This window comes from Podarcis cretensis (genome assembly GCF_951804945.1).
Source record: "Podarcis cretensis genome assembly, chromosome: 13".
NCBI lineage: Eukaryota > Metazoa > Chordata > Lepidosauria > Squamata > Lacertidae > Podarcis > Podarcis cretensis.
The window spans coordinates 2,998,541-3,250,992 of NC_137182.1; the positions used below are offsets into that span (position 1 = coordinate 2,998,541).

The 252,452-nt window shown below is 42.8% G+C and overlaps 2 protein-coding genes and 4 long non-coding RNA genes across 16 annotated transcripts; 3 read left to right on the plus strand and 3 right to left on the minus strand.

Annotated features, from left to right (window-relative positions):
- The first annotated feature begins 574 nt into the window (after nt 1-574).
- Nucleotides 575-7,231, plus strand: LOC307201162. The gene is made up of 2 exons (XR_013832601.1): nt 575-2,777; nt 4,237-7,231. It is a non-coding gene; the product is annotated as an uncharacterized lncRNA (long non-coding RNA).
- PTPN3 (protein tyrosine phosphatase non-receptor type 3) lies at nt 6,664-101,105 on the minus strand. Of its 10 annotated transcripts, none has more exons than XM_079949397.1 (27): nt 100,924-101,105; nt 50,965-51,113; nt 47,637-47,744; nt 47,506-47,548; nt 44,842-44,920; nt 43,649-43,693; nt 42,334-42,386; nt 38,427-38,547; nt 37,387-37,474; nt 36,346-36,434; nt 33,118-33,181; nt 29,770-29,939; nt 27,930-28,064; nt 26,256-26,432; nt 23,236-23,262; nt 22,460-22,634; nt 21,843-21,920; nt 18,724-18,780; nt 18,107-18,263; nt 17,165-17,328; nt 16,076-16,166; nt 14,012-14,073; nt 13,538-13,684; nt 12,970-13,098; nt 10,825-10,970; nt 8,593-8,728; nt 6,664-7,958 (listed from the first exon to the last, which is right to left on the minus strand). In XM_079949397.1, exons 1-27 carry the CDS (start codon nt 100,970-100,972, stop codon nt 7,881-7,883), a joined length of 2,817 nt encoding a protein of 938 aa, XP_079805523.1. In that variant the 5' UTR covers nt 100,973-101,105; the 3' UTR covers nt 6,664-7,880. The 10 variants fall into 10 exon arrangements, with proteins under 10 accessions (XP_079805523.1, XP_079805522.1, XP_079805520.1 ...); XM_079949396.1 differs by having other exon boundaries at nt 23,236-23,259; nt 50,959-51,113; XM_079949394.1 differs by having other exon boundaries at nt 50,959-51,113; nt 100,924-101,099.
- LOC307201114 lies at nt 48,884-72,100 on the plus strand. Of its 2 annotated transcripts, XR_013832553.1 has the most exons (4): nt 48,900-49,365; nt 50,443-50,654; nt 64,858-65,042; nt 72,046-72,100. It is a non-coding gene; the product is annotated as an uncharacterized lncRNA (long non-coding RNA). The 2 variants fall into 2 exon arrangements; XR_013832552.1 differs by lacking the exons at nt 64,858-65,042; nt 72,046-72,100 and having other exon boundaries at nt 48,884-49,365; nt 50,443-50,805.
- A 6,895-nt stretch (nt 101,106-108,000) lies between the features above and the next one.
- Nucleotides 108,001-112,244, plus strand: LOC307201083. The gene is made up of 3 exons (XR_013832513.1): nt 108,001-108,120; nt 108,164-111,634; nt 112,013-112,244. It is a non-coding gene; the product is annotated as an uncharacterized lncRNA (long non-coding RNA).
- A 138-nt stretch (nt 112,245-112,382) lies between these two features.
- MOCOS (molybdenum cofactor sulfurase) lies at nt 112,383-208,673 on the minus strand. Its single transcript, XM_079949442.1, has 15 exons — nt 208,482-208,673; nt 192,081-192,170; nt 191,506-191,572; nt 181,731-182,369; nt 166,383-166,459; nt 148,332-148,531; nt 142,775-142,891; nt 140,225-140,680; nt 131,545-131,707; nt 126,219-126,300; nt 122,301-122,425; nt 119,732-119,837; nt 118,274-118,400; nt 114,521-114,625; nt 112,383-113,399 (listed from the first exon to the last, which is right to left on the minus strand). The coding sequence occupies exons 1-15, from the start codon at nt 208,612-208,614 to the stop codon at nt 113,286-113,288; spliced, it is 2,601 nt and encodes an 866-aa protein (XP_079805568.1). The 5' UTR covers nt 208,615-208,673; the 3' UTR covers nt 112,383-113,285.
- Nucleotides 208,674-239,932: 31,259 nt separating this feature from the next.
- LOC307201102 lies at nt 239,933-243,328 on the minus strand. The gene is made up of 4 exons (XR_013832537.1): nt 242,054-243,328; nt 241,604-241,629; nt 240,758-240,819; nt 239,933-240,437 (listed from the first exon to the last, which is right to left on the minus strand). It is a non-coding gene; the product is annotated as an uncharacterized lncRNA (long non-coding RNA).
- Nucleotides 243,329-252,452: the final 9,124 nt, after the last annotated feature.

The window sequence follows — 252,452 nt, forward strand, 5'->3', positions numbered from 1 at the left end:
AAATAGATTATAGCCTTACATTTTCAAGGAAGATACAGGTGAAACTCAGAAAATTAGATTATCATGGAAAAGTTCGTTTATTTAAGTAATTCAACTTAAAAGGTGTAACCTGCTTTATTGAACATCCCTCCGGAGCTGGCAGGAAGGTTATACAGCCTCAGTTGTCCATTGAACATTCATTTTTATACAAGGAGGTTATACAATGTTGTATCATACAACTGTTACCCCACACGCAAGCATTTGCACATCACTTTCCTTACTGTAGGGGACGCAGGTGGCGCTGTGGGTTAAAGCCTCAGCGCCTAGGGCTTGCCGATCGAAAGGTCGGCGGTTCGAATCCCTGCGGCGGGGTGCGCTCCCGCTGCTCGGTCCCAGCGCCTGCCAACCTAGCAGTTCGAAAGCACCTCCGGGTGCAAATAGATAAATAGGGACCGCTTACCAGCGGGAAGGTAAACGGCGTTTCCGTGTGCGGCTCTGGCTCTGGCTCTGGCCAGAGCAGCGATGTCACGCTGGCCACGTGACCCGGAAGTGTCTCCGGACAGCGCTGGCCCCTGGCCTCTTAAGTGAGATGGGCGCACAACCCCAGAGTCTGTCAAGACTGGCCCGTACGGGCAGGGGTACCTTTACCTTTTTTTTCCTTACTGTAAAAAGCCTAATGGGGGTGGAGATAGGTAGGTTTGTTGTGCAAGAATGGCAAATCCACTGTCATTTCACAACCTGGATTTTCTAGTATGCTATGCAAAACAGAAGTACAGTGGTACCTCTGGTTGCGAATGGGATCCTCGCAACCTGAACGGAACGCAATCTGCGTCTGCGCGTCTGCGCATGCGTGAGCGGCAAAACCCGGAAGTAACCCTTTCCGGTACTTCTGGGTTGCCACGGGACGCAACCTGTGAAGACGTAAGCCCCAGCGTCCAAAATGACTCCCAGGCTGCACACATGGTCCTTCAGGGGCAGTTATCCCATTCAGGATCAGGGAGTCCTCCACACCTGCCCACCTCCTGTCCCCCCAAAAACAGTACTTTTGTCTTGTCAGGATTCAACCTCAATCTGTTAGCTACCATCCATCCTCCAACCGCCTCCAGACATTCACACAGGACCTTTACCGCCTTCACTGGAGAGGTAGAGCTGGCTATCATCCGCATACTGATGAACACCCAGCCCAAACCCCCTGACAATCTTTCCCAGCGGATTCATGTAGATGTTAAAAAGCATGGGGGAGAGGATGGAACCCTGAGGCACCCCACAAGTGAGAGCCCAGGGGTCTGAACACTCATCCCCACTTTCTGAACACGGCCCAGGAGGAAGGAGCGGAACCACTGTATAACACTGCCCCCAGCTCCTCTACAGTCCAGAAGGGTGTTATGGTTGATGGTGTCAAAAGCCGCTGAGAGATCCAGCAGAACTAGGAAACAGCTCTCACCTTTGTCACTAGCCAGCCAGAGATCACCGACCAGTGCGACCAAAGCAGTTTCAGTCCCATGATGAGGCCTGAATCCTGATTTTAAGGGATCCAAATGGTCCGTATCCTCCAGGCATGCCTGGACTTGTTCAGCAACCACCTGTTCAATCACCTTGCCCAAGAATGCAAGATTTGAGACTGGGCGATAGCTGGCCGGATCTGAAGATTTTTTTTAAGAAGCGGTTTAATAACTGCCTCTTTCAGCGGGTCTGGGAAGGCTCCCTCACAGAGAAGCATTCACCACCCCACAGAGCCCATCGCCCAGCCCTTCCCAGCTAGCTTTTATAAGCCAGGATGGGCAAGGATCAAGGAGAGAGGTGGCTGGTTTCACTCGTCCAAGCAGCCTGTCCACATCCTCGGAGGTAACAGATTGGAATTGACTTGTTGCAATTCAGGACTCAGGATTCTATTGCACATGCGTGAACAATGCATTTTTTAAAAAGGTGCCACCACCCATTTCACCTAAAAGCAAAAACAGAGGCAGGGGTTTGTCAGAGAGAAAAGCCATTTTAATGTATTCTACTGGAGCGAATTTCTGCATTTTTATGCTTTTTCTTTTTTGCTTTTGGCCCTGCCCATCAATGGAATGTGGCCCTCCAGAAGTTTACCATATCTGAATCTGTTCCTGGGGCCAAAAAAAGGTTCCCCAGGAACTAGTTACAAACAAGCAAACCTGTTTCTTTCCATCTAACTCTTTCTCTGCACATCCAAGGATACTATGCAAGAATGCTTACTTGCAGACAAAGTCTATATCTGAAAACAGAATAGATGAGCAGGAGTGTGGACTGGGTGACCAGGTGTTTCCAGAAGCAGGGGCTGATCCTAGGCAAAATAATGTTTCTCTCCATGAAATAGAAAGCAAATGTCTATGCTGCTTGATTGAAGGTGATAAATGCTGACAATATATGCAGTGCTTAAGTTTGATATTAGAAATTAGTTATTCCCCTGGGTTGGTGGTGGTAGTGGTAATACACTTATACTGCAACTGAAAACGTAAAATGGTTTATTTTATTTTAAATAATGGATTTTTATCTATACCACTGCTACTTAGCATTTTCAAGCCTCATTTCACAATGCAGTTGAGAGTGCATTGTGTGATGGATCCCTTTTCATTAGAGATGCTAATTATCAAGTTTCTATGTTGACACTTCTGACATATCGGAGATAAGCACTCAGCATATTTGTTATGCAAGGAGATTTTGTACTATATCTATGCCTCTCATCACCACATGGCAATGCAAGCATTTAATTATGTCTCTGAAATGGAGAGAAAGGGAGGGGGAGAGGATTTGGTCATTGGGGATGTTTCCTGCAGGTTGATGGTAGCAAAATTATTTCCAAAGTGGACTACAGGTTGAATATTGGAACCCGAGGTCCTCCCTTTGAGGACTGCAGTTTCATAACATGTTCCGAAGCACATTTAGCAATACAGTTTTCAATTAGTTTAGGGAATCCAGGCATTAAAATTAGTCCTGTCATACTGTTTCAAAAACGTTTAGTTCAACAATCACCCATGCTTTAATCAATTAATGAAAATGAAAAGCTTGAGAAAGATGTCATTTGAGCTACTGAGGGAAGCATACAAACTTACAATTTAAAAACAAATGCTATTGCTCCTTTCAGAAAGAAACTCTGTCAGCAATATTTTCATTCTCTGTTCCCCATGGAATAGGCACACTGGCTCAGAAAGTAAACAAGTGCACCTCTTACTAGCAGCCCCATCAATTAAAACTTTTCCTTTGTCATCATGATCCCTAAAACTTGAACCCAACACTGCCCAAAGGAAGACCCAGATGAGGAACAGATACAGGTTTCTCCTCTCAGGAGATGCCTTCAGCACCTCCTCCCAGGCTGAAGACAAAAGCAGGGAAGTGGACTGGCTGTGTGAATCAAGCATGGCAATCCAGCAATCTTGAGCAAATTTCCACTGATTTCTAATAAATCTGAGTAACCAGCACAGCAAACATCACACTGATCAGGCTGTTGAACCTTTGCTAGAACAAAAGTTGCAATAGTTGTTCCTATCTGTACTCAAATTAGAGACCAAAAGCGGTATTTTGTAAATTACTGAGCTTGAAATATTTCTGTGAAAAATCTTATCCAATGGGAGCACCCATATTTTATCCTAGGATTCATTAAATGCTTGATTTAGGATTTATAAAAGAAAATACTTTTATCCTAGGATAAAGATGGGTATGGGTTAGGGTTGGAGTTGGTTAGGGATTGGGTTAGGGTTAGGATTAGGGGTTAGGGTTGGGGGTTAGGGTTGGGGTTAATGTTAGGTTCAGGGCTGGGGTTAAGATTAGGTTTACGCTAAATGTTTGGGTTATAGGATTAGGGTTATGGTGAGGGTGAGGTTTAGGATTAGGGTAAAGGTTAGGGTTATGTTAGGGCTAGGGCTGGGGTTCAGATTATGTTTAGGTTTAGAGTTGGATTAGGGTTAGGGCTAAGGTTGGGTTAGGGCTAGTGTTGGAGTTAGGGTTAGGGATGCAGTTAAGGTTAGGGTTAAGGTTGGGGTCAATGTTAGTGTTAGGGCTGGGGTTAAATTTAGGGTTAGGGTTGGATTAGGGTTATAAGATTAGGGTTTAGGGTTTGGGTTAATGTTAGGGTTAGGGTTGGAGTTAGGATTAGAGCTGGAGTTAGGGTTAGGGTAAAGGTGAGGGTTAAGGTTAAGGTGAGAGTTAGGGTTAGGATACAGTTAAGGTTAGGGTTAGGGTTAAGGGTTAGGTTAATGTTAGGGTTAGGGCTGGAGTTAAGATTAGGATTAGGGCTAGGGTTGGAGTTAGGGATAGGGTTATGGTCAATGTTAGCACAGGAAGCAAAGATTTCCAATAAAGAAGTGCAAACACATGTAATAATAAGTAATACACTGCTGTAATCCAGTTTTCCATAAGTTTGCCATAGAGATAAATAGCCAAACATATGTAATGCTGTATGAGCTTTTGCAAATATGTAGGAGGAGGAAGGTTGCTTGCATTCATTCTGACCTGGATCTCACATTAAATACAGGATCGCTTCTGGTTGATGCCATCTTGGCAAGTTTTTGACGTATAGTTTTCAGTTTGAACAGCCTGAGGACAGAGTATCCTTGGGGATATAAACAAGTGTGCTTGAGCCATACTTATACTAGCTGATTAAAGCTGATTTTTAACTTGGCCATGTAAATCCTCATAGTTTCTTAGCTTGGGTTTTCTTTAAATAAAAACTAACAAAAGAACCTGCCTTGTGGCTTCACTGGGTAGAAGAGGTAATTAGTTCCTTGTTGCTGGAAGGTTTAATTCTGTCTGAATTGCAGGTGATTGTGACACGGTCCATGTTAAAGAAACCCCCCTTAGATGCTGCCAATTTCACCAATTAGTAAGCAGTTTTAAACATACAAATCTTGGATAAACTATTGCAACATATGGTGACCTTGCAAGTCCACAGTTGTTAGTTGGCTCCCAGTTTATTTCCAGGCTCTGTGCAAGTTGCTGGTTCTTCAATTTAAAGCCCTAAATGAATTGGGACCTGTGTATCTAAATAGCTGTCTGCTTTCCACAGGCACAGGATTGGGCCTACTCATTAAAGGTAAAGGGACCCCTGACCATTAGGTCCAGTCGTGACCGACTCTGGGGTTGTGGCGCTCATCTCGCTTTGCTGGCCGAGGAAGCCGGCATTTGTCTGCAGACAGCTTCCGGGTCATGTGGCCATCATGACTAAGCCGCTTCTGGAGAACCAGAGCAGCACACGGAAACGCCGTTTACCTTCCCGCTGGAGTGGTACCTATTTATTTACTTGCACTTTGACGTGCTTTCGAACTGCTAGGTTGGCAGGAGCAGGGACCGAGCAACGGGAGCTCACCCCGTCGTGGGGATTTGAACCGCCGACCTTCTGATCGGCAAGTCCTAGGCTCTGCGGTTTAACCAACAGCGCCACCTGTGTCCCTTGGGCCTACTCATTAGGAGTGTCCATTTGCTGACCTGGGAGATTTGTCTAGCTACCTCTTTGAGCGTGCTCAGAGGGCAGATGGTCATTTGCTCTGGATTCCAATTGTTGTGATTTGTTGTTTAATTTTCATGCTGTTGTCTCACAATTGCTTTTCAATACGGCTTTATGACACTTGGCTATAAACTGCTCTGAGGACCTCATCAAGTGCAAGACACACAACAGAAATAATTTTATGAATGAGCAAGCAGGGCGTTTGCAGTACCCTAAGGTATAATTCACCAATAAAAAAAATGTACCTTGAAAACAAGGAATACTCCAGATGGAGAAGTCAAAGCTTTCTGGCTTCTAGAATATTTGTATGATTTTCTATGCTATTAACTGATCATTCATATTCAACTTGAAATGACCATGTGAGATAATCAGAATGAATTTAAACTTGTTAGTCAACTCATTTTGGGTATGAATCTGCATGTATGATGAAGATGATCACCTCAGAAGCTGAGAACCCAATGAGGGTCACCGTATCACATTCACTGTGAAACCTTTTGATTCCAGACTGAAAAAAGGAGAGAAGAAAAAGAACCTCTTGGGAAAACTACAACAATACATTTGTAATTCAATTCTGCACTGCTACATTTGTAATTAAAGAGAAAAATAGGTTTTAATATAAACATATACACAAAGTTTCTCAAATTTCTAGATGATTTTTCTCAGAACCAGCCTTTATATACATAATTTTAGTCCATGATGATATATTCCATATGTTCTTTTAATTTAATTTATACACTTATTGACAAAGACAAATTCTTAAATACCATACAGTGATGGTTTATTCCAATTCTCTCCCTTGAAATGAAACTGAGACCAGTGTACCTTAAAGCAAATTACCAAAATACAACTCATTCATACTTTACATACATTGTGATACATCCAGGTTTTTTCAACATTTCACTCACATCACATAACAAAATCAATTCATATAATACCGTTGTAGAGCAATTGCTGCTCCTAAGCCACTCACACCATTGCTGATTCTCATGCTGTCATCATACAAATGTCCGTATCCACACACAGAAACCTCAAATGCTATATGTGTAATAAATTAATTAAGGCTGCAGCCCTAAACACACTCACTAGGGAGTAAGTGCCTTTGAAGACAGCGGAACTTCTGAGGAGCATGCACAGGGTTGCATTATAAGTTTCTTACACTTTTCAAGCCATGGCTCTTCTTTGTGGACAAGTCTATAGAATTTTCAGCATTCTAGATAAATAGAGTTTGTTTTTTGTAGTATTCTTGCTGCTGCATGACAGCCTGTTTTTCCTTGTATATCCACATGTAGGCCAAATTTCATAGATACTTCAAAATGCAAGCAGAAGTGATCCCGCAACTGAGGAGGGGTACTTATAGATCCATCCACAAGATCTGACCAAGCCATACGATATATGCATCCATGTGTTACTTGAGAGCTGAACACAATGGGATGGCTTAGCAATAGCAATGATGTTGCTAAAGCAGTGGAAGACTTGGCCCATGATTAGGGCAGAACAAAGTTTTATCTGATGGACAATGAACTAAGTGTTTTAGCATCTGAACATCTATGCCCTTTACATTTTAGCAGCAACAGTATATTTATGTCAGCGGTAGATAGTCTTCCAGCACCTGATTAAAATGTTTACACGAACAGTAAAAGATACTTTGCTATCTGTATCTGAAGAACAACAGATTTTGAAACAGAGGAGCAGATCAAACAAACTGAATTTAAAAGCACCACCCATTTCAGAACAAACATGTGGAAGAAATAACAAAATAAAGAGCAATACAGACACAAGGAGCACATAAAAATAACCAGTGGAAGACATATTGTATCCTCTTTCACATACAGTTGCCCCACTGCCTTTTCTGCATAGCACATGATCTCTGCCTGCTTTAAATATGCTTATCAGTAATGCAGATAGATTTACAGAGGTTACAGTGCCATTGCTCCAGCCCTTGGTATTTCATTTCATAAATATGCCTGAGCAAAGTAATATTGCCAACGTTAACTGGTATTGGGATGATTCAGTCCAATTTTGTGGGAGTTGTGGAATACTCAACTCTTAGGTGATGAAGGCACTTGGCTCTTCAAATAATTGGGTTGCTTTTCCATTGATATTGCTGGTTGGTCTTTTTCAGTTCACAATGGAGAGCACTGGAATCTTCTAATGAAAAATGTTTTAAGGCAATAAAAGGTGCATACAGCGAGTACATCAAGATTTTCTTTTCTTGTTTTCTGTGTGCGTACATTCCACATCACATGCCTTTACAAACTTACCTGATTCATAAGTAGATTACATGGTTCAGTAATTTCCTACAGAATTTTAAAGTGCCACGGTACAAACTTGCTTTCTCTTCCCCAATGCCTTGGCGAGCTCTGCCATAATCTACCACCACAAACCACTTGGGCTTGACATGTGTCTTTAGAAAGATGAACTCCATTTCTTCACATTTATGCTAACTGGAATCCAGCGGGTGCACTAGTCCTTCTTTATAAACATGAAGAATAGCTTCACAGACAAATTTGTACTGACTCTGCATAACATACACACACAAAAAGGGAAAAGGTTAAAAATAAGCTAAGTTATCTTTCATTTATATAATATCAGTACAATGTTCAGCTACAATACCATCATTTTCATACACTGAAGTTAACACCAGCATTGCCTTTAAGACCCAAATGGATAGCATGCCCAGGGGGCAGGGAGAGATCAGCATTAGGTTCTTCAGGTGATTTAAATCCATCTTTGAAGAGCTGAGATAGGCAGCAGAGACAGGAAACAGAGATAAACCAGCAGAATAGAGAAGGACACACAAATCAGAATGTGTTTATCTAGGCCAAATGAAATCTATAGTGCACAGGAAACCACTGTTTCAATTCAGGCCCCAGTGAATACAACAGGATTTCTTGAATAGTTCTAATTCATGCTGGAATCTCCCTCTGAAAGTGTTTTGTTGAAGCATGGCAACTTTAGAGGCAATTAAGTGTTCTTCAGTAGAGACAGAATCACTATGTACAAGGGATGCTGCAGCAATGAACTTCCTGCATCAGCTTGAGGGCAGGACTAGATGACCACTGAGGACCCTTTGAACATTCCAATTATATGATTTCAATATACTGAAATTGGGTCAAACACATTGAAAATAGGCTCCTGTACTTTTTACTTACTGATGTTTGCACCATCATAGCACGATGGTCTCGCATCTTTCGTACAATATCCAGTGGATAAACAGGTTGGCTTTTTTCAATTAAGCACAGAGCTGTTTCCATAGCAACCAATACTCCAGTCCGGCCTATTCCAGCACTGCAAGAGGTAAGCAACAAGACTGCATTTTTTTAAAGCAACAACAACTAAAGCATATGTTTTGACCTGAATTCATATTAAAATTATGGCTTTTTAAAAAATACTGAAAATCTCTTGAAAACATTAGGAATGCTGAATACAACAGGACACTTAAAAATCACTTCAGCAACATGTTCTTTGCAAATTTGTAAGAAAAACATTTCACAGAAAAATGGAGAAAACAAGTAAGTTTTAGTAATCAATGGTTAAAAATGTAATTTAATTTAATTCAAGCTAGGAGTTTTGCTCCCCCCTCCCCGAAGTAACAGGATATCACAAAGAAAAATTCAATGGTCATAGATGCCCTATGGGGGGGGGGCAAAAGGAATTCTCTCCTCACAGTTAACAGACTGAGAGCAGGCCAGAGTATGATATGCTCCTCCCTTACCCAAGGCAAGCTTCCTTCACCCACCATAACAGTGGTTAAAGGATACACTGGCATCAAAATCAATGATAGTCAAAAATAATCAGGTACACTGCTTAATCAGAAATTCCAGCCAGCTTCAAATCCTGGTTTCAAATAATTATAAACAGCAAACTTAGACAACTATGATTAAAATCATATTGGCATATATATTTAAGCATGGTTTAGAAAAGCAAGAATGTGCTCTATGCAACCAGAGAAGAGATGGTGCATATTGCAAATGAGATGTCTATGAGTGCACAATAAGGAATTGTGTGCTGCCACACAGAAGAGCAGCCCTGCTGGATCAGAGGAAGGGTCAATATAGTCCAGCATACTGTTTCTCACAGAGGCCCACCAGATACCTCTGAGAAGCCCACATGAGGGACATCAAGGCAATAACGCACTTGGTATTCAGTGACCTCTGAAACTGGAGGTTCCATAGAATCAGAGTTGCCAGGAACCATGGAGGGAATCTAGTCCAGCCTCCTAAAATGGAGGATGACAGATGGCAGTCCAACCTCTGCTAAAACATCTCCAAGCAAAGCAAAGGCCACCTATTAGGCAAGCAGAATGTTCCACTGTTAGATAGCTCTTAGAATCAGTAAGTTTCTCCTAACATTCAGCCAAATATGCTTCCCAGCACTTTCCATTCATAGGTTCTAGGCCTGTCTTCTGGAACAGTTTTGCTCCATCTTCTGCATAACAACCCCTCAGATATCATGTCCCTCCTCCATCTTCTCTTATCCAGGCTAAACATATCCAGCTCTTTCAACTATTAGTACTTAGTTTTCAGACTTCTTGCCATCTCCGTCACCTTCCTCCAGACACACTATTGTTTGTTGATGCCCATCTTAAAATGTGGTGCCCCAAATTGGTCACAGTACTCCAGATGTGGTCTAAACAGCACAGAATAGAGTGGAACTGTCACTTTTCCTTCTGGGTTCCAACCACTTTTAACTTCATAATATAGCTACATTACTGGTATGTATCTTCTTTGAATTTTTCTACTCTACTCTTAAAGCTAGTTAAGCTAGTGGCCATCACCACATCTTATGGCACAGAATTCTATGAATCAACTAATTGCCAGGTGAAGAAGTACCTCCTTTTGTCTGTCCTGAATATTCTGCCAATCTGTTTCATTGCATGACCCCAAGTTGTAATATGAGAGAGGAATAAATTAATAAGTCTTTGAATGACTACTAGACATGGTGATTATATGGAATCTTCAGGTTTAGAGAAAATATACCATTGAGTGCCAGCTACTGAGTTACGTCTTCATGCCTTGTTTGTGGGCCGCCACTAGGAAACAGATGCTGAACTAGAAGGACCCTTTATCTGATCCAGCGGGATTTCTATAAGTTCTATTTTTAAAAAAGAAAACAATAACAATAAACCCCACCCCACATAAAATCACACAACCAAGTTGCATTTACAACCAGTTACATTTAATCTATGTTTTCTGTCTTTTGGGAAAGTCCACTGAAAGGAATAAGCACTTCAAATACATCTGAACAGTCCCTAAGCAGCCTGAAGCAGCAAGAGCAGTTTTGATTCAGTATCAGCTATAACACATTCAATATTCATAAAGCAGACTCAAGAACTATCACAAACTATTATGCCAAATGGTTATATGCACAATTATTTACTGCACCTGCAGTGAACAAGAACTGGCGCATTTCCCACTCTCTTTGATCTCATGTAGGTCACAAATTCCAAAAAGTCTGTGGAATCGTCAGGGACACCATGATCAGGCCAAGCCACATACTGGAGATGAGTGACTGTGTGTTCTTCCTCTGTCTGAAATAAATTAACATTTTCACTATAAAGGACTACAGACATTACTGTAAAAACAGCCTTAACTGAAAATTATGTAATGGGAAAATATCAAACAAACCATTTGTCAGTTCAGAGTCTTGCATTTAGATAGCTCAACAATAAATATTGTTGATTTGTGGTCAAAAGCAGTACATCATTTATTTATTTATTAGCTGAATCTCTTTCCCCACCCCCCATCTCCAGAATAGTATTTTCTGTTGTCTCTCTCAGTAGACCCTGACAATGTACAGTAAACCTACTAGAAATCTAGTTATATTCTCATCTGAATGTTTTCTGTACTCCATAGACCAATCAAATATGTGAAACTGTGCTATATCTATTTCTCATAAAAGCTCAATTATACATTCAACATAGCAAACTGTTTGTATTTCCATTTTTATGAAGGCAAAATACTGTCACATACAGAGAATCCTAACTCAAAGCCACCTGTAACACACTGGGTTCCCTGGGGACTCCCTCTTAAGGCACTTTGTCTATGGCTGGGACCGCCACCTGGTGGGAAGAAAGCTGCTTCAGCTAAATAACAGCTTAGGTGTTGGGAAGAGCCTGGAGGTCAGCAGTTTGAAGCAGACTGCAGCAGAAGGGAAACATTAAACCCACCTCTCTATGCACCTAATCTCTCTGCAGCCATTTTTTAAAAAAAAAACAGGTGAGTTCAACACAGTAGCATATATAATGCAATACATAGTTTGGTCCAAAGCGGGTGCTTCCATTTTGCAAAAAACTCTGCCAACTCTGTCACAGTAAAGCAGACACAAAATGTAGGCAGGGTCTGTTTAATGAAAAAATGATGCAACAACGAGCAATCGGCTCCAAACCAAATTTGCCATATACCAGTTATGCTGCCATAGCCAAGTCTACATGTGGCAATATTTTGCCAAAGTCTGCATGAATACTCAAAGCTCATTAGAAGTCAGTGGCCCTAGCCAAACTGAAACAAACAACAGCTGGATAGGTAAAGCTGCATCAAAAAAAATATGGACAGGGACAAGATGTGGTTTCCCAGTGGTTTCCATGCAGCTTCCTATGCTTTGTTCTTCTGCATTTACTGTTCATTCATCATAGGATGCTGTATTTGAATGTAATAAGAAGAGCCTAGCTGGATCAGGCCAAGGACCCATCTATTCCAACATGCTGTTCTCACAACTGTGAGATACTGTCCAGATACATTCCAAATATGGTTGCACCATAGATTTGCATAGTAATATTATTCTATTAGCAGTTTTTTTGTTATTTTCCAAATTACCCCTAAAACAGAATTGATGTTTTTCACAGCTTCTTCACACTTGGGTCATTTGAGCTATCCACCACAACTGCAAGGTTTCATTCCTTCTCAGTCATCACTAGGATCTGTTTGTGATAGTTGTGAAACTAGGATTTTTGGTCCAATGCTTATCACTTTGCAATTGTTTACATTACACTGCATTACCATTCAGGTGTGTAGGATTCTCTCTCCTCATTTTTCTGTGCAGCAAAATAAGGAATTGAGTGCTGTACCACTGTATTGCACATAGATTTAGTGTTCATTTAGCAATCACTTATTCATATAGAAATGGGAGTTCTAAGTTTTGGCATGTACATGCAAACTTGTATATGTATTCTCATGCATGTAAGCATGCACATGCATTGGGGACGAAGAAAGCATCCAAGCTCTATATTGAATCTCATACCACATACAGCTAAGAGCTGTTTGAATGGGCCCTTACTAATGAATAAAGACAAAATAAGTAACAGCACAAGCACTTATACTTGAGTTGCTTCTTAATAATAATAATAAACAACCAGAGGGCTAGCTTTGACTCGAATAATCTTTGTAGATATATATTCCAGTAAGGCTGACCAATGGACCAAGAGCAGCAGCATTTAGATCAGGCAACAAGCAAGACATGTACATAACCACGTGAGAAGTTTTAATGTGTATTTTTTCTTGTAGCAAACTAAAAAAGTAAAAATCACTTACTTCAATATTTGTAATAACCATTTCTCTAAACACGTAAGCAATGGTACAATCTTCAGATCGACACTTGACACGAAAGTTGCCGTAATCAAGAATGTCTGGAGGATCAGGCCAATAAGGATGGCATTTGGTCTAACACAAAAGAAAAACTCATCCTGTCACATTTATATCTTCTATGGAAACATATCTTAGAGGGTTGTTCAAGCAATGCTAATAATCAACATAGAACATACCATGTACTAATTGACATGGCAAAAGACCCAGGTCCAGGCCAAAGAGTTAGCAGAAGCAATCCCCAAAATAGCTTATATTCTAGCAGGCCAGAGTATATAAGGCTTTCATCTTTAGCCTTTCAGTTGCTGGAAACAAAATAGCTCCTTAGTTCCTGAACCTTGATATGCTAAAATATTTCACAAGCCACAACTTGTCCACCTGCTAAGTTACACCGAAGAATGAAGAAAGAGGGCCGGCCTAGTTCCAATGTGCAAAGCAGACTAGCAAACCACATCTCAATTCACTTACAAACCTCCACTCCCAGGAATGGCTTGATAATCAGGAAAACTGTACCTACCCGCCCTCGTTCTGTAAGGGTTGTCAGCATGATAATCAGTGATAATCTGTGATCCCAAACTGCTTGCCAGAAATGAACACAGGTGTGTGGAAGAGGCCCTTGAGTGGCTATGTATTTGTTCACAATGCCTGCAGGAGGAATTTCCAGCTACGAGAAGAAAGCAAGCTGTAAATAAGGTTGATTCTTACTAGTAATTTTACTGAAGTATTAGCAAAGGCAAGTGGATATATAACAACAACTATTAGTATTTCTAGTCATCCTCAAATACAACAACAACCCACACAATTAGGTCACTAAATCAAAATTGAACAAGAAATTGTACAAGAAATTGATAATTCTGATAATTTTGATACTTTTAGTTCTGTAGATCCATTGAAATTAATGGACCTAAGTTAGTCCTGTCCATTAATTTTAATAGGTCCACTAGTATGGAAGCAACTCGTAATTATTTCAAGACCTGTCTGTGTTACTTACGTTAACATAATTTGCATTTATGTAATCATCATTTCCTTGTAATATTACTCGAGTGATATCATCTAGCAAGAGAAAAAAATAGTAATTAGGTTTTATAAATTAGTATCACTTTTCACAGAGATGGAGAATCAATTAGCTGCACAATATGGTCTGCAAACACAGTATTTTGAAAACTTAAGTAAATGAACAGAACCAAATAGGACAGGAAAGAACGGAATGTGCCGGATTCAAATGAATCCTGAATCTTGAGAAGTGGTTGCTTCAGAAAGATCTGGGGCTTTCAAACCAAAGTGGGGTTACTCCAAAGGTTCCCAGATAAAAACAGGAATCTCCGAAGTGAGAAACAGTGCAGGCAGTGGGTCTGCCAAAAGTGAAAAATTATCCTCAAGTGAATGCCATATAAGCAAATGTCAGAATGGGGGGGGGGCGCTCTTTTTTTCCCCTGAGTGTTTTATAGCTTCTAATCAGAGGGAATGATTTTATCAGGAATCTCAAATCACAGAGTTCCAAAGCAGTGATGCAAAAGTAACATATCACCTTCTGTTCTGTGCTAGTTCTGCTGCTGCTTATTTGAAACAGTCCTGTCAAGTCAGTTTACACTTCATTTCTGTGACTTTTAGTGCTAACTCAGCAGAGCCAAGTCGGAAGGTGAGTGCCCCACCCCATCATCTTAACGCCTTAGCTCCTGCAGCTATACTTCTGACAGGTTTCTTAGGAGCACTTCTATGATTTTTACAATGTTCATGAAATTGATGGCAACAGAATACGGCAGATTAACCCCACCAAAACTGCAAACATTTGGCGTGTTCATCCCCTCAAACATACAAATTTCATTCAATTCAATCAAAAATTTAAAAAACTTATATGCTGTTAAAAATAATAATCAAAGTTTAATGTGCCCAGCACAACCCCTCCTGAACCTATCCTATTGGAATTTAGCAGAATAAAGGAGGGTCTGCCCGAGGGCCTATTATGCCTGCAAATTCCATCTAATTCTGTCAAAAATGGGGAGAAAGAATTATAGCCAGAGTGAATGGGAGGACATGAAGTTTCGTTCCCCCAAAATTAGGCAGCCTTTAAATTTGTTTGAGCCAAATCAGGTTGTTTTCTGAAGCAATACTACAAAACACAGCCCTGTCTAGGGGAGGCTTTCTCAACATCAAGTTCCTAGATGTTGTTGAGACAACCACTCCCTGATCCTTGACTGCTGTCCCTCCTGGCAAATGATGAGAGTTGTAGCCTAACAACATCTGGTCCAGGTCAAAGGGGAACAGGGAGGAAACAACACTTTCCTCCTTTTGAAACCCTTCTGATTTCCATCCCCTGCTGTGCTATATGGTTCTAAAAAGCCCTGGTTCAAGATAGGCTTACCATACAAACATTCTTTATTATGGTTCAAAGATTCGCAAAAACAATTTCAAGAGCAATTTCAAAAGCAAAGTACAGCAGACATATGGAAAAGACATTACTAGATAGTCACTGTGTTTTATCCAAGACATGTTGATTTCTAATTCTAACTACCTCTGAGAGAAATTTTGCCATGACTAAAATTCCTTATCTTCAAAGAGATACTTGAGATAAAAGATATCAGAGTTTCCAGGTAAATTTACCAATAAGGGCTTAATTAATTGGTTCTTGGCTTGCTTATACAGCCCACATATAGTAAGATACGTTTCATGCAACCAACAGCCTGAGAACATAAACAGAGTATTCTGGTAAGTTATAGCGGTTAGCTTAGGACTTCAGATGACTCAAACTACAGTACTCTCTTGTTAAACTTTGAGTGGAGCACAGGAGCAGTTTGAAGCAGATGGGATATGGTCAACAAGCACTCAGGTGACACCAATCTCTCTTTACTCCACATACCTATAGCACAGATTCAGGGACTATTATGGTACTGTGCATGAACTGATGATTAAAATGTACTTTTACTTACCCTGACTATGTAGAAATCACCTTATTTCGGGGCAGTCCTGATTCACTTTTAGGCTGATAGGCATGGAATTACTGTTAAATATTACAATATTAAAGGAAATAAATGGCAAAATATAATTTAATACTCACATGGCAGAACATCTTTGTACCGATTTTTGTCCATGTTTTGAGGTAGCTTTGCACAAGTAATAGCTAATCCTGGCTTTTTTCTATAAAGTTGCTGAAAGAAAATAAAAGGTCTTCACTGAATAATTAAATAAGGATCAAGTTGAATCTAGGCAGTCCAGCACCTCCATACACACTACCCAGACTTGCTTGAATTATAACAAATATATAATAATTCCCCACAAATGAACAACTGGCAGTTCCCAATCTCTGTGGATGGCAGCTTGACTGGCATCGGAATTTGTGGTGGTCTTGTAATTGCTCCATATCTCTGGCCAGATCATATGACAAGTGAGTTAGGGGCTTATTTTATTTTGAGGCCTTGTTGCAAAGTGTTAACAAGTTAATGACAATGCAGGATTAGGCATTTACAGAAGAGAGTTACAGGGCAGGAAGGCGTTCTTAATCCTTGGCTTGCCTATCAAGTCAGAGGAAAGCTGACTAAATACCCCTCAAATTTTGATGCTAGTTCTTAACAGGATTACAGATTAACAAAAATTGTAAGAAGATAAACTTACTATTTTGACAGCTGTGTGTCATTTAAATACACTGTTAAATAAAATCTAATTAGGGCATTATGATATCTGCATTGTACTTCTAAAACTGCCAATTAAAAGACTGCATTTAGGTTTTAATTTTGTGGTGAAACACAAGGGTTTTGTAGGCCTATCCAAGCAGCAATTATTAACAAAACATTACATTTTTCTGCTTTTATATTTTTAGAAACTTGCACTTCAGTATAGTTAAAACATGGTCATTGTGAGAATAGAATGCTGGACTAAGTGGGCCTTTGGCCTGATCCAGCAGGGCTCTTTTATGTCTTTAAAGTCATGACTTACAATGCTGCTTTGGCCAGCACCTGAATGAACCCTTAGCTTCTGGAACACCAAGTGCTCCATTTCTAGGCCAATGCTGTCAACAAATATAGCACACGATCGCAGAGAAGAGAAAGTTAGAAGGAGGAGAGTAGCCAAGAGAATAGTGGCGTTATTTGCATCTGTTTAGGAAGGGACACATTCAAACCAAGGGTCTGACACTGTGATGGTTGCTTACTTCAAACTGAATTAGGACAGTTCCACTTTCCAGTCCTTTCTTTAGTTGCTCCATTGATTCTTCTAAAGTCTCACCATACTTAGAACAGTTGGGAATAATTGTTTCCAGAAAACCAGATCCATCAGTTTCATCTTCCAACTTGTTCTCAACAAATGGTCTAAGAACTAAAAATACACAGCAAATCCAAATCTTTAACATTCTTCAAACAGTAATGTCTAGGTATTTTAAAGAAAATGTACATGAAAAAGGACAGATTTGTAAAAGCTGCTTTGCTAATTGTTGCTCTTTGACAGTTCCAAAGCAAATATCCTAAGGCAGGTGAATATTAGCAGGGAGGGAGATGCAATTTAATCTCTTTCTGTGTCTCAGCAACTATTTTTTTCTTTGGCAAATTGCTGAAATATTGCTCTCATGAGGGGGAAAACAATTTTAACTCCAGCGACTTATCTCAAAACCTTGATTTGAAACCATGCTGAGATAAGTTTGCAAAGATTGGGTCTACAGACAAGGCCAATTTGGATGTCACAACAAACCATGATTACAGAAAAATCTTGATATAATGGCATGATGGGGGGTATCTTGGAATCTCAAGTCTCTGGTGCCTGAATCCAGACCAGTAGAGTCCTGAAATTCAAAGATGGAAGGGAGGGATCAAAACACTTCCTTCCCTTCCATGCCAGAAGGAGTGTCGAGCTCAAACTACTAATTGCCCTAGGAGTGGAGAGCTGAAGGGAGGCTATACCCTCTTCCTCCCCAGAAGACCAGCTTTAGTTAACTGTGAGATTCCAATGTTTCAAGTGACTCCTTGTATAAATTTAAAGAAAAACTCGAAATAAAATAGCTTCTAGTGTACAGACAATAATCCTGCTCAGTTATGCTCCAAGCAGCATGATCCCACCACAATCCCACTCTTCAATAACAATGCATCACATAAATACTTACCTTTCCGCCTGATCAGAAGTACAAGCTCACGTGTATGTGACTCTCTGCTGGCTTTTATAAACATCACTACTTGGTCATGTGTGTGCTCAGAGATGTCCCGGCCATTGATTAATACTATCTGATCACCTTCAAGCAATTTTGGAATGCATTTATCAGACTGCCATAAGACAAAAGAAAACAAAGTCACCATTTTCAAACCTTTCAGTCTAAGAAACAAATTGGATATTAACTTCAGTGTGAAGGATTTGACTGAATCTCTAATTAGAAGTGCTATTCTTTATCTTGATGAATATTATCTGCATTAGGAAACCATGGAAAATTTATTTGTTTAATATATTTGGAACAATTTTCCATCAGCAATGTCTAACACTATTCAGTTCAGATTGAGAATGAAGCTGTTCAAATAATCCAGGGGCCCACATCCTGATTTTATGAATTTCTATTGAGATAATGTCCAAGTTTTCTTCTCACTCTCTTATTCTACTAACAATGAGCAGCAGCAGTTATAGTCATAGTAGATTTCTATATTCTCTGCCTTTTTCCCTGATAGGGACTCAAGGAGGCTTATAGATAAAATACAATACAAAAATGAAGGAAGTTCAAAAGTTTATACTTACAGGGGAACCTGGAATGATTCTGGACACAACTAGAGGTATCTTCTGATCAATGCCCCCCTAAAACATGGTGCCAAAGTATTTTTATTTATTATATTTTTAATTATTATATTTATATCCAGCTACTCCTCTCAGAGCACCCCAGGATGGCAAGCAACAGTGACAAAACAATACAATCTTTAAAACATTTAAAATACATCTGAATAGTTAAAGTATTAATACACTTAGGCTGAAATCCTATGCTCTGGGGAAAACGTCTATTAAACGCAATGGGGTTTTCTGTTGATTAGACATGTAATAAGCTGGCATTGTAACTGTGCAATACATGATTTATCTATAACAGTTTTCAAACTGTGATGGAGCATTCCAGACGTTTATGTGTCAGATAAGCTTAACTTAAAACAAAGCTTGTCCAAAATCTTCCTCCTGTGATCTAAAGCTGCCAAAGGCATGATCTAGCACATCTTCCTAATTGTTAATATTAGGGGATCATGAAATCCAACCAGCTTCACCAGAATTCCAAGCAAGCAGCAAGTATCCTATACAACAGAAGTCTGCAATCTTTCTGTCACCAGAGCTTAGTTGAGAAAGCTGAAAATTACAGATATCCATCAGTCAGCAAAATGGTAGCAGATGGAGGAAGAGTTTGGCAGACAATTACTATCATTTTCTCTTGTATTATTTCTCCACCCCATCCCCACATGTATTTTCTCATCTCCTTTCCTTTCGTCTTCTCCCTCCAACACTCGACTTGTACCCTATTTCCTTCCTGCAATTTTCTTCATTCCTCCTCCCTGCTCCTTTTACATTGTGTGACATAATGATTAGAGTGTTGGACTAGGACCTGGGAACCCTGGGTTCAAATCTCCACATGGTCATAAGGCTCATCTTAGCCTAAGCTATCTTACAGGGTTGTTGCAGGAATTCATTGAAGAGGGGAAGAACCATGTACACCACCTTGAGCTCCCTTGGAGAAGGGGGTGGGATGTAAATGGAATAAAATAAATAAAAACAAATAAGTGCCCTACTGTCAATCTTATCAGTATGAAAAAAGAACTATTTTATTCTACAATGAAATGAAAGAGTATATAATTTCTACACAGAGCCATGTGTAGGAAAATGTGTAGGAAAAGAGCTTATTTTTACACTACATTTCACTAAAGGTTGTTGGGAAAAGACATATAGCAAGAGCCAATGTATCTTTTCTGGTGGTACAAATTGGTATGTCATACTGGCACTTTCCCCCCTTCTGGCTTCTTGCCATGATTATAAGAAACCAGCCAAGGAGGAAAAAGCAGCAAACAAATCATTTCTGTGCAGCCTTTTCAAAACCCAGAGTCTCACTCCTTAATAGAGGGCTGCTCCTAACTCTCCTCCCATCTCTTGTAAGTGGCTACTCAACAGAGGTGGGAACAAGTGGATGGCTGCCACGGGATGATCTATGTGCTCTGCTCCCCTCTCCAGCAGGAAAGTGGTGCATACCTCACTGCATTCTTTAGGCATGAGGAGTCCCGTGCAAGCACAGTAACAGCCCACCGTGGAAGGGGGTGTGGGGCCGGGGGCGCTGTGGCGGTGAGGGGGGCAGTACTGGAACCTTTTTTTTACTAGAAAAAAGCACTGGCAAGAGTTATATATAGCTAGATAGATATATACTAACAGTTCCTGTACTAAGAGGTAGTCTCTAGACTAGGTGATATCTGATTTTCAACATTGTGATATCACCAGCTAAACAATGCAATATAGCAATATATTACGATATCTAAAACACAGAACTATATAGGGTGGACATGAAGGTCTGGCATGTGGATGGCCAAAGGAGCAGCCATGGAGATCTGCAGGAGGGGGGTGTTGGAGATGGGGCTTGAGAGAGAAGCAGCAGGCAGACTTGGATGTTGTGCAGGTGGGTGGTGGGGGAGATGGGGCGTATGGAAGAAGCAGCAGGCAGTCTTGGATGTTGCATCAGCCGACAGAGAAAGGGAACTCCGCAGCTATCACAAGATGCTGAGGTCAAAACTGTTCTGTCTTCAGCTTGAGACAAACCACTGTGAAGCAGCCAGAGCAGGGAGAGGGAACACCGCTGCTATCGCAAGGCTGGACACAGTTATTGCAAGGTGCTGGGGCTGAATCTGTTCTGTCCTCAGCTGAGACTTATTGCAAGGTGCCAAGGCTGAAACTGTTCTGCCTTTGGCTGAGACAAACCACGCACAGGGACAGGACTGCTCAAATTGCTCACAATTATACTATCCTCTGGTGTTTTGATTGATATATTGTCAGGTCAAATTTAATGAACCAGTTATCGTGATGCATTGAACGATATAGCAATAAATCGCACATAGCTGTAAGATTTAATCTTTAAAACAGCATTCTGGGTGGTTGGGGGGGGTTTCAGCATGGTTACCTGTTAAAAACACATAATGAAAATCCTCTAATAGGTTTACTAGAAAATGCTTAGTAATGAACCAGGTCTCATGACCAAATGTTTACATTTGATCTAATTTCTTTACAATCTGTGCAAAGATAGTTTTACTCCAGGAAATTTACTAGCATAGCTTGGGCAGATGACAAATGATATGCACATAACATTATTCCAAATTACTGTGTAGGGGCAAATGTACTGTTAAAACAATGCAAAATCTTTGACTAAAAGAGAATCAATATCTTAATCAGGGTCAGTAATGACTTACACTCAAAGCAAAACTTGAGGCAAATTTCAAAGTTTCTGTTCAAAACAAATCATGCATAGAATTTTACCCAAAAGGTGAGAATAGCAAGATTTGTCGGGATTTGCTCACCCCCAATATCCACTTGTAATTTGAAGACCCTTGCATTCCCATTTATATCTAGTGCACAAAGCTCTTTCATAATTAGCATCCACATGACAACACTAATAACTAGCTGAGGGCAATAAATTTGGTTTATTCAGGGAGAAGATAGGGAGGAAGATCTATCAATACTCCATTAAACCAATCAGTGTTTTGACAGCACAGCAGCATAATACTTTATCACAAACTGGGGAAAGCATATTTAAAAAGATACAAGGAACATTTCCCAGAGGTTCCCCTGCAATGCTCACTCCCAAGTTATATTTAATTATCAATATTGCTTTACTAGTGCCTTTTTACCTTCAGGTTAAATCCAAATTTTCCATCTTCATCTGGCAAAATGCGTATCAAAAGCAAGTCTCCATCAATAACTTCATTCTGGAAGACAAGGAAAAGAGGTTTTTTATCTGTGAAACATGCTAAGTACCACCTCAGTTGGATGACTTGGATAATCTTCAATATACCTATCATGAGAAATTTTTGCAAACTGGGCATCCCCTCCACATAGATTTGTCCATTTCAAAGGAGCTATCTAGCCAAAGGCTGAAACTCTATGATAAGGCTAATTTCGCCCCTCTCTCTTAAAAAAATAATAATCCACAAGCAAACAAGGCAAGTGACAAGTCAACACAAATGTACAGAGTATAAATACAACCATCAGTGTAATGGAACATACAATTCACATCCAGAAACCCTCCAACTTCTCAATACATATTTACAAAGTATTTTTAAAAGCTTAGTGTACAGATACACACCTCTTCTACAAAATGACTAGGATGGGGGCTGGGTTCCTTAGGATTGGAATTGATGTATGAAAGAAATGGCTGCTTGTCAACTGAAAAGGTATCCTGTTCTGTCTCACCTACACTGCTGTTTAAGCTTATCAGGAAGTGCCAGTTTCATCTTGTTTATCATACCTTATCAAAGTAGTACTGATTGGAGTCATCCATTAAAAGTCCTTTTGAAACATTTTCATTTGTTTCTAAAGACTGTTTATCTTTTCCATTCAAAGGATGAGACCCTGAAAGGTTGCCAACTCCATTGAGAGTCTGAGACAAAACATTCTGTGTTGAATTATTTTCCAATATGTTCCTTCATTAAAAAAACAAAACAAGTTAAACATTAGTAGCCAGACCTCACTATTTAGTGTAAGCCAACAATTTTTATGCAAAATGATTTCTTCTTCTGAATATAAATATTTCTTTTTGACAAGCCAGTTGTGGTTTTTTTTTCAGGATTTCAAATTTTTCATTTACTTTAGCTCACTATATTCCAGCCCCACACTTTAATATACAAGAAGAACATAATAAATATTCACATTTTCACTAGCAATATCAGCTCAAGACTCAGAAAGTTTTTCTGGTGCAGCAAAAATTAATATGTTAATAAAATATTTTATACACACATGCTCACATGTAACACTAAGTCAGACTTAAACTATGGTTTACCAGGGACCAGCTGAAATTGCACCCACCCCCTCCTCCCTTTCCTGTCTTGGAGGTGTGAGCATCAAACAGACCACAATAGCAAGCCAAATATAAACCATGGCTTATTTAAAGAGAAACAAATCAGCAACACTAGTTTGTGAATGAATAAATAATACATGTTATTATGTTTTCTGGGATTTAACTTGATTAGAACATCTTAAAATTTCAGCTACAAGAAGTATTTGTGACACTGTTGGAAAACTCACTTTGGTGATTCCTGTTCTGATGATCTGCTGAAGAAAACACACACAAGCAAAGGATAATTAAACAAAATGTTTTATAACAAAGATTTTAAGCAGTAGAGAAATGGTGTATTCAAAAACTAAGTATCAAAAGCTCATCAGTTTGATTTTATGCAGAAAGCAAAACTTGACAAGACTCTTTCTTCTATGAGACTAAAAATTATTCAGGCATTCACATGCAAATTCAAAACAGGTATACAGTGGTACCTCAGGTTAAGTACTTAATTCGTTCCGGAAGTCTGTACTTAACCTGAAACTGTTCTTAACCTGAAGCACCACTTTAGCTAATGGGGCCTCTTGCTGCTGCCACGCCGCCGGAGCCCGATTTCTGTCCTTATCCTGAAGCAAAGTTCTTAACCTGAAGCACTATTTCTGGGTTGGCGGAGTCTGTAACCTGAAGTGTATGTAACCTGAAGCGTATGTAACCCAAGGTACCACTGTAGAACAAACTGCACTGGTACTCTACAAAATCATTTAAGCAACACTCATTTGTCTCTCTAGAGTCACTGTTTCAAAATCTAGGCGAATTACATGTTCCATTTTAAAAATTGTAACTGTTGCAGAAAACATATATAGTACATTCTTAAAAGGATGCAAGGAAAATAACTAGTTTATCAAAATTCACTCATACACTGTTCTTATGCCCTTGAAGAAACGAAGAAAATATTTTGTTCACTCACACTGCCATCTGGGTCTATTAGTTTCATGAACCCTAAAGGCTGATTTGGATGTGAACAACAGATAGAAAAAGCAGAAATGGGAATGACATATGCCTTCTGTTTCCCCTGCTTGTTTATATAATAGGGGTATGAACTGGGCCCAAGATTTCCATCATTCCCTGAGTTCCAACCCAACCCCAAATGTTATGCATCATTTGAGAAGTGTTCCATGTAATACTTGGGTCCTATGAATCCTTAAATATCTTTATACAAAAAATTATTATCAGTATAAGATTTAACTTTCTATGGTACATATTTTGCATTTTTAAACTAAGAACATGCAGCTTATATGCTGCTTAAGTCATTGAGCATTTCACTGCATGCATAACATATATGTGAATGCAAAAAAGCAAAGAAACCAACAGTACAGTAGGGTGGAAGTGCTTTGTGGTGTTTCCGGTGCTATTTAGATGGTAATTTCCAGAGCGTGATGCTTGGGGAGTGCTCTTTGGTCCCATGGAAACTTCAGTGTGCGTTTCCTCAGAGTTTGATTTTAACCCCTGTGCTGTTTAACATCTACAGTGGTACCTCTGGATACGCACACCTCTGGTTGTGTATCCTTCAGGATGCGAACGCGGCAAACCCATAAGTATTTTTGCAGGTTTCACCGAGCGTGCATGTGCAAAAGTGCTCTACCGCGCCACGCGCATGCACAGAAGAGGCACCTCCGGTTGTGAATTCCTCAGGATCCGACTGGAGCTCTGGAACGGATCCCGTGCACAACCGGAGGTACCACTGTACATGAAATCGCTGAGTGGGGTTATCCGGACGTTTCGAGTACATTGTCACACTGATGGCACATAGCTCTAAGTCTCCTTTACATCTGCAGGTGAGGCAGCGGATGTGCTGGACCACTGTCTTGCTTGGATGAGTAAGGGACTGGATGGGAGCCAACAAACTGTAGCTCACTCTACGTAAGACTAAGGCACTGTTAGTGGATGGTTCCCAAGAGCAGATGAATGGGAGGCTGCTTTCTCTTGAAGGAGCTACACTCCCTCTGAAGGAGCAGGTACTTCTTGGGGCTACTTCTGATCTTTCGCTGTCACTTGAGGCTCAGGTGGCCTCAGTGCCTTCCATCAACTTATCTGGACAAGAATAGCCTAACTTCTGTTTATGCTGTGGTATCCTCCAGGTTTGATTACTGCAAAGTGTTACACATAAGGAAGCTAATGGAGATGGTTCAGAAACTTCAGCTGGTGCAGAAATCAGAGACCAGGTTGCTCACTGTGGCAAGATGGTTTGAGCATATTACACCAATTCTGGACTGACTGCACTGATTGCCAATCAGTTTCCGTGCCCAATTCAAAGCACTAGGTTTGACCTAGGTAAAGGTAAAGGTACCCCTGCCCGTACGGGCCAGTCTTGACAGACTCTAGGGTTGTGCGCCCATCTCACTTAAGAGGCCGAGGGCCAGCGCTGTCCAGAGACACTTCCGGGTCACGTGGCAAAGCTGCATCTGGCGAGCCAGCGCAGCACACAGAAACGCCGTTTACCTTCCCGCCAGTAAGCGGTCCCTATTTATCTACTTGCACCCGGGGGTGCTTTCGAACTGCTAGGTTGGCAGGCGCTGGGACCGAGCAACGGGAGCGCACCCCGCCGCGGGGATTCGAACCGCCGACCTTTCGATCAGCAAGCCCTTTTACCCACAGCGCCACCCGCGTCCCGCCACCCGCGTTTGACCTATAAAGCCTTAAATGGCTCAGGACAACAATATCTCAAGGACCACCTCTCCCCATATGAATCAACCCAGACTCTGTTATCATCATCTGAGGCCCTTTCTTTGAGTGCCTCCTCAATGAGATGTCTGGCAACATGAAAACAGGCCTTTTCTGCAATGGCTCCATTTGTGGAATGCTCTCTGTAGGGAGGCTTGCCTGGCGCCAATGTTCCCCTTCAACCAGGCCTTCGGCTGATTGACATCCTATCCTTTTAAATGTGCTTGTGAGGATATTGGTTTATTTTGTGCTTGTTCTTGTTTTTTTGTATTTTTTTTTAATCTTTTATTTTTATGCTGTGAACCATCCTGAGTCCTTCAGATGAAGGGCAGTATACAGATTTAATAAATAAAACAAATGCATTAGTGATGTCTCTAATTAGGAATTTGGTACTTCTGACGAAATACTCAGGGTTATGGTATCAGTCTTCATTACTAGCATTATTCTTTTACTACTGAAATATTTAATATGAAATATCTTCTTAATTTTGTTGTTTACCAATTATCAGTGCAGAGTAGCACTGAAATCACTGTTTGTAGAGGTTATTTACCTTCTCCACGGGCTGCGACTCTGGGACAACTCTGAATCACTATCCTTGGAAGCTGGGGAAACTTTATAGGTGTAAAACACATCTTCTGTTTCAGTTATATAGGAAATCTCATTTGCAAGGTTATCTACAGATGAGTGTCGTGGTTTACGAATCTCATGACGTAATCTAGGACTTCGCCTTAAAAGAGGTAGGATTCAGAAGTTAGTTGTGACAGTATCTTTCTTAAACTTTTTTTAAATATGAGAAGCTTAATATATTATAACACACTCAGAGGCTACAATTATTTTATCACTTGTTTAATAATATTTTTAAATTCAAAGCCCATTTATTCCAAGTAGACATGGGCTATAACATGCAGAACGGACCACAGACAAAACCTATATAGAAGAAATGTGTTTACTCATTAATAAATGCTATTGTGTTCAATGAGGCTTACACTCAGATTAGCATACACAGAATTGCAATCTAAGCACAATTTTCTACTTTTAAGTAGAAAAACAGAATGTGAAATTCTGTTTAACTTCAAGCAAGTATCACAACTACTTAGGATAGGCTCCTCCTTCTAAAGTCAGGAAGTCAGTCTTTATATATTAGAATTGTGGGAGAAAGAACCCCTCACATATTGAAGCTGTTGAATCAAAAGCCATATCCAACAACCAAGTACTGACTATTGGAAATAATTGCAGTAACATTTTGAAATATACTGGTAGCTATTTTGAATCTTTATTATTCATCTTTAAGAGAGATCTTAATCACATCTGTCAGAGCTGCCCGAGGTCCCAGCTCACAAAGGACCAACGCCAGTTCGTTGTTATATACAAAAGTCTTTATTGAAGTTCAGTTTCGATTTCAAAACCGCGGCGCGCAGCTCTACGTCTCAAACTCTAGACCGCTGAAGCTCCGTCTGAATCTCCTCCCCCCAGACACCAGTTTAAGACTCTAGCCTTGCTCCACCTCCTCCTCTGCTCTTTCCTCCTCTGGGTCCGCCTGTCCGCTGGGGTCTTGCCCTTTCTAGACTCTTCTGACGCTGAGTCCCCTGAGTCTTCCCGCTCCCTCCGGCGGGCTTTAGGACCTGGTTCCCAATCCGGGTTTCCTGCCGTCCTGCGCACCTGTACATTCGAACTTGGCGCGTGCGCCCAGCCGGCAACCTTTCTCCTGACCGTTACACTGCTCCTGTCACTGCTTCCCCCTTCGGGGAGGCTAGCTGGACCTGACTTCCCCTCCGTTCCCTCACTCTCCGATAGAGGCGTGGTCAGTCCTGACTCATCTTCTCTCCCTGCTGGAGGAGACGCTGGCCCTGATACATGGGACTCTTCCCCCCCCCTACGCTCTGGTCGGGGAGCTGGTCCTGATCTCTCGCTGCTGCTTTGGGAGTCCCCGCTGGCCCCTTGCTTCTGGTGCATCCCCCCTGGGACCCCCCTTGCCCTGGCCCTCGGCGCCCCCCTCTGGGAATCTTCTGATTTGCTGGAGAAGCTCATGGAATCTCTCGTGCCACTGTCATACTCCCCTACGCTGCCCTCAGATTCTTCCCCTTCACTCTCCATTTCCTCTCTCCCCTGTGCCTCTGCTCCTGAGCCCCTGACAACATCAAAATTAAATTTTGACACAAATAAAATTTTGCCTTGTGCTCATGTCCCCACCCATTTTATGGAAGATAAAAAAGATAATTCTTACCAGTTTGGGGTAACTGGAGGAGACCGAGAAGGAAGACTTTTGGTCTCTAGGTGTTCAGCTGACAAAGATCTCCTCATAGCTGCATTCCAAATCATACCACCTATTACTTTTTTGCAGTAATGATTGTTAGAAGATCTGAAATAAAACAACATACTTTAGACAAAGTACTTTGTGCATAATAAATCTTTATTTTAGGTGCAGAAAGAGGAAATTCTTACTGGAAATTCTCTAAACTCCCAGAGGACATTTTAATTCTTCAGGAAGCTCTTTGCCCTTAGCTCACTGAGCAGAGCCAATGACTTGTACTGCCTCCTCCACAGAGAAGGATGCCTCTGCCCTCCCAGATCAGACTGGAAAAACAAAGATCCCTTCCACTTAAAACTATATCTCTATAAAAATTTAATGAAATCATTAGAAATCAGCACTGCCACAGAAACATCCAGCAGCAGAACTTTGATGATGCTTTGTGGAAGCAAGCAGAGCTGTATTTAACCAAGAAATTAAGCAGATTGCCTCTAGCTCAGGGGTTGGCAACCTAAGGCCCATGGGCCAGAAGCGGCCCACGGAGGCCATTTAACCGGCCCACAAGCTGCGCATGAACCAAGCTGCCTGCTCAGCGAGTCCCCACGCACTCCGCTAAACTGGCACAGCGTGGTGCAGCAACTCTCTTCTGCAGCTCAGAAAATCGCTTCTGCGCATGCCCAGATGCCGGAAATCGCGTCTGCGCATGTCTGCTTCTGTGCAGGTGCGATTTCCAGCACCACGGACATGCGCAGACATGATTTCTGGCATTGCACTGCGCCGGTCCGGCCCACGCAGGATCTCCGCGGGAGTGATCCGGCCCATGCCTGGTAAGCCTTGCCGATGTCCCAACTGGCCTTTCAAATCCTGATGAAGGACTCAGGAAAATGTACTTTGTTAAGAGGTGCCCTGGAGAAACACCCCTTTAGTTCTTTTGGATGTTGACAGACTTTGTACTTTTCCTTCCAGCTTGTTCTCCATGAGAAGCAGCATGCAACATGTCTTGGATAGAATGACTGGAAACAGCCTGGATGGAAAGTAACCTGTCAATGTCTGCCAACTCTCCCTTCAAAAGCTAATCCTCCTCTCTGTGATCAAACTCCAGAGAAGTTTGTGACCTGCCTTGTGGTAGCTGGGAAACAATATTATTTATACTAAAGAGAATTCTCCCCAGCACCAGATCTAGGAATCACTACTGTATTGGCCAAACTGAGGTTTATAACAAGGAAAACTACGAACTCCACAGCTTCTGGGAAACTGAGTAAAGAGAGAAAAGAAGAAAAATCTAGTTCACACTCTGAAGAGCAAGGCATTAAACAGAAGTTCTTGAGAATGCTGCTGCTGTGGAAGTCAAAAAGTTGCCAGAGAGAAAGTGGGAGCTACACCCCTTTTCTGCATGCACTCAGAAGGGGGACAGGCTTCCCTTCAAAATGCTCATCTTTCTGTCAAAAGTTCTGATTGCAGCTCTACAAGAGAACAGAACCTGTAATGCGGAACTGCACAGAGAACATGAAGAACATCAAGTTTCATTACACTAGTTGTCGGACACATGCCAAATATAGTCCAGGCTAGCCCTTGCTGTGTTCCACACTGGCAGTTATTTTAAAGTTCATTTCTTTGTTTCCTTAGAATTGACCCATTCCAATTTTAACAGACTCCCCTGTGGGACAATTTCCAGGCTTCTAGTGATGTGCTAGGAAGTCAACCAGAAATTTACAAAATCAGCCTTAAATTACTCACAAAACTGTTTAAGTATTATATATGTTAACGGGTTTCAGAATTACATTCAGAAGTATTCTGTTTAGGAGCTCATACTCACTTGGTTGGTGTTCTAGAACTCGTGGTCCAATAATGGGAAAGTAACTTCTCATGAGGTAGCATCTTCTTTGCCTGGAAAAATGTGTGAAGCTCCACACAAGATTTCCACAGGTTTTTGCATGCTCGGTAGTTTAGCATATTGAAGGCAACTATGTGTTCCCTGGATTCATTCTGTAACAATAAAATATGTATCAGAATTATTCTAATCAATAATTAGAATATGTATAAAGTATTGCGGTAAGAGGTTACCACAGTAAGAGATTACCACAGGACAGACAACAGAAGTTAGGCTATCCCTGTCCAGATAGGGGCACAGCTGGGCCACCAGCTGAAGCTGACAGAAGTCACCCGTGCCACTGAGGCCACCTGAGCTTCAGAAATACTCCCAAGCTACATACCTACTCCTTCAAAGGGAGTATACCTCCATCAAGAGCAGATACCCTCCCATCCACTCAGTCTAGAGAAGCAAACACTATCTTATCTGGACTGAGCTTCAGTTTGTTGGCTCTCATCCCTTGGCCTTGTGAGCTTACTGGAGCAGCTGGTTAGCCTCTGATGAAGTTACATAAAGTTTGGGCGTTCCTGGGGACTACTGTCTTATAAGAATTTTATATACAAGGCAAGACCAATTTGTAAATGTTAACACTGAAACGGAAATACAGTGGTGCCCCGCAAGACGAACGCCTCGCAAGACGGAAAACCCGCTAGACGAAAGGGTTTTCCGTTTTGGAGGCGCTTCGCAAAACGAATTTCCCTATGGGCTTGCTTCGCAAGACGAAAATGTCTTGCGAGTTCATGCGGGGGTTTTCCCCCTTTCCCCCCCCTTTTCCTAAGCCCTAAGCCGCTTATCAGCTGATCCGCTGATAAGCCGCTAAACCGCTAATAGCGCTAATCCGCTAAGCTGTCAATGGGCTTGCTTCGCAAGACGAAAAAACCGCTATACGAAGAGCCTCACGGAACGGATTAATTTCGTCTTGCGAGGCACCACTGTATATGATGTATTTTGAGCTTTGACTTAAAGTAGAATTTACAGATGCAAATACAGATGTATGGTTACATGTTCCCAGTGCTTGGCAGTACTGGGTAATAGCTGCTTTCCACATGTGCAGACTGTGGGGGTAGTTCCAAATAAGCTGTACTACAAATGTTGCAATTCTACCTTTTGCTGCAAGATGGCCTCATAATACTGTTTGTTTGCAACAGAAAAACAATTCTGCCAACATATATCTGTGGTAACAGTGTCAATATTGTCAGATTTGTACAAGCTTTTGTATATACATATACAAATTGTATATATTTCAATAGGTTCCAAGTATTCTCCCAGCTCTCCCCTTCCCCTTTCCATGGATTGCCCTGAGCGCTTTACAATGATTTGAGGTAGAGGGCCAGAAAAATTGGACAGAGGAAAATGGTAGCAAACTCTTCTGAACAATTATAGCTTGGTCTGCCAAAGGAAGTACTGAAATTAAATGAACGTGGACAGATTGAATAAAACTGCAGAAATTATAAGTTTATTTTTTGTAAGGAGCAAAGGAAGAGTTATTGAACCCATCAGTCAATGAGACAGCAAACAATGCTTAAGGTTAACATTCTTCACTATGAAGAAATCTGATCCATCTGCCACTTTGTAGGACATGCCATATTGGCTTTAATTTGAAGCTGCTTTTGTAACGCTTTTCTACAAAGCAGAAATCTGCAGCATGATCACCAGTAGACACCAGACACTTACTTGTAAAAGAAAATATGTATTTGGCTACAAATCTCTAGGGACACCAGCAGAGAATTTGTATGGATCAGATTTAGAAATCTGATGAAAAATTTCTAAAGTGTTTACTGCTACATTCCACATGCTTTCACTCTATGGGCTTCTCCAGATATTCTTTTCATTGCATATCCTTAATGATGTGTGCTCCTGATGCTATGGGGGCAGCTATACGTAATTCCACTTTATATAAATATGTGTTGGGGGCAGTGTTTCATACTGCTTCATTTCCAATCAATGAATATCCTGCAGCAGCCTGCTGAAATAGCATAACTTTTCATGCCACAAATATATGGGGGAGTGAGGGATACTGGCCGGCTTTTGTTATGCTATAGGCCCCTATAGCCCTTCAGGACAGCAATACTGCAGTAACATTAGGGAAGCATTGGACAACCACCATTAAAGAAGAACAAATCAGCTATCAATGAACTATTATTACGTCAATAATGTTAACACTGTCTGACCACCAAGCTTAGGGAGTCAGGAAACTTATTTGGCCTAAGTTGGTACAAAAACCAAACCAGAGCCTTCCAACCAAATTCTGCAAGTCCACTCTGCCCTCTAGGCTTCAGGCAGTTACACTATACAGAAGCAGTTAACCAAGAAGTCCAAAACACTGCAATTAGGGACCCAGGATTTCCAGAAAAGAGCACACCAAATTTAAGTGAGGTATTTTATTTACAGTGCATAAAAATACAAGTCAGAATAAAACAACAAACCTAGCTGATCTAGCCTGCAAGGTACATGGTCCCACACAACAGGAACAAGCAGCACAGTGTGAAGCATAGAATAAAGGAATAACCCAAGAAACTGGCCCAGCAACTGACCCAGAGATTCCCAGCTAATTAGAAGCTCTGATAGCTAGAACCTTGAATTCATGTGTTCCCACAGAGACACAGTTGCTGTTAATTAAGCAGACCACCATGCTGACTTGATCAAATTAATGATCAGATCATATTACAGTGGTGCCTCGCAAGACAAAATTAATCCGTTCCGTGAGGCTCTTCGTATAGCGGTTTTTTCGTCTTGCGAAGCAAGCCCATTGACAGCTTAGCGGATTAGCGCTATTAGCGGTTTAGCGGCTTTTAGCGGATCAGCTGATAAGCGGCTTATCAGCGGATCAGCTGATAAGCGGCTTAGGGCTTAGGAAAAGGGGGGGGGGAGGGAAAAAAACCCCGCAGGAACTCACAAGACATTTTCGTCTTGCGAAGCAAGCCCATAGGGAAATTCGTTTTGCAAAGCGCCTCCAAAACGGAAAACCCTTTCGTCTAGCGGGTTTTCCGTCTTGCGAGGCGTTCGTCTTGCGGGGCACCACTGTACATCTTTTCTTTGAATTAAAAAGCAGGTGCAGGGCACAGGGTAGGAAGAAAATCTCTGATCAAGTATTCCGTCCAAACATCAATCGCCTCTACAGCAATTAGCTTCACAAATCATGAGTGTATTATGAAATATACACTATAAGAAGGATCTATGTACACCTTGTTTTCCAACTCATAGACATGCCTTTAATTCATTGCTCCATCTTGTGGCGAGATTGGAGGTTAACTGTAAAAAAGTCTAGGGGTGGGGTGGCTGGGGGAAACTCACATGTTTCTGTCGCTGCTGGATAAAGAACTTCTTTCGTTTAAACGAAATTTTTATTATGTTCACCCTGAAAAGGAACAAGTTATACTATATCATACTCTAAAAACATAACACAATCAAAACAAACATTGATAGAAAATACGGGTACAATAATGCACACCAGACTCAATGCTCGGATTGTAAATTACCATATTTTTCGCCCTAAAGGACGCACCTAGTTTTTTGGGGGGGGGGGGAATAAAGGGAAAAAAATTATCCCCCCCCCCCGAGGCACGGGGCTGGCGCGGGGGAAGCCAAGCCGTGCCGGGCTCCCAAAGGTTGTGCAGAGCTGCCTGCCCTCCCGGGCTCCGCGCAGCTCTGCGCAACCCTCAGGAGCACGGCGGGAAGCCGCGCCGGTCTCCCCAGACTTGCGGAGAGCTGCGCGAAGCCCAGGCGCGCTCTTCAGCGTGCCTGAGGCTTCGGAATGCAGGTAGCTCTGCGCAACCTTTGGGAGTCCGGCGCGGCTTCCCGCCGTGCTCCCGAGGGTTGCACAGAGCTGCGTGGAGCCCGGGAGGGCAGGCAGCTCTGCACAACCTTTGGGAGCCTGGCACGGCTTGGCGCCAGGCTCCCGAGGGTTGCGCAGAGCTTCCTGAAGCCTGGAGAGTGAGAGGGGTCGGTGCGCACCAACCCCTCTCGCTCTCCAGGCTTCAGCGAAAGCCTGTATTCGCCCCATAGGACACACACACATTTCCCCTTCATTTTTGGAGGGGGGAAAGTGCGTCCTATAGGGCGAAAAATATGGTAAGTTAACTTAGAAGGTTCACATAAGGGAAGTTTCCTTTCCCCCCTTCCCTCTCAAGCCTTTCTGGAGAATCGAGAGTCCCTCCTGAACCATGTGGGATGTTGCTGGGGAAGGGAAAGTTACCTCCACCCCAGTCAGCAGCCCCACACCTTGTCACACTATTCAGAAGGGCTCCATTATATCTGAAACAGGAACTAAACTCTAAGTAACTAGTTATAATTAACTGAAACATTCGCTTTTCTCAGAAAAGCATTATCACTACCATAAGCTTGAAGCAAAATTTGAAATGAAAGGGAGAGCCTACATTCAAAAGTGCTTTCCTGTACAATCCACTCAACCATATCCTTACAATTTGTAGGTAAGCAATAAAAATGTTACTTTCTTTCAAATTTTGCATGGAAATAAAATAGAGGTAATTACACACTAAAGGTATTGGGTGCCGTCTGCAATTTCACAACAAAAACAATTGTTTCTAGGAAACAGGATTGGATTGCATAATTCCTGACAAGACTCCTACGCTCTGCTCTAACAAGCCTCATCCATCAAAACCAGCTGACAATACTGTCAAGCAAGCTTGGACTACATGCCCATCAAAAGATAGACCTGAGTCTAGGAACACCCATTCTTTGCATTCCTCAATCTAAAAGGTTGCTGTGCACATCCGTGGGTTACAGGTGTGGCACATTCCATTATTATGGGCTGTCCACAGAAGTACTAACAAGCTTCCTATTGCAATCAGTATGAATGCCTGAGAAATTTGGTATTTGTGAATTCCAATGCAAACTGACCTGATCTGCACGCTGTAGATGACATGCAGATTAAAACGTCCACAGAAGTACTAACAAGTACTTTGGAAGTACTTTGGATTTTGCACTTCTCTGAATTTTGTGGCACAATTTTATATTGTGATAATATATTTTTTTTAAATTACAGATTAATGGGAAAGAATTGGTTTATGAATGAACACAGAGAAAATTGACATGGAAAATAAACATGTACCCCAGCGGGATGCGGGTGGCGCTGTGGTCTAAACCACAGAGCCTAGGGCTTGCCAATCAGAAGATTGGCGGTTTGATCCCCGCGACGGGGTGAGCTCCAGTTGCTCGGTCCCTCCTTCTGCCAACCTAGCAGTTTGAAAGCACATCAAAGTGCAAGTAGATAAATACCTTCCAGCGGGAAGGTAAACGGCATTTCCATATGCTGCTCTGGTTTGCCAAAAGCAGCTTAGTCATGCTGGCCACATGACCCGGAAGCTGTACACCGGCTCCCTCGGCCAATAAAGCGAGATGAGCGCCGCAACCCCCGAGTCGTCCGCGATTGGACCTAACGGTAAGGGGTCCCTTTACCCTTTATGTACCCCAGCAATCATGATTTTTTCTGTTCTTGCAACTGGTAAGGCTTTTTATTTATTTTATTATTTTATTTTATTTCAAAATTAATAATTTCAGTAAAACGCAGGGCCTTTAAGTTAGCCCAATTGAACATTTCCCCCTCAACTTTTGTCAAGGGCAGATATTTAAACATTTTATTTACAGCTGATTTGATGTTTTTGTTTTTTAATGTCCCTTAATCTGGTTTGAATATTGTGATATAGATATTGCTCACTTGAATTATACAAGAGTTTCAAGTCAATAACATTAGATCTAACACAAGAACTATTTGCTCCAGAGGTATCAAAGTGGATGTATCTTCTCCAAATTGATTTGGGGTTTTGCAGAACACCTTCGAGGTTTAATGTGAGTCAGCAATTACTTGGGGTCTGGTTCAGAAATTATCTCCCTTCCTGCTGTCAAAATAAATGTATCTGGGGAAAAACAAAAGCAAGCTTTAACTTCTAATACTGATTTTGTTTCTCAGAGTCACCAAGTTTCAATGTTCAAACAACACTGGATTCCCAGTTCAGTTGGTCACTGCCGTCTGTGGGGACGAGAACCATGGAGAATCACCTGAGATCAAAAACCCAACTCCTGATTTCTCTCTAGGTATAACAGGGGAAAATATATAACCTGAACAAAAGTATTAAGTAATAATGATATTAAAGAGAATGCCTGAGCATGTGCAGAGCAGCACAGCTCAGAAACAAACAATAGGAAGGGGCGTAGCTCAGTGGTAAACAACAACCTTTGCATGCACAAGATCCTAAACACAGACAGTAGCATATCCAACTAAAAATGATTTCAGATAGTGAGGCTGATAAAGATGTCACAGTAGAAAATAAATGAGACTAGACAGACCAGTGATGTGATTCAGTAAGAAGCAACTTCACATGTAACCATGGCTCAGTTCCACACACCAAGCATTAGAGGGCTGGATCTCTAAATAGACTTCAATCTCACCACCTTCCATCTTCAGTAGTGGTCTTTATGGGTATTATTTAAAAATGAGAGATTTGTTATTTTCATGTTCAGTCTTAAAACTTTATACACCCACCCACACCCCAAGTATTTTACCAAGGATAGAAGCTTGTGCAAATGAGTTTCCTATATACAGCAATACCTCCTGAAGCAATTCCAATCATAAGGTCAAGATTATGAAGATCCTAAAAATAAGAACCACAGAAAAAATTGGTAAATTAAAACACTAAGAATCCTATTCTACAAATGGATACGTGGAAGTGTGGCTTTGAATTTCTCTCTGTGTGATGGGGGATAAAGAACTGGATGTCTCACATAAAAAGGAGCTGACCAATTTCTGTATTTGGGAGAAACAACCCTGACACGCTTAATTAAAACACACAAATACCAGATAGGCCAGAGTTTTTGCATGCCGTCATTACTGTGAGTATGCATAGTAGCTTAGTTGTCAGTGGGTGCTGGTTATGATGCCATTTAGTGGAGTTGAAATCCAAAGAAATGGATGACTATGTCTGCATATGGAAGGAAAGTTAAGGTTGTGTTTCCTCAAACAGCAATTCTTCACCACATAGCAACCCCCCATTTAAAACTGAAAGGACTTTCAAAAACAGTTGGCAATATGGTGAAGACTGGGAGGGTGTGTGTCCCCAGAAACATCACAAAAATCCTGCTGAGCACCCAATTCCAAGGCAGCCCATACTATGCAAGTAAACATTTCAGTCTAAAACTATAGTTTAACTGAAGCTTTCTATAGAAGCAACTGACTTATGCCACCGAGAATGCTTCTTGCAATGTCAATTATAAATAAAAAAGGCAGAAGAATATGTTAAAATCTCAGTTGAGAATTGGCAATATTGCAAGTTTTTCTCAAATCCATATTATAACATGGTTAAAAGTAAAGGACAACAAGTCCTGCTTAAGAAACTAAGTTATAAAGATGCAAACTAAGTTATAAAGATGCAAATCCCCATAGGTGTATAAGAAATAGAAGTTTTTTATGCTTAGCTGCTTTAGGTGCAAAAAAGAGCGTTTTCCTCTTACTTAGCTATTTTAATATTAAGGTATGTATGAATTATTTTTTTTAAAAAAAGTTTAAGTACAAGTTGCTCTAAATATAAAAAAGAACTGTAAACATACTCTACCACTGTGTAATTCTACTCCATAGAATTCAAGTGTTCTTGCTATATTAATGTAGCAGGATTCTGCTTCTGACTGACTGAGGCCCCTAGGGGAAAAAACCAAGAAGGTATTAAAGGCAATAAAATCCTAATTGGAAAGTAATTTATCTCTAACAGAAACTTTAAGTACCATTATGAAAATAAATTCAAGGCACACATTCAAAGAAAAATCTGAACTCTTTTTCCACATTTCATAATCTCATGATGGATTCACCTACAGTCATTATGTAGAAATACATCTACAGTTTCAAGTTTCTATTACTGGGGGCAGATCTATGTCCCTCCAAAAATCAAAGGACTTGTTTCCCATATAATGAAACTGTGTGTTAGTATTGTCATACAATGAGATGCACTCCTATTTTGAAGCAGAAATAGAGCAGTAAATTAGCAGCCAAAACTTTTAGGAAAACTCCAAATTTTCAGAATTTTTGGTACCTATTCTCTCCAGTGTATAAGTAGAACCAATGTCACTTAATAGTCATCAGTTCACCCAGCACATCTGGGTATCTCATGCATACAGGTTTGGGGCAGCCAATTTCCTAAAAAATATAAACATCCCCACATTTGGAACCATTTTTATTGATGTTTCTTATAGTCCAAGAACTAACATATCTTTGCCAATTACTGGGAGCCTATAGTATGAAGCCTGAATATACAATATGCTGTGAATTAATAATCTGAATCACATTTAAATTCTATACTTTGTGCAAATTATGTATATGTATATATCACAATACAGTGGTACCTCGGGTTAAGAACTTACGGTAATTCGTTCTAGAGGTCTGTTCTTAACCTGAAACTGTTCTTAATCTGAAGCACCACTTTAGCTAATGGGGCCTCCTGCTGCTGCTGCTGCTGCTGCTGCTGCACGATTTCTGTTCTCATCCTGAAGCAAAGTTCTTAACCCGAGGCAATATTTCTGGGTTAGTGGAGTCTGTAACCTGAAGCATACGTAACCCAAGGTACCACTGTATATATTACTATTTCAGAAAACAATACCTGTGCTGTTCATGCAGCGATTCAACTTTGGTTGTGAAATCTTGATTTTGCTCTGGAATAAAGCAATACTCTGAAAGGTATCCTGGAAGATGGGTGGAAGCATTGTAGTCTCCAAGCTGAGCTTTTGGGGGGTAGGTGGGTGGGTGGCGGGATGAGAAATAAAAGAACACACATGATAATTGTTTTCTTAATGCAAATGCAAAGGTGCTTAACAAAATCTTACTCTACACAAATGGCACAATGAATAATGTCACATAACTCCTACAGAAGTTCCTAATATTGCTCCATTTTCTTCCATTGAGATATGTGAGAAAATATAGCTAGGATTAGGATGCCAACACAATACTTGGTTCAAGATGAATAAGGGTCAGAGACAGGAAGTATACCTAAAATCAAAGGTAATGAACAATCCTAAATGTAAACAAAGAGCAGTGATTTTATGGATTGGCAGACACCCATTTCTAAGTAAGAGCAATAGTTCAGGCCCTCTATTATTTTACCTAGTTTAATAAAATGTTAATTTTCACTATTTCATAAAATCAGCCTTTTCAATGTACATTTTATATAAAAATGCTTAAAAATGATAAAGCAGCATACAAATTATGTTAAACTGAATTTAAATTAACTGAATTTAAAAGTTGCATTTAAAATTGAACTCAAAAGAGCTCTATCATTAGGAATTAAAAACCTAGTTCAATCTGCTGCTGGTCCTAGTATTCCACAGCATATCTAGTTGTTTATAGTAATCCTCTATGTCACAGATCTGTAAAGTTCCCACCATGAAACGATCAAACCAGTCGAGATCCCACTCATATTTAGGATTGGAGGTTCCTTCTGGCTTTAAAACCAGTTGAGAATTATTCTGCTTTGATTGTCAAATACAGGAGTATCATGTTTTAAGACAACTGGAGCAAGCTGGGGGGAAATTATGGAGCCAAAACATGTGAAACTGAGAAGAGGACATTCTGTATTCCCCATGCCCTTTGAGAAAGAAGGTACAGTAAGCCCACAACATATTTGGGGGTTATGTTCCAGGGATGACGCCTGAAGCCGTAATCACATACAGTGGTACCTCGGGTTACATACGCTTCAGGTTACATACGCTTCAGGTTACAGATTCCACTAACCCAGAAATAGTGCTTCAGGTTAAGAACTTTGCTTCAGGATGAGAACAGAAATCGTGCTCCGGCGGCGCGGGGGCAGCAGGAGGCCCCATTAGCTAAAGTGGTGCTTCAGGTTAAGAACAGTTTCAAGTTAAGTACGGACCTCTGGAACGAATTAAGTACTTAACCCAAGGTACCACTGTTTAATTATAACACATTGGATCCAAAGTCTTTTTTCCTGGATTTAGCTGCCCCCTTTTTAATTGTTTTAAAACTTTTCTCAAGCGCAAAAAGTTAAATACACACAAGTTAAATGTGTGTAAGTTGAGGGCTTACTGTACTGTATTTCAAATGTGGCCTTATATTTAAATATTAAATAATATTTAAATATTTACCGTATTTTTCGCCCTATAGGACGCACCAGCCCATAGGACGCACCTAGATTTTTTCGGGGGGGGGGGGAATAAAGGGGGGGGAATTTATTTTTTTCCCCCAGGTGCGGGGCTGGGGCAGGGGAAGCCGGAGCTTCCCCCTCCCCCAGCCCCCAGAACGGGACCCAGAGCCATGCCGAAGCTGTCCCCCGACTTGGTTAGAAGGCTGGCGGGGGGGAAGAATTCTGCTCCTCCCCGTCGCCAGCCCCGCAAACTTGGGGGACAGCGGGAGAAGCTTCGGCATTGCTCTGGGTACCGTTCTGGGGGCTGGGGGAGGGGGAAGCCCGAGCTCTTTCTGGATCAATGGCAACTGCTGTAACTTTAAAAACAGAACCAAGGCTGTACAGTATAAACATTTACTTGGCTAATAATGTTCCTTGTATATGCTGTTAGTGCAGAGACTGCTGATATTTGATAGCAGGTCAAATGGATCATGCTAACAAGTTTAGACACAACGTTGAATAGTTAAACATTAACTTGAATAAAGTTTGCTTAACATTAACACTTTCCAAGCAAGGTAAATGGAAAATCTCTCACAAACCATTTTTTTATTTTGGAGTCAACATTGGCACCAGCTGGTTAGCTCAGCTGGTTAGAGTGTGGTGCTGCAACACAAAGGTTGCAGGTTCGATCCCCATATCGGGCAGTTTCATATTCCTGCAATGCTGGGTCCCTTCCAGCCCTACAATTCTATGTATCTTCTGCAGAGGACTGCACTCTAGGTGACCTTAAGAAAAAGCTCTCTCTCTCTCTCAGCCTCTATGCTAAAACCATCAAACTTTTTAAATGACATTGACTATGCAGGTGGTGGGGCCTAATTAAACCCACCAGGCCTCTGAGATGGGACAGACAAGCCTTTTTGGACTAAGCGTGCTCACCTTTCCCAATACTGACACTGTATATAACAACAGTTGCAGGAAAGTGTGCTCTCTATTCTTCCTTCACAGCCCAAAAATTGTGGTGGCAGCATTTTTTTGGATATCTAATTAATAACACCTTTTTCTGTCACCCTGCACAATAAGTGAAGCAAGTGTTAGAAACAATGAACCAAGGAACTTCCTTGGTGAACTACAAGGGACCTCATGCAGGCTGTATATTTTATCTATCTTATAGCAAGATGTTGGTGAAGAAATGATACAAGAGAGGTTGCATTGCAAATCAGACAGAACTTTGTTTCCATAATTTTAAAGTTATATTACCAACATATAACCAGAGATGATAGGCACCAGGCATTTCCTGAACACAACAGGACCTGAAATCAACTATAGCCCATGTCCATTAAAGCTTTCATGATATCTTTCTTCACAAGACACATGTTTAAAATCCTTCAAATGTGTTATATTAGGCTAAATACTGCTCAGAGCAGTCTTACGACACCTCAGAGATGCAAAGAATTATTGTTGTGAAAACTCATGGACCAGAGACCCACTTCATGTGAATGTGAAAATCTAAAAACTGCAAACAATGAACCAAATAGGAACGAAATGTAAGATGTGCAGTTTCTGACAATTCTATGTAAGTTTAAAGATATACAAGATAAGCAGAATGACCATTCACAATAGTAGTAATAGGTGGTAACACAATTTCCCCTATTTATGTATAGGAAACCACTGGATTACAGTGGTACCTCGCAAGACGAAATTAATTCGTTCTGCGAGTTTTTTCGTCTTGTGATTTTTTTCGTCTTGCGAAGCACGAATTTTGGAAAAGCTTCAAAAATCACCAAAGTCTTCAAAAACCTCAAAAAAAGGCTACCACACCACGTGCTATGAGTCAAGTCGCAACTGCACCCCCTGAATGCATGGTTTCAAGAAAAAGGAAACAAACTTGCAAGACAAAGGAAACAAACTTGCAAGACGTTTTCGTCTTGCAAAGCAAGCCCATAGGGAAATCCGTCTTGCGAAGCAACTCAAAAAACGAAAAACTCTTTCGTCTTGCGAGTTTTTCGTCTTACGAGGCATTCGTCTTGCGAGGTACCACTGTATACAACTTTGACTTACAGAAAGAAAGCCTATGTCCACAAAACAGGGCACTTGAGTATTACTGATCCCCCACTCCCAGTGCAAATTCCAATATCCTTCAAAAATCTGCTCCTGAGAGTTAAAGGACCCTACAAAGCTGCATGGACATGGCAGAAGGCTGTAGTAGAAGGAAAGACAAAAATTGGTGTTCCACATTGCATAAACTGATCATTTTCCACTAATGCAAAGCTGCCATCACTGGGTGCATCCCACTGTCTTGAATAAATAATTTTAATTTTAATTATTGAAGAACTATAACTTTCAGATCAGCAGTAACATCTCCAAGGAAGCTGTATTTTTCCGAAATAGTGAAATAGGACCAAATATTTTACTAATATACATCACAACTTACACTGAACTGCATATGATGCAAGTACCACAACTGAATTAACAGGGCATAACAACCTGAAAGGAAAAATTGAAATATGTTGATAACATTCTGTCTGAACTGTAGGTAAATGTCACAGCTCAAACATTATATGCCAATATATTTAGAATGCACTTATACATCCACCAAACATCACAAAATATGGCAATTATTGTCATTTGTTATTAAAACTATGGCTTCTAATTTTAAAAATATTACCCCTTCATCAGATCAAGGTGTTTTCATATACAAAAGCAATTTTATTCGTTTTGTTTTTCTCCCATATTTCATGCCTAAAGCACCTTTCAGGCAGCTGAGAGAGACAATACTGTGTGAATGCATCCACAATCTTTACAGCATACCTACCTGGAACACCAGCACATTGTAGTGACACATTTCACAACAACAACCTTAAAAACAGGTAATTATGTTTCACATTTGTTTTGGAAATCGAGAACAAATTTACACTTCTTAAAAACTGGGTAAAGCTATCCAACATATTGAAAATGAAAATTATGAACAGTCAGATGTACCAGTGAAACAGATCTGCTATTGTTTTACTGTCAACATATTAGAAATATTGAATAAAAGTTAACGTATGTTGTAGCTTCATAGGTCCACAAAAGACAACTCTCTCACACGCTGTGCCTATCACGCAAGGTTATTTTACATGAGTAACAGTGCCCTTTGAAGAATGCTTACTTAGGAGAAAATTTGCAATGAGTTAATGAACTTTATATAGTGCCCCCTTTAGCAACTCAGTTATAAGCCTTGTATTGTGAGGAGAATCAGAACTTACAGGGTTAAACAGTACTGTGTGTCCTCCCTACCTACTGAGGTGTGGCTTATTCACATATGGGGAATGTTTTTTGTGTGACTACATTCTAGACACACTTTGTCTGTGAGTTACTTTCGTTTTCCGCTGACAAACTGGGAGGATGTCTGCTCGATCTCCCGGATGATTTATTTTTGCTATGCTGTACATAAATTAAAGCTTCTTTAGATTAGGAGGAAGCTGGCGTGTGGACTGTTATTTATTGCACCTACACAAGGCAGACATCGCTGCTGCAAAACTCTGCTTGGAGCCAGGGAAAAGTCCAAAGGCTCAGAGGCACAGGGAAGTGTGCTGGACGCAAATCTAACTCAATATGAAACTCAATTCCTACAGAAGCTTAAAGGCACTAATTTTTTTTCACATTCTTCCTCTTAACACTATGGAGAAGTGTTTTTTTTTTTTTTCTTTTAACCTGGAGTGTTTCAACAGCTAACCAGTCAAACTACTTTAATAAAGATTTCTTACCTTCCTTCCAAAATGTCAGCCTTCAATTGCAGAAAGAATAAATGTCTAAAAAACAAATTGAAAATGGTTGTTACATCTGACTAATCAAGCCTCTTGTGAATCTGGGTAATCTAAACATATATTTCCTAATTTACTTTGAGACCCTATAAATATAGAGACAATTAAGATGATTATACACATAAATTAGAAGTTCAACATTTGAACGTGTCAGTGAACTATGACAATGCCTCCTGGTGGCATGGATTGTGTGTGGAAAGATAAATGTATGTATATATCTTGCTTTTGGTGTCTAGAATGTAGTCTACAGTAGAAAAAACAGGAGTCAAATCTGTCGTCCACCCACTTTTGCCTCTGGCACTTCCCATCCTTGGCATATGGCCCTGGGAAGGTTGCACATGACGAAATGTGGCCCTGAAACTAAAAAAAAGTTCCCTGATCTTAAAACACTAAAAATAACTAAGCTTATACTTCACAAATCCATAATTCTGTGTGGATCTATTTACCTCCAACAAATATTATTAATGCTCCACTAGAGCACATTCTCCTGAAGACAGGAGTGCCTGGCGTGCTCTGGTCCATGGGGTCACGAAGAGTCGGACACGACTAAACGACTAAACAACAACAACAAAGAGCACATTCTATCATGCTAGAATGCTCACAATTTATATCCCCTATTGATAATAATAAACAATATATTATTATACATTTTTGGAGCACTCTGCACTTCATGGTGCCATTTCATTTAGATGGATATTGCTAAGGGGGCCTATTATTCCAGCATCCCTGAACCATTTAATCTTACAGGTTCTGCTAAAACCATTTTGTGGTTGGAGCAGAAGCAGCATTTTCCTACATTTGTGAGAAGGATTAATATTACCTAAACTGAAAACCTAACTCCTGCAACATTTAAAACTAAGAAAAGGCATGCTGAATATAAACAGATCTTATCTAAATTGACACCGCATGACCAATACACACAGCATTTTACTATTGTAGTATTTATCTACCTGTGCATATTCTGAGGTTCTTTAATAACCAACTTTAAATTTACAATTATATCATATAGGTGTTTATGTGCCAACCATAGATAAAAGACTGTAAACCTGGTGTTTTACTGCAAATACTAGGATGTGTGAGATGTCAGCAGTTCTTAAAACATAACCACAGAACTTTAGTAAAGAAACAAAGTTTACCTGGTTTGCTCCTGCTGCAGTGTGTTTGGATCAGGTATAAAAAACCTTACTCGAAAATGAAGGCTACAAGGGAAACCACCTAGAATATTTTACAAAATTAAAATCAGTGTAAATGATTTCTTCATCTATATTTATTTAGATTAATAAAAATATCATATACAATGACAAATGAAGTTACCTTCTAAAACAAACTTAAACAAAAAGTCAATATGTCATTTATGTAAAACTTCAATTCACAGGAACACTTCAATAAAAATGTTAATGTAATTTGATTTTTAAACCCCCTGAAGGATTAGCTCCAGATTTAGTCATACTTAAGAGCAGACTCACTGAAATCAATGGGCTCTAAGATAGTCATAAGTGCCAATAGCTTCAATCTGCATACTCTAACTACACAAACAGTACATCTTCTGGATTAACTCAAATAATTGTTCTTTCTAGAATAGAGTATAAATTGATTTTGAAGTTTAAAGGTCAAGAAATAATAATATGGAATGTAATTAAGTGCAAGATGTAATTACAAAAGAAAATTTGCTATAAAAATTGTGAGAATTTAAGTATATTGAGGTTTAAAATCATAAAAATAAAACAAAAATTAAGCAGAAGTAATAAATATTTAAAGAACTGGAAAGGGAAGCTGAGGGAAGTCATGGGGAGCTTTTTTATTTTTTGTTTATATGACAAATGTTACATTGTGTTATTTGAATAGTAAATTGTAAAATCCAATTAATTTTATAGCAAGGGCTCTGAGATGTACCGTATTTTTGGCTCTATAAGACTCACTTTTTCCCTCCTAAAAAGTAAGGGGAAATGTGTGTGCATCTTATGAAGCGAATGCAGGCTGCACAGCTATCCCAGAAGCCAGAACAGCAAGAGGGATTGCTGCTTTCACTGCGCAGTGATCCCTCTTGCTGTTCTGGCTTCTGAGATTCAGAATATTTTTTTTCTTGTTTTCTTCCTCCAAAAACTAGGTGCGCCTTGTCTGGTGTGTCTTATAGAGCGAAAAATACGGTATTTTGTTTTTATTAAATAACCAATAAAACTTATTTTTAAAAAATATATCAGATGACATTGTAACATAAGAGGGTGCAATTTTAACTATTCTCACGAATGTGTGAGTTATTTCAGGCTCAAAGAGACCTTAAATCTGTACAATTATTATTTTTTTGTAAAAGAAATTACTTCAAAATCAATTTATTTTATAACCACAAAAACACGCTCCTTATTTTTAAAACATAACAAGTACATGGTTAGTCCATTGTACAACAAAATTATGATACACCTGTTAGTTGTGGTTTGCACACTATGGCTTATCAAACCTACAGGGAATAAAATGACAAAAATTCACTTTGAATGGTCAGTGCCCCTTTTCTGTGGCACTTAATACAATTTTTATAACTTATTTTGAAAGAGACCACATTAGCTTTATTTTGATACAAAAATAAGCCCATTCAGTTGAAAAATAAGCAAAACAGGAGGTTTTTTCTAAACTGACGCAGAAATTGCATTGGCCTAAATCGGGTGAAAACAGAATTTTTTTAAAAAAATATGCACCCAATTTTGGACCAACAAATCTAAAAAAAAAATAATTTGAGGTTATCGCATAGGTATCTACACATAAAATTTTTTTGAAGAAAATCTGAGACGTGAGAGCATGGTCGGACATTTAAATCAGGTGCTTTGGCATGGAATGACCCATGAGTCAACAGTCTCAAGCAACAACTAAAATAGCTGCAGCAACAGAAGTATAGTATCCAGATCAAGGGAAGCAATGTTGTTGTTGTTTAGTTGTTTAGTTGTGTCAGACTCTTCGTGACCCCATGGACCAGAGCACGCCAGGCACTCCTGTCTTCCACTGCCTCCTGCAGCAATAGTATCACTCTATTCTTCCTTAGACAGACCACACATGGTATACAGTTCTGGGCACCACAATTTAAGAAGGATAGTGACAAGCTGCAGCATGGGCAAAAGAGGTTAACCAAAATGATCAAGGGTCTGGAGGCCAAGCCTCAAGACAAATGTTTGAGGGAGTTGGGTGTGTTTAGCCTGGAAAAGAGGAGACTGAGAGAAGAAATGATAGTCATCTTCTAATATCTTCTAATATCTTAAGAGCTGTCACATGGAACAAACAGGCTTGTTTTCTCCTACTCCAGAAGTTGGGACACAAACCAATGGATCCAAGTTACAAGGAAAGAGATTCTGACTAAACATCAGGGATATCTTTCGGACAGTAAGAGCTGTTAGACAGTGGAACGGACTCCCTTGTGAGGTTATGGGACTCCCTTCATTGGAGGTTTTTAAGCAAAGGTTGGGTGGCCACCTGTCACGGATGCTGTAGCATTGCAAGGGGTTGAACTAGGTTCCTTCCAACTCTACAATTCTATATTTCTATTAACACTTTGAATAATGTGTACAGTTCTGGCCACCACACCTCAGCAAGGACAATATAGAACTGAAGTTCAGAAATAATAGACCAGAATTATTATGGGTCTGAAGCAACTACCCTATGGAGGAAAGGGGCTTTATTTTAGAGAAAAGGCAAAGTGGGGCATGAATTATGCAGCAAGTGGAAAAAGTGGACAGAGAGAATTTTTTCTCCCCCTCTCATTATACTAGATTCTCGAGTCATATGAGATTTTAAAGCAAGAAATTTTAAAGCATTACCTTTTAGCTGTTTCCGAACAAGTTTACCAGATTCAAGCCATCTCTGCAAATATTTTTAAAAAAACAAAGTTAGGAAGCTTTCTGACTGCATATTTTTAAATAAAATCTTGAATATGAATATGTTTCCTTACTGCTGAATCTGCTGAGTCTTCACAGTGCTGCAAACCAAAATATTCCTTCTCTGTCACACCCAAGTGATTAAAGGCCAAATCCAACAACACCTGGCCAGTATCTTGTTTCTGCAAAATAAAAGTAAAAGTATTTAGAAAGCTAATCTCTGCCACACAGAGTGCTTTAAAAATGTACTTTCACTAACATTTACATATAAAAGTGAAATTACTACTAGGAATAAATGGAAGAACTGCTATCATTATTAAATTGAATGTCAAGCTCTCTTCATAAACAGTTTATAACTCAGCCGCAGGCCAGAGCCTGCCCACTTTCTTACACCAGATTAACTAATTCTCAAACAATTTTTTTTTTTACCTCTCCAGCAGCATGCTTATGAACACTCCATTCACAAGATAATATTTTTTGCAGGACTGCCTGTATAGCTGAGCCTTCAAAATCCTGTTACATGAGAGGTTCTGGGCACCCGGGGTGCCATATTTACTATGACAAGCTATGTAAATTTCCTTAGGACATCCCTAATTTCATTGGAGAAATCCTTTTAATATCCAGAATTTGAGAACTTCTTAAAACTTTAAAAGATTAATGTAAGCACCATCCACCCTCTCTCCCTTGATGGGTGCCATGTCCTCTCAAGAGTGTTTTCTTGTGTAAATACAGATAATGGGACTCCAATATTGGAGATTCATCAGAATAAAACAACAAGGAGATGTCAGACTTACCGTATGTTTATGTTTGTGGCATAAACAAAACAAATATTTGTAGGCTACAGCTGCCTTCATGAGGTGCATTCAGCAGACTGACAAAGTGGGCTTAAATGTGCAGTCTTAAAAATGCCATAATATTCCTCCTAATATTCCATAACATTTCTCCTAAATAACGGGGTTTGGGGGAAGAGGGGAGGGTCACAAACCTCTCCAAAGGAGCCTTCCAGTGCCTGATTATGTGAACAAGAAACCTGCATAGAGCTAGACACAGTTCAAAAATGAATATGTACCTGTATTACATATAAACAGAATTGTTTTGAAAAAAAAATGCTGTATACAAACACACCTCCTGTAAGCAGACCTATACAATCATTAGTTAGCAACCATCTCCTACATGAATACTATGTCTAAAGAATGTGTTTCTTTAAAAAAAATAAAAATCAACAGGTCAGCATGCAAATAGCCTGAGAGCATATCCAGACATCTTTTTAAATTTTAAGAAGGGAAAGGAAATAATGCTCCAACCAAGTACCAACCAAATATTTTATATCAAAAGAAATAACTTTCCACACTGCTCTGCCTCCGTTTCTGAAGCATTCTGGCACTCAACAACTCATCTGATGTCCTAACAGTTCCACAGTAAGTGCTATCATGGGTCCCATTGTGACTCAGGTCCTGTTGCTAGGGATATGCTGCCAACTGCATCAGCACAACAGTACTGTATTGGTTCTCCAGCAGGAGTGCACTTGCAAGCACAGTCTTCTCACTTGAGTCAAGTTTCTGTCCCACTCTTCAACAGTTGAGCAGGAAGGGCATGTCAAGTGTTGGGACAACTCAGCTACTGATTTGGCTATTAATTTTAGAGCTCTGCTTATAGACTTAAGAACTGTGTACTAATGCTAAGACCATGCCCTGACTTTTTGAGCAAAGCTTGCAGGTTTCCTTGAACTGAGAGTCCGAGTTTCATGACTGAGGCTTGGAGCTACGACAAGTGCTTTAACTATGCATTGACTTCAAAGTGATGGTAAGGGCAGGGTTAACTCCATATCTAAGTACAAAAGCAGTACCTGGAAATTGGGTTTCAGCACCCATCCTTATCAAGGAGTCCGAATAGCTTAGTTGGCTGGGGCGTGGTGCTGATAACACCAAGGTTGCAGGTTTGATCCCCATATGGGACAACTGCATTTTCCTGCATTGCAGGCGGCTGGGCTCAGTGATCCTCAGGGTCCCTTCCAACTCTACAATTCTATGATTCTAAGGATATATTGGTTTCACATTCTGAGCTTTCTCTCTGATTAGCATATGAACCAGAAGAGACTTCTAAGGAACAGAATATGCCATGACAGGATGATGAGCTCCTTACTATCCAACAATTTTCTCAATTTTAAACAAATCTGCACATTGCATTATAAAGTTGTCACTTGGCAGGTATCTTGGTCCACATTCAAAATTGAGTGCGTTCAAAGTACTGTCTCAGCAGCAACAACCCCAGAAAAGTACCGTAACAGCAGCAATAACCCCAAGATTCTTAGCACATGGAAATATAATTGTCCCAATGAATTTCAGTCATGATTTGCTTTCAGGCTACATGAGACACGTTAATGTCAACAGAGGCTGGGAAGTGGACCTTCTAATTTGGAGGAAATAACAGGTGGGAAGGGGACCTTCCATGCATCTCAAACAGTTCCTTTCCACAGAAGTGTCCATGGGAAAGAAATATCAGAACTGAACATCAGACTAGTTGATATTCCTGGCCTACATACCATTTTCCAACCCAGTTTTGGCACAAATAAGACAGAAGCTTCATTTCAAGGACCTGTCCAGGTTGTCCAGTATAATGCAATGCTCTCAATGGTAAAAGCTATAGACATTGCATGATTCAATCACCAGACATTCCCCAAGAGCCAATTACACATGATGTGCTGAATGCAAATAAAAAACTGCAGGCATTTGTCGCTGATAAACTGTCAACCTACATGCACCAAATCCAAAGAAAAAGTTATCAAAATATTTCTTCCATATATGCAGTGCAGTTAGCATTAAAAAAAAAACCAACAACATACCTCAGCTATCTGGACTGATTGTGACCTTTCATCCATAGATGCTGGCAGGTCTATTGATGTCATTAACCTCTTGAAACAAGAGATGTGGACTATGCCACTATCACTGGCTACAAGAAGAGAATATTTCACAGCTAAGTTTGAAAGAAACCTGGATTCTAACATGTTCTGTAATGGATGGTATGGCAGTAATTCAGACCATGGGAAACCCAAGGATGTAGTGACCTTTGAAGACTAAGCAGACTTGTTTAAAGTGAGTACGGTATCTTGTCCAGTTTCAATGAATGTTACACCACAACAGACGTTGTATTTGACTGCTTCAAGAAACCATCTATTAAGGATGTTACCATGCCAAAATTGGAAAAGGAAGGAAAACAAAGAGTTTTAACAGCAGTTTTTCAGAACCAATTTGCTTTCGTGAAGTTGATGTTGTGCAGTGAAGGATCAAATATCTGATATGCAACTGTTTCTCAAGTTTCCAAATTGGACCAGAAACCCCAAAACACAGGGGCCCCATGCTTTACAGATATCACGCATTTCAAAATCCCAAGACTTACACTAACTTTGAAGCTTTGCATTGAGCCATCCAAAAAGCGGACACTGCAAATGATCTCAGATCGGGTCCGTTCCTTTGGTAGTTCTGATGCTCGAATGTTATTTATTCTCCCACCTAGTGCTCGTAACCGAGAGTTCATAACTGTTGCTGAACAACCTGCAAAGAAAGATGCCAAAGTATATTTTTACATGTAACAGACATATGCTTTTGGTTATATACAAGCTTTCCTTTAAACTGCTTTGAAGTTTTACAGTATATAAATTACAGTATATAAATTCTGTGCATGTAAGTAAGTAAATAAAACACTTCCTCTAAATTCACCACACATGCCACATCAAGATGTACAATAGTGGGAGAATAGTGTTGCAGTTAAAGAAACACAAAAAGAACGTCATAATATTGTTAGAGTTTCCAAATTGGTTAGGAAAACAAGAACACACACAGTGTAAGATGATTTTTTTATGTACAGTGGTACGTCGGGTTAAGAACTTAATTCATTCTGGAGGTCCGTTCTTAACCTCAAACTGTTCTTAACCTGAGGTACCACTTTAGCTAATGGGGACTCCCGCTGCCGCCGCACGATTTCTGTTCTCACCCTGATGCAAAGTTCTTAACCCGAGGTACTATTTCTGGGTTAGTAGAGTTTGTAACCTGAAGCATCTGTAACCTGAAGCATCTGTAACCCAAGGTACCACTGTACTGATTTGATCATTTAGATGGCTATTACATTTTTATAACTTAATTTAAGTTACCCAAATACTGTTTTGTTTTTGTAAATTTTTTGTAAAGCATTTGTAAAGTCATGGGGGGCATTTTCAAAATACAACAATTATTGTTCACTAACTTAGCACGCTAACAGTCATTATAACTATAGGGACGGTGTTCCCGGGGCCATAGTTTTTTCTTAACAGCAAATAACAATCATCCACTTATAAGTAGAAACAAAAGGGTTCACTTTCACTGCATGACCAGGAAAGGAACCAAACATGCTCCTTTCCCACTAACACTCCACATATGGCCAGCCCTTGCAATTCTGACCTGGAAATAATAATATTTTTTCAGATATCAATAGAGAATATTGTAGGTCCTGATCATTTGCAGATGGTGATTTGCATAAAAAGTCAGGTTTATCAACACAAGTGAGGTGTATCATTTTAGATTATATATTGTCATTACGTAATGCAAATTTTGTTTGAGGGCTGCCATTTTTCTGAGTGCATTAGAGCCAGCAGCATGACTGCTGATAACACTATGGCTAAGATGGGGACTTGTGTAGTGGAAGACTCTGTAGAGTGGTCCCCCAGCATCATCCAGTTCTCCAGTTGTTGTGAACCAAATCTTGTTCTCTGGATCACCCCTCCAGGAATCATTTCCTCTTCCACTTCATGTGCATGTGGCAGCATTTCACTCCTGTCAAAGTGGAGGGGCTTCCATTTGGGGTTTCAGCCACTCCATTATATTAGGGGGGGGTTTCCTCCCCCTCCAGCAGTCAGTTAGCATTCTATACCCAGTGAGAGTACGTAGTCCTAACAGACCTGGAATTAGGCAAATGTATGTCCATTTGCCCCACCCAAATTTTTAAAAAAATAAATAATGGAAGGGAGAGCCCAAAATAGAAAAAGGAAAAAAACAGGGCGCATATTCAGAAGGCACAAAATAGGACAAAAATGGGAAATGGGGAGGGAGAAAAAATGGAGTGGCTGGCAACCTGAACAGAACTGCCACATTTTGCTATAGGCCATGCTTGTAACCCTTAATCACATTTTTAAATCACACTGCACTTTCATACAATGACTGCCAATTCACTCATTTCCTTAACTGAAGCCTTGAGGAATTCTATTGCTTCCTTGAGAGAGTGTTGTCACTTGAATAGCAAAGCCATAGTATAAATAAATAAAATAATAAGGCAGGTTGATATAATAGGACTGCAACATCTCTATTGCCAAGGTGGAGCTTGTGTATAACTTCCACTATTTTTCATTAAAGCAATGATGCACCTCACTCAGTACAGTCATTGTTACATGCAGTTTGCCTAATAGAACAAGAAGATGGTCCAGGTTCCTGCAACACATTTTATGCTGCTTGCCTGAGATGTACAGATTTAACTAAGTATATATATTTTCTCCCAGGCACCGCTACAGCCTGATTAATGCTCTCTACCTATAGTTAAACTTTAAACAGTGTTGACCATGCTATGTTGACTATGCTGTTTATAGTTCATGTGTGAGTGGTGCTTTACACTCTGGTGTAAAGAAGGGCTTTATTTATTCATGAATTATACGCATGCAATGTAGGGATTTTTCAAACTTGTGAAACACTCTCTGCAGTACTATTTTCTTGATTGTCTGTAACTTCTACAGTTTCCACAGTTCTTGCAAAAGTCTCTGCTATGAGCCACATCTTAATATTGGCGCCCATTTTAGAAGAGGTAAAGGTAAAGAAGCCATGGACGGTTAAGTCCAGTCAAAGGCGACTTCATCTTGCTTCAGGCCAAGGAAGCAGACATTGGTCCAGAGACAGCCTTCTGGGTCATGTAGGCAGCATGACTAAACCGCTTTGGCACAGGGGAACATCATGACAGACACCACAGCGCACAGAAACGCCATTTATTTTCCCACCGTAGTGATACCTATTTATCAACTTGCACTGGTATGCTTTTGAAGTGCTAGGTTGGCAGAAGCTGGGAAAGAGCCACGGGAGCTCACCCTGTCACAGAGATTCGAACTGCCAACCTTCCGATCAGCAAGCCCAAGAGGCTCAGTGGTTTAGATCACAGTGCCACACGTGTCTCTTTACCATTTATCTTTACCATTTTAGTACTTTCTGCTTTCAAGGAGATGCTGGCTCTTAACAATAGAGCTCCATCTTGGAATTCTGAGTGCTTTAGACTTTGAGATGGCATCTTGCCACATGAAATCTCATATTTATAGCATGGTTTTTGTGCAGATCACACTTCTGCCTGTCTGTCCAAATCAGTGTTCCATTACCACCAAATAAAAGGGTTCACAGTACAGAACTTAAAACATGGGGAAGTGAGGGACAGATTGTTTCCTTCTGAACTGTTATCTAAAGAACTGGGAACAAAAATCTGTTATCCCCAATAATATTGTTCTAGTATCTTTAGAGAATACTAAAGGAAATAATTTTAAGAACAAATGGAGAAGGAAGCAAAGACATTCAATTCCAAAGTCTTTTGGACATCCCCCTCTCCCCAGAACTAGTTAAAGAGTGTAACTATCAGATTCTACTCCCTTGATTAACGTGTCACAGTAAGGCAAACTATGACTTACCAGGATTGCATAAATGTAAAGGCTCCGAAAGAGGAGAGTGCAGCTGCTGTGTCCCTCCCCAGTCTTTATTCCTGTACTGTGCTGTACTAAGCCAAGGTTTGGCTTAGAATATCAGCCAAAGCTAGGCTTGTGGTTAAAGCTCTCTCCTCAAAGATCACAAGCTGTAGCCAACCTTCATTGCAACCAATTTTGAATCCACTTTCCTCCATAGCCAATTTAAACACCCAAAAGTTCTTAAAGCTGCATTTCTGTCTCTCTCACACCCAATGGAAAGAGACTAAGAAATGCTTTAAGTGGAACATTTTGAATCAGTCTTAAGGATCAAGCTATTAAAAGCAGGTGCTAAAGATACATACTACGTGAAAAGTTACATTAATAAATCTGTGTCCAAAACCTCATGACCACAACAAATGCCCTGCTATTATAATCCACCAATGAGTTCACTTCTTTGTTACAGGGGCTCCAGGCAAGCGCACTTATGCACCTCTCTTTACATAGATGGTGGTGGCTTGGATATATAAGCATCCATAGTCAGAAAACTGAACATGTTATACTTAAATGTTCTATTGTGAATTAATTACCTTATAGCATGTTTTCACTATCATTCATTTTTATTTGCTTCAAAATAAAGTCTATGTGAAGCTTTTAACCTGGACACTAATGGGAATGATTAGAGACAGTCAAAAGCAATCAACTCTCAGTATTTTATTGTTTTTCTTATTGCAATGTGTGTGTTTTTACTGGCAACTAAAATATTTACTTCTCCATAATTAATTTTTGCATGCTGAAGTGATTCCTGAAGAATGTGGGCTCCGTGCCAAGTTGACAAGCTGTGTAAATTAATCTCACACAATGGCAAGGCACATGGATTATTCCTCATGGTCCAAGTGTTATGTTTCAAGAGGCAACTCTGCTGCACTGAATATTTAGTAGAACTACTTGCTCATGGGAGGAGGGGGAAGGGAAGGTAAATTAGGAACAATATAATTTTCTGCACCTTCCATTATAGAGAGCAAAACTACCGATACTCATTTTACAGCTACCGCTATTAACTTTGATTTCTTTAATCTCACTGAACTGGTAAACACTGATATCTTCTTCAAGAAGGATAGGTACTTCAGTGTGAAAATGCTACCTACCTTTTGTTTGGTTCACATCTAAATAAAAATCTAGGTACCGTATTTTTCGCCCTATAGGACGCACCGGCCCATAGGACGCACCTAGTTTTTTGGGGGGGAAATCAAGGGAAAAAAATTTATTTCCCCCCCAGGTTTGCACAGCCATCCCCAAGCTAGAAGAGGGAGACAGAGCGCTCCGTCTCCCTCTTCTGCCTTCAGGGACACCCTCTCTAGCCTCCGTGGTGTAGCGGCTTGCCCCGCTGTCCCCCGAGCTTGAGGGCTGGCGATGGGGAGAAGCAAGCTTGTTTTCTCTCCCCCCCCCGCCAGCCTCCAGACCAGGTCCGGGAATAGTGGGGTGGTGGCGCTCCGCCTCCCCGCTATCCCATGAGCTTGTGGGGCTGGTGGGGGGGGGAGAAGCAAGCTTGCTTCTCCCCCCCCCGCCAGCCTCCAGATCAGGTTGGGGAATAGCGGGGTGGCGGCGCTCCGCCTCCCCGCTATACCCCAAGTTTGTGGGGCTGGCAGAGGGGGGGGGGAGAAGCAAGCTTGCTTCTCCCCCCGCCAGCCTCCACATCAGGTCGGGGAATAGCGGGGTGGCGGCGCTCCGCCTCCCCGCTGTCCCCTGAGCTTTTGGGCTGCAGGCTGCTGCCCGCAAGCCTTGTGAGCCCGCGGGACCTCCCGCCGGGCTTGCAAGGCTTGCGGAGAGCTTCCTGAAGCCTGGAGAGCGAGAGGGGTCAGTGCGCACTGACCCCTCTCGCTCTCCAGGCTTCAGCGAAAGCCTGCATTCGCCCCATAGGACGCACACACATTTCCCCTTCATTTTTGGAGGGGGAAAAGTGCGTCCTATAGGGCGAAAAATACGGTAATATACACTTCCTGAAACAATATGTGAACCAAAACCTAGGTATCCTTCAAAACGGAAATCCTTTGAAGTCTCCCAACCCAAATGAATGTGTACAAAGTACGTATATTAGGGAAACAAGTGCATAAAAATGACAGCCAGTGAGTGTAGTGGTTAGGGTGTGAGACTAAATCCCCACTCATGAAGCTTGCTGAGTAACCTTGGGCCAAACACTGCCTCTCATCCTAACCTACCTCACAGGGTTGCTGTGCTAATTAATGAGGAGGGAGAGAACTATGTATACCACCTCTGGAAAAAGAGCAACCAGTCTCAGCAGTGGAGGCACATCACATAATCTGAATCTGTCAGGCAGCGATGTTCTGCTTTGCTTTTTGATTGATGTAGTTACTTTTGGATGTTCTTGAGCAGGCACAGTGAGTGGCTGTGGCAGTAGTAGCAGTGCAGGTGGCCACAACAGTCCTAAGACTTTGGGGGCTGATAAGGGCAGCCCGCACAGATCTGCAGCCAGCAGGAATTCACATGCCATTGCCTATTTTGTTCTCTTGGGCTCCAATGGTAGTAGAAGGTTCATTGAAGGTGACATCGGCACCCTGGAGTATGGGAGGTTCTGTTACCTGGACAGAAAGTAACAGTGGTGCGATCTGGACAAAAAAATTGGCTTCCAGGTGGAAAAATCAAAATTGGAAATAGAACTGTTAGATCCCAAAAGTAAGAACTTGTCAAGAATGTATAACTTGCTGTTGAAATGGAACACTCAGGATGAAACGGTGAAATCAGCTATGATTAAATGGGCACAAGATGTTGGACATAATATTATGATGGCTGACTGGGAACAGTTATGGACCACAGGTATGAAGTTCACGGCATGCAATGCCTTAAGAGAGAATATAATGAAAATGATATACAGGTGGTACATGGCACCAGTCAAGCTTGCAAAAATTTATCATTTGCCCGATAATAAATGTTGGAAATGTAAAGAGACTGAAGGTACATTCTTTCACCTTTGGTGGACATGCCCAAGGATTAAGACTTTCTGGGAAATGATCTACAATGAAATGAAAAAGGTATTTAAATATACTTTTCTGAAGAAACCAGAGGCCTTTCTCCTGGGCATGGTCGGCCAATTGGTGTCAAAGGAGGATAGAACTTTCTTTATGTATGCTACAACAGCAGCAAGAATACTTATTGCAAAGTGCTGGAAGTCACAAGATCTACCCACCCGGGAAGAATGGCAGATGAAGGTGATGGACTACATGGAACTGGCGGAAATGACTGGCAGAACCCGAGACCAGGGAGAAGAGTCGGTCGAAGAAGATTGGAAGAAATTTAAAGTTTACTTACAGAAACATTGTAAAATTAAGGGATGTTAGAAGGAGGCTGGAATGAAGTTATGTGGCTTTAGCAGAAATATTATAAAGGACTAAGTAAAAATAGACTGTTAATGGCTGAAAGGAGGAAAGGTAAAGTTACATTATATTAAGATAAATTATAGGATAAAAAATGGGAAGGATGGAAAGGATTTGCTGAAATAGCTAACCGAACTAGAATACAAAAAAGGGAGGTGTGAGGAGGTCGAGGAAACAAGCAAATGAAAGATAAGTTATGGGAAGGTTCGTTGTGTGTTTTTTTTTAATTGTTTCTATTTTTCTATTTTTCTGTTTTTTATAATTATTTTTGTGACGTGTTGTTAAGTTTGTGTTTAACTTGGTGTTTTTTCTTTTTCTTTTTGTAACCTTTAAAACTTTAATAAATATTATTTTTTAAAAAGAGGGAAAAAAGAAAGTAACAGTGGTGCGTTATCTGCAAGCAACTCTGAGGGCCTTGCTCTGTCTTCTCTCTAGTATTTTCACCAGGTATGCTACTTGGGAGTTTTTAGAGCTGGTATGGGGTGAAGCACAACATTCTGGACAGATCACGGTTCCTTTGCAGGTAGAAGGATAGGCCTGGGTTCTGGGGACACTAAGGGTTAAAGGTCCTCCTAGTTACGGATTGTCATTTGCTTCAAGTGACCAAATCAGAGGGAATAAGTAAATGAATTCACTCTTACATATAGGGTGCTTACCACTAAACTGAGGAATGCTAAGCCGTGCAAGATTCATGGCAAGGAGGAACTAGGATAATTGTTTGATGTATTATTTGGGAGGGTGCAGACACAGTTGTGGAGTGGGCCCCTTTGGTAAAGTATTTAGATGCTATTCACAGAGCTTACTGTTCACATTAGCTTGACAGGGGGGGCAGCATCCCATTTGCAGAATCTGGAGGAGAGTCCTTTATTAAGCACTCTGTGCGGTTTCCTCTTGAACAGTTTGAATTCACTGGAGTTTTCTGCAGCATAGTGTCTGCACTGGGCTACTTCTTGGGAGCTTTGCCTCTCATTCTTTCTGAATTGGGGTTGCAGCTATGGCTGCAAAGAGGATGCAATGGCAGCTGGCATTCTGGGGCATATCAGATGTGCATGCACCCTGGTGACTCGACTAGCACTAAGGGATACTCTAAGGGCCAAACGGAACTGTCCTTTTCCTGTAACTGGTAGACCATTGGTGAAGGAGCAGCCAGGTTATAATCCAATGGGTGATGTTATTTGGCACTAGGTAAGGGGGAGTTTGAATAGTTGCCTCACCTGACCTGACTGCATGGTCCAGGAGGCAGCAAGAGGCTGGCACTCCCTCCTCAACAGCTCAGTACCAAGTCCAAGGTAGTTTGGGGACTCTCCTTCATCACCCTTTCTGGGTTGTGCAATTGCTAGTACCATTGTGTTGGATTTGAACAGTGGATTTGAGTGAAATTCAGAAATTGCTGAATTCCAAAAAAGTGGTGCCTGGTGAATTACCTGAGAAATGAAAAATATCTCCGTGGCACACTTTCTCAGAAATCTCAAGAACGATAGGCCTCAATAAACACAGCACAGCACACCATTGCGCACCCGCATGGCCCCACAGTATGCCAACATCTTCATGGCAGATTTAGAACACCGTTTCCTAAACTCCTACCCACTCAAACCTCTCTTGTACCTGTGACACATTGATGATATTTTTATTATCTGGAACATGGTCAACAGACCCTGGACACCTTCCACCAGGCATTCAATGACTTTCACCCCCACCATCAACCTAACAATGAACCAATCTATGCAAGAAATACATTTTTTGGACAATACTATAAAAATACAGGATGGGTGTATAGACACCACCTTATACCGTGAACCAACTGACTGACAAACATATCTACACGCTTCTAGCTACCATCCCAAACATACGAAACAATCCATTGTACATAGCCAGGCCCTACATTACAGCCGCATCTGTTCCAACTCTACAGACAGAGACTCTCACCTAAGAGATCTACGGCAAACCTTTTTAGAACTAAAATATCTGCCTGATGAAGTTAAACAACAAATCAACAGAGCCAGACTGATACCCAGAAAGAACTTGCTGCAAGACAGACCCAAAAAAGAAAGTAACAGAATACCACTATTAATCACATACAGCTCCCAAGTTAAAACAGTTCAATGCATCATCAGAGATCTACAACCTCTCCTAGGCAATGAGAGTTCTGTTTCTCAAGCTCTGGGAGGAAGACCTTCCATTGCTTACAGACAGACACCCAATCTTAAACAACTCCTCACCCACAATAATACAACAACCAGACTTAACATGGACACTGGTACCAGAGCCTGCAATAAACCCAGATGCCAACTTTGCTGCCACATACACCCGGACAACACCGTTACTGGCCCCAGCAACATCAAACATACCATCTCAGGGCTATTTAATTGCTCATCTTCTACCATTGTGTATGCCATCAAATGCCAACAGTGCCCTTCAGCCCTCTATATTTGACAAACAGGCCAAACACTACGCCAAAGGATAAACGGACATAAATCTGATATCAGGAATCACAAGACAGAGAAACCAGTAGGAGAAATCTCCCAGGACATTCTATACAAGATCTCAAAGTAGCTGTCTTATTACAAAAGAATTTCAGAAATAGATTGGAAAGAGAAGTTGCTGAATTGCAACTTATTACCAAACTTAAAACCATGGAGAGACCTGGTCTGAATAGAGACATTGGATTCTTATCTCATTATACATGATAAAGCTATTTTTAGCCATCTCACCCCTTGCTTTTTCCTGTAAGACCAACTGCAGTCGTTAACAGTTGTCAACAGGTTTACCACACCTATCAGCCAATCACCCATTCCCACCACCCTTCTGAGTCTGGTGACTTCTGTTTCAGTGTATCTGAAGAAGTGTGCATGCACACAAAAGCTCATACCAATAACAAACTCAGTTGGACTCTAAGGTGCTACTGGAAGGATTTTGTTTGTTTGTTAAGACATTTTCTGATAGCTAACTTCTGGTTTCGAAATGGCAGCCCCAGCAGGTGGTGAATGTTTACATATTTTACAAATAGATACTACAGTCTTCGCTTTTAACTTTCCAGATGAGAAGAAATGAAAAGTTGAGCAAATAGGAACAGATATTTTTGCAGGTATTAACAATACATGATAATTCAATACATGTAATTCTGAAAGTACATATCTGTACAGTGGTACCTCCAGTTACAAACCGTCCTCCTTATGCATGCTTCAGGTAACGAGCTCCACTAACCCAGAAGTAGATGCCTCTAGTTGCGACCACTGCCCCGGGATGCGAGCGGAAGTCACACGCCGGCAGCACGGCGACAGAGGGAGACCCATGTGCCTCATGTTAAGAACAGTTTGGGGTTAAGAACAGACCTCCAGAACGAATTAAGTTCATAACCGGAGGTACCACTGTACTCAGAAATAGATAAATAAAAGAATGTGGTACAAAACTTGATTTCAAGTAGTGAACAAAGCCTAAATAAAATATTCAGACAATATCATTATGCCAGCAGTGTTAGAATGACTATAGATTCAGTAGCAAGGCAGGCTCTCTTATGAGCAGTTCCATGAGAGGGCTTACCCTTTTGTTAAAAACACTTGTAAACATAGCACTCTGGAACAAGCATTACTTCAACTAGGATATATGAGAATCAAAAAGCTAAGTGGCTAGACTTTCTTCATGCAGGCTGTTATTATCTGCTGTCAAGGTATACACTGGCTTTGATCATCCTAGAGCTGTTTTACGGTTGAACCAGTAATTCACATTTCACTCCTTCAAAATTCAATCCACCCACCCTTGTCTGGTAAACAGAAAGTCAATATAAAAACCACTGCATTCTAATGAACAAAGTGAATTGATTGTGCTTATTTTTAATTATATCATACAAAGGTAAGTTTACCTCAGTCTTGCCAACACACCCACAAAAATTACATGGATGCTATGAGACAGCTCTACCCTTCTTGCCCATTGCATTTCAGTGCTGGGCACTGAGGATGGTGCTTCCTTCCTCTCATGGCCCATTTGGTTACTATTTTGTGCACAGAAGAGGGATGGAGCATCAGCTACTGCAACCAGGCAAGTGCTTAAATATGACATTTATTTATCTGTTTGCTCAAAAACTGTTGATAATTTACACAAGATAATACCACCAAGGCAACCATCTGTAAACAAACACTAAACGTCCATAAAAATGGCAAAAGTAGTTTCTTTCCCAAATAGGTTTTATCTTAAACAATAGCAAACACAGTAAATAAAGAGTTCACTTGTAATATATCAGTGGTTCAGTAACCAAATGGGTTATTACAAGGTGGCTTAAATCAGACTATGACTACCTGGAGTACATCAACACACCATCTAAGATTAGAAGAGAATGATAAAAAAAGAACTGTTACAGCCCTGGAATCCATTTGGATCCAAGGCTGCCTGAGAAACAGATGTTCAGATCTTCAGCAAGAGGCTTTGCTTCATATCCTGCCACCATCAGAAGTGCAACATGAGACAAGGTCTTTGCAGTCGCAGTGCCCAAACCAATGGTGGACAGACTGCAGCCTATGGGCCTAATGTGGCCCACCAGTTCTTCTCATTTGGCCTGATCACCAATCTAATGCTTAAATGTATGTGAAAAATATCACAGGAATGGAAGCAAAACATTATAGGAATATATCACCTGCTTATGGCCCCTAGCACCACAGCAGACTTGCCTACGTGTTATACATATACCTCATTATGCCTTTGAGCCATATTCAGTAAATGACACTACCCACAGCTTACATGCACCCTTCTTGCCTCTGTCTCTCTCACCTATTTTATTTTCCTCTCACCCCACCCATGATCTAAATTTAGACTGCATGGGCACAAACCTGTATTTTTGCTTACATGGGTGTTATGCCCCTAAAGGTATTGTATGAAAATTGCAATCTGTAACACCCAGTTTCTTATTTTCTGTCACATATGAGTGTGATCAAACAGAAGCAGAATTCATTGTCAACTGGTACAATCACCAGGGGCAGATTTAGCACCACTCCAAACAGCTTGTGCCCACACACTTTTTGCATATCTATGTATTTTTAATAGTATTACCAAATCAGTAATTTTTGATATACAGTAACTGTAAAAACTACTCTGAAAATTTATTATTCCAAAAATGAAACCTTCATCTGGTTGTAAATACATATTAAGATTATGCCAGCAAGAATGAGTCTTTCTGTTAAAAAAAGTGATTTAAATTGTGATTTAAACTGATTTGATTTAAATCAAATCCACCCTGGCTGAACCCCACAAACAGACCAAGAATGGCTATGCCCAGTGGTCATAGATCAGAGAGAGAAAAGCCAGAAGCCAGATGGGAAGGTGAACAGAATGGAGTATCATGGAATCATAGAATCATAGAGTTGGAAGAGACCACAAGGGCCATCGAGTCCAACCCCCTGCCAAGCAGAATGAAATTTTAAACTAACTGGAACAGTAAACAGAAGAACTCCACATAGCAACATTCTTTTGCAGGTTCTACTTATTGTTGTTGTTCTCAAATGTATGCTAGTCTAGTCAATACAGCTGTGTCTACACATGTGGCAGAATTAAGTGACTGAATGGATAACACCATCCACTCTGTAGGGAGCAGGTGGCGCTGTGGTCTAAACCACTGAGCGTCTTTGGCTTGCTGATCAGAAGGTCAGCGGTTCGAATCTGTGCGACGGGTATGAGCTTTCGTCGTTCTGTCCCAGCTTCTGCCAACCTAACAGTTCAAAAGCACACCAGTGCAAGTAGATAAATAGGTATGGCAGCTGCGAGAATGTAAACAGTGTTTCTGTGTGCTCTGGCTTCCGTCATGGTGTCCCATTGCACCAGAAGCAATTTAGTAATGACCCAGAAAGCTGTCTGTGGACAAACACCTTCTCCCTTGGCCTGAAGCGAGATGAGCGCCACACCCTATAGTTGCCTTTGACTGGACATAACCGTACATGGAGGGACGCGGGTGGCACTGTGGGTTAAACCACAGAGCCTAGGACTTGCCGATCAGAAGGTTGGCGGTTCGAATCCCGGCAACATGGTGAGCTCCCATTGCTCGGTCCCTGCTCCTGCCAACCTAGTAGTTCAAAAGCATGTCAAAGTGCAAGTAGATAAATAGGTACCGCTCTGGCGGGAAGGTAAACAGCATTTCCGTGCGCTGCTCTGGTTCGCCAGAAGCAGCTTAGTCATGCTGGCCACATGATCCCGAAGCTATACGCCGGCTCCCTCGGCCAATAAAGCGAGATGAGCGCTGCAACCCCAGAGTCAGTCACGGCAGGACCTCCCTTTACCTTTACCCGTACATTGGTCCTTTACCTTTTTTACCTTACCATCCAGTCTGCAGGGTAAGATGGGACCACCCTTACTCAAAATACTCCATAGAAGAAACCTAACCAAACCTAGTGAGTCGGTTGGCCTTGGATCTTTATCTCTGATGTTCTAGGTTTGCTTACTTGTAGTGGTTTTCTAACATGATAATTATTCAAAATGGCTTTCCCCACCCGCAGGATACACCTCAAAACTACTACCAACACAGAGCATGGCAGAGACACAAGCATTCGTCCCCTTCCAAGACTGGGTGAGTACACCCCACATTAACTCACTCAGGCAGTACAGTGGTACCTCGGGGTACATACGCTTCAGGTTACAGACTCCGCTAACCCAGAAATAGTGCTTCAGGTTAAGAACTTTGCTTCAGGATGAGAACAGAAATCGTGCTCCGGCGGCACGACAGCAGCAGGAGACCCATTAGCTAAAGTGGTGCTTGAGGTTAAGAACAGTTTCAGGTTAAGAATGGACCTCCAGAACGAATTAAGTACTTAACCCAAGGTACCACTGTACTACTGCCAGAGGTCTGAACTGGCAGGTAGCTGTTGAGGGTCAGCAACTCAAGGGGTACACAAGCACAAACCACAAGCAGTGGCCACTGAGGGCACAGTAACCACCACTACCAACAGAAGAGTTGCTGGGAGTTGTTGTTGTTGCCACCCCACTCCTTCTGTGACATAATGTGATGTCACCTGTGCAGGCAGCAGCACTCCTCACCACCACCACATAAAGGCAGAGGAGTGGTGGTTAGAAGGAGCCCTGCCCTGGGTGGCAGGCTGAACGGACTGCTTCTCTGGTGGGTCATCAAGCGGCAAAGAGCAGCCACCAGAGAAGTGGGCTGTTCTCCTTGCAGTGTCTATTGCTGCTGCTGCTGCTGCTCAGGAGACAAGACTACTAAGGGAACTCATAGCCGTTTTCTCTCTCTCCTAGTGCAACAGGGAGGCCTGATCCCAAGCACCTCACTACCCAGAGAGAGAGCAGACGTAACACCACCATTCCATCTTCATCCATTCCAAACCAGGACGAAAGCATATGAATCCCCACACTCCGTAAGATTCAAGGGGTGAGTGAATGTTGTGGTCCCCCAAGTCCACTCTTCAAACAGAAGTTCACAGGTAAGTACCCATTTCCAGGGTTTATTTTGCCAGTGTGGACTGGAGGACACACAGTTGATAGAATGCAGCAAAGCAGTAGAGGACAGGGTGGGATCCCTCTGTATCAAAACCCAAATACAAATGACCCTCTCTTAGCACCTTCCTACCAAAAAAACCCAAACAGTGTCAGCTCAGGAGAAAAACAACAACCCTGCTTTATAGTTCTTCACACAAAAGCATGCAGAAACAAGGCCCAGCAGATATGTCAACAAGTGGAGGAACTAAGTCCCTGGTCGGGGAGCAGGGTTATAAATATATTATTGCCTACCCAGATGTTTGGAAAGTTTGTAGATTTAATTCTGTTATGTTTTAAATTATGGAGGTAAGAAAACATTTTAGTGATGATTTTATCATTTTTAAACTGATTAGTGTTTTTTCCCTACAATAAAGAGGTATATTAATTTTATTAATTAATCGAGTTTTAATTTGTTTTAGTCATCTGTTCTATATAGTGGTTTTAACCTGTGTATATTAAATCATGGAGATAATGTTTTCTTTAGCGATCCTTGTACAGTCATACCTCGGGTTACAGACACTTCAGGTCGTGCGTTTTTGGGTTGCACACTGCGCCAAACCAGGAAGTACTGGAATGGGTTACTTCTGGGTTTTGGTGCTCACGCAGAAGCGCCAAATCACGCTTTGCGCATGTGCAGAAGTGCCAAATCGCAACCTGTGCGTGTGCAGACACGGCGCTGCAGGTTGCGAACGTGCCTCCCGCACGGATGACATTCACAACCCGAGTTATCTTTTAGTTGTGAACTGCTTTGAGGGTGTTGTTTTTTCTACAATCAAGTGGTCCATGAATTTCATAAAATAAAAAATAAAATAAAATTGTCATTAAAAAATTGCAGCGGCAGCAGCTTCCTTCCAGCCACCTCCACATACACACACACACACATGCTGCTTGGCCGCAGCAGAGAAGCGGTCAACTGAATCCCTGACAGCGAATAAGACAGAGTACAAATAAGTATGTAATGTAATAATAATTAACTGCTCTAAAAAAAGGTGCTCTTTTCCAGGCATCTCCGACCACACACATCCCACTTGGACAGGTCGGGAGGACATGTGGTCAGGGGGGAAAGGCAGTGTATAGATTAATGAAATAAAAACAACTACAATAAAATTTAAAAGCAGCTGCTTGGACGTGGTGGGTAAGCGGTCAGCTGAGTCCTTGTCAGGGGGAAAAGGCGGAGAATAAATAAACCGACATTCCTTCTAAAGCAGCGCTGCTGCCGCCGCCGCCTTCCAGCCCCGTCACGGAGCCCGCGGGGAAGCCGCCGCCGCCGCCGCCTCCTCGGCTGACATGGCGGGGCGCGGCAGACCCGGTTGGCGGCCGTCGCTCGCGAGGAGGAGGGCGAGGGCGGCGGCGGCGGCGGCGTCACCGCCCCTGAAGGTGGCCCGCGGCGGGGCGGCCCAACAAGGAAACGATCCCCTCGGCGGCGGCGGCGGCGCCGCCCCCTTTCCCCCGACACGTCCCGCTCGGCTGCCCCCCCCGCCCCGCTTCTCCTGAGGGAAACTGGCCCCTGACAGGCGCGGCTGCTTCTCCTCAGGGCGGCGCTCCCTCACGCCCGCCTTCCCCTCGCGGCGCCTACCTGCCGGCTCCGCCCTCGGCCCCGACCGAGCCTTGTCGGCAGGTGCCACCGCCGCCGCCGCGGGCGGGTGTGGGGGCCTCGCTGCGGCCGCCCGGGGGCCGCCCGCCAACACCAGGAAGCGCTCCTACCTGCCCGAGGAGGCGGAGGCCGCTAGGCCGCCCCTCTCCCGGCACCGCCCATCGCCGCTGGGGCACCGGCCCCCGAGAGGAGCCGAGGGGAGCTGCGCTTCGTCGGGGAAACCTCCGGAGCCGCTCGGCTCTCATCGGAAGCTCTCGGCTCCTTCCGGGGGCTGAGATGGCAGCGAACGACGTCCACGGACTGGGAGCTGTTTTGCGCCTGCGCAGTGGAGCTGCCGGATTTCCCCCATCCCCCCCCCGCAGGACTAGGCCCCGCCCAGGCCAGCATCCTGCTCTCCCAGTGGCCAGCTAGGTGCCTGTCAGAAACCTGCAAGCCGAACCTGAGCACGAGAGCAACTCTCTCTTTCTGTGAGCAGTTTCCTCCTCCATGAATTTGTCTAGTCCCCTTTTAAAGGCCTCCATCACTGCCTCCTGCAGGAGGGAGTTCCATAGTTTATTTATGCACTGCGAAAAGCCCTTTTATAATACAGCGGTACCTCTGGATGCGAACAGGATCCGTTCACCACCTCTGCGCATGCGCATGCTGTCATTTTGAGCACATGCGCGAGCGGCAAAACCCAGAAGTAAGCCGTTCCATTGCTTCTAGGTTGCCATGGGACGCAACCTGAAACAATTTAACCCAAAGCTCCTTTAACCCAAAGTATGACTGTAATGACTGGGAAAGTATGACTGGGACGCAGGTGGCGCTGTGGGTTAAAGCCTCAGCGCCTAGGACTTGCCGATCGAAAGGTCGGCGGTTCGAATCCCTGCGGCGGGGTGCACTCCCGCTGCTCGGTCCCAGCGCCTGCCAACCTAGCAGTTCGAAAGCACCTCCGGGTGCAAGTAGATAAATAGGGACCGCTTACCAGCGGGAAGGTAAACGGCGTTTCCGTGTGCGGCTCTGGCTCGCCAGAGCAGCGATGTCACGCTGGCCACGTGACCCGGAAGTGTCTCCGGACAGTGCTGGCCCCTGGCCTCTTAAGTGAGATGGGCGCACAACCCCAGAGTCTGTCAAGACTGGCCCGTACGGGCAGGGGTACCTTTACCTTTACCTTTATGACTGTAATAATAATAATAATAATAATAATAATAATAATAATAATAATTTTTATTTATACCCCACCCTCCCCAGCCAAGACCAGGCTCAGGGCGGCTAACACCAGATATAAAACAATTGATTAAGATACAACTTAAAAACAAGATTAAAATACAACTTTAAAAGCAGCCTCATTTCAATAGAAACTCAAATCAGAATCTTTTTGGGGATGAAAACGTTAAATCTTCACCAAGGCCAGCTGTCCAGACTGGTCCTACGTGGGCCAGAAAAAGCCAGGGAAGTCCCCAAATAGGAGTTCCATCACAGAAGGAAAAAGGGGGAGGGGATCAATTAATTCCAAGCCAAAGGCCAGGCGGAACAACTCCCAAATCTTATCACATTCTGCTTCATTGGATGCCCACGAGGTCTAATGTTATTGAAAGATTATTGAAGGGGGGGGGGGGACATTTGTCTATCCACTTTCTCCAGGCCATGCATAATTATATAAACTTCAATCATGCCTGTTCTCCAACTAAAAAACCCCCAAACACTGCAACTTTTCTTCATTGGAGAGTCACTCTATCACCTTTTCTGAACTTTTTCCAAATCCATAATATTCTTTTTGAGGGGAGGTAAAGTGTTCCACGGGACGCAGGTGGCGCTGTGGGTTAAAGCCTCAGCGCCTAGGACTTGCCGATCGAAAGGTCGGTGGTTCGAATCCCTGCGGCGGGGTGCGCTCCCGCTGCTCGGTCCCAGCGCCTGCCAACCTAGCAGTTCGAAAGCACCTCCGGGTGCAAGTAGATAAATAGGGACCGCTTACCAGCGGGAAGGTAAACGGCGTTTCCGTGTGCGGCTCTGGCTCTGGCCAGAGCAGCGATGTCACGCTGGCCACGTGACCCGGAAGTGTCTCCGGACAGCGCTGGCCCCTGGCCTCTTAAGTGAGATGGGCGCACAACCCCAGAGTCTGTCAAGACTGGCCCGTACGGGCAGGGGTACCTTTACCTTTACCTTTAAAGTGTACCACTGTGCATTAACCTAAGCTTTGGAAGCTCCTATAAGGGCATGTGTGGCTTGACATCTGGTTCATCTCTGGCTATTCACCCACCTTCCATGTTACAGTGTAACCCCAATCCTAATGCCTGTTTACTCTGAGAGCCAGTGTGGTAGAATGATCAGAGTATTGGATTAGAACCTGGGAGTCTAGGGTTCGAATCCCTGCTCAGCCATGAAGCCGTGGGCCAGTCACAATCTCTCAGCCCTAACCTACTTAATTAAGCATAGAATTGTAGAGTTCGAAGGTACCTTGAGAGTTTTCTAGTCCAACCCCCTGCTATGCAGGAATCTCAACTAAAGTATCAAGGACAGATGGCTATCGAACCTCTGCTTAAGAACCCCCAGAGAAGGAGGGTCCTCCACATTCTGAGGGAGACCGTTCCACTGTCTAATGGCTCTTGCCGTCAGAAAGATGTTTAGCCAGTTGGTGGTGGTGTAAAGATAAAAGGGGAAGGGGAACAATTTACACCACCTTGAGCTCCTTGGAGGGAAAAGGTGGAATTAATGTAATAAGTAATAAAACTAAAGCCCACTTAGTTCAAAGAAGTTTACTCCATTATGTGGTCATACTACCTAGCCTATGGAATGGGCTCCATCAGGAGGTTGTGGACTCTGCTTCCTTGGAGGTGTTTAAGCAGAGGTGGGTGTCATGGATGCTTTAGCTGAGATTTCTGCATTGCAGGGGGCTGGGCTAGATGGCCCTCAAAGTTCCTTCCAACTCTACAGTTCGATGATTCTGTTATTCCAACGCACTATTTGCTCAGGAACAAGCTCCATTGATTATAATAGGGCTTTCTTGAGAATTTAGGAACAGCCCTGCTAGATCAGCCCACAGGCCCTGCTGTCACAGCAGCAGACTAAATGCCTTTGGGAAGACCACAAACAAGACTCGAGTTTACTTATTGGTAAACTAGCATGGGATAAGGCTGTAGATATCACAGAAGGCAACTCAGCTAAAAGTCGGTTGACAGAACAGCTGTCAAGCTTCACATGTCACAGGAAAGAGAGGTGCCACCTTAGATCCAAAAAAGCTATAAGTCCTGATATGCCTCATCTGGACAGGCATAACCTGGCCACTACAACCCATGCACTGGCAACCTTGCAGCTGGACTACTGCGATGTGCTTTCCATGTGGGGCTGCCCCTGGGTCCAGACCCTCCAAGTGTCCCTATTTTCCAGGGGCGTCCCTGGTTTAGAGAAGCCGTTCTGGTTTCTGATTTGATCCTGGAACGTTCCACTTTTCCTTGGGATGCCCCTATTTTCATTGGAGAAATGTTGGAGGGTGTGGAGTTATCCGACCCTCCAAGCTGTCTGAAGGCAAACCTGTCTATGGAAGTTTTTTTAATGTTAAATGTTTTACTATGTTTTTATATATGTTGGAAGCCACCCAGAGTTGCTGGGGCGACCCAGTAAGTTGTGTGGAGTATAAATAGTAAAATTATCGTTTCTGCCTCTTTTCATCGGAGAAATATTGGAGGATATGTGTGGTGCAGAATGCCGACAGCATGTTAACCCCTTTGCTACAATATCTGCACAGGGTTAGATTCAAGGCCCTTGTGTTCCTATATAAAGAGCTGAACAACCTGAGTCCAGACACCTTAGGGATGGCCTGAGCTTTAATCTCTCAGTTTGATCACACTGAGATCACCTACAAGAATATTGCTAGCTGCCCTTCATGTTACAGGCCTGACTGGCTTCCACCAAAAGTCAGACATTTAGTGCTGCCCATGGAAAACCCTTCCAGCAGAATGTCAGCAAGCACCCTCACTTTTTATTTTCAGGCATCTCTTAAAAGACCCTTTTTATGTACGTAAGTACATGTAACTGTTAAAAATGGAGCAGCCACTCATTTTAAGGATCATTTCTTACTGTTTTTATGGTCTTTTATATTTTATTGTATACAGTGTTGTATGCCACTGGGTTATATTGTATGAACTGGCAATATATAAAAATACAAGAAGTGTGCAAGGCAACTTCCAAGAGATTAAATCAATGCAAGAAAAATATGCAAAGCAATTAGGAACAACTGAAATCAGTGGAGCAGCATCTAGATTATAAGCAGCATTATGATATTCCATGAAGACCTTGAGCAGCAAAGCAACTTGTACCTAAGGTGTATTAAAAGGTAAACATGTTTGGGGAGGGTGTTCCAAAGTCTGGGCATGATGACAGAAAAGACTTTTCCCTGGTAGCCACCCAACCAATCTGGGATACCCAAAGTGAGGCCTCAGCTGACCATCTTAGTACCTGTGGCAGGCTTGTGTGACCTACATGTAATAAGCCTGGCATAAGGTAATAATGTTTCCCCCTAATATTGTTTAGCTCATAGAACAAAGTCCTCTTGGCTTCTATATGCCAGACCCTCTGCTGCAAAGTAAATGAACGTAGCACACAGGAGATGAAGTGCCTTTGGCAAGTGTTCAAGGGGGAGAGAAGGAGCAGCACTCAAGCAGTGATGTTTTGTGTGAGAAAAGGGATGTTACAAGAATGCTTTTATCTGCAAAATGTTGGAAAGCTATATATGCATGGGTGAAAACAGTGGACCCCACCAGTTGTGCAATCTGTGCACTGCACTCAAAGCAAGCAATTTGTCATCATGCTTTTTAAAAGGGGAAGGGGGGGTGAACAGAGCCATTTTAATTTGAAGGTCACAATTATTGTAAAGAATAAAATCTGTGCTCCGTTCATTTAAGTGGCTCTTCCTGGAATAGCCTAGACTTATGGTGTGTTCTCATTTAGTGTACAGCGGTTATGACATGTGGCATCTCTCCAGTTATAAAATATCTACAGAGGAAGATAAATAAATAATTAGATCAGGAGTCGCGATCAGAAAAGCAGCAACTGAATTAGACTAATTGATTTTCAGATTGACGTGTTTCCAAAATGTGTACCAAGGAACAAGAATATATTTCTATATTTGAGTCTTAGAATAAAGATTTGCCATGTATATTACTACCCTGTTCCATCTCACGCTGCTAAGATTGACAGGTGCCACAACAGCTTAATGGGTAAAATTAGAAGGGTTTTTTCGAAGCTGCCACACCTTTCTGACCTAGAAGCCCTGCTCCCCAATTTCATATGTGCAAGAACTGCCGGTGGTTATGCAATGGTGCAGGAAAGCTACTTTGTGCATGCTCAGACTATTTCCTACCTACCTTGCATTTCAGAAAACCAATAGTGAATCCTTGGTACAAGAAATGTCTGTGAAGCTGAAGAATGGCACATTCCATTACTTCCAGGTTGCCGCGGAGCGCGACCCGAAAACGCTCACCCTGAAGCAACTTCAACCCGAGGTATGACTGTAACCCTATTACATTCAATATTTTATACATGCTGCTCCCTATAACCATACTTTTAGAAGCACTTGAGTTTCCCATTCTTGGCTCCTAGCAAATGGGGGCGAGCAAACTGCAGGTTCTCCATCCCTCTTCTAAAAACCAGAAGTCTTCGCCCAAATGAATCTTGGAATTGAAGTGTTAGGGGATCTGGGGATTGTAGGTCTGTGAGAGGGAAGCCACAATGGCACGATTCATTTTGGGGAAGTCATGTTTTGGAAGGGACCCTGAGGATCATCTAGTCCAACCCCCTGCAATGAAAGAATCTCAACTAGATGATTCATGGCCGATGGCCATCCAAGCGCTGCTCCAAAACCTCCAAGGAAGGAGAGTCACTGCTTCAGGCCCTAAGGGCTTGCTCCATCCTCCATGGGACAGCCCTTTAGGCTTTAGTTATTGAAAGGGCTCCATGGTGTGGATCTCACATCAGTCTTATGAGAGTGTCAGCAACACATTTCTCTCTCCCCTTTCTCCACACCATGCAGAACTGCAATGGTAACCAGAAGGCTGGGGTTTGGCACCCAGCCAGGGCTGGCTGTGGGCAGGATCCTTGCACTGCCGGGAGTTTGATTAGATGACCCTTGGGATCCCTTCCATGGTATGATTATATCAAGCAGCTAAAGGAACAAAAAGCTGCTTCTGAAATATTTGGGAATCATAGAAACCCTCTTCCCCACCAGTGGCTTCCAGCAAGAGCTTGCATCTTCCTTAGGAGATAGGTAAAGGTAAAGGTACCCCTGCCCGTACAGGCCAGTCTTGCCAGACTCTAGGGTTGTGTGCTCATCTCACTCTAGAGGCCGGGAGCCAGCGCTGTCCGCAGACACTTCCGGGTCACGTGGCCAGCGTGACAAGCTGCATCTGGCGAGCCAGCGCAGCACACGGAACGCCGTTTACCTTCCCGCTGGTAAGCGGTCCCTATTTATCTATTTGCACCCGGGGGTGCTTTCGAACTGCTAGGTTGGCAGGCGCTGGGACCGAGCAGCGGGAGCGCACCCCGCCGCGGGGATTTGAACCGCCGACCATGCGATCAGCAAGTCCTAGGCACTGAGGTTTTACCCACAGCGCCACCCGCATCCCTTGCCTTAGGAGATAGGCAGGCCAAAAAAGGGGGGAAAGGCTCAGAGTTCAGGTAGGTGGAAATGCCAACTGAGTGCCCTATACTGTAGGAATGCTTCCTTCCCATGTCCCCACCCTCATGCGCCAGACTGGTGCTAGCATGGCTGAGAGCCAGCTGCTTGCTGCTTGCTCTGTTTTCTTTGCAAGGAGGGATCCTTTCCCCAGCATATACTTTGTTATGGCCAAATCCCTGGAGAGACGTGACAACCCTCAGGTACTGGGGCAGAGGGAAGGAAGGGGTCCTTGTGAAACACGTTGGGGGAGTCTGTGGCTTCCAGCAAGTGTTTTTCAGAAGCATTGCTCCCTCCAACAGGAGAGGCTGAGCATAGCCATCATGGCTAGTTGCCTTTGATAGGCCTCTCCTCCTTGCAATTGTTTCGCCCTCTTTGAAAGCCACCCCATCCAAGATGCTCTTGTGGTGCATCTGATTCTCCTGTGCTTCCTTGCCCCTGCAAGGAGATGACTATTGTGAGATCCTTTGGCTAACATCTCTCTGGGCTGGAAAGGATTAAAGAGGACTGGTGAGCTTTCCTTGAAGCACAACTGATCAAAGGCAGGCTAACCTGTCAGCATCTTGATAAAGATGCTCAAATGACAAAGGATGCTATCATACCCCGCAAGCCTCAGAAAAAGCTCCCAAGCTGATGGAGAAGAGAGCAGTTAAGTGGTCAGTGGGGCTCCAGGTTGTTGTTTCTGGATCCCACCACAGCCCTTCCAAGTTGCCAAAGAAATCAATGCTACAACAGTTTTTTCTTTGCACCTCCAGGGTTTTTTCCTTGCACCTTCCAAGATAACAATGCCCACTCACACTAGAAAGAGCTCATAGCCCACCGACAGCATACGATTCAATATGGCTAACTTAACCCGACAACTCCCCTCACCCACGCACAAACAAATCCCACTGCAGCCGGCCAAAGACAATCAACCACACCCTAGGCCACCCCAACCTCTCTCACCACCAAGGAAACATAACAAGCGAATAGAAAGAGAACTTCCCCAAGTGATGCTGACAGAAACCCCCCAAGCATACACTAAATAAAAAAACTTAAGCTTTGCCACCCCAGGCCTTCTCTCCTGTCCTACCCCCACCCCCATGGACACACATGGTATGTCTAAAAGCTGTCATGGACACGGGTTTCAGGTTCCAGTCTGCCCGATGGCGGAGGAGAGAGGCACAGACAGAGAAAAAGGGAATGGAAGGGGTTAAAGCATTCCCTGGAAACCTCCTGGGGTACAGCAGCTGAATAGGCTGACCTCCCCTCCTCTCCAGTTCAACACAGGGGCAGACAGAACCCTCCCAGATCACCATCGGAAGCAGAGGTTCTCCTAATAATAGGGTTTTAATTGGCATTAAGTGAAGGCGCACTGCTTGTCACTGGAGTAGATGTGAAGACTAAAACTCTGGACTGTCCAGATGCATGGAACTGAGGTTTGAAATTGGGAGAAGATTTTATTCTGTGTTGGAGGTGGATGTAGGAGAGGGAAGCCTTCTGCTATTTTTTTGTGAAAGTTCCTACTTTTATGATTTGGCAACCCTCTCCAAACACAAATTTAAATACAGTGGTACCTCGCAAGATGAAATTAATTCGTTCTGCGAGTTTTTTCGTCTTGCGATTTTTTCGTCTTGTGAAGCACGGATTTTGGAAAAGCTTCAAAAATCACCAAAGTCTTCAAAAACCTCAAAAAAGGCTACCACACTGCGTGCTATGAGTTGCTCCTCGAAGTCAAGTCGCAACTGCACCCCCTGAATGCACGGTTTTAAGAAAAAGGAAACAAACTTGCAAGACAAAGGAAACAAACTTGCAAGACGTTTTCGTCTTGCGAAGCAAGCCCATAGGGAAATTCGTCTTGCGAGTTTTTCGTCTTGCAAGTTTTTCGTCTTATGAGGCATTCGTCTTGCGAGGTACCACTGTATATACAAGTGAAGATGGTTTGACGTACTGTGTAACTTTGAGATTTAAAAGAAGATTTAAACAGTGTGACGCGGCAGCTAAAAAAGCCAATGCAATTCTGGGCTGCATCAATAGGAGTATAGCATCTAGATCAAGGGAAGTAATAGTGCCACTGTATTCTGCTCTGGTCAGACCTCACCTGGAGTACTGTGTCCAGTTCTGGGCACCACAGTTCAAGAAGGACACTGACAAACTGGAACGTGTCCAGAGGAGGGCAACCAAAATGGTCAAAGGCCTGGAAACGATGCCTTATGAGGAACGGCTAAGGGAGCTGGGCATGTTTAGCCTGGAGAAGAGGAGGTTAAGGGGTGATATGATAGCCATGTTCAAATATATAAAAGGATGTCACATAGAGGAGGGAGAAAGGTTGTTTTCTGCTGCTCCAGCGAAGCGGACATGGAGCAATGGTTCCAAACTACAAGAAAAAAGATTCCACCTAAACATTAGGAAGAACTTCCTGACAGTAAGAGCTGTTCGACAGTGGAATTTGCTGCCAAGGAGTGTGGTGGAGTCTCCTTCTTTGGAGGTCTTTAAGCAGAGGCTTGACAACCATATGTCAGGAGTGCTCTGATGGTGTTTCCTGCTTGGCAGGGGGTTGGACTCGATGGCCCTTGTGGTCTCTTCCAACTCTATGATTCTATGATTCAGTCTGTTTGTGTCCCGTCTAATAAATCTAGTTGTTGATCTAATTGGCCTTGTATGCCTGTGCCCCCCCCCCGGCTGCCTTCTTCTATCACTGTTCTGGCTGGGTTGTAGGCTTGGGTCAGGGTGGAGCTGTAATCCCAAGGCTAACTCATCCTTCCTGGGCTCAGCTCCATCCCATAATACTCAGGCAATTCCAGATAAACAACAATCCTCTCTTTTCTGCTGGTCAGCTGAATCAACAATTTCCTTTTAACCTCTCTAGCAAGCCTGAGTTCATTCTGTGCTTTAGCTTTTCTGACTTTGTGTCTACACGTGCTGGCTCTTTGTTTGAATTCCTCTTTGGTGGTTTCCCCCTTTTCCATTTTTTGTACACATCCTTTTTTAATCTTAACTCAGTTAAAAGTTCTTTAGATAGCCACCCTGGCTTCTTTAGGCACCTTCCATGTTTCCGTCTCATTGGTATTGCCTGAAGTTGTGCTTTTACTATCTCCCTCTTAACAAACTCCCAGCCATCATGAACTCCCTTTCCTTTTAGTATTACTGTCCATGGGATCTCACCCAGCACTTCCTTAAGTTTTATGAAGTCGGCTTTCTTAAAGTCAAGAAATTGAGTCCTAGTATGCTTGGCTGCTCCTTTCCGCTGTATAGTAAACTTCAGAAGAGCATGATCACTCGCACCTAATGATCCTTCCACTTCTACCCTACTAACCAGGTCATCAACATTGGTCATCGATCCAGTCCTGTTGATCTATACTATCTGCCCCTTCCTCCTCTCTGGAAGGCTCCAGGGGAGGTGGTCTCTACCACTCCACTTCATCTGCCCAGTCGCTGACACTGCGGGAGGGAGTGGTCCGAGTTGTTGTGAAAGAAGTGGTGATCCAACCACTCCTGGAAAAGCCCAGCCCGGACCCACTGGTTTATGACAACTGCCACTTGGTTGAAAATACCCTCCTTTTAGGGAAGTTGACCAAGAGGGTTGTGGCAGAACAATTTGAAGGACTCATGGATGACACAGATTATCTTGACCCATTTCAATCTGGGTTCAGGCCTGATTATGGGACTAAATTGGCCTTGGCATCCTCACTCCAATTAATGAGGGGTGCGACTGGGAGGTTTTCCTTTGAGAGCCCTACTGAAATGAACAGGAGCCATGAAAGAGCGCAAACATATTTCAGATCATAGTTCTGCATTAAAATGTATGACACTGGAATCCAAAAAAATATCTGTCTTCAGTGGTTACTTCTACCAAGATTTTGTTTTTGTAATTGTACACACACGACTGGTTGTCAATGGGTTTCTTTTCACTATTAATATGCATTGCAAAGCATGTTGCTACAGCTTTTCTGAAATTCAAGGATAAAGGATGCTTTCATGAATATTTATGGTCACACTTCTGCTTCCTATGGTATAATTTAAGAGCCCCAGTAATGATTCAGTCTAACAATTTCATGAAGAAAGCTGCTTCCCTTCCCATAGAGGTTGAATTAATTGTATTCCCTGTGGTCACCAGAGTTTTAAGCCTCAGCTTCTGGCTTTTCTTGGCAACATCACATACACAAAATGAGAAAGGCCAGCTGAAATTTCCAACATGGCAATATGCTATTCAGCCACTGTTTGCCTAGAAGGGCCATGCCTTTAACCCCACCTCATGGTTTTATGGATCCTTCCGGCTTCCCACTTGTACAGAGCAAAAATCTATAGCAGGGAGCCTCCTGCAGGCTCTCTGTGTGATTTTGACTGAGCATAAATCTGCTGCTTAAATCTTCAAGCTTAAACTGAAGAAAGTAGGAAAAACCACTGGGCCGGTAAGATACAATCTGAATCAAATCCCTTATGAATACACAGTGGAAGTGAGGAACAGGTTTAAGGATTTAGATTTGTTGGACAGAGTGCCTGAAGAACTATGGGTGGAGGCTCGCAACATTATACAGGAGGCAGCAACAAAAACCATCCCAATGAAAAGGAAATGCAAGAAAGCAAAGTGGCTGTCCAACGAGGCCTTACAAATAGCAGGGGAGAGAAGGCAAGCAAAATGCGAGGGAGATAGTGAAAGATACAGGAAATTGAATGCAGATTTCCAAAAAATAGCAAGGAGAGACAAGAAGGCCTTCTTAAACGAGCAATGCAAAGAAATAGAGGAAAACAACAGAATGGGAAGAACCAGAGATCTGTTCAAGAAAATTGGAGATATGAAAGGAACATTTCGTACAAAGATTACCATAATAAAGGACAAAAGTGGAAAGGACCTAACAGAAGCAGAAGACATCAAGAAGAGGTGGCAAGAATACACAGAGGAATTATACCAGAAAGATATGGATGGCTCGTACACCCCAGGTAGTGTGGTTGCTGACCTTGAGCCAGACATCCTGGAGAGTGAAGTCAAATGGGCCTTAGAAAGCACTGCAAATAACAAAGCCAGTGGAAGTGATGATATTCCAGCTGAACTATTTAAAATTTTAAAAGATGATGCTGTTAAGGTGCTACACTCAATATGCCAGCAAATTTGGAAAACTCAGCAGTGGCCAGAGGATTGGAGAAGATCAGTCTACATCCCAATCCCAAAGAAGGGCAGTGCCAAAGAATGCTCCAACTACCGCACAATTGCACTCATTTCACACGCTAGCAAGGTTATGCTTAAAATTCTACAAGGCAGGCTTAAGCAGTATGTGGACCGAGAACTCCCAGAAGTGCAAGCTGGATTTCGAAGGGGCAGAGGAACCAGAGACCAAATTGCAAACATGCGCTGGATTATGGAGAAAGCTAGAGAGTTCCAGAAACACATCTACTTCTGCTTCATTGACTATGCAAAAGCCTTTGACTGTGTCGACCACAGCAAACTATGGCAAGTTCTTAAAGAAATGGGAGTGCCTGATCACCTCATCTGTCTCCTGAGAAATCTCTATGTGGGACAAGAAGCTACAGTTAGAACTGGATATGGAACAACTGATTGGTTCAAAATTGGGAAAGGAGTATGGTAAGGCTGCATATTGTCTCCCTGCTTATTTAACTTATATGCAGAATTCATCATGCGAAAGGCAGGGCTGGATGAATCCCAAGCCGGAATTAAGATTGCCGGAAGAAATATCAACAACCTCAGATATGCAGATGACACAACCTTGATGGCAGAAAGTGAGGAGGAATTAAAGAACCTTTTAATGAGGGTGAAAGAGGAGAGCGCAAAATATGGTCTGAAGCTCAACATCAAAAAAACGAAGATCATGGCCACTGGTCCCATCACCTCCTGGCAAATAGAAGGGGAAGAAATGGAGGCAGTGAGAGATTTTACTTTCTTGGGCTCCATGATCACTGCAGATGGTGACAGCAGTCACGAAATTAAAAGACGCCTGCTCCTTGGGAGAAAGGCGATGGCAAACCTAGACAGCGTCTTAAAAAGCAGAGACATCACCTTGCCAACAAAGGTCCGTATAGTTAAAGCCATGGTTTTCCCAGTAGTGATGTATGGAAGTGAGAGCTGGACCATCAAGAAGGCTGATCGCCGAAGAATTGATGCTTTTGAATTATGGTGCTGGAGGAGACTCTTGAGAGTCCCATGGACCGCAAGAAGATCAAACGTATCCATTCTTAAGAAAATCAGCCCTGAGTGCTCACTGGAAGGACAGATCGTGAAGCTGAGGCTTCAATACTTTGGCCACCTCATGAGAAGAGAAGACTCCCTGGAAAAGACCCTGATGTTGGGAAAGATGGAGGGCACAAGGAGAAGGGGACGACAGAGGACAAGATGGTTGGACAGTGTTCTCGAAGCTACAAACATGAGTCTGACCAAACTGCGGGAGGCAGTGGAAGACAGGAGTGCCTGGCGTGCTCTGGTCCATGGGGTCACGAAGAGTCGGACACGACTAAACGACTAAACAACAACAACAACAAAATCTGCTGCATGTTTGCTAAGGAGCACAAGAGTAACCCCAACTGACAAAGTGCCATGACCCCACAGAGCATCAAAGTACAGAACAAGTTACGCAGCTGTACAAAGAGAAGGTAAGCGATACATATTTATTAATTAATGCATCCGCTGAAACTAAAACAAGGGCATTGTAAAAGCATTGTGTGCCAGGAGCTAAATCCTGGAAGCATAAATCTGTGCATCCTAGGGTACAATAATCTTGTAGAAACTTAAATGTCCTGTTCAACTGCAGCAGCAAAGCACAAGCAAAATCCTTGAATAAATCCATTTTTTAAGAAGAGGTAAAAACTAATGTATATTTCCACAGTATAGACCTAGTTGGTAAAAATAAGCTCAGCCAATCAAAAGTTATAGACTTGGGACTCATCCACACTTCCTTTTGTGCCACACTCTAGGCAAAGGTCCTGGTTGCCATTGGCTCCGATTCAGTGGTAAAATGTAGGTTTTCCTGGGGAAAGTGGAAGGAAAAAAACACTTGGACACAGACCTCTGCCTAGAAACACATACCCTCCAAGTGTCCCAGTTTTCCAGGGACAGTCCCGGAATTCTGATTTGATCCCAGAATGTCCCTATTTCCTCTGCCAGTGCTGCTGCCACTGAGCTCAGGAAGGATGACGAGCCAGGGCTTGTCCAGAGTGGCGGCAGCAAAGGAGCAACCTCTACATGGCCGCTGCTGCCAGCCTCCTTCCTTGCACAGCTGGTAGGGGCTGCTGGAGAGTGGGTGAGGAAGAGAGGCTGCAGCCACTGGCTCTGAGGGGCTGGCAAAGGGCAGGGCTCTGTATCAGCTGAGCAATACCAGTAAGCGGTGTCTCCTGATCTTGAAGTAATTGTGGCTTTAAATCCTTGTATATCTAACTGTATAATGAGAATGTGGCACCAGCTTTGGCACCAGCCAGAGGTCTAGCCAGCTGGCCTGATAAGAAAGGAAGTCGACTGGAAAACAACAGGGTGGCCAGCAAGGGAACTGTACTTGGCTCAGCCTGAAGGACAAATGACATCACGAACTCTCTCTCAACCTTCCTCTGTGCCAACCACAGAGAAAAAGCCCACACCTGCACCCACTCCCAGACCATATCAAAGGATGGAATGGAATTCTATCATGAGAACACCTGCTGATCTAGGCATTGGCTACAGCCTTGGTGTAGATCCCAATGGTGCGGACCATTGGGATCTCATATTGGAACCATAACAAAGAAGGTGCCAATACTCTGGACCTGATTAGGAAACCATCTTGTAGGATTGCTGGCTTGCCGCTTCAGAGATCCCCAGCAGCAGTGGGATGTGCCTTATCAGAGAGCTGGGTCAGCCAGCTGTTCATTAGAAGCCAAAGGGGCAAACTATTGAGTTTCGTTCCGCAAATTCTAACTACTTTGCTTATCTTAACAGTTATTCTGCTGATTACATGTTACTTAGTGTTAAGTCTTCACTTGTTGTAGGTTTTTGCTTATTGTAGAGCTTTATATTTCATACTAGTGATTAGATCCTATTTTGTAGTATTATTCTGCCTTATTTCTAACATTTGTCCATCAATAAACTACTTTCTTCTCCACCTAACAGTCTGCTAAGTCCCCCATCCACTGGGATCCAAAAGAGCCTCTTGCCTGCTCCGTGCTCTAACCATTAGACAGGATATCATTGCAGCAGAGCCGCCCTGGGCAGGAAGGAAGGGGGAGCAGGGCAGAGTGGAGTGCAAGGAATATTGACTTTTAAAAAAAATGCTTTGTGCGTTCATGTCTAAACTAGCTCCTTTCTAAAATTTACTTACTGCTTTGTGATTTTATTTCTGTAAATGTACCAAAGGGAGAAAGAAACGTGATTAAAGGGTTTTCTCAGGAGTGTGGAGGATGTGTGTGTTTGCTGTGTCCCATTGGTGAAGTGGTGATGGCATTCACCCTTCTACTGATAGGGAATACTTGGGGGGTGTCAAAAATGGGGGCGGTCAAGGAGGGTCAGTTGGGGAGAGTGAGAAATGTCTCTATTTTCCCCTGAGGAATGTTGGAGGGTATGGAAACGTGGCACAAAAGGAAGTGTGGGTGAGCCCTTGCTTTTCACTAAGTGCACCATTTAAAGAAAAGTGCAAGTGTAGGCCTTATTCCTAGTTGAAAATTCACTGTTTAGTTCAATTTAAAACTAGTTAAAAGCTACCACAAATTTCAAAACTAGAGTGCACATTCAGGCAGATATTATAGGGAACCAGACCCTTGCTTTCCCAGAGGGGCTGCAACTGCCCACATCCGTACCTTAACCCTTAATCCCACTCTCTTCTCTGACAAAATTTACCATTCCCAGGGGACTCAATTTACCTAAATTGCCCTGTAAAATTTCTACTGACTGCAATCTGGTAGATCCCAGCAAGCTGGGTCATACTGAAGCAGGACAAATCTGCTATTCTCACTTGTACCATTAACTACTCGTGAGTAAGGTTGAAGAAAGGGTACAAAAGTTTATTTACTGCAATAAAGTGTTTCAGCAGAATCACTCCACAAAGGCTGAGCCCCTTCCAAACATGTTCTTTATAGGTTTCTCACACAAAGCATTACAATTCCCTCCAATCACATTCACAGAAACCCTTCCAATACCTCATTCAAAGAAGCAAAACAAGCTGTTGCTGGCTGGAGTTCGCTTAGATACATTTCATTTTAGTGTGCCTGCGCTTCTAGCATAAGCAAACTTGCATACAGATTGGTTGTATTGCTGACATAGCTTTAATTCTGATACAGCCAACATCCACTGTCCCTGCACGGCCTTCGCATAGATACATTTTGTTGCAAGAGCTATTGAGCTTTGTACTGAGTGCTGTGAACCTGAGTGTATAGCTTCTTGTGTTCTTGCGATAAGAGTTTTAGCTTCTCTCTGCCCCATGAGGGGGGGCTGCTTACAAAGGAAAAGGCACTCTCAGCAGTTTCTTAAACTGATAGGCTACTATAAGTTCCTTTTTAACAGTCACGCTCAGGACCACATTATCACATTTTGGGGGCCCTTGGGGTCCCCCCACAATATACCATTGAGGTTTTTCAAATGAGGCCCCTCCCCCAACTGGTAGCAGCTGGGGGAAGCTAGACAAGGAAAATTGAACCAATTTGGAAGAGAAACCACAATGCTATCAAATTCAACATCCGAACCAAGGAAGTTCAACACATTGAACTACAAAAGATAAAGCATCTCCAAAATGTTGAGATTAGTAAAAAGGAAGCTGAAATTTAAAGTAATGAGGGTCAGATTTCTCCAAAGATACAAATAATAAGAAGCTCATTAGATCAGGAACAGGATCACAAAGTCCAAGAGGATTCCAGTGTGGTTTAACACGCAGAATTGAGATAGCTCTTAAAGGCAAGGAGACTTCCATTTTCTAATGGAAAATGTCCAAATAAAGAGAATGAAAACAAACACAAACTGTGGCAAAGAAAGAAAAAAAGGAAGCAGACAATAAAGGATGCAACCCCCCCCCCCCAACTTTGAGGAGCATGTGTACTAAAACTTTTATGTGCAACAATAAAAAATAATTTAAAGACATTAGTAGCAGCAGGAGACCATCCTGGGAAGCAGTTGAACCTTCACATGACAAAACGGTCATGGGTGTTATGCAGGGTGGAAAAGGGGACTGCACAGATGCTGTAGGAATTCTTAGCCTCTGAGTCTATGCCTGAACTTATTTTCTCAGGAAGAGAGTCTAAAGAACAGAGACATTTAACAGACCCTCCAAGTGCCCCTATTTTCGAGGGACAGTCCTGGTTTTACAGAAGCCATCCTGGTTGGATTTGATTCCAGAATGTCCTGAGAAAAGTTGGCGGGTCTAGAGCTATTTGAACCCCGAGCCAAGGAGAGAAGTGGAGACCTCTCCCCCCTTCCGAGTTTTTTTTTCTTTTTTCCGTCTGTTGTTGTGGCTGGTTGGGAGTGCTATGTAGTTCTCTTTGCCAAGATTTCTAGAGGGTTGGGCATGGGTTAGAACTGTTTTTGAAAGTTGGAATCACTTTGTGATATAGAATACTCAATATAATCAGAATATCCCTGTCGAAATACTGGCTTTTTGACCAAAGGTATGGGATTTATATGGCCAGCAATTAATGGGCAATTGGTGCTGTTCTAATATCATATTACAGTAATGCTAGCTAATGATAATTTGAAATGTAGTAAAGCAATGCATTGTGATAGGGATTCAAAAATAAAATGGAAAATATTTTGGGGGGTCTTCAAAAGCCAGATGAATGTGTTTCCTAGGTCAAATTCAGTTGCCAAAGGGCCATTGCAGATTTAGATTCGTTGTCTGCAGGATTCAGGGTTGCCTACTGACAAATCATTGCTATTTGTAAAGTCTGAGTAAAAGCCACTACCAGCAGTTGTGTTTCGCGCACAGTACACTGCAGAGCCTGCGTAAGCATTTGCTGTGACCTCAGCTCTCCATTTCACATCTTGCTGTAGTTCAGACCACATAAGGTCTCCACGCCAATCACGCCACAGAAGGTGCAGAATTGGCATTTATTCTTCTCTCAACTTTCTCTCTCCTAACATGCCCTTCTGGCTCACACTCTTCCTAAAGACTTGAGGAATGAGGTTGTTGTTGTTTAGTTGTTTAGTCGTGTCCGACTCTTCGTGACCCCATGGACCAGAGAACGCCAGGCACTCCTGTCCTCCACTGCCCCCCGCAGCTTGGTCAGACTCATGCTGGTAACCTCGAAAACACTATCCAACCATCTCGTCCTCTGTCGCCCCCTTCTCCTTGTGCCCTCCATCTTTCCCAACATCAGGGTCTTTTCCAGGGAGTCTTCTCTTCTCACGAGGTGGCCAAAGTCTTGGAGACTCAGCTTCAGGATCTGTCCTTCCAGTGAGCACTCAGGGCTGATTTCCTTCAGAATGGAGAGGTTTGATCTTCTTGCAGTCCATGGGACTCTCAAGAGTCTCCTCCAGCACCATAATTCAAAAGCATCAATTCTTCGGCGATCAGCCTTCTTTATGGTCCAGCTCTCACTTCCATACATCACTACTGGGAAAAGGAATGAGGTTACCACCCCTCTTTTATGGTCCATTCTGGGTCGCCCAGCCACTGCCACACTGCCCTTTCTCTTGGCAGATCAAGATGAGCAGGAGGCAGCAAAGGTTGCAATTTTTTTAGCTGGGGCAATTAGAATAAGATCCACCATTTGACTATTGATTCAAAACCCTAAAATGTATTTTATATAATTGACTTTTTATTTCTATTCTTTGCATATTGTATTGTTGTTTTATTGCTATGGCTGATGGCTGACGCAAATAAAGATTCATTCTCTCCTAACAGGAAGCTGCCTTGTACAGAGGGACTCCATTGGTCCTTCTAGCTCCGTACTGCCTACTCAGACTGGTAGTGGCTCTCTGGAGTTTCAGACAGGGGCATAGCTGTCAATGTTTCCCTTTTTTAAGGGAAATCCCCTTATTCCAAATAGGATTCCTCTCAAGAAAAGGGAAAGGTTGACAGCTATGGACAGGGGTCGTCCCAGTCCTGTAAAAACAGGCGGCACAGCTCTGTGTGTAGACTCTGCAACAGGCAGCAAGGCAGTTGAAGACAAACAGTCACTGCAGAAGTTCAAGCAAGTTATATGCTGCAGCTGCCCCTATTTCCTGGTACCCATCTCTAGTAAATAACTGTCCTTCTTTTTACCTTTGGGTGTGCCTTATTAAAATTTAGCTAACAAAGTTTGCAAGAGTTATCTTCAGCGTTCAGCTAAAAGATGATTGTGCAAGCATATACATGTCTACTCAGAGCAGAGGTAAGTCCCATTAAGTTCTGTAGATTTCCTCCCATTTAAGTGTGCACGTATAGTGTTGTGGTCGCAGTCTGAATGGCAGCTGAGTGTGTTGTGGCATGTAAATGCATGTGTGTGGACTCTTGAAGCAGCATGGCACAGCCTGCCATTTCACACGTTGTGGCTGGTGAAGTATTTGCATACTGTCTATTGTTTACTGCATACCTATTGTGTTTTTCTACTATATCTTTAGCAACAGTTGCCATTGTATTTTGCTTTTAAAACAGTAAATAACAGGCTATTGCAGAATAAATAAATTAAGCATGCAATAGGCAAAGTAGAGCCTTCTGCAACATGTCATTGTGGGAAGAGGGCAGCAATCTTGCGTATAAGTTTGCCCCTATTTTCATGGGTCAGATGTGGAGAGTCCTTTGTGCTGCTTTATTTCCCCTGTAGTCTACAGCTCAGTCTGTGATAGCAAATGTTAATCATGCTTGCCTTCTCTAACTAGGAAATTGCCCAAAGTCAATTCTGTAGTTAACAATTTGCCAAAATGCCACACCCCCTATCCTGCAAACACAGGTTTCATTTTCTGCTGGACTCTTTACCAAAGATTTACTTCCTTGCAAACACAGGGCTCTGTAGCTCAGCATGGAAATTGATACCACTCACCAAGGGCCTGACTCACTTTATTAGCTAAAAATGCCTTCATTTAAAAGGAAAACACGGCCAACTCCAGTAATCTGTCAAGTCAGCAACTTCACAGCTTCAGAAGAGAGGCCTAAATCATCTTAATTGCAGCTATGGCCCATGTATAGATCCAACATTAACTACCCTCCGCATCCAATAATCAAGTGTGCCATTTCAGAACTGAGTGTGCATAAAATTTAGCAAGGTGCACTGGTTCACTCTTACAACCCATTCTGCTTAAATTGCAAGAATGAGGTGTATTTGAAGAGCATTTGTTGGGATTCTTTAATACCAAAAGGGCTATAGCAAGCAGGCACCACCCGGATGCCCCGTGCTCTGCCCCCTAAACTAGGGTTCTCACAGTACTCCTGCCAAGGTATCAGAATTCTTTATTAAAATAAATATAAATCTTCCAAGTAGCATACTTGGATGGTCAATGAGTTTCAGGTTCCAGCCCCCAAGTCCCTTTAAGGAGTGGAGAAACGTCATTCATGCGATGCCAGCATGAGAAACTCTTTCCCACTTAATTTCCTTAAGAGCTTCCTGTATTTCCCCTTTAAGATGGGCTGGGCCTGCAAAGAACAAGGCTGCTGGGTCCACTTGAGATACATTGCATCATCAGCATTTCATCATTTCCAGTAAGGGTAAAGAGTCTGAAAACATAGCTAGCCAATTTAAGTGCTACCATCAAGCATCATATGTTATGTGCAGAGAAATATTTTCTATTCAACCAGCACTTGATGTCCAGCATCTAGCTGATTCATTTCTAATAGCAAAGTGGCCACATCTAGCACGGCTACAAACAGCAAGGAGTGAATCCATTTCTGCCTGCACTGATTTACAAGCCTGACTGAAGCAAGACAGAGGCATTTCCTTCCCATCAAGTGCCTCTGGGACTCTGGCGATTTGCAACAGACAGTTTTAGGCAGTCGCCTGAGTTCTGCAATCCATAGTCTACATAAATGGACTTTATATGCCTGTCTAAAGATCAGCAGTGTTCATACTCCCCACCCCGCAGACTGGTTAGACTGGAGCAAAAACATATGTTCCAGTCTAGGTATACAAGTGTGTCAAAAGGAATAGCTACACCATCAGCTTTTCAAGGAATATGTACCCTAGCAAATGACAAATGCAGAGGCAGGAATGCTTCTGAGTATCAGTTGCTGGAAACCACAGAGAAGAGACTTGCTCTTGTGCTCAGGTCCTGCTTTCAGGCTTCCCTTAGAAATCTGGTTGGCTCCTTACCCCGAAGGACCAGACAAAACTATTTATGTATGTGACCACAGCTGTGCTTAGCCCAGGAATGGAAAGATGGTACAACTCTGACCAAAGAAGAGTGGCAGACAAAATTGATGAACTATGACAAAATGGCAAAACTTACAGGAAGAATTACAAACCAGGAAGAGGAGGTCTTTAATAAAGAATGGGGAAAGTTTATAATTTATTTGAAAAGCTATTGTAAACAACTACATACACTGGTAGGATTGACAGAAAACTTGTAGTAAAAATTTGAACTATGGATTGACAAAGGATTTATAAAAATAGAGTTATGATAGAGAGCCCGAGGGGGAAATCATTACATTAAGATCTACGGTGGTGGGGAGGGAAGTCAGAAGGGATTATACGTTTATGTATTTACCGTATTTTGCACCCCATAGGATGCACCGGCCCATAGGACGCACCTAGTTTTTTGGGGGGGAAATAAAGAAAAAAAATTATTTCCCCCCCAGGTGCGGGGCTGGAAGAACCAGGTCGGGGAACAGCGGGAAGGCGCGCTCCGCCTCCCCGCTGTCCCCCGAGCTTGTGGGGCTGGCGATGGGGAGAAGTGTGCTGAGCCCGGGACTGCAGGCAGCTCTGCGCAGCCACCGGGAGCCGGGCGGGACTTTGCCCCCCCCCCCGATGGCCGCGCAGAGCTGCGCTGAGCCCGGGACTGCAGGCAGCTCTGCGCAGCCATCGGGAGCCGAGCGGGACTTCGCGCCCCGCTCCCGATGGCCGCGCAGAGCTGCGCTGAGCCCGGGACTGCAGGCAGCTCTGCGCAACCCTCGGAGCCGGTCTCCTGAAGGTTGCGCAGAGCTTCCTGAAGCCTGGAGAGCAAGAGGGGTCGGTGCACACCGACCCCTCTTGCTCTCCAGGCTTCAGCGAAAGCCTGCATTTGCCCCATAGGACGCACACACATTTCCCCTTCATTTTTGGAGGGGAAAATGTGCGTCCTATAGGGCGAAATATACGGTAATTCATTTGTTTATGTAAAATAGAAAATGCAAAAATATATATTTATTTTTAAAAGAAATTGGTTGGCTACAGTGAGAATAGGATGCTGGCCTAGATAGCTGGTGTGAAGCTGCTAATGTTTAAATCAACTGCAGATTCAGAAATTACACATAGATTGGTTGGTTGGCATCTGCCTGTCTCAGGATACAATGGAGGAGTGTGCCTTTGTGGGTGAAGTTCAACGGTTGGAAGATTGCCTGATCTCTCCAAAGTGGCCCATTTCACTTTGAATAAACACCAGTCCGTCTCCAGTCTAATCAAACCCCACTGCACTTCTATTTATGGGCTTTGGAGAAACCCCCAGAGAAGTAAAGAGCGCTGCACAAGAAAGCAGAGTAAAACCCACTGTTAGAACAACACCATAAATGAATCAGCATCCATTCAGATTAGGAAATCACACCCTAAAGGTACACATGGATCCCTTTTGCAACCTTCCACACCCTTTTATAACCACCACCACTCATGTCAGGATATGAAAAATCCTACTGGAACTGCAAATGCCCTTCCCTTCCTTTGTTAGTGAAGCCGTTCCTTGAAAGACCAAGCCTTTAAGGATAATCCCAACTAGATTTGGTTAGGAAGAATCAAAGAGGTTAACTGTGCCTGCATTTCTCCATCACTGCCTTTCTCCTGGATGTTCCTAGGTAATAAACCGCTATGGCTATGATGTCCTGGCCATCACAAATCATAGTGAACAACACCCTGTGAGCCCAGTGCACTGGTGCAAAAAATGGTCTCCTGGTTCATAGTAGAGTAGACCCCCTGAAGAAGACTCCCTCCCTACCCACTTGGAAGAAGTAACATTCACCCTTCACGCTCTAATTCTGCTTCCTTCCTGGCCACTCTAATTCCCCAAGACTTTTGATGTGTTGCCTACAAACAAGGTGCTATTTATATTTTCTCACCTTTTCACTAATCTTATATGTCTTCCTATCTTCTAATATGCTCTTATCTCTTTATTCAAGTCATTAGTCACCCCCTCGCTTCTGCCTTCTCATATCACACCTATGCTGCTCCATCTTGCTTGCTATTCCCCATCTCTCTCCCCTCTAAAGATATAACTGAATAATAGTTAATTCAATCTGAGTGCTGCATGCTCTGTTTTTGTTTTTAAAAGACACAAAACCCTGCATATACAAGTGCTCTGAACTCTGTCTTGTCTTGTTGCTCATTCCCTTTTCTGGAAATACCAGTTTTGTGCATGCTGACTCTAGGTTAAAAATTCCCTCATGCGTTCCATCAGTGTATGCATGTAATATATATATATATATATATATATATATATATATATATACATACATACATACACACACACACACACACAAGGCTATATGGTAACAGATGTAAGCAGTAAATAGTAGCCACCAGCCAACATGGCTGTAGTTTTGTGTGTGAAAGTAAACCAAAAGCGGGGGCCACCAGGTGGCGCGTTGGAAGATGGCCGACAATAACATCTCTCTGACCCATACGAGGTAATTAAGAGGCTGCTTTGGGAAGTATGCAGTCTTCCTACCCCCCCCCCCAGGAGATGGGGGGGCGCTGCCTTGCCAGCGGTGTTCACAATGCACCCCCTGATCCGAGAGATGGGGGTGCTGAACACTTGGCACGAGCCCTCGGTGAAGTCAGATCTTCCTGACGCCGATTCCAATTAGCACGTGCTGGTTGCTTCAGCTCGGAATTATAATTGGAAACATATGATTGGAAATGAAGCTGAAGCACATACATCAAGTAATGCTCGAGAGATAAGACTGCTGATTAATGGATCTCTGTGACCGGGAGTGATGGATGGATAAGTAAATCTTCTGATGAATCACCACTAGGAGACTGTATGTTTGGAACGAAGGGGGGGTGGAGGAAAAAACTTTTTTTTTCTTTGTACGATGTGATATTAATAACCCTTCACCCCAGATAGAAATAAGATCGTTGCGTTTTTATTAATCACAAGCAGGAATTTAAGAACTGTGTGGGATGGATTATAACAGGAGAGAGGATTGGTGAACGGTGAGAAAGAGGAAAATTTTTATGACGCAGTTAAAAAATGGCGTCTCGCCAAGACAGGCTTGCCGGAGAAAGAAGGACGGGGGGAGGAGAATCAGGATCGTTCGAAAGAGAAGGAATGTTGGAACGCAAGCTTGACCTGACAGAGCCCCCTGATTCATTTGATTTATTTGGCAAGCCTGAGAAAAATAAAGGACAGACCGAAGATTAATTTTGTTTATGGAAGCGTTGAACAGAGGCTGTCCCTGAGCGATATGATCTTTGAAGAGTACAAAACCCACACAGAGATGCCTGTTTTCAATCTGCTTGTGAAAATCATCAGAGATCACAAAGAAAGGAATATACGATAACAACAAGAAGAGAAAGAAAGTAATAAAGGACTATCCGGATCGAACTGGATAGAACTGTCTAATTAAAGCAGTAATATAAGTGATGCTTGGACTTGTCCGGAGTTTTGGACTCGTGCGGAGCTTGATGTATGGGTACCCCCAACGAAATTTAAAATTTGGCTGTATAATTTGGAACTAATGTGATTTGGACAATGTGATGTGATTGGCCTGTTAATAAAAATTATTTAAAAAGAAAAAAGAAAGTAAACAAAAAGCTATGGTTCAGTTAAAGGCGAAAGATTTATATGATCTGAAGAGAAACCAGAGTTAGATCAAAAAGTAACTGATTGGTTACAATATCATCAACTTAACAAAACTTTAAAAATGGATAAAAGGAATAATTTCTCAAATCAAATCTCACAGTTTGAAAGAGACCTACTAGAAAATACCATTAAAGTATTTCCCCACATGTACAAATTATTATAAGAATGGGAGAAAGAAGATGAACAGCTAAAATCTGTGATGATACACTGGGCAAGAGATTTAGGATATAACTTATTATGCAAAGAACTGTGAGAATGCAAAAAAATGTAAATTATTTACTTGCTGCCTCCTCCCAAATGCGGGGTGTGGACCCTATGGACCTAATTTGGCCCAAACCACACACCTGCTTCAATCTGATGTCATATGTGTGAGCTCCCAACTGCTCCCTTGCAAGCGGGACTCACTTATGCCATCTGCAGAAGGGAAATGTACATTTGCAGGTGTGGTTTGAATCTAAACAGGACTTTATAGCACAACCAAGATGAAAGAAATGCTTTTAAATAGTTACTATCTCAAGCAAAACACACAGTGGTACCTCGAGTTAAGAACTTAATTCATTCTTAACCTGAAACTATTCTTAACCTGAAGCACCACTTTAGCTAATGGGGCCTCCCGCTGCTGCCGCACCACCGGAGCACGATTTCTGTTCTTACCTGTATGGGCCTATGGCCGTAAATAAAATTACTTACTTACTCATCCTGAAGCAAAGTTCTTAATCCGAGGTACTACTGCTGGGTTAGTGGAGTCTGTAACCTGAAGCGTCTGTAACCTGAAGCGTCTGTAACCCGAGGTACCACTGTAGTAGAAAATGATTCTTTTAACACAGGCTTTTAAACCCATTTGAACCATTTTGGATTCATAGAATCCTAGAACTGTAGAGTTGGAAGGGACCCAGGGGTCATCCAGTCCAACCCGCTGCGATGCAGAAATATCAGCTAAAGCATCCATGACAGATGGCCACCCAACCTCCAAGGAAGGAGAGTCCGCAACCTCTCAAGGGAGTCGGTTCCATTGTCAAAGGGCTCTTACTCACAGTCCAAAAGTTCTTCCTGATGTTTAGTCAGAATCTCCTTTCTTGTAACTTGAAGCCATTGGTTCCGGTTCTGCCCTCTGGAGCAGGAGAAAACAAGGTTGCTCTGTCTTCCGTGTGACAGCCCTTGAGATATTTGAATTTGAATTCATCAGCTCAGTCATATTTGTCAACAAGAGCTTTTTCCCATTCAGAGACCAAAATGTCATACTTCAAGATATGCATGTGCATTTCATCAAAGTGATATGAATAAATATGAATAAAATGTGTTGCTAATAAAAAGAAGCAATAAAATTATTAGTCTGAAAGACCCATTTGACTATCTTTGACTGTAATACAGCACATTGATTTCAAGAATATTTCTCTATAGCAAAAAGATTCTACAGTAAAATATGTAGAAAATGTTGCTATCACAACAAGGCTTATGCCCAGTGTTTCTAAATCCTGTCCAGACCCTACAGTATTGAAGGAACAAACCTATGTGTGCCTTGGCTTAATGTTAATTGCAAAATGCATTTAACAGATCGGCAGCCAGAGCAGCCCACTGGACGACTCAACTGGTGGCCTGGCTGAAATTCCAGTTTGCTCTTGGGATGGGCTGGGAAGTTAAAATAATAGCAGGATCCTAACAATGTGTACTCAGAAGGAAGTCCTATTGAATTCAATGGGGCTTACTTCAAGGTAAGTGTGGATTGGATTACAGCCTAAATCATTCTCTGATAGATTGTAGATGGTTGTAGAATTATATCTAATTGCAGGAAGTCTGGGGTCAGATCAAATGAGGGTTAAGGGACCTTCTTAAAAGTCAGGCATGCCAATCAACAGTTGTTGTTAGGAGAATTACAGGTAAGTGAGCCAAAATGGCTTAAAAAACCCCCAAACAGCTGGAGACACCAGCTGGAGGTGGGTGCATATGAGTAAATAATAGAATTGGGAGGGGGGGGGTTGGAAGAGGCAGACCAAGAATGAAAGTGAGTGCTAGTTTTGAGACCTGGGAAACAATGTGAAGGCTCTGGCCTGTCTCTGATGCAGGACAGTGGATTTGCTCAAGCTACTTCCCTCTGCCCTTGCTCAACTTGCATATTTGCAAATTTTAAAAAATGTCACTCCATCAGGCTGCAGCCAAAGGAGAGAAAGAAAGTTGGTTCTGCTGAGATACCAGATGCTTCAGCTCTCTCTCTTCCTCAGCAGCAGTCATCTCATCAGAAGCTCACCTGACGGTCACTCATCTTTTAGGTGCCAGGGTGGTGATGGATCTGGAAACCAAATCCTCTGAGGATTGAAAGAGCTGGGTGTGCTTAGTCTGAAGAGACGGGTGTGCATTCTTCTTCCAATATCTGACGGGCTGTCAGGATGCAGATAGAGCCAACTTGCTCTCTGTTGTTCCAGAGGGCAGGACTTTAACTAGAGGGTAGAAACTTCAAAGAAGCAAAGTCTAGCTAAACATTAGAATAAACCTTCAAAGGTATCAAATAAATGGTTTGGGGAGGTGGTGGGCTCTCTGTTTAAGCAGAAGCTAATTCCACTACAGTGCATGCATTTATTTCTAAATTCATACAGATGCTGAAAAAGCATTTTAAGACCACATGAATGAGAAAACAAGACTTAACAGCATTGGATCTGACCCAAGTCCACCTAGTCCAGCATTTTGCCCAGGAGTGTGCTGCCATCCCTAGAATCATAGAATCATAGAATCATAGAATCCTAGAGTTGGAAGAGACCACAAGGGCCATCGAGTCCAACCCCCTGCCAAGCAGGAAACACCATCAGAGCACTCCTGACATATGGTTGTCAAGCCTCTGCTTAAAGACCTCCAAAGAAGGAGACTCCACCACACTCCTTGGCAGCAAATTCCACTGTCAAACAGCTCTTACTGTCAGGAAGTTCTTCCTAATGTTTAGGTGGAATCTTCTTTCTTGTAGTTTGGAACCATTGCTCCGTGTCCACTTCTCTGGAGCAGCAGAAAACAACCTTTCTCCCTCCTCTATGTGACATCCTTTTATATATTTGAACATGGCTATCCATGTCATTTTGGGACACAGCCCTTTTTGTCTGCTCCTCTGGCATATCTTCACAGCAGGGCTGGCCCACCCTGAGGCAAACTAAGACAGCTGCCTCAGGCGGCAGAATCCCGCAGGGTTGCTGTGCAGCACATGCCCTGCTCCCCCTGCTGCTGGCGCTGGAGAAGTGGCGGTGGCTTCCATTGAGATCTCGCAAGAGTGCCATGAGATCTCGCTGGACGCCGCAGCAGCATGACCCCAGTGAGCGACGCTTTGGTGGGCGGGCGGCGGCACCGTCCCGTTTTGCTTCAGGCAGTGAAACAGAATGTTATAAGAATTTTAAGGTCTTATATATATAAAATAGTTGTTCATAAATGTACCAAGCAAAGACATACAAATATGTAAACCACATGTCTGAAACCCACAGAAAAGTCCTGAAGCCATTTTCTCTCCCAAAATGACCTCAAATATTTCTCTGCAAGGTCGAAGGAAAATGGGAAATCTCCCCATTGTCTCTTTCACAAATCCTGTCTTAAGGGCACATTCAAGATATGAATAGGATGTGAGCCTGTGACCTGGATTCAGGAATTGAGTAATTATCATAACAAGAGTGGCCAGGATGCCCAGGTAATCTAACCAAGTAACCTAGCAGACAGGAGAAAAAAACCAACTCACTCAGATTTCTGTTGTAGTCCGCCCCTTCTCTGATGTATTAAGGGGGTGGTCTTGGGCTACACCCCTTCTGTGATGTAGGTATGATGTATCTGGGGGGTGGTCGGACTCCAGGGCGGGCAATTTAAAATGTCTATATAAGGGCTTGTGCACGTGGCTCGGGGTCCCTCCCCCCCTCCTGTGTGTGGTGGGAGCACCCTGTTGGAACAGCTTTAATAAAGATCAGGCTTACTAGCTGCCTTGCTTCTCAATATTCTCTGGTTGGTTTCTGTTATTTTCTCCTACCGATAGAGAACCTACAAAAGGAGTCTATATGGGCTCTTGGGTACCCCATAAGGGAAAAGGAGCAGTTTTTTCCTTATAACAAGAACATGCTGCCCTGCTTCAGAGCCATGAGGGCTCTGCTTCCTGAAGGTTCTGCTGACATGTGAGGGGAATTCCTCTGGCATCTATATCATGCCGGGGCAACAACTCAGGCTCAAGCTCCACCAGCTTCTAGATCCTAGAGCCCCTCAGCCAGAAGACCTGAAGTAGGGGAGTGTGTCCTAATTTTTCCCTAATTGAGATTACTGGGGCTGAAGTTACAGGCTTAATTTTGCAACCTTCACTGCTACAGACAAGCTCAGGGTGATCCGTCTGCTGCCTCTCTTGCTCATGGCAATGATTACCCACAGAAAGTTGCTTTGCTTTCAATATTAGTGCATGCAAAGGGATGAGTCACTGCCTAGGAAAGAACAGTACTAGGCGTCACATCAGCCTATAAAGCCTCTAGTCCTCCTTATGTGGCTGTAAAAAAGACAGCGAGGCAGGCTTACTAGAAATAGAACCTATTAATATTGGAAGCACATTCATTTCCCCCATAATATTTCTTGCTGGCCTCCTTGTGCTCAAACAAGGCTTCAGAAATGGTCCAATTAATGGATTTTATCAACTACTAAACATTTAGGCAACAAATGAAAGGATTTCAATGTTGCATAATCAAAGTGGTACTGCAACTTATATGCAGAATAAGGCGAGCAGTGAAAATGCAATTTAATAGACAATATTTAATAAAGGCCTTTTGTTTATGCATAATAGTTCCTGTGCCTCTAGCATCACAGTCAATTTAAAATGACAATAAATAGACCAGGCTAAAGGGCCCAGAGGTGGAGCTATGCCTGCTGAGACTGCTTCTGCCCTCAGTGATCCAAATGAGTGACTCACTCCCTCTGAATGCTGCTCACCCAGAGGTGCCAAGATCAATATCTGAAATGACTGAATATGGCTCTACTGAATTTGGCAGGAGTTGATACCCTCCTGTTTTTCCTGCAAACTGCACAAGCACATAAATGTCATTATCCAAAAATTATCTGTTGCTGGCCTCCAGTCTGATCTTAGTGTCAAGCATTCACCTGCTGCAGCGCCTATGGCAGGTGCATGAGTCTTTGTGTTGGTGAAATGCCACACGCAGAGAGAAGGGGAGGGAGGGAACTGGAGGCTGCAGGTTTCTGCGCATACTATCACTCTTCCAGAATAATGAGGTTGTGACAGGAAGATTTGAAACAACAAAGTTATTAATGAATTCAAGTCCCAGATAGGTGTTTGTGAGCAAGGCAGGGGCTGGGTGGAATATAAGATCTGCACAAGCTATAACCACAGGCATCCTTGACAAGATTTAGTCTCCTGCATGCTATCTCAAGACATGCTTATCTCCTAAGGAAGGCTGTTGTGCAAACAGTGAGCCGGAGGGAGGTGCGAAAAGGAAGACCAGAAGACCCTGTTTTGCAGCCTTGCTGTTGTGAAGTGGGAAATTCTTTCTCTTGCCATATGTATCTCTTCTATCTAGAAGCAGAGGTGTGTCTCAGCGGTTGGAGCGTATTGCAGTGTTGTAATAAATGTAGACTGCTGTGATGGGACAGCAGACTGTGCCCAAGGTGTGGAGGGGTAGGGAGTCAAGTGCTGTTGCAGAACACACAAAGGTGTATGCGCCAGCCCAGCATCTCTTCCCTTAGCCACTACCCTCAAGTGCCCTGCTCCAGTGACAGCACTGGAGTGAGTGGCAGGCTTCTCCCCGGCATCTGGCTGGCCATGATGAGAACAGGTTGTCAGGCTCGATGGGCTACTGGCCTGATGCAGCAAGCTCTTCTTAGGCACAGCTCTCAGTTCAGTTAGCTTTTGTAGGTAGAAGGAGAGAGGAGGACACTGTCTTCTTGTTCTTTGCCTCAGGCAGAAAAATGTTTTAGACTGGGCTGACTGTACCAATTCAGGAGGTGGGCTGAGGAATCCATTCCTAACTTCTTCCCCACATTTAGATAAAGCCAAACAAACAACACTTCCCACTCCTACCTGGAAATAAGAGCAGCTTAAGACAATATGAAGAAACAGGTGGGGATCTTTTTTCCAGCCTGGGACTACGTTCCCTTTTGGGCAACCTTTAGGGGTGGAGCAATGACCATAATTCTTACCTTTATACAATTGGCTGGTCTCTGTGCAGACTCACAGTCCTCTCTATCCTCCATCCAGGCAAGCAAAGGAATGACGAGAATTAAGGACACAGAACATCCAGGCAAAAACTGTGGGGATGTGCTGGAGGGCCAGGGAGGTGTGTGGCCTGGGGAGAGATGAGGGCCAGGTGCCTTGGCCCCTGGACCTGGGAGTTCTCCAGCCTGGCTTACGGCATCATCTGGTTCAAGTTCAACCTGATACCTGGTCTGATACCTGGGAAGTTTTGTTTATGTTTTGTGTTTGAATAGAAGAAACTCATAGCTCACCATGCATATAGACCCAGCCTAACTCTTGGGGAAATGGATGGGTCTTCAAAGTGCCTTGTGGGCTGGTTCATGCCCATCAAAAGGCCAAAATCTGATATGACCAGAACATGTCCTCCCAGAAGCCTTTTTATAGTTCTCTCATCTGAGGAAAACATTTGATCCCACTAAAGCTGAACTACCGAAAAATTACTAATCTGGGAAATTTCTGTACAGAGGTGAAAGCGGAATAATGCTTCCCAGGCTCTTTTGACCTTTGTGTTGGTTGAGATTGTCACCTGGAGAGGCTATGTGTGGGTGTGCTCTTCACTGCAAGGTGTGCAAACATGCAATGCTAAGGCACAACTTGCAACCTTGATACACATGTTGTGGTTGTGTAAATACACTAGAGAATTCTGGGAAATTATCTATACATAACCTACATTTCCTAAAAGACCTGAGGCATTCCTACTAGGGATAATAAGAAATGGTTTACCAAAGACGGCTCTCAACCTATATTTATATGTGACTGCTGCTGCTAGAGTTGTCTACGCAAAAAAATGGAAAGAAAAAGAGTAACCTATGAAAGATATCTGGCAGAATAAACTGATAGAATGTACAGAATTAGCATCTATGACCGCGAAAATAAGAAATAAAAATGAGACACAGTTTAAAAAAGAGTGGTAGTGCTTGGGAGAATATTTTAGAGGGTATAATATTCAATCAAATCTCCAAATAATCTAAAATAAAAAAGACTTGAGACAAAAATGTGTGGAAGATCAGGATATGCAGCTGTTCAGGGTTTGTATAGAATGCCACGGACAGGTGGACTGGGAAGTACTTAGGAAATGGATAACTGACGGACAATGTATGATGTATGTACAGCAGTTGTAAAAATGCACAAATAAATAGGTGCAATTTGCTAAGCATTTCAGGAAACACACCTCTTAAGGCGGGGCAGGGGAACTGTGGTCTTCCAGATGTTGTTGGACTCCAGTGCTCACCATCGCTGACCTCTGGCCATGCTGGCTGAGGCTGATCGGAGTTGAACAACATCTGGGGGAGCATAGCTCCATCCCTGCCTTAAGGAGCCTCCACCCTCTGAATTAGTGAGGTATCTGTGCAAGGCTTCATCGTGAAGACCAGGACTTCAGGTAGCTTACAAAGAAGAAGTTTGGACAAATTCATGGAGGGCAGGAAAAAACCAGCAGCTGGTAGCCATGAGACACCTTAGGAGAGCCTCCATGTCTAGAGGCAGCAGGTGCTTCTAAACAGCAGCTGCTGGGGACAAGAAGGTGCTTGTGAGCACCCACTGCCTCTGTGATACAACAGAACAGAAGTTCATTTCAGCTCCTACTTCATTTACATACTAATAATTTTCTGCTTTTATTGCCTCTGTCACTGTCAATGCTGAGTAAAGAAGTGGAACAGAAATTGAAACAAAATGAAAGAATATGGCAGTTTCTACTGCATTAACCGGTATGTTATTTTAAATTCTAGATTATTACACAGCTAAGCATATTTACTGTTCTCATCATATGATCGAAAGTGGAACGTTGCCTCTTCCAGGAATGGGGTTCTCATGTAATCCCACAAGTGGAAGGGCCTTTCCTCTTCTGGGATGAAGAAGAGGCCAGTCAGGGTTTTCTTACACACTTGGGTATGCAATGTGTAGCCAAGCTTTTAGACAAGATAGCCTTGTCATATTACACTGGTCCTGAAAGACCTACATTGGCTCCCAATACGTTTCCAAGGACAATTCAAGGTGTTGGTGCTGACCTTGAAAGCCCTAAATGCACTGGTGGAGGAAGAGGAGTGTGGGGAGAGTGCACCACCCCTGGCAGCGCAATCCTGGTGGGGTGCCATCGCGGCTGGGGGCCCCTGCACATGCTGGGTGCCACACTCCCACCTGCTCTCTGCTCCCCAGTGCCGGAGAATGGAGCTCCGCCACTGCCTAAATGGCCTTGGCCCAGTATACCTGAAGGAGCATCTCCACCCTCATTGTTCAGCCTGAACACTGAGGTCCAGCTCCGAAGGCCTTCTGGCAGTTCCTTCCCTGCGAGAAGTGTGGCTACAGGGAACCAGGCAGAGGGCCTTCTCAGTGGTGGTGCCTGCCCTGTCGAATGCCCTCCCATCAGATGTCAAGGAAATAAACAACTATCTGACTTTTAGAAGGCATCTGAAGGCAGCCCTGTTTAGGGAAGCTTTTAATATTTGATAGATTATTGTATTTTAATATTTTGCTGTAAGCCGCTCAGAGTGGCTGGAGAAACCCAGCAAGATGGGTGGGGTAATAATGATGATGATGATGATGTAGTACAAGGAATTTGGAGAGCACCAGGTTGGGGAAGGGTGCCTTAGACTCATGCGTAAAAAGGCCTACTATTGATGCTCTCTCTGGAAGCTCAGGGCCAATACAGAGATTGCAAGGTGTTTTAAGTACACATCTTAAAATGTGCCAGAAAGTGTGTTTACAAACATATGTAAAGGACAGATCAAAGAGTTCAGGATGCAGGTCGCAATCAAGTATTTAACTTAGCAGAAAGGTAGGCTGTAAATATTTAAAGTATATAATAAAATAATGTGTGGAAAGGTTTTCTGTAACCTCTCTCTCTCTCTCTCTCTCTCTCTCACACACACACACACACACACACTCTGCTCTGAATCTCAGCTATTACTGGAAAAAGAACCTACTTCTGTAGCAAAGAACCTAAAGACCAACTAAGTTAGTTCTTGGTATGAGCTTTCGTGTGCATGCACACTTCTTCAGATACACTGAAACAGAAGTCACCAGACCCTTCTATATAGTGAGAAGGTGGGGAGGGGTATTACTCAGAAGGGTGGTGGGATTGGGTGATTGGCAGATAACGACTCTTAACGACTGCAATAGGTCTTACAGGAAAAAGCAAGGGGTGAGAAGGTGCACACGAAAGCTCATACCAAGAACTAACTTAGTTGGTCTTTAAGGTGCTACTGGAAGGAATTTTTTTATTTTGTTTTGACTATGGCAGACCAACACGGCTACCTATCTGTACAAAGAACCTAGTGTATCAAAAGGCACTTCCAAACATCTTTCCCCTCCATTTCAATGTGCCAGAAACTCTTTTTCCTTATCTGCCCCTGCTCCAGCAACTGGGTTTTTTATAACAACTTTTCCCCATGATTCGCATCAGTGCCTTTCACCTTTTCATTTCAAATGCAATAATCCCATTAGATGCCCAGAAGCTTGTAATTAATGCTGACTTCCCGGCTTCCCACTTCCTGGACTTCCCCATCTTCTGAATGAGGCTGTTGCCCTCCTGACTTTTATAAACTTACATTTCTCTTGAGTCGAGGCACATTCTAGCCACAGATCTTGTTCCACCATTGTTTCCCCTGCTGCTTGTTCCTTTTCTCCCTTCCAAGATGCTCAGTTTTGTACATGGAAGAACCCAGAGTCTCACGAAGCACGAATCTGCCTTGTCCTAGTTACAATAGCGACAAGTTCATATTGTTTCCGCTCCAGACAAACCTGTAAAACAGGCTCAGGAACTCTTGTGCTTCATGTGTCAGAAGAGGCTTTAATTGATTCATGGCCATTGCATCCACCCTTCGCACAGCCCTGGGAAGACGGGTGCAGATAATGCCTCCCTCAGCATTGCCTTCTTCTAGAGGCTTTTTCCCTGGTGGGATTTCTGGACCTTTATCAACTTCACCGCAGGCAGAAATGGAGGAGGCAAAGCTTTCCTCACCGCAGCAGATCCAGAAGGAAGAGTCTATGTGATGCAATGGGTAGAATAGTGGTTCTCAAACTTTTTTCTCTGGGCCACACTTTTTTTTTGGGGGGGGGGTTGCTTGCACCACACAGAACTTTTTATTGATAACAAATACATTGGAAAACAAAAGGAAAGAACTCCTAGCAGTGCTTGGTTTATAACATAACAGAACTACTTTAAAATATGATCACAGGACAAACCAGAAAGTATAAAACAATGCAGCTCAGCATCATCAATAAATTCTTCAGTTATTTTGCCTGATTTTTTCTGTTGAGTAGTCAATTCAGCCACTTGGTAAGATATAACCTGCATCTTATCTGAGATTTCTACACATTTTTTGAAATATGATTATTGGCATTTCTGCTGTACCAACAGCCTTTTAAAATACTGAACATTCTTGTTTGCCAGATGTCCATGTTTTGACAACAGGTGTTTTCTCATATTGTTTTGGGGCCATATTGGAATTAGAAAGGTTCTCACCGCAGATCAAGCCCATAGGCTGAGGAACATTTTCATTTCCAGTCCATGTGAAACTGAGACTCATATAGCTATCCACATATAAACAAACTTTCTCTTTTTGGAGGTTTGCTTGGGCCTGCTATTGATGTTGAATTAAATGAGTCTTCTCCCGCACTCCGAACAGTGATTCTTGATCACAGCTACGATTGTCCTCAATATCCCTTGCTGCCCTAGGTCTCATTTTGAAAATATATCTATCCATATTCTGTAAATAAAAAAAAATATTTTGATACTATACTGTACTGCACTAGGTAAAGGTAAAGGACCCCTGGACAGTTAGACCACTATGAGGTTGTGGCTCTCATCTCGCTTCAGGCCAAGGAAGCAGGTGTTTGTCCACAGACAGCTTTCTGGATCATGTGGCCAGCAGGATTAAACCACTTCTGTTGCAACAGGACACCATGACAGAAGCCACAATTCACAAAAACACCGTTTACCTTCCCACCGCAGTGGTACCTATTTATCTACTTGCACTTTGACATGCTTTCGAACTGCTAGGTTGGCAGGAGCTGGGACCGAGCAACGGGAGCTCACCCTGTCACGAGAATTCAAACCGCTGACCTTCTGATCAGCAAGCCCTAGGCTCAGTGGTTTAGACCAAAGCGTCGCCTACTCCCCTTATACAATATGATACTACACTGAAATGTTTAATTGTTTCTTTGATTGTCCTTGAATCTTCCTGCCTCACTTGCCATCCTCTCCTGCTCTACAGTGTGGACCATCACCCCCTTAGAGAAAAAGTGGGTTGGAGGGTAGGGCTAGGAGTGGACAGACACAGGCTCAAATCCTCATTCAGTCATGAAGCCCACTCAGGTCTTGGAGCCAGTTTCTCTCTCTCTCTCTCTCTCTCTCTCTCTCTCTCTCTCTCTCTCAGCATTGTTTACTTCACAGGGATGTTAGGTGGGGAAAAGAGACCCCTGTATGCCACCAGGAGTTCCTTGAAATAAGAGTGGTGTAAATAATAGTAACAGCAGTAAGGAGAATTGAGGTACGGACTGCAGTGGAGGGGAGTGTCCTTCCGCTGCGCACACTAAGCCTCCCGCATGCCACCCTGGATGGGTGCACACATGTGTGCAGAGCATGGCAACAATGGGCTATCAAAATTGCCAGGGTGCTCTTCTCTATGAAATCTTGAAATTTGGTGCCCACATGGAATCCAAGGCAGCCATATTACTAGAAGAGTCTAAAAGCAGGACGTCTATTTATATCCATTTATAGTCTGCTCTTCACCACATAGGCAGGTTACATACAGTTTAAAACAACAAGCAAATCTGTAGTGTGTAGCAACACCAAGCTATCCATTAAACTGTGTCAAACAGCGAGCAAAACCAACAGGCAGCCCTGCAGAGGGAGTGGTGCACTGGACTCACATTCCACCCCAAGCCATGTGCAAAAAGGTGTGCCTTGGCTCACCAACAAAATGCATACAATGGTGGGGGTCAGACATGCCTCAAGGGGAGGGGGCTGTCCCACAGCCTGGCAATTTTGTAGCCTCTCTCCTCAAATGGGGACCCCCAGGTGGTTAAAGCAAGAAAAGAAGAAGGTGTGGTACCTTTGTATCCCAAGACACCTCAATTCCTGGAAACATCTGAAAAGGGAGGTTCTAAATCTCTCCCTCAAGCCAAGAGACTTGAGGTGTGCCCTTAAATACTTACGGCAAGCCCAGTGCTATTTTTCTAGAAGGCAATGGTACCTGCCTGAGAGGTGCCAGAACTGAGGTCTGGTGAGTTCTGCCTGGAAATAAACCCTGTTTAAGCCACTCCACTTTCAAAATCAGGTGCCCCCACAGCAAATGCAGAAAAGTGTTTTTTTCAAGGAACATTTTCCTTCTTAACAAAAATGCCAGTTAAAATCTTTCTCCCACCAGTGTCACTGGGCACCTCAAAGCCACTGTTATTTCCCAGGACCTTCTTAAGAGATTTCTAAAGTGAGTAGAGTAGCTTGCCTTGGTTTAAAGTTTAAAAGGGGCACGGGGGAGGGGGGAGAAAGACCACCACCCAGTTACCTCATCAAAGTGTAAGCTTTCCCACCACCCAAAGGTGCTTGCCCAGGCTCAGTGGTGGGTGGTCAGTGGACTAGGGAACTATTCCCTAGAGACTATTCCCCTTAATGTTCTCCTGGTGCCTCCTTCCCAAAGCCCAGGAAGTTTTTGCAAGCCTTAGGGAGGGAGGAGCAATCAGTGGCGTAACTAGCTGCTCGGGTGCCTGGCGAGTGTGTCCTACAGCCGGGGGTGGCTATGGGAGAGGCGGAGTGACTCAAGCTTGCAGACCTGAGCAGACTTTCCTCAGCAGTGCAAACTGCGCAGCAGAAGAGGCCTGAGGCTGTAGACAGATACTAAACTACGCATTTATTATACATAAATCAGGACAAAGAAAACATGGCATCTCTCCTTGCTGTCTTCTCGGAGAGAGACTGAAAACAAAAGCAATACAGAGCGGAAGTTCTGCTCGTGCCAGCAATCTGTGCTGGAATGTAAACAGACATGTGACATGTAACAATCCCATGTCTGCAGCAAAGGGTGGAATGGAATTCCCAACACCCGCACCCCCCTTCCTCTGCTTTCCCTTCAGGAAATTTCACTGGACGCCACTGCCATGGCTGCTGCAGGCTCTAGACCCTCCTCTTGATCTTTGAGAAGACATTTCTCATCACTCCCACTCCTCTCCACCATTGCAGGGGGCTCAGCAGGGAGAGGAGTAGTGACAGTGGAGAAAAAGGAGGTTTTCTAAGGAACTGCCCAGCAGGACTGGTTCAGCAGCGTCGCGTGACCAAACAATGCCTGGGGCTCATGCACTGGGGGGGGGGGGGAGAGCACGGAGGGTGAAGGAGTCTGCCATGGCAACCAAGCCCTCACTGCCGACACCACAGGAGCATCTCTGCCCAGCAGGAGCATGCTGCGCCACCTATGCAGGGGGGAGCCCAGCCAGCCGACGCAGCACTTGAAGGGCGCCAAGCAGGCAGCCCACCCTGGGAGCTGTGTTGATCATCATAGAGACTGCAAGCAGAATGTGGCAAAAGTGGGCCAGAATCCCTGGGTCCTGGTCTGCCTCTTGGGTTGCTGGTCTGCTCCAGCCTGTGTCCCCGTGGCTCGCACTTTGGCAGTCCTGTGGCATCGTTATATCTGAGTACTGAGGGAAAACAAGTATAAAAGGAGAATTGCTGGGGCAAGTACTCTGGTGAGAGAACCCTAGCAGAGATTTAAAACCACACAATATGCAGCAAAACATGGAAATATAAGCTGTTCTCTTTAAAATATGCCCTTCTACATCCTTCCAAAATTCCCCAGTTCCCTTAGCATAGAAATTTACGTTTGGTAAGTTAAAAATGGTTTACTTAGAAACTCCCTAAAGGTTGGATTCATGTGTTGCACAGGCAAAAAAAAGTTTAGTTCTGTGCTGAAAGTTCCTAAATTATTGGTATATAGGTAAATAACATACCAAATTATTGGTATATAAGTTGGATCTAGATCTAGATGTAGACTGAGGGAGAACAAATCTTGATTGATTAGTTCCTTCCTTCCCTTCATGCATTAAATAGATTTAGGCCTGTTGGTTATATGAGGCTGGCAATCCCTCACCTTCATGTTAGCAGGAGTGAATTGGCTCCTCCTTTGTCCAGATGTCATGCGCAGCTACACAACTTCACCATGATGTTGTTTTTGTGACATCTCCACACAGTGGCACCACACTCACTCTCCAGGATTCCTCAAAGGTGATAGACCAGAGTCTCCAAGAGAATACTGGCAAGTTACTTCAGTATGCTATGATGCAACTCTTCCGGTCCTGAAATTCTGAACTCCTTTAGTGAAGCTAGGGAGTGCCTGACCAACACCTTATTAATCCTTAAAGACAATCTTGACTCTTCACAACTTAAACTACATATGTGTGGTTGCATACAGTTCCCACTCTGAGAGAGGGTAGAGGCAACATCACAGTTAATAATAATAATAATAATAATAATAATAATAATAGTTTTATAATTTATACCCCGCCCATCTGGCTGGGTTTCCCCAGTTGAGCAGTTCCCAGTTCCACCTTTCTGTGTTAGTATTAGAGAAATACCTGGCAGTGATAAAGCGAAATGTGGGGGGGGGGGGGAGAGAGAGAGAGAGAGATGGTCATAGGGAAATTCCCTGGCAAGAGTAAACAGTGTGCAGGATTCAGCTGGGATGCCTGTCAAAGGCTGCGTTTGTTTTTACTGTATTTTATTGGTATATGTAACATGCTAATCCTTTGCGACAAAACATATAAATAAATGTAATGGATGAGTATCTTTAATTAGCTGTAATTAACTAGCAGAATGACAAACAAGAGCTTAAATTGACATGGGAATGGAACTGGCAGTGTCAGGCATCAGGGGCGGCCACAGGATTTGATTTGGATCCCCTTTTTGGTGCTTTGGAAAACAGCCTGCTTTGGTCCAAAGAGCTTTGGCGGGAGGCTGCGCAACTCAGATCGGGCGCAAAGTCCGCGGGACATCAGGAAAACCTCATAATAATGGGAAATCACGTTGCCCCCAAAGCGCCGCCTGGTGTCACAACGTTATAACGCATTTAAAAGGCTGCTTTTTTAAAGAAACGGGTGTCGCGAGTCCCAGGCCTGCTTCGTCGACACAAAGGGTTCCCCCTCAGGTCCGCTTGTTCCGCGATTTCTGGTCGCGGGTCCGAGAGGTTCTTTTTCTGTTCCCATCGCTTTCCCCAGGGAACTGAGCCGGCGGCACAGTCTCTCTTTCTGCCGTTTGCTCCTTGTCCGTCGGAGGGCGAGTCCTTCTGGAAACCAAACTCCTTTGGGCAGAGGGGGGTGAAGTTGGCATCCCAGTGCCCGCCCGCCCGCCCCCCTGAGATTTGTTTCGTGGGGAATTGGTCTGAAAATGGCCGGCATAAGAAGAGAAGAGCCCCTGGCTTGTCCTATTACAAACAGGACTAGGGGCTTTTGTGCTGGGCACCTTTCAAGTAGTGCACCCTCTCCAGAGGGGTGTTGGCTTGCTGGTTTTCCAGGGCCAGATGAGATTACATTTCTTTTTGAAAAGAGATAGAGCAGAAAGAGGAAGTTTGCCATCTAGTGGCAACATGAGGAAAATTTGTTTTTATTAAAGATTTTCTTGGGTTACAAAGTAAATACATTGTCTCCGTTTTCCGATTATAAAGTCCCTTTGTAACCCAAGCAAATACTTAATAAAAATTAATATGAAGTCCTTTATGCAGATAAATTATATTCAGCGTCAGACTTTAATGTTTTGTCTTCATTTAACTCTTGGAATAAAAATTCATAATCTAAAAAGAATCAGGATAATACCTTATTAAAACCACACTTATTTTAAAATGAACCAAATTGTCCCTAGGGGCGGAAGTGTCTCTAGGGGTGGTTTTTCCTATCCCAACATAACCTGGGACTAAAAAAATGTCCCTAAACCAAACCAAGAATGTGGTGTCAGAAGTCTGCTTCCCTGGATCAATCTTTGCTTGGAAAAAATGGAGCATTTTTTATTATTATTCCAATATATCAATAGTAGCTGGTACCAAAAAAATTTCAAAATCAAGAGCTTTATCAGATATAAGGTATATCTAGATATATATCAGATATATATCTACCGTATTGGCCTGAATATACAGTAAGCCGCACCTGAATATAAGCTGCAGCTTTAAAATTGGAGGGTGGGTGATAAAAAAAAATACCCAAATATAAGCTGCTCCATTCCTCGCTGTTCCTGGCTGCATACTGGGGGCAGTGGGGGGGGGGCAGGCTGCGTTACCGGCATCCTTTTCCCTTCCCAGCCTTGGGGGAGAGGACAGGACGTTTTGTCTCACGCTCCTGGCTGCATCCCGTAAGGTCGTGAATATAAGCCACATTTTAACTTTTCACAGTCGGAATTTGGGGAAAAAGTGAGGCTTATATTCAGGCCAATATGATACATCTTTTTTTACTGCAAAAGGAACACTATCTGGGCATTTGTGTACCCCTGGGTCAGGTTTTGTTGAACACCCCCCCCCCACTTTTGCATTTACATTGGTTGGGGCACAACCACATTCTCCCTGTTCTCTGTTCTCAAAGCTGTGCAGATTCCTCCCCAGGCAGTGCATCTGACAATCTCATTCAACTTCATGTGAGGAAAGCATATAGACCCACTCAGATTGTGACTGTAATTTTTAATGCTGTATTTCACATTGTTGTAACCTGGAAAGCATCTGGTGAATTGTAGAGTTGGGTTTTCTTGTTATTTTATTTCAGTCCAAACAGTTAATGTTAATTCTCTGACATTTGGGTGCACTGTTTCCTGCTGTGCAGATGTCAATGCCCTAGAAGCAATAAGCTGTAGGTCTACTTCTGTGTAAATTTTGCAACAGAAAGTGTATCACAGTGTATTTTGCCCACAAAGGTCTGGGGGTTGGAGTTAAAACACAAAAAATGAAAATATTTCCTTCACAGAGGCTAACATTTAAATATTTCAAAAGGTCAACCCCACACTCTTATCTCTCAGGCCATCCTCTGTGAAATATTTGTCTCTCTCACACCCACGGCCTTCTTCGTGCAACCCAGATCATACCAACAGAAATGATTGTTTCATGCTTTGGATATTTCCAGTGAGAAGCCCCTCCCCAGAATATTGTAGGTTCCTGGAGCAGTGGTTCTTTAAGCTTCAAATTGGGAAAGAGGTGAGAGAAAAGATGGTAAGAGACAGTAGCCTGGCATAATCACAAAGATTCATGGAACTATCAGATGGGAGAGTCCAAAGGAGGGCCATGTGGTGCATCTGGCCAAACCACTAAAGAAAGACTAGAGCAGGTCAGCTGACAGCCACATTGTAATGTCACAGAAGGTGTCCCATGAAACACGCAGCTAGCAGCTGGATCTAACCATTAGTACCAAAACAACACAATCATCAGATACTGGTGAGCTTGACATCAATACAGTTGTACCTCGGGTTACATACGCTTCAGGTTACAGACTCCACTTACCCAGAAATAGTACCTCGGCTTAAGAACTTTGCTTCGGAATGAGAACAGAAATTGTGCTCTGGTGGCGCAGCGACAGCAGGAGGCCCCATTAGCTAAAGTGGTGCTTCAGGTTAAGAACAGTTTCAGGTTAAGAACGGACCTCCGGAACGAATTAAATACTTAACCCGAGGTACCACTGTACCAGGAAAGGTCATAGAACAGATTATTCAACAGTTGGTCTGTGAGCACTTAGAAAAATAAGTCTTGCCCAACAAACCTCATTTCATTTTTTGATGAAGTTACAAGCTTGGTGGATCAGGGGAATATTGAGGACATAGCGTATATTGAGTTCAGTAAGGCTTTTGAGAAAGTCTCCCATGATATTCTTGCAAGGAAGCTGGTAAAATGAACAGTTAAGTGGATTTGACTGAACCCAAAGAGTACTCGTTCATGGTTCCTTGTCATCTTGGGATGCCACAGGGTTCTGTCCTGGGCCTGTTGTTGCTCAACATCTTTATAAATGACTTGGATGAAGGAATTGAGGGGATGCTCATCCAATTTGCAGATGACACCAAACTGGGAGGGGTAGCTAATGCTGCAGAAGACAGAATCAGAATTCAAAATGACCTTAACGGATTGGAGAACTGGCACAAGTGAATTTCAATATGGACAAATGTCAGGTTCTGCACTTAGGCAGGAAGAACCAGGTGCAGAAATATAGGATGGGGGACACTTGGCTTACTAGCAGTACATGTGAAAGGGATCTGGGGGTCTTGGTGGACCACAAGCTTAATATCAGCCAAGTGTGATGTAGCAGCAAAAAATGCTAATGCTAATCTAGGCTGCATCAACAGAAGTATAATGTCCAGATCAAGGAAAGTAATAGTCCCACTCTATTCTGCCTTGGATAGCCCATACCTGGAATACTGTATCCGATTCTGGGCACAACAATTTAAGAAGGATGTTGACAAGCTGGAGTGTATGCAGAGAGCAACCAAAATGATCAAGGGTGTGGAAACCAAGCCTTAGGAGGAGTAATTGTGGGAGCGACTGAGAGGAGATATGATAGCCATCTTCAAATATCTAAACAGCTGTCACATGGAAGATGGAACATGCTTGTGTTTGTCTGCTCTGGAGGGAAGGACTTAAGCCACCTGTTCCATGATCTCAGGAACCTTCCTGCAAATATCTTATTTCCTGCCCTGCTGAAAACACTTCAGAAAGCAGGAGGGGCCAGTCCTGCAGGGTACTGCTTCATCAGTGTGTTCCCTGCGAGGAAGAGTCCTGCGGCCAGCAAGCCTGAGCCTTTGGCGGGTGGCTCCCCAGCTGCTCCTCTGTGCACTCAGCTGCCATGCCAGGTCTGCTTGCCCTCCCGTCTCAGGAACCACCATGCCCAAGGGGCAGTGGTATATCCAAATTGGCAGTCTGGAGCAGTTCGGTCCACCATCTCAATCCAAAACATTGTCACAGAGGAAAACCAACTGCTTTGTGTTCACAGATTGGGTGACAATACGTATCTCAAAGGCCCCCAATAGAGAACAGACAGACAAACCTCTCTGCAAAAGTATGAGATGTCAGTTTAATTAAATGAACTCATAGAAAAACAAATTATATATTTTAGCTGAAACAAATATTTTCTAATATTTGAAATTTGGCAAATATTTTCAACCTGCTTTTCAGAAAGATGAATGCAAATTCTAACACAGAATAGTTTGTTCTGAGAGACATTTCCCCTCCGAATTGAGTTCTTTGGATTTGTTTACATTCTCTTGATTGTTTTGGCTGGTATTACAAAAAATTACAGTCCTATTTCATGTCTATTTCATGTCTTCCATAAAATGCTTTCAGATATTAATATATGTCATATCAAATATTATTAAATATTATTAAATATAAAATATTGGAATCAAGTATCCCATGATATCAGATATAGATCTCAAATATCAGACAAATAATTTAGCTTCAAAAATATTTGGATAATATCTGCAAAGCATTTATTGTCAGGATTGATGTACAGCAAAATTATTTTGTTTAAGCAGACAGTGCACAAATATTATTCACTTGAATAAAAAGTGTGGCTCAATTTACCACTTGACATTTTTTCAGCATTCCATCTAGGTTGTAGCCATGTAAATCTCTCCATTCCATTTCACTGTTCCATTGGGTCAGATTCTGGGCTGGCCCAAGACATTTTGGTACCTGAGGTGAACCACAAAACGGCATTTCCATCCCCACCAGTGAAGAAGGGCTCAGAAATCACGGGGGGTGGGGGTGGGGGGTGGCAATCTGCATCAGGATCTTGATGCCTGTGGTGGTTGGCTCACTTTGCCTCATGGGTGGGCTGGCCCTGGTCAAATGTGCCACTCAAGTGAAGTGTCACAACCAATCTTTATGCACAAAAAGGGGAAATCTGGTGCCAGTCCACAAATTAGGTAATTAACTTTCTACACTGCTATGCAGGCTGCACTCCTATGCAAACTAAGCAGGGAGCGAGCCTCACTGAATGTAGTGGAACTAGCAAGCACTGGTTTGCAGAGACTGTAGGCTTGGGCTGCAAAGACACAATCTTGTACTGCATTCTGTTTGTGGTGGTGAAGCCTTGCCATGAGCAAGAAGAGCAAACCAGGCCAGTGTGTGCATGAAGGTGAAGAAAGACAGAGATAGGAAAGAAATGGCACAGGACCAAAGTAGTAACGGTATCAAAAAAGGAGATAAGGTTGGTTTGCAATTATCTATTCTGGATAAACTCATGGCACCTCCTCATAATTAACACATGCTTTTTAAAATGCTCACAAACCAGGCCAATTTCCCCTCCATTCAGGCTTATAGGTAAAGGTAAAGGTACCCCTGCCCGTTCGGGCCAGTCGTGTCCGACTCTGGGGTTGTGCGCCCATCTCACTTAAGAGGCCGGGGGCCAGCGCTGTCTGGAGACACTTCCGGGTCACGTGGCCAGCGTGACGAAGCTGCTCTGGCGAGCCAGCACCAGCGCAGCACACGGAAACGCCATTTACCTTCCTGCTAGTAAGCGGTCCCTATTTATCTACTTGCACCCGGGGGTGCTTTCGAACTGCTAGGTTGGCAGGCGCTGGGACCGAGCAACGGGAGCGCACCCCGCCCGGGGATTTGAACCGCCGACCTGGCAATCGGCAAGCCCTAGGCACTGAGGTTTTACCCACAGTGCCACCCGCGTCCCATTCAGGCTTATATTTGGTGCTAAAGCCCAGCTGCTGGGTGAGCGACCAAAAGCTGGGTAAAAAACAGAAAGTGTGATTACATCAGCCCCAAAGCTTGAAGTTGGAAATAAGAAGAGATTTGGATTATGTTAATTAATTAATTAATTAATTATGAGCTGATTGTATGTAAAATTGAGGATTAAGATTGGCAGAATGCAAGGTATGGGGGAGGCTGGGAGATTGGCAGTATGAGAGGGGGAATGTATATTATATATTTATACAAAAAAAATTATAAGGGGTTCCTTTTCACTCTGTTTATTACTGGGGCCCAGATGTGAGACAGCAATGTTCAAGGCCATGTTAGGGAGGAATATGTGTGTGTTGTCTGGGAGGAAGCAGGCAAAGTGCTACTCAAGAGGCATCAGAGGGAAATGTTTCAAAACTGATTAATGACTATTATAGATAGATAAAAGAGGATTTACTCTATTCGACTATTTTGAGGACAGGTTATAACAATGTATAAAAGCCATAGCAGAAATTGGTAATTGAACAGGTGATGTGTAGGGAGAAGGGATGAGGGGACTTTGAAAAGATAGCTGTAAAAGTTATTATATTGGGAGCAGCAAAGAAGGGAGGAAAATAGAGGGGACATTTGGGGGAGGGTGGGAAACCAGCTTTTAAACTTGTATTAATTTGGTGGCAATTTGTTAAAGATCAATAAAAATAATTGGCAAAAAAGCAGAAGTCTGGATGAGTCCTTTGTTGCAGGTGCTACTTGCATCAGTGGAAGCTAACAGCAGGCACTGCAGCAAGGCAGCAAATTTGCTATCCACGTTAAAGCCTTTGAATCCCAAGGTGCTTCACTTCCAGCCAGCCATCTCTGTTTCTTATCTAAAGCACTATTTCTTCTCTCCCCCCCCACACACACTGCACACACACACACCATACTTAATTTAAATCAGCTGACTATTTGAGGTTATTAACTATTGATCAAACTTGTGAAGTGGCATTTTGAGGACATTAAATTTCCTAGTCAGCATCAGTGCCCTGCAACAAGTCTCTCGTGAACCTGAATGGAAAAAAGAAATCAAATGATCAAATGATATAGAGTTGCAAAAACTGATCCACCTGATTAGCTGTGACATGTCATTTCTGAACGTTTAAAGGTGATTGACCTTTTACTCATAACATTGGAGAAGATCATATCGCTGTTGAGAACACGTATGAATAATCTGCAAGACCGTCCCATCTGCAGGTTTAGCTGAGGAATCCTCCACCTCTTTGCTCTTCAGCCGATGGTCAACATGCGATAATGTTCTTTACCGCTGCAAACACTGGCGATCCCACTGACAATGTGTCTGGATGTGAGACCTGCATCTCAGGGTGATTCATCAGGTATATTCCAAACTTAGTCTGAGGGGGGAAACATTTGTAAGTAAGATCAAATACCCAACAGACGGAACAGTAGCAACTGCAATGCCTCTGGATGGTTAAACTAAATTCCTATAAGTATATTGACGACAAGCAGTGCAATGAACAGAAACAATGGTCAAGTTATTTAAGATGATGTTCAGAACCATTTCCATTTTTCTTGCTTAAATTCGGTCTTAGTTTATGCGAAGGTTCAGAGGAAGCACTGTAGTATTTGCTGTGGAAGTTACCCAGACTTTGGCTTGTTTGCTTGTATCCTACTGTACTGTGGGACGACTTCTGGCCTGTTTTGTTTTTTAGTGGGGTGGGGTGGCATTTGACCTGGGTAAACACTTTTAAGAATCGCCCCCCCCCCCATGTAGACAGCAAGCGGACAGGAAAGGAGACATGGTGCTCTGTTAAAAATTAAGCTTAACATTTATTATACTTACAGATCTTTCAGGGTTTGACGGGGCAAAAAAAAAAAAAAAGGAAGGCAAATGAAAGCTTGCCTTGCTTTCTGCTTTCTCCCCTTTTTTAAAACCAAAAGGTTTTGTGGAAGTGGCAGCAAAGCTCCACTGAGCAGCTCATTCACATTTGTATATTCCCTCATACGAATCTGCCTGGGTCTTGAGATCTTCAAGGAAGGCCCTCCTCTTGATCCCCGCCCCCCCCCCAGGCACACTCGGTGGGCATGTGGGAGAGGGCCTTCTCGGTGGTGGCTGCTCCCAGACAACTTTGGAACTCCCTCCCTGGAGAAGACAGTGCGGCTCCCTCCTTGTTGTTCTTCGGCTGGCAGGTGAAAACCTTCTTCCAACAGGCTTTTGGGAACTGACCGCTTTTAAGGAAAGGGCTGATGCTGTGCTATTTTTGTTGTAATTGTCTGTATGTTTTTAATAGATCTTCTATCTGTCTGTTTATCTGTTTCTCTATACACACACACACATATACATACATACATACATACATACATACATACATAGTTACTATTAATTATATTAATGTTTAATTGTATTTAAATTATTCTTTATTCTCTCTGTTTTCAGCTGTTCTTATTTTAACTGTAAGCCTTCCCTGTAAAGGAAAAGGGCACTTAAAAAAAAAAAAAGTATTTGTATACTGACTTTTTTGTCTTTAGTGGCAGCCAGAGTCTGAAGAAATTCCTTGTTCCGTTCTCCAGTTTTTTGATCAATGCAGATAACCAGACATCTGTGGCATGGCCCGATAACCTGAAATTTGCACAGAGAAGATCTTGAAGCCCCCACTTAGCCAGGAATCACAAGACACCTGCTTCTAGAGGAGTCAATTGTCAACAGCAACCATTCCGACCATATCACCAGCACCAAACATTTTTGGCCTGCAAAGCTGAGCAGGGATGGGGTGGGGATGTAAACCATGGCAAGTGTTTGCCCCACTTATTGGCAGAGTTATTGGTGTTTACTCACCCTTCTGCTAAATCAAGGCTACATAAGCTCAAGCCCAGGGGTGAAATGCAGCCCCCCCAGGTTTCTCTGCCCAGCCCTGAAGAGTCTCCCAGGCCATGCTCCCACCACAGCTCCTACTGGCTCTGCTCCACTCCCTTCCTGCACGCTTTTGCTTGGCTAGAATACATTCTCAAACTGTGATGATGCCGTGTGTGTGTGTGTGTGTGTGTGTGTGTAAACTCCAGAATGTAGGAGTTTCATAGGAAGCAAGCATTGGGCTTTGCTTCTTCCCTCATTCTTGAAGGTGCTGGGATAGCTCAGTCAGCAGAGCCCGAGACTCTTACTCTCAGGGTTGTGGGTTTGAGCCCCACACTGGATAAAAGATTCCTGCATTGCAGGGGGCTGGACTAGATGACCCTTGGGGTCCCTTCCAACTCTACAATTCTATTATTCAAATCAGAGACTTGGGAAGCACTGCTACCTTCCCTTGCACTCTGCCATCTTCTGCATAAGAATGTAGCTCTCTACCCAGAAGATGCCCTAGTGGAGAGCAGGCACAACAGAGTGGCTCAACCCTGTCAGAGCAGGGGCCACAACAAGAAACAAATGCTTCCTCTCTGTCTGGGATAAGGGATTCAGAAAAGAACTAGTAGTAACTACTGCTGCCATGCTGGAATCGCATGAGCTGGCAGTCACCTGGAGAATACTTTCAGCTTCAGCCACCAAATTGAATTTGGGGGGAAACTCTTAACAAAAGGACTGCAGACATCAAATAACACAGCCTCCTGCCTTGTTTTTAGTGCGTCTGCAGCACTGAAGTGACCTCCCTGGGGCACAAGCCTGAGCTGCGTGTATGGAGGTCCCAGGTTACCCAGACGCTCAGCCTCTCAGCCTCGCTGATGCCATCCAAAAGGAAGCAGAGGAATACATCTGGCTCCAGCGCTGCCCGAGGGAGGCGTTCAAAGCACCATCCACCTGACTTACACACTCCACTCTGGATTTGTGTAGGGTTTACTCCTTAGCCTTTTCTTCTCCTGAAGACATCCCACAAGGCAGCAGGAAAGGGAAAACTCTGATCTTAAACCTCCACTGCCTTGCAGGATATAGCATTTCTTACAACAGGGGAGGGGAATCTTTATCAGGCTGAGGGCCGCATTGCACAATGGGAAATGTTCCAGGGGATCCACACCATAATGGGCGGGGCCAGAGTTAAAAGTGGGCAGGACTGGAAGCGTAAGTTGGTGGGGCAATACAATATGATCTATCCCAACCAGGCCAAATGCCCCCCCCCCCCCAGTTCTCCATCCATCCAACCAAGAGGCAGTACAGCCCAGCCAGGCAAAACAGGTTTCCCACCCCCCCAATCTATTGGGAATGCAAAAGCTCTTGTTCTTCCAACTGAAAGGGCAGATAAAATGATAAAATAATAATTTAAATAAAAAAAAACCAGCGTAGAGGAGGGAACATTTTCACACTGGTTATACAAGTAATCAAAACATAACAAGACAATTTTTCATTCAGCTCCCCTTATTCTATTTTATTCACGTTATTCTCTAGCATATCAATTAACTGGCTTGCCTTAGTTCTAAAGCTTTGTTCTCTTTTTCAAAATGCCTACAACTCTTAATTGAATTAACATTACTCTTTTGAAGGATTGTGGCTTTTTTGGGGGGGAGGCTTGTTTTTGTTCTTTTTCTTGTTTTTATAATGTATTTTGTGTTCTCATTTTGTATTTTTAAGTTGTGAACTGTCCTGCAATCTTTGAATGAAGGGCATTATACAAATTTAATAAGTAATAATAATAGTATTCCTATTACTAACATAGACAGTGTTTAATTATAACTGCAGTGCCGAGGATCCTCACATACCTATCAATTATACCCATTGGTCTAATTTTTCTCCATTGAGATTAGGGTTGCCATATTTCAAAAAGTAAAATTCCTGACACCCCAAAGTTGAGCTTTTGGTGGGAAACCTCCTCCCACCCCCCACCCCCCATAGTGATTCTGGAGCTGTTTCCACTGCTTTTTCCAGTGCATTGCCATACAGCCTGGTTTTCCCTGACATTTTGCCAATTTGGCAAAATTCCCCTGATGCCATTTTTACCCCCCAAAACCAGGACATGTCAGGAATTTTCTTGACGTCTGGCCAGCATATGAGAAGTAGTATTTATTTTAGACAAGCAGGCAAGTACATGCTGGGAGCCTCACGGAACCACCAATAGAGGAGCAGAATCCACTGTGAAGAAGTTCTTCCCAAAAGGGCTTCTGTTGGAAGTGGCTATGAGGGAATAGTTGAGCGGGTGAGGGAAGTTGACAGAGTGAAAGCAAACATTGGCAGACTCAATAAAAAGAGAACAGGAAGCTTACTGGGGGGCGGGGGGGGGGGAGAAGCCTGAAGCAAACCCAGGGAGTTACTTGAGCAAGGTTCCATCCTTACTTCCTGAGGAGAGTGGGGAATGGTGCCACAAGTCTCTCAGGCCCAACAACTGTATTCCTCCTTCCACCACAGCATAGCCACAAGGAACACCAGTGTGCAGATCACGGTGCTGCTGGCTGGGCTCTTGGTCCGTCTTGTAGGGTTCCAGCCTCATATAATTCTAGCATGTAAATCTGATCAGTGCATGAAGGGGTTAAAATAATAGAATAAACTGTCCTGCCAGGCTGAGCCTATGCCATCATCCTTGACCTTAGCAGCAATAGGTCACCATGCCTTTGCTATACAGTATTTCTCTCTCCACAAGGACTTCAGCAAGTAAGGAGGTTTGAGATGGTCATTCCAGCCGGCCACATGACTTTGACCAGCCTCTTCTGTTTCAGATCATTTTTTCAATAGTTTATCAATAGCTTAACTTACTAAGCAACGTCTTGACTGCCTGTGCATCTTTTCTGGCTGCTGTGTGGAAAAGCACATGGATCTGACATTTGAAGAGGATGGATGGAAAAGCACATGGATCTGACATTTTTAAGTAAACTATCTTATGACTTACCCAAATGTGTGGTCAATGTCTATGCTGGGGAAGTGGGACAATTTGGAAAGAGCTTTTAAATGGGGAGATTTAAGGGACTCAGTGGAAGAACACTTTTTAAAGGCTTTGCACCAGGTTTTCATTGCTGAATGTTTTGCGATGTTAAATTTCTGCTGGGGTTCTCTTACCAAAGGGTACCTGCCCCAAACTTGGGTCTTGGCTCCCAGGATTCAACAAATCTGACAGTACCGGCTGCCTTCTTGCCCTTGCATCACAGGGCCATGCCAGGTCACTTCTGTGGTAGCAGAGAGCCATTGCACACACAAAGTAATGCACTGCTGCTCAGACTACTGTAGCTCAAAGCTGTTTTGTATCCCAAACAGCTGTTCCAGATCCTTGCCTGAATCTTTGTCTTGCAAGAAGCTGCTGCCTGCTATTTCCCAGCATGCCGTATGACACTAACAAACAGCTGCAGCCATTTGTACCTTGAAACGCAGGGGACCCACTGCAATCTCCTCCCACAGGTCTTCTTCGAAGGGCTCATCTGTGCTGACTACAATGTTGGCACGGAAGCGGTGGACGAGTTCCTGCGGGGGAAGTGATTCACCTAGTCTGTTCCACAGAGGCAGAGGGGGAAACAATATGGTCTAATATTAACCCAAATGAGTTCAGTAACACTTGTGCTTTCATGTTTCTCAGTACAATGAAGCCAGAATTCTATTGCATTCAAAAGGCGAAAGCTTTCACATAGCCTTAATTACTAACATGAACAAAATTTGAACAAGTGCAATCATTGACGTAGCTAGGGCTTATGCTGCCTGAGGCGGTCACTGAGTTTGCCGCCCCTCTCGCTGTTCCTCATCTGGGAGCCCCGCCAGCTTGCCGCAGTCCTCCCCTCCGCTCTGAATTTCCTTTCCTTCTTTCCCCCCACTTCCTAAGAGGCAAGAAGGAATTTGGTTCCTGTCACTTCAGACTCCACCTCTTCTTCGCTTTTCTTAATGCCTCATCATCTTCTTTGTTTCTCTTGTTTCAACCACAGGCAGAGCTGAAGCACCTGTTCCTGCCTGGCAACAGCACCCAAGAATGGTGCAAAGCAGGAGCAAGAAGGGAGAACGTAATCTCTCATATCCGCACGTTGCTTCTTTGGACAGCTGTAATACTGCTCAACTACATTGAGTTTAGGTGGTGTCATAGGCGCTGCCCCCCCCCCCCGGTGCCTGCAACAAGTTCATACGCTGCTGGCTTGTGAAAGCTCAAAGGGACTACACGCAGGCAGGCACAGGAAGGCCTGGCGAAGTCTGCCACAGCAAAGCCTGGCCCCTCAAGGTTGGGGGGGGGCAGCTCCATCCCCTCAGCCATAAAGAGTTGGCACCTATGGGTGGTATGGTCAGATGAGGGGCTGCCATCTTAAACCTTCCCAAGTCTAGGTAAATGCGTCACAAAATTCCCCGTTTTAAAAAATCCCCGAATTGCAGCAACACTGGAGCCCATGCGAAGGGATTGTTCTTTCTGTTCTTCTAAGTCCCACTTGTCCCTTTCAGCCTGAAATAACCAGCTGCACCTATGTAAGAGCTAGAAGTCTTAGTAGACTGCAACATGAGTCAACCATGTGATTCTGTAGCAAACAAAGCTACTGCATCAATAGAAGTCTAGTCTCTAAATCTAGTACTACTCTGTTCTGCCTTGGCCAGACCACACCTGGAATACTGTGTGGACAATGGACTAGACACTGGACTAGAAAAGCTACTGGCCTGATCCAGCAGATGCTCATCTCACATTCTTATTTTTTTCTTAAGAATAATAGTTGCCATAATTGTGCATGTACAGTAGTCTTTGTACAAGTGAAACATTCAGCAGGTTGGGCCAGAAGAAGTCTTGCTCATGGAAAGGACAAAAAGAGGCAACACAAGGAAATGTGCCTTTTCAGGTGAGGAAGCACTTACCTTTCCACAACTTTATCTCTCAGCTGCAAAATACTTGTTCTGTTGATCAAGAGGTATTGTGCTTCATTTACTAGAGAGAGTGAGGCCCTTGCAGCAGAGGTCTCTCCTGAAATACATTCAATATAAGGTGATGGTTATTAGAAATTCTGAGCACAGTGGAAGGAATCCAGTCTCTATCAAAGGCCTCTTTTAGCTAAAACAGATACCGTGAAGATGAGGGGTAAAGGTGCTGTTGCTACTTGCGCAAGTGTTACATGCAGTGCATTTTTTTTAGAAAAAGAGATGCTGGAGCTCACCACAAACTTATCCCTTGTTCTCTTAGAATGGCAATGGCGCCCACCTGAGAGGTGCCAGAACTAAGCTCCAGTGACCTCCAGCTGGAAAAACAAACCCTGGTTCCGTGCATGTCATTTCATGCATCAGTATGTCAGTGAACTGGAAGCCAGGCAAGCACACTGCTTATGCGCTAATGGGTCAACATGCATGAATGGGTCAACATGCAAGCTGACTGCCTCTATTTGCATGGCTTGGAGCCAGACACCCACAAGAACAAACAGCTTAGCTATGTCCCTTGATAATTCTTATGGCTCCCATGCCTATAGGCAGAGAAAGTTGAAGAGGACTGAATTTGCAGTAAATCTCCTCTCTCTCTCTCTCTCTCTCTCTCTCTCTCTCTCACACACACACACACACACACACACACAGAGGAGCCCACTTTCCTGCTCCCCCGAACTTCTATTGTGAATCAGCTGCTAAACAGAGAAAAGCAAGGATTAAAGGCTCCTCCATCCCTGTGTGTGTCCATCTGATCTCTCCAGCTTCCTCTGACAGTAGATGGTGGGATTTGAAAACTCTTATCAGGCAGAGCCAAAATGGTCTCACGTGGTGAGTGGGCTGTGTAGTCCCACTCGATTCATACTAATAATAATAATAATAATAATAAATTTTATTTATATCCCGCCCTCCCCAGCCGAAGCCGGGCTCAGGGCGGCTAACAACATTAAAACAGTGTGATATTATAAAACATTATAAAAATGAATTAAAATCAAAATTGATGGCAACCATAAACTAAAGCTTTGTAAAGATTGCCAGAGGAGGGGGTCAGGCTGCGCCCTGACCAAATGCCAGGTGGAACAGCTCTGTCTTGCAGGCCCTGCGGAAAGATGTCAAGTCCTGCAGGGCCCTTGTCTCTTGTGACAGAGCGTTCCACCAGGTTGGAGCCGCAGCCGAAAAAGCCCTGGCTCTAGTTGAGGCCAGCCTAACCTCTCTGAGGCCTGGGACCCTCAAGGTGTTTTTATTTGAAGATCGTAAGTTCCTCTGTGGGGCATACCAGGAGAGGCGGTCCCGTAGGTACCATCTCTTGAAAGGCATGGAAGCATTGCTTGGGGCAATCACCATGAATGAGCACCACTCCTAATATGATCTATCCCTGCCATCCATGAACCCAGACTCCTCCTTACTCTGCATGCATCTCCAAGCCCTCGCTCTCCAAATTCATTTGCTGATCTCTTCTCGTCACCCATCCAACATCCCATTTACTATTCAACTTATGCACCCTTAACAATCCTGCCCTCCCACTGGCCTGGTCATAACCACTACTTGGTCCATTTGAATTGACTTGGCTCACTTCCATCAGCATCTGACGTCTCATCTGACTCATCACATGTCCCAAGTCTAAATCCAGAAAGCAAGGGGAAGGTTTCTTGTACCCTGTGTCCATTATAGCTCAAAAGAGCGCATTGTTTTTTGCTTATGTATTAAGAACAGAGGGAAAGTGGTATTGCAAAGCAGAAGAGCTACTTCTCTCTTGGGCTGCAACACACAATGAATGTGTTTGGGAAATATTGGTAATAATATTGTTGTTTCCTACTTATTCTTGGAAAGCTTGGAGCACCCTATGTAAGGATCCCAGTAGCCTTCTATCAAAGCACCAACCCAACACAGGCATATGCAGCTTCAACTTTGCTGCAGCATGTAATAAAGTAATGTTCAAGTGATTGGTTTTCTCACAGAAATGCACAATATCAAGGTATTTTCAGTTACAGATAGGTAGCCGTGTTGGTCTGCCATAGTCAAAACAAAAAAAATTCCTTCCAGTAGCACCTTAAAGACCAACTAAGTTAGTTCTTGGTATGAGCTTTCGTGTGCATGCACACTTCTTCAGAAGTATCTGAAGAAGTGTGCATGCACACGAAAGCTCATACCAAGAACTAACTTAGTTGGTCTTTAAGGTGCTACTGGAAGGAAGGTATTTTCAGATATTGTTTTAATTACAATTTTATTTAATAGGCTATTCAATATCAATATAGTTTCAGTGATGGTTTGGAGTGCTCACTATATGTTGTTGGATACAAAGGTGTTCCTTTTATTATAAAACGCAGAAGTTTCCCCTATAAGTTGTGTGGTATTAAAAGTCAGTCCATCGTGTGCTCATTTTGTAATTTCAGTGCATCCCGTATCACTGGGGCAATTTTGATTTTCATCTATGAAAGAGCATATAAGCCATGCTGACACTTCACATTTGCAGCACTGGGATATTCATTTCCTAACAACCATGCAAAATGTATACCTTTTTCATCTTTCTTATTAGCATTTCTTTTGAAGTCGGAACTCTGCCTGATCAGGCGGCACTGCCGGCCAAGAAAGGCAGAAAACCAATCAGCCGCTCGTCCTCCACAATCGTGTGTCTGCACTCTGTAAGGGAAAAGTGGAAGGAAGAATTCAGAGCTCCCTTTCAGATGCAAAACTAATGTCAGGCTGGTAGCAATGCATAATTAGATATTTTTAATGCCAGCCACCTACAATCCCGCTGTGCCCATTATAACACAGTTTTAGCCAAAAACAGCATTTGGAAGAACCATTTTGCTAATCGAGAATATTATATTCTGTTATTTACATAGCACAACTGTAAACCGCTTTATAGGTTTTCTTGTGTTTCTTCCTATTGTTTCCATTTCAGATGGGTGATTGAGACTAAATTAAGTCTTGCATTAGCCAGGGTAATATGATGGTGAGGTTTGGACACTGACCCCTGGTTCAGGAAACCAAGGTTTATGGAGCTGGGGGCTGGTGCCACAGCATGTGCCCTTCTTCCCTCACTTTCTTTGCCCCTGCCCCATGCTTGGCTTCTGCATAGAAATCCTGTCTTGCATTAACAAAAAGTTCCAAATTACTTCTCTTCTTTAATATCAGTTCACATTCCAGGATAAGAAGTCAGATTCAGATCACATTGCACACAGGTCCTGCTATCAAAACATTAATTATCAACATATTCAATTATCTCAACATAAAGAATTATGCCCATTATTGTGGCTGCTTCAGATATCCAAAGAGCCAGAGTTTCCCCACTTCCTTACCTGTTGTCAGGGTCTGGGCAGAGGAGGAGTGGTGCAGACCGCCTTCCCAGCCTGACCCTTCCAGAGAATCATAGAATCATAGAGTTGGAAGAGACCACAAGGGCCATCGAGTCCAACCCCCTGCCAAGCAGGAAACACCATCAGAGAACTCCTGACATATGGTTGTCAAGCCTCTGCTTAAAGACCTCCAAAGAAGGAGACTCCACCACACTCCTTGGCAGCAAATTCCACTGTCAAACAGCTCTTACTGTCAGGAAGTTCTTCCTAATGTTTAGGTGGAATCTTCTTTCTTGTAGTTTGGATCCATTGCTCCGTGTCCGCTTCTCTGGAGCAGCAGAAAACAACCTTTCTCCCTCCTCTATGTGACATCCTTTTATATATTTGAACATAGCTATCATATCACCTCTTAACCTCCTCTTCTCCAGGCTAAACATGCCCAGCTCCCTTAGCCGTTCCTCATAAGGCATCGTTTCCAGGCCTTTGACCATTTTGGTTGCCCTCCTCTGGACACGTTCCAGTTTGTCAGTGTCCTTCTTGAACAGAAACCCTGCCCCCTCTGACCTTTGCACAGGGAGAGCAGCTAATCAGCCACAAAGAAACACACACACCAGAAAACCCTTTTTGCTCCTTCTTCAGCTGCTGCCCTGCAAGCAGTATAGATTTATAACAGGGGTTTGAGGGAGGTCACAGCTCAGAGACAGATGAAAGGAAAAGTTGGGAAATAAAGGGAGAGGAGGAGGAAGAGGAATAACCAGGGGGGCAACAGAGTCTTTAGAAAGCATTCCAGACCCCGCCCCCCAGAACCGGGTGAGCCTTGAAAGTAGGAGAGCAAAGAGCTCAAAGACAGAAGGCACTTCTCAACACCCATAAAAGCGGGTGGTAAGAACATTCCTTGTCTTTGTATGTTCCTGGGCAACCGGCTGTGGGAATCACTGGCAGCAGCTGACACTTGTTTGTTCTTTGCTGGTTGATGGCAACCAATTTTGGGCATTTGATGGGGGGGGGAGAGATTGGACAAATATCATTCATTTTAATTACGCTCCTATTTTAAAGTCTTTTCAGTCTATACTCTATTATAGTTATCTTGGAATAAGTTCAGATTTTTAGATGCAATCCATACTCCTAAGTATTTAATTTTCTTTTCCACTTTAATTCCTAAGTCATTTTCCAGTTCTCTCTTTGTTTGGTTATTTATATTCCAAGTTAGTATTTTCATTTAATCTTTAGTAATATAAAATTGCTGGCCCGAAATCCATATCATCTAGGATCTTTGTCATAAAGGTCCATGAAACATTGTCAAAGGCCTTTTTCACATCTAGAAACAGAAGCACTACTTGCTTCTCCGTCCTTTTTTCCAGATATTCAATTATATTCAAGATATTTCTGATGGTATTTTTCATTTGTCTAGATGGCAAAAACCCACTTGATCTTCACAGATTACTGTATTCAATTCTGTCATCATTCTATTTGCCGTGATATTTGTAAATAATTTATAATCATTGCTTAATAAAGATATTGGCCCAAAATTCTTTGGGTGTATAGTTCTTTGGTCTTGTTTTTGAATTAATACTATAAATGCCTTTTTCCACAAAGGTGGGATTTATTCCCCTTGAAGAATTTGGTTCATTACCTCCACCAGTGGTTGAGCCAGTATTCCTTGGAAGAATTTGTAGTACATCGAGGATAGTCCATCAGGTCCAGGCGATTTCCCTAACTTAGCTTGTTTCACCACTGTAATAACCTCCAGCAGCGTTATCGGGGTGTTAAGATTTTCAATTTGTTCTTTGGTGAGGTGTGGTATAGTCATGCTGGCCACATGGCCCGGAAAGCTGTCTGTGGACAAACGCCAGCTCCCTCGGCCTGAAAGTGGAGATGAGCACCACACTCCAAAGTCAAATTTGACTGGACTTGACCATCCAGGTGTCCTTTACCTTTACCTTTACCTTTACCTGTGAAAGTTAGTTCAGATACAAGGATCTGCCTTTTATTTTCTGCCGGGAAGGCAGATGCAAAGATTTACTGAGCTTCTCTCCATACTTATCCTCCTTTAAGCACAACTTTGACTCCCTTGCCATCTAAATATGTTTCAAAGAAGTTTCTTGGAGAAAGAGTGGGATATTATTATAGTAATAATAATAATAATAATACTCCACCCTTCCCCGATAGAGGGCTGCTTTCATATGCCATCTAAAAGTTGTGCAGTTCTTTATCTCCTTGACATCTGAGAGAGGGTCTTCCACAGGGAGGAAGACCTTCCTGGCTTGTCTCCAACTACTAACATTTTAAAATAATGTTTCAATTTTTTGTCTTTATGGTTTTAGCAGTGATGAGCATTAAACATGACACGTAAACATTAAACATGAAGAGTTCTAAGGCACTGTTATTTAATGTCATGTCTTTGTCGTACATGTACCCAGTCTACGTGTGAATAAATGAAGTCACCTATCACTGCAGCACTTCCAGTTTTGGATGCCTCCTTGATTTCATTCTTCATCTCAAGCTCACCCTAAGCATTTTGGTCAGGGCAACAATAGCACATCCCAAGTACTAAACTACTCTTTTCACCCAGTATTGCCACCCATAACAATTTTGTGCATATGTCTGCCCTTTTTACAATTTTTAGTTTGTTGGACTCTGTATCTTCTTTGATGTACAGAGTGGCATCATTCTTTTCTGTCCTTCCTTAGAATTTGTATCCAAAGATAACCATACTCCTCTGGTTCTCTCCAAAGCCCCACTAAGACTCTTAAACACAAATAATAGTTTAGTGTTACATCCAAACACAGCTACTGTGTTCATATGGATTAATCACGGCTCCCCTTCACCCATGCCCTCTGCCCTGGGAAGAAGACGATTGGCTTCCAGCAACACAGTGTCCTTTCTGTAGGCAGATCAAGATGAGCAGGTGACAGCAAAGGTTGCAAGGTTACTGGGGCAATCGGAATAAGATCCACTATTTGACTATTGATTCAAAACCCTAAAACATATTTTATATAATTGACTTTTTATGTCTATTCTTTGTATATTGTATTGTTGTTTTATTGCTATGGCCAATATTTGCTGATGCAAATAAAGATTCATTCATTCCACCGACACAAGCTCTGTGGGTTCACTCCTCCCCTCCCCCTCACCTGTGTGAGCAGACTTTACTCTGGCAGGTCTGAATCAGACTTTCATTGTCTTCTTCCAAGGATACAGAAATGGGATCCATCGCTACGTAAAAAGTTATAGAAAACATTATTCATATCTCCATTTTTAATAGCACTGAATAGAATTATCCAAGTCATGGGCTAACGTAAACCAAATGCTTGCCTTGAAAATTCTTCACCTAGAACCTGAGAATGCCTTTTGTGGTGGATTGAGGCTGTAAGCATATAGGTGAACCTGTGAAACTAGGAAGTCTAGATCATCTGTTTGAGGCTTATAGGGGACTGATTCTAGCCAGTCCACAATCCTCAATAAGGGGGGAATGGTCTCTGAGTTAACAGCACTGCCCATCTCAGAGATCCCTACATGCATCTATGAACAAGAATGTCTGGATTGAAGCTTCAATCTTTTTAGTGGCAGTTTGAAAGGGTTCTGGGCAAAAGTTGGTTGCAGATAGATTGTTAGCGCCCTGCAAACCACAGTTTGCAAATCAGAAGCCTTGGCAGCAAGTACATTCTGCCACTCTTTCTTTGTTGGAGTTTGTAAAGGTAAAGGTACCCCTTCCCGTACGGGCCAGTCATGACCGACTCTGGGGTTGCGCGCCAATCTCGCTTAAGAGGCCGGGGGCCAGCGCTGTCCGGAGCCATTTCCAGGTCACGTGGCCAGCGTGACGAAGCTGCTCTGGCGAACCGGCACCAGCGCAGCACACGGAAACGCCGTTTACCTTCCCGCTCTAAAGCGGTCCCTATTTATCTACTTGCACTTAGGGGTGCTTTCGAACTGCTAGGTGGGCAGTTTAGTGTTGTACACATCCAGTGTTCTGGCTCCCGCTCCAACACACAGCAGCAGATGTCAGTACTTGTAAGTTAAGGAAGTGATCTTTATTGTAGCGGAGTAATGGTACAGACTCAGAAGCAAAAAATAAACTGATCCAGACCCCTCATAAGGGAAAGGACAGTCTCCAAAAGGATGCTGTATAGTTGAAAAGAAATTCGTAAAAGGACAAGCAAAATGATCAAGGGGATGAAGCAACTCTTCTATGAAGCATATGGGACCTTTTATTTTAGAGGAAAGGTAAGTAAATGGCGACATGTTAGAAGTTTATAAAATTGTGCAGGGTGTGTAGAAAAGTCCCTCTGCCCTCATAATGCTAAAATTCATGTACATCCAATGAATGTTGGAAGATTTAGATCAATTTTTTAAGAAAATGCCTTCTTCATGCAGTGTATAGTCCAACTATGGAACTTGCTCCCCCAAGAGGCAGTGATGGCCATTATTATTTTCATTCATTCATTCATTCATTCATTCATTCATTCATTCATTTATTTATTATCCTTTATCAACATTAGAAACACATTACAAAACATAAACAATTAAAAACAAAATAAAAATATAGCAAAAAGCATACTGGCAGATATTCTAAAAGTTAAATAATCTTCTGGATAGCTTATGGGGGGCGGGGGACCTGCAAAGGTGACACATGGTTCTTGACAACAAAACTGTATCTGCCCCTCTGCCTTCAGCTCCTCCTGTTTGGTCCCTCTGGCTGGTCAACGGCCTCCCTCCTCCCTGGTGAGGCTCTGAGCTCCTCTAGAGGAACGGACGAGACCCCTGGAGTCAGAAGAGAAGGACCTCTCTTCTCTATCCCTGGGTCTTCCAGCCCCCGATCTACTGCTTCTTCCTTCTCCTCATGGGCCATCTGGCAGAAACCATGCCAGGTTGGACATACACATTCCTGAGGCCAGCTTCTGTTCTACAAACTATCATTTGCTACGGGAGCTAGCATGACATCTGTGCTGGATCAAAATGTTAGAGCTTCAATACAGAAATATATTTTTGTGCCTGCAGGTGGCTCCAAATGATCATTAAACAAGGATACAGCAGAGTTTTGTGCAACCTTGATCCCCACAGCACACTTGTCAATGCACAATTTTAGCTTTTAGTAACTTTATTCCCTCTGTATTTCATACATTGGAATAGGCAGAAATTTACTGCAGCCGTGATAGCTGCAGCCTGTGAAAAGCAGTCTTATCCCAGTTATGTCACCTCTAATAAATGAGAATATAGGCTTCTTTTAAGAGGGGGAAAGAGAAGTTCGAAAGGAAGAAAATACAAATACTTGACATTTTAAAATATGTTTTCGAAAAAATATTCACTAGGCAAAATGAGAGCACACCAAAACATTTTTGCATGCACAAGGACATCTTCTCAGGTTAAAAAGAATTTTTAAAAAATTCAACTCTAACTGTCTCAGCTGTAATTTTCCCTTCTGGAAAAAATGAACTGAGGGGATGTAGATGCTGAAATGGTTTATGAGATAAGAGAAATATGTGAATGGTATTGGATGTGGTTAATTGAAAATAATCTTACACGGCAAAACAAATTATTTTACTATCTCGGGGCCACATATCTTAGTACTTCATTAACCCAAAGAGATTTTAGTTTCAAGTGAATAGCAGAGGCATCATCTTGGAAAATATCAGGATAAAAGCAACAGGGCCATCTCCCAAAATTTTCTCATTCCAATGCTGTGTTTTATATTTTAAAAAAGTAAAGGGAAAGGACCCCTGACAGTTAAGTCCAGTTGCAGACGATGACTAGAACCAGCATTTGTCCGCAGACAGTTTTTCCAGGTCATGTGGCCAGCATGACTAAGCCGCTTCTGGCGCAACAAAACAACGAAACCAGAGCAGCACACAGAAACGCCATTTGCCTTCCCGCCGGAGAGGTACCTATTTATCTACTTGCATTTTTTGGCGTGCTTTCAAACTGCTAGGTTGGCAAGAGATGGGAGCAATGGGATCTCACTCCGTCTCGGGGATTCAAACCGCCGACCTTCTGATCGGCAAGCCCAACAGGCTCAGTGGTTTAGACCACAGCGCCACCTGCGTCCCTGTTTTATACTTAGGTTTTTAATATACACTCTGCCAATACAACTATGTCAGGTGCAGCCTTGCCTTTATGGCACACCCTGCGAAATATACTCCAAGTTTTTAAACAATGTACACACATATTGCTATTGAATCTGAAGGTTTTAAGATATTCAGTTCTGAAGAAAGCAGGAAGAAAATTGCTCTGAAGGTCTTTCCTGATGGAGACTTTATATTACAAATTGGTCCTTGGCAAAAGATTTTTTAAACTTACTGGATTTTTGATGCGAAAGTAAATCCAAATTGAACAATGTGGCCAACGAACCTGAAACACAGCATGGGAAACATACGGGGAACAATCCAACTAAAGTTAAAGCACTTTTAAGCTTTTTTGATTTCATTTAACACATTTAGGTCTCCCACTGAGATTGAAAATCAGCTTGGTTTAAAAGTGTCTCAGTTTTTAGCTGAATTGTTCTCATAGTATTTAATCCATCAATGAAGAGTAATTACTAAAGAAACATTTGTTTGTACAATTAACGCTGATGTATTCCAGTCTCCTTCTGTGCAACTGAGTGATCATAAAAGGCTTCTTTTTATGGCATCAGGATAATAAATGAAACCCAAGGCAGGACTCAAGGTCTCTATGAAGGGCTTGTTGTCCTAAGTTTAGCATTTTACTAACCCGGTTCAATGCCTATTTATTTCAGTAGTAAAATTCATAAAAATAGGAGTATCCTTGACAGGAAACCAAAAGAAGCAATGTTTTGTGCAACAACTAAGAATAAAGCAGGTAAAGGATTAACATATTTGGAGCCAGTTGCTCAAACAAATGGAGATGCATGATTAATAATGTTGCATGCAGGCCAAGTTAAAATGGAAGATCACCAGGAGACGGCAAACATAGTTCAGATGTAGATATATAAGACATAAATAATGAGTTTAGAAAAGTAAAAATACTTTTAAAAAAATGAAAAGTACAGGCCTGCTGCTGCAGCTAAGTGAAATATATGTTCAATATAATAAAGGCTTTCCATCCTTTCTGCTACTGTATTTTTACACTCAGGCGTGAAGAACCTGATCAAGCTAACAGGGATGTCACTACTGACTTTTAAACACTGCATTACTAACCTACGATGAAATGGTTAGAACCACAACCCACCTCTCCTCTGTTGTAGAGATGTCAAGGGTCTTTGCATACATGCTGAAAGGCTGTGGAACAGTGTGCGACAGTAATTAGAGTATTAGATCTGGACCTCTTAAATCTGAGTTCAAATCCTGACTCAGCCATCCAAGGGACCTTGATGGCCACTTGGGTTGCCTTTGACAAGACACTACCTCAGGAATGTTGCATGAACAAAACATGCCCTCTCAGTCCCAGGCTGAGTTACTTGCAGAAAGGGAGGGCCAGAAAAATGATGGAAAGGAGCTATTTAATGAGTAATGACAGACAAGCTTCACTTAAATATGACTTGCACATATACAGTGGTACCTTGGGTTACATACGCTTCAGGTTACAGACGCTTCAGGTTACAGACTCCGCTAACCCAGAAATAGTACCTCGGGTTAAGAACTTTGCTTCAGGGACTTCCGGGTCGGCGCCATCCGCTAACCCAGAAATAGTACCTCGGGTTAAGAACTTTGCTTCAGGAGGAGAACAGAAATTGTGCTCCAGCAGCATCAGGAGGCCCCATTAGCTAAAGTGGTACCTCAGGTTAAGAACAGTTTCAGGTTAAGAATGGACCTCTGGAACGAATTAAGTTCTTAACCTGAGGTACCACTGTTTACACTGCACAGCTACAGAGCAACGATAATAAGGCCCAATAAACCTAACTGGGCCCAATGGGAATGGGGTGTACCCTAGAATGTGCCCCATAATCCTCTGCATTGGCAAACTGACATGTGAGCAAATATACAAAGTTTTTTTTGGGGGGGAACCTAGCTGCGGTTGATTAGTTGCATTGATAATTCCTGCCACATGCCTGTTAAGAACATAAGAAGAGCCCTTCTCCACCAACCACCCCACTCTTTCATGCACACATAGACACAGTGCCCCCCCCTCCTCAGATAATGCAGGTAGATCAGCTGAGTGGGAGAATATCTGATCTGATTATGGGGGGCACATTTCCATCTGCCCAAACCAAGACTAGGCCAACTTCTTTCTCTTCTTTTTGTCACTGTGAAAAAAACAGTTAAGGGGCCAGAAAAAAAATTTGCTTTGGGTCTTGATCAGACCCCAAAAGTAGAGGATAGCCACCCCTTAATAGTTTGTCCAAGCGCTCCAAACAGCTGGAACCATAACATACTTGGTATCTATTATTTGATTTGCAACACCAGAAATTCTCAGCAAGGCATGTCAGAAACACTAGTAATTTGTGATATTACAAATTTTACTGAAACCATCTTACAATGAAATGATAATGAAGATTTGCATACCAACCTTCTGCTCTGATGATCATCACATTTTGCTCCAGGTCAATAAAGGGTTGCACAAGGCACAGTCTTGGTTCCTGCTTTTGAGTGATGCAAACGCCATTGTGATTGGCAACCATGAAGCTACGATCATACAGCAAACCTTTATTTCCGATGGGCCACCGCATCACCTGATGGGAAACAGTCTTTAAGCTACAGGTGTGCACAGATGCTGAGCAAAGAAATGGAAAAAACTATTCATGACTGAAACTACCTGAGAATCAAACGAGTTAAAAATGGTAGGTATTTACTTCTGGTTTTAAAATAGAGACTTTTAATAATAGTCAATACCTCATTGCAAGAGCTGAAAGGATATGAGAGCATACTGTCTGTCAACAGCAAACAGGATTAATAGTCAGCATTCTGTGCCCATTGATCAGGCTCTATCCTCAATGGCCACCATGCTGTTTTTCTCTTTTTCTCTTGATTTTTTTGCAGAAGGGAGGTGGACAAACGTGTGCCCAGTCTCAGGAACATTAAAATCTTTGATTTCTCCACTGACATCTATGGGCAGCATCCACTTCCATACCTGAGGATATTTTAATACAGCTTTTTTGTGTGAGTGAATGAAGAAACAACATATCCCAATTTCTCTCCTTCCTCTTGTGATATCTATGTGTTTCTCCTCCTCCTCTCCCTCTTCCAGACACTCCATTCTGTTCTCCCACTCGCCAGTTTCCACCCTCTCAGTCAACACCCTGTTCCAGTGAGTTCAGAATGTATCAGCCCTACTGAATCAGATCAATGACCCATCTAGTCCAGCGGCCGATGGCCAGCTACTGGTCAAAAGCAAAACCCGAATGCACTCTCCCCACCTGTGATGCACTTATTCAGAGACATTCTCCCTCCAGCAACAGAGGCAGAATACAACCACCATGGCTAGTAGCCATTGAGAGCCTTACCCTCTCCTGAATTTGTCACTTTTAAAAGCCATCCAAGTTAGTGGCCATCTATTCTTGTGGGAGTGGATCCTACAGTTCAGCTACGCACTGTGTGAAGAGTTCTTATGGGGCTGTTTTGGAGGTTCTCTCAGGGTTCCCCCTAAATTATTCTGACTACCTACAAACCTCAGGGTTACACTGGATCTGCTGATGCCTCCCTCATGGAGGAGGCGGGCAGCTGGGGTGACATTTTCGCTACATGTCCCCCCTATAGGGAAGGATGACCTCTGTTCACTTTCTGCCTCTGTCCAGGATGCTACTAGGGCACGTGTTCCAGAACAACTACAGTCATACCTTGGGTTACAGACACTTCAAGTTGCGCGTTTTCGGGTTGTGCACCATGCCGAATGTGGAAGTACCAGAACGGATTACTTCTGTGTTTCAGCGCTCGTGCATGCGCAGAAATGCCGAATCGCGACACCATGCGTGCGCAGACACAGCGCTGTGGGTTGCAAACGTGCCTCCCACACAAATCACATTCGCAACCCAAGCGTCCACTTTACTTCCCACAGCTCTAGCTAATTGTTAAGTTGTGGGTGAACATATCAGATGACGCAGCGATTCTTCAAACAGCTCTTGTTTATTCACAGGCCAGAACAGAACTGAACTGAAGGGTTCAGCTTATATAGAGCTCCACTAGAACGCAACAGTAACCATTTTCTGTAACTATCCAATCACTGAATGTCACTTTTGATCCTTTATTTGCATATGTGGACCTGAACTATCTACAGTATCCCCCTGCTGGCCCAGGGTGAGAACTTCAGTACATAACACTAATGGTTAGCTTTCTGGCTATAGGCTCATACACACTTCTGTTTGGTCTGTGACTTCAGACACAAATCTGGTTATTATTATTTGTCCTGCTGCTTTCCCTGGGAAAACCCGCTGCTTACTGTTGAATTGGAGCAAACGTCAATCACTGGCACCATGACAGTACTCTTTCGGATTCCCACCTTGGTTAATAATAATAATAATAATAATAATTTATTATTTATACCCCGCCCATCTGGCTAGGTTTCCCCAGCCACTCTGGGCGGCTTTAACAAAGTATTAAAATACAGTAGTCTGTTAAGAATTAAAAGCTTCCCTAATGGTTACGTATGTTCTTAAAATAGTTTTAGGTGTTTTGTTTTCAGATGTTTGCAACAATTTTGAAGCAGGTTTTAAAAATTAATTTTATTGTCTTTACAGTGGTACCTCGGTTTATGAACTTAGTCTGTTCTTAAACCGAGGCGTGCTTTCCATGATGAGGCCTTCCGCCGCCGGTGCCCTTCCACCATTCGGATTCTGTTCTTAGACCGAGGTAAAGTTCACAAACCGGGACACTACTTCCAGTTTAGTGGAGTTTGTAAACCAAATAGTTTGTAAACAGGGCTGTTCTTAAACCGAGGTACCACTGTATTTTATTAAAAGTGTTTGCTGCCCTGAACTCTTTTGGGAGGAACAACAGAATATAAATTCAATAAACAGGAAAACAAATTGGAGTGGGGGAGGGGCAGGAGAGAGACTTGATAGCGGAGCATCTTCTGCCTGGATTTGAAGACAGGCCTAAAAAGCATTCAGTGCTATGTCATATATATTCACTAAAAACAAAACAAAACAAAAACTGCCAGAAAAAGTTCTTGCCTTCCTCCTTCCTTCTTTTTAACAGCCACCCCTTTCCCCTGTATGGTATCTGACAAACATACAGGGAGATTGCATTTTCCAGAAAAAATGATGCCAAGCTAATCAAGCAGATTTTAACAAGAAAGATAAAGCTCACCACGGGGGCAGAGTGTTGAAACAGCCTGAGGAAGTTCCATTAGAATAACCTGTTTTATTATTTGGCAATGAGGTAGTGAAAAAGGTGGACGGATTTATTCAGGAAAACGTAAAAAGAACAATATTATAATTCATCTTAGATCTGGGAGCACTTAAAAATTAGAATAAAATCTAGTGCACAGTGATCTCAGTGAGTCTAAAGTATTTATTGCATCTGAGATTAAATACTCTTTTATTTATGTAGTCTTGAGCAAATATGAATAGCCTGAAACCTGCTGTTACGACGAAGTTATTAATGTTTAAAATTTACCTTTTTCATTCTGCAGCATTTACAATGCAAAATCCATACGCTTTAAACATTTATAAGTATGTGTGTGTGTTTTCATGGAATCGTTTTCTCCATTGCTGATGTCCAGTCCCATCGCTACTGTAGTCAAAACAGATTTACCCATGCACAAAAGGGAGGTATGGGGCAGGTACAGGCATGGCTATAGATGAGGAATTTGGAGCTGAAAGGGAGCTGGCACTGAGCCCTGCTGGGATGGGCAGCACGAGGGGGGTTACCCCACTGGGATTCCCTTCCTCACCATTCTTCCCACCCACCATAGGTCAACTTGACTGGTGTTTGGGACCACCTGTCAGAGAACAGGACTCTCTGACAGGCAGAGACGAGACAGATACAGCAGAAGGAGGGAGAGAATTCCTAAGAGAATTCGACCTTTGACACCCCCTCCCATGTAAGCTTTATTGGAAACACAACTTTTACCACAGAAAATAAAGCTGGCTTTATTGAGTGATTGGTGCTTGTATATTAGATTAACCTGAATAATTCATGCAGATTGCAAAATTCAGCTTCATTTCTTTTAAAAAGAAAACTTTGCAAATTCTGCCAGAAGAACCAGTACCTGTATGTAAATATGCTTCATTTGCATAACTCTGCCCTCAGCAGTTGCTTTGCTCTGCCAATGGAATTCTGAACTGGAGTTCGGGTCTTCATTTTCCAAGATTGCACCTCTGAATTAAGGGCTGTGCTCATCGCATGCAAAAGTAATGTGTCATTTATACTTGAGAAAAATATGTGACTGCCTTGGTAATGTTTCTTATTATGTTTTGCTTTAAACTCCCAGGCAACTAAAAAACTTATTACTGAACAGAATATATTTTTAATGCAGGTGAGCCTTCAATGGCTTTGACCTCAATTTTCATGCAGACGCAGGGCTGTGATCCACAGTAGGAAGTTTTCATAAAAGAAGCTATAATCATATTGACATCTATTAAAGCACTGCAAAATACATCGCAAAGGAAAGTCAGATTCTAGGTCAGTGTGTAGACCATCTACCTACTTCATCATGCCTTATTCAAAAAACGGTGGGGGTGAGGGAGTGTCACAGGCAAGGTTGTAATGCTATTAACTTTGAAAAAGAAAAGCAATTAAAATCTTCAAAGAGAGAATTTTCAAATAGCACCGCAACACTTAAATGCCGTATTTTTGTTGCAAATGTATTTTTAATGTTAACATTTCTTTGTAATGCAAATCAGCATCCTCTCAATTATAACATGTTAATCAAGTGTTTCCTCAATTGCTGTACGCCCATCACTGCCTGCAGCCCATGTCATGTCAGTGCATACAAGCATGCTAATTACTGAATTAATATTTATTGTAAGTTTTAGGATTAAGTTATTCATTTCCATGCACTCTACTAAGCAGTTTTGGGGGATTTTTGTAAAATCACCCAAACTAAAATGTAGTGATGGGTATGTGGTACGTGAAGCCGGTCCAGGGAGGCTGTTCCTGAAATTCCCAACATTAGACCTATTGCCACAGTCAGTGGCCCTGGGATAACAATTCTTACAGTCCAGTCTCTGAACTATCGCTGCTACTGCTGCTGTTGCTGCTGAATTAGAAGTTGGAGGCAGCTTCAACCAACCCTGGCAAAACCAAGAGCTCTTGACAGCCCTCTTTCAGCCCTGGATGAGTATGCTAACAAAAGAAGGGTTGTTATCTTTGGGATGCAGGGCGACGGGGGGGGGGGTTGGATGGCATTCAGTTTTCAAGGGGAGACACTGTCAGCTATGAATGATCCTCCTAGATTGGTCCTCTGCTTGCCTGATTTATTTCTTTGTTTATTATGTACTTTAATCACTTTCTCTCATGCCAAAGCACAAGCAAAAGACTCTTTAAGCCACTCCCTCCAGTATGAACATAAATATAGGCTGTGTTTTCTTTCAGACTTCAATAAAACTGGGAAGATAAGCAGAAAATTGATAATCTCTGCTACTATTTACGCAGGGACTGTCAGGAATGAAAGAGATCTTTCTTTGATATCCTGCCATCCGTGACTAGTGCTGTTGATACTGAAGACAAGGGGCTTACTTAACTGACCGGTTGTGTTGCAAGTAACTCGCTTCTGCCTAACACAATGCTTCCCCCCAAAAATAAATCCTAGCTACACCCTTGGGAGGTCTTGTGTTTTGACATATTTGGGAGTGAGTCATGGAGCAGAGGCAATGTTGCTAGCTTGTCCAACCCTGCTCAATTCAAAATATGGACCTGTTCAGCAACTGTCCCACCAGAAACAGTCATCAAGGATATGGGACTGTTAACACCACTGAACTCCTTGAGTAGACAAGAGCTGTTTCAAGATAACAGAATATTATCATAATATTTATTTTGATACTAAGCATTCCATATATTTAAGACAATGAGTAAAAAAAAGTTTAACTTTAGTTGCTGTGATGTTGCCTCATGCTCTGAATGCCAGTCAGCAGAATTTGTGACCCACAATGCTATGCGCAGCCTCCAGCTGCACAGGAGTCTGTGAAGTGGTTGACAGCTTCCAAGTTTTTGTAGTTTTATGCAGGCAGCTAGAACAGGAAAATTACTGAGTCCTTCCACCTCCCCCTGTTGCCAGAGAGCACAGTTCCACAGCCATTTTAATTGTTCCGTTATAGTGCCTTGACTAAAAACACCATTTTTTCCTGAATGTCACTACAAGTATATGCCCTGGTCAAATCTGGATGTGAGTTTCCAGCCAAAATTGTCATTTGGCGTGGGCAAAGGTGTGGGTCCTGATGCACATTTCAGCTAACATGGGACCTCCTTTCTCACTGACTACCAGAGCTCTGAGAAGTAAAGCATGCTGTATCAGAAGTACTGCAAACCCTACTTTGAAATTAACTTAAAGCCCACTGCCACTTTTGTCAACAAGCCTTAGAAGTTGTCATCCCAAAATCACCCCATTCTTTTTCATGTCTTCCATTTCCAGACTTACAACTGCCCTTGCATTGCAGAGTTCTAAAAGTTCTTTACCTCTTTACCTGGGTTTGCGTTTGCCCTCCATACGATCCCCATCTTTCTTCCCCCTCCTGCATTTCTGTCTCCCCATTACCAATCAACCCTCAGTTTCTCCAAATTCCTCCTTCCCATCATCAAGGTTGGTTGAACAGTTGGTATTCACCTTGCCCCACCTTCTCCACTGTCTCCAACAGGCTTAAGGAAGAAATATTCCAATTCTCCCTCTTTAAATCTCTTGTCCTGTTTTCTCTGAGGGTTCTTTCCTCTTTTCCCCCTTTCTTCTCAAAAGCGAAAAGGCCCGTTCTAGAGCCAAATAATGCAGCACGCAACCCATCCTTGATGGAGCAAAAAGTGAGTGAAGAGGTTGCAGGGGACCCTCTGGGCAGTTACTAAATGGAATAGGCAAAAGCATCACAGATTCTGCTAGAGTACAGCCACTCTATCCTCAGTGATGCAATTCTCCTACAAAAACACCAATAATAATATAATAATTATTTCCCTATGTGGAGAGACTTTTTCATGTGTACCCCAACCTGACGTTGTACAGGCCAGATACAGGTTCACTACTTGAGTGAAACATAGGCCTTAGTCGATCACCCTTACCTGCTGTTTACACACTGTTGTAGCACAACACAAGAGTTTTGGGGATGCATATGAGGATAAAACTGGTGTCCAATTATTCATGGAAAATACAGCTTAAGATGAACTGAAGCCTCCCTGGTGATTATACCAACCAATGGAGCAATCCTTTCAGGGACACCAAAATGACCCTTTTCTTCTTTTTATTTCATGGGCCAAGCCAGAAGAGATGGATATAGCCAATGCTCATTTAGTTTTACTTCAACTGACCTCTATTTTGATTTTTAAATAAAAAAAATCTCTCTGATCTGAACAGAGAAGGCCAAAAGCATTTTGATGCATTAGAAGAAAATCCTAATGATGTACTTCTCCTGCCCCATGATGGATGGATATATACATACACTAAATAACCAACAATTTAATACCAGTTAATGGTATTCCTAAAATTGGCACAGGAGGCTCATTGTCTCTGTCTACGTGAAGGTGAAGCGGCTCTGGTTTAAGATTTTTGCGCTATATTGTCAAACAAATTTACTTACTATTAACCATTCCAAATCTAAAGTCTTAATTTTTTCCAGGAGTCGTAAACTGTATAAGTGGGAATTCGAGGGGAAGCCAATTGAACAAGTCTACAAATTTCAATATCTAGGAATTTACTTCCAGTATAATATGGGATGGAAAGCGCATATCACATATCTACAAAATAAGGTTAGAGCCCTTATCTACGCTCTATTACACTTCTTCTTTACTGTGGGGGCTATGCATGTTCCATCCGCCTTAAAAGTTTACAGTGCAAAAGTGGTTGCAACTATGGCCTATGCGGTCCGTTTATGGGGGGCCTTTGTAAACCTCATGCCTCTGGTGACATTGCAAAATCTTTTTCTCAGACGCCTTTTGAAATTACCCTCCTGTGTAAGCAACTCTGCCATTTGCTTAGAACTTAAGACCCCCTCCTTAGAGATTCTGATGTGGAGACATGCCTTTAATTATTGGCTGTCCCTTTGGCATAAATTGCCAAATTACCATCTTATTCAGTGCCTTTGGAAAGATGAATTCACCAGCCCATGGGCAACAAAAATCCATTCCAAACTGTTGTCTTATGGAATCTCTCCTTCCGATATACTAAAGTTAGATCTAATTACAGCTAAAAAGGTCATCAAACAAAGATTGGAGGAGGTTGATTTGCAACAAAATCTTACTACAGGTGGAGGTACATGTTCTCCGATAAATCAGGGCATTACATCTATGTCCCAGATACCTCGATATCTGTCTGCCTTATTGGTTGCGTCACATAGATTTGCATTTGTTAGAGCCAGATTTAACGTGTTCCCCTCAAATGTGCTGAGCAATAGATTTTCTAACGGTAAAACCTCTGTTTTATGCGCATGTGACAACAAATCAATAGAATCCCTTTATCATATCTTGTTTAATTGCCCTTTATACACTGTTCCCCGATCAAGGATTCTGAGTTCAACCATTCTGGAAATTGTTGCTAAGCCACCTGAATTACATCTAGCTTATCTACTCCAGGACATTGACTCTTATAGAACATTACAGGTGGCCAGATTCCTGTTTGCAGTTCTTTCATATAAAAGACTTCATGGAATGCTGCATGACTATTAAAAATCTAGTAAACTCTATGCACCATCTTTATCTTCAAGGCCATAATACGGTACATCTAGAGATTGTAAGTAATGTGAAGGAGATTATGCGTTGAAATATTTTAGTTGATATTTTAGAATGTAAAATGCTATTTTATTTATTGATTTGTTTTACCTAGTGGGCTTATAGCCGAATAAAGTATTATCTATCTATCTATGAAGCGGCTCTGGCCCTGGATGCCTTTGTGAGCTAAAAATTGCATGTGTGTATGCACATGCGCGCACACACATATACATATAAAACATCTATGCAGATATAGATCTAGATATATAAACACCCATCCTAATGTATGCATACACACACACACACACAATATACATATAGATATAGAGATATATATAGATATAGATATAAAACATCAACAGACCTAAAAAAATGTGAATCTTTTAAATATCACTAAAAGCATTTACCTCAAATGCAGCACATGATTTGATTGGGTAGAGATAAATGTTGGTGACAGTGACTGGCCTTCTACCACTTGGCATGTCTTCTGCTGGGTTCCCAAAAACCTCAGTCATGTCTCTTTCTGAATGTCTCTTGGCTGGCTGTAGATTGACCGGCATGTTCACTGAAGTGGAAGAGGTACTAAGTCCAGAGTCCCCAGGGCTCTTGTTCGGAGGCAGCTTATTTGCACTGTTGTTATCACAGGTGTGACCATTCTCCCTGGGAGACGCTACCAATTCTGAAATAGTCTCTCTTGGAGATGGAATATTAACCATGTTGCAGCCAATGAGTCTGGTGGCTATAATGAACTTTAGAAAGGCTTGTGCATCTTCAAATGTAGACATATAGCCAAATGAGATTCTCACAGACCCAGTGGGACGTCCATCAACTACATCAATGTCATCACCACAGACATGCCCAGCCTAGTTGGGGGGGAGAGAGAGATAGAAGGTATTATAAACATTTTGTAAAAACAAAATAAAAAAATTCCTTCCAGTAGCACCTTAAAGACCAACTAAGTTAGTTCTTGGTATGAGCTTTCGTGTGCATGCACACTTCTTCAGATGTTTTGACTATGGCAGACCAACACGGCTACCTATCTGTAACATAAACATTTTGTATTCGCTATCAAAATGTAACGTACTGTATTTTGCAGCAATAAGATTTTGTAAAAACACAGAATGTTCCCCCTCCCGCAAGACTTTGTTTTGGAGAGAGAAGCAATCTTGATTTTTATTCCTTGTGCCAAGTTTGGTTATTTACAATCCCAAACCTTTGGAATGACCTTACTTGAGAGATCCACCTTGATTTGCCTTCACTGAGTTTTAGGTTTCTGTAAAACTGAACCCATTCCACCAGACACTTGGAGAGGTTTACTTTTAAGTATGCTGCTGCAGTTCCCAATTTTAAAAGGAGTATTTATTTTAATTTTAGGATGTTGTTTTTCCCCTTCTTATGCTTTATATATTGCCTTTAGGCACATAGTAAAATATAAATTCTATTTATACATTTTGCAAACAAGTCTCTATCGCTGCTCTCCCTTGGTATTATAAACATCTGAAACTGCCACATATGAAGTCTGGATTCTGGGTATCATTTTGTCTACTCTGACTGTCAGCACATCTCCAAGATTTCCCACTGGAGATACAATGACTGAACATGGGACTTTATACATGCAAAGCAAAAACACTTTGTGCCTCATCGCTGAGCTCTGGTCCTGTTTTCATTATTCATTCCATTAAAATACAGAATGATAGTTACTGTGTCTTTTCACTAAGCTAATATGTACAACACACTAGGGCTGTTTGTTTGCATTTGACAAATAAACTAGGGAAGTAAAATGGCACACATGGCAAAGGACATGTGGCTTTACTATATTTTGAAGTCCCTTAAAACAGCAGCTGATGTGTGAAGGTTGTCCTTGCTCCACAACAGGATACAGAGGAAAGCCGCCATCCACTCAGCAAGTTAAGGGTGATAAAGGCTTTGATTCCCCTGATAAACACACGAGCTTGCCGTACAAACAGGCTGTGGGAGCCCTGGCTTGTGCATCCTCCCACCTGCAGGACTTCCACCTTCAGCATGTGGACAGCTGTGTGTGTGGTTCCATCCACCACTGGCATGTGACTGCCAGAAAGTTAGCCAGGAAGGAAAGTGGCTGAAAAGTGTTCCCCAGCCCTGTTGTACAATTTCATGGCCAGAGGACTTTCAAAAAAGAAAAGTATATGAGAGGAAGAAGGTAGGCTGAGAAGAGATTACACTGAATACTGTAAGGACCCCGAAAAAGGTAAACTACTGTCATATCTCTATGTACATGTTTACAGGTGATCTACAACAATCACAATAACAAAAAAGGATTTTTGTTGCAGAAATAATTTTTGCAGAATCTTGCCCACAGTTTATTTTGAGAGTGTGATCGGGATTTGCTCTTACATATTTGAGATCAAACCTCTCCATTCTGAAGGAAATCAGCCCTGAGTGCTCACTGGAAGGACAGATCCTGAAGCTGAGGCTTCAATACTTTGGCCACCTCGTGAGAAAAGAAGACTCCCTGGAAAAGACCCTGATGTTGGGAAAGATGGAGGGCGCAAGGAGAAGGGGACGACAGAGGATGAGATGGTGGGACAGTGTTTTCAAAGCTACCAGCATGAGTTTGACCAAACTGCGGGAGGCAGTGGAAGACAGGAGTGCCTGGCATGCTCTAGTCCAGGGGGTCACGAAGAGTTGGACACGACTAATCAACAACAACAAAATTTGAGATCTAATAATACATCAGAGCAAGTATCGTACCTGTGTCCAGTTTAGTGCTGACTCATAATTCTTTAAAACGGCAACGCTGTGCACATCTTGCTTGGGAGCAAACTCCACTGAAGTGACTGGAGCTCACTTCCAAAAAGGACTGCAATGCACGGAAACTAGCTGATGGCATTACCTTTTCGTTCGAGAATATTGGACAGTGTTGGAGCAAGTGAAAGACTGAAGACCTAAATAGAACCATAATGCTAACACAGACTGACCTGCAGGTTCTTTTTGATGTCCTTATTGCTGATCCCCAAATGCTGCTGACAAGCTCCAGTATTACAGAAACAGCCTGTGCGAATGTGTATGTTGTAGAGCCCAGCCAACTTGTCTACCTTGTGGGTTCAGCAAAGAAAGAAAGAAAGATTCTCAACATAGATAAAGATATCAGTTTGCTATCAATTAAAGCTACAACTGAGAAATCACAAAAGATTTTCCTCTATTACTTAATAATTTAGTTGCTTTAGATTTTATGCATGTTCGTTCTAATGCAACTTGAGATTTCCCCCCAATATCCCCTTTGCATCCTAAAAGAGACTTTTCATTAAAATATATCATGATGTAATCCTCATTTTATAACTTAACAATGTACATACGCCATGGCAGCTACCAGACTGGAATGAAGACGCATATTTGTCCCCTGTGCTTTTTTTCTAAAAAAAAATGTTTAGGGGTACTTTTTCGTACTCATGTTGAAATACTGCCCCTCAATGAGGCCAGACTTAGATTCACAAAATGTTTAGGGGTATGCGAACCCCTGCGTCCCCCCAGAAAAAAACCCTGTTTGTCCTTACATTGCAGTTTCTCTCACAAACTCTTTTTGACTTGATATCTCAGTCTCGATTTCTGATTTGAACCCAGACAGAATACTCCGGTTTTCCTTTTTCCTCCTCTCCATGTCTCAGAGAACAATTAAAAGTGGTTTGTGTGTGCAGGTGCAAAAACAAAGTCCTGTTTATAGTGAAAATAAAATTCCTGCACCAAATGAAGAAAATGGTGAAACTGGCATATAAAGTCCTTCCTATAATTTTGAAGGAAAAGGTCAGTTTAACGCAACGCTTCAGCAGCCAGCCATTTTTAAAGAAACATATGGAGTGCTTACTCTTTTATTGTAAATGGAGCCTTACACTGTCTACTGAGAGGTAAGGTCCACTGCATTCAATGGAGCTTACTCCCAGGTAATTGACTAAATACTGCTTTACACTGCAATCCTCAGCATTTTTTACTCAGAACTAAGCCCTGCTGAGTTTAATAGGATTTGCTTTCAGGTATGTACATGATCCCTTCATGGATCACTGCCTTGCCGTGGCGAAGGGGCTTGAAGAACTCAGAGAAGCTATGAACTATGCCGAGCAGGGCACCCAAGATGAACAGGTCATAGTGGAGAGTTTTGACCAAACGTGATCCACCTGGAGGAGGAACCGGCAAGCCACTCCAGTATCCCTGCCAAGAAAACTCCATGGACAAAGACAACAGGCATATAAAAATTATGACGCTGGAAGATGAGCCCCTCAGGTCGGAAGGCGTCCAACATGCTACTGGGGAAGAGCGGAGGGCAAGTACAAGTAGATCCAGAGCTGATGAAGCGGCTGGGCCAAAGCCGAAAGGACGCTCAGTTGCGGATATGCCTGGAAGCGAAAGGAAAGTCCAATGCTGTAAAGAAAAATATTGCATAGGAACCTGGAATGTAAGAACCATGAACATGGGTAAGTTGGAGGTGGTCAAAAATGAGATGGCAAGAATAAATATTGACATCCTGGGCATCAGTGAACTAAAATGGACGGGAATGGGTGAATTCAGTTCGGATGACCATCATATCTACTACTGTGGGCAAGAAACCCGTAAAAGAAATGGAGTGGCCCTCATAGTCAACAAAAGAGTGGCAAAAGCTGTACTGGGATGCAATCTCAAAAATGATAGAATGATCTCGATACGAATCCAAGGCAGACCTTTTAACATCACAGTAATCCAAGTTTATGCACCAACTACTGGTGCTGAAGAAACTGAAATTGACCAATTCTATGAAGACTTACAACACCTTATAGAAGTGACACCAAAGAAGGATGTTCTTCTCATTATAGGGGATTGGAATGCTAAAGTAGGGAGTCAAGAGATAAAAGGAACAACTGGCAAGTTTGGCCTTGGAGATCAAAACGAAGCAGGGCAAAGGCTAATAGAGTTCTGTCAAGAGAACAAGCTGGTCATCACAAACACGCTTTTCCAACAACACAAGAGACGACTCTACACATGGACATCACCAGATGGGCAGCATCGAAATCAGATTGATTATATTCTTTGCAGCCAAAGATGGAGAAGCTCTATACAGTCAGCAAAAACAAGACCTGGAGCTGACTGTGGCTCAGATCATCAGCTTCTTATAGCAAAATTCAAGCTTAAACTGAAGAAAGTAGGAAAAACCACTGGGCCGGTAAGATACAATCTAAGTCAAATCCCTTATGAATACACAGTGGAAGTGAGGAACAGGTTTAAGGATTTAGATTTGGTGGACAGAGTGCCTGAAGAACTATGGATGGAGGCTCGTAACATTATACAGGAGGCAGCAACGAAAACCATCCCAATGAAAAGGAAATGCAAGAAAGCAAAGTGGCTGTCCAATGAGGCCTTACAAATAGCGGGGGAGAGAAGGCAAGCAAAATGCAAGGGAGATCGTGAAACATACAGGAAATTGAATGCAGATTTCCAAAGAATAGCAAGGAGAGACAAGAAGACCTTCTTAAACAAGCAATGCAAAGAAATAGAGGAAAGCAATAGAATGGGAAGAACCAGAGATCTGTTCAAGAAAATTGGAGATATGAAAGGAACATTTCGTACAAAGATTTCCATAATAAAGGACAAAAGTGGAAAGGACCTAACAGAAGCAGAAGACATCAAGAAGAGGTGGCAAGAATACACAGAGGAATTATACCAGAAAGAAACGGATGTCTCATATACCCCAGGTAGTGTGGTTGCTGACCTTGAGCCAGACATCCTGGAGAGTGAAGTCAAATGGGCCTTAGAAAGCACTGCAAATAACAAGTGGAAGTGATGGTATTCCAGCTGAACTATTTAAAATTTTAAAAGATGATGCTGTTAAGGTGCTACACTCAATATGCCAGCAAGTTTGGAAAACTCAGCAGTGGCCAGAAGATTGGAGAAGATCAGTCTACATCCCAATCCCAAAGAAGGGCAGTGCCAAAGAATGCTCCAACTATCGCACAATTGCACTAATTTCTCACGCTAGCAAGGTTATGCTTAAAATTCTACAAGGAAGGCTCAAGCAGTATGTGGACCGAGAACTCCCAGAAGTGCAAGCTGGATTTAGAAGAGGCAGAGGAACCAGAGACCAAATTGCAAACATGCGCTGGATTATGAAGAAAGCTAGAGAGTTCCAGAAAGACATTTACTTCTGCTTCATTGACTATGCAAAAGCCTTTGACTGTGTCGACCATGGCAAACTATGGCAAGTTCTTAAAGAAATGGGAGTGCCTGATCACCTCATCTGTCTCCTGAGAAATCTCTATGTGGGACAAGAAGCTACAGTTAGAACTGGATATGGAACAACTGACTGGTTCAAAATTGGGAAAGGAGTACGACAAGGCTGCATTTTGTCTCCCTGCTTATTTAACTTATATGCAGAATTCATCATGCAAAAGGCTGGGCTGGATGAATCCCTAGCCGGAATTAAGATTGCCGGAAGAAATATCAACAACCTCAGATATGCAGATGACACAACCTTGATGGCAGAAAGTGAGGAGGAATTAAAGAACCTTTTATTGAGGGTGAAAGAGGAGAGTGCAAAATATGGTCTGAAGCTCAACATCAAAAAAACGAAGATCATGGCTACTGGTCCCATCACCTCCTGGCAAATAGAAGGGGAAGAAATGGAGGCAGTGAGAGATTTTACTTTCTTGGGCTCCATGATCACTGCAGATGGTGACAGCAGCCACGAAATTAAAAGACACCTGCTTCTTGGGAGAAGGGCAATGACAGGCCTAGACAGCATCTTGAGAAGAAGAGACATCACCTTGCCAACAAAGGTCCGTATAGTTAAAGCTATGGTTTTCCCAGTAGTGATGTATGGAAGTGAGAGCTGGACCATAAAGAAGGCTGATCGCCAAAGAATTGATGCTTTTGAATTATGGTGCTGGAGGAGACTCTTGAGAGTCCCATGGACTGCAAGAAGATCAAACCTCTCCATTCTGAAGGAAATCAGCCCTGAGTGCTCACTGGAAGGACAGATTGTGAAGCTGAGGCTCCAGTACTTTGGCCACCTCATGAGAAGAGAAGACTCCCTGGAGAAGACCCTGATGTTGGGAAAGATGGAGGGCACAAGGAGAAGGGGGCGACAGAGGACGAGATGGTTGGATAGTGTTTTCGAGGTTACCAGCATGAGTCTGACCAAGCTGCGGGGGGCAGTGGAGGACAGGAGTGCCTGGCGTTCTCTGGTCCATGGGGTCACGAAGAGTCGGACACGACTAAACGACTAAACAACAACAACATGTACATGATCATTCTCATGGTTTCCATTATTATTATTATTACCCACTTCCTCCCCTGGCAGGGACTCAAGACAGCTTACAGCTAAAATGTTATTTTACTCCATTTGTCTGTTGAAGGTGTTGTACACAATCTCTTCCCTCACACAGCTTTTCTTTACAACAATCCTGTGAGGTAGGTTAGGCTGAGAGGTTGTAATTGACTTGACCAATGTTGATGTGTATATTACGTATATGTGTGTGGCAAGAACAAATGCAGGAGAAGCTTCCTAATGCAGAATACGATATCCCTAATTTCTTCAGAGAAATGTTGGAGGATATGCTAGTATTTTCAGGTTTTCTAGAATATAAGAGTTGCTAAATGCATCCATTAGGTTGTCTTCTGATCATATGTCTGAGCCAAGATAGCAGTTTTCCACCTAGATAACTGTCTGCAGGAGACAAATCATTTCAACACTGCAAATGCACTTTGCCAGGCTGTAATGACAAAACGCCATTCTGATATCAGATCCATTTTAGTAGTGCAGAACAACACAATCCAACCCTTTTGCCTTGGGAACTTGCGCTAAGATACTCGCTGCATAACAGTGAAGATGATACAGGCCAAAAGAATAACTGAACTGGAGGCATCAGCAGAATCTTTTTCCTCATCATCTGGTTTGTATTCTGTTCCTCCAGTCCATCAAGTTCTTCTGCCTGCCTGGAATCTTAACTGCTAAATCAATGGGGGGAAATCAATAGTGAATGATCACCCCCCCCCCGAGGTTTAGAGATGGCTGTTGGGAACATGGCCAAAAAAGCCATTAGGCTGGCGATGAATATTATCTTAACTGGACTCATCACATTTAATGTAATGAGTGGGGAGGCTCTTAAAAGCATTAGAATTGCTAATTCATATTCTTTGATCATCGTTGAACAATATATTCTTTATTTTAAAAAATGAGGAGGTTGGCCTTGACTCTTTCCAATATCACTCAAAAGACTCTGGTGACGTACCTCATAAAAAGGACAAAGGGGTAGGTTTTCATCATACTTTTGAAGATAACATGCCAGCCACACTGAACACTGTTCTTGGTGGCCATGTACAAATTTGTTCGGACAACTTGTTCTCCACTTTGTCAAAATATTTCTTCCCTTGTTTGTTATTTTTAATATAAAACAACATGTGGGAGGTTCAGAAGGAATAAAAGAATTCAGCAAGAACAGGTATTTTGAGTGAAGGTGGTCAAATGATCACAAAAATGCATCAGAAGATAACAAGAGAATTATTAAAGCATACCTGTGAATAACCAACTATATCTCCATTTTCATCCAATACATTAAAATTAATGATTGGACCCTGGACCTCAGGGCTGCTGAAGTCTGTATCACTGTAAAGACGCACAGCAGGTGCCCCGTTAGGATATGTTAACGTAGAGAGGATTCTATAGGTGTAGTGAGCCAAGGCAAATGTATGTTGTTCTATGTTCTTCATTCCACCTGCAGGGAGGAGGGAGAGAGAGGAGAGAAAAATTCAACAACTTCCAGTTTTATTTTGAGCCATTTCTACAGGGACATTAAAAGGATCTCGTAAAATCAAGTCAATTGTAATTATTATTTAATGTAAGTTTTTAAAAGATGTGCTTATTAAGTTTGCATAAACAACATAAATATTAAAAAAATTAAAAAGAAGGTTCAATACATTTTTGCAGACATCACAGTAAAATAGATTCTTTGAAGGGACATTTAGGAAGCAAGACTCACATATCAATAAGAGAACCTGGCCACATAGAAATACATTTTGTTCCGGGATTATTCTCATGAAAGCTACAGCAGCAGGCACTCGCTCTTAGTGTTTCCTGCGCAAATCTAGCAGCTCCAGTGTCATCAGTTGATGACTTCACGTGAGGAGTCGTCATCACAGATCTAACACTTGTGACAGAATTTTCACACCATTTTTCATAACTACAGAAGCAATTATTTTCAGTAGTCAGTTTTATATATTTAGGTTCATCTCATGAATTATGGGAAATAAATAAAATAAAGAGATTATAATAGACAAGGCGTAATTCTTTTAAACAACAAACGAAGCAGGGAAGTCCTTAACAGAGGGTGATGAACACAGCACATGACATCATGGGCTGTCCTCGGAGTTTGCAAGATGACATCGCGGGAGACCACTGCCTCAGGAGAGCGAGGGAAATTCCCAGGGACGACTCACACCCTGGCCAGCACCTCTTTAATCTCCTACAGGCAGGAGATACAGATGTATAGTCAGCCGCACCAACAGGTTAAAGAACAGTTTTTATCCGTGGGCTGTTGGGCTGCTGAATGGAAAAAAAATAGTGGTGTAATTGACTTCTGACAAGCACACAGAGCGCGAACAAGACTGAGTGTATGGGGGGGGGCCCTCGTTTAATTTCACTGCACACAGGTGCTGTAGTGACAATAAAGGTTTGTTTATTTATTTATTTAATTTATGGTACATCACTCTACTGAAAGTTTTCTGGGACCTAATGTTTTGGTCTTTTTTTCTTTTTAGTTTTTATTAATTTTCAATAAGCAAGCAGAGGAACAAATGAACAGTACATAAAAAAGAGAAAAAAGAAAACAAAAACAAACAACAGAAAACCTAAAGGGACCAAAAAGAAAACACACTAATTGACTTCCCTCCATCTCGGTTTTGGATTTTATAAAATTGTAATTCCATTCTGCAGTTTTCATTTTATAGCATCAATGCATCGCAAGAATTATGTTAAACCTACTGTGATTTTTAAATTTCTAGAATTTGTTTCCATATATGTTATAAATTTGATCCAATAGTCAATAAACTTTGTATCTTTTTGCTGTCTGATATTCTGCGTCATTTTTGCCAGTTCTAAGTATTCAAATAGTTTAATTTGCCAATCTTTAACGGTCGGGATATTAGGGGTTTTCCAATTTTGTGCTAGTAAAATCCTAGCGGCTACAGTTGCATATTGAAACTTCTTTTTTAATCTCGTCTCCGATCATACCTAGGAGGAAGGCTTCAGGTTTTTTAACAAAGGTGTATTTAAGTATCTTCTTCAATTTGTTGCATATGGCTTCTCAATTTTTTTTTATTTATTCACACTTCCACCACATATGATAGAAACTGCCTTCTTTGGATTTACACTTCCAACACCTATTATCCCCGGTCTTATACATTTTTTCTAATTTCACGGGGGTGATGTACCAACGGTACATCATCTTTTCCATATTTTCTCTAAGGGTAGTGCAGGCAGTAAATTTCATACCTTTATTCCATAGCCTCGTCCAATTATCATAGTCCAAATTATATCCAATGTCTATCGCCCATTTTATCATAACTTCCTTGACCTCCTCATCCTTAGTATCCCATTCTAGTAACAGGTTATACATTTTGGATAGAAGTTTGGTTTTACTTTCTATAATCTCTACATGGAACCTAGATTTTTTCTCATTCATCCCAGTTTTTTTGTCTTTTTTCCATAAGGCATTAATTTGATGGTACAGCAGCCAGCCTGTTAGTTTGTCTTTTAACTCTTCATAGGGTCTGATTTTCCATCCTTTTTCAGATCTTTCCAGGAGGTCTTCATAGGTCCATCTCTCACCTTCTATATTTGTTTTTTTTATAGTTAAGATATCAATGGGTGATAACCACAAAGGGGTATATTTTCCCAACAATTTCTTATTCTTTTCCCACACCTCTAACAAGGATCCTCTGATGATATGATTTGAGAAGCCTTTATGCACCTTTTCCTTATTCTGCCAGAGATAGTTTTGGTTTTTTTCAACACCTGCCACACATCTAATTTATTCTTGACATGGGTAAACTAATATTAAAATGGGTCAGATATGCATTGAAATCACACATTTACTCTAATTAATGGTAGGAACATTTCATTTTCACCCAGTTCTAATTGGGTGTGCAATTCCTTTTTGTTCTCTTCTCTCTTTCTCTGCCTCCTCAGCCATAGCCCTAATCCTCTCATTCAGGATGGCATGCTTAGACCATGTGTGATATGTTTTCAGTATTTATCTTAATGAACAGATGGCTTTTGGAAATTCCCCATCTTATTTTGTTGAATAGCTAATTTCTACTCCTTCTTTCAGCTCAATGATGTTAGCAACTTGTATTTTGAGAGTCAGTTGTAAAGAACCTTATATGGAAAAGCCATTACTGCTGGTCCTTGCTCAACTAATAGTATTTACATATAGAATTTGTGGGGGAGATTACACAAAGTGGCAATGGGATCTAGCTGAAGTCAAGCTTATCTATTAGATTTTAGATCCAAAAAGACGAGCAAAACAATGACGAATCAAAGTACCTAGGGGTAATCACATCTCCACCCATTTAACAAAAAGATTGGCAATAGCCGTTCCAGAACCGAAGGAGAAAGAGGGCTTTCAAAGCATGGAGCTCAGCAACGTCAAAGATGCACAAAGCAGACATCTTCTTTGAGCATTCATGCTGCTGAAGGAAGTCCACACTCAATGCTTATGCAGCTTTCTATTGGTCACTACTAAATTCTGTTCTCCAAATCAAAAGGAGACTCTGTATTCCCTGCACTCTCCCCATGAGTAAAATATAATTTAGTGTTGTAAAATAATTGCTCCCACAACTGTAAAGCCAGGAAGACGCTCTTGAAAGCTGTACGCCAAAAGCAGCTTTATTTTATTCCTGGTTTTTGTCAACATTTCCTGTTTGTATAAAACTGATTTATCATCCCAGGGCATCACAAGAGGAAAACATTTTTCTGTAAATCTGATTTCAAAACATCTTATTTTTTTGTAAAAAAAAGCTTATGTATTGCTTTGAGATGTTTCCCAGGGATTCACAAACAGAATGAAATAAATAGAATATCAGTGACTTTAATTAGGGGGGGGGGGTTGGGGGGGAGCCTTGTATCTTCCAGTTACTGTTGATAGCAAAAGCAATGAAAACTTCTAAATTTAACCTTTTTAATAAATGCTTAGTAATGCATATAAAATATCACATAACCAATATTTGCTACTATTCCAAAAACTGTATTATTAATGTATCACTTCTAAAAGATATGAAAAAGTCAGCTCCTTGATGTTTACTCATACACACACATCCCGCACTTACGACATTTGATTTAAAACTGCTGAGAACCACAGTGTGTCAGTACAGTCACCTGGCAAAAGAACTGATAACCTGAGATTCACAGTAAGATTCCCCTCCTTCAAAATCCAACTTGTTATTCAAAGAGCAGTGCTAGATGAAAAGCAAAAGGTTCAGGATTTAAGCTCAGTTATATTAAGCCTCTTATGCAATTCACTTCAAAGAGTCATTGGGATTTTGGCACAAAATGGTTGATTAGGTCAACTTGAAAAATGAAAGATGCTTTCTAAAAACTCCAAACTACGAATCCTAGCAGTAGAGGTGGGAGGATATAAAATTCATTCTTAGAATTTGTGACAGAAAGCAGCCTCAATTCTAGAGTTATCAAAGTATATTACTTGCTTCTGGCTTCCTTTTACTTTCTCAGGTTCTAAAAAACATTTTTTGCCAGTTATTTTTATTGATTTTCCAAATTATTACAAATCAAACCAAATTAATACAATTTCCAAAACCAGTTTCCCGCTCTCATTACAGAATATGTCCAAGATATACCCCCACTGCGGCGTCAATTCTCATTTGGTCTCTAGTTGACATCACTTTGCAATTACCATAATATTTTGAACAGCTGCCCCTCTACAACTCTGCATACTGCAAATTACTCATATAAACCTTGATTCAGGTAGGTAGCAGTTGTTGGTCTGACGCAGTAGAAATATATAAAAAAATAAATAAATTGTCCAGTAGCACCTTAGAGACCAACTAAGTTTGTTCTTGGTATAAGCTTTCATGTTTAAGCTTTCATGCACATGAAAGCTTATACCAAGAACAAACTTACTTGGTCTCTAAGGTGCTACTGGAGTGTGTGTGTGTATATATATATATATACTATATATATATAGTGTGTATACTATATATATATAGTATTTAGTATTTATAATCGATAACAGCATGTGTAGTTTTTCATTAAGTTCTTATTTCCCGATTCCAGTGTTGCATTCTTCTCACTTCGTTGTTCAGATCATAAATCTTTCCCTGGTTTGTTTTGTTGCAGTTTCTGCTTCCTCTGTCATGCTCGTATTTCTAAGGTCACATCCCATCCTGATGATAACACAGTCACACAGAGCAGATTCAAACTGCAGCCTAAGGAATTTACAGAGAGACCTTTCCAAACCCATCTCAGCCACTGGATTCCATCTTGCGATGCCTTCTTTTCCAGTGCAAACACACCCATCGTAATGTAAGTCTTTCTTTAATTCAGCCTCTACGTGGCTTACACAACAAGTCCAGCTGCGGGTTATTCTTTACTGTGCTCTTTTCCCCACAACATCCCATCAAAAGATGGTAATAAATATCACCTAGTTACTCCTTAGTCAAAGGAAGCAGACGTAGTAAAACCATATTAAATTCATTGTAAAGCATAAATCAAAGGTCTGCCTTCCTTTCTTCCTTCAAGAAACAAACAACTTCACATGCCTCTTGTCTCATTATGAAGGACAGGACAGAAAGAGAAAGCCGTATCCAAAAAGAAAAAGAAAACATAAAGCAATCTGCCCTCTCCTTTTCCATTTGTGGCTGTTGAAACGATTTTTCAAAGCATCAAAATACCATTCAAATACCTTGAAAAGTCCTGATTTTTTCAGCAGCTGATTTAATCACTGCTTATTTGCATATCTTGTGTAGAGAGCACCTCATAGTTTAGCCAATTAGTTTATGTAAGGAGGACAGTAATGGAGGCTCGTCCTTTGGCAGGGGCTTACTCCCAGTGTCACTCCCATTCTGTCTTCCAAAGTGGCAGAGAAAGAGTCAAGCAGCTCTGCAGGTGCCTTGGCCTTTCTGGTACCTGTGGGAAATTTCAGGTGGAGCCATGCCTCATTCCCTCCGTCCTTGCTGCTTGAACTTCTTCACAGCCCCTGGAGGGACTGTGAGGAACATCAACCATGAAATGTGGGTGTGGCCAGCAAACCGAGGTTCTAAGAATCTTAGACACTGCCGTGCCCAAAGATGAACTCAAGGACTGTGCTAATGTAAGAGCACTGGCACCTGATCAGAAGGTGTATATTGTGAGGCTTGGAACCATTCTTAATTACAAATCATTACTTTTTACTAGTGCACAGGAGGAATTCATCATGCGAAAGGCTGGGCTGGATGAATCCCAAGCCAGAATTAAGATCGCCGGAAGAAATATCAACAACCTCAGATATGCAGATGACACAACCTTAATGGCAGAAACTGAGGAGGAATTAAAGAACCTTTTAATGAGGGTGAAAGAGGAGAGCACAAAATATGGTCTGAAGCTCAACATCAAAAAAAACGAAGATCATGGCCACTGGGCCCATCACCTCCTGGCAAATAGAAGGGGAAGAAATGGAGGCAGTAAGAGATTTTACTTTCTTGGGCTCCATGATCACTGCAGATGGTGACAGCAGTCACGAAATTAAAAGACGCCTGCTCCTTGGGAGAAAGGCGATGGCAAACCTAGACAGCATCTTTAAAAGCAGAGACATCACCTTGCCAACAAAGGTCCGTATAGTTAAAGCCATGGTTTTCCCAGTAGTGATGTATGGAAGTGAGAGCTGGACCATAAAGAAGGCTGATCGCCGAAGAATTGATGCTTTTGAATTATGGTGCTGGAGGAGACTCTTGAGAGTCCCATGGACTGCAAGAAGATCAAACCTATCCATTCTGAAGGAAATCATCCCTGAGTGCTCACTGGAAGGACAGATCCTGAAGCTGAGTCTCCAAGACTTTGGCCACCTCGTGAGAAGAGAAGACTCCCTGGAAAAGACCCTGATGTTGGGAAAGATGGAGGGCACAAGGAGAAGGGGACGACAGAGGACGAGATGGTGGGACAGTGTTCTCGAAGCTACCAACATGAGTTTGACCAAACTGCGGGAGGCAGTGGAAGACAGGAGTGCCTGGTGTGCTCTGGTCCAGGGGGTCACGAAGAGTCAGACACGACTAAATGACTAAACAACAACAAGTGCACAGGAGGCAGAAAATAATTGTATTGCTGTGCTCACTTCTCACTACTCTTCATATGCAACCTCCCCCTCCCCCCAACGAAAAAGGCATTTAGCCATGAAACACACAGAACTGCGGGACAATCTTCCTGCACAAAGCAGATAGAAACAGAATGCAGAGGAGAAATTACTAATGGAGAAATGAAACTTCCCAGCTGTAGCCCAACCCTTGTGTGTGATCTCCTATAGATGGAACTATAACAACATCGTAGAGTGGAAGCAGTGCCTAACAAGATGGTGACTTTGTGTGCCTTCAGACCACACCCTGTACTGCAATTTTTGTAAACTAATTTATGGTTAGTTCTTTTTGTAAACTCTTTTTGTAAACTAATTTATGGTTTGATTGTTTTAGTGCCCGATAGATTTTGATAATGTGACTTATATTGCACGACCCTGAGATCTAACGGTGATGAGGAGGTTATCCTCTGCTTAAGACTGCAGTCTCTGTAGCTGCTTTCTGTAAGTAAGTAAGTAAGTAAGTAAGTAAGTAAGTAAGCAAGCAAGCAAGTAAATGGGGAAATTTCATGTGACTGAACTTTGTGTGTCATCTGGACAGTAAGGTTTGTAAGCCTTAGTGGTTTCACACATGATACTAAAAAATACTCCTATGCTGACTGAGTGGGCCTGGCAGTATTACTGATATTACAGGAAAAAATGGGAGAAGAACCATTTTTAAAATGCATGTACTTTTAAAATGTATTTATTTTACACTACAGTTGTGAGGCGTGCAAAAGCTAAGGGCATGCATCAGCTCTATGTGTAGAGGAACTTTAGCAAAATGCAAACGATTCTGTTTCAGAGCACACCAGTTTCCACAGGGCACAGGTGAGGTCTGTTGGACCTCAAATGTTTACCATTCTGAATGGAGCTCTTGCCCCAGTATATGCCTGTGCACTACAGAATAATGTAGTGTTCCCTGAGTTGCCTTTCAGGGTAATTTGTCCACCATTACTGATCTTCCCATGAGGCAGAGCAGACCATTGACTACAATCAACAGATAGGCCTTGTGGCAAAAGTGTGCACTCCATCACTTGAGAAATCAAAAGTTAGGTTTAGGCAGGAAACCTGTGAGCACCTAGAAATAGCTCTTGCACCACTCTCACTGTTCCTGTAGCAGGACACTCTCCCCCCCCCCCGCCTGCTCTTCATTCCATCTGTCATTCTTCTTTAACATTTCTAATCTTTGAAATGAAGATGCTTCTAATACCCTGAAAGAAGCTTTGCATACAAAATGAACTGAACCACTTAAGCTCCTGAGAATTGCTTCCATTTAAAGAAACTACCAATAGCATGAAATAAAATTCCTGCCTTCCTTTTTCACAACTTCAGTATTTATTTCAATGTTGTAAAATAAGCATGTATAGTTTTTCAAGACCGCTGGAACATTTAGCATTTATATGCCCACAACCCCTCACAGACCAAAGTTGTACATACAGCCACATGCAGCGTTGATTGCTTTCATATTAATTCACAAGGTTTTTTCAACCAGCCTCCTCTCTGAAAAATATTTGATATCTGTTTGTGTGAGGGAAAGGAACTGCTATACCACCTTCATATATTAGGCTCCAAAGCAGCACATCCACGGTAGAAACACACTGATTTTATACCAGTTTAGTGAAGTGATTCCCTGCTGGGAAGATCAGGGCATGACCTTCACCTGTGTTTCGGAAAGGGTAGCAGCTTTGCTTTTTTTAAATATAGAATTTAAAAACATTCCTCTATTTTTTACAGCCTGAAATGTGGTTTGACCCCTAATCTCCATTTCTAGTCAGCTGAACTCGATAATGTATTTTATTTATGAATTAATCATTATTTCATCTTCCTACTCTCACGGAACAGCCAATGCATCACAATAAAAGCAAAACAATAAAATAAACAATCAACTTGCAACATTAGGCAAATCAGAGGTTTTCCGAAACAACAAGGTCTTCAGTTGCCAGCAAAGATGGAAAGCAAACAAATCTCCACCCCCAAGGTGCTTTCTAATACATCCATGCCTCCCGCGCTGCAGACGATCAGAAGACATGCAGAAGGGCTCCGTTGTGGACACACAATTTTAAAAGGATCCTTTGGGTATCCTGGTTCTAAGCTATTTGGGGCTTTAGAGGCAACACTAACACTGAACTGAGAATGGAAATGAATTACACAGTAATTTGCTGTGTAAGACACTGGCTTGGACTTTTTTTAAAAAAAGAAAGAAATTTAGATACATGAATGTGAATATTCTGCTGATACTTCACTGTATAAATCTTTTAATACATTTGTTGCCCATACTGGTTGCTTTTTGACTTAACATTTTGTTTCCAGTGCAATGTTCCTCCCCCCCCCCCATGTTTTCTTCAAGCTTAAATAATATTTTCAACTTTTTGCCAGTTTTATTTTAATTGTTCTTCCATTGCAGTCATTTCCTGAAACAGGATTTTATTCCTGCTATTTATCATTCCAGTGTTTGATGTTTGAATCATATAAATACATTTTGCTCAAATGTAGAAAAGAACTTGGCATGAATGGAGATTCCTGCTGGAAAAGCATGTTACTATTTTATTTTATTTCAAATAAAAAAAATCTACCTATTAGGAATAAACTGCTACACTATTTTGATTGTTATTCACATTTTGATAATCACATTATAAACCTCCACTTAGAAATGAAACTGTAATGTGTTCTTTCCTGCTTCCCAAGTGCCCACTTACTTTTCCCTTGCCTGCCTCCCAAAAACAGAATATCAAATTTAAACTCTAATAAAAAAAAAATAATAATACTGCTTCTCAGTGCATTAAAAATATCACTGTTGGAAAGCACATCTGAACTGGAATTAATGTGAGCCCTTAAAATAAAAAAATATCGTATTTGTTGGACTAGAATGGCCAAAGATGAATGACAGCACAGTCCTTGATTACCACTCCCGCTTCTTCCCCTGTTTTGTTGAAGACACAAGCTAGATCTACACAGCTATAAAAATCGCTCTGAAAACGCTCTGCAAAGAAAGTTGTAAATCTCACAATTGAAAATATAATTGAGTTGTGTATTCAGTTCTATAGCGCCATCTGGAGTTACAGTGTTATAACACATTTATAACACTGTCTTCTGACTAATGTAGCTGAGTCCACAGATGACAATAGATAGGTTTCCATACAAGGGACATTCCTTGAGGAGTGCAGAACACCTGAAGTGTCAGTGAAAAAGAATGAACTTGCTTGTCTGCATCAGCTGTCACAACCCTGATCTTGAAGAGCAGCCAGCACTCTGACACAGAGGAGGAACCAGCAAGATCTGAACCCAGCCCCAGGTCCTGAGACTGAAGCCCAATGAGACAGCTTCCCCAGAGACTGGCCCCATTGATGCCAAGGGGCTCTCAAGTTCCCAGGTGCCTAATTGCCAGAGCAGATCATACACATCGCAAGAGCACGTTCCAGGTAACAGCTGCTTTACTTAAATGCTCCCTCTCGTGAATTCAATTTTTTATTTTTTTATTTATCAAGGTGCTGTGCTCCAACATTACTCAGAGACCTTTTATGTCAATTGTTTTATTCAGTCCTCTCCCAGTCATTTTATCTCATTTGTGTACATCCAGTGTTATATATTATCCGAGAGAGAGCTAGAGAGCATGCACAACATTCAGATAAAGTAGCCCCTTGGAGTTCAGTTCAGCCTGTAATTTCAGCTATTTTCTGCAAGGTAGCATTATCATAATCCCTTGAAATTTATGTGCCGAAGAAGAGAGACCTTTGGTCTTTAAACAACACATGCAATGTACAAAATTAAACTTAACTATAATGATTACTGAGGTCTCTTCCAGCCCCCAGCAGGATACAGGATTCATTTTCCTGTAAGTGTGTATCCTGCACCCATTACTTATCCCATCAGTTATTTCACATGCAGGTAACAAAGAATAACCGAATGCTCAACTCTGACACAGGGCAACCCAGGCTGCCTCTATGTGTATGACTGTTTGTTTGTTTTAAAAAATAGGACTGTGAATGAGACTTCAGATGAAACTGAAATGGCTGTACAGGTGGTGGCCATTTTAGGCGTGTCCAACTGACATGCCATCACTGATGTGCAGGTCCTTTCGAACCCAGAAGAGGGAAGAACAGGGGCGGAGGCAGGGCCAGGTACAGAACTGTTATTCTGAAAAATAGATTAAAAATTAAAAACTGTTAATCTGAAGATAAAATTTGCTCTAGTTAAGAAGAAGAGATGGTTGTATGAAACCTTGATTGCTAATACAAGAAATACTGACTTTTTAAACAAGGGGTTTGAATGCTCATGCGCTCACGTGGCGACAGGTGGGTCTGTTTCCATTCCAAATCACTTTCAAATACTCTCAATCATAGTTCTGTTTCATCTCACTGTTTGCCTCAAAATGCATTTAAATGCTACAATTTTTCTCATTTTATATATATTCTTTCCCTAAAGTATGAATCTTTGAATGTATTTTTCCATAAAACATGCATTTTGGTGCACACTTTGTGAACCTAAAGTAGTAGTAGTAGTAGTAATAATAATAATAATAATAATAATAACAACAACAACAACAACAACAATAATTTATTATTTGTACCCTGCCCAACTGGCTGGGTTTCCCCAGCCACTCTGGGCGGCTTCCAACAAAGATTAAAAATACCGTACATTAAATTAATGTGCATTAAAGTGCATCACAAAAGTCATATACATGTGTACTATACTCCAATTGACAGCTGTGTTCTCATCCACATATAAATCCAGGATGAGCAAATTAGGTTGGCTAATTAGGTTGTGGACCAAACAAATTTCTCCTCTACCCGTAATTTCAGTAAATCACACCCTGAGACTCCAGCAAATCCTACTACAATTTAATCTCTTGTCTAATGCTTATGAAGAAAAGGACATATGCCAGCAACAGACAGCTTAGGTAGTTTCCCAATTTAATTTGTGTATTTAATTAATGGGAAGCCTGGCTCCCAAGTAAATTATAACTAAATTTGTCAACTAAACCAAGCATTTTCAGATGCAATTGATTGCATGCCCTTTGGTGTACAGAGCTATGTACATTGATGTGCTATATAAATAACAGCAACAATAATAATATTCACAACTCACACATAAATGTGAACTCCTCACGGCAGAAAAATACTTTGGTTGTTCAGGTTTAGCTGTTAAGCACATGTTGTCCAGTTCCAGCTCAGTTGTCCAGTTCCACAGTGTCATCATCGTCATCTATATACCACCCTTCATCTGAAGAGCTACAGGTGGTTCAGAAGTTAAACAGTACACAGGCTCAGGATCAGCGGTCTGCCCACTGGGGCATTTGCTGTGGTCCACAGACATGCAAGGCCCATCAAGGCTGACACTTTGCCTGGCCCCACCCCAGTGGTGCCATCCCATGGGCCTCCCACCAGCAGCCCTGCAGCAGCTACCAATCTCTTTGGTAGCTGCTCACGCATGAGTGGGCTTGCCAAAGAGTGGTAGCAGTTGTTGCCATGTCCAGGGGCAGCCCATGCATGAGGCGAGGGGACGCCATTTGCCTCTGGCAGTGGATCTGACCGCCGTCCCTGCCCCCACCACTGTGCGGCCTACCCCACTGGGGCTTCACCCCCCCCCAAGACAGCACCATTGCCCTCTCCCCTGCCACTGCCCTCTCACCACTGCACCTGCTGTGTCCTTGCCCCCCATGACAGCAGCATGGGCACAGCTGTAGATGAGGGTGCAGTTGCGGTGCTGTGTCTGGTGCCGTTGCCACTGCCAGTGCAGATGCAATGGCAGGAACAGGGATGGGGAGGGAACCTGGATCTGCAGGGCGGCCACCATCTTGGGGGGGGGCATTTTGCCCACAGCAGCAAAACAACCCTGGCAGTGTAACTACAGGGTAAGGCAACTGCCTACCACCCTCCCCAAGCGCTTGGAGAAAATGGGCTCATCAGATATGGGGGCAGGCAAGCGGCTGCAGGAGTGCTGCTCCTAGGGGAGCAGGTGTTTGGGGTGCTATCAGCACTGTCTGACCCCAGGAATCTCAAAAGCTGGAGCCAGCTTGACAGTGCATGTTCTTGAGTCAACCTGTAAAAGAAGCTTTCAGTTCCCAAATCCATTTAGATGTTCCTGCTCTTATTGAATCAAGTAGCAGAGGAATAATTGGATAGTCTTTACTGGCTTTTTGTTCCCCTTCTCCCTGCACAAGCTGCAGCCCAATTCCCCCTGTGGTATCTTAGAAATTTGCTTCTTCTTTTTTTAAGAAAAGCAAAGAGGTATTTCGGCTTGCAGCAATAAGAGTCAAATGTCAGCCTTGTATGCACAGTAGCTGCCACAAAGTACATTCTGTGCTTTTTCAAAAGATCATTTTTCAATCCAAAGATTTTCTCTGGTTATTGATCAATGGAGAACTCTCATAAATCCCACTGGGGCAATACATAAGATGGCTGACATCCAGCAAGCTACAATTATCTATAGACAACATGAAAGGAGCACAGAATGTTGTGTTTGTTCTTCTTGTTTAATTGCTGCAGATGAAGGGGGGAAGCTAGAATGATAATTTTATGTAAGGGTCAACTGATTTTTTGGGAGATACGTGAGGCATCTTCCCAAGAGTTATGGGTAATATTGACTACATCTAGCCCATCATTACAACCTATCATGTATTTTGAGTGAAATTTAAAAACACAGAGTTTGAGACACAAATTAACCGTCTTGCTTTGGATCCAGGGACATGGGTGCAAAAAATGTTCTGTCTCACTCTCAGATGGCACTTCCTGATAAATTGCTTGCATTCAACTCTGGTCACTTGAAATACTGTTTGTGGTGATTTGCAGGGGCGCCGACTTATAAAAAATACTGGGGGGGGCGGGGGCCCATACCGACTTATAAAAAATATTGGGGGGGCCCAAGACCTCCAAACCGCTGCTGCTGGGGGAACGAAAGGGGCGAGCCCCGGGCTGCCCCGACCTTAAGTGAACCTGTGAGGGCCTGCCCTTTGCGGCAGCCGATTGGCTGCCGCCGTGGGCGGTGAATATTAATGAGCTAGGGGGAATCCCCGCTTCTCGCGGGGCTGACGCCAGCCCCGCGAGATTGTTGATGGGTCGAGAGCCCGCAACCCCACCCCCTCTCTAGATCGGGAGTGGCTTTGTTTTTCTTAAATTATTGGGGGGGCAGAGCCCCCCCAAACGAATTTTTGAGGGGGCTCGGGCCCCCTCAGGCCCCATGGAGTCGGCGCCTATGGTGATTTGCACACCTTGAGGGTGGGGGAAGTTAAGTAGCAAGTCCTTGCGTATCTGAGAACTCTTTACTGATTACTTAGGTTTGATTCCAGGGGGAAACCAGCCTGCTGCATCAGTTGACCAGAGTCAGAATAGGTGCTTTTCTTCTCACTGCCAGAAAGAATCCTACTCCAGAGCTTATGTTCACTCCTGTTTTCTGTTCTACTATTTCTATTAGATTGAGATCTCCAGGGGGCAAGTGATTTACTAATTTAATTTTCAAACGGTGCTTAGTAAATGTTCACACTTTTAAAAATTGTTGTTCTCACAGAAAATTTATTTTTATATTTATTTATAACATTTATATCCCACCTTTCCTCCAAGAAGTTCAAGGTGGCAAACTTTGTTTTTTCCTCCTCCCCATTTTTATCCGCACAACAACCCTGCAAAGTAGATTATGCTGAGAGGTAGTGACTGGCCCAAGGTCACTCAGTCAGCTTAATGGTTGAGAATGGATTTGAACCCTGGTCTCCCAGGTCTTACATCACTCTGGCTCTTGTAACATTCACAAAATATTGTGAGCTCCATTTAAAGTCAAAATGGCAAAATAAATGGATCCGGGGAGGGCAGGGGAGAGGAGGCAATAATATTCCTTTCAATATTTTGGAAATAAACCTCTGAACTCTCATTGTCTGGTGATTTGTTCTTATATTCCCTTGCAACAACTTTGCAGGTTGAGGTCTGGTTGTTCATTCTGTTATCCTAGTGATCCCTTTTGGAAATAAAAGATTCCCAGACTGTGTTTCTCAGGCCTGATCAACTTGTCACACACAGCAAAGCTGTTCAAAGTGAACTTTAAATTCACTTCCCAGTTCCGTCCCCAAACCACAACATGACACTGTCCTTTATACCTCTAGTAATTAGGAGAAGTTGTCAAACAGGCTTTATGACATATTTCATGAGTTTGTGGCTGAGTAAAGCAGCTGACTTAACCCCACGGTGACTTCAGAAGGATTTTCTATATCTGATATTTATGATTAGTGCCATTTAATCTGGAGCTGCTGAATAAGTAGCATTTCACAGAATATGCAAACTTTCATTCGCTTTAATATGGTCCTTCTGAAATTATCTTAATTTTTCTGCAGTGAAGAAAGGATTGGATCAAGTCAGCTGAGGAACTGTACATACTACAAACAAAATAATCCCTGCTAGGATACTACACATATCTTTTTTTTAAAAAAGTAGTATTTAAATAGGCATCCACGGGAAAATGAATTTTACCTACATAGCATTGCTGAGCTGCAGTGTTTTAACTTCATGCATCACAATTCTCAGCAGTTACAATTCTTCATCAAACAAACCCCACAGCAGTTGTAAGTAAATCCATTCATATTTGAGAATGTACCGTATTTCATTTGCAAACAGATTGACTATATTGTTGAGATCATAGAGTTCCACAAATGTTGCAGAATTTGAAGGGAATATATTCTGATCCACTGCAAGGCACAAAGTACCGTATTTTTTGCACCATAACACTCACTTTTTTCCTCCTAGAAAGTAAGGGGAAATGTCTGTGCGTGTTATGGAGGGAATGCCTACGGGTGGCATGCCTATGGATTTTCCTCCTGGTATATTATTTATTTACCGGATGCCTTCATCTTCCCCAGATGCAACAAAACATGACTCTCCCATATCAGTCTCTACAGCCACAGCAAGTGCTGTAACTTTCCAACGGTTTGGCTTCACCCCCCAAAACAGACATCACTGTGAAATAGTCTCTCTCAGACCCATTCTCACAAGTCAACTCAGGAGAATACCATGGTCTACGGCAGTGTGGTCGCATGCATGGCCTGAGGGCCTTTATTGGCACCCCGCGGAAACATCTGATACCCCCCTCAGCACTTGGGCTGCCTTCCCAAAGCCCACCTCCTTGCTTACACAGCTTTGGGAAGGCAGCACAAAGGTTGGAGGGGGCATCAAATTTTGTCCTGACTCCCCCCACCCTGCCATACAACAGGGTGCGGCCAACAGGTTCTGTACTGAAGTACTCTTGTGGCCCACGTGGTTTGGGAGGTTGGACCATCCTGGTCTATGGTATCCAAAGCCACCAACAGGGCTGCACTCCCCATGTCCTTCTCCCAGTGAAGGTGACCAAGGCCTATTCAGACCCATAGCCATGTTTGTAGGAAAACTCAAAACTCAAATAACTAAAAATAAATCTTTAAATATGACCTGATCAATATACAAACTCATTCAAGGCTTCTCATAAACTCTGTTCATCACACTGAAAAATCAGTTGCTGAAAGATCTGATTCATTAACACTATTGTTTAAAATAGTGTTTAAAATATCTCATTTGGAGATATGTTGTTTTATTTACCCAATTTAAAGAACCAAAATTCATCCATCAGCTAGGCTCAAAACCTTGATTAAATTGCCAAAACTCAACTTTGTTCAGTCATATGTTCATCAATCAAATAAATAAATGGTCAATGATTACATTTAGTTAATTAAGTCCATTTAGCTTAAGAGCTTCTTGAGCAAAACACAACTCCTTTAAACACTTGCTGCCGATAAGACAACTCTGTGCTTTAAATGGTTGTGTGTGCATTTTCATTAAGCAAAAAGCCAAACAATAATTTTAAAAAGAAAGAAGCTGACAGGGAGCCCCAGGCTTTGAGATGCAGGCTGCTATCCGCAAGCCCAAGGAGCCCTGCGGGAACTCCCAAGGCTTGCGGAGAGCTTCCTGAAGCCTGGAGAGCGAGAGCGGTCGGTGCGCACCACCCCAAGTCTTTTTTTCCTGCTTTACCCAGGAGAAACACAATTCCCTTTGTAGGAGTAGATGAAGGCAGGGCTTTCTTATGTTCAGCCACAGATCTCATCCAGTCATTACAGTTCAACGGAATTTGTGGCAGTTACATAATTTACAGCACAAAAGTTAAAGCACTTTGACTGCCATGCTTAAGTATGTATAGCTTAAGTAAAAATATTTTGGCCCACCTTGAGTGGCAGTGTTGCAAAATGGTGGTGATGGCAGGTTCTGGCAAGATCTTCCCCGATGACGAGGCAGTGGGGCAGGCTAGTTGCCATCTTGGAGGTTTCTGCCACCCAAGGCAGCTGCTTCACCCCACCTCATGGGTGGGTCAGCTCTGTTTTGGCCTCTTGAGAGCAGCAGTACTTCAACATAATATACTAAATTCTGTAAGAATCTTATAATAAGATTACTTTAGCTGTTCTGGTTTACCATTTACGATGTGCTCTGAAGTAATGAAAAAGACTGGCATTGTGGTGGAACTTATGATCACCATACCACGTATTATGAATACATTTAATATTCTTCCCGTGCATTATGCAGAACACTAGAGTTTGTTCACAAATCCTAGTGACGAAACTTTGAATAATTACAGTGTAATTCTATACCTGCCTACTCAAAAGTCCTGTTGAGCTGAATAATGCTTGCTCCCAGATTAAGCTTAACCCAGCTTAACCTGTTCTATAAGGTGTAATTGTTCATGAGACTGACTATATAGTTCTTCAATAACTTTAACTATCTGACCCTGCAATGTAGTTAGAAAGAATGTTGGGTAGTGCAAGACTACTTCTAGATAGGAAATAAGGAAGGGGAGCTCTGGACCAATCTGACACACTCTGGACCAATCTGGAGCTGGCTGGACGCAATTTCGTCTGAAAACAGCTAATTTGGTTTGGAATTCAAGATTTGTCTGAAGCAGTTGCACAGCGCTAGTAAATATGGATAGGACTGAGCTGCATATTTCTGCGTTCATGCTCCACGCTAGAACATCACTCAGCTGGAGGTACTGGGTCTGGTGAAAATTTTTTTTAGAAGACTGGGTGATATGAACACTGCTAATATTTTTACCATTGCTCATCTAGCTGGTTGTATGATAACTGATTCAACTGTTTCAGGCTTCAAAGTAATTATCTATTTCCCCCGTTAAAGCTTCACAAGGCCTTTGGTCATGGATAACCCGGGTTGTAACTCACGTGGTTTACCTAGAAAACCAACAAACCTTGGTTTTATGGACACATAACTTAATGTCAGGACAGCAGACTAACCTGTAAGTCTTTCCAAGGCATCAAATCCATGCTTTAGTGCAATAATATCAAGGAAAGAAACAGTCCCATCCTCAAACCTACATGGATTGAAAAAATAAATAAATCACATTGCAATCAACTTTTGTTGCTTATTCATTTACACACTATAAAAATCAAAAGTTATTTAGCAAAAATTAATAAACCTTAGGAAGATATTGACCTAGCTATAACAATGCAGAGAATGGCTCTTTCTCACAAGAGCTGCAGTGGCACCATTTCAACTGGGGGGGCAGAGAGCTTTCTGTAGCACGCTCTATGTGGGGCTGCCTTTGAAAAGTGCTCTGAAACGTCAACTGGCTCAAGAGCTGCAGCCAGGCTGCTGACTGGGACTGGTTATAGGGAGCAGATGATGACTCCCTCCCTTGCTGCAACAGATCACTGGCTACCTGACTGTTTCTGGGGAAACCTGAAAGTGTTGGTTATTACTTATAAAGCCCCACATGGCTTAGGCCCAAGCTGTCTGAAAGACCATGTTCCTTCAAATGAACTTACCTGGGCTTTGAGATCTTCAGGGGAGGCCCTTCTCACAGTCCTGCCACCCTCACAGGGACATGGGACAAGGCCTTCTCAGTGGCTGCTCCTAGAATCTGGAACTCCCATCCCAAGAGAAGCCAGACTAGCTCCCTCCTTTTTATCCTTCCACTGGCAGGTCCTTCTTGGGAGAATTGACTGCTTTTAATGAAAGGGCTGGTGCCATGCTGTTTTATGGGAATTATTTGTCTGTTTTAAAGTTTAAACAGGCTTTATAGTTTTAATTTAAAGTTTCATAGTTTTAATTTGATTAATGTTTAATTGTTTTTTTAATGATATTTTTCTCTGTTTTTAGCCATTCTTGTTTTTATATGTAAACTGCCTTGAGTCTCGCTCAGGGAAAATATGGGAATATATATATTCAGTATTAAATTACAAGAAAGGGATTTGCTTGACTTTTCAGGTATTTCATGGAGCATATCCAAATATGTATAGCAACCAAACAGGACATCACCATAGCCAAAGTGAATTTGGTAGAACTGCCATTTTTTCTCATCTAATAAATCTTAAATTAGTCTTGACTCTTGACTATGGGAAGGAAATTCAAAGTGACACCATGTATCTGCAACCCCAAGATGGGAATTTGACACCCTGACTTCCAGCGTTTCCCAGGCAGGGTTCAAAAGTCCAAGCAGCACACACACCTGGCTTTCCTGTACTGTACGATTATTCTTCCTCAAGGGACTATCTAATGAATCTCTCTTGTAACACGTCACCACAAGGGAGAGCTCAACCAGGGTACAAATGTCCTTTCTCTGTAGGGACTTATTTTGAAATGGTTACCTTAATCCCCCCCCCCTGTAGTATTTGAACAAGGTCTTCTTGGGACTAAGAAACTGTATTAATTAAAACTCAGATATTTAACATGTTAATCTCTCTAGAGAGACCAATCCCAGGTTTAAAGAACCCATAATAAACTTTACTTGCATTGGTTTGAAGGAAGATAATTAGAACAGACTGTCAAAATACTTCAATTAAGTCTCCAACAGTAATTATTGGGCAGACCAATCCCCAAAGTGCTTGACTTAGCATGAGCCCACTAAGAAACAAGATTTGCAGGGCGTTGGGGGAGAAAAAGAAAATGATCACTGATGCCAGAGAAGCGGGGGGGGGGGACTCTTGATACAAACTACAAGTTGGTATACATTGCATCAACTTATAATTCAGCACATGCACAAAAAAACTCATTTGCAATTTATCATCTTGCAGTACAGACATCTTACACAAGGGAGAAAACATAAACCTGTGCTCCAAATCTGCTGGCTAGGAGGTTATAGAAAAGTAGTTCAGTCTTACTTAGGACTGTGGGTGGTATAATTTGCTCCCCCCCCCTCTCTCTTTTTAAAAGAAAAGTGAGATTTGTTAGTGTCTGTCTTTTCCAAGTGTGAGACATTGGCAAATAGTTGCAAAGATGTTAACAGCAAAAGAGACTCGGCTAAATCATGTTTGATGTGTTTTTCATTTTCATGTGTGTCAGAGCTGCCTCTAGGTCCCAGCTCACAGAGGACCAACGCTAGGCTGTAGTAATGTACAAAAGTCTTTATTGAAGTTCAGTTTCCATTTCAAAGCCACAGCGTGCAGCCCTACGTCTTAAACCCTAGATCGGCGAAGTCCCGTCTGAGTCTCCTCCCCTCTGACACCAGTTTAAGATCCTAGCCCTGCTCCACCTTTTACGCTGCTCTCTCCTCCTCTGGGTCCTCCTGCCCGCTGGGGCATTGCCCTTTCTGGACTCTTCCGACGCTGAGTCGCTTAGCTCCTCCCCCTCCCTCCGGCGGGCTTTAGGACCCGGTTCCCAATCCTCATTCTCTGCTGTCCCGCGCTCCTGTACATTTGAACTTGCCTCTTGCGCCAGCCCAGTGACCTTTCTCCTAACCGTTACACTACTTCGGTCACTGCTTCCCTCTTCCGGGACACTGGCCGGATCTGACCTCTCCTCCGTTGTCCGACTTTCTGATGGAGGCGTGGTCAGCCCTGCCTTATCTTCTCTCCCTGGTGGGGAATGCACTGGCCCCGATCCTTGGGACTCTTCCCCCCCACTCTGCTCTGGTGGGGAAGCTGGTCCTGATTTCCAACTACTGCTCTGGGAGTCCCTGCTGCCCCCTTGCTCCTGGGGCGTTCCCCTTGGGAACCCCCTACCCCTGGCCACTGGCGCCCCCTTCTGTGAATCTTCCGATTCGCTGGAGAGGCTCATGGAATCCCTCGGTCCACTGTCCTCTTCTCCTACGCTCCCCTCGGATTCTTCCCCTTCGCTCTCCATCTCCTCTCTTCCCTGTGCCTCTGCTCCTGAGCCCCTGACATCCATCCCCCCCTCGAAGCCCCCCCTTCCCCCCTCCCCTTCTTCTGGCGTGGGTTTTGGGTGCTCCAGTGTTGTGGGGGTGAGTGCAGGATACAGTTCTTCCCCCGCAGTGTGCCTCCAGCCGGTTAGATCCGGCCAGTCCTCAACGGGCTCGTCGACGTCGATCTCCTCAGCTTCCATCTCTCTGCCGGTGTGTTCGAACCCCGGATCCTCCCCCAACACATCCATGACTCCCTCTCCCCCTGTCGCCTGGGGTGACGCTGCGTGCGCGGGCCCGCTCAGCAGTTCTCTGCGCCACCCCACCTCAGGTTGATCTTCCCACCAATAAGAGCCGCCTGTGCCAAACCCTGAGAGGGACCCCTCTGGGGAGCTAGTCTCCGGCGCCGTGTCCTCCTCTGAAGAGAAACCCCGGAACGTGCTGGCTGAAAGTGTGGGTGTGAAAAGATATTCGTTGAAATAATCCTCCGGCATGGGCCTGTGTGGGAAGAGTGCGTGGAACTCGTCTTTGAGGTAGTGCTCCTCCACCGCATAGTATGGTACCCAGCTGTTGGCGCTGGCCGGGGTACCTTCCCTTGCGAGGAGATATTCAACCCCCTCTTCCCCCCATCTTGAGTCCAAAATCTCCGTGACCTCGTTGAGCGGCCCCGCCCTCGGCGACCCCCCTGTCGTGGGTGCGTCTCTAAGCGAGCTAGGAGCTGTCCCTGGCACCTGAAACCTGTGAGGTGCCTTGTAGGGCGTGAGCACCGATCTATGAAAGACCGGGTGCATTCTGGATCCCTCCGGTAGTGTCAACCGGAAGGCCACTGGGTTGATCTGTGCCTCGACTTGGTAAGGGCCTAGCTGCTTGTGTCCGAGCTTCTTCTTAGCTAAGGATCTGGCCGGCACTGCCTGGGCTGCTAACCAGACCCAGTCCCCTACCTGTATGTCCTCCCCAACTCTCCTGTGTCTGTCTGCCTGCATCTTGTACACGTGTTTTGCTAGCTCTAACTGCCTTCGGAGCTGTTCATGGACCTCCTGTAACTCCTCTGCCAATGCCTCTGCTCCCTGCGGCTCCCCTTCCCCCTCTTTCTCTAAGCCCGGGAAGGTCCTGGGATGTCGCCCATTGTTGGCGAAAAACGGTGTCACCCCCGTGGACACGTGTTTCGTGTTGTTGTAGGCAAACTCGGCCAGCGGTAGGTAGTCCACCCAGGTCGAGGGCTGCTGGTTCGCGTAGCATCTCAGGTACTGCTGCATGATGGCGTTGACCCTCTCCGCTTGTCCGTTGGTCTGCGGGTGTCTTGCCGACGCTAGGTTGACCTTGACGTTCAGGATCCCCATCAGCTTCTGCCAGAAACTCGAGATGAACTGGCGCCCCCGGTCGGACAGGATAGACCGTGGCACGCCGTGCACCTTGAACACGTGGTCTATGAACAGCTTGGCTGTCTGTTCCGCTGTGGCCACCTTCGCGCAAGGAATGAAGTGCGCCATCTTGGTGAACATGTCGACTACCACGAGTACTGCTGTTTTGCCCCTCGAGCTGGGCAGATCAGTGACAAAGTCCAAGGCCACCCTCTCCCACGGTTTGGACGGGGTCTGTAGCGGTTCCAACAGTCCCGCCGGCGGTCTGTGTACTGGCTTGGCCCTTTGGCATGTGTCGCACCTCGTGACGTAATCCGCGACTTCTCCCCGCATCTTGGGCCACCAAAAGTCTCTGGCTACTAATTCCACCGTCTTGTCCTTGCCGAAATGTCCGGCGCTGGGTGCGTCGTGTAGCTGTTGCAGTACTCTCGCGCGGAGTTCATCTCCCGGCACGTAGATGGCCCCTTTGCGGAGGAGCAGTCCGTCGCGTATCTGGAACTCGTCGTCCTTCGCTGTGCCACTGCGCACCTCCTCCATCTTGGATCGTGCGAAGGAATCCGTTCGAAGCTCGCGCCGTATTGCTTCCAGGTCCATGGTGGCCGAAGCGCATGCCCACGCCTTAGGTGCGAAAATGTGTTTGGCCGCTACCGGTGCTGCTTCCTCCAGATACTGCGGCTTCCTGGATAGCGCATCAGCCATGATGTTGTTGTCTCCGGGGATATATTCTCTTCCCTGTGCCTCTGCTCCTGAGCCCCTGACAATGTGTTTTGTGGAGACATTAATTTCACCCACCCCACAATACAGGTGACTCCCCACTTACACAGGGGTTATGTTCTGGGCCCTCCCCACATGTTAAATCACATAAAGTGGGGAGCATTCTCTAAACATCCTTTAAACGCCCTCTCTGCAACTCTTACACCAATCCATACCAAAAATACTGTATCCAAAAATAACCACCACTAGAATTGAAGCTCTGGGGCCAACGGGAAGCTGGAGGATGCGCAGGAAAGAGGCTACTGCTGCTGCTGCTGTGCTATCCCGCACGCCAGCTGTTAGGTGGAGAGGCTAGAGCAGCCTAAACAACAACAAAACCAATCCTTTTGGGGTAGACGGGGTAGGAAAAATAGAGAGAAGGAGGAGAGTCTCAAACACTGATGGATTGGAGGAGAAAATGAACCAGGCATCTTCAAGGCAGAGAGGGGGAGAGAGAATGTGGAGTATGTGGAAATACTGTGCATAGCATCTGTGGGGGGGGGGGGATATGTCATCCCTGCACCAAACCACCCTCAAGGGAATCCTCTGCTGTAAATCTCCACATAGGCTCTAAAAGCATCCCCGTCTCACCCAGGAGATGACACTCTTCTTTGCCAAATCTGAGACCACTTGCCAAAACCAAGGGATTCCCTGATGAGTGTATCAAATGCTTACATACACAGAACTGTGAATTACTGGCAGAACTTCAGTCAGAGGAAGCCTAGAAATATGTCCTGTATAACAAGTGTGCAAAGCAGAATTTTATGAAACAATCCTGCTATTTTAAAATTTCATATTCTATTTTAAGTGACATGGGGGGAGGGGAGGCAGGCAGGGGAATAAGAGAAGTAACACCAAACACTCTGGCAAGAGATAAAAAATGAACTCAGAGGGTCTTCGGATGTGACACAATTATGTCATACCCACATCCTGCTCATGACAGGCACCGTTTTCACCTATTCTGCTGTTATAACTGCCAGAGATGCATTTATGTCACTCTAGCATTGCACTGACTAATATCTCTTGTGAACCCATTTGCAAGTTTGAATTTCAGCAACACAGAGATTTAACCCTGGGTTGGGGAATTTTAATATCAATTTTCCTTTGGGAGCAGTCACCAGAATCCTCCATACTGGGCTAAAAGTAGATTAGCTACCAAGGCTTCAATAAGCCTGTTCCTTGCTGGAGAATTATATAATATATATTTTTTTAATCCTGCTTTTCCACTCAATAGATACACAACATGGCTTACTACCATAAAGTTTATAGTAAGTTCCCTTTGTAACTAACCATATTAAAACCCCATTATTTCTACAATTAACACAATAAAAGGAAAGCTCCAGGGCAGAAATATTTACTCTCCCAATGTATGAGTTAGGTTCATGGGCTCTGTGAAGAGGAGCATTTAATGAACAAGGTTTCACTGCCGCAAAGTACCGGTACTTGCCCTGATTGGATGGCCAACGCAGCACTTGAGATGGGAAAGAAAAGAGCAGGGGTCAATCAGAAGATCACAATGTTGACATATAGCAATAACATACTGGTACTGAACCTCTGGCTCAGAATCCAAATGTGGCCCTCCAGTCCTCTGCACCTGGCCTCTGGGATTCTACCCAAGCAATGCCTCTGCCCTGGTCACACCCCTCACTGGCTCAAGACCCTCCCCAAGTGCTTTGGCCTTGCTGGAAATGTCATGGAAATGGGACCAGCCCCCTTGTTTCCTTGAATACACGGCAGAATTGTCGCCTACTGCACACAGGCAAGAGTTGTGTATATTGCTCGACTCACTTTTGCCTTTGGCCCTGCCAGGGGCACCGACGTGCCCCCCACGTTGAGGGGCCCCGGTATCACATGTCATATGCATGACCTCATGAGCCCCTCTGCGCGTCCCACCCCCACCCAGTGCATGAGTGCTCACCTGGTGGTGGCAGTGGATGGGCTACACAGCTCTTCACCCCCCGCACAAGCTCTCACCTGGCAACAGCAGGGGGGGTGCGTGGAGGGTGATCTTCACCCTCCATGCATCCCACCTGCCTGGTAGCAACAGGCTACACAAGATAGTGGCCCCCTCAATATTGAGGGGGCTCAGCCCCCTACCCACAAATAATGAGGGGGCTGAAGCCCTTTCCACACCCTACGGTTGGCGCCACTGGGCCCTGCCCAACACTGGCAAGCGGCCTATGAGGCAATGAGCCCTTGGGCTGGAAACATTTCTCTACCTCAGTGATGAAAAACAGGCACTCACTCTAATGCGCCCCAGGTCACACAGGGCTTCAAAGGTCAATATCAGAACCTTAAATCAAACTTGGAAGCAAACTAGCAGCCAGTGGAGCTCTGCTATATGGGATTAAATATTTTATCTATACCTCTTGCCTGTCCTTTCCTGACTACTTCCACAGCTGAGCACTGGCAGCTGGATAACCCAAAACACACACAGACAATCTGGCATTCAATGCAGTAAAATCTGTAAAGGAAACATTTGAAACTGTTCCAAATATTTTCCTATCTTAACCTCAGCCTGTTAGGATTTTTCAGGTCATGCAGATATATTGCCTTGATTTACTACCTAAGTTTATGAAAGTATGTTTTCCCCTGTACATATTAATGTTTGCCTTTATAGCTTGCAATTACTAGGCAAAATCCCAGCTGTGATTACATTTCAGTTATAATTAATGATAACTGAGTCAAAGTTATTATGATGCTATTTGTCATACTGCCTGAAATGTAATTTGGAACATAATACTAAGACCCACTTCTGTGTGACAGTTACTCAGCAACTAAGTCGTCTTAAGATGTCCTGCTGAACATCTTGAAAGCTAACTATATGCAGATTATTTCACAGAAAAACAGCTTCAGGCTAAAAACACAGGGAGAAGTTTCCAAAACCCAGTAGAAAGTGCTTGAATCGATGTCATTTAGTGAAATATGATAATTAACTAATTTAGGCATGCAGAGAAAGCAAAAGGATGAAATGGAAAAAAGTTACTGAATTGTTCCAACTAGATGTGAAGAGAGGCAGCACTTTCCAGAGTACAGCAAATTAAAATGAACTTTATTTTCTCCTTCCCTCTTTCCACATTAACACAGTCTGCTTTCGCATGCATGTTTTGGGTTGGGGTAATCCCTGGGAGTGTCTGATCAATTTTACTGTCCTGACACTGAATCAAGCTTAAGCATCACTCAATTACTGACTCCAGCTTCTTAACTAGCAATTGAATTTATATTCAGCTTCATATATTGAAGTTCATATATTGAACTTCAGCACAGTTCTATGAGGCCATCAATTAGCCTTGGGAGAATCGCGAGGGTTACTCCTCTTATATCGGCTCAAGGGCTGCCCTGAGGGAAGTCGGAAGAAAAAAAGTCTATGCCAGTAAATTCCATCAAGCTGCCTGAGAAAATCTGCATTTGTTTGATTTAGTATATAAAAATTGGGTAGTTTGGCAGAAGATTGTATGTAAATGCAATAAATAAATGTATAACATCTTGTGACATTGGTACATTTGCCCATAGAAATACAGTGAACGTTAAGGGCTGAAAGCAATGGCATGCAGTCCATCAACTAGTGGAACTAGCCGAGCCCCCTTAATGTTCCCAGCAGCACCTTTCCGTGTACCTGCTTAGCCAGTGTCTCCAGGCTCCGTGTGTGTGTGTGCGCGCGCGTGCATGTGTGCGTGCATGGGCATAGCCAGGGGAGCAGGAAGCCCCAAAATCAATAGAAATCTATAAAAATACATAGCTGAGGTTCTGCCCCCCCCCCCAACAAAAGGCCTGTCTCCCTGACAAAAATCCTGGCTATGTGCATGTGTGCATGTGCATCTCTGTGTTTGTCTCTCTGATTACCTCCGCAAAGGCTGCAAAACTGCATGACCCTGCACAGCAATTCACGCACGCATGAGCAGGAAGGGGCTGCTTGAAGCAGAACTGCAGCCCCTTCTCCTTCATTGTAAAGGAAGAGCAGTCGGAAAGCCTATGGGGTGGGAGTGGAAGAACAGAACCCTGGAACCTTCATATCTCACTTCCTCCCTCCCCACCTTCAGCCTCTGTGTTTGTGTGTGTCTTTTGAAAGCATGGTGTTTTAATAAAACAACCACCTAGCCCAGGGGTAGGCAACCTAAGGCCCGGGGGCCGGATGCGGCCCAATTGCCTTCTCAGTCTGGCCCACAGACGGTCTGGGAATCAGAGTGTTTTTACATGAGTAGAATGTATGCTTTTATTTAAAATGCATCTCTGGGTTACTTGTGGGGCATAGAAATTGGTTCATTAATTTTTTTCAAAATACAGTCTGGCCCTCCACATGGTCAGAGGGACGGTGGACCGGCCCCCTGCTGCAAAAGTTTGCTGACCCCTGACCTAGCCCCAGTCTGCCAGAACCTGAAAGAACAGCAGCAACATTCAACAACTAACAGCACAATTATAGAAAGGGAGATGATGAAGAAAGCGGGGGTATTTAAAATGTTTTTTTTTTAGTGAGAGGGTGGAATCCACCTTCCGCCTGGGGTTGTCTTTTTGAAAAAAACAAAGCAAAGCCATTCCCCCCCCCCTTTTTTTGCAAGGTGCTAGGAATGGGCAAACTGACCGGCTGGGAATGGACTTCCTTGGGAGACTGAAGGTTTTTAGGCATCTGCCAGGGATGTTTGAGTGGAGATTCCTTGGGGTCCTCAACTCTACAACCCTAACTGTTCCCCCATGAAAAATTCCACCTCACGCCACTGGCTGAAAGGGGATTTCAACAACAGCTCTTTTCCCTCTACCCCATAAAGCCAAAGATTTCACATTCTAAGGAGACACAGATAATGCAGGAGGGCAGCTATTAGCATCACAAAATACTCCTCCAGCCATTTCAATAACACCTCATATCCAAAGTAAGGGAAGCAATATTTTAAGTGGGCAGAGGGAGGGAAACAAGAATAGTCCAGAAATGTCCTGAGTAGCAATATATTCTTCAAACAGGCTTTTCATACCTACTAGAAGGGGGAAATTGCATTGCTTCAGTTTCCTAATAAAAAATGCCTGTGTTGGAATTAGTCTTGTTCCTGAGAACTCTGCAGCATAATAAAAAAAGTTTCTCCAGTGGTTTTCGCCCCAATTTTCATTGTAAATGGATTTAAGGCAAGCTGCTAAAGTGATTTATTTTACCAACATATTCTGCTGTCATACTAAGATAAACATATAAACTCTTTCCTTGTTACAAGATTTTAGAACACAGCCTTCCTTGTTACTTCTTACCTCCACATCTTTTTAGAATGTAATTTATTAAATGTGCTGTAATAGCTCCCAAATACATTTCAATTCCTGCCCTGTGAATGGAGGTCTTGATTCAAAACCATTAAAAACTAAATTCCTTGTATCATTTTTTTTCATGTGGGGAAGATCATTTGAAAAAAGGAGCATAACATACCTCACACCACATGAATTTAAAAATTTAGTTGCTTTGGTGGAAACACTGCCACTGTTGGTAAGAAAAACAATCCAAATGTTGCCCAGTAAACAATTAATTAATAAACAATGTATCTGCAAAAAAGTAACAATCCATCACTCTGATTTAGAGTCTCGAAAGTTCTCAAAGGAGGTTCTCTGTATCCTCTGCCACAATCATTTCAGTGCAGAGAATGGGTGATGGAATGCAGACATCGATTCATTTCCTAAGCGTCCTGTATCATTTTGGGGGCCATAATCCACAGCCAAATGTAAATGCTTACATTAGGAAGCATTCCAGGTTAGATTATCCAACAATAAAAAAAATTAACATATATTTTAAGAGCTCTTCCAGTTTCCACACATTTATCCAGAAAACACGTAGAACCATCCCAGACATAGTCTCAGGTTCTAAACAATGTACCAATTCCTAAACATAGGAGTGCACATATTTACAAAAGTGTTTATGTGCCAAAGAGGGAAAGTACTGGAGGTTTATGATGTGGAAACTAGGGTCTACAGCACTCACGTGTCATGAACCATGTCATGAACCAAAGGATCATCACGTCCTTGTCTGACATGTAATTTCTTATCTTACAGTAAGCATATATTGAACATTTACTCAGAATGTCCTGTGTTACAGCTCTAGGTCACTCTGACACCATAATCTAAAAGCCCTTGCTTACAACAGTCACAGGGGACAATGCCAAGCTGAAAACTGTTGGGCAAACAGTTCTGGGAGGAAAAAAATATATCTATTAACATTCTCTGCATAATATCTCTAACTGCCACACACTGGTGACAAATGTGGCACAAGTAGCAATGCTGACAATGCATCAGGTCACATGTGTAAGGCGCCAGCATTGTGAGGCAATCTCTCAGTCTACTCCATTTTACTGTCAGAGAGAACAATGTACCATGCTCCGTAGTCATGTGTATTTCAAGAAATTGTGCTCAGGAACTTAATTTCTTCTCTTAAGAACATGACAGTTCTTTAGATAGTTAACAAAGACCACAAATCTTACTCACAAGGGCATTCTGTTTGATGGTGTCTTCAATAATGATTGAATGAAGCCTGGTATTTTCCCCAGAAAATGATGGGAAATAAAGTGCGTATGTTAAATTCTCCATGTGTGAGAATAAAATTTGAAAAGGCAAAAAACTCCAGTGCTCACAGGCCCAAAACTCACTGTTCATAGATTCATGGATTCTACAAGTCATTCCTGATTTGTATGCCTATGTGTTTTGCATTTTATGCCCTGGCACTCTATTCAAATGCTATGGCTTTGGTGGAGGAAGACTGGAAGAAATTTAAGGACTATCTACAAAAATATTGTAAATTGTATGAATGTTAAGAAAGATGTAAGATTAGCAAAAACATGGCTTCAACAAACTAGTTATAAAGAATATAAATTTAAATTTAATTGGAAGACGAAAAGATAAATTTTGGATAAGTAACATTTTATGATTAAGTTTCAATAAGAGTATGTTAAATCCCAAAATTTGAGATATTAATATTGGAAAATTATATTATATGAATTAAACCAAGTTAATAATTTGCTGGTAAAATTTATGAGGTTAGAAAGCAGGAACAAGGGTTGTGAGGAAGTCCAAAGATGAATATGAAATGTGGAATTGGAAAAGATTGTGTTATTATCTATGTATTTTATCGTTAAACTAAAATTTAATAAATATTATTAAAAAAAAATCAATATGCTATGGCTTTATATGCATGTCTCAGAGAATATGCACATCGGGTGGGTGGGGTGAGAAGAGTCTGTCTTGCTCTCCCACCAGGAGGGCATTATAAAAAAAACAATTCCCCTTTTAAGCAGCCTATTTGGCTTAAAGAGGTGTAACCACTATTTCAATAAACACAATGGAGAATTATTCTAACACAGAGGATTCTAAAACCCAAACTAAATATGGAGCGCAATAACCGTGCTCTCTCTTCCTACCCTGCCAGAAATCATAGAATCACAGAATTGCAAAATTGGAAGGGACCTTGACAGTCATCTGGTCCAACCCCTGCAACTAAAGCATACATGACAGATGACCATTCAATCTCTGCTTAAAAACCTCCAAGGAAAGAGAGTCTACCACTTTCCAGGGGATCTGTTCCACTGTTGAACAGCTCTCACTGTCAGAAAGCTCTTTCTGATCTTTAGTCGGAATCTCCTTTCTTGTAACTTGAATCCACTGGTACAGGTCCTAGCCTCCACAGCAGGCGAAAACAAACTTGCTCTACCTGCCATGTGACAGCTCTTCAGATATGTTAAGCCATTCGTGTTTAGAAGGTTCTTTTTAACAGCTAGAAGGTCTCCCTCCCTAGGGAAAGTTTCCAAAGTCAGGGACCCCCAAAAGAAAAGGCCCTGAATCTCATTGTCCCTTTCCATACATCCTCCCTAAGAGCAGGTAACTAGGTTATATTTTGGATGGGCTTTGGAATTCATAATCAATCCTGGCTGTAAATTCTGTGCTGCCTTCTGTGTACAAAGAAGTATTGAACTCAATGGAACCGAGCATGAATATCTAAGCCAGGCTTCCTCAACCTCGGCCCTCCAGATGTTTTGAGACTACAATTCCCATCATCCCTGATCACTGGTCCTGCTAGCTAGGGATCATGAGAGTTGTAGGCCAAAAACATCTGGAGGGCCAAGGTTGAGGAAGCCTGATGTAAGCACAGGATTGCAGCTTTTGTCTGAACGTCACCAATACTGGCTTTCATAGTAGAACAAGGGTTTATAATTAACTAAGATTATCCAGTTGACCTTATTATTCAAACACAGGACTGAGGGGCACACTGACACATCAGTATATATTGTACAATCAGAAAAAGGTCGTGATGGTACTAAGGGTGGGAGGGAGGGCGGGAGGGCGGGGAGAACAGTTGGCTGTCCTTTGTACTGAATGCAAAACAGGGAAGCCCCAAATACTGAATTTCACAGAGATCAACAGGAATCATCTTGCGAAGGCGAGCAATACTGCTGTGTCTCTGCAACAACTTTCAAATGCAAAGGCACAGAAGAATTAACAAACCCTAGAGGAGATTGAATGGAAAGAGGTACTTCCAGATCTGTGACACTCACAGAGGCACATTCGATGCCTCCTCCTTCTGAACCAGGGCTTGTCCACACTTCCACTTTCCCCTGGGAAAACCTGCAGTTTAGCACTGAATTGGAACAAATGGCAATCAGGTTTTCCACAGATTGCTGCTTGTTCTGATTTGGTGCCAAAGAGCAGGTTTTCTAAGGGCAAGTGGCCAGGCAAAGGCAACACCACTTGGACCTGTGCCAAGAAAGCATGGGACAAGCAGAAATAAATTGAATAAATAAGTGGACAAGCCCCTAGTTAATTTATTCCAGCACAAATGCCTGTGACCCAAGCAGGCCTAACATCCTTTCACCTCTTTATTTCTGGATCCCAAAAAACACATTTCTATATAATTCAAGCTCCCATTTCTGGAGGTAGTTTTATGGCACTTACAACTCTTACATAGGATGCATACCCATATTTTCATATGCTTGTATCAAGCAATGAAAGGCAGATCTGATAAGATGATTGGCACCAAAACATGGTCATTTTGCCTCTCGTTAGGAACAATAATGCTGCAACAACCTGAGAAGCACACTTACTCTCAACAAAACATACTTACTTAAAGAAGCAAAATGATCGGCCTCCTAGACTGATGGCACAGAATACAACCAGGAATGAACACCTCAATCAATAAGTGTATTTACTTTATATCCTTCCTTTCATCCAAGGAATCCAGAGCAATATTGAAAGACTGCTTGTTTTATCCTTACAGTATGAGATAGGAAGGTTCTACAGAACAGGTTATGCAACTGGTAGTATCAGATGTCAGTGCCCCCGCTGACCTTTATGTCTGTAACTATACCATCCACTGCAGTCCAGACAGACCCATCTACCAAGAAGGCATCAACCACCATCAGACTCCCCCGTACAATATTATGCTAGTATGCTATACACCTGAAATATCACAAGAGCAAAACCTTAATCACTGAAAAAAGTTACTGTGTATATTCCCTGACCTTTTCCTCTTATGGAAAAATGCAGTACTCTTTTTAAAAAAACAATGAGACAAAGAGCTAGCAGTTAGTTGGGCTTATGTAATGACACAGCGCTGTTGACAGGGATTGGGGAGGGGTAGAGCCTGTCCCATATTCTATGACCCCATGCTACCTCCCACTCAAACAAGTGCCACCACTGTCCCTAAAACTTCTGATAATTTGGCCAGGCTAGACTTCAGATCAGCCCTAGTTGAAATTTTGTGACTGTAAGCACATTTATTTAATGTATGGGAAATTTCAGAATGGCCATCAGAATCCTGCAGGACAATATTTCTAATTGTAGTATTTTTATTTCTGATTTAAGTTAACAAGTCTAATACGGACTCAGATTATGTAGAAGTGAACCAGATCATTTATTAAAACAGATAATTATCACTGGGAGTGCTCTTTTATATCTCATTAGTTAAATGCAACATCACAGAAGGACCCAGCAAATTAAGAAAACACACTAAAAATGCTTAATAATTTAAGTGCCAGGGGTGGGTGGGGTGGGACCGGAAGCATCTCAAGTGAAACATGATTGATACTGAACATCTTAAATTGCCTTTTTGCTACAAGTAACTTTGCATAAGCTGGAATTTGGATGTCTAAATGGAACACGTAGTCACACACTTTTGAGATTTAGTTGGTGTGGATTTGGACGGCTTAATATATTTTTCAGTGCATTTTTAATTCCTTGGCATTTAGTGTGACTCAACATAAACCCCATGTGAAGCTGCACCACCACTTATTAAAAGTATATTTCCAAAGTGAATTTCAGATAGAACAATCCCCAGCCATCAAGACACAGGACCTGTATGGTTCCGTCAGTGCCTCAGGTCTGATGGAACATTACCTCAGAACCTAGGTAACAGGAGTTTTATTAAGGAGATTGTGTTTTACCTCTCAGCCACTGATTTTTTCGGTAAATAGAAATCCTCTCCTGCAAGGTAGGCAGCTGCAGTTCCCCCTCCAAAATAGACTTTCCTCAGGCAAGCAGCGGCTTCATTCTTTACCAGCAGTGCGCCTAGACCAGTGGGGAATCCAAACATCTTATAGAATGACAGAGGCACAAAGTCTGCTTGATGAAGGCTTAAGTCTAACGGAGAAGTGCTGACATAAGATGCCGCATCCAAGAGAACACTCCACTTCCCTTGGACCTCGATGGGGCGGAGCTGCCCAGATTTTATCTGTTCTATCCATGCAAGAGGGTATCTAGTCCCTGAAAAATTGCTCTGAGCAGGATAGCAGAACAAGTGAGGTGTTTTGCAGCTGTTCCCTCCAGCCACCAAGTCATCTGTCCCCGACAGTAGATCCTTTGGTTTCACTGGAACTGACAATACATTCATTGCATCAGTGATTGCTCTCATGCCCACCACAGAGGTGTGGTTATCAGTGAGGTAGCAAAAGCGGCTGCCAGGATCCTCTGCTGTTTCAGGAACCCAAGGGAAGGCCTCTGCAACAAGTTTGAGTGCCGCTGTACAGCCTGAAGTGAAGATGACTGTGTAGTCTTCTACAGATGTATTGAAGTGCTGCAGTATCCTGAAAAAAGAGAAGGGAAACACAGCATCATGGAAAATGTCTTTTCCCTCCACTATTTTATACTACTATAATATTTTTCTTGTGTCCTGGCAACCTTGCTAATTCTGTCCGCTGCACCAAGTAGTGGTTTTTACAAAGTCGCCCAATGGCATCATCATTGCCTGTGGGGAATACATACATTTAATTTCCCCTATCAAATAGGAGGTTGACTTTCAATGCACTGCAAAATCTTTTTGACCTGGGGTGACATTGCTGCAGGAAAGAAAATAGTTCAGCAACCCAAATGGGTAGTTTGATCTAATGCTGGAGAAGGTGCCAGAGGACACAGAGTAAGACCACGTCACTACATAGCAATTAAACACAAAGGCATTCTGATCCCAAGTCCGCTACACAAACCTCCAAACTGGATGAGAAAGGGGGGGGGAGCCTTACAAATGCCAGCATAGGAGTTTGAGGAGAAAGGGTAAACTTGTAAAATCTAACACCCTTTGATCAGGAACACAGAGCACTGTCATAAAAACACAAGAAGAATAGAGTTGTTTTGTTCCTAAACTATAAATTAAGCATCCAATTTCAAGTTCATATACTGTATTGACAACTGCAATGTTGTCAAGCACCTGCATGCAGAGAACAGAGCATGTTGCTGTGTGAAAGTTACATGGGAAAGAACTTTTATGGTATTTCCCAAGCAGACGGGGGGGGGGGGCGGAAATGATGCCATCTGCTGTGATAAAGGCCACTTACTGTTTTTGGTGGTGGCGGCAGCTCAGCGTGGCCATGAGCAAGCAAGGGAGAGTCCCCCCAAAAGCTTCCTGTGTGGCTAGCTGGCAACATCATCAGGCTCTATTAAGCATAATTATTTAATGTACATTGGAATGGAAAATAAATATATAATGCCCCTGTATTGTACTGGTGAAGCATGACTGGAAATTTCCATTGAAGCTGAAGAAAACCTAACAGGTTAATTATTAAGTAGGGCTGTATCTTTTTGGCTCAGGCATAAGGTGTTTAAATCACATGAAAAGGATTGCATGACAGGTCTATGCATATGCTAATCTGTAGGCATCTTGTGTGAGAGCTCTTTGTTTTCAAGCTACTGAAGAGAATGGACATATTAATTCTCTGTCTCCTGTAAACTGCCTCAGGCAAATGGAAGCTGTTTGGATAGACTCACAACTTTGAATGTTAGCTCAGAATCAAGATCTTTGTAATCTAAGATATTATGCCTTATGTTTAAAGGTAAAGGTAAAGGTACCCCTGCCCGTACGGGCCAGTCTTGACAGACTCTGGGGTTGTGCGCCCATCTCACTTAAGAGGCCAGGGGCCAGCGCTGTCCGGAGACACTTCCGGGTCACGTGGCCAGCGTGACATCGCTGCTCTGGCCAGAGCCAGAGCCGCACACGGAAACGCCGTTTACCTTCCCGCTGGTAAGCGGTCCCTATTTATCTACTTGCACCCGGAGGTGCTTTCGAACTGCTAGGTTGGCAGGCGCTGGGACCGAGCAGCGGGAGCGCACCCCGCCGCAGGGATTCGAACCGCCGACCTTTCGATCGGCAAGCCCTAGGCGCTGAGGCTTTAACCCACAGCGCCACCTGCGTCCCACGCCTTATGTTTAGACAAGTATAATAAATTATGTGTCTAACTGAATGTAACTTTTATTGTTTTAAGTTGTTTAGAGTTGTCTGAAATGCCAAAAAAGAAAATTAAAAGCTAGCATAGAAATGAAGGACACGTACTACAGTGTGGCTTGCACCTACATCACAGCCATCCATCAGGGACAGAGTCAGACTTACGTTTCACTCATCTGGTGACTCCCCTGCCATATCACCTATATCACAATATGCACACAACACACACAGAGACCACACTATCAACACTTGCACAATCACAGTGGCACACTCATAGGGCACGAGGCTGGGAAACTGCAAACAAGAGTTCAAGCCTCAGCACACGCCTGTTTTTCATGCTTGGGGGAGGGAAAAGAAAAGCGAGAGAGGGAGCACCTGGGACTCAAACCCAAACAGCACACAGCCCAGAGCAGCTCCCGATCCATCCTGCCACTTACAACTGCAGGGCGGACATTTAACATAAGGTGTGATAAGACCCAAGTACATGAATTAGACCTAAGCATCAGTTCAACCCTTCCATTTTTGCTTGGATCAAAGATATCTCTGTTACAACATTTCTAGATGGAGGAATCAAGAAATATGGTTAGTTCAGTGGAAGCTTATTTATGCCTCATTCCTCCACAACAGATTAATGGAGCAAATGATGAGAAGGTTTTTGTTATCATAATTACAATGGGGATTGTTCTGACACGAAGCAAATTAGCCACCTGAAAGGATCCTGCTGTGCAAACACTGTGCAGCTTAACTGGCCCAAATCAGAAAATACTCTTCCAGTTTTACACTATCAGACTTGGTGGAGATTTAGAAAAGCACTGCCCACATTGGCTTATGTATATGAGGCTTATCCCACATGGAGAGCCAGAAGGGGCACAGGGAGTTACTCTGCAAAGGGTCCCCTCTGACTGCAGATTCAAAATATCAATAAGACTCCCTACTGCTGAGACCATCACTCAAAACAGAACAGATCCCTTTTCATTTCACGATAGCACCCTGTTGATACTATCATACCTCTTCCATGTGCATCAGTTTATTTAGCTCAGTTGGTCATATGGGCCAGCTGCATATTCCTGCATTGCACTAGAATGACTAGATGATCTCTTCCAGCTCTACAATTTTAGGATTCTAAACTAAGGCAGGTAATTCAGAGTGGCAATTGTACTCTTCAGGTCCTGTCCTGCTTGTTCTGCTGGACTGTATGAGTGGTGAGAGCAGTGGAGGTGGGAGTTTGAGGGTACTTTCCAGGCTCCACAAAGAGGCCACAGAGGTCCCAGAATGAGCCAACCATGGCTGCTGCCAGGCTCTTCCCACCTCCCTATATGAGCATTTTTCAGTGGGGGAGCGACACCAAAATAAAGAAGGACAGTAAAGTCAGCTCCCACTCCCCCCTTTCCACAGACAGATCTGGTTCCAACCCAAATACTTTTTTTAAGCAAACCACAACCAGTTTTCTAATCCAACTGAAGTTGGTTTGAGGGGAGAAAACGCATCAAGTATTTTCCAAGAAACTACAGGACTGACAGGAAAAGGATGTGTGAATGTGGCTTCAAAAATTAGCAGTGGAAGCGCACTGGATGGAGAGTAACTGGTGGTGTGAACCTGTGCATCGTGCCACTCCATTTCCTTAACGGGCAGAGCCATAGATAGAACAGTCAGGAGTTTGGAGGCTGGCAGTCAGCAGTGTTCCAGCTTACTCTGCAGAAATTCAGACGTGCTATTTTTATATTGCAATTATCTCTCTGAAGCCCAAAGAACTTCATTTTTACATAGAGCTGTTAATTGTTCTCACTCTTTCTTCTTTTAAATTACTCTAGTTCAGATCAATTCCTTGCAAACCTCGTTTTGATTTATTTAGTACAAAAGCAGTGCTTTTTTCTAAGAAAAAAAATGGTGCAGGTAACCACCATTGTTACTGTAAGCGCCACACTTTCAACATGGAGGGGGGAGGCGCTGGTACTGCATATGCTTTAGTACCCCCAGAAAAAGTACTGTACAAAACTATTTTGCAACCGGGACCCGTACAGTTGCCAATAAACACTTTCCCCCCAATAATGTTTTATTGTACACAAAAAATGATGTATAGATTTGCCTAAACTAAGTCTAAGCTCTGCAGCAGGGGTCAGCAACCTTTTTCAGCTATGGGCTGGTCCACCATCCCTCTGACCATGTGGTGGGCCAGACTATATTTTTTTTTGGGGGGGGGGGGAATGAAAGAATTCCTATGCCCCACAAATAACCCAGAGATGCATTTTAAATAAAAGGACACATTCTACTCATGTATAAACACGCTGATTCCTAGACTGTCCACAGGCTGGACTGAGAAGGCGATTGGGCCACATCCGGCCCCCGGGCCTTAGGTTTCCTACCCCTGCTCTGCAGATTAGAATGGTGCAGTGACATGAAATTTTGCTCAGAGCTGCAAAAAGTTAATTTTAGGAACTACTCTCATTTGGGGGGGGGGTATTTTTATAGTAGAGTTTTATTGCTATGCTTGTATATGTTTGTATGTTTTTTTTCTCTTAGGTTTTATTTCCACATACTGTTTGGAGAGTTTTAAATATTAAGAAGTTTAGAAATCATTTTAATCGGAATACAATTTTTCATAAATGAAAATTTATACATCTGGATAATTTCTTCAACATCCCAAGTAACATCATATCCACTCTGTCTTGGCAGCATGTGCAGCAGGGGAGATGAAGGGGCAGTTATGCTTCACTTTTTTCTTCCCACTGAAATTAATTGGAGGGAAGTTTCTTGCGCCAGGTTTGGTAACAGGTTTGTTGCAGTTTACCTCACTGAAGATGAATTGGGTGGTGGCAAGATCAGGGCTGTGATGGCAGGAAGGCAGCTCTGCCCCATAATATGGGCCACCACTTTGGCACCAAAGGAGTAAGTCCAATAAAACCTTGTCCCTTTGTAGTTCTCCTGATCTCTCATATCAACATGGCAACAATCACCAAAGTATTTAAAGGTATAGTCTCCCTCTATTTATTATTATTATTATTTTTACATTCTTATGTTTTCTGACAAGCAGCTAGCTTTTTAAAAAAAGGGGTGGGGAACAAACAATATTTCCATTTTAGTATATTAGCAAGCATTATGGAAGTGAGAGCTGGACCATAAAGAAGGCTGATCGCCGAAGATTTGATGCTTTTGAATTTTGGTGCTGGAGGAGACTCTTGAGAGTCCCATGGACTGCAAGAAGATCAAACCTATCCATTCTGAAGGAAATCAGCCCTGAGTTCTCACTGGAAGGACAGATCCTGAAGCTGAGACTCCAGTACTTTGACCACCTCATGAGAAGAGAAGACTCCCTGGAAAAGACCCTGATGTTGGGAAAGATGGAGAGCACAAGGAGAAGAGGACGACAGAGAACGAGATGGTTGGACAGTGTTGTCGAAGCTACCAGCATGAGTTTGACCAAACTGCGGGAGGCAGTGGAAGACAGGAGTGCCTGGCATGCTCTGGTCCAGGGGTCACGAAGAGTTGGACATGGCTAAACAACTAAACAACAACAACAAAGCATTACCTGGCTCAACAGAGCACACTGATTCACAACACCATTCAAAATAGTGGATGGCAAAAAACATGAAAATGAATATTTGCTCTAGCACTGATCAGAAATTGCTTCCATTAGTGCAGCTACATTTCACACCTTTCTGGCATAGGAGCTTTTTATTATATTTCTATATAAAAGTGTTGTTTTCACTACTGGGCCAGGCAATAGAGTATCATATCAGAAAAAGGCACACAGCTAAACAGCAGTCTGGCAAGCATGACAAGTGCTGGGCAGATTTACCATCCTTCACTGCTACCAGAGTGTTACACCCAATGGATGTAATTGGGGTGCAGTTAGGCAATAATGACTTTTGCAAAAGGAAAGGGGGAAATGGCCCCTGCCAAGCAAGGAACATCATCAGTGGGTATACCCAGCAGTTTCCAGGCATGCAGGTAATCTGCTCACTTTTCCTGGTAAAACATGTATTGCAGGGGGCCAAGTGTCCATGGAAGTTCATGTATGCAAGATGACAATTCAGAAAGCTCTGCAGCTTAGAATGGTGCCTCATTTCAGGGTCCGGCAACCTAAGCTATTTCAAGAGGGTTGTTCACCTTGCAGGGACATGAAATTACATTCAGCTACATGCCCCCATGATTACAGAGCAGTCAGGCATTGCTTTGGTTTGGCAGTGGGGCTGGACAAGCCAGGGGGACTTGGGCTTTGTGAAGAAATTGGATGATCCTCAAAATACAAGGGCTCTCCTTAAAAGCCCTAAGGGAAACAGCACTCAATCTAGAGAGGGAAAGTCAAAGTTCTGCTGCTGAAGAGTGAGAAAGGAGAGCAGTATCCAACTTCCACCAGCCTCACACTCCCTCCCTCTCAGCTTTGGTTGACAAGCATCCAAGTTGGATTCCATCTCAATGCGTTTCACGTGCAACCAGTTTATAAACCTATTTGGTGTTAAGTTAATGAAGTTGTGGCTTTGGTTCACCCCAGATGGCTGTATTGTCCCTTCTTTTGCTCTACACAAAAGGAGAACGTTCAGGACTTACAAGGAAAGGGAACTTTTTTAAAGTCGGCTTGTTTTAACTTAAATATGCCAGACAGTAGTTTGCTGCATCTCTACTAATGGAAACTCTTTAAAAAAAAATTACACATCTTGCAATATACACAGGATATCCCAGCCACTAAACATGTCCATGTACTGCTCAAGGTAAGCCCGATGAGTGGCCTTAGGAAGCTGTCGGTGGGATGCAATGATGCTGACCTCCCACTGAAGTTAAAGGCCTTTCTCCCTTTCTCCTGGGATGCTCCTGACAAAGCACACAGCTGAGAGCCACTCATCAACACTGGGGTACCCAGCTGCAAGCCACAGCACTGCTTCTTTAAGTACCGGCTTAAAGTGAAGGGCAGGGCTTGGGCACTCACATTAGGAGTTGCTGGTTGTAATGAGATTAGAACACTACGAAGAACAAGGTGTGGACCAATTTGGCCACACCCACTGGTTAGAGAAAGAGCAGCTTCAAGGAATTTCCTCCCTCCCTCCCTGCCAAAAAGAACACTTGTCTCCAACTGCCAGTTGCCCCCTGGAAATGCAGAATGGAAGGGAAGTGTGAACTTCAGCCAGAGGACTTAGGACTGCTGAGAGAAAGAGTGAGTGAGGTTTATGGGGTGTGGATGGGTGCATAATTACCTATAGCTTGTAAGCCACATTGAGAAACATTGAGTTGAAGGGCAGGGTGTAAATCTCTAAACAAACAAACAAACAAACAAACAAACAAACCAGAACCTCCCAACACACAGCTCCTTCTCCTGGTTGCTACACTAGCTTTTAGTATGCACCTCACAGATCCACATTCTGTCATTAATGTAGTGAAAGTCCAGATGAGAGAGACTGCATTGTACCAGCGGTTCTGACTTATGCTCTGCAGCATCTGATTTGTTTACACAAATATGTTGCATTGAAATATGGGATCAGGGAATTAATCCACGAAGAGTCGGACACGACTAAACGACTAAACAACAAAAGATCTCTAAACAAGCACAAGCAATTCAGTCCATCAAAACTTTGACTCTGGGCTTTTAAACAGATGCACTGAGCACAGGAGAGTGCTCTAGTTTCATTCATCTGAACAGTCTCCAGTTAGTGACCTTTCAAAAGGACAAATCAATACTAAGCAGGTACTGCATCAGATGTTTCTTACTGCATACTAAAGGTCAAATGAGATTTTCATGTATTTTACCAGTTACAACACTGTTTTGAGACAGACTTTGCTAACAATTCAGAGGAAAACCAGGGAAATTTCAATATAGAAGAGTCATCTCAAAACCAGCAATGACTTCTAGGAAAATAGGGCACCAACGTTAATCAATCTTTTTTGCTACTTAATATGTTTTGGCTCTGCTTCCAAGAATGTTTCCTAAAAAAAGTTCTGCTGAGTTTAGAGAGACTTAACTTTGAAGCAAAAATATATGGGAATGGGTAAAAGGACTGTTCTAGTTGGCAACTAGAGGCAAGTTGGGATGAGAACTTTAAAGTAAAAACAAAAATTGTTTGGAAACGGTGCACTGATAGGAGTGGATGGATCAGCCTATTTCTGTTCCATCCATTTTGCATCTGTCCCATTTTCTACAGGTTTCATTTTTTAAAGAAGCCATACCAAAAAAACAAACCCACATATGAACTGTATGTATACCCCCCCAAATGCACATTTTATAGACTCATAGAATTGTAGAACTGGAAGGTACCCAAGGGTCATCTAGTCCAATGTGGGGTTGAAACCCACAATCCTGAGATTAAGAGTCTCACGCTCTACTGCCTGAGCTATTTGTTTGCTTTTCTCTTCATTTCCTTCTAAAATATATATATTTGTACAATTTTATATGGTTTTGAACCAAAACTGCATTGTAAAACTTAGAGAATGTGATTGTTACCTGCTTTCTAATCCATGTACAAGTCCAGGAACAGCAAATTAGGTCACTTTGCTTTAATCTGCAGACCAAGCAAAATTCTCTTCCATTCCTATTTACAGTACGTGTCATTTCATGCCCCGTTTGGCCCTCAGTTTATACCAGAAAGGGAGGAGGAGATATAGGTGATCTAAGCAGAGGCTAAAAATCACACACATACATGAAACTGAGCTATTTGAAATGAACATCATATCCACTCATTTCTATCGTAACAGTGATCGGCTTTGGGTAAGCTTAATTTACCACTTTTACAATTCAATATATGTACATGCTGCCCCGCAGCAAAGTTTCCAGGGCAGTTTACAAAAAAAAAAATTAAAATTAAAATAAAGGTGTGGCCCACACCTGGAATACTGTGTCCAGTTCTGGATGTCACAATTTAAGAAGTATATTGACAAGCTGGAATGTGTGCAGAGGTGGGTGAAAAATGATCAAGGGTCTGGAAACCAAGCCTTATGAGGAACAGTTGAAGGAGCTGGGTATGTTTAGCCTGGAAAAGGGGAGACTGAGAGGAGATATGATGGCCGTCTTCAAATATCTGAAGGGCTGTCTCATGGAACAAATTTGTTTTCTCCCCCTCAGGAGGTTATGACACGAACCAATGGATTCAAGTTACAAGGAAGGAGATACCAACTAAACATCAGAAAGAACTTTCTGACAGTAAGAGCTGTTAGATAGCGGAATGTACTCCCTCATGAGGTTGTGGTCTGTACCTAATTGGAGGTTTTTAAGCAGAGATTAGATGGCCATCTGTCATGGATGCTCTAGCTGAGATTCCTGCATTGCAAGGGGTTGGACTAGATGACCCTTGGGGTATCTTCCAACTCTACAAATCTATGATACTATGAAATACAATAAATTACAACTTCTTAAAATACAGTAATAGACACACACACACACACTCTTAATGATACTTTGAAACTTGGCATTTCTAGCAGTGAGGCAATACAATAAATGACAACAGAAGTGGTTATAGTGAAACTAAAGACCCAAGGCAAATGTGAAATACAACATCGGGTTTATAAAATGAAGACCACTCTACCTGTATCGGACTTGTTCAATTGTGTCATATGTCAATTTGCTGCTGATATTCTGGCTGTGAGGGTTCCCTAAGAGGCAAGAGAGACGTTTATGACTCATAAACAAGACATTTCATCTTTTTGTCAAACACGGCCTCAAAAAACTCCTATAAATGTGATTAAATATAACATTCATTTTATATTCCACTGCTGTGCCTTGAAGCTCTTTACAACAGTTTTCCAAAGCAACTAGTTAACAAGCAAGCAGCTTCCTATAAAGAGATTTTGTGAAAATAATTACAATTCTAAAAGAAGTTTCGTTGCAACTGAAACCCACATCAGTTGAATACATGTGAAAGCCATTACTATTAAGCCACAGTTAGTGGATTATGGCAGTGCACTGCATTGATATCAATCAATCCCATAGATTTTTTGCCAGCTTTGCAAAGGCTACAAAAAATACTCCCCACTTTTGCTGGCAATGAATGGAACCATGCCAAGAGGTCGCAAATTTCAGCCCAGCTTTAAATTCTGGAAACTTTAACAATGCCAAAGAGAGAGAGAAAAGATTTACCCCACCTGCTTGATTTCTCCTTACCGTAAACATTTTCATTGAGGTCATCAGTGAAGGCTTTTAGTAAACTCTGTGGGAAGAGTGCTGTGCCTGCGTGGTCAAGGTATGTAATTCCTACAATGAAACAGGCAAAAATGCATCACTCACTGAACTACCATGCTATAAAAGCTGGAAATCTGAAAATCAAGGAATTTTCAAAATATCTTTTCAGTCAGTGCAGAATAAAATCACTTGAAACGAAATTTTATTATTTTTTAAAGAAGCTCACTACTATAGTTATCCAGGCAATACCACTCAGGTAATACCAGGAAGTGTAATGTGAGACTTGTAATAAAGAGCTGCTTTCTATACCCAGAGGTGGCTTGGGTATTCTTAGGATCCACTCTATTCCCAAGACAGGTCAGAAGATTTCATAATAAAGACTTCCGGAGGCGAGGCGAACGGCAATGGCGGTCCTCCTCGCGCTGTGAGGAGGAAGCTCCGCAGAAACGGGTCGTCCGCTACGGCGAAGCGGAGACCCGCACTGAAAAACCACAGGCAGCAAGAGCCTGTGGCCGTGGGACTCGACGGGCGCCAGAAGCGTCCCCTGAAACCGAGAAGGGACCCCGTAAGGAGCCTTTGACCGTGGAGGGGGTATCGCGGCGCTGTGAGTCGATCGCTATTTCTGGGGAGTGAAGCCGCATAGCTGCTGTCGGTGAGCGCTGACCTTTTTCCCTGAAAATATTGGACTTTGAAAAAGCAACAACCCGTGAGTAAGAAAAAATAGTATGAATTGGAACTAAATTGTTATAAATTCGGCTAAAAGCGGGAGACGCAAAACAGGAAGTCCGTCTTCCGCTTCTGCTAAAGATCAAAAGCAAAGGACTTTGATGCTTGGAGCCTTTGAAGAGGCGTTTAAAACAACTAATCTGTGCATCCATTGAAGCTGCATTTGTATAAATTCAGGACTTAACTTCTTTAAAGTGACTTACTTTTTAAATGAACTGTGTTTTACCTCTTCCTTTGGAATTACAATTTACTGAGAAACCCAGGTAGTTGGGCTGCCTGATCAACAGATCTGTCAGACTGCAGAATTTGATACTTTGTAATTTTGGGCTGTTACAACCTGAGTTTCTGTGGATTTGCTACACTGAAACATCTTTTCTGGCACTTGTTAGAGAAACTGTAGTGCTTTTTAAACCAACTCTGTCAACTACAGGAAAAATTGAAGGTTCCTTGGAAATTAACTGAATTTTAACAAATTAGCTTTCGCCCTCAAGACATATTCGAACTCCCTCTAGAGGACTTTGGTTTTACAGTTGCAAGTGACTTTACTTTCTCTTTCCTTTCCTCCTACTTGACTGTTTATCTGTTGGGCTGCTGGATTCCCATGGGAACAACTTAGCTTGACCTTGACTTATAGACAAAACTGGAATGAGTGGCGTTGGGAAAACAAGAGCGGCTAAAGCGAAAGCTAGACAAACAACTCTAACTTTAACTTCACAGCCGCGCAGATCATCTGTTCCTACTGTTTTGCTGCCAGAGGAAGAAGAAACTGAGCAACTACAGCAAGAAGATATGGCTGCAGGAGGAACTGGTTCAATATTAGAGAAAATTTTTGAAAAACTGGAAGCTTTGGACAAGAAAGTGGATGAACAGTCGGCTAAGCTTGATCAAAACACAGCCAGTGTAAATAAATTAACTGAACAAGTTGCTTTGAACACTCAATCAATTGGAAGGTTATTTGAGACCACTGCAGAAAACCGCAAATTGGCTGAGGAAGCCAGCCAAAAAGTTGAAGAATTAGAACAAGAGGTAAGACCACTGCAAAAATTGGTTGGTGAACAGCAGGCGTATTTGTCTATGATTGAATTGCGGAATCGGGAAAATAATTTGAGACTGAGGTCGATACCAGAACTTGAACAAGGGAATTTAATTGAATTCCTGACAAAAGAATTTTCCAAGTTTTGGCCTTTGGAGGAAGAAAAGGATTTTAAGATTGTGACTGCTTTTAGACTTGGAAGAGTAGCAAGGAAAGATAAGCCCAGAGACTATTTGATTACTTTGAGATCGAAGGAGGAAAGAGACAAAATACTAGGCCTACACTATGTAAAGTCACTGGATATTTCGGACAAAAGAGTCGAAATTTACAAAGACATTCCGAAACAACTCTTGGACCTTAGATCCACCTATACTGAATTAGCAAAATTGTTGAGGAGTAACTCAATTGCTTTTAGGTGGGAATTTCCCCAAGGATTATCCTTTACCTTTAGAGGGAAGGTTAAAATTAAAACAGCTGAGGACAAAGACAAATTTTTGAGGGCCTACGGAGAGGACCTTCAGAAAGGGATTGAAGGACCTCCAGGGTCTGGACCACCAACTGCACCTGCACCTTCGGGATCTGAAGAACCGGAAAAGATACCACCTCTAGAGGAATAACAGATTTGTTCAGGATGTCTCTGCAACTTCTGAGTTGGAACATTAATGGCTGTAATTCCCCGGAAAAGAGGAGGAGAATTTTTCACATACTGAGAAAAGAACAATTGGACATTATTTGCTTGCAAGAAACGCACGTGACTAGGCTCCATAGAAAAGTGTTAATAAACAAAAGATTAGGCCAAGAATTTATCTCTTCGGACCGAGTTAAGAAAAGAGGAGTGGTGATATATGCAAAGGAGAGCCTGTCACCAAAATTTCTATTTAAAGATGATCAAGGAAGAATTTTGGCTATTGAGATACAGAATCAGGGAGAAAAGTTTTTGATATTGGGAATTTACGCACCAAATGAGGGGAAATCGGAATTTTATAAGAAGCTGCATGAGATAATGCTGGACTATCTGGATTATGACAACATTATTATGATGGGAGATATGAACGGAGTGGCATCAACCAACATGGACAAGTCTCAAAGCCTAAATGTGACAAAAGATGGCAGACTACCTAAAACTTTTTTTGAACTGACTGACAATATGGACTTGATTGACATTTGGAGGACAAAGAACCCCCTGGGAAGAGAGGGAACATTCTTTTCTGAAGCCCAACTGACATGGACAAGAATCGACCAAATATGGATAACTAGAGGTCTGGCACCAAAGACGAGAAAGGTGGAAATCTGCCCAAAGACCTGCTCCGACCATAACGCTGTAAAGATGGACATGAGATTAATCCCAACCGGCTCCTTTAGATGGAAGATGAATGACAACTTGTTCAGAGATCAGGAGATTACCAAAAAGGCCCAAAGAGCTTTGAAGGACTATTTTGAGATAAATTTGAACACTACGGTGGAAAAAAGAATCATCTGGGATGCAAGTAAGGCGGTTATGAGGGGGTTTCTGATACAACAGAACGCTGTAAAGAAAAGAGCTCAAAATGAGAAAAAAGATAAGATTTTGGAGAAAATTAAAGATTGTGAGAAGAAGCTAAGAGTGAAACTGAAGTCAAAGGAGATCTTGAAAGAAATCAAATTTCACCAAGCACAATACTCCAAATTGATAAATCAGGAAGTGGAGTGGAAAGTTAAGTTGATGAAACAAAGATCATTTGATTCGGCAAATAAATGTGGAAAACTGCTAGCATGGCAGTTGAAAAAGAGACAAAAATTAAATACGATTACTAATTTAGAGATCGAAGGAAGAAATATTCAGAACCCTGTGGATATCAGGAAGTGCTTCCAGAGATACTTTAAACAACTATATACTCAAGGGCCGCAAGATGAGGCGGAGATAGAACAATTTTTGATAAAGAATGGACTACCAAGGTTGTCTCAAGAAAACAGATCAATCCTGAACTGTAAAATAACACCACAAGAGATTGAAGTTGCCATTCAGAACATGCAACTGGGCAAATCCCCAGGGCCTGACGGGCTTACCTCCAAATATTATAAGACATTGAAAGATTATTTGATACACCCACTAATGGAGGTTTGCAATGAGATTATGGAGGGGAAGAAAGCACCGGAAACGTGGAAAGAAGCTTTCATCACATTGATACCTAAATCAGAATTGGAAAAGACACAACTTAAGAACTACCGCCCCATTTCCCTTCTTAATGTGGATTACAAAATTTTTGCAGACATTCTAGCAAACAGATTTAAAAAGGTTTTGAGTGATGTGATCCATAAAGACCAGGCAGGCTTTCTCCCAGGAAGACATTTGTTTGCTAACACAAGGACTATTATTGACATTTTAGAACTTCTGCAAACAAATATTAATACAAGAGCAGTGCTAATATTTATAGATGCGGAGAAGGCCTTTGACAATATTTCTTGGAAGTTTATGAAGAAAAACTTGGAAGGGATGGGAGTGGGACGGGGATTTGAAAATGGGATAGATGCAATCTATTCAGAACAAAAGGCCAAACTGATAGTTAACAATGTGGTGACAGAAGAGTTTAAAATTGAAAAAGGAACACGACAAGGTTGCCCTATTTCCCCTCTGTTATTTATCTCGGTCCTGGAGGTGCTCCTTAATATGATCAGAGGGGACCGGTTGGTGGAAGGAATCCAGGTTGGAGCGAAACAGTACAAACTTAAAGCATTTGCAGATGACCTAGTTTTGACTTTACAGGAGCCAGAATCTAGTACAAAAAGGGCATTACAATTGATTCAAGACTTTGGTCGGGTGGCGGGATTTAAACTAAATAAACAAAAAACTAAGGTACTGGAAAAAAATTTGACAACTTCTGAGTCAGAGAGGTTTCAGAAAGAAACAGAGTTAAATGTGGTTAAAAAAGTAAAATACCTAGGGGTGAACATAACAGCAAAGAATCTGAGTCTATTTAAGGACAATTATGAAAAGTGCTGGTCAGAAATCAAGAGGGATTTAGAAAGTTGGTTAAGACTGAAACTTTCCTTGTTGGGCCGAATTGCTGCTATAAATATTGGAAGACACAAGAACTCCCCACACTGGAAGAATGGCAGACGAAAGTGATTGACTTTATGGGATTGGCAGAAATGACAGGCAGAATCCGCGACCAAGAGAAAGAGACGGTGGAGGAAGACTGGAAGAAGTTCAAAGCTTATCTTAAGAACTGTTACAATATTGATGAGTGATAAAATGCCAAGGGGAAGGAAGATGCAGAATTACAGCTGAAAATGTTTGATGATTTAAGGTGAAATTGAGAAAGATAACAAATTTAAATTTAATTGGCTAAAATGGTTGCTGAAAAATTGTAAAATAAGGATGCAAAAAGGGTGAGGTATGGGGAAGTCCGAGAAAGGAGGCTTATGAAAATGAGGTTAAGAACTTATATTTGTGTGTTTGTTTGTATTTGTCGATGTTTTTATGTTGTTGTGGTTGTTTTGTTTTAAAATTGGAAAACTAATAAAAATTATTATAAAAAAAAAAGAATTGCTGCTATAAAAATGAATGTATTGCCAAGGATGCTGTTTCTTTTTCAGACTTTACAGATTGTGGACAAAATGGAGTGTTTCCGGAAGTGGCAAAGAGATATCTCTAAATTTATCTGGCAAGGCAAAAAGCCCAGAATTAAGTTTAAAATACTAACTGATGCTAAAGAAAGAGGGGGGTTTGCCCTGCCAGACTTAAGGTTGTACTATGAATCAGCAGCTTTTTGCTGGCTGAAAGATTGGCTGCTTCTTGAAAACACTGATGTTTTAGATTTGGAAGGATTTAATAATGCTTTTGGATGGCATGCATATTTGTGGTATGACAAGGTTAAGATTCACAAGAATTTCAAGAACCATATTGTAAGGAAAGCAGTGTTTAATGTCTGGACAAAATATAAAGACTTATTAGAAAATAAGACCCCGAGGTGGCTATTACCTATGGAAGCTAAAGCAGTGAAAAGACCCAACATGGAGGTCAAATGGCCAAAGTATTGGGAAATATTAGAAAGAGATGGAGATAACTGGAGATTGCAGAGTATGGAGAAACTAAAAGACAAAGTGTGAGATTGGCTACATTATGCTCAGATTAAAGAGGCTTTTAAATTGGACAAAAAGTTAGGATTCCAGGTGGAAAAATCGAAATTGGAAACAGAACTGTTAGAACCTAAGACTAAATTACTTTCAAGAATGTATAACTTGCTGCTGAGGTGGAATACACAGGATGAAACGGTTAAATCAGCTATGATAAAGTGGGCACAGGACATTGGGTATAATATCATGTTTGCTGACTGGGAAAAGTTATGGACCACCGGTATGAAGTTTACGGCATGTAATGCCTTGAAAGAAAATATTATGAAAATGATATATAGGTGGTACATGACCCCAGTCAAGCTAGCAAAAATATATCACTTGTCAGATAATAAGTGTTGGAAATGTAAGGAAACTGAAGGAACGTTCTTTCACCTCTGGTGGACTTGCCCTAAGGTTAAGGCCTTCTGGGAAATGATATATAATGAGCTGAAAAAGGTATTTAAGTATACCTTTCCCAAGAAACCAGAGGCCTTCCTTTTGGGCATTGTCGGCCAGAAGGTGTTAAAGAATGATCGAACATTATTTATGTATGCAACAACAGCAGCAAGGATACTCGTTGCTAAGTATTGGAAAACTCAAGATTTGCCCACGCTGGAAGAATGGCAGATGCAACTGATGGACTACATGGAGCTTGCAGAAATGACCGGCAGAATCCGAGACCTGAGAGAGGAAGCCGTGGAAGAGGACTGGAAGAAATTTAAGGACTATCTACAAAAACGTTGTAAACTGTATGAGTGCTAAGAAGGATGAGAGATTTGAAAATAACAGGGCCCATAAAGTTAGTAGATAAGATTATGAGAATGAGTGAATTTTATGAGAAAAACAAATTTTGAATAGACATTGTGTTAAAGTTAGGTATGTAAGACCTAGATAAAAGTATTCAAAGTTAGGGACAAAACATTGGAAATGTGCATAATAAGAATTGAAACAAGGTGATAAGTTGCTTGTTAAAGTTTTATAATTTGGAACGCAAGAGTGGGAGATGTGAGGAAGTCTAAAAGATGAAGAAAAGATGGGTATTACAAGATGTTAAATTTTATGTTTGTTCTTTTTTCTGTCTATTATCTGTTTATTCTGTCTTTTCTCTACTGTATTAACAAAACTTTTAATAAAAAAAATTTTAAAAAAATAATAAAAAAAGAAGATTTCATAATAAAGTTGGCTTTTGCCCAAGCAGCGAAACCCAGAAAAATACTTCCAGGTTTGCCGCTTTCACAGCCCGAAGATTATGTATCCAGAGAGGTACGTAACCCGAGGGACCACTGTACAATATGGCTTCCAATATTCATGTCATTGAACAGCTTTGCTGATTACAGCCAGATTCAACACACCAGCCATTCTCTCAACTGACAAGTCATAGTTGTTCCAAAAATATGGAAAACAAAAAGACACATAGCTCTAAAACATGGTGTTCATGTACTCTAAGGAAACTAAGACCATGATTTGGGTTCTAAACTATAGATTGGCATTATAACTAAATTCAGCCTGTGTTAAAAGCACTTATTTCCAAAGATTTTGACATGGAGTTCTGCACATTCTCAGATAGGGACCTGTCCTATACCCCAACAGCTGGATGCAATGCTGTCATCCACATCACCCCGAGGGCCATACAAACTACTGATCCTGAACGTAAGAGCAACAGTTGCATGGCACAATGTGGACTTTGACTGGCATGTAGGGTCATCCAGTTCACACCATAGTGATGTGGGAGGAATTTACCCACTTCAGGCTTAATTCAAAGTACAGAGCATTCATCCAACAGCCTAGAGACCTGTGCTTTTTCTCTATACTGATGTGATTTCTACCACAGTAAATCATAAACTACAGTATTAAGTTTGTGCTGATAACCAAGATCATGTTTCTGTCTCCTTTTGAACATCAGCAGGAATTCAATATATAGTCTAAGAGTCTCCAGTTCCTTGTCCTGAGGACAATAAGATTAACATACCAGCACCCCAGGGCTGATATTGTACAAATGTTTAACTCTTCCCATTGCTATCCCTTCAGTAGTACCAAGAAATTGCTAATGGGTTTTTAAATTTAATATTTAAGTCTACACTACCACCCTATCAAGGACGCAGGAGGCGCTGTGGGTTAAACCACAGAGTCTAGGACTTGCTGATCAGAAGGTCGACAGTTCGAATCCCTGTGATGGGGTGAGCTCCCATTGCTCGGCCCCTGCTCCTGCCAACCTAGCAGTTCGAAAGCACGTCAAAGTGCAAGTAGATAAATAGGTACCGCTCCAGTGGGAAGTTTCCGTGCACTGTTATGGTTCGCCAGAAGCAGTTTAGTCATGCTGGCCACATGACGCCAGTTCCCTTGGCCAGTAAAGCGAGATGAGCACCGCAACCCCAGAGTCGGCCACGACTGGACCTAATGGTCAGAGGTCCCTTTACCTTCACCTTTACCACCCTATCTACATATCTGAGTTTGTTTTAGTCATTAGGTTAGCATTCCCAAGCTCTGTGCCAGAAGACAACTGCTGAGCAGGGCTGGGCCATCCACGGGACAGGGTGAGGCAGCTGCCTCGGGTGGCAAAAGCCCAAGAAGCAGCACCCCCCAGGGGCATCCCACCGCCAGCAGCAAGATCTCGCCAGAAGCTGCCATTGTTGCTGCCACTTTGTGGGCGCTGCCATGCAACCTAGATAAAGGACACTGCGGTGGCATGGCAAAACAGGTCGTGATGCCCCTGCTGCTCAGTGTAATATGGGAAATAAATGATGAATGGCTCATGTACTCTCAAGACACCCTCTCAGAAAGGAGACTACCTGGCCTTAGTGGGCACTTTAGGGCAGAGGAGGCCAGTGTGGCACCGTCAAATATTGTGGACTACAACTCCCATTATCCTTGACCATTTATCTATATCGGCTGGAGCAGATGGGAATTGTGGTGCAAAACATCTGGAGGGGGACCGTTGGCTCCCCCCACTTTAGGATCACAGTAGTCACTAATGATGTTATTTATTTCTCAGTGCACATGAAGCAGTCAGTAGAGAGATTGGCTGAGAATTCAGTCACTCCCACTGTAAACAGAATCACTTGCTCACAGGAGGCATGCCCAGACAGGAACAAGTGGGGCAGAGGCTGTTCTTACTTTTGCACTTGAAAACATCTAGTTTTAGAGCGTGTAAAAGTGAACCATGCACACCAATTTGATCTGAACATATGTGTAGAAGACAACATATGTGTACAGGACAACTTAAATTGAAAAGGTGAGTACAACTTCCTTAGATGGAAGTGGTTTGTTTTCGATTCTAACTGCATGTGAAGACTTGCATATTGAAACACAGTTCTGGCAATCTTCCTAAACTATAAAAGCAGGCTTGTTTAGGAAGTAATTTATAATATTTTCTTGCTAAGAAGACATAATAAGGTTTGATTTCAAACAAACGAGTGTTGTTAACTACTCTGTCACCCAAAATGCCAAAATAAATGTCTCTGCTAGAATAGAATGGAGTCTATGATGACAAAAAAGCATGCTGGAAGTAATTTAGAACACTCAATTTAAGTGGAAGTTGGTTCATACAAGAAATTAAATTCTTCCCAAAGCACAAAAATCTGTGAGAATTTATAGCAACTGCATTCAAAATGTACAGATACACTCATGCTATGTTTGTGATGTCATAACATTTTGCATTTCAACACTCCACTTCATATTATTAGCTACCAATGATGGGGAAGGGGCGACCATAGGTGTAAGGCCTCGGTTTTCAACCAGTGTGCCATGGAACCCTGAGGTGACTTCAATCAGAAAATGGATTGGACTGCCATTTCCCCAAGAGGCTACTCAAAACAAACTGTAACACATTTACTGAAAGATGTAATAGACATTAAAATTATAAATAATAAAAATAAATAAGTAATCAGACACTTTTCTATAACTAAGCAAAGGAGAAAACTAGATGTTGTAAGTCTACTTTCATGATGTCACTGGTACAACTGCCATAGCCACCGTTAACAATGAGGTCACAGTTACAGCCATCTTGCTCTAGAAACACACTTTAGAACTGTTTCTATCACTCCAATGGGCAGCAGCAATACCTTGAGGATCAGTGGGAGCAGGTCTGTCTCGCTGGCCACCACAGGCCCTTGGTCTGATCCAGAAGGGATTATTAGTAGTAGCATTATATAGATATTTATACCCCTCATTTTTTTCCTGACAGGGACTTAAGGCACCTTACAGATAAAAACAAGAGCAGCTAAAAACATAGGGAACATAGCTGGAACTTAATAATAATAATAATAATAATAATAATAATTTATTTATTTATTTATAGCCCACCCCTCGGGCTGGTTTCTCCAGCCACTCTGAGTGGCTCCCAACAGAATTGATGATAATAATGATAATGATAACACTGAGTAACAATTTTTTACTTTTTGAATGTTGTCTAGATTTCTACAACTGATTTAGGGTATTTTTGCACTGCTGAATCAGGAAATGGCATCCGTTTCTCTCCATCAGGTCAGGTTTACTGTAAACTGAATGGTGGGCATTGATAAAGGTAAGTACACGTAAATTGCATGTTGCTTCACCATTTTTCAAACTTCAGGGCTTGAACTTCCGTTTCTTGGAACTCCTGGAATGCTCAGCGGCAGGGAGGTCTCTCTTCAGAGTCCACCAGTAGTCAGCCATCATGATTGCATCCCAGCGACCCTGATACCCGGTCTCCATCTCTTTCATGTCCTGATGGAATCTCTCCCCCTGCTCGTCACTCATTGAACCCAGTTCTCAGGAAACCGGTCCATATGTGAAAATAGGTAGTGCATCTTGACGCTCATGTTGCAGCCCAGGTTTCTAAAAGCAGGCAGCATGTTGTTGACAAGTTCTGTGTAGTTTCTGGCCTTATTGTTGCCAAGAAAGTTCTTCACTACCAGAACAAATGCCTTCCACGCTTCCAGTTCCACTTCGTTCATTGAGTTTCCGAACTCTGGATCTCTGATGAGCTGACGGATCTGAGGACCGTCAAAGATGCCAGCTTTCAACTTTTCCATGGTCAATCCTGGAAAAGCCTGGCACAAGTAAGTGAAGCAGTCACCATCCTTGTCCAGAGCCTTGGTGAACTGCTTGATTAAGCCGAGCTTGATGTGCAGCGGTGGGAAGAGTTTTCTGTCTCTGTCCACCAGAGGGTCATTGATGATGTTCCTTTTTCTGCAAGGCACCAATTCCTCCCGCACAGGCCAGTCCTTCTTTGTGTAATGCCACATGCACAGAAAACATGGGTACTTGGTGAAGCCAGTCTGTTGTCCCAACAAAAAGTTCACCATCTTCAGGTCAACACAAATAAACCACTTATGCTGATCATAACCAATTTTCTCCAGCACATACTTCACCGCTTCATAGTTCTCCTTCAGTGTACTCGAGTGAGCCAGGGGTATAGGGGCAAACTGGTTGCCGTTGTGTAGTAGAACACATTTCAGTGATCGCTTGCTGCTGTCAATGAACAGTCTCCAATCTTTGGGTTCGTACTGTGGCACTCCAAGCTTGAGCAGAAGCTGTGCAATATCTGCACAGTACACCAAGTCCTTCTCTTCCGAGAAAAAACGGAGGTACTCTTGATGCCTGTTGCGGAAGAAGCTGATGCGAGCACTGTCAGAGAGGAGGTTTTTTTCCTTCAATCTGGATGCCAACAGTTTGGCAGAGTCCTTTGACAAGCTGAGGTCGCAAACTAGATCATTCAACTCCTTTTGGGAAAATGGATGTGGAGCATCATCTTCAAGAACCACTTCTTCTTCTTCATGTCCTTCAACACTGGAGGCATCTTCGTCACTAATGTCAGGAAGTTCTCCGAAGATAGGCACTGGAATTTCATCACAATGAGCTACAGGACGACGTGCTGATTGAAGATCAGGATACTTGAGGCTGTTCCGGTTCTTTCTGTTGATCCTAGCCGCACCAATTTATGGAAGATTTCGAGGTTTTATGACTTCAAACTGATCCCTTTTTGACATAATCACCCAGAACTATCAGACCTGAATACTTCTTGTCATTAAAATAATCTTTTCCAATCAAAACAATTATTTGACATGGCATTTTACCCCCACCAACGTCTTCTAAAATGCTCCACACAAGCGTACATGTGAACAAAAACATAAAAAATGAGATGTGGCCATAGCTCAAAAACTTGACCTGATTGAGCAAAACCAATGTGATTTTTGGATTCAGTGCATCAGATTCGTCCTAAATCAACTGAAAAAACGCAGACAACAAATTTGTTGTTGACCAGTGTAATGATAATGATAATATGATAAACATCAGACATTAAAAGCTTCCCTAAACAGGGCTGCCTGTCCTTGCGATCAGATAGTTGTTTATTTCCTTGACATCTGATGGGAGGGCGTTCCACAGGGTGGGCGCCACTGCTGATTCTGGCACCCCTCAGGTGGGCACCATTGCAATTATAAGAGAACAAGGTAGGTGTTCATAGTGAATTCTGGCACCTCTTTTTCTAGAAAAATAGCTTCTGTTCTAGCTTCAGGCATGAATAAGTTCTTCACAGTTTCACCTGTTTGCATTCTCCTGCTGCAAGCTGCTGGGTCAATGTAGATTCAGCAGCTAATACTGTACTGCATCAACTAATTTATCAAGGGAGTCGCTTTACTTGCTGAGTCTTGATTAACAAAAGCATAAAAATGTGTTCCATCGTATATATTTTAGTCTTTAGGATATCACAAGACTCTTATGTTCAATTCAATCAAACCTCAAACAATGAAGGCAGGTGGTTTGGGAAGTATGAATGAAACACAAACTTGCACACCCCCTCTTCCCCCAGCCTACTCTTTGCTTCTCATGCATTTCTGTCCATAATTAATTACCGGTATACTGAGATGTCCCACTCAAAAAACTATGGCTGGTGATTCAGGGTTTGGAATGGTTTCTGATTCTGGTTTAGAAGACAAGCATTAACCATAGGGTGCCAACAAGGACATCACAATAAACGATGGTTATGGGAAATAAAGGGTGAAGCTTTGCGGAAGAGGACAGAGCACTGCAAGTCCACACCTTTGGTTTAGGGCAGCGTTGGCCAACCTGTTGCCCTCCAGATACTGTGTAACATGACTGCCATTAGCCCCAGCCAGTATTGGAAGGCTGGCCAGTCCTAAAGATTAGGGGGTGGGGGGCAGGAGGTTAGTGCATGTGGGTATCCATATATTGGATCACAACTCCCAACGTCCCAAGAACACGTAAGGACATAAGATGAGCCCTGCTGGATAAGGCCAAAAGTCCATCTAGCCCAGGGGTAGGCAACCTAAGGCCCGGGGGCCAGATGTGGCCCAATCGCCTTCTCAATCCGGCCCATGGACGGTCCAGGAATCAGTGTGTTTTTACATGAGTAGAGTGTGTCCTTTTATTTAAAATGCATCTCTGGGTTATTTGTGGGGCATAGGAATTCATTCTTTTTTTTCCTTTCAAAATATAGTCCGGCCCACCACATGGTCTGAGGGACAGTGGACCGGCCCACGGTTGAAAAAGGTTGCTGACCCCTGGTCTAGTTAGTCTAACACTCTTCCTACAGTGGCCGACCCACAAGCAGCCCTTGAGAACAACAGCATTCCTTCAACTCCTGCATTTCCAAGCAACTCATATTCAGTGGCATACTGCTTCCAGGACGAACGTTTAGGACCTTTTCATTTAGTGAAAAAGCAAGTCAGGGGAGGGGAACATGAAAGATGTATAAATTTATGCATGGTGTGTAAAAAGCAGATAAAGAAAATGTTTTCTCCTTTTAGGGCCATCCAACAAATCTGAATGTTGGAAGATTCCGGATAAATGAAAGGAAGTACATTCTTCAAACAGCACGTAGCTAAACTATGGAATGTGCAACCTAGAGTTATTGATGGCCACTGACTGGATGGCTTCAAAAGATTAGACAAATTCATGGAGTATATGGTGATCAATGGCTAAGTGCTACCTTGTTAAATCACCCACAACCATATTTCCTAGACACTCACACCCACAACCACCCGAGGAGTATCCTTGGCACATGGAAATAACTACTCATCCCCAAGAAATGGGTCCCTTCTAAGAGATGGTCTTGCCTCTTCTTTTACTCATTTGATAAATGCAATTAAGGACATTGCCTAGCCAGAGTGCAAAACACAACAGAATGTACTCCCTTTAAGGGAGAAGCTTTATGAGTAGATGCCACCTTGAGAAATTAAATTTGTTTCTGAGCATATCTAATAAATTAATGGCATTAAGTAGAGTTCTTACAGTTGTAACATGGTGCAGACTTGTCAACTCAGAACATGCCTGAAGCACATCAGCCACATTTTATTTTAATGATAACCCAGCCTTCTTTGAATGATAATGTAGCTCATATGATTTTATTCCTCAGCTTTAAGGGTGTAGGGAGTCATTATGAAATACTATTGAAACGCCCGCCATTATGAAGGCTGCTCTTGCACTCAAGTCTTCCTTGCGTGCCTCCCATCTGGTTGGCCATTGTGAGAAAAAGGTTGCTAGATTTGACAGATTATTTGCAAATTTGCTAGATTTGCTAGATTTGCTAGATGATGATGATGATTATTATTGTTATTTATTAAATTTGTATGCTGCCCTATACAGTGTTACCTCGGTTCAGGTTACAGATGCTTCAGGTTACAGATTCCACTAACCCAGTAGTGGAATGAGAACAGAAATTGTGCTCTGGCGGCGCAGCAACAGTGGGAGGCCCCATTAGCTAAAGTGGTACCTCAGGTTAAGAACAGTTTCTTTTTCTTTTATCCTCACAACCCGGTGAGGTGGATTAGGCTAAGAGACAGCAACTTGTGCAAGGTCACCCAGTGAGCTTCCTGGCTGGGATTTCAAATCCTTCACAAAAATGAATAAATGCTACCGTTATGATGATATATTATGGCTGAAGACCGCAATACCTCAAGGACGGACCCATCTGAGGCCCTTCTTCATGTGGCTGGTCCACGAGGTCTAGAGGAAAGCAACACAAGAGGGCCTTTTCTATGGTGGCTCCCTGTTTGTAGAATTCTCTCTCCAGGGAGTCTTGCCTTACGATTTCATTACATATATTTGGCACCAGGTGAAAACATTTTTCTTTTCCCAGGCCTTTGGCTAATTAAACCATCTATGGCCTTTTAAACTTGGGGGGGGGTATTATTTTATTTGTCATTATAGTATGTATTTTTGTGTTTTGATATTGCAAACTGCCCTGTGATCATCGGATGAAGAGCAGTATAGAATTTTAAGAAACAAATAAAATGTTAATGAGTACCCATAACAAATGAATATGTTGTTCACTTTTTAACACTGAATTTTGATTTATGCAAAGCATGTGCATCTGAACAGAACTTCTATAAAGCTTAAATCACTTCCGACCCCCATTCATTGGAAGTGCAATACCTGGTCTGATGAAAGAAAGACTACAGACTGTAGCATAGCTCATGTACAACTTAGGAAACTTGAACTCTTTTGCATGCTTTAAAGTTGACATTGAAGTACAGCAGGACTCTCGTCACCTTTAAAAGTTATGTAGGACGCAGAAATTATACAGGGTAAATCTTTTCTAGCATGGAACTGCAGTTATGGAGAAAGCTTCACCTGTTGGTATTCTGCCTGGTAGACATTATATTACATGTGTAATACAACATAATAGATTTGCATTATGCGGGTTCTGATTGTTTTTTGCTTAGGAGTGCAGCAGAGGGCCCAATCCACGTGCAACGAACTGGGCTCAGAAAGTCTTGCTGGTGCTCCTGGTTATAATATATACTTTAGCATCTGGAATGCTTCTGTAAATGAACATTTTTGAGGGGTGTGGGAAAAGATTCTGCCAATTAGAGATACCACTTAAAAGGTTTTTTAAAATATTGAGTGGTTTACCTATGCATTTAAATAAATAAATAAACTCAAGTATGAGCTGGCTGTTTTTTCAAAAAGTCTATGTAACATGTGAAAACCTGTAAAGGCAACTTTGGTTACAACATTACTAAAACAATGACCAAAAAGAATCTTTCTAGGGCAGACACCATACCCCACGGAACCACGGACACAAATCTTTCAGTACAAATCTACAAAGGCAGCTTCCACCTCCACTGTTTCATTGCCTTCCTATTGCTTGTGTACTTACTTTCAACACCACTTTTGTTTCATGCTTAAGAGAGAAAACTCCGCGGCCGCTTGGATATTTGAGAGCAGGACCAATTACTTCCCCGCTGTCCCATATGCTATGCCCTTGTTGTTTACTCCAAAGTAAGCCTGGGAGTGGAGGGTCTGGTGCCTTCACTGGGTCGCAGCGGACCCAACTTCCCCGTCGCCGCGAGGCGCCCAAAGCACCCGAGGGAAAAGGAGACGAAGCTGAGCAGCCCCTGGGGCTCCGGCGCCGAGAGACAAGCTTGCAGCCCGCCCGCCCGCCTGCCTGTCGGGGAGCCGGAGGAGAAAGTTAGTCGCCCGCCGAAAGTCGGCAGCCCGGGCCAGTCTCCCCGCCTTCCTCTACCGCGAGGGCGGCTCGCGGGGCCGGGCGAGGCTGGGGGTCCCGAGCGCGGGACTCGGCTTACCTCGCAGGCGAGCGAGCTCCCTCCGGCGCAGCCCCTCGGGGCTCTCCCCGCCGTAGCCGTAGGCAGCTCCCCGGGGCAGCCCCCTTTGGAAGGCGCCGAAGGACAGCGCCTCGGCCCAGCGCTCCAGAGCCATGGCCGGCGAGAGAGAGAGAGAGGCGGCCGGCGGAACCTCCGGGAACGCCAGACGCAGCCCGGCCCGGCCCGCCCCGCCCCGCGCCGACCAGGAAGGGCGCTCGGCCCCCGGGGCGGCCCAGGCTCCTCCCGCCGCCGCCGCCGCCGCTTCCCACGGGCAGAGCGCCAGAGCCGGCCGCCTCCGGGACGGGGAGAAGCGCCAGGGCGGGGGGAGAGGGCACCCCAAGCGGGCCTGATTCAGCTCCCAGGTGGCAGCAGGGAACTCGGGAGGAACTGCAAGCTCATATTGCAGTCGCTCTGAAGTTTCTTTGATCATGGGTGGGTACTTTAAGGTCAGCTAATGGTGGCTTTTTGAGCGCTGCCATCTTTTAAAAAATAAAATTGTAGTTCTCAATATTTAATTGATTGATTGATTGATTGATTGAATTTATATACCGTCCTATATCCACAGGTGAATTCTGGTGCTGGAGAGTCCCATGGACTGCAAGAAGATCCAACCTCTCCATTCTGAAGGAAACCAGCCCTGAGTGCTCCCTGGAAGGACAGATCCTGAAGCTGAGGCTCCAAGACTTTGGCCACCTCATGAGAAGAGAAGACTCCCTGGAAAAGACCCTGATGTTGGGAAAGATGGAGGGCACAAGGAGAAGGGGACGACGGAGGACGAGATGGTGGGACAGTGTTCTTGAAGCTACAAACATGAGTCTGACCAAACTGCGGGAGGCAGTGGAAGACAGGAGTGCCTGGCGTGCTCTGGTCCATGGGGTCACGAAGAGTCGGATACGACTAAACGACTAAACAACAACAACTTTTCAAAATGAAGTGTTTTCTGTTTTAAAGAAATAACAGCAAGTGCACCAGCCTCAGTTGCCTGACAGCTAGCATTCCCTGGCTTTCCACATTTTCAATTAAAGTTCAGAGGAAGACATCAATAGGTGAGCGCAGGCTCCTTGGAAAAGACCCTGATGCTGGGAAAGATGGAGGGCACAAGGAGAAGGGGATGACAGAGGACGAGATGGTGGGACAGTGTTCTCGAAGTGGCCAACATGAGTGCCTGGCGTGCTCTGGTCCATGGGGTCAGGAAGAGTCGGACACGACTAAACGACTAAACAATATCCACAGGTCTCAGGGCAGTTCACAGAATAAAATATGAAACCACAAAATGCATAAAATAAAAGCAGCTACAACCCAATAACCCCCCCCCAAAAAAAAACCACCACATTTTAAAAGGGTGTCAATCCTATCAACCAAGGGTCTGGCTAAAAAGGAACATTTTTGCCTGGCGCCTAAAGGTGTATAATGAAGGTGCCAGGCAGTCTAAGTGTGTCACAGACGGGTTGGATGCAGAGGAATGGTGGGAGGGGAACCCCCAAGGGAAGAAGTCTCAGAGCTCCAGGAATGGTGGTGGTGATGAGTGATCAGAGAGAGAAGACTGGGAAGAAGAGGCGTTAGAAGGATCCTCCTTCTTAGCACTGGGCTCAGGAGAGTGATCAGCTACAGCAGCAAGATCCCTGCAAGAAAGGGCAGTGTGGTGGAGGAATATAAATCCTACTCTTTTCTAAACCATACCGAGGTTGAAGATTCTTACACTTAACCTTTGGACTGAGAAATGCAGCGCTGGAGGTGCCTAGTGCAGGGACTTCCAGATGAGCAGCACAGCGGGGGTTAAATTCCTGCATTTCCACCTGTGCAACACACCCCAGGCAGCAGCTACACAGGAACAGCTTCTCTCCCATTGGGGGCGGGGAAGGAGGAAGCCACACCTGTTGAATACTTTCACTCAGCAGTTAATATCTCTCTCTCTTTCTCAAACAGATACAGAATATTATGTTAGCTCAACCAACATACCACTGCAGTTGCAGGTGTGTGTGTGGAGGGGTGTGTGTTCTCTTAGAGTTTTATTGGTTTATTGAGGTTTCAGTCTTGTCATTTCTGAAGATCTGTGTCCATCTATAATTTTGTGCAAAGACTAATGCTATATACTAAAACCTGTCCCACACCCACTTTAGAATTTATTTATTAGTTTGGCAGGTGCTGGGTTGAGTTTACCTATCATTGTTAGGTGGACAAGGGCAGCATGTATTTATACATTACTCTGGGATTCTGCAGCCTGCGCTCACCTATTGATGTCTTCCTCTGAACTTTAATTGAAAATGTGGAAAGCCAGGGAATGCTAGCTGTCAGGCAACTGAGGCTGGTGCACTTGCTGTTATTTCTTTAAAACAGAAAACACTTCATTTTGAAAAGTTGTTGTTGTTTAGTCGTTTAGTCGTGTCCGACTCTTCGTGACCCCATGGACCAGAGCACGCCAGGCACTCCTGTCCTCCACTGCCCCCCGCAGCTTGGTCAGACTCATGCTGGTAACCTCGAAAACACTATCCAACCATCTCGTCCTCCGTCGCCCCCTTCTCCTTGTGCCCTCCATCTTTCCCAACATCAGGGTCTTCTCCAGGGAGTCTTCTCTTCTCATGAGGTGGCCAAAGTACTGGAGCCTCAGCTTCACAATCTGTCCTTCCAGTGAGCACTCAGGGCTGATTTCCTTAAGAATGGATACGTTTGATCTTCTTGCAGTCCATGGGACTCTCAAGAGTCTCCTCCAGCACCATAATTCAAAAACATCAATTCTTCGGCGATCAGCCTTCTTTATGGCCCAGCTCTCACTTCCATACATCACTACTGGGAAAACCATGGCTTTAACTATACAGACCTTTGTTGGCAAGGTGATGTCTCTGCTTTTTAAGACGCTGTCTAGGTTTGCCATCGCCTTTCTCCCAAGGAGCAGGCGTCTTTTAATTTCATGACTGCTGTCACCATCTGCAGTGATCATGGAGCCCAAGAAAGTAAAATCTCTCACTGCCTCCATTTCTTCCCCTTCTATTTGCCAGGAGGTGAATTACTTTTTGAAAAGTAATGATGAGCAATTGTCAGGCAGATAGGAAGGGTGGGTGTTGGTAAAGGTAAAGGGACCCCTGACCATTAGGTCCAGTCGTGACCGACTCTGGGGTTGGGGCGCTCATCTCGCTTTATTGGCCGAGGGAGTCGGCGTACAACTTCCAGGTCATGTGGGCAGCATGACTAAGCTGCTTCTGGTGAACCAGAGCAGCACACAGAAACGCCGTTTACCTTCCCACCGGAGTGGTGCCTATTTATCTACTTGCACTTTGACGTGCTTTCGAACTGCTAGGTTGGCAGGAGCAGGGACCGTGCAAGGCCAACAATTGGTGCCCCCAAATGGATGTTCTCAATTTTGCGTCCCCTCAACTTGGTGCCCCGGGGGGGGGGGGGGCTGCCTGCACTGTCCTAAATCTGGCACTGCAGAATGTGGAAATCCTCTCTGCCTTCCCATTCTTACAGGAAAGCCCAACCAATAAAATCTTTGTGTTTTTAGAAAGTGCAGAAACCCAGGAAAACTGTAAACACAGACTACTGGCTAAAAGTCTGTATGCTCACAAAATCCCTTGGCCATCTCAAGAACAAGATAAGCTCAGTAAAGAACACTCACCCCAACTATGAGAAATATATTGATGTTTCCCTTTTGTTTGAATTTCTGAATACAATTCCTTTTCTCATTGATTGGTGAAGAATGGTAAAACACACTGTGCTGTATCCCAAGGGAAGGGGTGCCTCAAAAGAGGAGCGTTCCACCTCTTCCATGGGCCCATGCAGGACTAAGAGGCTTAAAGAAACAAAGCGTTGGTCCACATTTGGTCTGTTACAAGTATTGCTTTATTTCAGATATGTTGTTTCCCAGGTCTGCTTCCACCCATGGCACAGGTTGCTCTTGCCGATAAGGAAGGCCCTTCAGTAGGCCTCCTCTCCCAGGGTGCTTAAGTCCAGGACTCTTACGCCTGCCTGTGGAGAAAAGGGGCTGGGTGAAGCTGGAATGGTTCCTCTCTAGCTCTGCTCAATGGGGCTTAGGGGGAGGGCCATAAGATGGCCTTTGGCAGGTAATTCACTTAGAGTCCTAGCTGTTTCAGTCTCTTTCCTGTGCCTCCACCACCTGCCTTCTCTCTCCCTACTCCTCTCCCTCTGAGACATTTTCTATCAGTCAGACGTCTCTGCCCTTCATTCTGCCAGAGGCCCTGCAGCCAAGCTCCTCCCCACCCATTTGGCAGATGAATAAGTGTGCCCTGCCCTGCCCTTTCTAGCACAGGTGGTGCCTACAGGCAGTATCCAGTTTTGGTCTCCCCAAGAGTCATTGGCTGGTTGGTGCTGGTGGTGTGGACTGGGAGCTACTGGAAGGATAAGGTGCCAGCAAAAGACCAGGAAGTCCTTGGTGGCCCATCACTCCCCAACAAAATTTTCAGCACAGCCTATCTGTCCTATATGCAGAAGAGCATTGCTAACAGACGAGGGCGTATGCCATATTTGCAACCAGTGATTTTTTTCTGGGGGGACGCAGGGCTATGCACACCCCTAAATATTTTGTGAATCTTTGTACTTTTGTCCGTTTACTGTATTTATTTCCCCCGATTTGAACTATAAAATGGTGATTTTCTTGAGTCAGTTAAAGTTAAAGAAAAAAAGTAAGTGAGTGAGCTCCTGACATTGTGTCTGATGTTATTTGTTCCAGCAACAGTGTTTTCAGAGTAGGAAAGGGGAAGAAGCTGGCACCTGGGTCTGGTTCTTGCATCCCCCGTGGTCTGATATTGCTGGTGAGGAGATGAATTCGGTTGGGGGGGGGGGTTATAGCTCTAAGCAAGTGCAGACCTAGCTGTGTTTTAAGCAGGCAATGTGTACACAGCTTAAGAACCGGTGGCCCCCTTCTGGCAGGAGTGAAAAAGGACAGAAGGGGAGACAGCACACCACTGCAATGTGCTGATGTTTCTTTTTTTAAAAGAAGCAGAAGAATAAAGCAGGCAAATATTTATGGGAAGAAGAAAGGAGTGAGGAGTGAGGAGTTAAGTGTTATGACGTTTTTCAAGGTAGAAAAGAAAAGCGTGACAGTTTGCAGGGAGAACAGAATTCCAAGTACTGTACAGAAAAATGTAATAGAAAATTGATTAATTGCTAATTTAATTTTTATACTGCTTAATATAGTAAAAATATTTCTAAGAGGTATACAGAAAGCTTAAACAAAATATTACAAAAATACACTGTTACATATAAAAATGTAACATTAATACAAAGCTACACACACACAAAAATCGATACCAATTTGTTTTCCCGTTGACACACCCTCCCTCTCAGGCTCTGGGTTCTCACCCAGGGTCCAAACTCGCTCTCAGCTCACCCACAAAAGTCTCAGAGTGATAAGAGTACCTGGAAATAGCAGGCATCACCCCAGTCTCTCACACTAGACTTGGTTTTTATGGGCAGCCCCAAGATGGATGGCACTTCCTCAGGCTGCCCGTGGCTGTGTCCCATTCAGCCACACTCTCCACACCCCATTCCAGAGAAAAAGCCAGTGATAGGGCAAAAGTAAATACAAGCAAACGGGGGACTTCACTTTTGCCAGCTACTCTAGATGGTGTGGTGCAAGGCAGGAGTTTGCAGGGAGAAGGCCAACTATCTTAGCAGCAACAAAGAGGGAATGTGTTAAAGATACAGTAGAAAATTTTATAGCAGAACATTTGTTGGATATAGACAATCTCAGAGGAATTGTCCCCAAAACTCAAATGTACTGGTGAATATTTTTTCATTTTCATTTATGTTCATTTAAATTTGCATTTAAATTTAATTTAAATTAAATTTACGGGACGCAGGTGGCGCTGTGGGTTAAAGCCTCAGCGCCTAGGACTTGCCGATCGAAAGGTCGGCGGTTCGAATCCCTGCGGCGGGGTGCGCTCCCGCTGCTCGGTCCCAGCGCCTGCCAACCTAGCAGTTCGAAAGCACCTCCAGGTGCAAGTAGATAAATAGGGACCGCTTACCAGCGGGAAGGTAAACGGCGTTTCCGTGTGCGGCTCTGGCTCGCCAGAGCAGTGATGTCACGCTGGCCACGTGACCCGGAAGTGTCTCCGGACAGCGCTGGCCCCTGGCCTCTTAAGTGAGATGGGCGCACAACCCCAGAGTCTGTCAAGACTGGCCCGTACGGGCAGGGGTACCTTTACCTTTACCTTTAATGCTTATAGATCTCCTTCAATTAGAAGTCTTAATTAGAAAGACTTCTAATTGGAGAAGACAGTAACTTATGTATGATTATCAGCATTTGCTGGTGCTTTTCTGAAAAGTGAGACTGTATTTGCACCTAAATGTCAAATAGTGACAAGATGAAGGAAAGGAAGGGAATGGTGCATTAAAGTTAGGTGATATGTGTGGGCTTCTTGGAAACCATTCAGAATTTCTTTTTGAGGTCATTCTTGAACCTCCCATTGTAGCCTTATTGGAATTCACCGATTGGGTCAGCGTTGCTCCGGGACAGGAGGAAGGAAGTCAAATGACACCTGAGGTTGATTCAAAGAAAGAGTTTATTCTGCTCTCCGGATAGCAGAAGGCACTTGCGTGATCAAGTCCACAGCAAGTCCAAAGAAATGACAAGTTTCATGCATTATATATATCCTCCAGGCACCCTCTCCCTCCTTCCAACCATGTCAGCTTGTGTATGTAGGTTGACATCACATATGTTCCTGCTCCGGCACTCTTAACCATAAAAGGGATTTCCTTCCTGCACTCCTGACCATAAAAGGATATTCCTGTTCCTACTCCTATCTTGGAGCAAGAGGTCACTACTTCCGAGAACATGCTCTGGGGTTAGTCCCAGACTTGGGTCTCTGCGTCATTTGTGGTCAGGACATAAGATATGTCTGTGTCTGTTCTACTGGTAAAGTCAAGGCCAGTCTTGCCGTCAAACTGATAAGGGAGAGAGCTGTGTTCTTGTTTTGCATTTGCTCAACGGCTAAAGTTTATGCATTTTAGCTAAGGAGAAATGGGGATTTTGGTGCAGTTTGAAAACTGCCTGCACAGTCAGTTTTGGGTTTTGGAAACCCATTCCTTCACCATGTGGCACCTTCACTGTCATGATGAGATCTGAGGTTGAGCCCCCACCCCTGTATTGTCCAGAATTCACATTGGCTTGCTTCTGTACCAGTGAAAATTGCAGTGTATGCTGGATACAAGGTTGCCCGTCCCCTTGTTATCTGGAGCAAATTCCCATTAAATCCATATGTCAGGGGTTCAGGAGCAGAAGCACAGGGAAGAGGGGAGATGGAGAGCGAAGGGGAAGAATCTGAGGGCAGCGTAGGAGAAGATGACAGTGGCCCGAGAGATTCCATGAGCCTCTCCAGCGAATCGGAAGATTCACAGAAGGGGGCGCCGGTGGCCAGGGCAAGGGGGGTCCCAAGGGGGACACCCCAGAAGCAAGGGGCCAGCGGGGACTCCCAGAGCAGCAGTTGGAAATCAGGACCAGCTTCCCCACCAGAGCATAGTGGGGGGGAAGAGTCACAGGTATCGGGAGTAGCGTCTCCCCCAGCAGGGAGAGGAGAGGAGTCAGGGCTGACCACGCCTCCATCGGAGAGTCAGACAACGGAGGGGAGGTCAGATCCGGCCAGTATCCCGGAAGAGGGAAGCAGTGACAGAAGTAGTGTAACGGTCAGGAGGAAGGTCACTGGGTTGGCGCGAGAGGCAAGTTCAAATATACAGGAGCGTGGGACAGCAGAGAATGAGGATTGGGAACCGGGTCCTAAAGCCCGCCGGAGGCAGGGGGAGGAGCTAAGCGACTCAGCGTCAGAGGAGTCCAGAAAGGGGAATGCCCCAGCGGGCAGGAGGACCCAGAGGAGAAGAGAGCAGCGGAAAAGGTGGAGCAGGGCTAGGATCTTAAACTGGTGTCAGAGGGGAGGAGATTCAGACGGGACTTCGCCGATCTAGGGTTTAAGACGTAGGGCTGCGCGCTGCGGCTTTGAAATGGAAATTGAACTTCAATAAAGACTTTTGTACATTACGACAGCCTAGCGTTGGTCCTCTGTGAGCTGGGACCTAGAGGCAGCTCTGACACCATACAAAGCCAGGCCAATAAATTGGAAACCCTTATAATTGTAGGGTGACCAGCCTCATGTAGCCAGCATACTCAAGTCTAGTTGATGCACAAAGGGGTTAAAGCCATAGAGTAAACTTAGCCTATGTCACTTCCTCTCACCTTGGGAATAAATGGGCAACCAAGCCTTTTGTTGTACTCAGTCTACATGTGAATTCAGTGTTTGAGGAAGTCTTGAGTTGCTCCCTCCAGCCGCATGGCTTTAACCAGCCTCTGTTGTTTCAGACAAGAGCAAATGTTTTCCTATACCAATAGTTTAGGAGCTTTTACCATTTTGTAACCAAAAAAAGTTTTACTCCCTGTGCAATTTTTTTCTGACTGCTATACAGAAAAGCACATGAATCTGATCTTGGAAGAGTTTTGTAAGTAAATTCCAGGAATAATCAAGTATGAACTGGGAGTTGATGCCCTTAAGACTGCTGCCCCTATAGTTGCAAAGCAGTGTATTGAAAAATCAAGGGAGTGGGCCTTGATTTGATGTCATGCCCAAACTATGCCATTTTATTATTCTGTGATTCTGGTCTTCCAGATTTTTATTTATTTAAGAGTTAATGCATTGGAGAGGGCATTTACACCTTTGTATTCCACCTTTCAAACACTGGCCATGACATATTTGGATGTAAGATATGCCAGAATACCTGCAAATCATTGTTTGTGTATCTGCAGTGAGGGAGAGGTGGAAAATATTGTAATACTCTGCATTGTTCCTTGTATAATTCTCCTAGGGAGGGGTTCTCAAATGAATCCTCTAGAAAATTTACTTTTTGAATAATAGGAAGAAAATCTGTTATTTGTTGGTGGATGGGGATGAATACACTACATATAAGGTTTCTGTGTTTGCCTTAGCAGCTCAATGGATCTGACAGAATTTCACTGTACAACATGAGCCCCCGTGTGCCAGGAACAACCTATGCTAGAATGTACTTCAATCCAGGGGAGTTGGTTGGCTAGGAATCCAGGAGAGTTGAATCCAGGGGAGATGGTGGGCTAGGAAAGCAATAAAGTTCCCTGACTAGTCTCACCTAATATCCCTGCTGTTTTTGAAGATGTTACTACATTCTGCCGCCTTATTTCCAAACGGTTCCCTATGAAGACTAGATTATTGCTTTTAAAAATATAGGTATGGGTTTCATCATTGTGTGTTGAAGTTTGCAGGTGCAGGAATAGCTGCATATCTTGGGCACTGTGCCCACTTCAGAGGCACTGAGTTGCACCCAACACTGGGGGGGGGGCATCGCCCATGTGTGACATCATGCGTGCCACAACCCCCCCTCCAACCCAACCAGGCCAACTTGGCCCACCACCCACCGCCTGCCACCCAACACCTTACCTTTCTTTGCTGCTGCAACCACCACAAAGCAAAGGCTGCCGTGGCAAGTCCACCTCCTCCCTCTCTGCAAGAATCTTTGGTGCATTCCTTTGAGATTTCCAGCACACCTTCCTGAAAGGCGCCCTGGCAATCATCAGAGTGATGCACCAGCGCAGACATTGAAGGGGCTGAAGACCCTTTGGCCTCCCTGGAATTGGTTTGCCTGATCTACTCCCAGAAGGATCCCTAGCTGGAGTCAAAGCAAGTGCTGTCCTGTGCATATATCTGGAGGCCTCTCAAGCTAGGAATGTGTACCAAAGAAATATAGAAACAAATATAAACACCATCTCCCACTCCTCGAAAGATTCCATCAACCTTGTCTCCAAAAAATTTTACACATCACTTGGGAAGACAGGCGAACTAATATCAGTGTACTGGAAGAAGCAAAGATCACCAGTGTTGAAGCAATGATTCTTCAACATCAACTTTGTTGGACTGGTCATGTTGTGCAGATGCCTGATCATTGTCTTCCAAAGCAACTACTCTATTCCAAACTTAAAAATGAAAAGCGTAATGTTGGTGGTCAACAAAAGAGTTTTAAAGACTCTCTCAAGGCAAATCTTTTAAAATGTAGTATAAACACTGACAATTGGGAAACACTGGCCTGCGAGCACTCCAGTTGGAGAACAGCCTTGACTAAGGTGTCATGGGCTTTGAAGACACTCGAACTCAAGACACAAGGGAGAAATGTGCTAGGAGGAAGAAACACTTGGCAAATCCACACTGTGATCAGCTCCCGCCTGGAAACCAATGTCCCCACTATGGAAGGATGTGTGGATCCAATTGACCTCCACAGTGACATACAGACTCATTGTTAAAACCGTGTTTATGGAAGACAATCTTACTCGGCTACGAGTGATTGCCAAAGAAGAAGATATCTGGAGGCCTCTCAAGCTAGGAATGTGTACCCAAAGAAATATTATGGGGAAATAAGGTATTTATTTATTTATATTTTTAAAAAATAATTTTGAATACAGAAACAAATATACCATCAATTACAGCCCTCCCCCCATTCCTCCCGAAACAACCTGAACATTATCCAGTAATAACAAAATAAAACATTGATTCAGTAGCTGCCCATTTAAAAAGTGTTGATCCACATGTTCCTATGTGTCTTTGATGGTTTATACACATGTTCCTTCTTTGCTGCAAATGCAATAAAAGTGGGCCCTTTTAATTTATGAAGGTATTTATCAAAATTACCTTTAATACTTTATAATTAGTAGAACTATAAAACACAGTGGTCAGGGGTGCCAATGTGAATAAAATGGGCACCCCAGCCTGCCTTGCATAATCAATTACATGATGCAAGGCACTGGTGCCATTTGAATAGCAGTGCCCATCAACTTTTTGGGGGGGGCAGCCCCCTCAAATCTTTTATGGGGGGGTGAAGACCCCTCGGCCCCTAGGAGTTGGCTCCTATGGCCCAATTATATCATGTAGTAGTTACTGTAAATAGAGTGTATAAAATAATATCAGCCTCACAATTTGATGAATTTAGTTAAGGAGGTTGAGGTGTTGTTGCACACTACTTACGGGTAAGTGTGATGCAAGAGAAGATTAATTATTCTGTGACATATCATGACAACCGTCAGACAGAAACAATATTTGGCCTAATTTATATCATTCTGATTCTTTACTGATAGGGTGAGCAAAAGTGTGATGATAAAAGTCTAATCAAATGCTTAAAGGAAGAACATCCATTTTCCAATAAGCATTGCTATAAAATCTAGAAATAGCGCTTATTTGTTTCAAAGGAAATCAGCTTTAAATAGGCCCTCCTGGAGATGCTGTAAAAGCTATGATATTAAAATGCTAAGGCTTCAATTCTGAGCAAGCAAGCTGGAAAATGGGTCCCACTAGATTTGGCACTTCTGAGTAAATAACTTCAATATCTGGCTGTACGAAAATACTGGCCTGGTTTAGACACTCAATTCCCTGCTTGTTAAACCATTATTTAGCAGCTGGGAACCAGCAACAGGACCACATGATTGCTCCTCCTCCCTCCCTTTGCTGCCTCACTTCCTTACAGCTTATATCCTGGTTTAATTAAGCCACAGTTGAGTTGAGCCTTCATGTCCAAACTGAGGAACATTAAAGTAGTTTAATGTCATTTTTCTAACAAGGGGCTTAAACCACAATTTGAAGTTTCTTTACAATCATGGTTGGTAAACCAGCATTAAACCACCATCTCTCAATTTTACAACAGGAGGGAGGTCAAGATAGGGCGTACAATATCACCTCTTGGAGCAAGGGGGGGAATAAAATGTAATATACAGTGCATCATTTGGATGATATTGTGTAAAGGGTTAGAAGCTTGGGGTACAGAGGATCCTGCTTCATGTCAGATAACAGTACTAAAATTGCTTTCAGGTTACAATACTTTCATAAACTCTGAAAAACATTGAGATTTACATTGAAACCGAGATACAATGCAGACTTTTATATTGAAACTGTTAAGATAGGCATGCACAGTGTTTGGTTTAGGTCTTCCCTCTTTAAGTATAGAGGGAGTTAGTTTCATGTTTTTGTAACTCTGTATTTATACTGCTGCAAGTTCCAAACAGAATAAATGAATAACTTTACTAAGAATTTCCATATCAAAGCCTCTAGGGCTCACCATTAAAGGGTATCCAGACATTTTAAAGCCCTGTGTCCTAGTTCACCTGTCAGTGAGGTCAGGTGAGAAAAGACAAGAACGTCATTCTTACTTGCATGATCCAGATGCAAATGTAAACAATAATACAATCTGTTTTAATTTAATCCCCAGAGGTAGAAAGTCTGGTGGAAGTTATCTTCTTTTTCCTATGCAGTATATATTTCACTTTATAGAGATGGCAGAGCAGATAAATGTGCTCATAACTGGGCCATTCACACACATAATCAGTTATGCTGAAGCTGTAGAATACCTGTTCTACACGTGGGAGCCTTGCATAACATAGATTGCTCATGACCCAGAGCAAGCGAGCAGGAGCAGCAAATGGGGAGTTTTGCATGGGATTGGAGCAAGAGGCAAGGAGGGGCTTCGGCTGTTAGATTAAAGTAGGGGGGGGGACCTGCTGCAGTTTCCCCCTAGAAGCTACCTCCCCTCCTCTAAAAGGAGCACATGAACTAAGGTTCCACAAAATGCTTTGTGGTATCCTAGGTAAAGGTAAAGGGATCCCTGACCAGTAGGCCCAGTCACGGACAACTCTGGGGTTGCGGTGCTCATCTCGCTTTATTGGCCAAGGGAGCCGGCGTACAGCTTCCGGGTCATGTGGCCAGCATGACTAAGCCGTTTCTGGTGAACCAGAGCAGCGCATGGAAACGCCATTTACCTCCTTGCCGGAGCGGTACCTATTTATCTACTTGTACTTTGTGCTTTTGAACTGCTAGGATGGCAGGAGCAGGGACCAAGCAACGGGAGCTCACCCCATCATGGGGATTTGAACCGCCGACCTTCTGATTGGCAAGCCCTAGGATCTGTGGTTTAACCCCATGTCCCATTTGTGGTATCTTAGGGAATAAAAAAATTATTTCAGCATGAGCTTTCATGGATTACAAAAATATTTGGAGCCTGTGGAGTTTCATAACTCTCAGAATACAAACAAAACATTTTGCCAACCTTGATTGAAAAAGAAAAAATATTCTAAGCGTGTTCAATTTCACATTTTAAATTCACTTACTTCATCATTCAATCAATCTTCATTGTGGTAAAAGACCAGACAACAGAAGTAACATCTGCAACATGTACTACATCAGCACCAAGGGGCCAGATCCTTACTTCCCCACCTCCCGTGGACCAACTTGACAGGTGGGCAGGACCACTCATCTGTCAGTAGCCTGATGTAATGATCACAATCAGGTGATGACTTCAAAGAGGAATCAAACAGCTGGATGGGCACTGAGAGGAAGCCCTTTTGAAACAGGCGTGATATGAATTCAAACTGTGTCTGCAACTGGACACCCCCCCTCCCACGGGCAAAGCACTTGTGCAATTCCAGACACGATCTGAATCTAAAATGTGCCTGCAACTGAACTGGGCAGCTAATGCTAAAAGGTGCCTTAAACCAAAGGCTGCACTTTACTCAGCCAATTACACTTACCTGTAGAAGTATATGACATTTTGATTATTTAGTTGTGCATTACACCCAAGTCACTAATCCCAATTGCCAAAACAGCGTTCCCATTGATTAATGACTCTGGACTACTTGTTTTCACCTCGGTCAAGTTACCTTTAGGCGGCTTCTATTCCACCCTGCTTGTCAGCAAGTCTACTGATGTTTATCCGTTCAATATTTAAACAGATGCAGATATTCCATGTCTAAGCTAATTGGTATAAATTGGTGTTTTTACTGCTATCTAAAGGATATTAAAGGACGCAGGTGGCGCTGTGGGTTAAAGCCTCAGCGCCTAGGGCTTGCCGATCGAAAGGTCGGCGGTTCGAATCCCTGCGGCGGGGTGCGCTCCCGCTGCTCGGTCCCAGCGCCTGCCAACCTAGCAGTTCGAAAGCACCTCCGGGTGCAAGTAGATAAATAGGGACCGCTTACCAGCAGGAAGGTAAACGGCGTTTCTGTGTGCGGCTCTGGCTCTGGCCAGAACAGCGATGTCACGCTGGCCACGTGACCCGGAAGTGTCTCCGGACAGCGCTGGCCCCTGGCCTCTTAAGTGAGATGGGCGCACAACCCCAGAGTCTGTCAAGACTGGCCCGTACGGGCAGGGGTACCTTTACCTTTACCTTAAAGGATATTAAAGGGCACTTCAGTTAAAAATTAATTTTAATGTGGGAGATAAAGGGATCAAATACTCAGAGATTACCATTAAAAAAACCCTGAGTAAGGGATCCAGGTTTAATATAGAAATATGGTTTGTACATAAAAAAGGAGAAGCTTTGAGAAGAAAGTGAGAGTCCAAGGCATGCTCTGGTTCATGGGGTCACGGAGTGTCGAGCACGACTAAGACGACTAAGCAACAACAACATGATAAAAATAGATGTAGACAGATGGAGCCAGCTGAAACGTATTTCCCAAAATGGTTGATAATTGTTAAGATGAGTACACTAAGCTGTTGTGCATTTTTAGCTCTCTGCTCAAATGAAACTCAAAACGTTTCCACCAAGAGGACATTGTCAGTGGTCTCAACTTTTGAGTTCAACACAACTGATGTTCAAAGTAAGTGAAATATGAAATGGAACTATTGCGCTAAAAGGTGAACTGTATTGCCAATAAAGTCAACATTTATCCTACATTTCTTTATCAAGCTCTTTTTGAAATATGGTGCTCCAGGCAGATTTCTATTCCCCTCTAGACACTGATTGATTTAACTCTGTGAAAGAAAGCAGATTCACTCCCCAAGCTAAGCAGTCATCTTACTCTAATGTCAGTGATGCTATTTATTCCATACAATTATCAAAACTGTGGCATAGTCTATAGGACCTAAAAGCTTTTATGGCAGAGTTTGAAGAGCGCTTGCTCCTGATTTGGGCAACTAATGATATCAGGGACAAGGGGGAATTGGCACCTTGGTCTTTGGGATGTGAAAGATGTCCAGTGCCCTCTAATTAAGCAACAACCTCACTTTCAACCTGTTATAGTTCTCCAGGAGGAACTGAAATTTAATCATGTAAATAAAACCTGGAATTCTCATCTACTTTAGCAATACCAGGCATCTAGAAACTCTTATTGCTGGGATGCAGTTTAGGGAGGGTTGTGGCACCAATTGCCACCATCCACAGCTCAGGCAACATAGGATTATCCCCAACATCTGTCTCCATCCTGTTGGTTCTATACACTGCTTACTTCTGTAAACAATGTGGATGTTTGTACGAAGCAAACATGTCAAATATACAAACATTGGGGGGGGGGTAACAAAGTGATTGTGTGCCCTATACTGATAGTATTGCTATAATTACGGTGTGCTATAAAAAGTAACTGCAACAAATGTTATTAAAAGGAATTACTTTGGGGCACGCAAACTCTTGAATATAACTGTTATAAGAAAAAACTGCTCCTTTCCCCCTTATGGGGTATCCAAGAGCCCATACAGAGTCCTTATGTAGGTTCTCTATCAGTAGGAGAAAATAACAGAGGCCAACCAGAGAATATTGAGAAGCAAAGCAGCTAGTAAGCTTGATCTTTATTAACTGTTGCAACAGGAACCTCACTCACCACACGCAGGAGAAGAGAATCCTGAACAATGGTGTGCAAGCTCTTATATAGACTTTTGAAATTGCCTCTCCTGTAGCTCAAGACCACTCCCCAAAACATCATACATACAACATGGGGGCAATCTACAGCAGAAAACCTGTCTGTCAGGATACCTGATAAAGGTAAATCATTGCTCAAACTGGACAGTCTGGCCATTCTTTTGTGATGATAAATACTTTAGTTCCTGAATCTCTTACATATATTGATAGTTTGCTCAGCTTAACAGATACTTGCCAGACTGTTTTTGCAAAGGGACGTGTAAGTCCATACATTCCAAAGACAACTGGAAAGCTTTTCCCATTTCCTTCCTCCTTGCAGAGAAATATTTGAGGTCAATTTGGGAGAGTCAAAATGGCTTCAGGATTGCTCTCCTGTACTGTTTCAGACACTATACTTGTGCATGTGTGTTTGCCTTGATCATTTATGAAAAATTATTTTATATATATATATATATATATATATATATATATATATATATGACTTTAGAATTCCTATACCATATCTAAAAGAAGGCTTTTAAGCCTTGCTAAGAACCCCCGTCATCTGAAATCTTAAATGGTACCTCTGTAAGACGAAACATAATTAGACTAACATATTTATGCTGCACAAGCTGCATGACTATCATGGGCAAGAGGTTGCCCCAAAACCTGAGGCATACCTGCTGCAGCCAAACAAGCAAGATTTTTAGCAGTGATTTCCAGTAAAATCTTAAATGTGTTTATTCCAAAGTACATCTCACTGAATTCAATGGGAGCTGCTCCCAGGGAATTACATAGAGGTCTGTAGCCTTAATAGTGATTCACTAGAGCCATGCAGAGTATATCACAGAGCATCTCATTTGTACTCTAATTATGCTTTGGTTTTATCATCGCATTCTTTCTAGGGATTATTGTGTCCCTTGCAGCTGATCCTAATGTTCCCTGACACACAGACTAATGTGTATTTAGTAAACAAAAAATGAAGTGACAGAACCAATTAAAAATCCATCTGTTCAGATGAATAAAGGCTGTGCCAAATTTTTCAGATGAGACTTGGTCAACAACAAAATCACGCCAACACTGGTCTTGGCAAGAGAGCAGACCCTGCCTAGAGGGCCCTATCTAATCCCATCCTGGGCTTCAGTCTGTGAAGTGGCTTTTCAACCTACAGCTTCAATACATGTAGAGCTGTACAACAAAAGAGCATCAAGTTAGCTTTATGGAAATGTGAATGACTTCATTAAATATAATGGGGTTTGTATCCAAGCCACTGTAGATTCATTTGAAAACAATAAACTTGTTAGTTGTGTCTAACTTGCCTATTGATTTCAAAGGGCTTACTCAGAGTATGATTTAGACAGATGCAACCCAATGTTTCTGTTATACAATCCAATCAATTTATTCCATTCTCATGTCTGTAGATAGAACAACCTATAGCGATAGCTTATTGTGATCAATATTCACTAAAATAAAAATTGTACTAGAAGCCTACAGCTTTTAGTTCAAATCTATATTTCAATCTATATCCCACCCCTCTCTGCCTTGTCTTGGCCATTAGGGTTGCTTGTGTCACAGCGCTGTAGGAACAGGAAAAATCACACCTGGCCATGATTATCCTTCCACAAGTAAAATAAAGTACCATCTCAAGGTCGAACCCTGGCAACTCTATGCTGTCTTAGTTCCCTGGTCCATAACTCTCCAAAGCATCTTTGTTTATTCATTTTCTTTATCCTTGTAGGTAAGTCACAATTTTCTGGACCAGCTGCAGTTTCACACTAAAATTTAAGGGAAGCCTCATGCAGAGTACCTCAAACTATTGAGCCTTGAGTTTAGCTAGCTAGGCAAAATTGTGGCAATATCTTTGTTTCATTAAAAAAAGTTTCAATTGACTTCTTTAATCAAGTGGAAAAAAGCGCTTCTGACCACAGCTACCACTTGGGAATTCAACAGCAGAGCTGTGAAAAGGAGTACAGTCACAGTCAAGTCAGTTTATTGTGTTTTAGGAGACAGCCATTATACACATGAAAATGATAACAACAACAACAACAACAGATTCACATATCTGCTCATTAATCTTTAAAGGATAAATCTTTTCCCATATCCTCTTTAAATTTAATAGCAGGGATTTGTAGAGCCCAAGCAAGAAATTTAGATATTCTGGATATATACTTTTCTACACTGGACAGCAAAAAACAAGTCTTTTCTGGGGATGACCTTCCCTTCTGTGATCTTAACAAGGGGTAAATATAGTTGTTTCTAAGATCATTATAAAAAGGGCATTCAAGGAGCACATGAGTTGTATCTTCTATGGACAGAGAGTTGCAACCACAAACTCTCCTTCTTAGGATTTCCCTTGTGTCGGCCCATCCAACCTGCTAGTGGAAGGAAATTTAATCTTACTGTGTGAAGGCTATCCTCATTTTAACATTTGGACGTCTACTGGATATCTTGGAAGGGATAAATTCAATGGAATAAAGGAATAAAGGAAGCTTACAAATTATTGGATTGACAAGTCTCGATTTCATCAGCTCGTGACTGCATTTCAACATCCCTAAGCCTTTGAAGTATTAATTCTTTAGCTCTTTTGAAACCTTGCGTCAAAAGAAAACAGACAGAGAATCCCAAACTCATAGCAACCTTCTGCATTTCATGCCTCCATGAGTTTGGGCCCATCTCTTCCAAAATTGTCAGGAGAAAATTTGATACCTGCTTAAAAATAGTTTTCAACCATAAAAGCAGGACTAGTCTAAGAGCTTCAGCTTTAATGGACATTACATCCAATTCTGCAAGGAGTAATGATATTTTTGTGGAAATAGGGACTGGCAGTAATCTGTGCAAAAAAATATTTTGTGTTCTTTCCAGTGAATCTAAATTGGCCATAGCCCACAATGGTGCTCCATATAGCAGCTTTGGCAACACTATGGTCTTATAGAGTTCTAAAGCAGGCTGCACAAGACTATGAAATTCTAATAGTCCATTTAAGGTTCTACCAGCTTGCATAGTGCTTGATTGGACCTGTGCAGACCATTTCCCCATCCTCTGAAAGACTACACCAAGGTACTTAAAGGAAAATATTTGTTCCAGTTTATTTCCATCAAGTGATCAGTTGTAAGTTTTCTTGAATTTTCCAAATTCCATAATTTTTGTTTTGTAATAATTGATAAAAAATATGTTCATTTTTGCAGTACAAACTAAACTGATTCAGCAGTCTGCGCAAACCCAATTGGGTATAAGAGATCAAGTTTGCAGCATCTGCATGAAGGAGAGTGGAATATTTCTGATTTCCAGTTTTCACTGGAAAGTAGTACTTTCCAAATCGCTTTTACCAATAGTTCCTTCCAGAACGAGAACTGTTCTTTTTTCCAATCTTGCAAGTATACCCCAGAGTTTAGCTGGGTTCTTTTGCAAGAGTGTGAGGCCTGATTCCTTCCATTGTTCCTCATAATAGATCTTTTCTCTCTCTGACTAGTCTTCTATAATTCTTGTGCATTTTGTAGAATTCTGAGGGAATTGTGGGAGAATTACTGGTGTGATATGATCTTAAAGCTTCTCTTATCTGTCTTTTTAAAGTCCTGCATTCTTTATCAAACTATACATTGTCCTTTTTAATTTGGTAATTTCCATGAGGGATACCTTTTTAAAGGAAAAATGTCCTGATATAAGCTGTACATATAGTTCATTTGCTAATTTAGTACTGGATACATGTAGCAGATCGTTTCTTAATTTCAAAAACTCTTCTGAATAAAGCCTCTGTTGTAAATCTGTTTACAACAAGGGATTCCATTTAATCCTCTTGTTTGAAGTTAGTAGCGCTTGTTCAAAATTTAGATAAGTGTCATCCTTTATGGTAGCACTATTAGACCAATGCAAGGAAAATCTGAGTGACTGATGATCACTACCAACTATGGAGCCTACTGTGAAGAGAAGAAATGATGATTGAAAGAGATGAGTAATCATCATATAATCTACTACACTTGCGGCGGAATTGCTTATATAAGTAAACTCTCCTTCTGAGTTACATAGTTGAGAACCATTAATTAGGGTTTCCACATTTTGAAGAGCAAAAAAGAGGACACATTTGCTGACTTCTACTTTAAACTGTGGATCGTTATGACTCTATGCTCAGTGGCAGCACGAACATGCAAGAGGCAAATCAGGGAGGTAGCCTCTTATTCTGCTGTAGGCAGCAAAGCAACAAAGTCTTGTAGCACAAGACATTTATTAAGTCTTGAAGGTACTACAAGATGCCTTGCAGGGCTGAAAGGTAGGAGCACAGGCTGAATTTAAGTACTGTAGGCATGCTGTCCAAATCAATCCCACACCGGCCATTGATGCCCATAATATAACAAAATAAAAGAAAAAAAAATTCCTTCCAGTAGCACCTTAAAGACCAACTAAGTTAGTTCTAGGTATGAGCTTTCGTGTGCATGCACACTTCTTCAGATACACTGAAACAGAAGTCACCAGACCCTTCTATATAGTGAGAAGGTGGGGAGGGGTATTACTCAGAAGGGTGGTGGGAATGGGTGATTGGCAGTTGGTCTTTAAGGTGCTACTGGAAGGAATTTTTTTTTTTAAATAATTTTTATTCGTTTTTCAAACACATAATAAAAACAGAACAAAACAAGCAAAAGAAACACAAGAAAATCAAAACACAAACGAAAACATACAAAACAATTAAACCAATATAACTTCAAGATTATAATTTCATGCCCTTCTTTCTTTTGACTTCCCCATACCTCCCCATCCCTGCATCCTTGTTTAGTGATTCTTTAGCAACCCTTTAGTCAATTATCTTAATTCCCTTTCATTAAATTTCCTTTAGTTTTTTAGTTACAGCTGCAATTCTCTGCTTCTTACCCCCTGACATCTTAACATTCCTCAATTTTACAATAGTTTTTGAGATATATTTTAAATTTCTTCCAGTCCTCTTCCACTGTCTCCTTCCCCTGGTCGCGGATTCTGCCCGTCATCTCAGCCAGTCCCATAAAGTCCATCACCTTTGTTTGCCATTCTTCCAGAGTAGGTAGTTCTTGCATCTTCCAATACTTTGCCAGTAGAATTCTTGCTGCTGTGGTGGCATACATAAAGAAAATCCTATCCTTCTTTAACACCAATTGGCCAACCATGCCCAAGAGAAAAGCCTCTGGTTTCTTAGGAAAAGTCCACCTAAGGACCTTCTTAATTTCATTATAGATCATTTCCCAGAAAGCTTTAATCTTTGGGCAGGTCCACCAAAGGTGGTAAAAAGTGCCTTCAGTCTCATTACATTTCCAACACTTATTGTTAGGCAAATGATAAATTTTTGCAAGCTTGACTGGGGTCATGTACCACCGATAGATCATTTTCATAATGTTTTCTTTTAAAGCATTACATGCAGTAAATTTAATACCGGTAGTCCATAACTGTTCCCAGTCAGCAAACATAATATCATGACCGATGTCTTGTGCCCATTTAATCATAGCTGATTTCACCGTTTCATCCTGTGTATTCCATTTCAACAGCAAGTTATACATTTTTGATAAGTTCTTAGTATTGGATTCTAACAATTCTGTTTCTAGTTTTGACCTCTCTTTCTGGAATCCTATTTTCCTGTCCTGTTTGAATGTCTCATTTATCTGATGGTAATGCAACCAATCTCGAACCTTGGGCTTTAGTTTCTCATAACTCTGAAGTTTAACCCTTTCACCATCATATTCTAAAATTTCATAATTTCACATTTATTTGAGCATTAAAGTTTTTTTGGGGGTGGGACATCATCTGAATTCATCAGCAATTGGGAGTCAGGACATTGGGAGGCCAGTAGACGACACCTCAGCTCAGGTCCCTGGATGATTTCTTCTGGTGGCCTCATGTAGGTCAGCAAAGGGGAATCTGTGGCTTTCCTGTTGTTGTTTGATGGCAGCTCCCACCCACCTTTTCCACTGGCTGTGCTTGTGGGGTTGATGGGAGTGGGAACCCCACAAAGTCTAAAGAGATATTAAACAGCATGGGGAACAAGATGACAACCTGCTGAACACCACGGTGCCATTGGGCAGAGCACCCCTTTCTGTGGCTGATTATTAAGATAGGAATGGAAGGACTTGGGTACAGTGACTAGTTTACATACTACAAAAGGGTACAACGGTCAATGAAAGCAAAAGCCACTGAAGAGTCCAGGAGAATTAACAGAATTGCACTCACTCTGTGCCCTTTGCTTGCAACCTCAATACTAAATATTTTCTCTCATCAATTAAAATTATCCTTCCCTGAAAGAACAGTGAAAGGTTTAGTTAACGACGTCTGCCATTAAGCTTACAATGTGGTGCAGACATGGGTAACATTATGTGTTGACAGTAAAAGCAATATAAATAAGCAATATACCAGATAACATCAAAGCCAGTCTGGTTATGCCCCCAGCATCCCAGGCACCACAGCAGTTTGCATGCCTATTGCTACAGTCTCCTGGAATTATTCCATCAATTTAAATGAAGTTATATGGATAACAAAGAATGCTATACTGCCTTTCATAGCCCTTAATCTTAAAGCTCAAGTTTCAAAGCTTGCTTAAAGGAGAGTTTCATAATATTCTTTCCATGTTATTCCTGTCCTCAGACGCCTCAGGCAAGATAACTTGCGCTAAGGCTCAATTAACCAGCTAAAAACGGCCTGTGTGTGATTCTGCTACCTCTTTTCCTCAGCTCTGTCCTTCTTAGTTCATTATTCTGTGCTACCCATATCACGCAAGCTTAATTTATTAATTAAAATTGTATTTATTAAGATATAAACTGTCCTTCATCAAGAATATATGAGAAATGAACAATAAATATAACTAAAAATGGGCATGAAATAACTGTTGCACAGTGGGATTTGTTGCCTCAGTGCTGTGACTATGCTTGCTCACGATGTACATCTCTGCACACATCTGAACCTATTTCTGGGGAACAAGCTGCTCGTGACCAATGGATGATGGCAGAGTGGAATGGGCAGATGTTATATACCTTAGCGATGGGCAAAGACATCTGCCAACACATCTGAAGAATTTGAAAGCTGTGCTCCCCAAAATGCACAAGGCGGGGCTAAAAGTGAGTAAGCAGGTGTCTTTTGCTTTATGCAAGACCAGGTTAAATATTTGGGACATATAATTAGCAAGAGGAAATCAGCCAACAGCAGCAAAAAGCTCAGGTAGTAACAGAGGCACCTACTACTAAAACATAAGAGCTGTGCTCATTTTTAGTGTGCCTACTCCCTACCTAAATGTATGGTTTATTCTGAGTCTTTCTGCCATAATGAGACTGCTGAATGAATTACTGTTTTATGGAAAAGCCAACTCTAATATACTGTAACTGGGCCCCTGTAATTGCATGTAGACAAACTAGTACAAACACCTACAATTACTCTGCACTCCTGATACAGTATTACCTTACACTGGCTATTTTGAATACAACCACTCAAAAAATAGAGGGATAATTAGTTTGCAAAGGTCTGTTGAAATTTGTTGCTTCTGAAAGACTTGGGTAGAAAACTGCTTGTGATCATGGTGGTTGTCATTCTTCAGTATGCACATGTGCTGAGTCATGACTCTCACTGGCCTTGTGTGGCGGGATCACATTTTCACAAGGAAAAGCTATTAAAAAACATTCTCCTATTTGCTGGACAGAAATAAGCTTTCCTTTAATAGAGCGTTTGTGTAGCACACTGTTATTCTTCAACCAATTTCATTACACTGGTGGTTGGAAATAAATGTCACCTTCCATTAATTTCATGGATATTGCATATCCTATAGCATCTCAAAGTTGCTGTCATGGGGTCTTGTTTCCCTTCAGTAATGTTTTGAAATTATCTGATAGCACTTTTAAGAAAAATCTATTTGCCTGTTTGTAAGTAGTGGTATACTTTTTTGCCAGAAGCACAAAGAAAATAAGCCAAACCCAAAGATGCACTGATCTACACAGCTATCGGTCTATCACATTTCAGACCAGTATAACTATTCATCAAGAATATATATATTCCTGTGGAGAACTATGAATTCCCAGTCATTTTATTGACTGATTTTGAGCAATACACACTCGGCTATCAACTGAATATGTTCCCAAGTACTGCTCAGTCTATAAAAAAATTCCATACGAAGCATCATCTGTTTTGTGTCCAATACAATAGCATTAAAAGGTAAAGGTAAAGGGACCCCTGACCATTAGGTCCAGTCGTGACCGACTCTGGGGTTGCGGCGCTCATCTCGCTTTATTGGCCGAGGGAGCCAGCATACAGCTTCGGGGTCATGTGGCCAGCATGAATCATAGAATCATAGAATAGAATCATAGAATCATAGAGTTGGAAGAGACCACAAGGGCCATCGAGTCCAACCCCCTGCCAAGCAGGAAACACCATCAGAGCACTCCTGACATATGGTTGTCAAGCCTCTGCTTAAAGACCTCCAAAGAAGGAAACTCCACCACACTCCTTGGCAGCAAATTCCACTGTTGAACAGCTCTTACCGTCAGGAAGTTCTTCCTAATGTTTAGGTGGAATCTTCTTTCTTGTACTTTGGATCCATTGCTCCGTGTCCGCTTCTCCGGAGCAGCAGAAAACAACCTTTCTCCCTCCTCTATGTGACATCCTTTTATATATTTGAACATGGCTATCATATCACCCCTTAACCTCCTCTTCTCCAGGCTAAACATGCCCAGCTCCCTTAGCCGTTCCTCATAAGGCATCGTTTCCAGACCTTTGACCATTTTGGTTGCCCTCCTCTGGACACGTTCCAGTTTGTCAGTGTCCTTCTTGAACTGTGGTGCCCAGAACTGGACACAGTACTCCAGGTGAGGTCTGACCAGAGCAGAATACAGTGGCACTATTACTTCCCTTGATCTAGATGCTATACTCCTATTGATGCAGCCCAGAATTGCATTGGCTTTTTTAGCTACCGCATCACACTGTTGGCTCATGTCAAGTTTGTGGTCAACCAAGACTCCTAGATCCTTTTCACATGTACTGCTCTCAAGCCAGGTGTCACCCATCTTGTATTTGTGCCTCTCATTTTTTTTGCCCAAGTGCAATACTTTACATTTCTCCCTGTTAAAATTCATCTTGTTTGTTTTGGCCCAGTTCTCTAATCTGTCAAGGTCGTTTTGAAGTGTGATCCTGTCCTCTGGGGTGTTAGCTACCCCTCCCAGTTTGGTGTCATCTGCAAATTTGATCAGGATGCCCTTGAGTCCATCATCCAAGTCGTTGATAAAGATGTTGAATAAGACCGGGCCCAAGACAGAACCCTGTGGCACCCCATTAGTCACTCTTCTCCAGGGTGAAGAGGAACCATTGATGAGCACCCTTTGGGTTCGGTCAGTCAGCCAGTTACAAATCCACTGAGTGGTAGTATAGTCAAGACCGCATTTTACCAGCTTCTTTACAAGAATATCATGACTAAGCGAACCAGAGCAGCGCACGGAAATGCCATTTACCTTCCCGCCGGAGCGGTACCTATTTATCTACTTGCACTTTGACGTGCTTTCGAACTGCTAGGTTGGCAGGAGCAGGGACTGAGCAATGGGAGCTCACCCCATCACGGGGATTCGAACCGCCGACCTTCTGATCGGCAAGTCCTAGGCTCTGTGGTTTAACCTACAGTGCCACCCACGTCCCACAATAGCATTACAGTTAGCCTTATCTAACCCTTGTTGTTATCCATAATAGAATGGGGATGGGGGGGACTATGGGTTAAGTGATCTGAACACAACTCATACCACCTCACCCCAAAACCTTTATATTATTATTTTAATGATGCTGCAAGAAAATAGTAGGTGGGACTACGCTGTACGGTGTCAGAAATTACTAAAACAGGACAAGTACCAAGAGGTGCAGACCAACAATATGTGTAATGAGAAACCTTCAGAGAAACACTGACTAGTTAATACAAATCAAGGTTAGTCACTGACTGGTGGTAAGTTCAGAACCAACAAAGGGAAACATAATCTTAAACAGCATACAGTGGTACCTCCGGTTATGAACTTAATTCATTCCGGAGGTCTGTTCTTAAGTGGAAACAGTTCATAACCCGAGGCATGCTTTTGCTAGTGGCGCCTCCCGCTGCTGCTGCGCTGCCGGCGCATGACTTCCACTTGCATCCGGGGGCAAAGTTCACAACCGGGAACATCTACTTAGTGGAGCTCGTAACCCGCAGCGTTCGCAAGGAGGACTTTCTTTGCCACATGATATGTTGATGGCCAACACCTTGCAGAGCTTTTAAACTTGGAATGTACACTAGCTAACAGGAGCAGTGGTCAGGGATGACGGGAGTTGTAGTCCAACAACATCTGGGGACCCAAGGTTTTGAAAGGCTGCTCTGACCACTACACCTCTGAACTATAGGTATTTACATCTCTCAGGTGCAACCCATTGCACTCCATACGTTTCCGTTAAATACCTGAGTAGTGTTGTTAGTTGTGATGAGGAAGGCAAGTCTTGACAAATGAAAGAAAAGCTTAAGGCTCCCCCCCCCCCCGGCATCCCCTGACAAATGAAGAACACAAACTGACAGCCAAATGAGAAATCCATTCTAGACTCTCCTCAAAATGGATGAACCTGTCAGTAATCTCCTTGGACAGATAAGAATTACCAATAAGCCTCTACAGAGAGTTTGCTAAAGTTTATTTTTTTTAAAGCTAATAATAACATAGGGGAAGGACTAATGTCAAGCTGATGCATTTGAAAGTGCTCCAGGAAGTCATTGCTTTTCTACAGCATACAGCAGCGAAATAAGAATGTTTTACATTAATTCTATTTTAAATTTTTATGGTTAAAAACATAAGAAGAGTCTTGCTGGACCAGGCTGAACATAAGTGGCTCAAATGCTTTGGACAGAAGAAAAGCAAGACAAGACTAATCAACAGCAGCACCTGAGGAGCTTCTTTTTAAAAATATACATATACAGTGGTACCTCTGGTTACATACTTAATTTGTTCTGGAGGTCTGTTCTTAATCTGAAACTCTTCTTAACCTGAAGCACCACTTTAGCTAATGGGGCCTCCCGCTGCCACTGCACCGCCGGAGCACGATTTCTGTTCTCATCCTGAAGCAAAGTTCTTAACCTGAGGTACTATTTCTGGGCTAGCGGAGTCTGTAACCTGAAGTGTATGAAACCTGAAGCACATGTAACCCGAGGTACCACTGTACTTACCCTAGTTTATAACAGACTAGCATTTTCTGAGTTAATAATGATAGAACTTAGATTAATGTTATAGTTAACTGTCCAACATTTTTCAAACTAGTGCTGGGTTGAAACTTCCATTTATTTGTCCCATTTGCAGGTGGCAAAATGGGGAGGAGGTCCTGGTGATTCTCAGGGGGTGAATTTCACAGGTGGGGGCAGACTGACAGCCAGCAACTTTGTGCCCCCCTCATAGAGGGGGCATTATGGTGGCTGTGAGCCCTTGGATGCTGAAAAGAGCACCGTTGCCATTGCTAACACCATTGGCAGCAGGAGGAGGGGGAGCAAAGGGGGGGAGCATTTCCCCCGTTTTCATTCATGAAATCCCAACCCAACTCAGCCAAGAGTTCAATAATTGAACTCCTAGCCAGAGTTTCCAATAGTTTAGTTTACTTTTCTATTCTTTAGAGCCAGGATGGTGAGGCACTTCAGTCTGCTCTCTTTCACTCTCTCCCTTTTATTTTTATAAACACGAATAATGTTATACAAATAAATATACCAAGTTTTCTCATGTCATTTTATTTCACACAAAAAAAACAATAAATGTGGAAAAATATCTACAGCATGTGTTTCATTATTAGTGATCAATGTATAGATTTTTGGTTTATGAATTGGTTTAAACAATTAAGAAGAAGTGAAGGGGAAGCGGCAAGTGGGGTGGTTATGCTTCTGTTGGTGTGTGAGAAGGGTTGTGTCAACGTTACTTGTATGGGTTCTCTTACTATTCACTCATTGCATTTCCTTGGTGGTGAGAGAGGTTGGGTGTGGCTTAGGGTGTGGTTGGTTTTCTTTGGTTGGCTGTAGTGAGAGTTGTTTTTGTGTGTGAGTGGGGTGCGAGTGTGTATTTTTGAGTCAGGTTAGCCAGCCACTGTGAGCTCTGCTACCTCAGCCAACACTATATGGCTTCATTGACGTTCTCATGTCCAGGTAAAGGCTACTGATTGCTGACCAGACTGAGCTTTCCAGGATAAATGTGCAAAATGTGCAATGATGGCTTTCATGTTACCTTCAGCACCACAGAAAACAAAAACAAACCCCTGCCTGATGGAAGCATTATTATTTCAGTTCTACTTCTGCATGAAGTCTGCTGAGGTGCTAAGCCAGATGTGCCTGGCCCAGCAGGACTCTTCTTAGGGTCCCCATAAAGCGTCATATTTCCAGCGCGATGAACTTCCCCAGTTGCAAGCATTATGCAAACCTTCCTTATTCCAACTTTCCCTGGGAAAACTTGCATTTTACTGCTGAATCAGAGCAAACAGCAGTTGGGTTTTCTGTGGGCTGCCATTCAGTGATGAAGTGCATGTTTTCCTGGGGGAAATGCAGGAACAAAAAAGAAAAGGAAAGGAATACTGTTTTGGACATGGAGCTTTAAAGCCTGGACATGTGCCTGAAAAGCACAGTACAAAAGGAAGTCTGGATGAGCCCTTAGTGTCCAACAGTCATACAACTAAAACTCTACAATCTTTTGGGTAAATGTGCCAGTGCCAGAAGGTGAAATATGAAATAGTACCAGTCTGGGGGCATTGCAGCAGTGGTGCATCCTCTGCCCCCATTTCCAGGGGGTTTTGCCCTTAGTCCCTTGAGTCAGGGGGCCAGCCAGAAGTGGGGTCTCAGGCCTCGCCCCAGCTCTCCCCACTCCAGGGGGGTCAGTCATGTCCTTCCTGCCTGCATTCTGAAGGCATCTTCCCTTTCCCAGCCTTGGTCCACATTACCTGCTCCCTGAACTTGACAGTTCCCATCTGTTCCCTGAGGGATCGCTCCTACTTAGTCTTGCCCAATGAGCACGGACTGAATGGCTACGCTGGAAGCTGCGACCCTAGGGCGGCATGGAGCCCCGCTGGCTTGGGGCGCCGTCGTCCCTCCGTCGCCCTCTCCGCCCTTCCCGGCCCCACAGAGAGGGGGCCCTGGGCCCGCGTATCCCGCTGCCGCCTGAGCCGAGGGCAGGGCGCTGCTGAGGAGCCAATTCCGCCGCCGCGCCGCGCCGCGCCCAGCAGCGCCAGCGCCGTCGCCGCTGCGCACAGGAGCGCGCCCGCCCAAGCAGCGAGCGCGAGAGCGCGGTCGGAGGCAGCCAGCAGCCAGGAGGCAGCGGCGGCGGCGGGGAAAGAGGCGCCTTCGCCCCGAGCGCGGGACCCGAGCGCGGGAGTTGCCCTCAGCCCAGCAGCCGCCCTTCCCTTCCCTTCCCTTCCCGCCAGTTCTTCTTCTCTTGGTGGGGCTGTTTCCTCCCTCCGGACTCGCGCTCCTCCGCCCGGGCGCTTCGCCGCTTCTTTGGCTTTCGCCTCCTCGTGTCCCGGAGCTGCTCTCCGCTCCCTCGTCCGGGGAGACCCTCCTCCCGCCGCAGCCTCTTCCCAGGTGAGTTGCGCCTCTCCCGCACTTTTCTCGGGGGGGGGGGGGGGGGAGCCATGGAAGCAGCGCCCACCGCGCAGAACCCCTCCCCCCCGTTGCCTTCTCCCTCGGCTTCCGCGCTCCCCCCAGCTCCTCCTTCCCGGAGAAGCCGAGGGGGCTGCTGGGGAGCCGGGGCAGCCAGGCGCCGCGCATCGGGGCGCTTCTCCCGGCGGGACTCCCCCCGGGCGGGCGGGACGAGGGGCGCCGAGGGAGGACTGGAGCAGGACTGGGAGGGAAGCTGCGCCCAGCACGTGAAATGATCCCCTCCCAGGCTTCTGGAGGATCCCTTTTTTCCGATCTGACGGGCTCATTAATAGCCACCCCCCCCCCCAAGAACGGGCAATTAAGAAAAGCCACTTCAGTGGCCCCAAGGGGGGCAGTTCCTCCCAATTATTGAAAGGAATCATACTCAGCTAACTGAAGTTCTGCCCCCCCAGCAGAAGCCTGCCCCCCCCCAAAAAACCCTGCCCCCCATAATGTGCTCTCTCAGGGCGGGATTTTGACCTGTTATGTCCGAAGAAAGGCTGAAGGCTGAACAACTTTTGGGGTGATCTTCCAAAAAAAGCTCAGCAACAACGCCCCCCTCCCCAAATCCCGGCTGCCCCCCCCCCGAATGACCCTTCTATTTAAGGCAATGGAAGGGCTGTTGGGAGGAAGACCCTGCCGCGTCCCGATGGGGCTCCGCGGGGAGGGATGCCGCTTCCGTCATATGCAAGCAGGTGCAGTTCTGCGAATCACAAAGTTATGTTGTGCTGCTGAAACCTGACTGGGAGTTTTGTCAGTGGTGTGATCCCTTCCTCTCAACAGCGTTTTTTGAAAAATGGAGACGGTACTGTTAAATGATTGCCAAAACAGTAGTTGTTTTTTTTAAAGAGAGAGAGAGAGAGATTTCCAGTGATATCTTACTTGGATTCAGAGATGCAGATCTATTACATGTATTCGAATAAGAAGGTGTGGTGTGGCATTTTACAACTTGAATCAAAATTTCTTTGTTCACTTAAAGTATGCATGCATAGTTTCTTCCTCTCCTTCAAGTCCCATTAGTGGTGGATGCACAAGTCAGTAGCTGTGATGCCGGCTGGGACAGACCCAAACAATATAATAGAAAGTATGGGTGACCAAAAGTCTATGCCACCTCACCTATTGCTTCAAATTTAGGTTAAATAAAAGTTTGGGAGTGTGGTATTGGGTCAGAAAGATAGCAATCCCGACTTACAGGAATTCAGATCAACTGCCTGTTTTATTATCAGTTATCCAATATAACAAGCTATTTACTCATTTTAGCCTTTGACCAAAAAGAGGCCACCAGCAAACCTGGATACAGGCAGAGTCCTGTTTTCACCAGAGACCTCTAACCTAGACTGTAACTAACTATGGGGTGTTGCTGACATTATTATGAAGTTCCTGGTCCATATAGACAATGCCTCTAGACCAGAGGTTCCCAACTTCTTTTTGGCCATGTCCCATCTAAGCATCTCTAAAATCCTGATGCCCCTCCCCCGTGGCATATAATGCTTATTATTCAAAAAGTGAACTCCTGTTCATGTGGAGGAAGCCTAAAAGGACATACACTGTTAATAACTCATTCTTGAATTGCCCCCCCCCCAAAAAAATCTAATTGCCCCCTCCCCGTGGGGCATGTGCCCCATGTTGGGAACCACGGCTCTAGACAGATTCCAAAGAGCAACACCTGAATCTTAAATTGTGTAAACACAACCTAAAAAACAAGCATTGTGTAAAACCTACTTCTGTGTAGAAGAAAAGTATACAGATTGTGCTCTCCCAACATAACCATCCCATTGCCTGCTACTTGTGCACCTAATAAATAGCTGTTACACTAATTAGCTATTCATTGAAGGAATACAAAAAATGTTCAGCTGTTTAAATGTCATCAGAAATTGAGTGTGTGTAAGCATAGTATAGGAGTGCTTTGTCAATTTTAGAAAATTAATATTTCTTATATGTTTAGTATTATGGCCAGTTGTGGCTAATCTATTATTACTTCTCATATATGATTTGCTTTGTTTGCAGCAAGTTCTTGTACAGTGCATAGTTTGAAGTAGATCGGAAGTTTCTGGCAGATAACTATTTTAGCTTCTGCATCTCTTCCTACTTAGTAACTAGTCTGTAGTATTAAAACATAATGTGACAAGGGAACGTTTGTTGTTGTTGGTGTGGTGGTGGTGGTGGTGGTGGTGGTTATTTATGCCATTTAAAATATCTGAATATCTGAATATGAAAACATTTCATGATGGCACACCAGAATGCAGTTTAATGATTCACGGAATGAAATCACAATGCTTGTGAGGTGGACTCACATCCAACACTACAAAAGGCAAATGTAGGGCAGAATTCAGTCTATTGTGAACACTTTTATCCCACTGATTTCATTGGGAGGTTATTGAAAGATATCATTAATTTCTCCATAGAGAGGATTACAAACGTTTTCAATTTCAGATGAGTCACACCCTTAATTAGCACCTGATAAACTATATGAGCCTTTGTAGCCTAGTTAGTATTACCAAGTATAGTTTGCTCATTTTGAAACAAAAGTTGAACTGGAAAACCTGTTGCGTAGCTCTCAGAAGGTGAGACTGGGACCCCGCTGCTTCATCCCATGGGAATCATCACCATGGCAGTGCCACAAGGTTCACTGCTGTGTAGAAATGCCACCAAAATTCAACAGATTCAGGTCTGGAGATGAGCTTTTGTAGTGCTCATCTCAAATGAAGGAAGGAAGCCTTAGAAGTTCTTCTCTGGTTCTGATGAAAATCAAAGGTAGAGAAAACTTTATGGTTGACTTCGCCTTTGAAATGCTGCACCCAGCACAGCTGCTTCTGGGTGGGCAGGTGGGGGAACCTCCCCATATAACAGAAGAGACCCCTAAAGAAGAGCCCAAATTGATATTACCAACCACCACCACCACAGCTTCTGGAACTCTTTTAGACTGGTTGTTTAGAAAGTCAACATAAAATGAAAAATATTCAGGGGCATTTTTTAAAAAACAACAAGAACAACAACAACAACAACCCCGAAATAAATTACTATGTATATCACTGAAGTTGATGACATTGAATTTGACCTTGTCCAGGAGATCTTCTCAGCCTAACTTCTGCTCTACAGTGCAATGCTTTTCAGGCCCTCCTAGGCAACACAAGAGATTAACATAGAAGGAGAAATACCATAATAATGAAGGAAACAAGACTAACAGAACAGTTGAAACATGCAGGAAACTTTAAGTTGTCGTCATCATCATCATCTATTAAATTTATATACCATCCTTCATCTGAAGATCACATACTCAAGGAAATGAACACTTAGTAGAACAACGATGAACTGTCATTAGAACATATATCTCCAAAGGGGTTTTAACAATCTGAAATACAACAGTACTGGGAAGGGCATTTCAACAGAATTATAATATCTAAGATACTGCTATAGAGATTTGAATGGAAACAGCAGTATTTCAAAGGACAGAACATGCCTAAAATGGAATGCCAGCAGCTAGCATTCCGAGAACAATGGAAGTGTCCCTGCTGGTCCGGTACTGGTTCTGATCCTGAATGACAGCATATTGTAAAATGAATACGATGGTATTGTTCAAGTAACTCTAAGGACCAAGTAGTACCTTCAGTGGAATTACAAAGCCATAAACTTTTCCCCAATTGGAGAGATGTTTCAGTGGACCGATGGACCTGATATTTGATAATAAGCACTAATGTGAGTATCCTGGAAAGTTATCTTGGCGGTGTGGTGGACAGTTTACTGGAAACACTGTTTCAGTGTAGAGCAGTGATCAACAGTGGTTGGTTTTTTTTAATGTTGCTTTCATGTTCATTATTAGCAAAACAGAACAGCAAGTATCATAATGTTTTAAAGTAAATTTGTGGTGTACCCCATTTGGAATATTATGTGCAGTTCTGGTTACCTGATCCTAAGAAAGATGCTGTAGTGCTGGAAAAGTACAGAAAAGGACAGTTAAACTGATAAAATGTCTTTTCTTAGCACAAAGATGTGCAGAGCAATCCGACAGAACAACCTTACACCAGATCCCTAGATGCACTGCAGATATACTGGCACAGCAACTGGCAAAACCTGTTGGGTGATATCTGGTTTTCAGCATTGCCATGTAACACTAGCTAAACATCACATCTGAAATAAAGATGGTGCGATGTAGAAGATTTGGCTGGCTTCACTCTTTTTCCTGCATCGTGATTTTTGCATAGCACACACACACACACACAGTATATTGCCAGGTCAAAAATTATGAAACCAATATCACAATATGAACTTCAACCTGGTTTTGGATGATATATCGCACAGCCATAGTGCCTGCTCAGCCTTGTGGGAAAGGGGAAAGATATAAGTACATACATACCACATAATTTCCACCACAGTCCACCAGACATGGAGGTGCTGGCAATGAATACTGCATCATACACAGAAGCAAAGGCAATCAGTGACATCACAATGATCTGGGCTTGTCCACAGCACACACTCCATGCATCACAGCACACCATGGTAACACAATGATGATATAGCAGATGGACTCTTCTTTTAAAGAGATTTGCAACATTTATGACTGTATATGTGAGAGACTTTAATAACATTTGTGAGGACCTTAAGTATACAGAAAGCCAGTGGGGGATGAATGATTTAGGCTGCAATTCAATATATACATTTACCTGGGAGTGAGTCTAACTGAACTCAAGGGGGCTTACTTCTCAATAGATGTACCTGTATATAGGATTTCACTGTTACAGTTCTGTTAACATTTCACCAGTTTGGGTGTGCACATGAAAATAATAGCTTGAGGACAAAGAAAAGTTGAGTGTGAGAGACCAAAGAACAGGCACACTCCTAGCAGTCCTGGAAGCAGGTGTCATTAGCTGTTCTTAGGGTGATCGCATAGTATGTCTGCAGGCTGCCCCAGCTCATTTTCACACAATCTGTCACTGAAAATAGTTCAGACCTTTTGCCTCATACTGTGTTTTGTCAGGTTGCCCTTGATCAGCATCCCAACTTTCTGGTTTCTTTGTGCCAAAGTGAATGCTTCATTAAATTGAAACTAGCCTTCCTCCAAAATCCTTCACTCTGTTAGAACAGTTATCAGGTGATGCTCCACATCTTAGCTCCTTATCTTTTGTCACCTCTCCTCCATTCTTAGCAAAATCTTCCCTTAAAATGAGAAACAAGAGGTGGAATTTGCAGACACTCATTCTTTCACTACTGATACCATCAAGACCAGCCCAGCCAGGGCAGCAAATAGTATAGTAATTCATGTACTGCTATATAAATTTACAACTATGGGGATCCATTTCCATTTTCTTCCTTGTGTACCAAAATGTATTGCACCACCGCTGGACACCATGTTCATTTCTTCTGAGGAAACAAGTTTCTGGTCTTACACACACAAGCTTTGTTATTTCATAGTCTTGCAGAAGGAATTTAGATGGTCTCTGGATATTTCTGCTTTGTATGCAAGCAGGTGAAAGTGCTCAGTCAATCACAAATGCTTTGTGTTGGTTAGAACTAGGTTTTAACCCATATGGCATAACTGCCTAAAGTTGTGGGAGAGGCAGTGTTAAATGGAACAGTAAACACAATGTTTATGTTGTTGGGTGAGTGGCTCCAGCCTTCCTTCCTTATTATTATTATTATTTTTTAAAAAGATATACCGTAGTTACAAAGTGGCAGATGCAAGCACTCTCTTGTTATTAATGAGTTTGCAAAAACTAAATAAGGGCATTAGTGTATAACATCCTAAGTGAAAATAACTGCTGACTCCTGATGCTGAAGCTTTTAAGAGGCTTGCTTTTTAAACCAGCATGTACTTGAGAAATGGGTCATGTGTACAAAGTATAGTTGACTTCTTTCCTTCTTCGTATCCCTTGGAGTCTTTGTAACTTGCTGGACAAAGCTTAGATAAATAAATGTTTAACCCTATTAAACTTGTTAATTAACTTGTCAATTTTGAGTCAGGCTTCCGTATAGCCAATCTCCTGCTTAGTGAGAAACCAGGAAGCCTTTGCAATCTGCAACACGGTTTTTCCTTTTTCCTTCTCCTTTCGCGTCACAAATGGCTTAGTACCAGGCATTAGGGAAGGGGGTAAAGCAGCAAGGAGGGATTATTTTCCTTCTCGGATGCCTATTGTGAAGTGATAGAAAAGACCACAGCCATTCCATCTTCCAGTCTTTTGTACATCCAAGAGGAGTCAAGGGAGGGACAGGATCTTATTTCACTTCATGCTGGGCTTTTGTAGAAGGCCCTTTGCCTCTGCTGAGTAGAGCCCAAGGGTCAAAATACAGAGGTGGTCAAAAGCATGGAGGCTCCAGGAAGTTTCTCATTTCAGTAGCTAGCTTTTGCAGAATGCTGCTGGATGCTTGAGATGGGAAGCTTCCTAGAGCTTGATCAGAGAAACCTGGGAGCTGCACAGTCCCTCCCTCCCTCTAGGCTTGGGAGCATCACTGGGCTTGTTCACTGATGGCAAGGAGCCTCGGAGCAAATCAAAAAAGCCATTGTCAGTGTTTGTTTGGCTGTATTTGAGCTGAGTTTGGCATTTACTATGTGGACAAAAAAAGATGAAACACAAAGACTTAATTTAGAACACTTTTTTTTTTGGTGGGCCATTCTCAAATTGACCGGAGAGAAATTTCTCAACCGTTTCAAGGCAACATGCAAGGTTCCTGTACAGTGGTACCTCGGGTTACAGACGCTTCAGGTTACAGACTCCGCTAACCCAGAAATAGTACCTTGGGTTAAGAGCTTTGCTTCAGGATGAGAACAGAAATTGCACGCCAGCGGGAGGCCCAATTAGCTAAAGTGGTGCTTCAGATTAAGAACAGTTTCAGATTAAGAACGGACCTCCAGAACGAATTAAGTTCTTAACCCGAGGTACCACTGTATAGTGGAATGATGAATGCTAGTTTGTACACCAAAGATGTCTGTATACGAGATGACTTGCCTAGTGAAATAAGTTAACAGCAATTTCAGTGTGTTTTGCACACATTAACAATTTTCTGAAACATTTGTTTAAACAATATGTTTCTTCATTCCTTTCTTCAGTGTAAAGGGTAAACTTGAAATGGGGCCTTACCGAGGCAAGAGACTGTTCCTTTCTTGTCCTGCTTTGTGGGTGTCCTTCTGAAACATCAAACTTTCATTATATTTAATTATTGATTGGAAGCATTTTTCATGCCAGAGCAGCACTTTACACATAGTGAAATCACTTCTCTGGAGAGAGGAAATGTTTCAAGTGATTCTTGGGTTGATTTCAGTTTTGCAAATTGCTCAGTTCTGCCCCCACCTTTGTGTACCCAATAAACTTAAAGCACAAAACGATAAGCACGATGATTATGCTACCATGAATCACGTGGGTTCTAATGGCCTAATGCACTGAGCTTTAATTAGTAATATATATAATTTTTTTTTACAAGAGCAATATTGTGAATGAAATGTAGATGAATGTGACTTTATATCTGAGTTTCCCAGAAGGTTTTAAATGGATTCCTGCTCCTGATGTGTGTCTAAATAATTAATAGAGTCGCTTCAAGGTTTTAGACAAACAAGGCTATTGGTTGCTAGTGAAGAAAAAGAAAAATGCCTTAAAACAGTGTTAAGTGCTCCCCTCTTTTCAAGGAAGTTTGAAGTTTGGGGGCAAGATTGCAGAATTTTAGTTGCATTGAGTGAAGAGAGCACTGGAAACTTATGATGTCTTTATAATTTGCTTTATTTACGAATATTCAAACAAAGCATATTACAAGTAAATAAGTACTCCTTCAGCAGACAGTCTTCAATATTTATTTCCAGGGAAAGCCCCTGTACTCCTTTCATCTTATTCTACCTAGAAACTCTCAACATTCTCCTCCTCTCTCAAATTCTATCCAAACTTAAACTGATTTTAAAGATTTTATCTGCTCCCTAAGACTAGTTGGAGGGCATCATTTTTCCAAACTCTGCTTTGCATTACATCCAATAGCTGGAGGGAGATTTCAGGCTATTGGGGGAACATTTCCTGTTATTATCTCCCACTGGTGAAACATGAACCAGTCAGCAGAGGCACCCAGGGGTGGGGCGAGCATTCCACGGGGGCAAGGCAGTGAGCATGGGGGCAGCGCCACTTGCGGTGAGTGTCCCACAGGGGTGGGGCGCCGATGTCACCCCCCCCCCCTCAGGGATGACACCCGGGACGAACCACACCCCTTTCCTCCGCCAGTGCCAGTCAGTCTAAGAAAATAATCCCTCCTAGCACCTGTAACAATGCTTTCAGGGCTGTGATGTAGGAGGGTGGGGAACCCCATGGGAGCTACATGCCAGGGATGGACAGGGCCAGAGACAAATGTGGGTCAATCCGAGGCCAAAGTGGGTGGAGTAGTGTATGTGAAGCTTTCCTTGGTGCAATAGGCTGATGTCCAGTCGTGAAAAAGGTCAGAAGTTTACACAAACATACACACACCTCTCTGTCTTCCACCCTTGCAAGCAAGGGCCCATTCCAGCCAGGCAAAAACCCTTGAGGAGGGTGCAGAGCAGGGCCAGTGAGAGGTGTGGTGTGAGGAGGGGTTGTGGCTTAGGGAAGGACCCCAAGGTATGGTCAGAGGGGTCTAGAGGACTTCCTTTGGCCCCCTGTAGAATATCTTCAGAGGGGAAAGTTACACAGCCTCTTTCTCTTGCCATTCCTCCTCCCAAACTGGCAGTCTTCAGCATTACTACTCATAGGTGAGGGGGACCCACCAGAATATTGTTTTATTTATTTGTGCATTGACATATTCAGGATCAGCACTTTCACAGAAGTATATCAAGCTGGTGTCCAATGTACAAAATATAATAACATTGTTTTTTAAAAAACAATTAAACATAATAAAAAAACTTTAATAAATTGTTGCATTAGACTGTTTGGAGAACTCACTAGTGCAGAATACAGCGACTTGTTTACCAGTTGGAACCAGGACCATGAAATAAGATAGATAATGGTTGGAGGCTGCGGCATCCTTCGTTTAGAACTCTTCTTTCTTTTCAGTGCCAAGTGCTGCATAACTGTCTGGGCCTTTTAGTTAGCTTGTTTCTTGATGGAATCTTATCTGCTTTGTGATCTGTTTTATTCTTTGGTATTTATTGTGGATATTATTCTTGCAACCTGCTATATGAGCTTCTGCTGAAGAGCAGCTAATAAGTAATTTAAATAAATAAATGTAAAACCCAGCTTGCCACTTAGAAACCAAGAAGGCAACAAGTGACCACTCCATCCTGTATGTGGAATGCAAGTGCTTGTTTCATAAATTGTGTGGAGCACTGCACACACTGGAGGCAGGCAAATGTTGTCCCCATCTTCAAAAAGGAGAAAAAAGAAGATCCAGGTAACAACCGACCAGTGAGGATCAGGAAATGTCCTGGAAGAGACAGTTGAACTCATTTTGTGATTACTAAGACCCAGCATGGGTTTCTTAAGCCAGTAGGGATGTGGGTGGCACTGTGGTCTAAACCACTGAGGCTCTTGGGCTTGCCGATTGTAAGGTTGACAGTTTGACTCCCCGTGACAGGGTGAGCTCCCGTTGCTCTGTCCCAGCTATGGCCAACGTAGCAGTTCGAAAGCATACCTGCGCAAGTAGACAAATAGGTACTGCTGCGGTGGAAGGTAAATGGCGTTTCCTTGCATTCTGGCACCTGTCACAGTCTTCTGTGTGCCAGAAGCTGTTTAGTCATGCTGGGTGTTATGTACTGAAGTTCTCACCCTGGGCCAGCAGGGGGATACTGTAGACAGTTATGCAAATGAAGGATCGAAAGTGACGTTCAGTGATTGGATAGTTTTAGAAAGTTGTTACAGTAACGTGGTACTGGAGCTCTATATAAACAGGCTGACTGAGCCCTTCAGTTCAGTTCTGTCCTGGCCTGTGAATAAACAAGAGCTGTTTGAAGAATTGCTGTGTCGTCTGATATGTTCACCCACAACTTAACAGTGGCCACATGACCCGGAAAAGCAGTCTGCTGACAAAAGCCAGCTCCTCGCGCTGAAAGCGGAAATGAACGCCGCAACGCCATAGTCAAATTCGACTGGACTTGAACCATCCAGTGGTCCTTACTCCTTAAGCCAGTGGATTCAAGGTTACAAGAAAGGAGATTACAACTAATAATCAAGAAGAACTTTCTGACAGTAAGGGCTGTTTGAGATTGGAATGGACTCCCTTGGCAGGTTGTGGACTCCTGCTTATTAGAGTTTTTAAGCAGAGGTTGGATGGGCCATCTGTCATGGATGCTTTATTTGATATTCCTGCATTGCAGGGGATTGGACTGGATGACCTTCAGGGTCCCTTCCAACACTACAATCCTATGATTCTATGGTGAGGGTTGCAGTGATGGGGATAGTGTAGCAGACTTCTGTGTCTAGTCTCCCATTCTACTCAAGGTTTCCCATTCCTTTGCATGATTTTTCTCCAGAGCTAGAAACAGTTTTCTCTGTCTGCCAGCTACACAGTCAATTCTTCCTGATCTGGCAGAATAGTTATGTACTAGCCTAAGACACGACATGGTTGGCAGGCTGAAGAGCTTTAAGCCAAATAGTATACAGCTTAGGTCCAAGCTATCTGAAAGACAGCATTCCCTCATATGAACCTGCCTAGGTTATGAGATCTTATAGGGAGGCCCTTGCCTTGGTCTAGTCACCTTCACAGGCATGCTTCGTAGCGATGTGGAGAGGGTTTTCTTGGTGGCTGCTCCCAGACTTTGGAACTTCCTCCCTAGATAAGCTGGGGGGGGGAGTGTTACTAGGTTGTTGCTTCTATTTTGATTATGTATTTTGTGGTTTTGTGTGTTGATTTTATTCTGTGAACTTCCCTGAGACCTCCAGGTATAGGGCGGTATATAATAATAATAATAATAATAATAATAATAATAATAATAATTAATAAGTAGTAGTAGTAGCGAAGGGACGCAGGTGGCGCTGTGGGTTAAAGCCTCAGCGCCTAGGGCTTGCCGATCGAAAGGTCGGCGGTTCGAATCCCTGCGGCGGGGTGCGCTCCCGCTGCTCGGTCCCAGCGCCTGCCAACCTAGCAGTTCGAAAGCACCTCCGGGTGCAAGTAGATAAATAGGGACCGCTTACCAGCGGGAAGGTAAACGGCGTTTCGTGTGCGGCTCTGGCTCGCCAGAGCAGCGATGTCACGCTGGCCACGTGACCCGGAAGTGTCTCCGGACAGCGCTGGCCCCTGGCCTCTTAAGTGAGATGGGCGCACAACCCCAGAGTCTGTCAAGACTGGCCCGTACGGGCAGGGGTACCTTTACCTTTACCTTTAGTAGTAGTAGCAGCAGCAGTAGTAGTAGCAGTAGTAGTATTAATAGTAGTAGACTGGCTCGCTCCTTGTTGTCCTTCTGCTGGCAGGTGAAAACCTCCTTATTCCAACTGCTTTTCATGAAACTGACTGCTTTTAATGAAAAGGCTGGTGCCGTGCTGTTTTTAATTGTAATTATCTGTATCTTTTAAATAAATTATATATGTTTGTTTAATGATTTCCCCCCCCTCAATGTTTAGCTGATCTTATTTTTAACTGTAAACAGCCTTGAGTCCCTTCCAGGGAACAAAGTGGGGTATAATTAATTGTACAACAACAACAAGGTGTGAGGATAGGTTTTAAAAATAAAATTGGTTAGCTTAGTGAAGCTAATACAAGTGTTTTCAATCCATATCAAGGAATTCCATAGTTCTGATAGAAAATAAACATTTTTTCACAGAATGCTGAAAACTCATCAGTGTCAAACTTCACAAGTCAAAAGCAGGCTTCCTCAACCTCGGCCCTCCAGATGTCTTTGGCCTACAACTCCCATGATCCCTAGCTAGCAGGCCCAGTGGTCAGGGGATGATGGGAATTGTAGTCTCAAAACATCTGGAGGGCCAAGGTTGAAGAAGCCTGGTCAAAAGGCCTTCTCCAGCAGATCTGAATGGGCAGACAGAACAAGACAGGGGGAGGTGCTCCTTCAGCACACTGGATTGTTAAAAATTTGGGCTTTATAGACCCAAACCATCATCTTGAATTGAACTTGGTAGGGAATAGGTAGCTCTTTCAAGAGTGGCATTACATGGTCCCATGTTGCTCTTCTGCACTATTTCCAAACCGTCTTTAAGAGCAGCCAACTTACCGCACTCTAACAATAGACAAGTCCTGTTAGTGTGATTATCATGCAAAACTTGTTGACTGTGTAGAAATAAGAGCAGGATTTCAAACTAGGACATAAACTACAGTAGTATAGTATTTGCCAAACTTTTCAGAGTGGGTAAGGTAAAGGTAAAGGTACCCCTGCCCGTACGGGCCAGTTGTGTCCAACTCTAGGGTTGCGCGCCATCCCACTTAAGAGGCCGGGGGCCAGCACTGTCCGGAGACACTTCCAGGTCACTTGGCCAGCGCGACGAAGCTGCTCTGGGCGAGCCAGCACCAGCACAGCACACGGAAATTCCGTTTACCTTCCCGCTATAAAGCGGTACCTATTTATCTACTTGCACTTAAGGGTGCTTTTGAACTGCTAGGTGGGCAGGAGCTGGGACCGAAAGACGGGAGCTCACCCCACCGCGGGTATCTGCCTTTAACACCAGTCTATATTATGACATCCACTTCTAAACATTTTCTAGATCTAGAACAAGTAAACCTGTAACAAAGATTGTTGCCGTGTGGAGTGCTGCTGTTCCCTCTTCCAAACCGCCATTGCTGCCTCCTCCTCCGTTGTTCCCCTTCTTTTCCAGGACTTGCCTTCCTACCCAGTTTCCCTTTCTTCACTCCTTATTGGGTTGCTCTGTGGGGCAATAATTAGCATCAGCAATAGGGGAATGGTGTTCCCATCTTTTTCATTTCTTTGCTTTTCTTCTTGTTTCTTTTCACCTTCTACTCCTTCTTTCGTTTCAAAACTGTAAACTATTAAGAAAAAGAAAAAGAAATGGCAGGTGCAATCCATTTTGGATATGGGTGCAGCTCAATCCTGGACCCAACCCAATAGATAGAATGAATTGGTGGAACTTAGGGACAGCTAAGTACTGCAGGAAATACCGTAGCTATTGAAAAGGCACTGTTGTTTTATTTAAGACATCAAACAAGGGTTAACCGGCATTTAAATATTTTTGTAGCTGTTGTAAATCACAGTGCCCTAGAAGCTTCCAAATAACTTGAATGTACTGGTCATTTTCTTATTCCAAAGAGATAGGGGGAAAAGAAAATATTAATACAAGCAGTGTTGTCACCATCTTATTGAATTTGTGGTGTACAGGAATTACACGGACAGCAGCACCAGGAAAGATAAGCACATAATACTCAGAGTTAATGACACAATATTCTAACTCTCACTGTGTATATATTAGCACCTCTGATTTCACTCAAGTGACTGGCAAAGTATCATAGGTAATTAAAGCAAAATACAAACTGCTTTCATGAGTTGTGAGAGGCGGTTTTAATTTAGGAGCTTATGGCTTAAATACCTGTCAATAGCAGAATCAAAACTGCTGTAATATATTTCATACAATAATTATACAACAATAGTACTGTATTACTCAAGTCTAATGTTCCATCGAATCTAATGCGCACCTCAATTTTGGAACCTTGAAACCAAAAAAAAAGTATTTGCTGGCAAATGTAAATGTGCCAGCAAATCTAATGCGCACCTTAATTGTTGCAACGTAAATAGGCCAAAAAGGTTAGCATTACATTCGAGTAAATACTGTAATTATGATTATTATTAATGTCATTTATTAATCTCTTCTCATGCAGGATCCTTAAGTGATTTACAGTATAATAAATATATAAATGCTGCATATATAAAAACAGCTAAAGCTGTTGCATAGATAAATACGTACACGTGTGCTATCAAACAGCACTTCACGCGACTGGATCCCTTTTAGCATTCAGGGTGTATGGTGTGGGTTTATTTTCCTGCTACTATTTATAGAATTTATTAGTTTTAATGTTTTTAGCTGTGTGTTCCTCAATTCTTTTTTAGCATCCCTGAGATAGATCATTTCCTAAAAATTTATGGACTACCAAAATTATCCCAGGAAAAGAGAACAATCCTAAATGATAAAATAACGCAACAAGAAATTGAGGGTGCCATTCAGAATATGCAACTAGGCAAATCTCCAGGACCTGATGGTCTTACCTCCAAGTATTACAAGACATTGAAAGATTTTTTGACACAACCACTAATGGAGGTCTGTAACCAGATCATGAGGGGAGAAGGCACCTGAATCGTGGAAAGAAGCTTTCATCACATTGATACCTAAAGTGGAATCTGAAAAGACTCAACTTAAGAACTACCGTCCCATCTCACTCCTAAATGTGGATTATAAAATATTTGCGGATATTTTGCAAGTAGATTTAAAAAAGTGCTAAATGAAGTAATTCATAAAGATCAGGCAGGCTTTCTTCAGGTAGACATTTGTTTGATAATACCAGGAACATTATAGACATTTTGGAACTTTTGCAAACTAATATTAATACAAAAAGCAGTGTTAATTTTTATTGATGCAGAGAAGGCCTTTGACAACATCTCTTGGAGGTTTATGAAGAAAAACTTGGAAGGGATGGGAGTGGGACGGGGGTTTCAAAATGGAATAGAGGCAATTACTCAGAGCAAAAAGCTAAATTGATAGTTAACAATGTGGTGACAGAAGAGTTTAAAATTGAAAAAGGAACACGACAAGGTTGCCCCTTATCCCCTCTGTTATTTATTTCAGTCCTAGAGGTGCTTTTGAACATGATTAGGGAGGACCGGTTGGTGCAAGGAATTACAGGTCGGAGTGAAACAGTATAAA

Coding starts and splice junctions, on each gene's coding strand:
- PTPN3 (XM_079949394.1), bottom strand. CDS start 100,972: ATGGTGGAACAAGATCTGTGGCTAGAATGTGCCTCGACTCAAGAGAAA. Junction 44,921..47,505: donor TGTTCGGAAACAGCTAAAAG/GTAATGCTTTAA, acceptor AAAATATTCTAG/GTGGTTTCCCTTGTAGCCTT. Junction 22,635..23,235: donor TCAGAACAGGAATCACCAAA/GTGAGTTTTCCA, acceptor TTTTTAATGAAG/GAACATATTGGAAAATAATT.
- MOCOS (XM_079949442.1), bottom strand. CDS start 208,614: ATGGCTCTGGAGCGCTGGGCCGAGGCGCTGTCCTTCGGCGCCTTCCAA. Junction 192,171..208,481: donor GGAGCTCGCTCGCCTGCGAG/GTAAGCCGAGTC, acceptor GTTTCATTGTAG/GAATTACATACCTTGACCAC. Junction 148,532..166,382: donor TGCCTTGGAAAGACTTACAG/GTTAGTCTGCTG, acceptor TCCTCCCTGCAG/GTGGAATGAAGAACATAGAA.